The 249,022-nt window shown below is 40.0% G+C and overlaps 3 protein-coding genes across 10 annotated transcripts; all 3 read right to left on the bottom strand.

Moving 5' to 3' along the window:
- Positions 1 to 958: 958 nt before the first annotated feature.
- MFAP3L (microfibril associated protein 3 like) lies at positions 959 to 20,140 on the bottom strand. 2 transcript variants are annotated; one of them, XM_048941921.1, is made up of 3 exons: positions 20,057 to 20,140; positions 9,484 to 9,889; positions 959 to 6,180 (listed from the first exon to the last, which is right to left on the bottom strand). In XM_048941921.1, exons 2-3 carry the CDS (start codon positions 9,764 to 9,766, stop codon positions 5,321 to 5,323), a joined length of 1,143 nt encoding a protein of 380 aa, XP_048797878.1. In that variant the 5' UTR covers positions 9,767 to 9,889; positions 20,057 to 20,140; the 3' UTR covers positions 959 to 5,320. The 2 variants fall into 2 exon arrangements, with proteins under 2 accessions (XP_048797878.1, XP_048797879.1); XM_048941922.1 differs by having other exon boundaries at positions 959 to 6,177.
- Positions 20,141 to 27,487: 7,347 nt separating this feature from the next.
- AADAT (aminoadipate aminotransferase) lies at positions 27,488 to 52,295 on the bottom strand. Of its 3 annotated transcripts, XR_007376346.1 has the most exons (16): positions 52,237 to 52,295; positions 51,471 to 51,539; positions 50,554 to 50,722; positions 49,450 to 49,582; positions 48,817 to 48,891; positions 47,522 to 47,728; positions 46,953 to 47,018; positions 45,651 to 45,733; positions 44,462 to 44,558; positions 43,597 to 43,658; positions 41,797 to 41,861; positions 40,466 to 40,572; positions 39,974 to 40,075; positions 36,948 to 37,033; positions 31,155 to 36,797; positions 27,488 to 29,506 (listed from the first exon to the last, which is right to left on the bottom strand). XR_007376346.1 is itself a non-coding variant. In XM_048941919.1 (15 exons), exons 2-14 carry the CDS (start codon positions 51,535 to 51,537, stop codon positions 36,968 to 36,970), a joined length of 1,299 nt encoding a protein of 432 aa, XP_048797876.1. In that variant the 5' UTR covers positions 51,538 to 51,539; positions 52,237 to 52,295; the 3' UTR covers positions 28,698 to 29,506; positions 36,948 to 36,967. The 3 variants fall into 3 exon arrangements, 2 of the variants coding, with proteins under 2 accessions (XP_048797876.1, XP_048797877.1); XM_048941919.1 differs by lacking the exon at positions 31,155 to 36,797 and having other exon boundaries at positions 28,698 to 29,506; XM_048941920.1 differs by lacking the exons at positions 27,488 to 29,506; positions 31,155 to 36,797; positions 36,948 to 37,033 and adding an exon at positions 38,073 to 38,976.
- Positions 52,296 to 64,596: 12,301 nt separating this feature from the next.
- PALLD (palladin, cytoskeletal associated protein) lies at positions 64,597 to 240,181 on the bottom strand. Of its 5 annotated transcripts, XM_048941895.1 has the most exons (23): positions 240,022 to 240,181; positions 235,753 to 236,787; positions 183,368 to 183,546; positions 180,657 to 180,723; positions 179,564 to 179,669; positions 178,650 to 178,724; positions 176,272 to 176,413; positions 175,929 to 175,952; positions 169,115 to 169,234; positions 167,480 to 167,822; positions 98,637 to 99,332; positions 87,879 to 88,014; positions 84,998 to 85,099; positions 84,390 to 84,440; positions 82,741 to 82,962; positions 77,704 to 77,853; positions 74,342 to 74,436; positions 71,499 to 71,631; positions 70,421 to 70,628; positions 69,580 to 69,745; positions 68,522 to 68,655; positions 68,359 to 68,409; positions 67,469 to 67,583 (listed from the first exon to the last, which is right to left on the bottom strand). In XM_048941895.1, exons 2-22 carry the CDS (start codon positions 236,784 to 236,786, stop codon positions 68,396 to 68,398), a joined length of 4,197 nt encoding a protein of 1,398 aa, XP_048797852.1. In that variant the 5' UTR covers position 236,787; positions 240,022 to 240,181; the 3' UTR covers positions 67,469 to 67,583; positions 68,359 to 68,395. The 5 variants fall into 5 exon arrangements, with proteins under 5 accessions (XP_048797850.1, XP_048797851.1, XP_048797853.1 ...); XM_048941893.1 differs by lacking the exon at positions 68,359 to 68,409 and having other exon boundaries at positions 64,597 to 67,583; positions 240,022 to 240,180; XM_048941894.1 differs by lacking the exons at positions 68,359 to 68,409; positions 84,390 to 84,440 and having other exon boundaries at positions 64,601 to 67,583; positions 240,022 to 240,179.
- Positions 240,182 to 249,022: the final 8,841 nt, after the last annotated feature.

Here is a 249,022-nt window from a genome sequence, read left to right as displayed (position 1 = left end):
TACTGTAGGCTTTCCATCGTTGTTTTTTCTGCCTCCTTAAATCAGAACAGTCTTACAGCACATCGCCCCATCCGCAATACTACATCACAGTTGTCATCCACAACATCTAAAGACCACCGTGGTGTTGCAAGTAAGCATTAACAGAATATTTTGTGTAATTACTTCTTCAAATCACCCACCTTGGCTGGGAACTCTGGAGCTCTGGGGCTATCTGTGGCCTCCAGCACGTAGCTAAAAACTTCTGCAAGTAATTTCCAATATGGCAGATGAAGGAAGCAAGCTCTTTCTGATAACTCTTGCAGTAATGCCTTGCGTATGGTGCGTGCCCGCACAGCAGAGGTCCAGACAGAGCAGATGTGACAAGAATCTGTGCTCAATATAGGTGGCTATGGAACTGCGAATTGGTTTGACACTGATGCCAGGCCTGGACGCAGTGCTGCAGATGGGGCCTCACAAGAGCTGCGCAGAGGGGGACGATCACCTCCCTCTCCCTCCTGGCCTCCCCTTTTTTATTGCAGCTCAGAACACAGTTGGCCTTCCGGGCTGCAGGCCTGCTGGCTCATGTGCAGCTTCTCGTCCACCAGGACCCCCAGTCCTTCTCCACAGGGCTGCTCTCAAGGGATTCTTCACCCAGTCTATACAAACACCTGGGATTGCCCCAACCCAAGAGCAGCACCTTGTACTTGGCCTTGTTGAACCTCAACAGGTATGGCAATCCATACTTCTGTTCCATTCCAGTACTCTGTAGGGTGCCTCTGGGAGAGGAGACACTCTGAAAGAGCAGCAGGACTTTTTGGCAGGGCCCAATGACAGCGCTCAGAGAGGAGACAGCTGACATAAAGTCCTTTGGATTACATGCAGAAGTGCCGACACGCTTCCAGAGGGAAAATGCTATGAATGTGAGCAGACTGGGCTATTCATACAAGAATTAGTCTATATTCTGAATAATGACAACAGCTCTCTTTCAAAGCTTTATTAAAACTCATGTCTAGACAAATAACTGTTTCTCCTGATCAAAGTTCTGATGTATTAGCACATGTAGAATGAAAGCCATAGTTTACTTTCATTTGAACTGTAGCCTTGGTGTACTCATATAAGGCAAGTGCCATCTTTTTGTGTACAAACTCAGCATAGTCAGTGCAAATTCTTTATTTGAAACAATGACCAATGTACAAGCTGGATCACGATTCTTTTTGCCACTAGAGCATGAACTGGTCTCTGTGGTTTACGGCTGCGAACTATAAAATTGTAGCAGTTATTTAAATCAAAATACAGTAGCTGCTTCTCCAGAGAACATCGTTATCTCATATTTCTCATAAAATTAAAAAGGATTTCATAACAAATGAAATATTACAGGATACTTCAGTGCAAACATTTCCTTTCCATCTAAGAAGCTCTCAGTTGTCCCACGAAGTATGACATACTCTTAAAATAGCATGCTGCCAAGATAGGCCATGAGAACTTGTAAAATTCAATGCTTAATACTTCTCAGAATTAGTTGCTCTGAATCAAACTGAGGGTCAGAAAGCCCTGATTCCGTTACAGTACTTTTGTCAGAAGGTAACTGCAAATGGAGGAACTGACATTGTACCCATGATAGAATAAAACAGGCACTGTTAAAAAAAAAGTAAAAATCAACATCTGCCCATATGTGCCATTCAGCAAGACTGATGATGATAACACGGTAGTTTTTAAGGAGCAAACTGCTATGCCTCACCTAATACCAACAAACCTGCATAAAATGCTGATCTATCCTTTCTCACAATTTTGAAATGACAGTCTTTAAAAATGAGTGAAAGGGAGAGGCTTACGAGCACACGCATTCAGAAAACAGAAGAGGGTCAGCAGTAAACAAGTGCTGATCAGAAAGAAAATGCTGTCAGTAAATAGTGAGCACAGTGTTCAAGTGGTCTGATTAATACAATCTTACGTGTAGTGCAAAAAGAACAGTGAGTGTCAAAAAGCAAATCCAACATTGATTTGTTGTGCTGCAGAAATCTAGCCATCTTTCATGAAGTTCCAGCAAAAACATTTGAAATAGCATAAATATATTCTGCAAATTTCCTTCCCTTTCTGAGCAGGCCTGTTGTTATGTATGCTTTTAAAATGTGAATTTTCTTAGACAGGGTTTTCCAAGTGCTGAGCACTTTAAGAACAATTGCTGCTCGATAAATAAAACAGTGCAGCAAAAGGTGTGCAGAGTCCAAATATGACAACAGATTACCTAATGTCCCTGAAGTACTTAATGTGAACAAAAATACACAACAATGCAAATGCTAATGTTTTTCTCAAACCATCAATAATTTTATATTTGTGAATAGTGTTCTTGTGACATAAAATAGCCATTCCCTAGGAAACACTGGGAAAAAAAAAAAAACATATATATATGTATATATAAATTGCTTACTTTAGGAAAACACAGCCAGAAAATTTGGAAGAGGAAAGATGGGTTTGGATCTTGCAGCCCACATACCTCCCACAAAGGAAGTACCTGGAAGCATTGAAAAAGCTTTATGCTTTCAGGTGTAGTAGACACATAAAAGAGAAGAAATACATAAAACAAAACAATTACTGTGTTTTCTTTCAGTACAACACTGTTCAGCTTTTTTATTCCAGTAGTACCACCAAGCTCTATGACCAAAAGCTTTACAGCAGACTGGCTGTAAAGACTTGGCAATCAGTGACTTCAGCTTCAGCAAAGTCAATTGGGAAGTTCCCTTTGACCTTGCAACAGCAGAAATTCAGCACCATTCCTATTGCACGCATCAATTCCAAGTTACTGTTGCTCACAAATGATTCCCAAGGTGTGTCTGTATATAAACACACGCTCTTCGTGGGGCATTCTTTGGAAAAAAATATGAACTGTATCTTCAAGAAAGTTTACACAGAAACACTAAATGGGATCAGGTAGTCAGGAACAGAATGGCCTTGTACCAATCACCACATGAATACATGAAAGTGTCTGGTCTCCACTGGAAAAATTGGTAATTAGAATGCAAACAAAATTAAATCCCATTGTTTACTTTTGAAACTTTGTTTGTTTTTTTTTTAAAGTGCAATTTTATAATTATTGAAGGAGAACATCCTTTATCATCTGAGCAGGCTTAGTTGGGCACCAAGCAGCTAACTTACAAAGCGTGTCAGCATTGTTTGTAAATACTGGGCAGGCAGAAAAACCAAGATGCCTCTTTTCAGGAGCTCAAGGTGAATAAAAGGAATTTAATGCAAGTCCCTGCTTTTTTTTTTTTTCCTGCCCTCACCCTCTTTCAAACTAGAACCAAAGTGAGTGATTTGAAGAAAAACTGATATGATCAGTGAACAGAAATGTATTTTGGACTCAGACAAGGAAATAAGCTTGCACCACAAGTGTCTGAAATCACACCGGTCAGGTGTGAGGTTCCTCATGCTGTTCTTACCTCTCGTTCTAGATTTATATTGCTTCTAAAACGTTTCCAGCCGCATTCCTTGAGGGATTTTGCCCTTGCGTGTCTCCTTTTGGATACATGCAAATGCATTTTGCAGAGATGCTTACCACAGCGGTGAGCACCAATGTTAGACAACTAAATGCTGACATTTTCATGAGTTTATCACAAAAACTCAAGTCCTTCATTAAACAAGTATTTCTTCAGTAACCATGGAAAGGTGAGTCACAAGGTGTTCCTGTATTACACTGCTAGTGAAGCTCTGCTCTTTAATACGAAGATAACCTCAATCTGTTATCAGTGTCTTTTTTTAGATGGCTGCCATGTTGAGTTTGCTTGGTCTCGATGAGCTGTGCAGCTAACACAGCTGATTACCTCCAAAGGACACCTTATGTAGATATGACTACTTGAGTAACACTTCCAGAGAGCCAACCATGCATCACCTCTCCGTAGACCTACATGACTTATTTTTTGCCAATCTACTAGATTCCAGATTTGAATATCTATACATACACCACAGTCTTCCTTAAAAACTACTAGGTAATAGTAAGTTCCTTAGTTCCAAATTAAATATGTGTCAGATAATGAAGTAACATGCTATTAACCCTAAAGAAACTTGTCCTTTTAATGCTTTCTTTCCAGACTTACTCTAAATAAGGTCCTTTTTATTGTCTGTCTGCAATACAGAAGACCACTTTCTTTCCACTCCTGGCATACATGCCTATCTTTTTTTTAGTATGTCCCAACTGCTGTAATACTAAAAGTTATACTGGGATAGAGTCACACGTTCTCCAGTAGGAAACATCCTACCGTATGCAGGAGGTTCTTAAAATATCAAAGAAATTATAACACAGTAAAACAGTTTGTGTGACTGTCATTGTAATTTCACAGCACCCTTTATTTTTTTTAATTTGGATATAACATCCTCCAACTTATGCTCACAGATAAATTTAGACTCGATCCCCAGAATAAAAATCCGCACAAAATTGAGAATCCGAGTACAGGTGCCTTCTGCATTTCACCCTTGTCATCATCTGATTACTGGAGTTTGCAGGATTATTAATGCAGCTGTGTGTCTTCAAATTACTACAAAGCAAGACATCCTGTATATTTGCAACTGTTTTCCTTACAAACTTGAGGCGAAGTTGGAGACAGACAAACAAATGCAAGAAAAAACCTGCAGGGTTCTGACTGCAAATTTTCTTAAGATGCTTAAGGGCTTTCCTATCTTTAAAATACACCTTAAAGTTGGTTCTTGACAAGAAAAAAAAAAAAAAAAAAAAAAAAAAAACACCTACCCACTCACTGGCATCTTCATTCAGTGGAAAAGGGAAAACTACTTCCCTTGTGCCTAAGCAGGCTGGTCCCAAATGAAATGCAAACATTTTAACTTTCTTTAATGGCCTTTTCAATCACAATGCAGCTCAGCAAACAGGCTTTGTAGAAGTAATCTATTAGGACTTTATTTGGCTATGGGAGCGCTGCCTCTTGGGCAATAATTCAAATTCACCAGACAGTATTTGCAAAATAATGGAAAATAATGACTGTGAAGGAAGAAAATGAAAACCTGTTTTGTGTTCAGTAAGTTCGATGTCCTACATCAAATACTACCAGTGACTTCCAGGTGGCCACTACAGGTGACTCCAGCCTAGAAAACGCTGAGGTAAATGTTTCTTGGAAATACTCCTAATCCAAAAGAGCAAATAGTATTAATGTATTAGCAATTACTCTGCCATACATCATGATAAATTAAAGTCAAACTGAGAAGAAAGTGCCAATAATCCACATACATGCTTTGCTATGATAGTCTCCTGGTAAGGCTTAGCGGCAAGTACAATATGTATTTTTAAAAGAGCTCCACCTGATTTTCCTGCTATGCATAGATTCAGGAGTAACTATCATACATGGCTTTCATATATAACACACGTGTCATTTGCCAATGCTGTGTCATCAGAACTCAGTTCGGCAGAAGGCTCAGGAGCGGGCTCTGCTGGAAGTGCTGGTGTTTGAGGAAGGTCTTCTTCCTTGGTGTCCAACTGCACGCTTTCCTGTGACTGACCGTCCATGCAGTCCTTTTTGGACAGCGGGTGAACCGACACTTTTATTGCAATCTGTTGCGGTGGTTCATGCAGTGATGATGCATCGGAGTCAGCTGTGGGAGAGTCACTGCGCTTCAGAGCATTCGGGATCGTGTAGAGCTCGTCTGTTTCAGCGGTTTCCTGGCCTTCTGCTGTCTGCCGTACAAAATTCTGTCCTTGCTCCTCCAGACCGACAACCTCCATAATTTCTTCCATTATAGTCCTGCAGTTCATGATGAGAGGTGGCAAAGGCACACTCCGAGCAAGCTCTTCGATATAGCGAGCAAATTCCATGGTCTTGAACTGTGTTACTTTGGCAAGCTCGAGCGTTTTGGCTGAAGTGATAATTGGGATACGTTTTGCAATCTCAAAGGCTTTCTGGAGTTTCTCTGCTCCTTCTGTTCTGAAGAATTCGTTGATTGCTTTCTCTGTTTTCTTCAGGTGACTGCTCATCATGCACAACCGTGTAATGTTCAGTATCATAACAATGGTGAAAGCTACAAGGCAGACAATCATGTAGTAGATTCCCATATCTCCAGAAGTAAAGACGACCCTCAGAGTCACAGTATTGTTAACACTGCCGTGCATATTAGATGCGACACACGTGTATTTACCTCTGTCTTCAAAAGACACGCTGGTAATGTTTAGGAGCCCATTGTCAAGAAACCACCATTTTCCTGCTGGAAAGGAGAACACATAACTTACTTAGAAGCATCTTGTTCACGTGATTAGCATAGTTTAAACGTCAGCTTTGTCAACTGGCCTCAGATTTTGGAAAAGGGAAATCACATTGATGAGAAAACAAAGAATTTGCCGTCACAAAAGGGTTTCTCCCAGAGATCTCCTAGCTAGTTATCAAATCACAGACATTGACTTCAAATCTATTATAATTTCATGCCTTAAAAGAGTCTCATAAAAATTAGTCAATACATATGACTTCTACGAACATCTTACAGACAGATAAAAGATGGCAGCTTATCCCAGAGAGCCTCCCAAACACATGCCCCACGTCCTCAAAGAACAATAACAAGATTGTGAGACAGAAAAATCTACTAGTTTTGTTCCCTGACAGTGCATTTTATTGCATCCTCATTGGGTTATTTTTGGTGTTTTGTTACAGTAACCTATGTAATTCTGTTAAAGTAAACTTAAAAAAAAACAAAACAACAAGAATTCCAGAGGTACAGACTCAAGTATCTTCTACCTCCTTAACACAGCCCCAAGCCATTCCTGATAGGCATCTATTGAAGTCAATGGTGGAGTTTCTATTGTCTTCCACAACAAGGGATTTCAGGTGCTTACCTATCCTTACTATTCAAGTTCTTTTTCCTTAAATCTAACTTAGCTTGCTGTAATTTCTATCTATTGAAGTAGCTGACCAAAGACAGCAGATCTGTCATGAAAGGACTAAAATAACAGAAAACTCCAATGCAGTGGATATAAATTCACATTGCTGCAGTCCTGCTGTAGGCTGGTGCACATCTTATATCTACATTTATTTTATCTTTTCCATCAAAGTTCTTCTGTTGTTGTTCAAAAGATTCTTCTATTTCTTACCTTATTTCTTTCCAGGAAGAATCTTTGGGCAATTTTGAAACACAACAGTCCAAAAAAACCATTTTTAATACATAGCAGGTATGGGCTTTTATCACTTTTGTGGGTTTTTTTTTTTTCCTAATTAAACACACATAGAATAAATAAAATATTAGATTTTAAACCAGAACTTCACATAGAAGAAATCACTCCATTCAGTTGAAGATGGGGAAATTTTGAGTAAAACTGTTTTACAGTGGATGTGTCAACATCTGTAACACTTCCTTTTCCAGTTCTGGGTTAAGATGTACAGTACTGGCTGCTGGGCATTTCTTTGAATTGCAGTGTTGGCAAAGTAGGTCTTTATTCACTGTAAACTGACAAGACATCTTGCTGATGTGTTCTGGCACCAACTACTACAAATGAGATAACAGCACTGAACTGTGATTCAAAGACCCTGGCAGACAATGTAAGCCACATGTGAAAACAATAAGTAGATAAGGTGTCATAGCTATATTTTTTTATAACAGCTGAACACCTTTTTCAGCCTAACCACACATACGCATCTTGTGCTAGGGAACGTTTCTTACGTGAACCGTATTCTTAAAGAAGTGCAGTGCTGAAAGTCCAAGATGAAGTTACATTTTCTTACGCCATATTTGCATTTTCATTGATTTGCTCAAAGTTTTTGCTTATCTATCTGAATACTTGTGTTAGCAGCTACCTCTCTGTCAGCTACACTAAGATCAAAAGTTAGATGCCTAGCTAAACAGGAAAGCTTCTATTGCTAAACCCTAGCAAAACTCTCTATGTGGTCCTATGACCATGCACACATTACATCGGCTTAACTAAGTCAAGCAGCTTCTTTCTCCAGCTCTATAAAATATATATATATATATTATATATATATATATATATAAACATTGAAATGTGAAATACAATCTGTTCTGTAATAGATTGTTATAGATATGCTGTTGTAGCACTTATAGTTGGGTCAATCATTTCCATAATTCTGTAACTCCATAGAGCTGTCCCTCAGTTCAGCTGTTATTTAGACAAGCTGTCCTGCAATTATTATCAATTATTAAGAGTTTATTTCATCGTGCTGTGAACAAAGCAGTCAGTATAGAAGCATTACAGGAACAAAAGGAACAAAACACCTTCCATCTCCCCCCCACTAAATGTTCCCTAAAAGTACAATTATCCACCAAACCTTCCTTTCACCTGAGGACAACAAGCTCATGTGAAATGAAGGTCTCTGGCAAATACAGCAGTCCTAGTGTAGCCAGAATGGCTCACACATGGCTCGTCCATCTAACCACTGCCCACTGTGGGAACTGTTGAACCATGGCCTGAACCACTGATTGATCACCTGAGTCAGCCCTGGGAGCACAGGTGAAGCTGTAGACCCCGTTTAAGGGCTGACTGCCACTGGGGAAGGGTCTCTTTCTGGGGATCCCTCCTCTGTGGAGTCCTTCCTGAGAATCTGGATCTTCGGATTCAGGTGAGCATAGAATCATAGAATCACAAGGTTGGAAACAACATGTAAAATCATCTAGTCCAACTGTCTCCTCATCACCATTGCCACTAAAAGCACTTCTTCCCTGTTTGTTTTCCCCATTTTCACCACAATCATCTTTCCAGCTGTAACACCAACTATAACACGCCCCTACATAGACGTTTTCATTGGTTATTCAGAACAACTCCTGTTTCTCACACATGTCAAGGTACATAAAGATGGGGAGAGCAAGCAAGAAGTTACTTTCTTTGAAACTGTGCCAATGAACTCTTCCCATACGCCACAAAAATCTTTCCTTGAGTTAGAAAATAGCTTTTCTGTCTTCCATGGTGTCAGAGAAGAACAAAGACAAGAGAATGAATAATAGGATCAAACCTGAAGTCTTCCACTGAAAAGAAGCCTGCCTACAATATAAGCATTTCAGCTTCTTGCTACGGTTTGCTATAAATAACACACTACAAAAAAATTTTCTTCTGAGATGTACACAACATTTATAGCTGTATAATCAAAGAATATTAGGATGTTACAATCACAAAATAAACAAGAGAATTAGGCAAAGCAGACTATGATAACAAAAGAGAATAAATAGAAGGCTCGCCCCTACTCTGGGCTCGCTCACAAAACACCAGCAGATCTCCAGAAGAGATCCTTCCCCCCCGGTAGCCAGCTCTTAAATAGGGCTAGGAGGCAGCACAGCTGAATTGCCTTCACCTGTGCTCCTCTGGCTGACTCATGGCTCTCCTCAGGTGATCAATCGGAGGTTCAGGCCGTGACTCAGCTGTTCCCATACAATAGCTGATACGATTTGTATATTTTCCTGCAGGAAAGTACCAGTGTGCAGTTATTAAATTAAGGTTAATTTTTAGTTAACTTGCTGAAATCAGAAGTGTCTCAAGACAGGCTACATTGCTGATAATATTAAAAACCTTACCTTTATTCTCTTCTTCTTGGAGCAGGCGGCCATTGGAATTGTACCATCTGTAACGTGGACTAGGGCTACCTTGGACATTGCAGTCAATCAAGGCACTACACCCCTCCTTGACTATGATGTGGTCGATGTGGGAGATGACCACAGGCACAGATCCTGTGTTTGTGCCAGTGCGGTTGAAAGTGCTATTAGTCACATCCTCAGCAGTTGTCAGAGCTGCTAGTAAGATGACAAGGCGTATGGTAGGCAGAAAGCACGAAGAGTGGTGCCTGCTCAGTATGTTCATTTTCCTTCAGTGCTATACGCAGCTGGCTGGAAACTGGAGTTGGTTCTGTACAATGTAGGCCCTTGAGGTGAGGAGGTCACAAGAGAGCCTTATTTTGATCCATGCAATTTTTTTTTTAATATCCTAAAAAAAATAAGTAAGTATAATGAGATGGCCCATATAAACAATCCATTAGATGTGCTCCTTTAAAACAGTGACACATCCATTAATGCATTTCACAATCATCAGCTCAATGTCTTGTCTAAATGCTAATGTTATCAGGCCTTTTTCTTACTGGAAAAAGATGCATACATTTTCCTGTTGTTCAGAGCAGCAGGCGTAGGAGAAAGCTTTTATCACCTAGACACTTAGCAGCAATTTAGCTACAGCAGCAGCTACAATTTTATTCCAAAAGTTCTACAGATTTTTTTTTCCTTTTTTTTACATCTGCAAAATCAACAGGGGAACAAAGGTACAGCACATTAGAGCTGTCACTACCAGTTCAGTGCTGCAGCTCTGTCATGCACAGTCTTAGTTGAAATGTGGAACGTGTCAGAAGGAAGAACCACTCCAGGAAGGGGTTTTTGGAGCTGCTGCTAGAGCCCTTAGCATTCAGTTTTGTCTGAATACAGGAGAGCATGCAACAGAACATCTAAAATCATCCCCTTTTTTTTTTTTTCTTTCAGATTTTCTGACATAAAATGTAACATGGAGGAGATACGTAAAAGAGGGTATTTAGTAGTTCATAAAGTCATTTTTAGAGCACATCTGGAAAGAAAAATATTTGCTAGTGACATACTTATGGGCAAGGTTGCCTTGAGGTACAAATGAAGCTGGGACTTTTCTATTCCTTATGTGGCCTTAAGTATTTTGCTCGATCAGTTTTTGCAAGCTCTCACAACAATATTTTTCCTCAACTAACCATCTACAATGAGCCCTTTATTTAACAATGACTTCAGTTTGTAGACAGAGGAGAGGGAGTTACAAACGTGCTCTCTACTGGCCTTATTATGCTCCCAGAGAACACAATGGGCATTTGCCACTGACTGATGGCACAACGTTGACCTCAAGATGAGCACCTCTCAAAATTTTACTCAGAGTGAGTGAGGTTCTGGAACAGCTGCCCAGAGAGGCTGTGGATGCCCCGTCCATCCGTGGAGGTGTTCAAGGCCAGGTTGGATGGGGTCCTGGGCAGCCTGGGCTGGTGTTAAATGGGGAGGTTGGTGGCCCTGCATGTGGCAGGGGGTTGGAGATTCATCATCCTTGAGGTCCCTTCCAACCCTGGCCATTCTGTGATTATTAGTTGGAGCAATCTATCTGCCATCTAAACATAGGTCACAGTTAGTATCCAACAAACTTGCCCTAAGTGAACATTTCACTTGCAAAACTGTTTACATTGTACTGAAGATTCATTTGATATCATGGTACCTCATCTGCTTTAGCATGGACAAATGACTGCTGACAAAGTTAGGCAAATTACACATAAACAAGGAAAACTAAAATAAAAGCCTCTTCTTTACTCAGAAAGAAAACAACATTACTGTCTTTCACTGGTTCAATTTGTCTTAGGCTGTTTTCTTCTCCATTCCCTATTCTCTGTAATGCAATGAAGTTGATTTTGTACAAATGGATACAGCTGTTACTAAAATAGCAGATTAGTTTTCTCTAATCTGTGGGATGGATCATTACTGGAAACAAAAAGCTATGTTTGTGGTTTTTTTTTTCATCTGAGAAGCTGCATGAATGGTATGGATGGCTGTCATTGCTTCAAGTCTGCCCTCATTTTCTCTCAGTTTTCCTAAATACTGAACGTGGAAACACCTGCCTTGATGAGGCAGAATTATTTTTAACCTTAAATTAACATGCAAATCTCATTTGTCCTGTCCATGTAAAACCACATGAACAATCACTTCAGAAATCCATTTCCCTCTTTGCAAACTGTGAAAAGTCTAAATTTTAGACATTCTCTATAGATAGGCACAGTGTGTCTAAATCTCTGCCTTGGAAAAAGCCCTTCAAATCTGCTTATTCACTTCAACAACTATTTACATCTAATTTCTACTATTCCATCAACCTTGGAGACAGCCATTCTCTATGGCTACACAGATTCAGTCTATTAAATGCTTGTGTACAGTGTTATAGATCTGCATTGCACCATAGAGAAAAGCCAAAAGACATGTCACACTTCCTGGCAAGGGAAGGAGGAACAAAGACTGGCTGGTACAAGACAATGGGAAGGGCAAAGGAACAACATAAACTGCTCAAGCTTTTATTGCTAATTACTGACTGCAGCCTGTTCTTGTTGTATTTGAGCATATTTTCTGATGGCAGAAAAATCTGTAGCAATCCAAACTGTTGTTTGGTACAGAAAATAATTTGAATCCTAGACAGAAATGAAACATCAAACAGCAGGTGAACAGGACCCTCAATCTATTGGGAAGCTCAGTTTGGTTGGTGGCTTTGGTGGCCCAGTGAGTCCCTGCTGTGCTTGGGCTGCTATGGATGGGTGTTTTGGAAAGTGTGTGGTGGCAGAAATGGTGTGAGGATACCTATTCTGTGTGTTTACCTGTGCTTAACACAGAGCACATGAAAGCAAAATCTGCACCTTTGTGTAGTGGTAACAAATCTGACTGGTTAGCATGGTCAAAGGGGCTGTTTACTTGTCTGAAAATAACAGCTGCTCCCTCCTTCTGGCACAACGCAAGTGAATCACACATAGATGCAGTAAAAGTTAAGATACAGAGACGAAATAATTGACATCTACTGTGGGAAATTAATACCTACTTGTGTTACTCTTGGGAATGTACTTTCTCATGTATGTTCCTGGAATGCAGAATGCTATGAAAGCACTTAATGCCTTCACAGGTGCATATCTGCTTGAAATAAATACAGTTTGATGGCTGCTATGAGCAATAACCAAGCAGGAATCTTAACACAGAATGTTTGGGAGTGGTGGCTGCTGCTTTCATGTGCCATCCAGGGACGAGCTATTGATGGTCATCTGGTTTTATCTGAAGAATCAGAGAGAAATCTCTCTGAAGAACAGTGTTTTAAGATGCTAGTTTAGACAAATGTTCCTAGGCAACAAAGAATAGGAGATCTTTTCTTTGGTGTGCATCCTACGCACTGTTAGTGGATAACAAAAAAAAAATATGGAAGAAACCAAAGGTTTTCTCAGCTCCACCGAATAAGAGAAAGTTAAAGGGTAGCCACTTGGGTAGCTATCCATCCTGGACCCTCTGCTAAGCTGCTGTGCAGGACCAAAACGTTGTAGTGAGGTTTGGAAAGCAGGAAGGAGAATTGGAAACAGTAGAAAATGTGCTGACACCAGACTGTGGTGCAAAGGGAGATGTCCTGAGAGTTTCCATCCTTCTTTTGCCTTACGCGCAGCAGCAGCTGAGGATGTTAAGGAAAGCAACTCTGGGAGTCACTGCTTTCTTAAACATAAGGGATGCAATGGGCTTTGATTCAATTCACAACTAAGACAGGCTCAGGGCACTGAAACAGGACTGCTAGTGATGTCAGCCCACTTCTAGCGAAGACACATGAGAATCCAGGGTATGGGAGAAGTGGGCACAGTGCTAATTGCTCTGGTTCTTGGCCATGACAGGTTTTACTGAACTGTGGCCCATAATGAAAACTATGAAGGCTGCCAAATTCATAACCTTTTAATTTCACTCTTGGTCAGAGAACAGCTAGACTGGCTAGATTAAAGACTCCTGCAAGAACTCCTTAAGACTGAGAGTAACACAGGATGCTTGTCAAGGGGGACATCGTAATACAGGGTATTGCTCAAAAACAGCACAAGATGAGCTATGTGAGGGAACTGCAATAGGCTTTTCTTCTAAGTGACAGGACAGCTGTCTCTGTGGTGCTATCTCTGCCTTTTTATCTAGAGAAGTTGCCTGGAATAGGCTTGAGAGCAAGCACAGCCGCAGGCTGATGGTATCAGTCCTGACTGTGAAATGGACCAAAACTGAGACTAGAACTTCTCTGCCCAAAGCCACTGATGGTCTTAATAGAAGACACTTGCAGCAGACTGGCTGGAAACACAAATGACTCAGAGAAATGTTCTGACTGACCGTTTACTTTTTCACATCATAGATGACTTTGCTTCCCAGTATTACTGCTGCAAAGGAAAAGTACTGTGAGTGAGGTGCTACATTTTAAAGCACTGCATTTGTGCAGAATGACATGACAGCACAAAAGAACGTAAGTCAGTGATGCATACCTTTTCCTGGCTTGCATGCTCCTGTAAGACTTGCCTGTTCTTGTACTTGGAATAATGTATAATCCTATTAACTGTGAGGTTATTCAATTCAGAAGTGAAGCACAAGAAGTCAGTTCAAATGCATAAATTATAGACCTACAACTTTAACATCTCAATGCTGTCTTGCTTAGTTTTTAAGTGACCAAGAAAATGAAATGATTTTCACTTTATAAATAACAATCAAGAATGATGCTACAAAACAAAATTAATGCTAATTATTTTTTTTTAACTACATATTACATTTCCTCTTCAGGCCAATCCATCTCTTAGTTGCCATGGGCAATGCCTTTTCAAAGTGGGCAACAGTAAAAGCCAACAGGTGTCACTGGAACAGGAATGCAAATGAAGGAACACTGTTTCATCATAATGACACACAAGCTGGAAAGTTCATTGCCAGTTCCTAGGAGAGTGAAAACTACCTAATGAAAAGATTAAGCTATTAGGGTCCAGATAGCACATGAAGAGAAATACAACTCATATACATCTTGCAGCAACTTCCTGACTTGTATCTCTAGTCATTTGCTAGTCAATAAAATACTGCAGCTTGCTTCTCAAAAAGCTGTTTTTCGTTCTTTTGGGGAGGATTTCAATCCTTCCTAACTTCACTGTCTTCCACTTTCCTGGTTACTGTGTCAAATAGGTGACACGCTGGCAGCATTTGTAGGTTAAAGAGCTTCGTTCTGCCCATCTAGACTGCAGCTTCCAGCTGGGCAGCAATTCCCAGCTAGGTGTGTTTTAGTCTCTTTGGCTACATGCAGCTGCCTGGGAGGCTTTCAGAAACTTCTTGTCAAGGCTGTGTGATGCTGCCCTGGCCCTACTGGCAATGCCGCTTGGTGACACACTTGCTGCCTTCAGGCACGCGATGTGAGGGTACGAGGGACACAGACCCAGGCTCCTCTCACAGGAGCACAGATCACAAACAAGGGACACAAGCTGCTACAACAGAAATGATGGCTGTCTGTGTAGAAAGTTTAAACTAGGAGGTCAGTCAAAGCCCAGAATGGGGCAGTGTGCAGAGCTGACTCAAGTGATGGCAAATAATTGTATGCATTTTTAATACCTTGGCTCAACACAGTCCTGTGAACAGCAATAAATGTGCATCTTGCACTGTGTTTCGATACAGGAATTTGAGAATGGGTTTCAAGATTGCTGAAAAAAATGAACAATTGATGTTTGCGACTCCATTGTCAGTCAACATAAACACATCACCTGCGGATTTTCAGATAGAATTTACAGATTCTATGATCAGACATTCAACCAAGTGTGATCGTGTCTTTACCAGACTTCTATAAGCCCTCTCCTACCAGAGAGACACACCTCTCGTTTCACAATCACACCTTACTCATGTTGTTGTCTGAAAAGCGCATTCATTGCCTGGCGTGCAATAAGTCAATCATCACACACTCAGGAGAGACGCTGCTTGTTTATTTCAGGGCTGTGGAAGCCTGAGTGCTCAGTAGGTTCCCACAGATCACGCACCATACAATTAATACAATTAATTAATTGCAAGAAAGCAATAAGCGATGTGGTTACCCCATGTTCTATATTTGTGATAAAAAATATCCTACAAACATTTCCTACAAGGCAAATCCAGACTCTTGGGGCAGGGAAGGAAGGATATGTCACTCTATTCAGTGATGGTAAAAATATCCTCCAGATTATGCCTTTACAAGCCTGTAAATATTTTAGAAGTCTTATTGCAAGTAAGTATTTTTACCGTAAAGCTCTCCTCATTATTGTTCCTCTTTGTTCTACTTCATGCCTCGGTATTGCAAAACTAGCCAGCATATGAAATCCTGGAGAATTTAAACCCTCCTCACCCTAAACACTTGAATGGTTCCATTGATTTGGCCATGTTTTTAAGCGATCTGGTGGCTGTTCCCCTCGCTCCAACAAATGCTCAAAGACCCTAATCCGTTAACCTAAAAGTGAACAGACAGAGTCCACTGTTAGGTAATTACTGAGAGATTATTTAAAAGTACCTCAAGAATGCCAAACCTCTGAAAAGTTCCCTTCTGATGTTGCAGTTTCTGTAATCCCAGGATCAAATCTTTTTTTGCTAAGAAATACGCCAAATCAAAACAAAACACAACTGTTGAGGCAACTTGGACATTTAACTTTTCATTAGATAACATGTAGTACATGTGCACATTTTTATACGGAATGAGCAGTTCAGTTGTTTCTCTTGGAGGTATTTTAATGACGGCAGTAAAGACAATGTTTTGTATTTAGTGGAGAAGCTTGCTGTTTTTAAATCAGCACAAGTACTGCGATGGAAATGTCTTTCTACTGAGCTGTGGGCTACCTGGATCCTAGAGCAGATAGAATGCTATCAGTAGCAGAGACTTTTTAAAGCCCAGCTCACATTTGATTAGGTACGAGCTCTTGTCAGGATTTTCCAAGTAAATGCCTCTTTCATGATGATGATTTAGATTTACTTAGCATTTGTATTTATCTGTAGGCTGTATAATTCCTACTCAACCTTGTTTTGTATACAAAGCTATTATTCCAGAAACACCTGTACAGCTTTAAGAGGCTCAACTCCCTGCAAGCTTTCAGCATAGCTGCTGTTTTACTGTTGGCAATAAACGCAGATGGTTCAATGCCTAGAAGTTCCCTTTGTTGAGAAAGAAGGAGCAAAAAGATGCAGAGATCTGTCCCACACTTCCACACGCATCTGCACGCTACCTGGCCTCACCAAGTTTTGGGTTATCTTCCCTTTTCTTCACTCACCTCTTACCTTCTATTTATACCAGCACATTGCAGGTATTATTCTACTAACAGCTTAAGTAACCAATGTCAGCTAAAACAACAGATCTCATGTGCTCTTGGGATGGCTTATCTATTCTGAGTGCTAGGAACACAGCAATGTGGAATGGGGTCCAATTCATTTCCGTTTGCTTTCTCTTCAACTGGCAAAACTGACCATCCTTTAGATACGTCTGCTTGTTTTCTTTTTCCAAATGATGAATAAAAAGTCTAAATGTAGGGAATGTAGCCCTTTGCAAGGCTCAAGACTTCTCTACTTCTTAAATTCTACATTTCGTATGTGATTCGAGTGTTTTCACTTCACTGCATACAGTTTTCATTAGAAACAGTATTTTAACAGAAGGCTCCCATTTATAAAGCAGAATGAAAAATAGGAAGAAAACAGTGTAGAGTATGACTAATTCATCTGTGTCGTCATAGAACTGCAAGATGCATATATTTACCCATTTTTAATGACTGGCTTAAGCATGTACTGGCTTCTGGGATTCAGTGCAAAGAGGTTATAGGTGGATGCTGTGATTAAGACAGGCTAAACTTGTAAAGGGGGAATCTAGCCAGTCATAGCTGAGTGCAACAGAAAAGGATCACTTCAGATTAAAAGTGCTCTGCCTATTTCATCTACAAGTATCAGAAAGGAACAGCAAGTGATATTCAAAGGAGTTTGCCTCACACCAGACAGAAACTTGAGCCTTGCTTGTACACCAATGTGATCAATTTAAGACTAGAGGGAATGGCTTCAAGCTGCGCCAGGGGAGATTCAGGCTGGACATTAGGAAATACTACTGCTCTGAAAGAGTGGTCAGGCACTGGAATGGGCTGCTCAGGGAGGTGGTGGAGTCACCGAGCCTGGAGGTGTTCAAGGAAGGGCTGGATTTTGTGGTGAGGGACATGGTCTAGTGAGAACTATTGGTGATAGGTAGATGGTTGGACTGGATGATCTTCAAGGTCCTTTCCAACCTTGGTGTTTCTGTGATTCTGTGATTCAATACAACCCTCTCCTAGTGTGTGGCCACTCCTTCATGTGACATTGCTGTGAATTAATCTAGGTAGAATTCATCAAGAGTTTACTGAAGGACCTCCATAACTTCTGTGCTTTTTTATCTGCTCTGGTCTAAAAAAATGTAACATCAAAATAACAAACTTCTAAGCATCTTTTGTTAAGCTGATCACAATCAGATAATGTACTAACTGTAGCAACATCATTCAGAAATGAGTTTATAAATGTAACCCTTCCAGAACGAGCTGCTGCTGTACCACATCACACCACTGCCACCAGCCACAGCAGAACCTACTGATCAAAATGCAGCAGTGCTGGTATGTGTGTGCCATACATCGTGTGTGTGTGGGGGGGGACTGCACGCACAGCAGTGTGGTTGCAATGCAGTACAGATGCCCTGTCCCCGTGCGACTTGAAAACATCAGCAGAAATCATTTGTGGCTGCAAACCATGCAAGAGTGGCAGAATATGTTAATTAAATGTTAAGCCTGCCGAGAAGGGCTGTTCTTAATGTAATCCCTCCACATGTTGTAGTCTCCTTCCAAAGTAGGAGAACTATGTGCCTGTACAGAGCTCCTGATTTCTGACAAGCACTGCTCCTGTTAATGACTCTGAAGTGAGACAGTCCTCTGTCTAATGTTGCGTTAGCTAAGTAAAAATCACAATGCCTCTTAGAATTGCTCTGTCCTGCACCTATACAAACATGGACAAGTTTTGTCTGCCTCCTACCTCTTTCCTCATAGACAGAAGATCCGATGCTCTAAAATGCTGTTATGATTTATTTTAATCATAGTAACTGGGGAAAAAAATAAAAGCACACCCACTATCTTGGAAATGCTGCTTCTGAGGTGGGTCTGTACATGGATGAAGAATGCCAACGCTTTAGTCAGCACAACTAAATAACAGAATTAAGGCTAAGCAGAGGGCTTTGCAAAGGTGCACAGCTCCAAGGCCAGGCAGCGGCTCAGAACCGCAGGAAGAAATATCCCAGGGAGCACTAAGGAGCTAGGTCGTACACCACAGCCTTCTGGTGACACGTTAACACACCTGTGTTAGCTACAAGCTTTCACAATGGGAAACTTGCTTGTGCCGGACTAATACTAAACATTAAAGTGGAAAGCAAGCTTCTTCTTGGTGGATTGTCTGCTGTCTGTCCAGACTTTCAGCTTCAAATTCTTCAGAAGAAATGGCACAGATACAGTGTGCACTCATGCTGCCTGAATTGTGCTTCTAACTGACGGACGCTGGCATACTGCAGTCTGAACTAGAAGCCTTTCTACTAAAAAAGGATCCCTGCTGCACCAGGCACAAGTACTCCAATGGTGCTGCTGCTAACTGAACACACTAAGCCAGAGAAAAGAGTCTGCCATGCAAACATCACCTCCACTGAAAGGAGATCTGCCAGATTCTGTCCTACTGCAGCAAAGAGAGAAACTGTTCCATAATGCACCGGCTCCAAACGCTCCACTTTTCCCCTGTAAACTACTGTATTTCTCACCGTGAACTAACCTCACTGCTCTTCAGCCAAACCAAACCAAGTCGCACGTGGCATTTGGCACTGCCTACCCCGCAGGTAATTCTGTTTCTGGAGCGGGGAAGCTTCACACCAGCAGCTCTCAGAGGGCAGCTGGGAAGCACGGTTTCCTACCAGGCGCCCAGATAAACGCACCGGACGATCGTCTGCTCAGCAGCGCTGCGCTCTGATCTCTAAGCCCGCTTTTCTGCTGCTGCTCGACTTTGGCTACTTCTGCCAGGCTGCAGTTTCTACAGGGCACTTTGGAAACTGACTTCTATCTCATGAGGCTGTGAAATGAAAAAGTAATTACGGCGAAAAAGCAGGGGGTCACCTTTATTTTAAATGTAAGGCAACACAACTTCAGCTCTCTGAAAAGGCCAGCTCCGTAAAAAAGGTCCCCGTGCGGATTTTCTAACGCCCTTTCTTTCACCTGCCCGGAGCGGGCATCGCCACCGGGAGCAGCGGGAAGGCAGAAATCCCAGGTCTTCCTGCCTAAAGCCGAGCGTCCGTCCGACAGCCCCGGTCCCCCTGCGAATCCATCCCTTGAACTTTCACGCTCCGTACGGCACTACTTCCCGAGCGGCCGTCCGGCGCTTCCAGCGCGGCACCTCCCGCTCCCCGCGGCGGCTCCCTTCCCCAGCGCCGCGGCCGCCTGCCCGCACCGCCCCGCAGCGGCTCCCCTCGCCGAGGCGCAGAGGGCCGTGCAGGTGGCGCCGCCCGCCGAGCCGCCCCCCTCGCCGAAGCACCGCTCCCGCTCACCTGCCCGCCGGCCGCTCCGCGGCAGCGCCCGCCGCCGTGCCCCTCAGCGCGCCCCGCGCAGCACCATGCCGGGCCCGGGGCGCGCCGCGCGGGCCGGCGGGCGGAGCGCGGCGCTGCCGCAGTCCGCGGTCACGGGGCGCCGTGCCGCAGCGCCGTCCTCCGCACCGCCACTCCTCCGCCGGCTCCGGCAGGGGAAAGTAGGTCAGGGCGGCACTGAGCATGCTCGGGGCCGGGCCGGGGGGCGGCTCCGGTGCCCGCTGGGGGCGCGGAGGGTGGCTGTCGGCGCATCGCTGCCGGGGAGGGCTGCGGAGGAAGGACTGCAAGGCGGGGGAAGAGCAACCTGTTCGGTACTCCTCTAGAGCGGAACGATGCGCGCGGGTTCCGCTCGGGGCTACAGGACTGCATTCCTAACGGGAGTGTGGCACCTGTCTCCGGCTGAAGTCCAGTCTGAGAAGGTCCTCGGCTGCGGGTGACCGACGGCTGGCTCCGTAGGTATCCGAGTGCCGTAACGCGAGAGGGTAAAGCTGGCCCGTAGCTTGAAGTGGTTGTCACTGCCTGGATGTGGATGTCACTACCCGGGAGCCAGCGGCAGGAAGCCAGCCGGGACCAGCTGTGCGCCACTGCTATCCTCCCATCTGTACCTCTGCTGTACCACCCCACTGACCTTGGAGGGCTGAGCATCTAAGCCAGTGAGATAAACTGTGTTGTTTCCACCTGCTTGTAATCCTCTTACAGCCCTGTCTGGCACCTGCTCTTGATATCCTCTTCAGATTGCTTCCAGGGCAGTAGTAATGGAAGCTCCTCTGCTCCTCCAAAGAGTAATCGGATCGCAGAGCGCTTACTGGAACTGCTGGAAAACCTGGGTTAGGACTGCATCTCTGTGGGGCAGGGTGTATGTAGGGTGCACCATGGTGCACACTGAGGCAAGTCTCAAGCCCACGTAAGAAAAAGTGGAGGAAGAAAGCAGCAGTGCTCAGAAAACAGGGGGAAGGCTGACTAAAGGAAGCTGGACTTGTTGTACCTGGACCCACCACCACCTGGAGTAAAAGGAGAGCAGTTTTGCTGGTTTTTTTTGTTTTCCCTTCCACATCTGGCTGTGAGCCCATCACTGCTCTGTGCCCCTTCCTGGGAAATCACCATTCACTCTTCACATGGTCCCCATGCCTGTTCCATCAGTCACTGTAGCTCTTCTGTGGGTAGCTCGAAGGGTAGATGTGGACTACAGTGCAAAGTCTCCTATTGGTCTTTGTGGTCAATAGCAGGTAGGCAGCGAGGACTTAAACCACCGCACTGGTTAAAAGCAGTGGTGCATGCTGATATCATGCAATTTCCTTCAATTCTGTGCTTCCTATGCATTTTACCTTTCTGCTCTCCCCAACTCCCACTCACTCAGCCAACACGTAGCGGCCCCAAGGAAGTCTGCTGAGCTTTGAAGGAGAACTTTGAAGGAGAACTACCTCTTTCTGCAGCCATGGTGCATGGCTGTGTCTGACCATAAACTGATTGCTGTGGGAAAGGGCCCTCCCACAGTTCAGGCTGTCTTCCCCTGGCTCTGAAAGGTCCAATCCCGCCCGTGCTGCCAGTGTTAGGTACATTCACCTGGTATGTCCTTTGTGCCTCAAACACTGCGAGGTTGATGTGATTTCTGAACTCACTGTGCACCCTACTGGCTATATATAATGGTTTGATGTCTTCTGTGTATAGGAAGTACTAACTGAAGGCCCTCCTTGGAGGAGAGAGGGAAGCCAACTTCAGCTCTGAAATCCCAGTCTGACCAGGGAGTGTGCAAACCTCTGGAAATGATTCAGTATTGGCTTGTCCTGGTGCTTGCTCTTCTCTCTGGCTCACTATGCAAGGCACCACAACCCAGATAGTAGCATACCTGATGTCACCACAGACACTGGGATATTGTACTTCCACAGCTCTCCATCATCAGCAGCTTTTGCACTTTGGCCAGCTGGGCTCTAATACAGGGAGCCACTGGAGGCTGGAAAAACCCATCCTATGAGCACATCCAGGCAGTCTCCCTTTGGGACAGCACCAGAATCCAGCCAGGAAGGTGGGTAGCCATCTCCCACAGCCACACCTGTGGCATTGCCGTCTGGCTTAGGAACTGGATCTGGCAGAAGAGATGCTGTTGCCTAGAGGGACACATCTGCGATGTCACTGAGGCTAAGGATTTCATCAAAAGACTTGCCCAAAATGGTCTCTGGGATGTTTGTGAGGCTCAAAACCACGATCCAGCCAAGCACTGTCATCAGTGCCGAGTGCATGCCCTCATCTACTGCCAGTGCTTACCTGGGAGCAGCACAAGCATTCTGGCCATGCAGGGACACTGGGAGCAGGAGGAGAAGGAGAGAGGCCCCTGTCCTACATAGGACACCATATCTCTTGTCATAGGAGGCCCCAGTGAGGCCCCTCTGCTGCCATCACCTTTCCATGTGAACTCTGTGCACAGAGATGCTTCTTGTGGTAACTGATAGGAGAGAGCTTACTTTTTACCAGACCTTTTGGAAATACCTCGCTCTGAACCACATCCCAGAGCGTTAAGGCTTAATCACTGGTTGTGTTTTGTTCTTGTCCCTCCTCTCTGCCTTCTGAAAATAATTCAAAATAAGTTAAAAAAGATCAGCTGTCAAACTTTTAGTCTTACGGTGGCTTTTATTTGCACCTCATAAGATCAGGCAGCGGTAACTGTTTCTCTCCTGACATTCTGTATTTGTTACCTTCCAGTTTTGTTGGTTTTGCCCTTCTTTTTCTACAAAGGTAAGGGTGGGAATGACCAATTATATTTTATTCCTCCCTATGTCTTAACCTGTAAGATCAAGAAATAACTTGGTTTAGTACTTCTCATAGGAGGAAGAATACTTGCTAAGGCAGACTTTGTCTGCAGTGATCCGTTTTCATCACTCATTTCTGAGGGAAGCTCCTTCCTGAGCTATGATATAGACACAGTCCACAGGTAAAACAAAAACATGGATTACGTGGGCACTGCAAGAGAATCTGACGAAGACTGTATGCGAACAGTTCTCTGTGTGTATTTGTGTTGAAGGTGTTACTGCTCAGGTGCCTTGATGATGTGTTCAGCAGAAAGCCTAGCTGTGCTTAAAAGACCTTGCTGTGAGTAAGTTGGGGCAGCTGAGATCACATTATAGACAAAAAAGTTTTGTTTCCTCCCATTTTCTGTGTCTCCTTGCCCTCCTACCCCCCACCTTCTGTGCTCCCAGTGTCCTATATGTTTCCATTTAGTTACTAAAAACTAGAGGCAGGGCATTGCTTCAGAGGACACTGATGAGATGAAACCCTAGGCTGGAAATCAAGAGTCACTGACCTAGGGATGGAATGATCTCAGTACTCTGCTGATGCTTATAAGAGCTTTTGTTTTCAAAGACCAATATAGGATGACAGGCAATTTATTGGGGGCCCCGGATAAGCCCAGGGCATAGGGGTTAAAGCAATTGGTTAACAGTTACCTTAATAACAATGTCAGATGCCTCACACTTTTTAATTCTTTTCTTTTCCAATTCTTTTCCTTTCTACAAGTTTCTATTGCATGAAACAATGATCATTTGTCTCATCACTTTTGATGAGCTCAGCTGTTCCTAAGCTCTCAAGCTGAATAAGCTGAGAGAGGGCAATAAAAAGCAAATCTGCACCTCTAATTAGCTTTTGAAAAAACGATGTTTACCGTTCACTGCGTGAACTGACTGTTAGACGTTATACCACCATGGAAACACTCTGCAGCTGTTGAGGGGAAGGCTGTTGATGTGGTCTACCTATGTTTCAGCAAAGCATTTGACGCTGTCTCCAAAAGCATTCTCCTGCAGAAGCTGGCAGCCCGTGCCTTGGACAGGTGCACTCTTGGCTGGGTAAAGACCTGGCTGGACGGCCGGGCCCAGAGAGTGGTGGTGAATGGAATTAAATCCAGCTGGCGACCGGTCACGAGTGGTGCTCCCCAGGGGTTGGTGCTGGGGCCTGTTCTGTCAGTATCTCTATTGATGACCTGGATGAGGACATGGAGTGCACATTCAGTAAGTTTGCAGATGACACCAAGCTGGCAGAAGTGTTGATCTGCCTGGGGGTAGCGAGGCCCTGCAGAGGCTGGACAGGCTGGATTCCTGGGCTGAGACCAATGGTGTACGGTGTTTGGGCTGGTTTGGCCCAGTTCCATGACTAGCAGGGTGGAGGGGACCTGTGGATCCACGCTGTGGAAAAGGGAAAATAAAAGGAAAAAGAGAGATGGGCCCCAAAAAATAACAGTGGCAACAACCTGAGGAAAAACAAAGTAATTTACTAAATAAGATAACAGAATGCAAGATAACACCCTATAATACAATATAATACAACACAATTAGAATTGAAGCTAATAAATCAGATATAATGAGAGGTAGCGTCTGAAAGCTGAAGGCCTTACTCTAATACTAAGGTGAGATGCGTGGTTGGGATAAGTAGAAGGGAGGAGAGCTCACATGCTGCTGAAACCAGGAAAGAGGGAGGGGAAATGACCTACGAAAGCCTTTTATCTGTTTTCCGTGAGCAGAAATGATAACAGAACAGCAAACAGTCCTCTGGGGAATGTAGTAGTTCTTCTCTTCCATGACAGGTACCCAGACCTGGGGCATTAACTCTTTAACTCCCAGTGCACTACATGATGTTACAGTGTGGAATACCGATAACCAACCATCATAAAACCATGACAAATGGGATGAAGTTCAACAAGACCAAGTGCTGGATCCTGCACTTCGGCCACAACAACCCAAGGCAACACTACAGGCTTGGGGCAGAGTGGCTTGAAAGTTGTATAGAGGACCTGGGGGTGTTGGTCGACACTCAGCTGAACATGAGCCAGCAGTGTGCCCAAATGGCTAAGAAGACCAATGGCATCCTGGTTTGTACCAGAAATAGTGTTGTCAGCAGGAGCAGGGAAGTGATCTTCCCTATGTACTCAGCACTGGTGAGGCCCCACCTGAAGTACTACGTTCAGTTTTGAACCCTTTGCTACAAGAAAGACATTGAGGCCCTGATGTGTGTCCAGAGAAGGGTAACAAAGCTGGTGAGGGGTCTGGAGCACAGGCCTTATGAGGAGCAGCTGAGCTGGGATTGTTCAGTCTGGAGAAGAGGAGGCTGGGTGCCACCTTACCGCTCTCTACAACTACCCAAAGGGAAACTGCAGTGAGCTGGGAGTCACCCTTTTCTCTCATGTAGCTAGTGAGAAGATGAGAAGGAACGGCCTCAAGTTGTGCCACAGGAGATCCATGTTGGACGTTAGGAAGTACTTCTCTGAGAGTAATCAGTGTGGAATGGGCTGCCCAGGGATGTGATGGAGTCACTTTCCCTAGAGGTATGCAGGAAACATTGAGATATACTGAGGTACATGGTTTAGTGGGAAGTGTAAGGGATAGGTGGATTGTTGGACTGGATGATCTCAGAGGCCTTTTCCAACCTTGGTGGTTCTGTGATTCTTAAACCTACAGCTCTCTTCCCAAAGATGCTCTAGCCTCATCCATTTGCTGCCTATTATTAAGTTACACTGGGCTGTACAGTTCGGTTTCTGACAGGTAATTAAATGTTTCTTGAGCTCTTCAGGGAACATCTGGCTTTCCTTCCAGTTGATTGCGAGGGAACTCCTTACAAGTGATGAAGCTCTTCATCTGCTGCATTCACCATTTCTCAGCCACGCAGAATTCTCTTCCTTTCTTTTGCTCAAAGCTTGGAAAAACGTGAACCCTCACCAGCTAACTGCTTTAGGTCCTGAAAGACACTTTTAGTAGTCATATTATCTGGTGAATACCTAGAATAAACGCTGTGGATTTTGTCTTGTATAAGCTGTTTTATGGTTTTAACAGTTATCTAAAAGAAGCTCCTTTTTAACAAAGATCATTTTTAAGATCGCATTGAGATTCAAGATTTTTCAGAATCTTAAAATGTAATGTTCACGTTTCCTAGCTCACACTATAGTAATCATTGCAGGACTTTTTTAACCCTTCTCTGATATTAATTATTTCATTCTGTGCATTAAATATACTTAAGTACTAAAGCCTTCATCCAGCAGCCTTTTCAACTTAAGACTAAGCTTTGTTGCAAGGTAACCCTGCCATCTACTGGGAAGTTTTTAGTAATGTTTGTTGCCTCTGTAATTGGAATGGGAGAGGGATGTCTATTTACCTACAAAAAGGGCCTTCTCTCTTCTGAAAATAACAGAACGATTTCTTGTTGTTTAGGGAAGGTGCACTTCTGAAACGCTCAGATGATGAGTTACTGGAGAAGGCATGAAATGTGTAAAAAAGGGCTTTTCTTTTCTCTCTTGCACCGCCAACCTTTTCTCTGTCAAAACTTTCTGAATCTGTCATTCCTCTCCCAGCTTCCTTTTTGGTCATGCCCCAGGATTAGAGGGATGGCTGGGGAGTCTTCTGGCCTCCCAGGTCTCTGCATGGCCAGAAAAAACCAGGAGCTCGGTGGGCAGCTGGTGTTGCATAGCTGCTTTTATGGACAGGAGGTTTCACACGTGTGGGTCTGATTTCCGGTTTAGTGTGGACCCTGAGGTATTCATCTGGGGAGATGGGAGAAGCAAGCATCTGGATAGAACAAGAAGCAGCTGTCCTAGGAAAGTGGTTCATGTTGCACATCTCCACTTGGGAGATAATGTGGAATAAGCGCTGGGGTGCCTGGACTCAAAGCTAGTTTGTCCTCTCCTCTCTGTTACTTCACAGCTAGTAGGCTACTGGCATCAGGAAACAGTCTATTAATAAACTCTTTCTGGCTTTCTAAGCTCACATTTTTATCTCCATATATATCTTTGTACCATAGAGAGGTACAAAGCAGTTCCTTCAGCATGGTCAGTCATATACACTGTTTTGTCTGTGCTTCTGGGAGCATCATGCGTTGAAGGCATCAGAGCCAACATCTCTACTTACCACAGGTCCATTCCACATCACACTCTTCCCACACTCATTTCTGAAGGCAAGTTTTGCTTTTGTTATTCCACAAGACTTTTTTTTTCTGCTCAAACTTAAGCCTATAGCTTTGTGTAGAAATCTATCTTAAGAGCAAAAGGGATTATTTCCTCTGAAAGAGAGAGGAACAAAACCCAAGCCAAAACTTGTTACATGAAAGAGTCAAAGGAATTTGTAAATCATCCGCTAAGAACTGGAGGCTATATCCCTGCTTAATCAGCTGCCATGCAGAGATTCTCAGATAGCTTTATCTGTGCCCTGTAGCCAAGTACATGCAACTGCACCAGCTCATCTGCAGCCACATGTGCTAGCATGATGTCCAGTGCTGGTGAATAAAGTTTGCTGTGACTTTAGCCATGCTGGTCAGGACACAATGCATGACCAGACGCACATCCAAGCACTGAGTGTATGGTATCTGCATGGGGCTTCCAGCAGAAGAAGTCAGTTTTGATGTGCCAGCACCTGGCAGTGAAGCTAAGCAAAAAAAAAAACAAAAAAACAAACAACTGGCTCTGCAACCATGACAAATTCCTACCAGCAAGCAGAAGGTTTTCCACAGTGATTTTTCAAGTGTCAACAGCCTTGCAAATGAAGTACATTAAGGATCTGCTTTGGTTATGTTTTTTTAAGACTAGATTAAAAGGCAAGCTACTGCTCCATAAAGATCAGCTATGCAGACCCTATGCAGAACATGTTTTTTTCCTCACATGCTTCTCTTCTGATGGTTTTCAGAAGCTCACTAAAGCTGCTTCTTCCTTCTCACATTCAATTTAACAGCATTCTGATATTTTTGCAAGTCTTTTTGTCTGTGACACAGGTTGATCTTACTGCCTACTCTCATTGTTCCCTGTCCTGTATTAACAAGTCATGGCAGGAGAAATTATAGCAGATACTAGCAGATTGTCTAAGAGGGAGAAAGTGGTACCATCTGCTAAGATAAATGAAACTGCAAAATATTCCAAGACTTGTAGGCTGTCAAATTATTCATTGTTGCAGACTTATATTGGGTAATACTTGTTTGTACGTTTCAGAATAGATGGATGTACAGAAGATTGAAAGGCAGGAAGAACAGAGCAAAGCACCCACCTGCCCAGCCTCCCACCAGTAACCCTTGCTGATGGAACTGCGAATGTGAGTGATTTGTTTCTCTTCACATATCCCTCAGCTCCAACAAGACCTGGAATTAAGTTTTAGTACCATGCCCGTATATGTTTTAATTAATATATCCATTGGGCTGGGTGCTCTCAAAGACTGGGCCCTCAGAAAGCTTATATGTCCTTAAGCAAATCTCTTCAACTTTTCCCCTCAACTACAGTTTATACATCAGTAAAATGGAGATAGTAGCTTCATGGATCATAGAGCAAGTTTTAGGAGGGCTTTGCTGGATGTCCTGTTGCTTGCATATACTGTGTAAAGTATTGTTAATTGGAGTTTGCATGGAGGTCTTCAGTTACTATGAGATTCTGTCTTTTATTTTTAATATATCAGTAAAATCAGGGCCACAATTTGTATGCATTAATAAGTAAGCATTTCAAATAATGCCAATTTGTAAGGAAAATAATTGTAATGATAATATAACATATATACATGTATGAATATAGAAAACAAGTGATGGACAAAGCAATTTCTCACCCCCCACCAATCAACGCCCAGCCAGTTCCCAAGCAGTGGCAGCCCCCCTTCCACCCCTCCTCCATACCTCCCCCAGCCAACTCCCCTCAGTTTTATAGTTTTTTTGCATGATGTCATATGACATGAAATATCCCTTTGGCCAGTTTAGGTCACAGCTGCCCTGGTTCTGTCCCTTGGCAGCTCCTTGTGCCCCTCAGTCCCTCACTGACAGAACAGTGTGAGAAGCTGAGAAACTGAAGTGTCCTTGGCTCTGTACAGCATTATTCAGCAGTAATTAGAAACATCAGCATGTCATTGACATTGTTTTTTTTCCAAAGCCAAAACATAGCATCATATCAGACATTTTGAAGGACATCAGCTCTGTCCTAGCTGATATCAGGTTGAATAAGACAAACTGGAGCTGACTTAGACCAAGTATCAGCAACTAACATACTGTATGCTGGTATCAAACTTAAATACCGTGCACGTAAGGACTTTCAGCAGTAATTTCATTTCATATACTAAAAGCACCGTGCATTCTTTCCATCTTGAGTCTTTCCATGTTGTTCTATTTGATGGTCTCAAAGCCTGTGTCCTCTCAAGTCACAACTGATGTCTTGCCTTCTTAGGTTGGTCCATAGGTTCATGTCTTGTGCTTCAGAATTTATACTTCAACGTAGCTATTTGTCAGTGTCTGAAAAATCTCCCTTGTGCAACAGTGCTGCTCCAAAATGAACTGAATGAACAGTCTGAGGCAGCAGAGGAGAAACAGGCACCACTTCTACTTGCATGGGACAGTCTCTGACATCTGTAATCAACCACCACACCAATACTGGCAGATCCCTTTGTGCAAAGACAAACTGCTCCTAGGAGTGCATAATCCACCCTGGATTGTAGGCAATAAATAATTAATCACAGGGTTGCCACAGACCAGGGGAAAATGAGCCAGGAATACTAAGCTGCTTGGCCATACGCACGCTCAGAAGTTTATTTTTCTGCAGCTAAAAAGTGGAGATGATTTCTGCTCACCATTAACTTCCTGCAGCCCTACAGTTGATAAGTAAACGGGTATTTTATGTCTTCCAAAATGGGAAAAACTGAGAGGGCAAATGGGCTCACCAGAGCCATCAGGTCTGGGGGAGCTGTGAGGGAGTGCTGTCAGGGCCAAGCTGTGAGCTGTCAGAACTGAACATTGCATTGCAAGGCAGCAGGGACACCTATGTGTTACATCATACACTTTACTTTTTTAAGTGTGGGAAACTTTTAACACTGGCCTGTGAAATACATCTGTTACTTGATTCCACTGCAAAACAGATGCAGCTGTTGGCTTTTAGGCTAATGGACTGCAGAAGAGAGCATGGCTAGCAGAGGCTGTGAAGGAACATGATTACTTCATTTAAATGAATATAATCCAAAGAACAAATTTACAGGTAATGTTAATGTTGAGTGTTGAGTCATGGCCTGAACCACTGATTGACCCACCTCAGGACAGGACTGAGTTAGCCCTGGGAGCAAAGGTGAAGCTGTAGACCCCACTGAAGGGCTGACTGCCCTTAGGAAAGATCTCTTTCTGGAGATCCCTCTTCTGTGGAGTCTTTCCTGTGAACCTTTAGATACAGGTGAGCATTCCTTCCCTGTTTGTTTCTTTTCCTATTTTCACCACAATAATCTTTCCAGCTGTAACAACTATTTACAGGAATAAGTGGAGTCTTTCTATTTTTTTTTTTTTTTTTTTTTTTTTAACAAGCATCATTCCTGTTAATGGAAGAAGAGTTGCTTTGTTTACTGCATGAACAGCTGTGTGACAGCACAACAGAGAAGGAGGATATATAGTAGATGAAAAAGTCCTGTAAAGTCTTTCTGCTAATTGAGAAGTGATCCATGTTGACTGTAGGATTAAGAAGGTGTGCATAGTTTTGTCCAAAAATCTTGTGAAGACAATTGCTTGGTAACAAGGTAGCTAAAGCTTTAGCAAAGTTATTTCTTAGATTATAGAGCAGCCGTTTCGTTTTTGCCCCTCCACGTTTTTGTGTTTTTTCTTACTTTATTCCTTCACGCTGTTTGTAAATTGTACAACTTTCCCAGTATTTATAAAGAAAAAATAATTAATAAAGGATTTTTTTCGGTGTTCAAAGAACCAATATCCTCTCACTCACAACACACTCAGAACAACAGAACATCACAATACAGGCAAAACATCTTGCAGAAAAAAAGCAAAATTATTTCCTTGAATAGTGTGTAATCAAAGAATATTAGGATGCTATAGTCACAAAATAAACAAGAGAGTGAGGCAAAGCAGACTATGATAACAAAAAAGAATAAACAGAAGGCTTACCCCTATCCTGGGCTTGCTCACAAAACACCAGCAGAGCAGATCTCCAGAAGAGATCCTTCCCCACTGGTAGCCAGCTCTTAAACAGGTCTAGGAATTGCCTTCACCTGTGCTCCTCTGGCTGACTCATGGCTCGCCTCAGGTGATCAATCAGAGGTTCAGGCCCTGACTCAGCTGTTCCCATACAAATAGTTTTACTTACTCTTTTTTTCATGTGTTCTTCCATGATCAACTTAGCTGTACTCCACAAAACCATTCCAGTGGAAGAACAGCTGCACTCTGCCAAGCCCAGCGAATGAGAAGATACAAATGTTGTTTATTGATCTTGAACTCTCTGACACTGTGATACTGAAAGTAGTTTTGAGATGGTCAAGGCTTTGTCTCCAGTCCTGTAACTTACTGTACAATTTTCTGTGGCCGTGTTTCGTGTGATGACCAAGCAATTCTCTTCTTTTCCGGGTGATGGGTTAGATTTCTCTCTGTCCATCAGTGGTCATTCCAAATCAGTGATGTACGCAGTTCAGCACGACTTAATCAACACTTACTTTTAATTAAATGCTTATAAAAATAGTTTAAAAAAATCATACTTATCCTCCATTATTGCTAGATGTCCATTGACATAAAATGTAAGGAAATTCAGGAGCGCTTCTCTTGCATGGGGAATGGTTGTGCTAATTTCATCCCTTTCTGCTCGTCATATATCTGTGCATGTGTAGGTCCTCCAGGCTTATATTCAGAGCCTGGCAGCTTGGTACAACACCTTTTTCCAGTACTTGGTTATGTGATATGTGACTGCTGCTAAATCATTTACTTGCAGCACATCTTGATAGCAGGTTATCAAGAATTTCACGGTGAAAGCTGTAACTTTGGAACTATGCATCATCTAGAAAAAATTCCTCCACGCAGCCTGCTTGCTGCCAGCACCTTTCAATTTAAGTTCTGCTAACTTCATTTGCTGCTCTCTGCTCTTAAACACCTTACTGCCTGATGCAATCTGAAAGCTTTCTGAGTGGTTTTAATATTTGTATCAACTTTAAAATAGGAAAATCCAGCAGGGTTTAGTGAGACATGCCTTGCCTAACGTATTTTTTCAGCTATGAAGCTCTAAAGATGGACTTTCTCAGTGGGATAAATGTCTCTCTGAAGGAAATGAACCCACCGTGCTCTGTACGGTCAGTTGTCTTAGCAATGCATTTCAGCCACTTCTCATCATAGAAATGGTCCCTGAGGCATGCAGCTCTTGTGTCCCAGGGCAGCAGGACAGGCACAAACCTGCTGTTCTGAGCACAGGCTGTGGGGTTTGCAAGGTAGACCATTTCTTTCTCATCAGTTCTTTGCCAAAAGCAGTAGTTTGGGTTTACAACCAAAACAGTCTATCTAAAGAAGTTTATGCTTTATGCTTTGCCTGGAACAGACATGACATATCCAGAGAGAGATGCATATTGGATATGTAGTTAAGTGCAGTTCCTCCCCATCACCACTGGGCCTCAAAGCTAGGTCTTGCCAGGCACTTCCCTCTCTGTAAAGCCCCAGCTCTCAGCAATACCTAAATTAGCTTTTATATCCCCATTAGGCAAAATATTTCACTGAAACTGCCTCCATTTGCTGGCCTTTGACAGACAGCAGGACAGGAGAGGTGCATCACCTCTTTCCCTTGCTTGGTTCTGTGGCTCATGACTGCTGCAAATTGATTACGTTTGCAGCTGTTAGCAGCTGCTCTAACTTACAATTCAGTCTTGTTAGTCATTTGCTATGATGTAAGCAGAAAACAAGAGAAAAAAGCAAATTGTTATCCAATCACAACACTTTTACCTCATGAAACCTTTCCAGTAGCTTTGAAGTCAATCAGTAATGTTCTCTGATGCTATAACACAAATGGAAGCATAGAATCCAGAGTAATATGAGACAGCACACGTGCTGACCTTGCAGATGAGACACTGTCTCATCTCTAAAGCATCACTGTAGCTAACAAGCTAATTTTGCTATAAATTCACCTAAGGTTAGGTGTCCTGATGAGAGTAAACAAATTTTGCATAGAGTGTTGCTAATAGGTTGGTTACACGAGTGGCCAGGCTGTGTCACTATGGTAGATGTGGGACTGGACAGAGTCACCATGGTAGAGAAACCTGGGGTTTTGGACCATAAATCCATAGAAGAAAGACTGGAGAAATAAGATGCTTCCTAGAAGGATGTGGATTGTCCCATATGAATGTACTGATCAGTATTTTTCACAAGGCTGAACTAGAACTTCACGTGAACACTTATTCGAAAATCATTTTCTCACTTGTATTTGCTGGGTTCTGGCAAATCCACCAGCAGCATGGATGCTGCAGACAAGCCCTGCGCTTACTGACCTCTCAGCTATCTGCTTCATGTCAAGCAAACTTTCTGGACCCAGGAGAATCCCAGGAGGTTGGACGTAAACCCAAGCAGAAGCACAAACAAATCAGGGCTCTTGATTTCAAAGAACAGCAAAGACATGAGTCAGTCACAGAGATGTCATTCTTTAGTACCCTGCCTGTTGTGCTCAGCTATAATTTCATTGGAAATCAATCCTAAGTGCTATCTCAGAGGAAGCTTTCATGTTTTTTTCATGCAAGGTTTAAAAAAACAACAAAGTTAGTGGCTGACCAGTGGCAGCTGATGGATTGATTATTGAACGCAGCTGAAATAACCACTGCCTGATCACCAGAAAGTCTGAAATCTGCAACAGTCCAGCCTTCTCACATCCAGTAGTGCAGCAATGCAGCCTTTGGGGGATAGATCTTCCTCATAGTGTGATCTACAATAACATTAAAACTTAATGCCAAATTCTGTTATCCTTTAATGTGCTCTGTAACTGCTGGTTACAGTAGACTTTGGTCTTTAATGTACCACTAGTAACAGAGTGGGGAAGGTCTTGTGATTGAATCAAAGAATCTGACAGGCAAAAGGTTTCTAGGTCTTCACCACCGGCTTCCTCAGAAACTTTGGACAAACCACTGTTTTTGTGTCTCAATTTTCTAAGCTGCAGAATAAAAATAATTAAGCTATGTGGTAAATTGAATAATACAGTAGTTTATGTTAGGCTGTGTTGTTGCTCAGTTAGAATCCGCTGGGCACGTTTTGTCATGTTTTGAGGAAGATCATCTACTTACTGAAACAAAGCAAGGTTTTAAAGCAATAAAGTAATTGCCATCAAGACAGAAAACAATTTTTAATGGAGGCAGCCTTTTAAAATTTTAATTAGCTTACTTACTCTTAATTAGCTTATTTTACTCTTATTCCCTCAGCACTAGTGAGGCCGCACCTTGAGTACTGTGTCCAGTTTTGGGCCCCTCACTGCAAGAAAGATATTGAGGCCCTGGAACGTGTTCAAAGGAGGGCAACAAAGCTGGTGAGGGGTCTGGAACACAGGGCTGATGAGGAGAGGCTGAAGGAGCTGGGAATGTTCAGCCTGGAGAAGAGGAGGCTCAGGGGAGACCTCATTGCTCTCTATAACTTCCTGAAGGGAGGTTGTAGTGAGCTGGGGGTCGGCCTCTTCTCTCGTGTCATTAGCGATAGGACCAGAGGGAATGGTTTCAAGCTACGGCAGGGGAGATTCAGGCTGGACATGAGGAAGTATTACTTTTCAGAAAGGGTGGTCAGGCACTGGAATGGATGCCCAGGGAAGTGATGGAGTCACTGAGCCTGGGGGTGTTCAAGGAAAGGCTGGATGTTGTGTTGAGGGACATGGTTTAGTGGGAGCTATTGGGAATAGGTGAACGGTTGGACTGGATGAGCTTTTAGGTCTGCTCCAACCTTGGTGATTCTATGATTCTATGATTCTATGTGTAGGATTACTCTCAGTATTACTATTACATGAAAAAAATAAATAAATACTGTACACATAAAAGGATGTAATTCCAAAACCGTAAGAACCACATAACACACATTGAGAATTTCATTGCTAAATATATCCCAAGAGGCTGTGCATGGAATGATCAGAGGTAAATCCAGTGATGAATCTATGGACACTCTTTTTCTGCGTCTAGCTTGGCCAGCTCTGCCTGCTTGGATCCCTGAGGAAGGGAGCGGGGAATTCAGCATTCCCCTCACTGCATGTAACCCTTCACTGTCAAGTGTTGCCTGGGCTGCAAGAAGCACTCACTATGAATATTGTCATGGCAGCCTGACAGGATCTACACCCACTCCCTAGTTTTCTTAGTGCAGAGCTACGTAAGTGGTGCTTTCCAAACTTAGGCAGTGATGAGTTTAAACAGCCCTTGAATTTGCAGGTATGCAATAGCAAACAGGAGTTTCACTTTTGTGATAGCATAAGCAGGTTTTGGGGCTCAAATTCTGTTCTCTAAACACTAAAATATATTTAAAGCAAAGGATACTTCCAATGTTTGACTATTTATGTGATTTAACTGGCACAGATGCAAATGCATTGCTTCTTGTGAAAGAAAATATGTTCATGACAGGAATACTAAGACCCGCAGGCAAATACTTAACATATTCTTACAGAAGAATCTGATACAGATCATCTCATATCATAGGAAAATCAGAATCTTGCAGGCAGAAATTATTCTCTAAAAAAAAACCAAAAGTTTTCTACATTATTTTTTAAATTCCCCCAAGAGGAGAGGTAGTGTGAGCAATGACAATGGAACAAGAACCAGTGTAATTAAATTTTACTGCCCCTGGAGCCCTTTTATTCCACTCAGCATCTAGTTGCTGTGAAGACTGAGGAATGGTTTTGGGCTGGAAGGAGGGTTTTCTAACAGAATCACAGAATGACAGGGGTTGGAAGGAACCTTAAGGGATCATCAAGTCCAACCCCCTGCCAAAGCAGGTACCCTACAGCAGGTCACATAGGTGGGCATCCAGATAGGTCTTGAATGTCTCCCACCTGCATTTGCAGAATAAATATTTTTCTCCCTTCTGCCTTTTAAAGTTATTTTATGGTTCATTTCACTGGCTCTTTTCCTGTGAGAAACTCTGCCATGAGTTTCCCTTTTGGCACCTGGTCTGTCTCTTTGTTTGCATTCAGTTCTCAGTGATACTCTCATGCTTTGCCACCCTTTGAGTGTACATGGGAACTTTGCTTTCTGTGTTTCTTTTGGTAAACACCTGAAAATAACTTATCTTTGGAAAAGAAAGTGTTTCGGTTTTTAGTTTGCACCTGATATGTTTCTGAAGCACAGAGAATAGCACTGTCATAACTGAGTTCTGGCTTTGTGTATTCGATTACGTACACCGACCCAACAAAAGGAAGACTTCAGAACACTTTTTAGGGAGATCTAGCAGCAAGTATTCAGCATGCAAGTTATGTGGTGTACTGAAATCTGACATCATGGATGTCTTTATTCTGCTTCTCAGATTCTCTGCGTTCTGTCTGGAGATTTCAAATTTACAACTGCACACAGTGTTGATGAGATCCTGTTTCCTCTGCAGTAGGATCCCCTTCTGCACCTCTGCGATTGATTCTCAGATGCTGAGGAGGCTGTTTGCTGCCCTTGCTGCTGTGCAGGTCCCCCTAGGAGAAACTTACATCTAGGCCAAGTTTTATTACAAACTTGCCGTTGATTAAAGGTGCCTTTCATTTGGACAGGCTCATAACTGCAAGTTTTCAGTGACTCAGCAAATGGAGGGCTGTGGCTGTCAGAATAAAACAGTGTCTTGTGGCACAATGCCAGAGTTGGGTATGCTTTCACCTACTGTTATCAGAAACTGAAAGTCAATGAAGTTTATAGCAGCAACATTTTCCAGTGCAGACATGACCTTACTGGAGAAAGCTGTGTATTCAGCAGTGCCAGCAACCATCTCTTGATGTTCAGAGGTCGAGTCCTCCCTGCGTCTCGTATCTAACCACCTATACACACTGAGAAAGGAGATTCATGGCATTTTAAATTCTAGTCTTTGACATGGTGCAGTTTAAACTGTGTTATACATTACAAAACACTCCGTTTTGCCTTATGAGGAAGTGCAAGACAACAGCTCTCCTTAGGAACTTCGAAAAGGGACAACTTACCTAAGGGATAGGAACCTGCTTTATTTTTCTGGACATCCTGTGCATTGCTTTCTAGCTGGAGACGTATGGTTTTCTTGCATGACTGCCTTAGAAAGAAAGATTTTCAGAAAATGAGATCACCTGGTTGATTTTGTTGAGTTTTTTTCCTTCTTAATTCTAAGAAAAAAAAAACAACCAAAAACGTATGATCAGGCCACGTTTTAATTCTTTGTCTGCTTTATGAAAGTACAGTATTAATTTAAATGTGTAGCACTGACCTCTCAGCAAAGCATTCAGGCTGCCAGTCATCTGTGTGACAGCACAATACGCAGCAAGAGAAGGGGTTCCTCCTTTCCTACATCCTCTCTGTTCTCCCACCCCATGGCACAGATTAGCATTGCAGCTGTACACAAATTTCAGTGCCAGCTGTGGTGATTTTTGTGGGCAGCTCTGCCATGTCAGTGCTTTGACCACCTTTCCCACCTTCCTGCTATTAAATTCACTGGTGAGTTAGATGCGACTACAAAGAATTGTACAGTGGCAGGAAAAGATCATCTTTTTTGCAAAGAAAAAAATAATGGATAGAGGATCATACTGGAAAAGTATAAAATAATTTGTCCTAAGGCATGATAGTAGTAGACATTAGAAGAGTTTTTGCCACAGTCTAAGCAAGGTTATGTTGTGTACGAATTAGAGAAACTCAGAGATAAGCAAATAGTTGGCAGCTTAGAAAAGATGTCAACAACACAGTTACCAGAGATTAGACTTCTACTTGGGAGAAAATAATAAGCAGTGTTGTATAGTACAGTATTTCTTGGTCACCATACTGGAGTACCATTTATCCAGAGGAAAAACAACTGATGTATCAGTCTCTCATCCACCAGGATGAAAACCATAACTACAGCCTCCTCCCGGGCTGTACCACCCACCCCAAGGGTCCTAGATGTGCCCAAGCACAGTCCAACTCTGTGGTGCGGCTGGCTTCACCCATGGCACCAGCTTGCCTGCCTGCAGTGAGGATTGGAGAGGGTTGGGTTGCAGAGTGATGCACTGAGAGGCCTAGGATAATCTATACAGTTAAAACTTTCTGAAAGTTTTGTACGTGGTGCCAAGATTCTAACATTTGGGATGATAATAATCAAGGGATCAAAGCTCAAAAGATCTTTATTTTAGTGTTTTGCTTGCTTTGTACATCTGTGTCAAGGTACTGTTCATTCCAGGGCTCAGTTCAGTTACTGATGCTCTTCTCTATTAAAAAAGATGTCTGCAGTTAACCAAGGCAGCAGTTCTATGAGCACATCCACATGCCTTTGCTTACCAGCCATTTTCTAAGACACAGAGTAATTACTCACAGACCAAAGTGGAAACAAGCAAACAGAAAACCTATAAAAACTAGAAAAATTAGTTGCAAGACCACTGCTACTTGCAAAGAATCTTAAGCCAGCGTTTGTAATTGTGGCTTGATTTTGCTATGCCAGTTTCCAATTTAAAACATCCCAACCTCATTTTTATCTGACAAAACTTTAGTAAAACCTAACACTGATCTTCTCAAAACCAATGTACCGCAGGACAAGAAGGAAAGCAAAATAAAAAACCAATTCCAACAAAAGGTCTTGGCAGAATGTATCAGTTAGGATTAAGAATGCCTACAACTACCTCAGGTGTAACTTCCTCAGTGACTGATTTCCCCGCTTCCTAACCCAAACAGAAAGCAAAAGCCAAAATCAAGTGAATACGATGGATTTGACAGGAAGCAGAACATCTTGTTTTTAAGCATATCAAACATTTTTGGATTAGAATAAATTTAGCAGTGCAATGTATTGACAAAGAAAAAAAAAATCAGCAATGTGTTTTTCACTCTTTTTTTTTTTCTTTTCTTTTTTTAGCTGAATCAATGGAAACATCCATGGTGCTGTGCTTGTTTTTGAAGTGTTCTGACAAAGTCCCAATGTTAATATATATTTTCTTGAGATGATTTTGATAGCTGTATGAGCTCTATTCATTTTTTCTGTACAGCTTCTTTTATAAGATCAGCCAGTCTCTGGAAAGCCTGCAGTGATATAAATATGGTTTAAATTCATATACCTGCATTATTACTTAAACACACAGTCTACTAAAACTACCCTAACGCTCACATATGATCTCATTGCTTTATACTACAAAATTCTGCTGATATTGTGTCTTCCTTTTCTCTAACAACATGCATTGGCTTTAAATCATATTGTGACAAGACAAAGCTTCCACTCATCTGATAAAAAAATGAAAGGCAGGTTTTTTTTTTCTGAAACAGAAAAATACACTTATTGATGCTCAATGGTTATTTTCAGAGTTGAAATGAAGCTAATCAGTTGTTTTAGTAGAACTAGCAATCCTTGGAAAAGTATCTCTTTTAACCCATTATAGAGCCCTGGAGACACCAAAGCTGAAAGAAAAGAGAGAAAATTCAGAAGAGAAGCATACAGAAGCAGCAAGGTACGATTTGACTGTCCACAGTATGCCTAGGAATTACTTCTTCTTTCACAAAGACGACGACACAGGACAGCAGAAGCACAAATCTGTTACAGACCTGAGTAGCTGAATGAAAGTAAAACTACAGATACTGAGCTTTCAAGCACCTGCATCAGAGGATCACTAAATCTGCACAACAAGTTACCTCTAGACTTTCTCCCCATTGATTTTACAGAGACAGCCAGATAACATCCGAACAGTTTGTAAAATACAGATTACTTCTTGAGAAATGAAATGCAACATGCACGTGAATCATAAGAAAGAAAATCAATATTCTTCTGTAAGAATCTGTGTGTATGGGATACACAGAAAAGAAATTGAGTCCTATAAATTCAGCACTTTGCAGGAAGTTTGGAGAAAAGTATCTTGCCCGAGAAAAAGCTGCTTCAAAAGTACTGCTTTAATGCCTACGTACTCAAATAAATACACCAACAAACAAGAAACCACACAAGGAGAAGTAAAAATATCATTATATCACATAATTACATGAGAAACGGTTCTTGATAAGAATGTTTAAAAAAGAATAATTTCAGTCTCACCAGATCCATCTGGGCTGGAGAAGGCAGAGAGAAAGAAGCTCTGACATAGGGACTGGGCTCTGAACTATCGATGCTGAACACTCCCCCAGGAACCAGTAACACCTGTGTAAAAGCAGTGAACCACTCAGTTACAAGCAAGGTTGAAAACAATACATTCTATTAAATTTGAGAGGGCAAACTGGTATCAGACTTTTTGTAACAAAACCAAAGGGCTCTCAAGCTGGTTCCTAACCAGGTTTGGTTTACTGTGTATATAATACACAACATATACATGTGGTACAATTTCAAGCTGATTAAATATATTTGAATACATATAAGAAAATATTTTACTAATGACACACTGCATTACAGCACAATGCCTCAGCCTCAGTGGTGATTGTGGACACAGGTTCCCTGCTTTCATAGCTCTGTGCCTATGTGCAGATAAATACAATAGATTTATTTCATCATTTCTTCACTTCATATCATAAGCCATTAAGCCATAGGTCATACTTCTTTTTGCAAAGCTTTTTCCATGATCAGCTGCTGTGTATCAGAAACTCCCTTAATTTTGATCCATAAGAACATGCCAGCAGCAGGAGGATGCCATTCTGCCAAGCCTAGAGAAAAAGAAAAGGGAATCAAGAAAGAAACTTCTGTTCTTCCTGTAATTTGGTACATCATGGAGTAAGTGATGTAAATTTATTGCTTGCATGAGCTTGAATGAATTTCTGGTAACAAGCAATGTCCCTCAGGGCTCCATCTTGGAACTGGTACTCTAGAACATCTTAACCAGTGACAAACATGATGGGATTGGTGCACCCTCAGCAAGTTTGCTGGCGACACCAAGCTGAGTGGTGTGGTCGATTACAGCACAAAGAAGGGATGCCATCCAGAGGGACCTTGATAAGCTCAAAAGGTTGGCTTTTGTGAACCTTATGACGTTCAGCAAAGCAGAGTGCAGGCTTTTGCACTTCAGTCAAGATAAACCCCAGATATGTATGCAAATTGGCAAAAGAACTCCTTGAGAGCAGCCCTGCTGAGAAGGCCTTAGGGGTCCTGGCTGATGAAAAATTTAACATGAGCTAGCAGTGTATGCTTGCAGCCTGAAAGGCCAACGATATCATGGCTGCCATCAGAAGAGGGGTGGCCAGCAGGGAGTGGGAGGTGATTGTCATCCTCTACTCTGCCCTTGTGAGGCCCCATCTGCAGCACTGCGTGCAGGTCCCCGAGAGCATGCAGAGGAGGGTCATGAAGATGATGCATGGGCTGGAACACCTATCTTATAAAGGCAGGCTGAAGGAACAGGAAGGTGGGCAGTTCTTAAATAATTACTGTTGATTCCACTGCAGACTGACTAAAAGGAGTAATTATAGTCACTAACTGTAATCCCATTGTTGCTGAGCAGCTTCGTTCTGTGCTCTGTGATTAATCATAGAAGTGGATGTCTGAACTGAAAATGACCATCACTACTACCATATTTATATCTTCCTTCACATTTATGCAACTGAATCTGACACTTTCAGATGGGGATTTTAGAGACAGATTTTAAACAGAAAAAGAATGTCGTGGAGTGAAATACATTCTGTCTGTACAGCTGCTGTATATGTGATAATGTGGTGAGATTTTTTCTCGTCATCACTAACTTGCCCCCCACCAGAAAAGCAGGACAACTGCAGTCTGAGATAATCCACCCTAAGCTTAATATTTCACGTCACTGATTTGCTCATAGTGATCACCTACCACTTTGGTCAAGGGGTGACCTTCAGCAATTTTTCTTGAACACAAAGATGATAATAGCTAGAAACAAAGTCTCAGTTATTAGCTGTGTTGCACTGACTGACCTTTCAACCATTTGTCAGCAGCAATGAGCATTGCATCCCGCTGGGTCCTGTAGAACTCCACAACTCTGCAAGTACATTACCAATTGAAAGCCATGATCTCACAGCGCTTCAGAGTCCATTTATTTCCAAAAGCAGAAACAAAGCTTTTCTACTTATCAACCAAAATGCACGCTTAACAGAAATATGAACACATCCTAGATCAGCACAGCACAATATACTGTGTATATGAAACTTTGTATATGCATTAGAAAAGTCCTGAATGCTTCATGGTGTCTGCAACAAAGCACAGATCAATGAGATAGAGGAAATGCGTTTGTAGCTGCTTCTTAATCCTTACATGTCCGAGAAAACTCAGTATTAAACACTTTATAAATGATATCCATTCCATTATGTCGGTGGATACAAGCTTTGTTTGCACTTGTCATCACACAAAACATGCATACAGAAGTAAATTAAGTATTTGTATGCCTGCAAAAGTACATATGTGATATTTATGCATTTGGGTTAAGTTTCTGTAATAGGTACACATGGAAACAATATTTCATGAGATAAAAACAGATCATATGATAATAAGTCAGGACTATCTGACAGCTCCCCTTGTTTTAATCCTCTGAGCCTCCTGCCTTCATACTTGAGCTAAAACTTCAAAATAATACAGTAACTTCCTAGGGAAAATGACCCTACCCCAAGGTCTAAGGGAGACAAGCCTTGCACAACGACTCCTCTCACTGGTATAAAATGAAGCAGCTGTGATTCTGCAACATCAGATAGACCTGACAGAAATGTATGGTGCAGAATGCATACATCAGGTGCAAAAGGGCTCCCTTCTCTACATATGAACCATACTTAGTAGTTTCACTTTTCTTTGATACTCTTGGAAGACAGAGCTTCGATTTCCAAACGTATTTCCTGAAACCTAACAAATACTAGCTAGAAAAGCTTACGAATTTCAAAGACTCTGCCTATGCCAGTTATACTCTACAAAATAAAAGGTAAATTTTACTTCTGCAGTTTTAACTGCATCATAAATTCTGTGCTAACTTTTTTTTCTTTGCTTTTCTGTGCTGTTATTTCACCTGCACATTGGAATTGAGTTTTAAGTATGAGGCAAAACTTCCAAAGAAATGTAATCACTATAAACAATAGGCTTACTCTGACTCAAAAGCACAATCCAACAAGTCAGCCTGATCCCAGTGAAATCATGTGGAAGCAGTAATCAGCTGTAAGACCTCATCAAAAGTAAGTCACCTAACAGCAGCCTCTAGGAGGTTATCAAGGGTTGTGGGTAGCCTACTGCAGCATTATTTTCATTAGGTAAAGAGGAAGAACGTATTTGGCATAGGAAAGGCTGCCTCCCTGTCAGGAAGAAAGTAAGAGAAGAGAAATGTTTAAGAGACACATTTTCTAATTGCTGAAAGCTGAGATAAAGTGTAGTCAGAGTTCTTCCTCAAATCTGTCTTTACAACCTACTTCTTACACCTATTCTGTGATACTTAACACGATACAAAGCCAGAGCTAGTATCTCTTCTCCGGTGTTTATGGAATGGCTAACAGCCTGGTGCTCAGGGGCAGGAGTGGCTGCTGTGGTCAGATATAAGAACCTTTCTTACGCTTCTCTTACAATCCTGTGACAAGCCTTTACAAACCATAACATGTTACCCATTACTGTAGGAAGCTTAGGGTTCAAATCTGATTATGACATTTGAAATGCAACATGAATACTCACACAGATACCTGTTTTGTGTAGACAGCAAGAAGCAGCATGACAGGTGAGGGATTCAAAATATGACATGACCTTACCTGTCTGTGTGCTCCAAGAAACCCTTTTCTCCCCACTGCTGAAGAAGCTGTGAAATTATCATCTAAAGAAATAAAATGCACTATCAATATAGAGCTGCTCCACACTCAAAAAACATATTGCTCTGCGTGTTATTCAGAATTCCACCTGGGCAAGAAATTGCACGTAGGGTCTCTCAAAGCCCTTTATAAACAGAAGTGGCAGTAGCAGCAGACTATTGCAGTCCCTGTCACTGCTACCTTCAAGGACAGTGGCAACATTTGGAAGTTGGAATTGGAGGAAGGAATGGATGGAGAGCTGAATATGGGAATCTGGGCAAAAAAGGAAGGCAATGTATACTGTTTAATGGAAGTTCCTTCCAGTCTCTCTTTAATACTGCCCCTCTGATGAACTAATGGAAGTTGTGTGAAGACATGCTTGATGTCTCCTTTCCTTATTACTAGTTATAAAGGAGCTGCTGATGGCACCTTTGTGATGTCTGTGAGCTGCCAGTATTATTTTAGATACTAAGCATAAAGAAAAATAAGGAGGAGGAGAGGAAGAAGAAATTCCACTATATGCTTTATATTGAGATTTTTCAAGTGATCCCATTTGCAAGAGATAAAACATCTTAAATCTTGATTCTTGAAATCTGATGGATTGTATTGTATTGTATTACATTATATTAGCTGAAGCACTAGTGCTTTCCATGCACTAAGCTCTCTAGTTCTGGCTGCAATTTCTTTGGTGATCTCTTCCTTTTGGTGAATCAGTACCTGTTCTTGTAACTAAAACTGAAAAAGTGTAGTGCAAGTATGCTTGTTCTTAGTTTCCTCCGTCTTGGAATGCGGTTTTTCAATACAATTCAGTTGTTAGTTTGGTACTTGCCTGTGTGAAAGTGCTGGTGTGCATTGTAGAAACCTGAATGTGTAGAATAACTCTGTCGATAAGAGGCTTGGGACCTGTCAGAAAACCAACTCTCAACCTAGAAGAAAAAGGAAAGATTAGAACAGGAAATGCAGTGTGCAAATCCTTTATGAGAGTTGTGGTTTAACTTGTAACCAGAAAACCCATAATCATTTCTCTAATGTGCTAAGGCTCTTAAAGGTATTTATATCTTTAATACTGCTATAACCCCAGGTTTACATAACTTATAAGCTAAGATCAATCAAAGGAAAGGAAAGATGGATTATTCACAGAATTGAAAGTCATGAACGCTCAGCTTCATGGAAAAATATGCAAGCTGGCAAACAGGCTGCTGCTTTTGCTCTTTTAGCACTGCAGGATAAATGGAACTCAGGCTGATAACATAGGTTCTTGTTCATGTTTCACTGCTATGACCTGTCTTTACTCAGACTGTTTTTCTTCAAACAGCCATTAAAGCCAATCAGTAAGCTGAAATGTGTCCTTGGCAAAGACAAAAGTGCATCGTGCCTTTTTGTAGTGTCACTTCTGGAAGTGTCATCACACTTGGCATCGTGCTGTCTCTTCTCTTTCTTGGGGATGGGGTCACAATCCACTAGCTGCCAGTGCAAAATTCACATTACTTTCTTACATCTATTAGAATAATAAAAGCAAATGAAAACACAAATATATTGTTTTGTGTGAGAGCATCCAGCTTAATTTTTCCGGAAGACACAACCTGAAAGAACCATAAAGCTAGAAGGTAACATATCACTACAACTCTGATTGATTGTAGAGAATTATGTCATCATTTCTTTTACACATTGGAAGAGTCTGCAGAAATGGTAATAGGCAGGAAACTGGCAAAAGACTACTAGGAGTTCCAGGCAGAAAGCTTTAGGCCAGCATCAGCCAGTCTCAGCCTATGTGATGCCTGGAAGACTGGCCCTGCCTGGGCAGAATGGCATAACTATCAGAATCAGAAGAGAATCAGAATTTGGAATTATAAATGACTTTCAAGAGATGACAGGAAAAGTTAGTACACTGAAGAAAAATACTTTCCAGAAATGACCAGGTATTAGATGAAAAAACTGTCATCTGATCCTTTTGCACACAATATTAGTCTTGTGCCTTAATCAAGATGTAATACTGAGGAGTCTGAAGTGGGCCTTACCCAGATGAGAGAACTTTAGAGAATGAGTCAGTCCTGATGACTCTGCCATCCACGTCCATTGAGAGGAAACTTGGAGCCCACGGCTTCAAAGAAAAAGAAAAAAGAAAATTCAAGTTTCTAGTAGGGATTGTGGTGGAATTACTTTGTTATGGAGACATAATTATTTCTTAGAGTACATATTTTGATAGTAAATATTTTAGCAATGGATGTTCAAAGGACAGGGGCAGTAACTTGCTGACAAATGCTTATTTAGACTATCTGTCTGAGATGTAATATTCTGTGAAAGCCATCAAGAAATCAGCCTTCTTTCTTTTAGCCCACTGATGAGCACACAAGTGCTCAGTTCAAGATTTGGTATGACGCCATAAGCAGAGGAAATAAATTCTCTGTCAAGATTTTTAAGGAGTATACAGAAGGGTATTGTAATTTTAAAGATGGAACAGTAGCTTTTACATTTACTTAAAAACAACCAAAGAAAAAACAACCAAAGGGAAGTTAGAAGATATGTCCATATTTTGATCTGAGTTCAGCATGCTTTTTTCTTTATCAAATATTTTACTACCTTTATACATCCTCCCCTCATTCTCTAGCAAAGCTAACAATGCTATTCAATGTCTGCAAGGCACTGTTATTGCTTCCTCCCACAAAAATGTATTTCAAAACAGAATACTGAATACACTGTATTCAGAATACTGAATACTGCTGTTCAGCTGCTATCAATGTTTTGCTTCCTTACAAGATCAGCTTTTTATTCCTGAAGTTGAGTGCTTGAGCAGACGGTGCAGTTGCAGATCTATTAGGAAAGACAGTTAAACACTTTGTTACCCACAGGAGGAAGATCTGTAGGGAAGGAGGGAAGCTGCCTATCCAGTATTACTTCCTATGGCTTTTGGGATAACTGGATGCCAAAAGGCAAAGGGGTAGAAATGAGATGTAGTAGATTAGGAGTAGACCATCTTTCCCTGGATGGAGAAGTGAACTGGTTTGAAAGGAACATCAAGGCTGCTATTTTGAGGCACTGCTTTGGTGTTATGTTTGTTCTGCTCTGTAGGCAAGATCTTTGCAATTATCTTAGTAATGAGGGAAATTCAGTCCTGTGTAAGGCTTGAGGAATTTGAACCACCACAATTAAAAGGCTGATGCAATAAAATAGCACAAAGGGGGCAAGTAAAAGTAGCAATAGACTGTTAAGCATATTACTAACTTAGAAGAAGGACATGAAGACTATTCAAGAAGATTTATGGCTCAAACTTTAGTTCTTTGGTATCAGAAATGAAGGTGCTACGTAGCATGCAAGATTACCTTTTCAAACTGAAGAAAGTAGTAAGGATCATCTTCTATAATAAGGAAATCATATTTTCTTGCAAGCTGAAGAAAGAAATGAATTCAATGCAAAGACTGATTAAAACATAAAGACTGTAAATGCAGTTTTTAGCATAGTCTGGACCTATTACAAGGACCATATTAGGATCCCACAGGTTGCTCCTTCACTGTATACGAAGCTGTATCAGGAGGGGGTTTCAAACGCCCAATTCAGACATCAGTCTAAACAGCAAACACGCTCCCTGCAGTGCAAGGACAGGTGCATAACTAAAGGTGTGTTCAAAGGGTACAGTACACTTGTGGCAAACCCACTTTGAAGCTCCTGACAAAGACACCAGGCAGCAACGTACTACTACTGCAAAACATAATTTACCTCTTGCTTCTGAAGACTCCTCATGAAAGAGGCTTTGTTTAGAAACTAGCTCTGGGTAGAATGTGTTCTGCACCAATAATGGGCACAAACGTTGCACACGGAGCACCCTTAGCTACAACAAGATGGTCGTTTATCCATTTCTACCCACAACATTCATGAGGCCCCTCCTACGTACCTGATAGATCTCCTTCTTGCGATCCGCGGTCAGAGAGTTTCCAGTTGGGTTGCAGCCATTTGGAATCGTGTACAGGAACTTGGGGACAGGGCGGCTATTTTTTATATCTCCTGGATTCCAAGCGGACAGAATTTCTTTTAGAGCTTTTGGAATAATGCCATGTTGGTCGCTAGGAACATTAATGATGTTACAGCCCAAAGGTCTCAGCTGTTGATAGGATGAACAAAACTGTCACCATCCTTTCTGACTTTATAGCTATCCCAAATTCTTACTTCCTCACGATTCAAATCAAAGCTTGTCTAGGTTTGCTCAGTAGCTTGTCAAACTTACCACATTCCTCCTCATCTGCCCCGTTAAGCCACACGAGGAGAAAAAGGTAACTCAAGTCTAATTGCTGTTCTTCTCTAGGAAATGACACATTTTTGCAAGCAGAAAGGCACGTGGAGAGTTTGAATTGTTCTCTTCATGCTCTCAACACAAACAGTAAGTTTACTGCAACTCTACTTCCAGTGGATCATTTGCATTCTACTAGTGCCAGAACTGCAAGCTACTCATTACTGACAAAGGGGAAAGAATACTCAGCAATACCTGGGAGAACAGAATGATGCTATTGCAATGACACATTGACAGCAGTGCAAAGATTTGCAGGAAAATACTAACAAAACAGCATACTGTCTCCCCTCCGTGGGATTTCAATCTGTACCATGTAGCTCAGCATTGTTAAGTGAAAATCTAAGTTGCTGCAATAATTTTGAAAGTATGTTCTTAACAAGAAATCTTTGATTAGCCAAACAATATCAGAATTCCTGTCAGTGCAAGAGGAAACTGGAATGAAGTGGTGCATCATCTATCCTAACTCTTCTTACAACTCCTACGTATTCTTATTTGATGTTTAATTATATAGCCATTAATTTCTCAGAAGGAAACTTTGCTATTTTTGTACAGTACTTACTAGTTCACATCTGAAAACTCTGGGTACAGTACAATCAGACTGTAAAATACTTCAGTAATGATGATTTGTTGAAGTACCCACTTAAAATCTGTTCTGAACTGATTGCTGTGATGACTTTCTTCCAAATCCCAAACATGACCTCAGTCCTAGAACAAACTACGGGATTTAGAAAAGGACGTTGTGTCCTGGGAATAGCTTTTATGAATTAATCTTTAAGAACTTAATTGGATTAACAGTAAAAACTTGTTGTTGCTGTAAATACAGGGCATACAAGCAAGTAGATCAGGTATTCAAGTGCTGTTCAAATCTGATGCTCACAGCTTTTTATTGATGAAATACTTACAGCTGCTAGTGTCCCAGAATATGTGGGGGCATCCAAAAGGATGCTGTCCCCAGGATTAATGAGCATTTCAAACACCTGTGAAAGAAAACTATTTTAGACATATTTTACACATGTTTCCTAGTTCTGACTTCAGTGAGACTCTAAGTCTTGGTTACACACCAGTAATTCCCTAAAAATTTAAGTAACTGCTGTTTGTGAGGAAAACAGATGAACAACCAGCTTTAGAAATGAAACAAAGCTGGGGAATAACAGTTTTGAAATGGGAACAGTTCTCAGAAACAACAGAAAGCATTTCATTTGCAGAAAGTATCAACTAAGCAGCAGAGCAGACTGAACAGGTTGATTATTCAAGGAAGACTGGTACACTCTGTCATGTTACAAAAAGCAAATAAGGCACCCATGCACTGATTTCTTGAGTAACAAGACATGTTATCTTAGTATATTTTCTGACAGGCTTTTTGGTATATCTGAACATTCACGTATGTTTGACATGAGACTGCCCAACATATTTGTTTAACAAATACTCTACACAAAGCTTTGCAGTGGTGCTTAATGCTGAGTAAAGGCTGATCTGAGGGAAGAAAATACCATCTTGAAAGAAGGACTTTTAATATACTGAGTTCTTGGTCCTACTTTGCATAAGCCTTCCTGGCTGCCAGTTGTGACACACACTTCCATTTGTCCTCCCTCAGGACTGTAGTTGGCTGTGGGGGGATTGTGTAGATTCCTCTGAAAATTCTTCAGCCACGACAGCAGTTCTGGAATCCTGAAAGAGGAATGAGGCAAGGTGCATCTAACATCTTACAGAGGCCAAGAAGAGGCTGCTCCTCTAAATCACCGTCACATCTAGCACACAGTCCTGAGCCTGGCTTTAACTGTCTCACAACTATACTCAGATGCCAATTTGACTTATTTTTTTTAATCAAATAATGGTAAAGATATCAATCTTTCTTCTGGAAGAGCAGCAGAGATGAGCATCTACAGTCCACACACATCAAATGGTGACTGAGAAATCCGGACAGAAATGGTTCACTGAGGATGGAACATGGGTGGAGGTTAAACAGGGTCTGCTCCTAGGAACAGTCTTTCCATACTCAAAGTGGCTGTCTGACCAAGTTTGCAGTGCTTCTGGAAGTAAGGTACAGCTAGCAAGAAACTAGCAAATGAGTTTTTATAAAAAACTGTTTTTAAGATAAAGTCTTGTAATACATCTACAAATGCATGTTTACTAAAGTTGTGCTCTCTTAAGTATTAGCAAAAGCTGCAACTCCACCAATTAATGCCCTATGTAGGTAAGTGCATGTTTTTGCAAGCCAGTCACAAGCCTGACTTGGTGCTGTACTAAAAATGCCAATACTATAAAGATCTCAGTTCAAGCACCACAAGTGCTATGTGTCGACTTCTTTAGGGTACCAAATAAAGGCAAAATGAATGCTCCAGGATCTGGAAACTGCACGTCAATGCTACATCATTCATTGAACAGCTTAACACAAAACACAGGATGAGTCCTTTTACTGACTTGGGAGTATATCAGATACTAACAGCTGGGAAATTTCTGGCTTGTTTAAAATAAAAATGCTCATGTACTCAGAACCTCCTGCTTAAACCGAAATAGAAACACTGAGGAAAATTTGAAGCAGTTAAAGCTGTTTCAGTAAAGATCAATAAAGGCATGATAGAGAACTTCAGGATTCTTTCATTCCACCATCTTTTAGTGCAAGCAGCCTTTGCAGATACCCTGCTGAGGCAGAGTATTGAAGAGCCCTCTTCATTAAGTCTTCCCCAATCTCAACAGCGTTTCCATGTCCAGTGGCAATAGTAGCCTTCTTAAATGGAAAAACAGCAGGGTTTGGGGCCCCTCCAGCCAGAGAGATGAGAGACGGAGGAGACTTTTGCATCAATTCAGCTACAGCAAAAGGAAAATACCTTGATTACAATTTGATCATTGCAGCAGTCGCTCACACAATTTATCGAATAATAACCCAGGTAAGTTTGTTTTGTTTTACTACTACTACTGGTAGTTACATCTGGTTACAGCTTTTAAATAAGGGAGTTTCCGTCAGTGTGGCTTTAGCAGCAGAGGCAATGTGTAAATAAGGTGGTATGGAGGAAATGTTGATAACTCTTGCTTTAAATGCAATTTCACAATCATTCACATCCAATCTGCGCTCTGCTAGCACACAGTGGACCTTGGCAAGTGAACTTGTTCACAATATGGAATTCTTGCTGACTTGATGCTTTCTGCTTGGATGTGAGAGGACAGATGCTACCAGGTCTGGCTCAGTGCCTTCCAATACTGAGTTTGTTCTCCAGTACTTATTAGACAACTGGACAACGAGTGTCAATTCACAACAAGCTGTGCCAAAACCCCTGCTGCAGAAGTGGTAGCAGAAACTTTCAGGCACTTGTTTAAGTGACAACAACACTGTTTCTTTTGTCTGGATGAGTTTCTGCAATGAACGTTTCAAGGCTATTCTTTTTATATGTACCTGACTTCTCCGAAAGAAGTCATGTTGAACTGGCCCAGTGAACACCTGGCAGCTGGCAGGCTTTCTCTCAAGCCTGCTCAAGTCCTTCATCACAGCACCTCTATGAAGTCTAGAACACGAGATGATACTCTTAAGAGAACCTGACAAGAACGGGCTCATACTCACTCAGAACTCTTATTGGAGAGGCTTTTCTTGCAGCACTCACACTTGTGAGAAACCGAGAATAATTCATGTCTGTGGGGAAAGAGCAAATAATTGAGCACAAGGGGGAAATATGCATGGGAACCCTCCTGCTTCTGGTATGAGCACGTGGCACGAGTAACACCTCCAAACGGTCCCACCCACAGCTGGGCTCTATCACGTCAATTTGTATCAGGGTCAGTATTGGATCTTTTCTTTTTGGAATGAAGGAATTTTCTTCTTCACGTGCACTGACTGGGCCACAGCCTCCGTCCTGCTGCTACGATCGCAAACAACAGGACTGCAATCGTCTGAGTTGGAGGGGACCCTTAGAGGCAGCGGACAGGGATAGATACATACGGCAGGACCGTGTGCTCCCAGCCTGACTCTCAATGTCCAGAACTTCCACCGCCCGTCCGGACAACCAGGCATGGATTCTGAGTGACAGCCGGCAGCGTGCCCTTCTAGCAAGAGCAGCGCCGAGCTGCCGCTTTCGGCTATCGAAACAACGCCTCGGAAGCACGCCTCGGGCGGCCGCGCTTTCGGAAAGCGCCGCTTCTAACGTCACCGCGGAGCGCCGTTCCGCTGCCGGCAGCACAGCGCGCCCGTTCCGTTCACCCGTATCGGCGCTCCCCGATCCCACGCTCGGCCAAGACCCGCTCGGAGCCCTACCCTACCATACCATGCCCTGCCCCGTCAGGCCGGCACCCCCCCCGTCGATGTGGCTGGCGGGGCGGCCGCTCGCACCTACCGGCGGCACGGCGCGGAGCCGGCGGCGACCCCGTCCGCACCGGGCTGCGGTGGGTGGGTGGGCGGGGAGAAGGGCCGCGGGAGGCGGGTTGCTGGCCCGGAGCTCTGCAGCTGTGTAGGGGCGTGCCGAAGTCGTGGGAGGGGCCGTTCCCTCCTCCTTTACTTTTTATTTATTTCTTTATTTTTTATTTATTTCTTTATTTTAAACTCGGGTTAATGGGGGGAAGGAGCCGGGAAAGCGCCAGGTGGATCGGAGTTGCTTGGAACGTAACCTTGCTGTTCTGTTTCCGGGCTGCCGGCGTTGTGGTTCGTGGCACAGAGCAAAGGCCGGGGAAATATTTGGATCGGTTACTCCGCGATTTGCTCTCAGCCGATCGCGGCCCAGCGGCTGCGAACCTGCAGTCGCTCCCGCCGACCACCAGGTGGCGCCGCTGTTCCAGCCTGCGGCATGCCGATTTCAGGCACGCCGATAGCGGCGCGACATTCCAACCTGAGGTTTTCTCACCTGTTTTCTGTCTGTGATTTGTACCCACAGCGCTTCATTCCACCTAAAGAAAGTGGAGGTGAAAACTCGAGCCTCTTGATGTATTTCCCATAGGAGTGCATAGACGGAAAAAGAATGCTGAAATTAGAAACAAAGATGTGAGTTAATAATCAATTCTCTTAAAGAAGTTTCTTTGATAACTCATAAACATTTTTGGTCGCTAAGTAGGATGCATGCAGACTGTAGGAATAATTTTCTAGGTTTAACAATCGCAGAATCACAGAATGGCCAGGGTTGGAAGGGACCTCAAGGATGATGAATCTCCAACCCCTGCCACATGCAGGGCCACCAACCTCCCCATTTCATAGCAGCCCAGGCTGCCCAGGGCCCCTCCAACCTGGCCTTGAACACCTCCAGGGATAGACGGGGCATCCACAGCCTCTCTGGGCAGCTGTTCCAGCACCTCACCCCTCACTCTGTAAAGAACTTTCTCCTGACATCCAACCTAAATCTTCCTTCTCTCAACTTAAAACCATTTCCCCTTGTCCTGCAGTTATCTACTCTTTCAGAGTTGATTTCCCTCCTGAGTACTGACTCCCTTTAGGTACTGAAAGGCTGCAAACAACAATAACTCATAAACTCTTTAAGGACTCGCCTCAGATTAAGTGGATTTATAAGCTGGATGTGTTTGGAGCAAGACTTGCACAACAGTACAGAAAGTGGATATTTCTGTGGCAGTTGCCAGGGAAAATAACTTTATTTTGCTGTTAGTGATCCTACAAGCTGGGCCACCTGTAGCCCTGTTCCTTTTGTAAGCCACATTAGCCTCTTTGCTTTCCTCAGATAAATGCTTATGGACGTGATGGCCAAATGGCTTTTCTCTGTTCAGTTGAAATTCTAGTTTTGTAAGTTCCTGTGAAAGTGGCGCAAGGCTTTCAACAACAACAAAAAAGCTGTTAAAATTACAGCTTTCTTAACATCTGCTGCTGTGTGGAGAACACGATGTCATGTTGAATGACAGATTTTTAAAATTTAAGTGAAATGTAAGAGAATTTTGAGGGGCTGAGCAAAACACCGCAGACTAGAAGTGCCAAGGTATGTCCTTTGACAGGGCCGGCGTTATCACTGTCCACCTGAGAACTTTGATTTACAAGTTATTTTATCAAGACTTTTTTCTTTCAAAGAAGGGAATACTTGGAGCTAGGTTAGAGTTAGACCTTGGCAGATGGAGGTCCTTTTATGCATTGCCTTTATTTAAGCAATTTTCTTTTTTGCACCCAGCAACGTTATAGAAAAATCATAGCTACAAGCTTGTGCTCAAGATTTTCTTTGATTACCTTCATCTGAAGTGTACTGCAGGATGTTATTTGTAGGCTGGTATCAAGAGACAGATGTGCAATCTCTTTCCTCTTTGCCATTAGTCCTCTTTCTATTCCTGCTAATTATCAGGCAGTTCTGCAGACAGGAACAGAAAGCTGTTTTGGCCTCAAGTTAATTCTTCCTCCTCCTCCTCCTCCTGATCTTCATCCTTATCTTCTAATTTTCTTCTTCCTCCTTGTCAGACCTTGTTTGGGGCACGCTGACCATCTACATGTCCTGTGTGTGCCCAATAACTAGGCCGACCTGTAAGATCAGCATCCTCATCCTGCTGTACTTGAAGCAGTATCACGACCTACTGCTGTGGCAGGGGTCGGTTTTGGGGCATGCTGAAGCCATTTGTGCTGCAAGGTTGTTTAGTTTGCTAGGATTTATCTCCAGTTTCCAGCTAGGTAACTCAAACTGGTGCTTCTCAGTGAGACACTTTGTGTCAAATCTTGGTAGGTTAGTTAGTTCCTGTGAGCCTTCACCCCAAACTGAGACTGAACTCTAACAAATGACAAAAGTATGTCCTACTCTGCATTTACCTTCTTAACAAAATAAATGGAAACACATTTGGATTCTGCCTTTGCCTTAGATGTTTGCATATAATGTATTGTATCTTTATTCAAGAGTTAATAATTTGTTTCACTGTAAATTAGTTACTTATCCCATTCAGCTGTGATAAAGCACAACAGCTAGTTAATTCAGGATAGAAAATGGGGTTAGTTTACTTAGATGTGACACTGCTTTCCTAATGACTTGACTTCAACAGTTTCACTTAGTTATTAGGTTATTTTACTCATTACCTCAGGAAGATGTGTGCAGGTAATTAAGGCGTCACAACTCATGATACACAGAACGTTTTTTTCTAGAGGAGTGCCTTAACTGTATATTACTGAGATTTGAGAAGTTCATAAAGCATCCCCACATATTCAATGAAATGTCTGCTTTCTCTCATTTACAGAATCACAAAGCATCCTGGGTTGGAAGGGACACGCAACTCCTAGATTTGCATGAGACCACCCAAAATTCAAATGCTGTGTCTGAGAGCACTGTCTGAACTTCTTGAACTCAGTCAGCCTGAGGCTGTGACCCTGGGGAGCCTGTTTCAGTGCCTGACGGCTCTCTGGGGAAGAAACTTTTTCAGGTCAAGCTGACCCTCCCCTGCTGCAGCTCTATGCTGTTCTCTCCTGTCGCTGCCACCAGTGAGCAGTGCTCAGTGCTTTCATTCCACTTCCTTTCTGGAGAAGCTGTAGGCTTCCACGAAGCATCCCCTCAGCCCTCATCTGCTCTGGGCTGAACAAACAGTGGCTTCTTGTAAGTCTTGCCCCCTGAGCCCCTCAACACCTTCTAGTGTAGAATCATTAAGGTTGGAAGAGACAGCTAAGATCACCTAGTCCAACTAGCAACCTGTCACTGACACATCACTAAACCATGTAACTCCACTCAACACCTTCCCTTTTCTTGAACACCTCCAGGGATGCTGACTGCACTTGGGCAGCCTGTTGCAATAACTCAGCCCTCTTTCTGAGAACAAGTTTTTCCTAATATCCAACCTAAACCTCCTCTGACATAACTTAAGGCTGTTCCCTCTCATCCTATCACTAGCTATCTGGCAAAAGAAGCTGACCCCCACCTCACTACAGCCTCCTATCAGATAGTTGTAAAGAGTGAGTTGTAGCCCTTCCTTGGAAACTTCCTAAGAAGTTTATTTTTTTTAATACAGCAATGCCCAAACCAAAGCACACAGTGCTTAAAGCAAGGCTACAGAATGGTATGATCCCTTCCCTTGCTGAGCTGGTAGGGCCAGGCCCAATGTACCACAGGGAACAGTTGGCTCTCTTTGCTGCTGGGGCATGTGGCTGACTTGAATTTAACTTGCCATTGACTGCAGCCCCCAAGATTCCTTTCCACAGGGCTGCTCTCCAGCCTCTCATGCTCCAGTCTGTACGGGTAGCTGGGGTTGGCCCAACCCACGTGCAGGATATGCAGTTGCTCTCATCAACCTTCATGTGGTTGGTGACTGCACAGCTTACTAAAGTGTTGAGATCTCTCTGCAAAGCCTTTCTATCCGTGAGGAGTCAACTACTCTTCTAGTTTAGTGCCCTCAGTAAACACACTTAATACACATTCCAGTCCTGTATCCAGATCATTTATAGAAATACTGAAGAGAATGGGCTCTGAAATGAAGCCCTGTGGAATCTGAGTAGCGACTGTCTGCCAGCCTCTTGCGATCTTGTTTATTCCAATGCTTTAAGCTTCTTTTGCATGGGGCTATTATAACTGTTCAGTGTTTTGTTTGTTTTAAGATGTACAATTAAGGAGGGCTATGTTCTGATACGGGATTTAGTTTTCAGATCCACTTGCCTGACAAGGATTTTCCTCACACAGGCACACTGTAGACTAGGCCACAGGTGAAGACATCTAGTTTTTGTAATGCAGGCATTCTCTTAAGTGCCTGGATACTGCTGAGCAGCGATCAACTCATAGGAACAGTTAAAAACAGAAGATACAGCAATTATTGAATCAGAATGTATTAGACAGTTGAAGTTAATGGACACATCTCCCTAATATACAAACGTAACAAGATGTCGATGGTTTGTGGGTTGATTCAGCCCAGTTCCATGACTAGCAGGGCAGAGGGAGCCATGGATCTCCAGACCTTGAGAAGGTCTCAGATAGGCAGTGACCTCCAGCAAGACAGCTGTGCCTCCACTGCCAACCCTTTAATGAGGTCTGCACTGGATGCACCTCAGCTCCCCAGGTTCTGTTGGCCCTGTCTTCCCACCAGGGGCTCCATCTCTGGTTCAAGCCATGATTTAGAATTTCTGCTACACCCAGAATGTAAAAGCACACACACACAGATAAAAACATCTGCCAAAGTAACCTCCTATAAAATTTCATTACAAAAATTCACCATTTATTTAGGACCCGTGGGCCAAATGCTGCTTAATGAGACAACCCAAACTATAAATCAATGAGTTAGTCCCACAGCATTCATTTCTCTACAAGCCAGCTAAAAGTTGGGCTCAGAAAGACATGTCTGTTTAACCTGTGACATGGGTGCACAAACACAACAAAACAAGAGAGTGTATGGAAGAATGCAGACAAGAAGAGGATTTTGTGAGAACCTAGGGAAAATCTAGGTAAGATTATTAATACTGGAAGAGTTTTAAGAAGGGCTAGTTTTCATTTCAAACTAGAAGCAGCAAAACTGATTCATAGTATTGTGAGATTGAAATGCAAATGGAAAGACGTGCAATGGAAACAGGCAATCCTATCTCGTTACACATGCATTATTCTGAGCTCAAGTCTATGCTTTGCTGCTCGCAGCATTTGCTGACTGGCAAATACATATTAACTGAGTGAAAATGTTTAGGGATTCGACATTCATTGGCAAGGACAAAGCTCATCATCTGCGTTCTTTGCAGCTGCTGATACTCAGCCTACACACCCCTACTCTGATGTCAGTGGTCTAAACGAGGACCATACCCTAACTGACAGTTTAATCCCAGGAAATCTCTGTTGAATTATTAGCTGAGGCTCCAACGTACACAACTGCAGACTGCTCCTCAAGCAAAATGAGGATTTCCTAGTTTCCAGTTCAGGTGGGGAGGATTCTGCTACAGTTAAACCCTGCTCAAAAGTCTAAACTTACTTTCGGTACTGGATTTTTTTGCACATATTCACCACCAGTATAAGCCCTCAGTCAAAGGAACAGAATTGCCTGGTCCTTTGGGTGATTAGAACTGGGTTGTGTCCATGACAATCATTAACTGTTGCAAAAAGCCACCTTAGCACTAGAGGCAAGTATTCAAAATACAAGAAAAGTATTTCATCTTCCCCTCCGCTTGCTGTAAAGCTGGTCTTTTCTCCTTCAGTCTCTTGCGGATATAATCATTTATATATAAATGGAAAACTTGTCCATGACTCATCTGCCTGCATTACCAAGTGCATTCTTTAGTCCAGTAGCCAGATGTCCATTATGTGGGCTGCTAAGTGATTTACACTGATCGAGTATGCACTCTATGCAGCTCTTGCAAATTTTATATGCTGGCTGTACAGAGAATGAATGCGTGCTGATTATGCTCCAAATAGCAATGAACCCAATGACATAAGCCACTAACTCCCAGTAAGGAAGCCAGAAATACAGCTGTTGCTTCACTACCGTTAACATTAACTACCATACCATTAAATGTTAGTAAGGCTTTTAACATGGTCCCCCATAACTTCCTTCTCTCCCAGTTGCAAAGATATGGATTTGATGGCTGGACTGTTCAACGAATGAGGAAAATGAATCAATGTCTGGAAGCAGACCAGTGATGAGTGGTGTCCCTCAAGGGTCAGTGGGACCAAGGCTCTTTAATATTTTCATCGATGACATCAATAGTGGGATCAAGTGTATCGTCAGCTAGTTTGCAGATGACAGCACACTGTCTGATGTGGTCAACACCTTTGAGGGACAGGATGTGATCCAAAGAGATCTAGAGAAGCTCAAGCAATGGACCCTGTAGAACTTCAACAAATCCAACTGCAGAACTGTGCCTGGGTCCCTCACATTCAGCAATTCCTACTGTCAATATGAGCTGGAGGATGAAAGGATTGAGCACAGCTCTGCCAAAAAGGGCTTGGGGTGTTGATGGATGGAAAGCAGGACAAGAGCCAGCAATGTGTCCTCACAGCCCAGAAAGACAACCATACCTGGGGTGCATCAAAAGCAGCATGGCCAGCAGGGTGAGGGAGGTGATCCTGCTCCTCTATTCTGCACTGGTGAAACCACACCTGGAGTACTGCATCCAGATGTGGAGTCCTCAGCACAGGAGGGACGCAGACCTGTTGGAGTGTGTCCAGAGAAGGGCCACAAAAAAGTGGCACCATTGCCATTTTGTACGCAGGGAGCTGAAAATGCCAAATGAAGTGAAGAATAAAACTCTTTTTCTTTTTTACACTTTACATGACATTTTACAAATGTTTCACGATCTCTCATGACCCATCAACTTACATACTGTTAAATAACGCTTTCCTGTGAATGATTTCAGTGCAGGTCTCCTGTTGTTTCACTCTGAAAGTGAGTTTTCATTTCATATTGTAGCAGCAGTGCGAAGTCACAGCTGAAGCACTGATTGAGCACCTGGTGGGAAGGCAGGACCAACCCAGTGGAGCTCAGGTGCAAGCAGTGCAGCTGAGTGACGGGGAGGAGTAGAGCCAGGACAAGGGTTGGCAGAGGAGTGAAGCTTGCTTGCTAGAGATCTCTGATTTACTGGAGGCCTTCTACTGTAGTTTTTCTTCTTGTGTTTCTGTGTTTACAGCTGCTGCATTTGGGCTCGTTCTGATTTGTTACTGTCTAGGCTTGTGTTACTCAGCTGTTATTGCTGCACTGTTTATCCCATTACAGCTTTATGCATGTGAGTGTGAATATCTACCCACACAGTAATAAGCAATGTGAACTTTTCTGGGATCAGAGGAAGATACAACTTTAAACGTTCAGCACTAGAGCACAAATCCAGAGCAACAATAACACCTGAGGAACTCTGTAGGAGCTGCTTAACGGCAGCTGCCTTGAAGAGCGTGTTGTAAATGGCTAAATTACATTGCCCTCTGCCGGAGCTGCAGGAGATCGCAGGTTGGTGCTTAACGCAGAGACGAAACTGGCTGGAGAACCACGAGGCAGATCATAGTATCATAGAATCATAGAGTCACAAGTTAAACTTGCTAAGAAGGTGGACTCTATATCCTTGAACTTACAGGAAAACTAAAAAAGAATTATTTCCGACTTACATGGGCAGATTAGCTCAGAGCTGGTGAGAGAAACGTTCTGTGAAATTGTGGAGAAAGAAGGTATCTTTGGGTCCTGTGCCCTAGTTTATTATTTCTTATTATTATTGTTAGGTTTTGTTTAAAAAGAATACATAGTTTTCCCCACTGAAATGTCTTTATCATTATTTTGTTATTATTACTTCACAGTTTTTATTATTTTATTATTACTTGGTGTCATCTAGCCTTTGACTTAGACCGTCTTCTGCATCAAAGGTTGTCACAGCTTTAGTTGAATGACTTGAACTTTTGCACTGAAACACAAAAGTCAGAAATGTACCAAGATGAGAACGATGTATTCCAGTTGGACTTTCATCATTTTTAATGCTAACGTTTATAGATTAATAAACTGTGATAAACTGAAAGATGACTTATGGACGAAACTGCATTTTAACTACAGATTTTCCTGGTCTCGGTGCATCTCTGCTGGACACCATGTGGTGTGCAAAAGATAAGAGTCTGCTTCAGAGCGTTGGTGTATGTACATTACTTTAAAGCTGTTTACTTACTTGTGTTGACTTATGGGATGAGATTGGAGGACCTGACTTAAAAGCGGATAAAGCTGCTTGTCAAACCCTGTGAGAGGCTCTCTGCAGAATCATGCTAAATGCTGACTGGCTCTCTGTGTAACGTTCAACATCCCTCATTCTTTCTTCCTTTTTCTGAATCCTCAGTTTCATATGCTTTCCTTGATCTATTTTTCTCCTTCCTCCCTATAAAGTAATAAATAGTAAACTGTTAAAAGATGTCCTTACTGAGCTTTCTTACATCAGTTAAGATTTGATTTTGTCAAGCAGTGTAAGAATTCAAAAATTAGCTTTTCTTTCCATGTTTTTTGTTGTTGTTGTTGTTGCTGTATGATATTCCTTTCTCTCATTTCAGGTGAATCAACATGTCATTTTTATGGTGCTGAAAGCAGCATTTATAACTCAAAAATGGGCTCTGAATTTGTGCAGTGGGCAGAAATCGTGGCCTAAAAAGGCATCAAAGCCCTTTCAAAATGTTAAAAAATGTTCCACAGACTCTTTTTGCATTGTGCTGTAGCATATAAAATCAGAATAATGGAAATACTTCATTAAGCATACTCTAATAACAGCTTCACAAGGCACAACTGAACTTTTTTTTTCCCCTTTGAGACTGCATTTATATTGCACATTTTATGTATTGTTTTCAGTATATGAAGTTTATTTTTTCCATCAGATGGTCACAAATAATGACTGGCATTTTTTTGGTATTTACAGAAAAAAATTGATGTTAAAGGAAGTAATAAGTGCTGAACTGTCTGGGAGTTCCCAGGTAATAAGTTAAGCATCCTGACAACACAACAGATGGGCTTCAGTAACTGGAAGGCAGGTATTTCATGCACATTGTGTGAACAAAATTTGTCTGTGATGTTGGCCAAAAATCAGAGCTCACTGGTGATTCTCAAGGGTCTCCTTTATGTGGTTTGGAACAGAATTGTATGATGAGTTGCTAGACCGGGTAATTAATACACATTGTCTTAAATGCACTCTGCTAGCGGTGAGTGTGCTGGTTGTGGTTGAACTTCATGTGGCCTTTGCTTGACATCTCTATCATCCACCAGCAAAAGCAATAAATGTTACTGAATGAATAACTGTTCTACGAAGGGTCAAGTCAAATCTCACCGTTACTTTCAGAGGAGCAGTTGACATTTCTATCCTGGGTACAATATCCAGAGCAACAAGGCAGTGCAAAATAGATTTTTAGAGAGATTCCTCTTCTGACAATTCCAAGCTTCATATTGAAAAATGGAGAAATGTAGTATAGCTAAATATGGAATGGCCAGGTGGGTTTATTCAACGTTGTGCTAAAGAAGAGAAAAACCCTACTATTAACATGAATTTTCATCAAGTAAAATTAGAATTTCTTAATACTGAATATTTTGATAAATAATTATGCATATTTTAAACTACCATTTAAAAAGAGAATCTTAAACTGAGACCAAAACAAAACAAAAAACACAACAGCTTACTGTAAAGCTGATTCCAGCCAGCTTAGAACAAAGATTACAGCAATGTGTACCCATGAGGTTTTCAGACTGAGCACTTCAGGGCCAAAATCTAGATTGTCATTTTCCAATTGAGATGCATTATCTTTACTGGTACATCTTCATTTGTTTGTTCACTTTAAATCACGTCTCCTTAATTTGAAATGCTCAAGTACACATTTAAGCATTCTTTTCTTTCTGGATCGTAGGCACCGTGTTTGATCTTAGTCTTCTCACTTCTTTTTGTTGTTTTTTGGACCCACATTTTCTACTTTGAGTGATTTCGGCACCCAAGTTAAAACATTGGATATGCACTGCTAGGATGAGAAAATGGATGCAAGTTGCTAAAAGATGTCTTCTTGCTTATGTAAATCTGCTGAGCTGAGCAATAGCGTGCTTTCTTCTGAGATTTTCCATTTGGTAGCACAGCTGATTTCCAGCCATTCCAATTTTTCACGCATATGAGTTCACTGACCACATGCTAAAAATGGAATTCTATTTACATTTAATATATCTTCATTCCATTTCTTCTTTCTAGAAGGCTTGTTAGGCTCACGGCCTCCTTCTCCTGGTGCTCCTCCTCCTGTATCTTCTTGGGTTGCAATTTAAGAGCATGAACCTAAGTCATTGCAGAATGCTTTGTCCGTTTCTCTCCCCTCAGCATGTGAATACTTAGTGAGCTGCTGAAGAGACCTAATAGCTCTCAGTGTATAGACAAAATGCTTTAGAGAAAGTAGGTTTGTCAAATTAATGAAGTCTGGTACTTCATCGTGTGTCATCCAAGTGTACTCCAATTAAAAATAACACAAAATACAATAACTATAAGTAACACAAAATACAAGAACTATAATGTCATCCATTCTGTCTTTGGGTGATTTTAACACTCTCACAGGGGGTTCTGTACCTGAAGCTCGTGTTGTGACAAGGTGTGGGAAAATATGGCCAAATATTGCATAGATTTTGAAAACGTGTTTGTGAGAACATTGACAAGCTATTAACAGATTCACTCTTCTGTTTTTCCTTCCCAATTTCTACAATCCGTATCAACGTGGGTTATTGGAGTTGTATCTTCCGAAGCCTTTCTGCGCCTTAGCTTATTTTGGTGGGGCAACACGGAAATCACAGAAGGTAAGAATGCAGCGTATTCTAACAAGAGCGGCCTCTCAAGGTTTATTGTACCTGTAAGGTCATATTTGTCCTCTGCAGTGAATAATTTGTATTTATGCTTAAAAGACCTAAGGATCAGCCAGATTTTTGATGAGGTTGGTGACAGACATTGTGACACATTTGGCTCTGGGTGAACTGTATGCTTTGAGCCAGAGGCAATTTAAACTACAAGAGATGCTTTTGCTTCACTGTGGAGGGGAACTCTACTGTGTGTTACCAACTCTATCTGTTTAACTGTCTCCATTTCCAAAGCTGCTTACAAAAATATAAATCCCAGCAGCATAGCATGAAATGAAGTTAGGTGCTGCTTCCTGTTCACTGGATCTAACTTACTGTCAGGCTGTGCATCTCTAAGGATACTGCAGCTGTGATAGTTAAGGATGCTGTGAAATTGAAAAAACTAGCCACTTTTCTGCTCATTGATGCATATTTTTGAGCTCTTGTTTTCCTTGCTTCATAATAGGTAAGTTTTACCTTTTAAAGCCACAAACCAATTGCAGCTGCTTGCAGGAGTTTTGAGCAAGCGAAAGATTTGGTTGAACCAAGGACTATGGAGGATGTCAGGATTCATGTGATATTAAAGAAGGTGGAAGAGTAGTCATGGATTTTTATTTCCTTTTCTGTTTTTGTTGTTTTTCATGCTGCAAACGAGGAAATTGCAGTTGCTGTCATTGGATGCTGCCTGGTCCCAGATTAAAAGCAAGAACTGAGAGGCTCCTGAGTTCTCTATTTACAACATGAAAAGACAGAAGCCCTTGAAAATAAGATACTAAAGTCAGTGAGAGCCTTTTTTTCCTGATCAAGGCCTCTTAATTGCAAGCTTTTTTGAAGGGATGAGATGTGTTGCTTCAATTAGTACTGGATCAATGTATACTTAGGAGGCTTTTCACATGGTGAAGAATTACATACACTGCTCCTTGGGCACAAATCTATTTCAAACAGGCATGGGGCTGTTAACTGCTTAACTGATGTTACCCTGTTGTACATACACTTGTTCCTATTATTTCATTTCTACTTGTGCTAAAAATATGATCTTCCACCACATGACCCACATGGTCTGGGGTTGGACTCAATGATCTGAGAGACCTTTTTCAACCTTAATGATTCTATGACAGGTTTGTAGGCGCTTCAAATGCAGTTGAATGGAGTCTTGGATTGCTTTGAAAGCACCTGGCTGATCAGCTTGCTACCCTTCATACGAAGTGTTGGAAGTGCACTTTCAGATAATGCTTTCTATCTTTGGAGTTGAGGGAGGAAGATTAAACTGCTGAAGGTTATCGTGATGCTTCCAAGAACGTTAGCTTTTGGCTTGAGCAGTGTGTCATTTTTGGTGTGCCACACTTCTATCTCTGACTCTGTAAAAGCAAACAGTCCCAGTAACTAAGGAACAGCACAGTTCAATGTTTTCTTAAGAACAACTTTGCTGCTTAGGGATGTGATTTACTACTTGTGTGTGTGTACGTACATGCAGAGACAAAAAGTGAGGATGATCTCATCTTAACTAGCTCACATGAGCAGTCTGTCTCATTTTTTTCAGTCTCATAGCCAAAGACAAATTTACTGTAAGCAGATGGAACTCCATTGAGTTGTAGTACTGCCATTAGTGTCAGTACTCACTTGGTTGCAATGATAATTCTCTCTGTAGTAATCAATGCTTGCAATGTAAGCCTGAAAGAAAAAAAAACTGATTATCTTGCAGCTTTCTCAGTATTTTTGCACAGACAGGAAAGAAGGAGAAGTTTTAGTTGGGAAATGTTCAGGATTTTACAAGTAAGTCTTTGCATTTTCTTCATTTAATTTCGGTGCTTTATACAAGTCTGTTCTTACACCAATTTATCAGCACTTGGACTCAGAATCAATTTCACTTTTTCTTTACCGTTTTACTGAGAATCAGTTATTAGTGATGTCATACAGCAAGTGCCAGAGACATGAAATAGACCTGCATGTATTCCTAACATCTGGGCCAAAGAAGCATCTTCATGTAAATGATGAGAACTTTTCACAGAACGTTGAGTCATCTTCCTCTTAAAAAGACAAAAATAAGAAAATTGAGAGACAAACAGAATAGTATGGTAAACAAATTCTAGTCAAGTGTAGATAGAATCATAGAATCATAGAATCACTAAGGTTGGAAAAGACCTAAAAGATCGTCCAGTCCAACCGTTCACCTATTCCCAATAGCTCCTACTAAACCATGTCCCTCAACACAACATCCAGTCTTTCCTTGAACCCCCCAGATGCTTCATAAAGACCTTGTTTCGTTAATTTCCTAATAATTAAATTTCCAAATCTTGCATGCTAGTAGCAAAGCAGTTAATAGTCTTAACCAGAAGAAAAACTTTCTACTTGTGTAATATTTATTGACGTTAAACCCACATTATACCAGCACAACAATCCAAAGTAATGATAGTACATTTTTTATAAATACAAATAGAGAGTGGCAAAATAATGCTAGTGAAGCTAAACAAAAACAAAAACAAAAAAAACCCAACAAAACAAAAGTAAATTAGCATGTCACAGTTGTGGAAAAATCTTGCAAATGATATGACATACTTTTTCTAGAATATCAGATTATTCCCATACAACAAAGCATGACATTAATTTAGAGGAACGATTCCCAGAACTGGTCATGTCCTGCACCAATTTGCATAGAATAATACTAACTTATGTGCTAAAGTTTATTAGTCACTAAAAAACAAACAAACAAACTTTGTGTACTTACAAGGAATACACTTATAGCAGTAATGCAATATATGGTGTACACAATTACAAAATAAAAAAAAACAACTAAGTACAGGACTTCTGAGTAACTGAACTGGGATAAAAGATTTCAACACTTTTATTATAAATAATGAAAGATACCATGTATGTGCTTCATATAAGGAATACAGTGTTTTCCTTTCATAGCAAAGTATGCTCGTACCATCAAACACTCATTTTTCTTGTCAGGCCTAGCAACTCTTCCATCCCTCCCTCCCCTTCATCTGAAATTCATTTGGTTCTAATTTAAAACTACCTTGTCAGACTTGACAAGGTAGAGCTCCAGTTTGATGTGGATTTGCCTTGCATTCTGAAAGTAGCATTTCATCTACTGCACGCAGCCCCTACCCATTAACAGAGCTGTTGTAGGCAAACAACAGGAAGGATGAGAAAAAAAAAAATCCAGAAACATATGATACGAAGAAAAAGTGGTGCAAGTTTTCTTGTTTTGTCCATCATCTTCTGCCTCCTCAGATTTGCAAGCTTATCACCTATGGTGTTTACTTGTCATCGATATTCCTACTGCAGTCTCAACCCATTTCTCACTTACTGTGCGTTTCTAAAATCCTCACACGTGTTACTCAAGTGCTAAGCAGTCAAACGGCCCTTACATACATTGCTCAGTTTTCAGCTCACCTCAGAATGTCAGATTCTTCAGCAAGAGCGTTAGGAGGTTGCAGGCTGTCTTCAGGAAATCCACGCAGAGTTTCAGCCTCCTGCCCTGTCCCCCTCCCACCCCTTGCAGCAATCTACTGCAGCGGTTCATACCGTAGGCACTTTCTCTCCTCTAGTTACTAAGACTTATCATCTGGGGTAGACTTGTTAGGTATCTTCTTCATTAGTTTGAAGAGGTTAAACCATTCGTGCTTAACCCTCTTTGCTGTATGTTTCTAAGTAAGCCTCCTCCTAGGTGGCAGAAAGGAGAAATAGAAAAGAATTAAAAATTGGGGCTTCAACGTTGCTTAATAGAATTGTCCATGTTAATGGCATTTAAGGCAAAGTATCATTTTCATTGTAGAATAAAAAACAGTTTGCAGAGATGCAGCGTTTGCTTACGTTTCTCTTCCTTGTCTCTTCCTTTTTTATTACAATATTGCACTTGTTCACTGTAGCTACCAGAATGCATTGCCATTTTAGAACTATAGATTACCGTGCATCCTAGTTTTCTTTGTCATCTAATGGCCTCAAAGAGAACATCTCGCACCATTAGCATTGTGTAACATCTGCTTACTGCTTACGAAGGCACGTGGTGGTTGGTAGTGTTTTCTTCTGAAAAGTCTGTTTCACTGATGCATTTTGGCCTTTATGAAAAGAGTTATTCATTCAAAGAGCTGAAGCAACTTAGGTATAAGGAAATGGTGAACGTGATTTGTTGTGCAATGTGTACATTTCTATTAATAATCTACCTATTCTTCTAATTTGGTATACTGAATAAGGAATACATGGTTATTGTGTTTGCTGTTTATCTTTTGTACTTGAAGGTGTTTGCCTTTGCATAAAGTGACATAGGAGTATCATTGGTCAAGGCAATGGCTTTCAGTGTTTCTGCTTTGAAAGAAGATGATGGAAGTGGTGGCTCGGATCTAGAGGTCATCGCTCTCTACCAAACCAGGCTGCATTGTCAGATGGACTGGATTTGCCTCCGGCTGGAAAGCTGCTTTGATGTCTAGTCCTTGGTCACACAGTGCAGCGTATCGGCTGGTTGAGGGCCGCACCTTCTTTGGCTTGGTTGTCTGAGGTGGTTGTTGCCACTGAGCTATAAATTCAAAAGGAAAGAATAAAAATTAGGCATCATCATCTCTGCAACAGTGTGCATCAGATTCATAATCTATCCTTTGTAAAGAGACACTCAGGATTGCACGAAAGGTAAGTCTCATTTCTTGGTGCGTTTATTTTTTTCCTCAGCATCTAGTTTCACCTTCAAACGTGATGAATGAAAACAAGCATCTGTGGTTGTTACCTTGACTTTTTGGCATTGCTTTCTACCTTTCCTAGTATCAGTGAGAAGGTTAACAGCGAGGTATGTGTTTCTGTGCTCTAATATTACAGTGTCAGCCTGTTCTAGGTTACTGGCTGCAATGGGAAATCATCTGGTTGCCATTGCCACCCCCTGAATCCAGAGGAACGTTGAGCCAAGGTTCTAATTCCCAAGTCTCCCTATCACTGCCACCCCAGGAAACATCTACCTTTCCCATTTTCCCACTCAATCATTCTTGTTATGAGGGGATTGGTAATGGGATTTTAGTTTAAGAGGATGTTCACTGTGTAAGGGGCTGCTTTGGAACGAACTATAGAGTTAGGCAGAAAGGCCCAACTGCTACAGTTCTGGCAGCTGTCACAGGTGTGCTATACACTAAGGTGAAAAAGAATATGAGAAGTTAGGGAAGTGCTCACAGTAATAGTAATAATGATCCACAAGTCATCTAATCATGCCGTTATCTGTTGTTAATTAGCTATATTTAATATACTAAGTAAAAATAGAATGCATGCATGCTTGTTTTATTTTGGTATCTGAAAGATGGCGGCAGTACTTTGACAGAGCATTTGTTGTCTTGATGTGGATCGTTATTATTGAGGAGAAACTATAAACAAAAGAAAGAGAGACCAACGTAAATGATTCTGTGAACAATCTGACACTTGCAGAACTGTTGCTTTTGAGGGATTAATGAGGTCATGAAAAAGGAAGTCACTTACTATAAACATCCAACCTGGCAGTGCAAGACACAATCCCAGCTTCATTCTTAGCTGAAACGGTGTACCAACCAGCATCCTCTTTTGTAGCTCCCTGAATCAGCAGGCAGATGTAGCCATAGTTGTCCTGGTGCATGCTGAACAAAGGGCAAGTTGCAAATTACTACTTCAACTGAAAGACAGTGCAGGCATTTAACTGTCATTATAAACAGCCCCCATCCTAGTTTGACATTAAATATACAGTCTACTTTTAATTAATGCGAAACTTCCTCTGAAATTAGCAAGTGGTAAATGAAACGGCTTGGAAATTTGGCAGTTGAATATCCTGTATTAAAAAGAAAGAAGCAAAAACCACCCAGAGCAGCTTCTCTTTCAAAGCAACGGATTAGGACATCTGGAAAGCAGATTTACAGAACTTTGTGGGGATGGTATACAAGACCTGACTTGAGAAGTGAAGTACTGAAATATTTGTAGTTATTTAGGACAGCAGTAATTTATTACAGTGCCATATCAGTATTGAGTTCCTTTTATTTCGATAGATCAGGAATTTTCTCTCAAATATTCCTACAAAACACTGTCAAATGATGACAAACGTACAGATCTTAGAAATAAATATATATACATATGTCTTTTTTCCACTACCCTATAGTATGTCCCTGTAAAGATGTGTGAGGTTTTGGTATGATTTAAAGGCTAACCCAAAGCTAGTTTATGTTGTAATAGCAACACTGAGCTCAACTTTTAGCTGCCTTTGTTCCCAGAGGAAGCATGGGGAAAGGGGACAAGTGGAGTGCTAAAGAGTGGAGGTGATGGAAGCGAGTTGCTCTCAACTAGCATTTACCAAATGCTGGGGAAAAGTGTGCATAAAGCCACTGTCTCATGGAGGAGTTGGTTCCATGCAAGTGGATATAACTCAGCTTTGGCCAGAAGTATTACAGTAACTAGTTAATATGGTGCTGCTCACACAAAGCATTCTTATGACCTTTTTGGTTTTCACTCGTGTTACAGGACAAATCATTCATGAAGTTAGGAAGAGCAAGATAATTCTCAGACCATCTTACCTCACTCTGTCAGTATTGTGTGTGATTGACTCATTCTCTTTCTTCCAAAATATCTGAGGCGACGGTTCCCCCGAGATTCGACACTCCAGTCGCACTGGAAATCCCTCAGTCACACCGGTGTTCTGTATTTTCTCTATAAATACAGGTGCTTTGTGTACTTCCTTAGCTGTGAAAATAAAGATTGCAGTATTGCTGACACTTCTGCGTGTATGAAGGAACAGCCTAAGAGGCAGGCAAATTTGGTGTCGTTTTCATTAGCTACAAAGCCTAGCCCTGCCTCATCTGAAGAAAACAGTCACATCCTTATTTTAATAAAAGAAATGGGAGATCTAATAGAGTTGAGGATTTTCCTTCTCCTCCCCCTCAGCCATTGGAATAGTTCAAGTGTAGAGCTTGGCAACTAGATTCTTTGACTGCACTGTGCTTGTAAAGCAGTGCTCCTTCATCCTCCATAAAAGGATGAGCCTTTAAATGTAGCAGAAGTACTTTGCCAGCTGGTTGGAATGGCATTAATCTAACGTCCTGTGAACCGTGTCATGCTATCAGCCCAGGCATAGGTACGGGTCTGCACATATTGCTGTGGGGAAAAAAACCCACAACACAAGGAAGTGAACAGTTGGCTTTGTGGCCTCAGCTGTGCCTCGGGATGAAAACAACCCTCGTTTCTTCACAACATACCCAGAGGTTCCGTGCTACTCAACAAAACATAACATAAACGTATCACCTTAGAGATATGATACAGCTCTGTCACTGGTTTCCTCTTCCCGTTCCCCAACCCTCAGCCACATCCTTGGACAACACTTAACTTTTCTACCTTACGCTTTCAGCACAAAGATGTTACCTGCAACAGTGAGCTCCAGGCTGAATGTATTTTCTCCAGCCCGATTGCTGGCCACACACGTGTAGATTCCCGCATCCCTCGCGGTGACAGGCTCTATGATCAGGGAGTGCACCCCGTTCTCACGCACCAGCATTTTGTGAGAGCTGTCAGGACGGATGGGTCTCCCGTTTAGTTGCCAGCTCAGATCTGGTGTTGGTAATCCGCTAACCTTCAGCGCAAACGGAATAATGGGAAATTATTTGCCGTGCAAAAACAGCGAAGGAGTCCTGACTCATTACTTCAGAAGAGTTTGGTTTTGTTTGCTAATGCAGGTATACCACAAGATTTAAAGAACTAATTTTATCTGAATTACACATTGACTTAGTTGCATTCATTTACTTGCCAACTGCCTGAATCCCATGGTGTCTTAAAGGCGTAACTGAAAAAAGATCAGTGTTCAGATATGCTAGAATCTAAACAGTACATTGCAACAAAAGGTAGGGTGACACCTTGTATCCTTTCACATCATTTGCTCTTCACCTGGAATGACACCATATTTCTAAACTAATTTCTTGTCAAAAACTTGTAGACAAAAAGATGTTAGGTGACTAACCATTGAGCTCTGCATTCCATTTCATTGTTTCAGTCTGTCTGTGCGAGTCCTGCACTACTAAAAGCCCTGCCACCTGATGGGGTTCTACATGAAAACAAACAGCTTCTCCCAAGTAGATCATCACTGAGTAAACAGAAGGCCCAGCCTTCATCACTTCTGTTAAAGTCACAGTGGGTCTGCAAGTAACAGAGGATGGAAACTGAAGTAGTAAGAAGACTTCAAAGCATGCTGGCTTTATAGTGCGAGCTGCTTCCCCCTACAGCCCAAAGGAAGTGAATTTAACATTCCTTTTTCTGTTAGCTCTCGGGTTTGCCTGAAGCAATTTCCTTCCTGAGGAAGCAAGTTTTTATTTGTCAACTTTTGCTGCAAAGCAAAAATAGGTAAATGCCAATAGGTAAAACAGCATTTAAGAAGTATCTCATGCCACTTGTTTTCTGACTGCCGAGGTTACAGAGTGGTAGCTGCTGGCCTGTGCCTGGCACTTACCTTGCAGTCCATCCTGCAGAGTTTTCCTTCTTGAACAGTCAGGTCTCCAGGGGCCTGCAGAAAATGGGGCCGGAAGAATCGTTCCTGGATTGGTTCATTTTCATCACCACTGTCCCTCGATCGAGACCGCGGCCTTAAAACACCAGGAGACAGCAGAAAGCTATCAGTATAGTCAGGTACCACTACATCAGAAGGGGCATCCCGAAAAATCTAGAAAACAGTCTTGCTACAGAATAATTACTTGTAATAATCTTATATTTGTACATGATAGAACGTTTTGTTTAGTCTTTAAATCACTGAAATACAAATTAAAGTTGGCAGGCTTTAGAATATAGCTTCCGTTCCTCATTTCTGGTGTCCTATGTATGTAACCCCACCCTGTCCTGCTATCGAGCAGCACGCACACAGCCCCTGCAATTACATTTACCCTTCAGAAAACAGCGGGTGAACAGGTGGCACTGAAGGGTAAAAGTCTTCCTGCACCCCACTATCCACTGCTGTAGCTGCAGAAGGCAGCAGCACTGAGGGAAGCCAGGGGGAAAAAAATTACACCCAAGGAAGTGGAAAATAAAAAGGCTGAGTTTGTGATCAAAGCAGTTTTTTAACGACAGGGGCTTTTTCTTGAATCGTGCCTTAACTAGGCTTTCAAATTACAGGTAGAAAAGGAAAGCTAAATCAGAACACTCCTTAGTATCAGAAACTAATAATGTGTCTTTTTTTTACATCTTTTACAAAGTAACCCTAATACACACATTTTTCAATCTTCCTTCCATCTCATGCATTTTAAGACGATCTGCTTGGAACTGCGGTCTGCTGCATGCAGTGAGATCACTCTGATGTTGCAGCACCGAGTGCTGTGATGTGGGGGCCTGAACCTTGCACACCTCAGATGTTTTAAAACCCTCTCCCCAATAAGTCTGAGAAGGTAATTTTTGCAAGCAGAGCAAGTTTCAGAAAAATACCACATGAAAAATGAAGTGACATCAAGAAAGCATGCCTTAAAATGGCAACGAAGTAGTGAAGGTAACAAAACCAGAGGTCTGCCACAACACACTCTGTAAGAGATCTAGTACTTCAGGAAAAAGCCTGTCAGCAGCATAGAAAGTAAGAAAGTTCATTAATAATCACTTGTCATAGACATTGTTGTTGCTCTCAAGCAAAAAAAAAGCTTACAGAAAAAAAAAATGCTGTAATGCAACAGGAATATTACTTATCAAAAGTGTACGAAAGTGTGTGACCAGCTGTAGAGCAGAGCACATGATTGTGTTCTGTTCCATTAGAAAAGCTGTGGTGGTGGGAGTCTGTCACAGGAATGTGGTCCATGCTCAGATATCATCAGTTCGGGGCACAACTGGATGATGGGAGCAGTGGGAAGGTCCACAAGACAGAAACAGCTCTGAAACAGACCTGAAACTGTGCGGGAAGTAAGAATTCCCAGTAGCTGCTCTCATTTTAATTAAACTGCTATATGCAAATCTCTTACAATTCCTTTCCCTGCTACACACCCATCCAAAACTGCCAGAGTGCTTGCAGCAACTGAACAGCAAAATAGCAGCTGCGAGTGGCCTCAGATTTCAATTGATTTCAATTGCGTTTGGCAAGATTGCAAAACAGGGCTCACCCCTATTATTGGGGGCTCTGCCTGCTGCAGGAGGAGGTCTGCATTTTATCCTTCACAGAGACACACAAGTGTCAGCTGCTCCATTCTCCCTTGTCCATACCTATTTCCCTCCCTCCACTCTTCCCTTTTAAAAATGCTTCCCCTTTCTCACTCCTGTGCATCAGCTAGTTTAGCTGAAACCTGACTCTTCCCTGCAGCTTTTCCCTTCCTGGATTAACACAGACTTTTCTTTTGTACCCATTATTTGCAGGTGCATGAGACAGTGGGCAGCACTTTCAGGACAGGGGAAACCTGGTTTGCTCAATGTAGAAGTCAGATGAGATCTGTTCAGCAGCCTCATCTCATCACACCCCCAGGCACAAGAGCTGGCAGAGGATGCCTGTATGTCATGTCGCAGCTCTGCAGTGTGGCAGGGGGCATCTGAGCTGCTTTGCTGCACTCTGACAGCAGGTAATTACATCTGTTCTACAGATGACCATTGGGCAGTACCGAGATTCTGTAGCTGTTGTGACCGTTAAGCAAATCACAGCCCTCGTTACGGCAAAGGCCTGAAGAAGAGCCCTCATGCTTCCTTGAAAGCAGCCCTGTTTGTGAAACCAAAAGGAATTTTTTTGTATTGTCTGAAGATGTCTGAGCTGTGCTAAATACCCTCATAAATGCTTTGGGCAATGAAAAAAAACATATGGAGAGGAAAATTCCCTTATATGGTCCAAAAACGTAAACCGAAGCTCCGTGTGTGAATAATTGTAAACTCACTGAAGATAAGTTTAATGCTTTATATCTGACTCATAATTCCTGCTAAGAACCTGAAATGAAATCACTGAAATAGCAATAAACTCTGTGGCTTACAGTTATTTCTGCTGTTTCTGTTAAAAAATGCTTACTAACGCTGCACACTGTACAGGCTCCAACTGCACTGAGATGCTGAATACCCACAGAAGCAACAGTGGCTTTCCTCACAGCTTACAGTCTAACTTGTGGACAGTGAACAGCACAAAGAAAGGAAAGGGAGACAAGCAAAGTTCAAGATACTTTAAAGCTATGTCATTTCTGACATTGCCCACTAGTTTCCTATTGTGCAAGGTTTGCAGAGGTTTTAGCAGTGGGGAGGCTTCTTCCTGTATGCCACACTTCTAACTTGCCTTCTTACTTGAGATTCTTCATAACAGCCATTTTCCAAAACAGATAATGTTCAAAGAGAGAAAAAAAAAGCATCAAATACCTTCTGACATGAGGCTGGCCAGGAGGTGTCCAAGGGCTGCGGCCTCTCTGATTTACAGCTTGAACCATCAGCCTTCCTGTGCAGCTTATTCTGCCCTGTAGTAACGATGAAGAGGAAGACAATTAACTGAGACTGAACTCATCTCACATTAATCTGTTTAACCTGATCTCTTCTTTGTTGCCTGCCTGTTACAGAGCCTGCAATATCACCTCTTCTTTCAAAAAATCCTTTAAAATCATTTGTCAAGATACCTTTGGATATTCAACTGTTTTATCCGCTTGCAACTAACAATGAACAGACGGAAATAACTGTGACTGGTTGAAACGTTCCACCATCCACTTTCTATCCAGTTTTTACATTTTAAAAGGACCACCACCACCACCACACAGAACACCAAGAGGTAGCAGCACTGCTGGCTGTAAGCCATACGATGAACTGACTGAGCCTTCTAAAGGCAAAGACCTTTTTGTCACTGCTGGGCTGTCAGACTTGATCCTCGTATCCCAATTCCATTCCCATGACCCGTATAGCCCACAAGAAAAACTGTAAAATAAACCACTGCACATAACCTGAAGCAATTGCTTATGCAAAAGTTTTTTTGTGTTACCATTAAAAACACCTGGAACAAGTAGATTTCTATTTTAGGCACTGCTGTGTATTTATTTTATTCTGACAGGTGATGAATTAACGCTATTTTGAATAACTGCTGTGTATCTCAACACATGAAGGCATCACAAATGGAAACACAAAGTCCTGGAAGGAATTTGTACAGTAAAGAACTAGCTGGAAGCCCCAGATTTGGAAAAGCTATGGGATGAACAGGAAGGAGCAATGGATACGGGAAATGGTTTGTGGGAAGATGACCTAGAAAGCATAGGAGAGGGGACCTCTGGGTGCACACTGCAAAGAAGTGGAGAGAAAGAAGGTGAAAATAAGGACCATGCTTAGAGCTCGTGGCAAGAGATCAGTTAATGGTTGTAACTTTTAAGTAACAGCCTGAACCAAGCAAGATTTTATGTTTTTCTAGATCTGAGATCAGTTTTCTCTGGCTCGAGTTCGATGGCAAGTTGTACTGCAAACCCCAGCAGCATTACAACTTAATTCCAGCTCGCTGCACTTCGTGCTGTAGGCAGTAGTGCAGCATTAACTACCACAGATAACTTCTAAGGTGCATCAACAAATCATCCTGCATACACAAATGCTGTAGTATTCATCCAGATAGCGTGACAGTGTAAACCAGCAGAGTTTAAAGGAATGAAATCCTTTGCTTTAATAAGATAAATTAATTTCTAGCAGCTACGAACATGCCTTTTTGCTCTGTAGTTTGATAGTCCTAATAGCAATGACCAAATCACAGCACCATCTAGCAAGTATCTGCCAGTCCATCAGAACCCTGATGTCAACTCCCTTATGTTTACATATTCTGCTTTTCTTAAGGAAAGGTTGCCAAATTTGCCTAACTTCGTGATAGCTTTGAGACATGGACAACTTTCCGTTAGGATTTAGGAAGCTATGCCAGAACTATTTCTACTTGGGATGACTTAAAAGAATTGGAATCCAGATATTTTAGTGCAAGAGGCTTGTATGTGAACTCACAGCCCTTCTTTGCCTCCACTGTGCTGTGAAACACATAGTAAAAGCAAGCTAACAGGAGAGGAGCATCTTTGTTTGGGAAGCACACCATGAAGAACGAACACATGTGCTTGATGAAATAGGCTTTGTTTTGGGGATCTAGAAAAGGATGCTCCTGTTGTTTGTTTGTTTTTTTCCCCAAAAAGGAATGGAAAGCACAAAGTGTTTTTTCCATCCCCAAAACTAGGGTCATCACAAAACCATCTCAGTTCAGCACATTTGCATTAGTACACTGACAAATTTGTGTCACCAATGACAAGAGCTAATGATCTAGGCTACTTCACTGGTGTCATCAGATGAGCAGAACAGCTTGTTAAAAACGAAGGCCTAAACCTGCATCCGTGAGTTACAGAGGGACAGGTGTCAGTGTCCAGATAGAAGGGAACCTTATTCACCAGCTTCTTTAAGATTTTGGATCCCACAGTAAAACTACACAGAGAAACCCTACGCATGCACTGACACAACACTGATAGGAATACAGGTAGGATTTGTATCCTACCTTCAGCACAGTTGTTTTGTGGGTTGTTTTTTTTTTAAGTCATTTTTAAACTTGTGGTGAATTTGCACAACTTAAATGGCACCGAGCGTTAAAATACAATGCTTCTTTTTTATACATAGAAGTTCCCAGCTTGAAGAATTCCCCTGGCCATCTGCTAGTTCTTTATTTCTGTTATTAGCATATGTAGAAAAAATGTTCAGACTCTCTAGATTTAAGCCCTGCAGTGGGTAGAATCAGGCATCTAAACACTGCTCTTTCTTGTCTCTGTATAGAGAAACACACTGCAGAAAGGGCAGGACTGACAGTAAAAAGAGCAAGGCAAAAGTGTCATGTAACCTAGCAACATCATAACACAGCACAATATTCTTAGATTAAGCTCTGTCTCAGCGATGGAGGTTATTTCACAGTGTAATTCTACTTGCAGTCGTGGTCTTGGCAAGCTATTTGGTGCTACAGAAGAAAGTAATTCGTTATATCCCTCAGTTATGTTACTGCCTTGGTTTCTCACATGCAAATAATTTTCCTTGATTTGCTTTGCTCTGGGAAAAAGTGGATTGAGAAAGTTAGTTCAATAGGATGCTTCAACGGTAACTTCAGTTAACAACGTTGTATGCTTCAGCTCTAGTTTGGGGTCTGTGAAAAACAGAGAATATTACAGATGCAGTAACACTCTGCGTTTCAGAACACAGCGTTTAAGACTCTGGTGCCAACACAAAAGACTCTGCATTCCTCCCCAGTAAGCACAGGAATCGTTTGCTACAGAGCTGCAATCCCTGCCTGAGGTAACCGTGCAGAGGTGCAGTGCGCTGCAATTCACTTCAAAGAGTTGGCCTCAGTCAATAAGAGGTGTCATGAGAAGAAAACTGAAAGCTCAGCAGCCAGATTGAGTTACTGCTGGTAAACTTGACTTTTTCCCCCCTTGTATAATACATATGGTGTCCATATTTGGTTAAGGTACCTAGATGCTATCTGCTGAAACAAATGGTGGAACAGTCATCAAACAACAACACCCGTTCCCTCTGAAACCTCAAACCTTAAGGAAAAAAAAAGGCTGTTGAGTTGCTAATCTCTGGGAGATAGAAAGGTCCCACCCTACTGATGCAAGATGAAAACAGAAATCTAACTTACATACTTGGTGGTGACTTCATCATTTAATTAAATCACGCATACGTAAGGTTCTGAAGATTCATGTTGAGAAGCATGTTTGCTCTGGAGCCAAACCTTCATTTACCTGTGGGTTAGCAGCCATAATGGTGTAATTCCCATCATCATCCAGGGTGGAGGCTGCAGCATGCAGTGAGCAAGTTCCATCAGGTTCTCTTTGAATTCGGTAGTGATCACTTCTCTTAGAAATTTGCTTCCCATCTTTAAACCAATAAATCTGCAGGGAAAAACAAAGCACGGCTGGTAAGAGGTAGGTGCTCACCAACATCATTTCTCAATTTGCAGCACTACCAAATCTTAGCAGCTGAAAACTTCTCTGGTTGGCAATAAAGGAATGGGTCCAGCCTGCAGAGGTGCAGAACCACACTCCAGAACCACTTCCTATAAAATCCAAGTTCCAGGATAGCGGTGGCTCAGAGAAAGGCTGGAGTGTGAGCACCCATCTCACAAGTTTAGATGTGCCTAAGGGTTGTGCTGATCCCAGACTGAGCAGCAACAGAAGAGCTGAAAATAAATGTCATTGCAAAGGAAAGTAGAGAGCAGATAAGATTAATAACTTCACATTTTTGTTTCACTTACATCTGATGAAGCTGGAGGAACTTAAAGCTACTGCTTTCCTTTCAGAAAAGGAAAACTTAACCCAAGGTAATTATCAGAACAATTAGTTCAGTAATGATCTCAGTGCTGTAACACAGAGCTGCCCCATCCTTTGCACCCACACGAGGCAGCCAGCAGCAAGCTGCCCTGTGCTGCTAGGTTAACATCTCTAGATGCTATCTGCTGAAACAAATACGGGACAGTGATCAAACAACAACACCCGTTCCCAAGCGGCAGGACCAAGCCCCACAGCATCACCCGCGTGGCAGACGTCCACAGGAAAAGGCAGCTTTACAAAGCAACAGGAAATACTTCAAATCACTCGGTATATTGACAGCCCTTAACAACTGTGTGCCAGCAACAGCAGAGTTACAAGCTGTACAGCAAAGTTGAATTACCCCTCAAGCAGAGGTCTTTTCCATTGCTTTCAATACATAATTTTTTTCTCTGGCTGACCCAAGGTCTGATCTCGATGAGCCAAAAAATGATCTACGTGGAATAACATCTTAACAGTAATCCATAAATTACACACACACACAAAACCCACATATGTGATTTTAATGCCTCAGACTTAAGGCAATAATGATAATAAGATTCAATTTTGACTTTTTTTTTTTTTTTGCAACGTATTTTAAAAACAAGGAAAACCCCAAACTGAATTTGGTGTGTTAAAAAATAAAAGAGATGCAGGAAAGCATGAAAACTCCCAGAGCAACACGTAGGAATGTCACAAGGTGCAGCCAGCTCCCCAGAGCAGCACCTGCACAGGACAGCACTTACTGTCATTCCTGAAGCATGTTCTCCCTGAAGCCAGCACTGTTCTGTACTCCTAGAGCCACTTGTGAGGACACCCACTCACCTCTTAGTGCTGGGTGTACTTTAGAAACCCCCCTGCCCTCACAAGCACTCCTCACTCCTCTTTAAAGCAGCGTTAGCTGATATCAAGTTCCCCAGTAAAACTGCTCTCCCACATCACAAGGCATGAAGAGAGAGGGGCTGAGGTTTAGCTGCTGCAAGGGGTGGCTCTGTGCTACAGCCTCACTCCGAGTACCTGCAGGCACAGACCTCTGCTCCCTGCAAACTGTGCTGCCTCCCTGCGGCCTTGGCTGCAGGCATCCCTGGGGGCAGCAGACACAAGCATGGGGGCTGCCACTTGGCAACCTTTCAGAGCTCTCATACATTCATGTGGGGATAAAATTAACTAAAGTGCATTTCACTAAAACACAATGGAGAACGTTTGGGAGGGAATGAATGGAAATTTCCTTGAAAAATTAATTACCGTGGATGTTTTATATATTAACAAGCATTATGTGCACTAGAAATGATTTCATTTCCTCAATAGCTGGTTATACTTGTTTTCCATTTTGTCTGTCAGCAGGCTTGCAAAGACTCTATGGTGCTAACAAAAGATTTGGTAATGTCTTCTCATCTGCTGACAGAGCACTTACCAGAGATGCAAAAGATATTTGATCACTAATATACAAATCATAATGGATGTTGGTAACAGTGGAGCTGCAAAAAATGAGTTCTAACTTGCATGCTTTGTATGTGTCATAACACTGCCTGGAAATCTACTGCAGTAAGCAGTAATTATTCAATAGCAATGCACTTATCAGAAATATCAGCAGACGTGCCAGGAGTTACTACATGGAAATACATGCAAATATTAACTGAACCAGCTATCCAAACATCATGCATATGTTGTCCCATATTCATTTCCCCTAGGATCTAAAAACATTGGCATAAACTGTTTTTACTTAGGTGTAGTAGGTGCTTAACATTGTCTTCTTCTGGCCTGGAATTTACAGGAGACAAAGGTCCTTGAAGTAAAGCATTTTCTTTCTAGGATCCCTTTTAATAAATGTACCATTCAACTACGTAAGCCCTGAGCTCTGCATCTGGATTGCTTTTATTTGTATCAGATTTTCAGACACTGATGTGTAATGACTGGAAATACAGCGGAATACACAGTACAGAAGGGTTTCTGATCTTAAGCAACAGTCATTTTTAATCACTATGAATTATATTCAGCCTCATGTAGAGAGAGCAGTACAAGCTTTATGCAACATTCAAGTCTCAATTAACCTTTTGTATGGCATTTTCCTAATTCCAAAGAGAACTATCCCTCAAAAAGAAGTACTCCACAATCCCTCTTGCATTACCACAAGCTCTCATTTTAATGATAAAATAGTTTTACATTATGCAGATGGTTATAACAAAAGGAACCTCAGATTTAAAAAGTCATATTTATGAAGACAGAATTTGCACATCAGTATTCAATTTACACAGCATGTTCAGGGGAAAAAATAATCAAGCCAATAACCCTTCTTTAGAAAAATCCCTCATAATGAATGCCAGATTTCAGAAACACTACAGTCCTTCCCAAAGCTGTTCCTTGGCAGAGGTGACAGAATACTTAGAAGGGAGGAGCTTTAAGTTAGTAAATTATTTCCAGCTTTTCATTTGCCAAAGTAAAGCATTTGTTCAGGGGCAACACTTCCAGCTTCAACAAACTACAGCAGGACAGCCCTCAACCACTGAGTAAGTCAAAACTGTTATGTTGGCACAGTCAGTCAGGAGAAGAAGCCTTTGACATTTGCTTAGTCCAACTCACAAGTAGCTATGCAACAGGCCTCAAGTTGGTTTCCTCCCAAGCAACTTCACAAATTGCACAAAGCATTTGCAAGTGAATGGAAAAAAGGGTCACAGTCCCAGGTGCAAGAGCAAATCACTTAATGTGCATGCTTTGGCAACACAAAAAAAAAGAGACTGCTGCATCTGATTCAGATTGCATTCGCATCAGAATAGTCCTTCACAGGGCAGCATTTTAAATACAAACAACGTGGTTTCCCGACTGTGCAGCTGCTAATGCCAAAACAAGGAGAGTGAGGGAAGGAGGAAGAGGCATCCTCTTTCATCTGTCTTAAATTAGATTGAGATAACTGTGAGACTGCACCCTAATTGAAAAGTGTGAAAAGGGAATGGCAACAGTTGACTAAGGCTGACTCACAGGAGGTCATTCAGCAACTCAGTCATAAGCTCCAGGCACAAAGAGCACACCTCACCTCTAACAGCAACGAAACAATTTGTCTTCCAGCCTTATTCAGCACCTTGGGCTCCTCTGTACGGTCATGTCAAAAATAATGCTGGACATCAAAGGGCTGGCTTCAGTCAGACTTGTCAGTGTTTACACTACTCCAGTTTGAAGCAGGAGTGCTTTTTTGATATGAGTACACTGATCACCCCTACTATACTGCAGTGGTTTGTGCTGTGAAGTGGTCTTGGAGTACAGAGTTGGACCTCTTTCAAATGAAACTAAGCCAGAAAATGAGCTGCAAGAACACATCTAATATGCTGCATCTGCTCCAGTCCATAGGATGAGATTAGAGCCAGTCTGAAGTAAAACCTCCTGAAATACAGGCAGAGATGGAAATCTCGTTCTACAGATTTGCTTCTCATGGCCTGTACTACTTGCTAGACTAGATGTTGCTGTAGCTGTTGTGCTTTCTCCACTATCTGACAAAGTTGATTTCTCCTGTTTACAGTTTGTGCAGTACCATGTATTTATAGCATTGGGCATGTAAAATCAGTTCAAGATTCTCAATACCTGTACATTTCTCATTTTCACGCACCTCTTAGATATCCAAGACATAAATAAGAGCACCCTAGCCACAAGAGGTCACTATAAGAATGGCAAGGACCTCAGAGGAACACACAGGCTTCGACAAGGCAGCCTGAGATGCTGCTGCTGTTTGCCTAATCCGTAACAAGTCATTTAATTGCCGGGTAATTTATGCAATGGTTCAATGTTACCTACCAAAGAAAGGCATTATTCCAGACTACTGACATCATACAGCTGGTGCTTTTACATTTGCAAAAAGGAAACACTTCCCAAGCCCAACCCTCCTTCAGAAGCTCATCATTATGAACCTCATGGTCATGTCTCATCTTGTTACTGCGATACGTGGGAGCGTACGGAATTTCAGTCTGCCTTTCTCTAACATTCAGCAAAGTCTAGTCTTGTTAAAGTGCGTAGATACAAACTGCAGTGCTGAAGAGTGCAGATCCACATTGGCTCCTGAACCAGAAGCAATGTACCTCTGTATAAGCATGTTGCTGTACTGAAGTCAATTAACCCTTGTTAACCTGTTGTGATTGCTTTTGGAACCACAGCGCCAGCTCAAATGCAGACTTCTAGAATCACACTACATTTTGGGATGCAGATGTACCCTGAGGGAAACTGAAAGTGACAAAATATTGGTGATGAAGTCTCAAGAAAGAGAGATTAAAGAACTAAAGCTTGATAGTAGATTTTTGTCGGATAAATCTAAACACATTCCATGATAACAACAGCAACTGCAAGATCATCAGCTAGGAATCTTTCTTACCTAAAGAGAATGTCTGCTATTCCTGCATGACACAACCCACAGGGTCTAGGTGCTGAAGGTAGGGTACTAACAAATTGCTCTGCAGAGCATTTCTAGAACTGCTCACTCTCTTCTCTTACCTTTGGTTTTGGATTTCCTGTCACTTTGCAGGTAAAGGTGACCGGCATTCCCTCAAAGATTTTGTAATGCTTCAGCTTTATCTCAAAATACGGTGACGCACTGTTATCAATAGGTTCATCTCCATGCTGCACCTCATCATCGGATTCCTCCACAGGAGATCTCTCCAGCCTGTATTCAATTTCACTGATCAATCTTTGCTCAAAGCTGGAGACTTTATATTCCTGTCAAATAACAAAGGTTCATATTAATGTCAAGATTCAACATATTAAGATGGGTTGCATCATGATGCGTGCAAGATGTTTCTGCGACTGCTGTTGTTATTCTACTGATCTCTGACAATTGAGATCCTCCATATAAAGGGAAATCGTATCTAGTTGCAGAAGAAGACTATCATCCGTGTTTCCAACAACTTCCCTATGAAACAATGAAAACATCTGGTACGAGGCAAAAATTGCATTCCGTGTTATCTTAAGATCTAATTTATTAAGGGAAAGAAAGCCATTGGTTGCTTTCAATTAAAAAAAAAAAATGTTATAAAAGTATTCCAAAGCAGTTCATAAAGACAAAAAGAAGCACAGTAATATTTCCTTCAGGGTACAGGCAGATTTAGGGTGGGTTTTGCTTCCAGATGGCCAGAAGACCATATGGTTCACATCTGCTGTTTGCACAGAACCGTACCAGAGGCTGCACAAGAAGGTTGAAATGATTTTGTTTACAGTTGCCTGTAAAAATGAGAAAATGGCACCACTGCCATTCTTCACTCCTGTTCCCATGGTTCCTCCTCTGGCTGGGCCAAAAGTATCACTTCTTCTGTAGAAAGAATGTTACTCATCAGAATGTTCAGGATTTGCAAAGAGCAGAAAGTTTCACCTAGTGTGAAACTATACTGCTTGTTTAAATTTCCCAGATACTGGGAAACATTACTGTGACACAGAATTATTTACTTTCTTGAATTGTTCACTCAGTAAAACAGCCCAGTTTTGAAACCGAATGATAGCAAAGGTAACGCCACAACACAAGAAAGCTCAAGGCAGAAAAAAAACCCTATTTGCTAGCCAATGACTTTCCCTCTGCATAAATTAAGCTCTCTTTTAGAAGACCTTTAACCGCTGTCTCTGATCTTTACTTTTTTAAGGCAGAAAATGCATCTCATGTAAAGTTTCCTTACACATGCCCATTTTTTGTCATTGATTCTAGTCTGGGAACGACATGTAGCCTTTCTGTTGGCTGGTTACAGAACTCATCATAGCTCACAGTAAATAGGAGAAATACCTTCATAAACTGCTTTTTTTTTTAATGGTAGACTTCCAGTGAAAGAAAGGAACAAAATCAGATCATGAAATATACATACAGAGCAGTTGATTTAGATGCAAGGCTGTTAGTATCAGTATAGGTTAACATTAGAGCAGAAAGATACTGGAGCATGCCACTACTGCAGTTAAGCTGCCTGCAATCAATTAGGTTTAGAGATCATAAATGGAAGGCATTCCAAATCTCCCCAGTTATTAATGTTGGTGATCTGTTGTTACGAACCAGGAACAGTAAAAGGGAAAGTAGACAGACAATAGAAAATTTAAAAAAACCCCAATAATTAAAAAAAAAAAAAAAATCAGCAACAACAAAACAAGAAAAAGGTGAAAATGTTAACCTTTTGAATATCCATAGGACTCACTACAGAAGCAGCAGTAGAACAAACTTCCTGCAAGAGTAGAAAAAAAGATCAAGAAGCAGAAAGAAGACAGAGAGGTGCTCATGGAAACCGAGCGCACAGGAGGAGAAGGTACTGGATGTGGTAACACAAGCAAACAAATGCTACACATTTCCGAATTGCAGCTCTGGCATCTGAACAATGGGAGCGTGTACCTGGCCTTCCAAGCAGACTTTCCGTTGCATTTTTGATCAGCATCCAAAAAGTGCAGATTACACACATAAAGACAAGACAGTTTCAAGATAGTAGATGTATTTTTGCCTGGACAGACTTAAAGGGCAGGACAGAATAGGATAAATGGGAGAGTTTAAAGCTGACAGAAGACATTTGAGAACTCTCAGCCTTATTGAGCATGGAAAAACTGAGCAGCAGGCATGTGGTTCTCCAGTTTACTTTGCTGATACATAACGTATGACTTCTGTAATCAAATCTCTCCTATCTTGAGTACACTTACTGTCTTGTGTAGGACTTTTAAAAAGTGAACTGCTGCCTATTAAAGAATTATTATTTTTTTAATTTTCCTATGTATCTGCAGAGTTACACAGCACCTGTATTGCAGGCTCCTCTTCTGGTTCCTGTATATTGAAGACAGTTGCAGCACTGTCTGCTCCCAGCAATCGACGAGCCATTTTTTCTTCATATGTTAATCTCTGGACAAAACCAAAACAAAATAAAACAAAGAGCAATGCGACTAAGGGGAAAAGAAGAAGTAAAGGTTCTTACTTCTCATTAAGAACTACGTGGCAGATAGACAGTAAACAATGCTTTAAGTGATGTAAAAGAGAGCAGCAATATGCTTTTAACAGCAGTTTTTCTACCACAGATTGCAATGGTTTTTTGTTTTCTGTTTTTTGGGGTTTTTTTTGCATTACAAGCAGCTTTTCTGGCTTCAGCAACCTCTGTCCTGACTCTGCCATTTGTTTCCATTCTCCTGCCAGGAACTTGGGCAGGAATGAGCAAAACGAACTACTTAAATCAGCATGGCCATCAAAAAAGCCTGTGTCAAATCATCCCAGATCTTACTCCTGGCTGTTCTGCTACATTAGAAGCACACAGCAGAAAACTCTGTCAGAAATGCCAAGAAGATCCCACTTACTCTATTTGACTGCTTTGTCAGAAATAAAACAGCAGTTTTATAAGAAAGTAATTTCTTTCAGATTCTTAATTTCTATTTATTCTTAGCCTTTCACAAATTACAGAAACAACTTACAGAAGATGGAGTGGCAGTTTACACTCAGAAGGTAAAGCAAATTAAAGGAGAACCTTAAGTGTAGAATTGAAGTTTTCCATTACTATTCTTCCTTCTGTGTTCAGTAACACACTTCATGCATTCAAGATACACCCTTACAAACACTGCAAAAATATGCCAGTGAATGCAAGGCAAACAACTATGTGGTTGAATACAAAGAAAAAATGAAAGAATGGAAAAAGCATTAGGTCCAGTCAGTGCTTTCATTTCTCAAAAAGCCTTACTGAAGTTCTTTGGTTTTGTTTTTTAAAGTGTGGCATTGCTAAAATAGGAACTCATGAAAACTAGGTACTAATCTTGGCTATCTTACGAGCATCTACACAACTAATGAACTTTCCTTCACTCTAATTTCTTCTGTGACCACTCCAAGTGCTCACAGCCACGATGGCACAAACAGAATCACCCTAGACAGGAATCTGCAAGGCAAAAGCTTGAAGGCAAGAAAGAAAACAGAATATATTGGTTTGAGCTCTCACATAATCTTATCACCTCATATTTTTTTCCCTCCTTGGGCCATGTGGGCTTTCTCAGGATATTCAATACATTTGTACAGGACAAGCATCTTTCTTACTTTCCAAAATAGGCCTGATAGTTAGGGCCAGCTGGTAATTACGGCCAGCTGGTAATTATGGCCAGCACAATTAAATGTACAGTTAGAAGAGTAGCACGGTTAGGATAGTATTTTACAGGTTGATAGTTAGAAAGACTATTGTGGTGGATGGAGACAAAAACAAAATGCTAACCCATATCCTAGGCTTGCAGCAGACAACTCCAAAAGGAGGGATCTGCAGAAAGAGACCCTTCCCCAGTGGCAGTCAGCCCTTAAATGGAGTCTAGGAGAGGTGCAGCCAGGCTCCATCCTTTCTGGTCACACAGCTGAAATACCTTCACCTGTGCTCTCAGGGCTGACCCAGTCCTTGCCTCAGGTGATCAAGCAGTGGTTCAGGCTGTGACTCAACAGCTCCCACACACCAACCCATCTCCTTTGAAAACCTCTACACTGTGAGAGTGACTCTACTTAACTACTAAAGAAAACTACCAGATCCTCTGCGGTTAATGGATAAAGCTAAGTATACAAGCACTAGTTACTCCCATCACATCATTGACCTTTCTGAGAACCAGAATCTGGATGCTGTGGAGTAGACAGTTGGACTCAAGAAGTTACCTTGAACTTAAACACTGTAGTCCAGATGTCAGACACTGTAACAAAACTCTAAGTACAGTCATAAGAAACCTAAGCATACTACCTTTCAGTGAAGCACAGATATCCAAGTCATTCCCATGCCTATGCCTTTGGCAAAACAGGGATGACAGTCTGCATTTTTTACATTACCTTCTTCTTAAAAGTGATTCCTGCTTCAAAGAAATTTAAATCAATGTCTTGATTATTAAGACCTGAGAGAGTTGCTTCTTATCAACTCTGAGCAGGAAGATTTTAGTATTTTATCTTTTATGTATATATTAAAATGCAGAAAAAATAATGAAGAACTTTACACCTGTGCATCTCAATGGTTTGATTTGCTTGCTCATTTTATTTCATTTCTTGTCCCTCCAGCAGATTGTTAATGCCTGATGGAGTCTGTGAATTAGCACTGTAGCACAGTTTATACCCTACTGGTCAAATATAGTCCCACAATTGCAGTATGTAAGGATGGCTCGTTCCTAATGGATTTGTTTCTCACAATGAACTACTTTGTCCCCCGTGATGCTCACTTTCCAACCAAGTTTTCCCCTCTCATGTCCAACAGCTAGGCAATAGGTAGAATGGAGGCTGGACTGGTCAAGCAGTATGCATACACTGTTTGGCCAGATGCCCAGTAGAGATGAACAGTTAAAAGCAAATTGTCTCAGAGGCTGAAAAATGCCCTGATGTACAGATTGTGAAGGCTTCATATGGTATTTAATCACCCCTGAGATCTCCACTGCTTTGTTAAGTCCAAACAAAATTGCTCAACAACAGAGGGAATGACCGATAATCCAAAATATACATTATTATTATTCCTTACAGAAATGCAGCTCTGGAAATCCAATTAAAAGGCATAAATATATAAAATGCAAAAACAGCGTATACATATTTACTTTATATACAATTAATCTAAGATGCTACCCTTGGCATCCACTCCCCTTCCCCACAGTGTTTTCTATATATATATTTTTTCTTATTTCTGTATTTTTTATACCGGTTGCCCGTTGTTCAAAAGGTCTTCTTTGAAGCGAAGTTTTCTTTCCAGATCCTGAATCACAGCATCCTTTGACCCTTGAATCTCTTCATCTGAGGCTATTCTAGCAGTTCTGCCTGTTTTCTTGGGAAACCCCCTGCAAAACAGTACAGACAAATTCATGAACTTTCCAGAAACCATCGGTAGTCATGAATTACTGGATAAAATCTTGCCTCTAGTGAGGAATATGTCATTGTATCTTTGAAATTAGAAGTTGAGCATCTTTATTTACTTTGCTGTTCCTTCTAACTCACATCACTGATTCAATGATTAGTTTAAGTACAGAGCTGAAATTATGCTTTCTTTGAAAGTAAAGCATTGGTTAGAATAGGGCTCAGGGTGCTATAGCCATGGCTGTAAACATCACATACTTAAAGAGGAAACTGATGAACAATGGCAAGAAAGCAAAGCAAGAGAAAACATGAAAGTGAAAGTGTCACCAAATAAGTACAGACCGAAGATAAAGTAGGATCCCACTAAGTACCATGTAGAAAAAGATCAGAAAGAAGTACCACAGGGTAGTTAATCATTGATTTCTTATACTATTTATTAACTAATTTCTTGGTTCAGACTTTCAATGCACAATGCATAACTTCATGTTTATTCTTCATATCTCTGAACACACACCCGGAAGGCAACACGCTATTACTGAAAGAACAGCCATTCCAAAGTCTAGGTTACGTTCACAAGGACCACCATCACGTCCTTAAAGCAGTTTTCAGCAGCAAGGTCTGCAACAGAATGGCATCCGGGTAGCAGTTCGCATTCACTGGGCAAAATTACTCCTCACACCAGTCTACAAGTTCCAGGGGCATTTCAGGATATAATGGAATGGCACAGGAAATATTTTTTTCCAGTCTGCACTAGTATTAAATGCTTTTCAATAATGTCATGACAGTTCTACTGCTGGAAATACTTGACAATGTTTTCTTCTACTGGAGATGAGCTTCAATATTAGTGGGTTTTTTGCTTGTTTTTCAGTTTTAGGGTTTTTTTAAGTGATTAATTAGGGCTCAGCCCATTATAAAAGAATGAGTTATGTGAAACATAGAACCAAGTCAGCTAAACTGCCGAACTCACATGAGATGACAGAGATAGAAAATTTATACCAGCCTGACAGGGGCAAACTTCTTCCCAATATACAACAGGATAATATAATTACCAGCACAAAGATATTAAACTAGAATCATGAGGAGATAACAACATTTCCTGGCAACTGTTCAGCACTATTTTTCTTTATCATTCACAGTCAGATAAAACTTACTCCTGAGAAAGCATTTTCAATGGTAACTTTCACCAATAGTTAAAATTGAGCAATACATAAACGCTGTCAAAAGCAAAAACAAAATTAAATGCATAGATTGAGAAGACACTAAGAGGAAACACTATGTCTAAGTTCCTAAAACATTTCATACTCTGCTTCTGGAAGTAAATTTAAAATGGGAAAACAGTGTTCTTGTAAAAAGGAACTTCATTTTTCACATTAAACCACAGAGCAAGAGCAGACATGTGCCTAGCGCTGCCGAATGCAGAGCACAACCCTCATCTTAGAAGTATTAAGCCATTAGCTGGAGATCTTCTCAGTCAACAATCTTCTAAATCAACAATTCCTTCTGAATTCCTTCTTAGAAATTTCATGCTCGTATGATGAAAGCATTAAGAATCTCAGCAGAAAAAAAACCAAAACACCAAACCTGCTTCTGCCTGCACTTGGTAAACAATAAAGGTAAAATATTCAATTTACCCAGGGAAGTCAGAGCCCTGTGGGCTGAGTGCTCAGGAGTGGATTTCAAGGAAGGAGTGAAAGAATTGTGAGGCATTGTCAGTTATCTCTGAAAACAACAAGTCCCTCAGCAAGCACATCTATTTTTAAAAGGGGAACGCATACCACTATAACCACTGTCAGTAAGTTCAATGTCCACACTAATCACAAGAAAACAATATTACTGTCAACTTCAAAGCAGTGCAGTACAATAAGGCAGTGAGAACTGCATCAATCAAAGTTCACTCTTCGGAGACAAGCAAAAGAGTTAGTTTTGATACACTTCAGTTTATGTCTTCTGAGTCAGTCCTCAGGAGATTCAGCAGTTCCCTAGCAAATGAGGCAAACACAGCCTGGCTAAAATTTCTATATACAATTTCTACTATATAATTGCTTTCAGCATAACTGTCTGAGAACACAAAAGTGGTAACTATTTGTTTTACCCCATAAAATTGGAAGAACAGAAACCAATGAGGTCTTCCTAAGGTCTGTACTGTACTTACTATTTCAACCTTTGCAACTGGAAAAAATGCACACTTCTCAAATTGGCTGATGACACTGAACTTGAAGAGGATGCAAGACGTTTACACAGCTGTCATCTATGTAATTAGTCTAGAAGCGATCTAATGATGATGAAATTCAGGAAAAATGTTCAAAGCCTGACAACAATGCAAATAAAATTAACACTGACGTATCATTCTTTTCACAGAAGAATCTGTGTTACTAAAACCTGAATGCAGTTAGTTCAGAAGGAAGACAAATTATAATCTGGGACACTACAGCACAAGAAAAGAAAATTCATTAATTCCTTTTATTCTTTTTTGTTGGACACCAAGTCCAGTTATAACACAGAGCACTTCAAGAAAGATGCTTTTAAAACACTGCTCCTGTGACAAGGTTGGAAAATTTTCCTTTTTTATTCAGGAAATGAAGAGAATGGAGATAAGAAAACATAAAACATCAGAAAATTGTTGGCATTCAATAATTCCCCATGGCTGCCGATGCCAAGTACAGAACTTAATTTGAAGAAAGGCAGACTTAGCTTTGACAAACACAATGTACAACTCTCCTCTTTCCTTCTCTTTACTCTCCAACAATGGCAGTTAAACAATGGAACAAGTTATGCAGGGAAGCTAAGGAATTTTTTCTAAAGAATAAGGCAAGCAAACGTTTGAGCAATGGCCTAGGGATCCCTGGTAGCATTTAACACAAGTGGCATACTCCTTAACAGCCTTCCAGATCTCTCCTTGTGTGCCAGAACATCCTGAACTTTGCACAGTGGGGCTGGAAATGTCATCCGAGACAAGGCAATTTGCCTGAAAATAGGTTCTATTCTCTTTACAAGTAAATATTAACAAGTAAATACTTAAGCAAGGAGCTAGTCTAAAAATATAACTATAAAAATGAATACTGGCCAAAATGTCCTCAAACACCTTTAGAAACCCCCTTCTCTCTCAGAAATACTTTGAATCAGGAAAAAAAGAAGAGGTATGCAAAAAAATACATAGGTCACTCTGAAAGTAATGCCTCCTATTTATTCCCATGAAAGTTACAACGGAGCACACAATAACACTACATGATAGAGCACATTCTCACCTACAAAACACTATTTTTCAACACAGTCACCACCATTAGCTATGCATTTTTTGCTAGCAACGAGTAACAGCACGTACATCGTGCTCATAAAAATCTGCTGCAGCAGAAGTGACACACTGGCACTGTCACCACTGTTGAAAAGCACCACCCACTGCCTCACTGCTCACATCCACTGTTTGGTCTCCAGAAATGTTAAGCAAGTGTCAACGAATGTCAATGAGTGCAATTTTTTTCCATACAGAGGAATTCAATGACAAGTCTTTTGCTTCACATATGTCATCCGTGTCAGACACCACTCTGTCACACTGCCCCTCTGCTGCCATCTGTCACAAGGCAACAAAATGTAAAGGGATGTTGTTTTGAAGGTTCAGCCTCTACTCCCATACCACCAACATCCGCCTCCCATGTTGTGGGCCAACACAACAAAGCAGGAGGCATTACTTTTGGAGCAGGCCTCATATAATTCTTCCTGCAGATGTTCTCTTTCCACTCCCTTTTCAGGATCTCTTTCTTTACTTCTACATACGTACAAGTATCTACTGAAGAATACAGATAGACATACACACCCACTCCACATTAACTCTCAAGACATGCATTCCTGAGATAAAGGTCAACAAAACAATGGCAAAAATTGGAAGGCCCTTGGTGAATCTGACCTCTCAACTGAACAGGGCTATGCTTTGGAGATTGTTTAGAATGTCAGGACTGCCTGTCAGCAAACTTAATTCAATTGCTTTTGCTAAGATTCTTCATCAGTCATACACGACTTTATCTGGATGCAAGTAGTTCTGTGTCTTCCTTGCTTACTCTCATGCTTTCTTTTCATCTTCTCTTAGGGATAATATCAAACAAAAAGTTCTGCCATTTGTGTATTTCTTTGTTCAATTCTTTGCCTGATTCAGAGTACACTGGAAGTATTACTAAAGTTGGAAAAGGCAAATTTAAAGACACTGACACAACTGCAACCACAGATGTGCCAAGAATCAGCCTTTGAGAATCAGCCTGAAATCCACATTGATTTTAAGCACCTCTGAAATGTGCATCACTGAAGTCATGGAGTGCTTGAACAGAAGCAGAGGTAACAGCCCACAAGTACAAATTCTTTCAGCCAGCAAGGGCACAAAGAAATTTCTAAAACTCAGGCAAACTTAATTCACACACACAGTTTTTTGACAGTAAAGACTCTCGCAACTTTGGCTTGGCTCGTCTTAGTTTTAAATATTTGCCCTCATATTTGTTTAGAAAGGCCAAACCAGCAGTTATTTTCATGTTTTAATTACATGGAGTGCACGCTGGATGTGATTCCCCCTCTTTTCCTACGTACCTTTTACAGTGTAAATAAGAGTAACAGACTAGCTGTTGTTATCCTTCCAAGAACAAATTCCTGTTTGCAGCCAACATGGCTCAGTTTCACAGAAATCTAAATCAATTCTCTGGTACTGAGGTAATGAACAGTAACTTGATTTTTCCTCTTAAACTGAAGTCTTCCAAAAATACAGCTAATTCCTGTCCATTTAACACATTTTTTACTTAATGTAGGAACAAAGTTACTGTAAGCACGGTAACGGGCCACGAACTTTGAAGTAGCAGCTGCATTTAAAAATCATTTTAGTCTGATCTTGTCATATACACTGTGGAGACCAAGAGTTAGCTCTACTCAGTAATGTGACATTAAATACACCTGAATTAAGAGAACGCCTGAGGCAGAGTCCTGGCTGAGGATGATTAGTACAAAGTGAATCAAGAGTAACAAAGTTCAATTTCTACCACCCAAGAACAAGTTATGAAATTGTTGGGGAGAAAAAAACAATCATGCCTCAGCATTGGATAAGATCAAGATTGAAATGAATAATATATACCTGTGAGCAAGTCTGATCCTTCCTTAGGACTTTATTACATAGCCTGATGAGAAAGCACAGACCAACTCACCTACAAAGTGCATGACTACCACCTAAAATTTACTTTTTCTAAGTCTTATCTTAAAAAATGCATTTCTACTCATTACATGAATGACCATTTTTTCATTCTCCTATTCGATCTCTTCTTTCCTATCTGAGCAAATGAGTCCTCTGCTTCACACTGCACTGAAACATAAGTCCTGTTTGTTCTTCAAGCAGTGTCCGCACATTCGGACAACAACTGAAGAAAACAATAACTCTTTTGTAACTGGTAATCCTATCTGTCTTTCAGACTGCTATCAGTGTTATGCTAGGAAGCTTTGGATGGGCTGATAACTGCAGGACAAGGGGAAATGGTTTGAAGTTGAGTGAGGGAAGATTTAGGTTGGATGTCAGGGAGAAGTTCTTTGCTATGAGAGTGGTGAGGTGCTGGAACAGCTGCCCAAAGAGGCTGTGGATGCCCCGTCCATCCCTGGAGGTGTTCAAGGCCAGGTTGGAGGGGCCCTGGGCAGCCTGGGCTGCTATGAAATGGGGAGGTTGGTGGCCCTACATGTGGCAGGGGGTTGGAGATTCATCATCCTTGAGGTCCCTTCCAACCATTCTGGCCATTCTGTGATTCTGAGAACCATCAGTCAAGAAGAAATCACAGAAGCAGTGACTGCACTTGACAATAAAGACGGCTGGCACTACTCTTATGGTCCTGAACCCTTGAGAAGAAATAGGAAACTGCCAGAAGTATGTGAAGAGAAATCTACACAGGTTTGAGAAAAGTTAATATATACCCAAGATATTAACTTGTACTCCTTGTGATGAAATGCTGTGGTTGAGGTCTCCACTGCTGCCGAACACAGTGCCTGCTTTTACATTCACAGGCACTTCTGCAGCACCCGTATCTGTATGAAATAAGAAAACTATAAAACTAAGTCCTCAGAAGGAAAAAATCTGCAGGCCGAAGAAAACTATACCGCAATTGTGCAAGCCATATTGAAATAAATGAATAGGGACAAACAGCCTCTCCCTCTTTTCAGTGGAAAGATACAGGTACTAGTTCTCTTAGTTAAGTTCACTTGCCATCTTGCAACAATCTTAAGGATCTGTCATTTTAAGAGGAATTAGATAAAAATATCTGGAAAATTAAGTTCTCCAGATGCATTAGTTGTCAAAAGCTCAGTTGGTTTGGCTACTGTGTAAGTTAAAACACTGATTTCTCCTTCTAAGCAGTTCTAATAGATTAGATCTGAGGCACAGCCTGGATTTAAAGTTCAAATGAAACAAACATGCATTCATCAAATTTCAAAACAGTTAATATGGATATGCATTTAACAATTACTAGCTGCACGAATCTAACACTGTTATATCATACAAAACCACAACTACCAGAATAAGGTGTTCCTTAGCATAATCAACAAGAAGTGGTCTGATATCACGCAGGTATTGCTCCAATACACAAGATCCAAGCCATGAGGAAAGAAGGCACAACACAATAAATCACAAAGCTTTAAACAAGAATCATCTAATGGGCACAAGCGATATCTTTAGATGATTGGAAGTTGGGAATAAAAGTTAACCCCAGTAATTGCTGGAATTTTTCCATGGCAGAAACACTTGCTTTAAGATACAGTTTCCTGAGCCCCACAGTGAACTGCAGAAAGAACAACCAACCAGCACAGAGAAGTTATCTCAGCAACAGGAAGACATTCTGACTCTTCCCAGCCTTGTGGCAGAATTCTTAATTGAGAATTAAGTAGTCCTCTGGCATGTCACAATTTTCACATAATCCATCCTGCAAGTAATCTCAGTTGTTTTCACAGTTGTAACTGTAAACTGTAGAAATAAAGAGGAAAAGCAAATCTGGGTCTACACAGGATATCAATGCATTTTAGCCAAAAATGGAAGTTGGTATTTGTACCAACAGCCTCTTGAAAGTTGTGAGATAAAAACATGGAGAGGTGTTATTTTTCCTCGCAATGCTTACCATCACTGCTGATTAAGGAAACACAAAGATTACTTTGCCTCTTTATGCTATTTCAGAAAGAATTCAATACACAAATCACAGCACAGAGCTTCAGGAACAGAGCAGCAGATCTAGATCCAGAGAGGACAAAACATACACAGAGTTCTCTGATGTTGCCATTCTTGTGATTCCTACAGAATTCCTGTGAAGATTCAGAATCACAGAATATCCAGAGTTGGATCACTGAGTCCAACACAGCACCACCCAAAATTCAACCCTATGCCTCACACCTTTTTTTTCTTTCTTCCAGTTTGTAACTAGGATAATATTACTGAAAATATCTACTTTAAGGAGTGCCTACTTCAAGAAAATACCTTTTTTTGGAGCTTTTTTCAGAAAGATACATGTTATAGCTGACAGTATTTTAATGTTTAAAAAGAAATTCGATTTCCTCAAGGTGCTTTTTTTTGCAGCATGATTTACGTGGTTTTTATTTTACTCTTCACTAACTTGTCAGTAGATCTTTCTCTTGTGTTTGCTTTCACTTACGCTCACATAAACTTAACAATGTACAGCGCTTGCTCAGAATTTGTCTTTTGCTACTCATTTAATATAGGTATCATTCATAAATTCATATTCTTATGTGAATGGTGAAGATGAGATTCAAGCTTCCACAGATTTTAGTGCATACAAAATACCCTCAATTCTTGGTTTCTGTCACACACCAGGCCTGTTTCCAGCAAGCCTTTTGTAACTGAAAGCTCACCAGAATCCGTTTGTACACCCAAAGAACTTTCTTCAGGTAGAAAGAAAGAGCCAAGATTTTTACCAGCTGTATCCAAACAACATAACTCCAGCCAAGTTTTATCTCAGAGACAACTGATGAGTGTTCACAATTCCCTGAAGTACTTAATTAGCTGTGGTGCTCTACCAGTACTTCTTGTCTTGCTGAGTAACACAATGCTCTGGCAAGATAAGAATTTATCAAATTGGCCCCATCTCTAAAAAAATGGTTGTTCCTGAAGTCTGTTCTGCTAACATGGCTACATCACGGTCACAGCTGCAAAATGACAGTAACTCCAAAGTGGCTAGAGCTTACTGGAAATTCCAAATATATCTTATGCAATTGAAATACTGACCATGCAACCACAAAAAAAAAGACAGGACAAGAGCCACAAAAACACTGAAGGCAGATAGATTCAAACACTGCAACTGAAGTCTTTCATCAAATACACACCTCCTTTACATCAATGGCATTTCAAACTACGGCAAGCCTACCTTCAGCAACCCACAACTATCACAACTACAGGACAAATTTAGAAGTAGAGACAAAGCTAAATGGCTTGATGAATTTGGTTCAGCTAGGTGCCACGCTGAACCAAAACTTTTAATACCACAATGCATCCTTTGAGCCAGTGTTACAGCACGCTGTCAATATCATCCATTTCAATCAACGGATCTTAGAGATGTGTGGAATACACAGTAAGAATATAGGCTGAGGATATGGAATACTGGCTCAAAGACTATGGCATCTCAGAAAAATGAATACTTTCAAGGAAAGAGGATTTCTGAAGGTAGAGCAAAAGACAAGGGAAAAGACAAAGCAAAAGTGATAAAAAACACAACAGAACTGAAATTGTAGCAGAACCAGAGGAGACCAAAAGACTTGTAACAACAGCTTTTTTTCTTCCTCAAGCACTGCATCCTCACCATGTTTGAATTTATAATTAAAATGGCAAATGCTCATTATTTGAGTGTATATACACACATACACACAGAGATGTAATAGATACATATACACAGACACATAAATCACATACACTCAGCATGGTTAACATGGTCCACCTTCTTCCTGGATTACACTTCCAGAGGGAATGCAGGCCAAACAGAACCCATCTCCTTGTCCTGCCCAGCTCAGAACCTGAGGCTGCTGCCCTGTTCTAAGAGAGAGGCACACTGTCACATGCATACCCAGGCTGGCTGCTAGGCTTGGAGGAGCAAGAAAAATGGTAAAGAGGGAAGCATCCCTGCAGAGTTAAGCCTCTGTTTGTGTCCAAAGACTGAACGGGATGAGGAAAAGGAAATAGCTAAATATTTCAAGTAAGAACACGTGCATGAATGCAGCATAATGGTGAAAGATACTGCTCCCCACTTCTGTAGAACACAGCAGAAGACTGAGCTGTGGCTGTCACCATCACAGAACACTGAAGGGAACTCCATAAAGAATCCAGTACTCATGCCCACAGTGGTTTGCCCTAAGCAATGCAACAGAACAAGCATACAGAATTATGTATATTTGCTATACTAACAAACCAAGGGTAACTTCATGGTTTTATTGGCTGTGCTTACTGCCAAGCTGTCAGTAAATCCATCATGCAATTTTCAACAGTCAGTATCAATAGTGAAACACAGCCAGTGCAAGGAACATGGTAAGACTGAAAATCATAACTATTATGAGCAAAAGAGCAAATTGTACAATCTATTAATTTTTCTCTTAATTGTGTTTTATGGCCACATTCTATAACGAGCCATATGACAGAAATCAAGATAAATAAATATTGGTGTTTTTTTTTTTAATGTAAATATATGATTTATTACTTTGATAACCATCTGCTTTACTCCTTCTCTTCCTTTGTGCATCTTAGACTGATACAACAGAAGTTCCCACTGCAACAGTATGTAGCTGAGCAAGTCACCTAGCTACCATGAATATGTTTAGACAAACTTCTAGGCAAAGTTATAAATAAGCCTTGGATACAACTATTCTCATTTTTGTTCTTCAGCATGTCTCTTTGTTCTCTAAGGATGGAATGAGAATCTAATGCCAGCAGAAAGACAAACTGATCTATGATGGGAGCTGACGTGCTCCAAAATACTATTTTGGCCTTTAGGGTAGACAAAAGGGGAAAACAAGCACTTGGAGCTCTTAGGAGAAGGGGTTCTCTTCGTTTTTATGCACTCCTTTTTGAAATCCCTTCCCAAACCCTCTTCCAGACTTCCTTGGAAATAAGCCTCTAGGCAAAATTCAATACATCATGATTATTTTGTTCTCAGGTATATACTTCAGAAACTTGTATTTCAAGTATCACAAAGCTACAGGGAGTTTTGAACAACGCTCTCCTTCATTTTTCTGTGTATCCAGATGCAATGTGAATATAAGACTGCAAATATCACTGAATACGTGTCTTAGAGTCAGGAGAAGGGTTTTCTTCTCCATCCACCACCCTGGGCATGTAGAACCTTTTGCTGCTGCTTTCATACATCCATCAGCTCCACTGACGCTCCCTCTCTGCTGTTCTGACTGCAGCACCCTTTCAGAATCTGAATTCTGTGTTGGTTAGAAAACTGTAACAGATCTCCAGCATAGAGGCATTTGCAAACAACTACCATATCTCTTCCAGCTGGCAATTAAAAGCAAAGGACCCTAAAAAACTATAAAATGAAACAAGTGCAATAATCTTCCATACAATCTCCAGTAGAACTCAAAGTGCTCATTAGCTAATACTTACGGAGGCATCACTCCTTTCGGGAGGCCTAACGCGTTGACAGAAACGGGTGGTGGCTGGGATGGCAGCATGGAGCTGAGAAAAGCTGCTGGAGACTGGCCAGAATTAGGAAATCTAGGAGTTGGAGACAGGCTGTGGGAAGGTGAAGAAAGGGAAGGAAGAGGAGGAGGTGGAGGGGGTGGAAGTGGAAAGGAATCACACACTGGATACGTTGGGGTTGGACTAAAGACAGGTGGAGGTGGGGGGGGAGGAGATGGAGAAGAAGGAGACCATCCATACTCCCCTTCTGGAGCAAACTGCTGAGAGAAAGGGGGAACAGGCACTCTCCCAAACTGTTTTTGAGAAGCAGTCGGAGACATAGGAGAAGGAAGGCTGGATGTAGATGATCCTGAAGAAGGAGTCACGTAACCTGAAGCAGGGCTGATGTTCTGAGCAGCAATGAATTGCTTAGGCCGAGCGTAGTTAAAGGAACTGGAAGACTGCATGCTTGGGGAAGTATGAGAGTTGAGAATACTCATTGGCACAGGAGAAACCACAGACTGGCTGGATTCAAGTTCTTGGAAGGAGGGGGGAGGAGGAAAGGAAGGAGATGAGGGAGTGTGCTGACGATGTTCAGGTTGCTGCTGGTGACGATACCACTGGCCACTTTCTTGCTCCAGACGAATTTGGTTCTGCAGCTGCTGTATTTTTATTGGGTCCCTGTAGGAAGGAAAAATAGACAAAAAGATGATCAGATGTGCAGTGTTTGCCTGGAAGAGGTAAAAACTCCGCTGAGTTACTGGTGTAGGAGAATCAGAAGGCAGGGAAAGTTCAAAGTATTTACGTACATTGAATAGTCCTACTTTTCAGAGCTAGACATTGTTACAAAAGTGTATCCAGAGCAGAAGTCAACAGAACCTTCAGTTCTCAAAAAAGGTATGCTGTAAGGCGATCTGAAGACATTTAGCATATTTACAAGAGCAACCAAATACTGTAAGTAATAATTAAAATGTTGATGTTCTTAAGAAGGTTTTATTTCATTTCACTTTTCTACTTCATCTGTAGCCCGACTCCCATAATATGCCTCAGATATTTACCCACTGGTAGCTTCAGCCTTAATTTCTGTAGTAGACCATGTGTGCAGATCAGACAAGCCTACTTAAGGCTGCATTTTTAATGAGTTACTCGGAGACAAGGGACCAGCTTCTAATGTTAGTACCACATGTGTATCTATAGATGAGCAAAGGAGACTTCCAGGAAATACTTCTAACTTAAGGAGATAGTAAACAGTTTCCTCATGTAGTTAGTCCCACTTTTTTTTTCTAAGCCTTATTCTAACTAACTGTAAATTCTGAGGTGTATCTTAGTAGGTGCTGAATACAGCTCTAAGGAATTACCAATAGCAGTACAAATCAGCTCAAAGGAAAATGAGTTCTTCCTTGAAAAAAAAAAGAAAGTGGACATTCACTAAAAAAGCAATTGACAAAACAACTGACTAAAAAATATAGAGAAACACTCACAATTGTTGATTAAGTAAAACAAGCAAACAAAAGCCCCCAGCATGTTCAGGAGCAAAGAAACCACAGCATGCATTGGTTCTCCAATGCTGTTGTTGCAACAACATTGTGACTTTCCTATTAACTGCTCCTTTCTGAACTAAGAGGGCAGAACATTAAAGAGACTGTAGCAGCCCATTTTAACTGCTCTTCTGCTCTAGTAATAAGAGTGCAATGGAAGTGAGGTCCGTATGAAAGTGGAAATCAAGCTTAAGTGCACGGTCTCTCATCTTAAAATTAAGCAGACTGATTTGCTTTAAAATTATCATGTTCCAGTTGGAAATCGCAATTTTACCTCAGCACTCCAGACGCCAACAAAGCTTTAGCATATGAACATATACCTTTTCTGTATATTAGATATATAAATCCTTCATTATATACAAGTGTGTCACTGTTTATATATAATTTAGGTCATTTAGGCAGAAAATCTTAGAAGCTGTCTGCTTAATGCATGGCATATGAATGCGTGATTCTGGCACAACAGTATACTTTTGTTGGTAGCAACAAAACTAGAAATGGTACTGTCATCATATTTTCCATTCTAAGATTAATTTTGATATTCCAGCCGTTCATATTTCCCAGAAAATGTTTACTGACAATAATTCTGCTGATGATCTCAGGCCAAAGGACATTGTTTAGATAAAACAGGGGAGTGAGTTTAGGACAGAAAACTGAGAAACCAGCTCTTTAACTATTGCTTCTTTCCTTTTTAGTAATAAGGATGGTTCATTCTGGCTGCCTAAGTTATCTCACTAATAAAACATACTTCAGTACTTAGAAAAAATTACATTATTAAAAAGTCGCCGTTCACTTGCAGATTTTGTACATTTTTTTTAACGCACAGTGACCCTAAATTCCTATGTGTTCAACTTTTCACTTCAAAAGGCACAGGCTGAACTTCAGTTTTCAGTTTTCACTGAACTATGTAAGAACCTCCAGACCCTACATGAGCTGAAGCAACACAATGTCTTGTCTTTTAGGTCGCATACTCATTCAGCTGTCTAGGCTGATGACAGAAATACCTGAAGTCATTTCCAATTGAGGACAATCCTGTCAAACTTTAAGCTCACTCTGTCCCTTTAGTCTGACTGTTAGCAGATGTACTGTATAATGATACGACAATTATTTCTCTTCTATCGTAATCACACACACCATAAGATCTTTTGATGTGTAACAGGTTTAAACTTAAAACTTTTCATTCACTAAAGGTTTAAAACAAAAATTTGGGAAATTTAGTATTGTAAATGCTGAATTTCATCTGTTTCTATCACTTCTGTTTTCCTAACGTACACTAAACGCAAGTTAGAGCTTCTTGTCTTGGGACTTTTTGTTTTCATTGCCAAGTCACTTGGCCACCCGCCCAGCCAGCAGCCCAACACAAATGACCATCTATGGCCCTGCCAATGGTAAGCACACTACTCCAAGTGTCTGCCACTAAGCTGCTGCTGTACCAATCTGGGCAGCGGTAAATAGCAGATTCAGAGCATGACTACAAAAGGTCGGCAGACAAACATGAGGTTCTCCTGCTCTCACACAAAGCTTAACTTCAGGATTTACTAGCCCAGGACAGCCCTAGTTCCATCTACAAAGCTTTTTATCAGGTCCAGAAAAAGCAGGCTCACGTCTGATTGAAAAATAACATGCGGGCATCATTATCACATCAATTCACAGGGTAAAAAAATAAAGATCTTAGAACAGATTTCCATTCCAATGATAGAAACACGTGATCGTCATTTGCACAAGATTGTTCTCCATCTCAGATGCTCTTCTTTTAACAGCACAAACTGCCCTATACATACTGATTTCTTGAGCAATGTGCCACTGTGAAGAAAGAAAAAAAAAGAAGTATAGTAGTCACCAGTGTTACTTTGTAATAACACTGACAGGTGGAAGTTCTGACACAGGTAGGTCATCAACTGCATGGCTCCTGTACCACAGATACAGAGAGGCAAAGGAGTCAAAAAGATGCAATGGAATCAGTTTGTACTGCTGCCCTCATTCATACTGAACCGAAGACAACTAAAAATGAATGAGTTCAATTGTAATTACATCCCCTTTCCAATTAGCTGAAATATGTTTTGTAGTCCAAGTGTTTTAAATGAAACACTTGCTTTCAGGGAACACATCAAGCCTGTTTAAACAACTTAAGGGAAAAAAATTACTTCTTCATGAAGACTTTTCAATATTACTGAATAATAACAACATAAGAATGAACTGTCAAAACTAAATTTTTGGCAAAAAAGGAGAAATTAATTAAAAAGTCATACTAAAGATGCAGCAAATACAGAGGATACCAAGAAATTTCAGAAGGCTCTGAAAACCACACCTAAGTAGCCCATGAACATTCTTAAAAAGGCTGCTTTCATATTTGTCAACATCACCTTCAATATCAAGTACTCCAACACTAAGCCACTTTCCATCATCTATCAGCGTTCCTGGTCAACCTGGGAGGTCCCAGAAGAGTGGAGACTTGCCAACGTGACACCCATCTACGAGAAGGGTCATGAGGAGGATCCAGGGAACTACAGGCCTGTCAGCCTGACCTTGGTGCCAGGGAAGGTTATGGAGCAGATTGCCTTGAGAGAGATCATGCTGCATGTGTGGGACAACTGGGGGATCAGGTCCAGCCAGCACGGCTTCACGAAGGACAGGTCCTGCTTGACCAACCTGATCTTCTGTGATTGAATGACCTGCCTGGTGGATGAGGGGAAGGCTGTTGATGTGGTCTACCTATGTTTCAGCAAAGCTTTTGACGCTGTCTCCAAAAGCATTCTCCTGCAGAAGCTGGCAGCCCGTGCCTTGGACAGGTGCACTCTTGGCTGGGTGAAGACCTGGCTGGACGGCCGGGCCCAGAGAGTGGTGGTGAATGGATTGATGAGCGGTCAGTGCTGGGGCCTGTTCTGTCAGTATCACTATTGATAACCTGGATGAGGGCACTGAGTGCACCCTCAGTAAGTCTGCAGCTGGGGGTCAGCCTCTTCTCTCATGTAACTGGTGACAGCAGTAGAGGAAATAGACTCAAGCTGCACCAGGGGAGATTCAGGCTGGGTGAGAGGAAATACTACGTTTCTGAAAGAGTGGTCAGGTGCTGGAATGGGCTGCCCAGGGAGGCGGTGGAGTCACTGACCCTGGAGGTGTGCAAGGAACGTTTGGACGCTGTGCTGAAGGACGCTGTTTAGTGGGAACTATTGGTGATAGGTGGAAGATTGGGATGGGTGATCTTCTAGGCCTTTTCCAACCTTGGTGATTCTATGATTCTGTTCTCACTGAAGATGTTTAGTTTTCAGATGTTCTAATAGACATGATCAATTAAAAAGAAAAAAAAAAAACCAACAAAAATCCCCAACAGTAAAACAGTGATATTTTAGCTGAAGCAGGTATTAGTTGCAACAGAGAAAAAAGTAGATTTTATCCAGTTATAACATCTACAAATTTACTGTTCACAGTACTTAATTTTTTCTTATAAGCTACTAGGCTGGGAAGGCACAGCCTTTTCACCTTCAGTTACGAGTTTGTCTCAGTTTTGCACTTACTACACACTTCTAACTGTGCAAAGAAACTGGAGACTGAGAAAGGAGAGAGGAAAAACTCAGTTCGTTCAGCAGTTAAGAATGAGGATTTATGCTTGCATCACTAGCATAAGAAGTTGGGATAGTAAATGGAAGTTACTCCTGGAGAAGTGTTTGTCTACACCTAAGTCTTATTTTAATAATTCAAGTTATTGAAGATCTATAATAATTATTATTATTTCTATACTTCTTTTCAGGAATTTCAGACTTGTCAGTGCCTGCTTGTTGCAGCTTGCCTGGTTTCCAGCCTGGTTTCTGTTTCTCTTTTATTCTGTGGCAGCACGGTTTGGCTCTGAGCCCCCCCTCTACTTTCACACCGGGACAGTACTTCAGTCAAAAAAGCTGAGAACTACGAAAAGAGTGGGGGTTAAATTAGCTTTCTTGCAGTGTTTCATAGATGGACATTTGTGAAATATGATAAGACTACTGATGGAAACTAGACTTGTTCAGCAGAAATAGCAAGCCAGTTAACTGGAAAATGTAAAACTACGCGGGGAATAAACGTCAGGTGAGGTTTCAGGTCTTCATCTCTTGTCAGAACAGTTGCATGCACAGCTTCCATCCTGAAGACTTTGAACTAGCTCAGCAAGATGCTGCCTTTCATGAGAAACATTTGAAAACAGATATGCACAGGAAGGACTAGATGCCTTAGATTTTTGGTGGTTAACTACAAAATATTATGTTTTTAAAAGCAAAGCACTGATTGCAAGAGAAAAGAGTGGACAGATGATCGGAATCTTCTCATAGGTCACCATTAAATATGGCATGTTTTACATTAACTGTTGCTCAAGGACTGGTGTTCTGAGGTAGGCACTTGGCTGACTTATCATCCTACACTACATTATTTCTTTTTCTTCCTGATACGTTCTTCGCATCATATTATTCTGAAAATGAAGAGAGCAGTCTTTGTGAACTAAACAGGCAGGGACCACCACCAAGCCCAGGCCAAACTGCTAGGAGGCAGCACAATAGAGCAGGGAAAGTGCAGGAGACAGACAGATGGTCTCTAAAAGAAATATCATTGGATTGCAGACTACACTACAGCAGACTCCATTTTCAGCGTGCAAAAAATCCACCCATTGCAAGGCCTCTGCCAGTCTTATTCACAGGTTCCCAGCATCAGGATATCTAACAACCCTACGTTTATCTTGTATCTCTGAGTTTGTAAAAAACATTAACATTCTTTACTAGAAGAAAGAATGCCCGAAACATCTTCCGGGAAACACCTTACTGTTTGCAATGCAATAGCCAGCTCCTTGCAGTTCTGGTTTTTGTATCTTGAACAAAGAGATAGCTTTGTCTGGATCAACAATGCTGTCTATGCTAAGGAATGATAATGGGAATCCACCTGACTGAACTTGCTGGTGCTAGCTTTGCTTCTTTCACCACACGTTCACAGCTCAGCATACTGCTTGATACTGTTTGTTCCATCCAGTCCTGGCATCTAAAGTCACCATACCAGAGGTATAATCTGCTCTGCCTACTTTTTAATACAAAAAAACTTCTACGGAAGCCACTGGTGTCCAGTCTGTCTTGGGGGGGAAGGCTCCTCCAAACATAAAGGCCTGCTGTACAAGACTTGCCAGGATTCACACACAAAATAAACTCCATCCACGTAGTGTCTAGGAAGTGTAGTAAGGGCATTCAACTTTATTCAGTGTTTTATAACACAGTTTTATATAGATTGAAATCAACCATCACAGATCTGAATACATTTTTCAATGCTAGAATTTTTTGTATTTCCAAACTTTGGCCCTCCTTCATCCTCCCTCATCATCTTAATAAAAGAAAAGGAGCAAATGAAAAGCAGATCAAGAAAATTTTAGTTTGTAAGAACAGTCATAGGTATGATGTATGGAAGAACTTGTGCTTCAGGTCATTCCTGAGCAAAAGCAAACCTGCCCCTCATAATCCTTGCAGTAACTGCCCTTTGAGCAACAGATAGTACAGTTGGATAGAAACTAGACATACATCTGAATGTACAAGAATGGAAGTAAACAGAATTAACAACTTAAAAAAAACCCCAAAAGTTGAGCTAGTTTTCTAAATTAAAATTTTAAACACATGCCAGAAAACCTTTGTACCTGTGGCAACAACTACTCACCTCCAGAAAATCTTTGTTCCAGTGTACAGCTAGCTTCTAACTCAAGATCAGTGTTTCATAATAATGCCAGAGCTCTACAAAAGAGCAACCAGCCTACACATTTGTCTCTTTAATGCACCATCATGCTGTAATGAGAGGCATGGGCTGTTCTCAGCCAGATCCGTCAGTACTTGAGGGCTGTTAAAATGAAACCACCAATGCAAGCTAGTAGAGTTCTGAAAAGAGCTATTCAGAATGCAAAGGTAATTCCAACTAAACTGTGTCCACTGAAGGCATATTTACTCAATTTCAGAAATGTTAAAAATACTTCTAAGAAAATAAAAGAAAACCTGCAAAGTATTCAAAGTATTTATGCTGTAATTACACAAATACACGTACCCAAGCACTAAGCTCACTGATACTGAACAACCCCTATACTGTGAGATTTAAATCCTGTGAGTTTTAAATCCTCCAAGGTTTCACATTTATGTATGAGTGGAATTATCAGGAAACAAGAACTGGAAAAGGGGGAACAAAAGCTAGCATCACTTTGGGTTCTACGCTGCAATAATTCAGAGATATTTTTTGTCTGTGCTGACAGATTTCAGGGAGGATGCAGGGTTGTAATTACAATTTACTTCTATTGCATGTCTTGAGAGCTTTAAGTAGAATTCATCTTCACCAGCTGCATTCTTTTAACATTTTTATTACTTGCCCTTTAAAACTTAACAAATTGCAAATGCAGATTCAGAAAAAAGAAACTTCCCATGTATCCTGTATATACGGGACTGTTTACACTCATCTAATTTCACTGTACTCTAAAGTACTCTCGAGAAAATCAGCATGGTGTAAGAGCTGACACAGTTACCTTATTATGAGCACTACGAAACTAAGCTTAACTTTCCATCAGAGAAGCTTTGGACACTCAAAAGACAAATGGAAAATATTTTCATCGTATCTGCATTGTTTGTGAACTCTGTTGTAAGGAAATCCTGCTGTAATTTGGCTGTTAAAAACCTGCCTATCCTAAAAAGTGGCAGTTGTACCTATGCCCATTTTCCATTATTGTTTGATTATCTGTCAAAGACATCAAGGTTAATTTCTGTACTAAGGAAGCCAACAGTAGTGAGAATGCCAGTATTTAGTGAACACAAGGCGGCTCCAGGCAATTCTTTTGGAGACAGGAACCATTTTTCATATCTCTATAACACCACAGGGACATTTTTCAAAACATGCACCAGTGAGATAATATTTACCCTGAGCACTGAAAGAGGGGAAATCATGCTCTTGTGCACGCTCATTGTTTCAGAAAGTCATAAAGTCATAACACAGCTCCAGTAAAAAGCCTAACCTTCGTTCCTCTATTAGGATTAGACCGTAAGAATTAGTCCGGTAATCAAAGTTCTGTCTGCCTTGGTAATTCAATATTGTTACATAAACCAGCACGTGGAATATTGTAATGGAGGTAACAGTTGAAAAGTGACACAGGTAACAAAGTTTACTGATAAAGGAAGCAGAAAGTCTATGTTATTAAGAGATAAATCAGTAACGAGGCATTACTAGCAACACAAATGCCAATTTGCAGCTCAACTGGCCCAAATCATAGGAAATCATGACTTGGAATGCAGGAATGAATTAGCCAGCAAAAACACAAGCAAAACTTCTGCCTCTTCTTGTGCCATCCCACTGGAAGGTTACATTCTTTGCTTACTGGTGTATATCCAAAGTACAGACCAAAAAAAGTTTCCCTAGCCTAAAGCTGAAAGTGAACAGAAGAAAAAAAAAAACAGACTACCTTTTATAGATTTTCTCCGTGCTGACACAGCACATCCACCATGCACTTTTTTCTTTTTGTAACTTCATACATTTAATTGATGAGACACTGTCTCAATCAGCACATTTCACCCCGCATCAGACACCAAATTTAAGAAACTGACTTACTTTTATGCCCATCTATTAGCAGTTACACTGGGTTTAGGACTGACCCTCCACCCTTCCAATACTGATAGGCCAGGACCTGCCAAATATCCTTTCCTTGAGTTACACGGAAAGACATTCGGTGTTCCGTATTGAAATAACTACTTTTCAGGGCAGGAATGAACACGATATTAAACAGAAAAACCAAACAAAACCCACAAATAATTAAGTAAATAAACAAAATAATAGCGACCATTAAAGCACAGAGTTGCTATCAGTTGTGTTTCGGGGGAAATGAAAACCACGCTTTAAGACTATTTGAAGAAATAAAGGTCTTAGGGCCTAAATTCTAGGTGCTTTCAATTGGCATTTTACATTCACAAAGAAACAAAGTCCTGATATTTGAGCAGGTCACTGCTTCACACAAATCTCAGATATTATCACATGACACATCGGTCTTCTATTTTACTGCAACTCACTGGAGACATTCTAATCAAAAAACACCATATGAAAGGAAACCACTGCCAAGAAAACCAAGCATAAAAACTGGTGTGGTTTTCAATGAAATAAATAGTATGCTTCTGAGACTCCCCTACTGTGAGAACATGACACCCTTTGGGTATCAGGACTATCTTTTTTTCCACAAACTTCTGCTTTTATATCATTCTGGCTCAAGTCCTTCTTTATACACAAAAACAACCTCTAACCAACACACACCAGGCAGCAGGTGTAACAACAGGCACCAGGAAGTAACAACTGCTGAAGACAGCAATAATCCATCAGTTTGGTTCTCAAGAGTATTGGAAAATGAGAATAACACTGTAACATTACTCATGGCTTTTATGTCATTTATTCAATCGGTGCAATCCTAATGCAATTATATCTTAAGCAAGAGCCAGGGAAGGGACTCCATGTCTCTGTCACGCAATCAAGGTTGGTAATCTTAATGAAAGTTATGGCAATTAAAAAAATTATAAAGGATACTTAAAAGGATGAACAATTGTGTAGTCACTCTGTGCACTGCAGACTTCCCAGGGTATCTGAAGTTACTGCTGTAGAGGGACTGGTATAATCCAAAGGCATTTGAAGATCTGTCGGGAGAATTATTTCTCCCAGCTGCCCTCTTAGATGGCTTTTTAAAAAGGCATGGTTAAGCCTATCCCATGCAGGAACTGGAGAAACAGCAGTCACTGCCTCCCTGCCATTATGTTTCTGGCACCTGGCACTAGCAATGCATTTCTATCACCTGCACGTCACCTGCCTACCTGGCTCCAGACACAACCAACCGTTGGTTCAGGCATGAACAACCGACCTGAGCTTTCTTTCACAAACAGGCAGGTTGAAATAACAAAGCTCTGGTTAAGAGAATTATTCGCTTTATAGGAAAAGAGTATAAAAAACACCTCAAGTGTCCTCCTCACTATTTGCACACATTGCAGCAATGCACACAAACACTTCTGCAAAGAGTTGGCAAGTGTTCAGTCTATTCATGCTCACCCTATTTTTTGTGGGCCACTAGTCAGAGTAGAAGGAGAACTCTAGCCTACACCAGTAGAAAAGCAGCAGAGTATCACAGGAAAACAACTGACAGTGTGACAAGATGGACTTTCCCTGCAGTTAAGCTTATAGAAGATAGAAAACAATTTGTTAGACCTGGCTACATGACTTGCTCATGTAGATTGACAGAACCTTTTTGGTTCATCAGTTTCTTTTCTTATCAGCAACTTCCATCAGTTTCAGCCTGATGAATACTTCTGTGACCTGTTCTGCAGGAGAAGCAACCTTCTAAGACACAGATATCCATTCAAATTGATGGACCAATTCTGAAAATAAAGTACAATCTACAGGGCATTGTCACTCCTCTGTAGACAGAGTTGCCCTATCAGGGCTCTAAGGTTCTGTTTTTATTGAAGAGGTACGTTCCTGAATGTGTAACAGAAATGAGAAAAATCATGACGAGTCTCAAAATACTGCAAAAGCACCTCTAAAAAAGCTGAACTAATATTCATTGCAATTGCTCAATAAACTCAATTGTAACTAAGATTTCTTAGACAAATTCGTAGGGACAAAGTCAACTTGCAGCCCTATTCCATGACTGGACTCTGCACATGAACTGTAACTTCCTCATTGCTTGTTACAAAATGAGAATTGAACACCTAGCAGAACAACTGAGCAAAGGCAAAGACCACGAGCAGACATCACTGCAGCCAAACCATAGTTCTAAATATTCACAGTCTGCTCTGCTCCTGAACAGATTGAACAGACCTGATCAGGATCACTCCATTTATCTATCACTGCAAAGTAAAGCCATTACCTTGAAATCAAACACATTTCAACACAGATGCTCAAGCTGAATTTGTTCTTGTGTTGGCAAAGCATAATTGTAAATAGTACCTTCCTGATAAGCACATTAAATGTACAAGCGCAAGTTTAATTTCTTTTTTTCCATCTGCGAGCTGTACAGTGCATTCTGCCACAGAGATTAAAAGCAATATTTTACATATAAATGACAAAGCACATTATTTGTTTATTTATTGTACTTCAGAGCAAGAACACTTTTCATAAAGAAGATTCAGTTCCCAAGCTATTCAAACTGCCACTTCTCCTAAGATGACAGCAAGGACACCTTTGTATCTCTGTTCCAGCTTTGGGAAGAAATGTGCTTGTGAAGCCAATCTTCTACCTGTCCCCACTGACTTGGTTCTGAAGTTTGGATTTTGGGCGAGTCACACAAGACCATGAAGTGATTTCCTGCCAGATGAAACTGGTCTAACAGCCTCCAGCCACTATGAGGGCATTCAGTCTATGGGAGCAATCCAAAGTGGAAGAACAAAAGCCCAAACTCAGTGAATCTGAAACGCATAGAGCAGATATGCTTTCTGCATCAGCCTTTTCCCTTTATGGAAACACTTTTATCTATAGACTGATTGCTAATGTGAGCACATACCTACACAGCAGGTGTATAATCTACCTTGAGGTATCTAGCTGCATCACACAGTTCAGAAGGTGGTTAAAGCTTAAGAGGTTCTGGCTTTATATTTTGTCTAGATCTCAACTTTTGGGAAGTTAAATGCACGTCTTGCTAAACAAATATGCTGAAAATTCATATCTACATTTAAGCATTTTTCAAGAAAACCCAGAAGTTTATAGAATATTGATGCCTAACCTCTTTAGCAACTGGCTACAGTGCATATTATGTAATACACATTCAGACCAGTATGAGTTTTACTATTGGTTTCCCTGCAGCTGACATCCAGAATTCAATTAATTCTATTCAGAATTAATTAATCTGTCCTGCAGTAAAAGTTTCCAATATGTAACAAACAAGTCTTGTTCACGGCAGGCAGTAAGAAGTGTTCTTCGGGGTTTAAACTCATTTTGTCTCACACTTGTGAGAGATGATTCTCTATTTGTGGACTGAGTCTTTTGATCACTCTTGCGGCTCCTCAAGACTAGAACTGATCACTCTCAGAGAAATACTGGCCTAGACACCTACCTGAGGGTCCCAACTTACAGTTTTCCATATTTATTAAAAACACATTTAGTTTTACGTTAAAATGAATACTCAGAAATGGATGATGAGAATCTATTCCTACAGTCAAACTAAATTTATTTTACCTTGATCAACAGTATTTTATGCTTTGTTCTTGCCAAAAAATGTTTCTACTTTGATTAGTCAGTAGCATGACATTTTAAGTCTGTGCAATATGCATACATACAATTTTTTTCCTTGACTTAACTGGAGTGCTTAAATTATACTTGCAAGCTGCTGATAAATCAATGTCATTTAAAGCTTTTATTTTTGTTTCCACGACTTTTTTCATTAGGCACTAGTAAGATGTAAAAGCAGTAACATCTTTAATGTTGAAGTCAACACTGCAGATGTAAGCCTCTTCCTCTTTAAACTAACAGCTTGGACCTTGCCTCAAAGGAAGCCGAGACAGAGAAAAATCCTATCTGGCTGTGCTTTAATAAACATAAAGCTCCACATCAGAAGTAATTTTGGAGTAAGTTACTTCAAATAGAGGAATTCTGACAACATCAGCATTGGCAGCATTAGGTTAGCATCAGTATGGATCATGATGTTCTTCCTGTATCAGCTGTGATCCCACATGATCCCCTGCTCCTCTCAGCACTGCTTGGATCACGATATTGTGCTGGATTGTCTCAATGTTTTCCTCCTCGCTGACCTTCCTTTTTCTAATTGTAAGTTTCTCATGTGTGTCCCTTTTTCCACCCTTGGGCTACCGCCGATTTCCCACCACCCCTCCGTGAGCTCCAGAAGCACCACCAAGGGTGTAAGACAGTCAGACCTGTGATTTCATGTGGCACCTCACTTCATGTGTCATAGAATAATTGCTGTAAAACAATGAATGATCAAAAGCCAGAGACACCAGGCAGAATTTTTAATTACTGTTCATAGCTTTTGTCACAGAGGGCAAAATAAGGGCCAAGACATCTAAGTTCTCTAATGAATTGTGCTGTGCATCAGGGAAAGCAAGCACCCAGATCTGCAAAAGACTGGGCTGCTTACTATTGTCCAGAGGAAAATAATTTCAGTTCCCCACAGTCATCCTCTTCTGCATGCCAAGACTCTAACAAGCCTCTGCACTTCAGCTCACCACAGTAATTACATTCTCACGCCCTAAAGGCAATATTGTCTGAAGCAGCACATTTTTAGGTCATTTCATAAACCTTCAGAGACTCCAGTTTTCCAAGTGGATTTCAAAACATCAATACTAAAGTTACTTGAATAATAACTAATCCACAAGGCCTTCATTTTAAAAACAGGGAAATAAACTTTGTCAAGCAAGAATTGATAATACACAATTCTTGTTGTACACAGTCCAGGCAATACTTCACACATTAGTTATGTCTGATCTTCCACACAAGGGAGAACTTGGGTCCTCAAGAGCCCAATACTAGAAATGACATGTCGTGATCCAAGGCTTTTTGTTTTGTTTCAATTTTGCTTACTGTTTCAAATATCAGATTTTATATAAGTGGACTCTGCAAGGCAAAAGGCCCAGCACAATTAACATATTTCATAATTGCAAGAAGCTCTTTTGACCCTTAGTTGGCTCAAAGCTTTATCATGATTATTTAGCAGAATGAGCTACTTCCCTAATGAATCATTCAGAACGGCTGAGAGAAGATCTGTGCACTTGGAAATAGATGCAGAGTCTTGCAATCATTTTAAAATTTTCTACATATGAAATATGTAAGGTATGTAATGAAATAGCTTTCTATTTTCAAAAGAAGCTCCAGGTGTGCACAAGAATTACACTTCATTTGTGATAGGCTTGAAGAAAAATCATTTGATTTTTTTTCTGGCCTTGCAGCGCTTCAGTTTGCTTCATGGTGCTCCAATTCTTCTGGAGCAGCATGTTGAAAGAATACACATAGGGGAAGGTTCTGATGTTTGGTATCTCACTTACATGAGTAGTCCAGCCTCCTAGGTAGTCAATGAAGCCTCCAGAGTGCACATCAGAGTGTAAATTAAACACTAAATATCAGAATGCATGAATGCCCTCCTGAAGAAGCATCTTCCTAAATTATCTCAATGAAGCACATGCTTTGAAATGAAGAAAGGAGAATCTCATCCAGGTAGAAAACACATAAAATATCCAACGCATTCTCACCGATGGGGCTAAAAATAACACCACTCAATTTTTTTTCTCTTGCCCAAAACTTCATAGCTCACGGGTCAACTGCAGATCCCACAATACATCGCACTGTTCCACAGTCACAAAGTTTAACAATTCATTAACTCAAAGTACCCTCCGAGTTTTCACACACACTCTTTAGATAACTGGTATGACAGCTCTTAGTTATCAGCAGCTAATAAAGGTTCCCTGCTCCTTTTGAGTGGGAATACTCTTTAAGGCAGACCTAGCATTAGGAAGGATCTGCAGTTGCAAGACCATCACACACAACTAGGAGAAAAATTAATAAAAAGGTCAAATTGTTCAAAAGCATCATGAAGTAACACTGATAGAGACAGGATGAAATTTTGTGATTATTTATCAGCACCATCAGTTGTAGAACAAAAAACTGAATAGAAACAAGGTAAAAATATTATTGTTATGAAGAAGAATAAGAAGAAGAAGAAAAAGGGGCCTCCAATGCTCCTACAGAAAAGTCAAAGAAGGTACACAAGACATTCTGGATTGATTTTAAACATGACTAAAATGGCACCACATTGCACTGTATTCCATATGGAGATGAATGAAGATATTTCATAATAAACGTGTACGTCCAGATTGCCATCAGTCACATGGCTTAAATGAGAGGGTATTTGCACTGCTGAGAATAAAAAGATCAACTTTAATAACATGGTTGCACTTGGAATTCTTTAAACACTCGGACTGTACTGTGCTGCTGATCGTTAATCAATGTTTTTCAGCACAGGAATATGCATATTGCAAATGTAAGTGCTGTAGGAGACCCTGGTCTCTCTATGCACCAGGAACAAACTTGGTATTTACTTTTTCAAAGTCCAACCTGTTCTATTTCAGTAAGATTCCCCCAAATCTTTTTATAATTATTTCCATTGCATATAAACATAATATCCTGGTATTAGTAAATTAGCTTGGCTAAATATAGTAGGAGCACTCATGTTTTATGGGGCATTTTCTCTGGTATGTGGCTAACATAAATAAAACGAGCGGAGCGAGGTTGGCTGTGCTCCACGAACATTACATCACTTTTCCTTAATAGGAAACCTCTCTGCAACTTAATGTCTTGCTTTAAACACTTACAAGTGTCCACAAAGTCCTCAGCGAGGATCATCATATAAGGCCAGTAGTCAGCTGGAAAAGACTAGAACATACAGCAGGGGCTCTCAGCACAACCTTGAGAAGATAACCTCTATTGAAAACCACCCTTCACTTCTTAACCACCTGCAGGGCTACGAAAAGATACATGCAAAGTTCCAGTAAAAAGCAAAGGATGAAGTTCTAATTCCTATGACTTCAGTAAGCTCAGGATTTCCTCTAGTAACCTTAACAGAGCTGCAAGGTACCAAAGGCAGACCTAATGCACTGATTAAAAGCAGAAAAAGAAGCAAGAAGCAGCTCCTCCATTTTTATTTGCTGCTTACTTTTTGTGATCCTGAAAAAGAGAAACCCTCTATTTCATCCCTAGTATGACATCATTTTGAAGAAATTAGTTAATTATTGTAAAATATCATTTGCCAACAGCATGATTTTGCCTCCTATGAACGCTGAGCATTTCACCATAAGCAACAAACAGCCCACAGTAAAGGACTGTAGATAATAAAAGCAATAAACTAAATGCAGAATAAAACCTACATTTTTTTTCTTGAGAACATGATGGTCCTTTTACTCAAATCTTTGCAGTCATTACGGAGATTGATTTTCATCTCTCAACACACAACACAGACAATAAAGTCTAGCAGACAACACAGTACATGAAGAATAAAAGTGCCCAAAGGAATTTATGCTCGTGCCATAATTAATGTAAACTTCAGTTCAAGCTATTGTATTTCAAACGTGCATTTGCTGAGCAATAATCCAAATCCTGCTTCAAGCCTGCATGAAGTATTTGCTGGCGTGGAATTTTATTGAGAGCATAATCTATTTAGGCACTATCACTCAAATAAAAATCTATTTACCACAGTACAAAAAGTCAGAGTAGGTCATTTTGTTCTCTGGTTTTCCAGAAACCTCGAGAGGAGTTCACTGAGTGTCTCCTACACATTTTAGTGGCAGCTGGACTGCATGTAATCTTTGAAAATTTACACTAAACGTTGCCATGTTTACATCAGTGACACTCAGGAAAGAAAATGTCCATCTAGCAAAGGTATGCAGCAAATAAATGTAAGATAGAGTATGTCTCATAGCACTGGGTATTAAGTTTGAAATTGAGGGAGGGCAGATTTCGGTTGGATGTGAGGGGGAAGTTCTTTACAGAGAGAGTGGTGAGGTGCTGCAACAGCTGCCCAGAGAGGCTGTGATGCCCCGTCCATCCGTGGAGGTGTTCAAGGCCAGGCTGGATGGGGCCCTGGGCAGCCTGAGCTGGTATGAAATGGGGAGGTTGGTGGCCCTGCATGTGGCAGGGGGTTGGAGATTCATCATCCTTGAGGTCCCTTCCAACCCTGGCCGTTCTGTGATTCTGAGAATTCTGCTTCAGATCAGACAGCAGCCACACGTAGAACAAGCACCTGACAGTCAGGCCTTCTACAGGTCACACTGCTCATGAGAAATCGCCTCCCCAGTTTGGATTTGTGAAGCCATTCCTTTACATTGTAATCATGACGGACAAGAAAGAACATCTGTGTCCACTTTACCTCTGAATGACAGCATCTAAACAAGATCTTCAATTCACACACGCATTTACAGTGCAACTGCCTTAAAATTAATGAAGTCTTTATGTACATTAAAGCCAGAGCTCAACTTATGACCAAGAGTAAACTTCAGCTCCATTACTGGAACAATTTATAGATTCCAAATGGAAAGTACTTGTGCAGCATTAGCACACTCTCTCCCAACACACAGTACAGACCTACATGTCACTGAACGTGAAGACAGGTAACGATACGACTTGACTAAGACCCACATACTAGGTACTGCAGTTCTTGCTAAATAAATCACTATAATTCTCATTTCACTGCTGCACTGTGTCGCACTGTCATTCTTCAAACAGAGAAAATATTTGCTAAAATCAGCTGCAACAGAATTCAATTGTCTGCCTCTCTTGCTTATCTACTGAACACTATTACTATGCAAGTTTGCCTACTGTATATTGCAGCCACAATAGGATTTGATATGTGAAATGAACACACACACATCACATTCACTACATTCAAGTTTATCATAGGAAAAAATGAGCTGTACTAGGTTTCCAAACTTGTGTAAATGAATTCAGACCTATAGCCCATTTGTTCAAGACACAGGCATTCTGTTGAAATTCTAATGGGAAAAAATGGTAATCATCATCTCTGAAAAGCAGGCAACTTTGGTGTAAATTTAACCTCATTGTAACAAATCTGAAAGTTCTCATTTAGAAGTTTACCCATGTATTATCATGATTTGTCTCAAGCCTTGGTTTATGATTTAGGAATAATTTTTAAGGTGCATTAAGCATCTCAGCAATCTGCACGGCACGGAAATACCTGGAGATGCAAAGGTTTACATGTCCATATCCTTAGTTCAGCCCAGTCTGTAGAGACTGAAATTCAAAACATCGCATTAGAATTTGATGGAATGGTTTCAGAGAGTTGGTCTCTGTTCTGTTCCCAGAAAAGTTGACACACAATCTGCATGTGCCACCTTTCATCTCAGTGTAACACATGTAAGCACTAGCAACACAAACCTTCACAACTGAAAGATGTCCCTATGTGCAAGGCGTGTGCAGATGGTAACTGCGTGTCCTTTGTGTCACTCTGGAAATTTCAATTACACAAACACTGCCCGTGATCTGAATATAACAACATATAAGTCCAGGTCATTCATCACTGTTATTTAAATTACATAACCTACTTCAAGAACAGAAAAGCATTGTGGAACCGATGCTGTTTTCAACTGAACTTCTAAGCTACGAACAAAATAGAGAATTCTCTTTATTCTTGACAAAGCACATTTGCAATGGAACACACACAATCCTACCAACGCTGTGGAAGATACCTACACAGATTTCCTTACACTGCTCTGTATGAACGAGAGGAAAGGAGAAAAGATGCCAATAGAAAGCAGCTAGAGAAAGCACTTCAGCTGTTGAAGATACAGCTTTGTTATCTACATGACGAAGCGTTGTAACACTGCTACCACATTGGATTTTCCTAAACAGCACATAGGCCATATATGCTTTATAACCTGGTTCCTTGACCACCTAGCCTGAGGAATCACAGAACCATAGAATGGCTGTGAAAGGGTTGGAAGGGACCTCAAGGACGATGCATCTCCAACCCCTGCCACATGCAGAGCCACCAACCTCCCATTTCATAGCAGCCCAGGCTGCCCAGGGCCCCATCCAGCCTGGCCTTGAACACCTCCAGGGACGGGGCATCCATCAGACCATGTCACTGCTCCTTCAGCTCATGTATTTAGGACTTCTCTCATAAGAAACCCGGGCAAATGAGGAATTCCAGTCTAGTTTCAACTCCATCAGCTCTTGAGCGTCAGCACTGTGGGTTACACTCTGCAGTGCATTTGTGCTAACAATGACATCAAATATTAATATAATCATTGGATTTCTAAACATCAGTAGAATTTGTTCATAGCCCTGCTTTTCAATGGAAACTCTTGGAATACAGACAAGTTTTCTTCCAAAACCTTCAGAATTCCATACTGCTAGGCAACTCATTAAGGAAAATTAAAAAGAAAAAAGAAAAAGAGACAATTCTCCTGGTTATAACTTTTGCTAAGTGACGACTATGGAAAAGACAGAAGTACACGACTCACAAAGAATCATGCATATTTAATATACTTACAGTTTCAGGTACTATCAACATATTTAGCATTTTTAATTGTTCATACTCTCTGAAGGTCTTGCTTTATTACTGCTATCTAATTATTTCACTGCCTGAGCTATATATTAAAAAAAAAACAAACTAATAAATTCTTCCCAGTATGCAGAACTCTATTAAAAAAAAGAGTAATTTTACATTAAAATATGATTTCTACATTGCAAAAACTATCAGAAGAAGACTGGAAGCCAAAATAAATTAAATCCTGAGTAACCTGTGCAATGAAGCCTCGGGAAAAATGTACCACTACCAGGTAAGTAACGGTTTAAAATGTCTGGAAATATTCTACAAACAGCAGGTATCTCCATCAGATACCAACAAAGTATCATTGATAGGCTGTGGCTTACCAAACACTTGCATTAATTTTCTGCAGGAGTTTCATCTTCCAGCACTGCAACCTAAAAATATCTGTTGTTCTTTCCTTTGTTTTGGATTAGGAAATTAGCAGCAAAGTGAGCTTGTCTAGTATATATTATGCCAGAATAGATAATCCTAGCTACAGATGTGCACGAACCTAATCTGGATTAGAAACATCCACATTTAGAGCTAATGAGATACAACAAATGAAAATTAATACTTGCTAAAGACAATGTTGATACCTTCCTATCATTCCCAGCCACACACGTGTGTGTGAATATAATCTACAACACTATATTACTTGAATAAAATCTACAATACCATATTATTAATGACTAGTCACACACCCAATGTTTTAGGCCAGCGTGAAAATTCGGTTGCAAGAATACATGCAATCCTAATTTTTTAGGCATTCACTCAGGCCATAGAAAAATCCTACTGTTTTGAAATGAGAAGTTGATTAAGAAGGCAATTATTCAAGAACACTGGACAACACACGCTGCTGTCACAGCAAAATTACTCGTCTTAAAAAGGACCTGAAACGACTTCTTAGAACCAGAAGTATGATACTTGATTTCAAACACATATTCTTGTCTGCACAGCACGCTGACCTGCACCTTAACGTGCCATGTTCATGACAGGCTCTTGCACAACAGAAGACCCAGTAACAGGTAACAAGAATGTTATGCAGACAGCAATTTACAGCACAATCAACTTAAACCTGAATTTTACATTCAGAGCTCCCGAGGAATTTTATGATTCAAGAGTGCCCGAGGAAAAATCTGAAACGTTGAACAACCTTTCAGACTGATGAGGGGAATATGTTTTTCACGTGTTTCACTTGATGTGTCCCACATCTTACAAAAATCCCATCATCTAAAGCTGCTTTCCACCACCTCTTACCTGCCCTTTCAGCAGCATGCTGCAGGTACCTCCACCAGCCAAGAAACACCCATGAAAGCTTAAACTATTACACAAACTCTGCCAATGTCAGGGGTTTTAGCAATTGCTGAGTTTTTCCAACACTAAGGGTAAGTAACTGAGAAATCAGTCGTCCTTTTTAAGCAACTCCTGTCAAAGGCACTTTCAATTTCAATCTATAACAAAAATTGTGATGAATTTGAGATAATGAAATAGAAGAAGTATTTGAAAATAATCTCCACGATGAACTACAGAGATTAACATCAAGAATTCAGGAAGCTTGACAGCAGATTTCTCAGACTTCCTCTATCACTAGGACCATCAGAGATGACATACAGATAGTTTCCCAAATTCAGAAGCACATTAGGTATTATTCAATTATGGTTTCAAGAATTTAATCTCTAACACAAGCCACTTCTGCCTTATATTACTCTCCATGTAAGGCCCTTGCTTTTTAAAACAATTCCATTACCAATAAAAGGTACAACTCAAAACCTTTACAAACATCTCTCAAACATCACAGCTTTGCTTATTTTGACAGTGCTGCTGCTCTCTATAATCAACTCTGCTGTGCCACTACTGGGAACTTTACAGACCTATCAAACCTTATAGGAAAAGGATTAGATACTTCACAAAACATTGCATATTCACCCAAATTCACTCCACTTCTCCCTCAAAACTTCCATCTACTACCGATCAGTTTCCTGCTTAAACGCATTCCAATTCCATTCTGCTCTGCTCTTTATCAATGAGCTTGTTACTGTAAATATTAGCATTGCAAACAGTTTCTCTAGCTTGCACTTGCACAAGAATTCCCTCAGCAAATGGCCTGTCCTTTGCAGCGGTGCCATTAATGCTTAAAGCACAAACATCTATCTTCTCAATCCAAAAAAGGACATCATGTGGGTGCAGTGTCTCGGCTGCAAGCCGATAATCAGCCTTACTGGCAGATGGAGTTCTTTTGTAAATCATTCTAATTAACTGCCCCTAGGTCACGTTCTATGGTTAGAAAAGGAAGTAAACAAAAGCACTTTATTCCTATTAGTAAAATAATGCATTAAATCTAGCACTAAAACTATTCATTTCCAAGTCAAAAGTTTCACCATACAAACAATCAAGCCTACAGATAATAATCAAATTCTTGTAAGAAGTGTAGCAATGGCTTCCTTCCTTTCAAGACTTGCATGGCAAAATAATTTGAAACTGATGTGCAACGGGGTGATAAATGCTCTATTACAATGGTTTGTAACAAACGTAATATCTGCTACCATTTCTTGATATTTCTGCAAACTTGTGCAATCCCTCATATCGTTTGTCAGGAAAACTCCAGCAAGGTCGCACAGAGCAGCTGGATAGCAATTGCACAACCCCTTTAAAATGACAGCCTGTGATTCAGAAAGCTTTGCTTCCCTCCTTGAAAGATTTCTCAGTGTTAAAAGAAGTCCAAGAGTCCTTGATACTGGTCTAGCTGCAATGCACGTGGTCAGGGCTGAACTTCACCACCGTGGGAACGGTTCCATCACACACCACAAGACGTGCCTTTGACATCAAGAACAGATTCCTGCATCATGCTCCAGTGAGGGCTGCAGAGAAGGCTCATTGCCTGCTTGCTGCTGGTTGCTGAGGGCCGTCTCACTACTTGGGGGAGAGCAAGGACAATATGGCAAAGAGATTCTGATTTCTGAGACTTCTGCTCATTTTTCCACGGTTTATCATATGATTCATTGCCATTATTTACATTTCAAGACAGCATTTGGTTTACACTCTTGCATTCTTTACCTATTATTATGACTGCCAAATTTTGAAGGGTTAGAAACAAAGGAACTCAGAAGAGTTTCAGAAGCAGCAGTTTCCAAAGATCTCAGAAACATGTCAAGGTGCTGCTTTATAGGCCAGAGAGAACCCCAGGACTAACCTCAGAGTCAGCAGCTGAATTCATTTTTTGCTTGAGAAAATGCTGACATAATATTATGGTTTTATATTGCATGCTTTGTCTCTCCATTCATATGGGCAAGTACACATGCAATGCTTTTTTTCCTGAAAACTCTGCTCAATGAGCACAAAAGATTCCTGAAATACAACTTACATTAAGAAATCATTTGTCTTTCTTTCTTTACCGAGTGTTTTAACATAAAGCAGAGAATGGAGGCGATCGTTTTCCAGAAATTCCTGATGAACAACTTAAAAAAATGTTATACAGTCAGTAACCTTGAGATCTCTAGCAGAAGGTCCAAAAATCATGGAAGATAGAATGGAAACCACATGTAACATCCTAGAGACTCATACAACATAATGTACTTTCAATACAGTTTGAACTTCCATCGTCTCACATTATAAATTGTATTTCATGTCCGTAGAAACTGATAGAAGATGCGTCACTCTTTTTCCACATTACATACAGATCTCCAGATTTATATAATGATTGAAAGATTCTCAACGTTTATAGGAAATAAAGATTTCCTCCCTAAAACACAGCCAAACAGTATGGCAAACTACTTAGTACCTGCAAAAATAGGCTGCAGGATTTGTATGCGAAAGAGTAAATGCCATTTGGCAACGATGTTGAACCGAAGAATATGAGAATTACGGTGGATATATATAAATTAGAAGGTAGCTTTAGAAAGTCAGAAGCCATAAAATTCATTCATTTCCTCGTTTCAAATGAGGAAACATCTTTTGCGAAGAATGAAACGCAATTATCTCTGGCTCATCACTAAAAATTATCAACAGCTTTGAGAGTATAAAATCAGACTGTTCACTGAGTGATTTCTAATGAACACTTCTGAAGCCCAAGCACTTTTCCTGAGAATGTCCAAAAGGCACCTGTAGCTATGCATCAGCACCTCTGTAGAGCACAGATACCAATACATCCTTTCATGTTTCTTTACATATTTGTGGTTTTAGGCACCTCAGATTTGCAAACAGCATCACCTTGCAGACTCACCATCAGTAAAACAATATCATATAACTTATGCTTTTATCATGATCTATGAAAATTCTGACAGCAAACAGGGATTACACACAACTAGACAGCATCTGCAAATGCCTAATCCATAAAATACTACGACTACCTCTGGGGTTTCCAAAACTCTACTTACACTAAAAAATAAAATAAAAAAAAAATCACTAGATATTTGGTCACAACATAATAAAGCCATAAGGCAGGGTGTCCTCCAGAAACCTTCAAACTCTGAAAAGAAAGGCTCTATTTTTCAAAGCCAAAATAAGTACAGTGATGTAGGCTGGAAGAAATACAGCACCACTAGGTTTCTATTCAAGGAAACTCTCCATCAATTTGAGCAAAACTTTTTTATGTTGCCTTGGTGAAACTGCTCTGCTAGCCAAAGTTGGACTTATTAAAATTGTTTTGCACTTTAATAGCTGCTTTAAACAGATCATCCCCATGAGTCAGATTCAGATTTTTACTCATGCTCTGTATGTGGACACACACATGCATATATATTCATGCACTATATATACATATATGCACACAGAAACAGACTCGCACCATCTCCTCTCATAAAAGAGTTCTGCATTAACTGCTCTTTGAAGCCAGAAAGATGCATTTTGCATATATCCAGATGTACATATGCACACAGTCCTTGAAATAGAACTGAAAGAAACAATTATTTTTCTAGTCGCTGCTTCTGCACGGTGATTCAGCCTGCACAGAATAATTCATCAGTGGAGCATATGTTTACAAGCACAACAAAATCCAACTACCAAAAGAACACGATTATTTTTAAGGATAAGTCTTCCAAGATGTGTGTAGGGTGCAAAGATGGGTAGAAAAAAGCCCAATTTAAAGCTTGGCCTAAAAAGCACAGATAGGCTCTCCTGAGAAAAGTTGCTGCAGCACATTCAGGTCTTGATTTAAACCAGACTCCTGTATTCAGTCTGGCTGTGGAACAGGGGTCAGGCTTCTTAAACGATTTTTTAATTATCAGTAATTATGATTATTCTGACCCAAGTGCAGGACCTCATGCTTGGCCTTTGTGAGGCTCACACTGACCTACCTCTCTGGCCTGCCAAGGTCCCTCTGGATGGCAATCCTTCCTCAAAGCATTTCAACTGCACCACTCAGCTTGCTGCCATCAGCAGATTTGCTGAGGGTGCACTCAGTCCCACTTTCCTCATCACCAACAAAGATGCTGAACTTCTCTAGTGTTAAATAGTTGACTAAAGAATCACACACACACACACACACACACAAAAAAAAAAAAGCAAAATATCCCATAACCTTCATATTTCACTAGAGCTTAAGGCAGGAGCTCATAACGAGGCTCCTTCAGACCTCTAGATATTGCTTGCATGCATTTCCTGCTCTCCAAAGTAGATTATTCTTCATCATAGTAGAGGAATGCTTTTTCAATTTCCATTTAGAAATTAAATCCAGCTAACAGAACCTTCATCAAATTCAATGCTTTTAAGGCAAAGTTCAGTTTCTTTCCTGTAAATGCGAAGATTAAAACAATTGTGCCTGAGACCATAAAAGCAATTAAGTCCAACAGTGATGATGTAAACTTAATTCCTTGTGTTGTGCCATTATTCACATGCACGCATCAGGTACTGTTCTGTTAATGCATGCATAGCATACAAGGCAATACTGCCCTTCGCTTTGAATTTGATGGAGTTTGTTAGTTGGTAAAGAATGCACTGGGAAGGAATGGAACAAGTCTGATTAAATAGGTTCCAAAGGACGGCTTCAGGACAATGCCCCATTCTAAAAGTTGATCCAAGTTAGTCAAAGGTTTCTTACTCAAACCATCCCTGGAAAAACAAGCACAATACGTAGATTCATTTGCTTTTTGGCTCACCTCATGTACCACACAGAAAAAGGTCCAGCAGTAAATTGAGCCCACTGCGTTTTTTCTTCCTCTTAATTTTTTAACCAAACACTATTTATCTTGAACTCCTTTCCTTTGTGGAAAGGGAAAGTGCTGGGGAGTGCCATATACAATACATCAATTACAATCACTTACTGCTTCAATAAAGGAAATACAAACTTCCCGTCTTGGCACATGTTCGAATGTCTTGAGCATGTGGGAGAATGACCATGTTAAGTGTCTAGACTGCAGTGTGTAAGAAAAATATTTCCTATGTTTCCCATTCGTGTGCTTCTCCAGAAAGTATACTTCAGATGCCTTAATTATTGGTTAACCTTCTAAGGAAGTTGTGGTAGCACAAATTTTTTGTTTGCTTGTTTGCATTTAATTATCTGTAAAGCTCTAGGATGTTCTAACAGTTGTGGTCACAGAAGACCGACTTCTTCACTTTCTGCACAATAAGAAGGTAAAATGAGGCTTCCAGGCACACCATGACTTGGTTAATAACTACTCTGTACATATTCTTACACTCTGTTATGCCTCCAAGTGTACGTACTGCCACTGCTCTCTCCTTGTTTGGTATTGCTGGTGCAGAGTGGGACACTCACTGCAAAGAGTGACGACTAGTACTGAAATCTAGCACTGAAACGTTATCTGCTAAGAATATGGGAGTATTTCCAAGATGGAAGATGATTGATGTATACAAAATTCCATCGGCGTATCTTTATTAAAGACTAATCCCAAGATGAAAGATTTCCACCCAAAGATTATGTTACCGACAATACATGGGACTATCACTTAATATATTATATCTTACCCTGAAATCTTGATTGGGAAAATAAACATCTTAGGGTCACCAATTGTCCTCATGTCAGTAAAGATCTAGTAGACCCCTAAGTATCGAAGCACTTCTTTCGTGGAGAGTAAACAGCAAACAGAAATACATATGACAGTAACATAAAACATTTTGGATGGAAACTATGCAATCAGTAGTTATCTTCATCTTTCAAATAGTTTCTTCCCACCGCACCCCATGCACTTCCCTTATCTATGCAAATTCATCTTCAAAACTGAGCTTTGTAAAATGCAGGTTTTTATCTTCTTGTCTTTTATGTTTCGTGACCACCACTAGTGCTAATCCACAAGAAATGGTACTATACACAGTAAATCTCTACATAAAGGATGTCACACTACCTGATGCTCTACTTTGCTTGCAGGTACACAAAGCAGCAATTCAGACCACAGCTGGCAGAGGAATTCATTTGCTATTTGAACTGTACAATAGTTTTCCACCAAATAAATTATTTCTTAATATTTATTTTATTTTTTACAAACCACATCAGCTTCCTAAGAATCAGGTAAGGCAATTCTCTCTCAGACTGTTTTGAAACAAAAAGAAATTCTATATAGTACAGAAACAAGGCATTCTCCATTAAGTGGGCTGACCAGCATCTTGTCCCACAGGTCTGTTCCAGTTACACTGCTCCCTCTCTCTTACAATGCCCAAAGGCTGACAGCTGAACATTACTCATCAAATTTACCACTGTGTCCTTACAGATACAGAGGCACGCTGTTCTAACGTAGCTAACATAGCTCATAGAAATGGCTACTGCAGCCATACAGATCACAAAGCTGCAACCTTTCCTCTCCAATTCATGGAGAGGTTGCCTCTTCCTGCCATATACAACCATCATCATATATGTTGGAATCACTTCTTAGTACAGAGCAGAGTATACTGAATTCTTTCCTCTGCCTGGAATGGCAGATCCATCCTACGCTGTTTAAACTAAACAGCAACTGCTCTAGAATAACATTTTGCAAATATTTCTATGTGACAACCATCACAATCTCTGTAAAGAGAAAGCAGTAGTCTTGTGCTTGTCAAGCCCACAGGTGTCCAGCAGGATAAGCTTGACCTGAACACACATATCTGCCTGACTCTTATAAGGAAAGAGAAAGTAAGAGTAATTTCAGCATAATAGAGAATTTCCCAGGGCTTCATTAAGTGCAAGAACACAAAAACATACATTTACAGCAGTGCTTTTTTAATGTTATCCTGATAACCCAGCTGCTTATTGTTACTTGAAATAGACTTCAACTTGCAAAACTGTTTTTTTTACCATGCCCCTTCCCAACACGTTGCTTGGCCCTCATAAAGGTGCACGAAAAGCTACACACATCCATCAACTGTGAAGAAACCATTACCACGCATGCACCATCCTGATTTTAAAAAACCTGTGTCAGATTCCAATATATAGAAATTCCTGGCAAATTCTCACTTTGTGATACATGGTTTCTACTATCTCAAAGATGAGGGAAACATTTTTTATCCCAATGAAATGCTTCTTACTCCAAAAAAATCCTACCCGAGTACTTATAAGAGTTTCAAAAGTTCTAAGAACATCCATATACGTCCTGCCCAATCTTCCAGCTTTCTTTTACTTAAAATTATTTCCAAGTGCTCCCTCAGCAAGTTTGCAGATGACACCGCTGCACAAGCAGTGCAGTCGATACATTGGTGGGAAGGGAAACCATCCAGAGGGACTTGGACAGGCTGGAGAAGAGGGCCCATGCAGACCTAATGAAGTTCAACAAGGCCAAGTGCAGGGTGAAGCACTTGGGCCGGGGCAATGCCAGGTATTTATACAAACTGGGGGAAGATCTCGAGAGCAGCCCTGTGGAGAAGGACTGGGGGGTCCTGGTGGACGAGAAGCTGGACATAAGCCAGCAGTGTGCTCCTGCAGCCTGGAAGGCCAACTGTGTTCTGGGCTGCATTAAAAAAGGGGAGCCAGCAGGGACAGGGAGGTGATCGTCCCCCTCTACTCGGCTCTTGTGAGGCCCCATCTGCAGCGCTGCGTCCAGGCCTGGGGCTCCCAGCACAAGAAAGACATGGAGCTGTTGGAGCGGGTCCAGAGGAGAGCCATTAAAACGATCAGAGGGCTGGAGCACCTCTCCTACAAGGAAAGACTGAGTTAACTGGGCTTGTTTAGCTCGGAGAAGAGAAGGCTCTGGGGAGACCTCACTGCAGCCTTCCAGTACTTCCAATACTACACTGAAGTATAAACAGGAGGGTGGATAGTGATAGGACAAGGGGAAATGGTTTTAAACTGAGACAGGAGAGATTTAGGTTAGATATTAGGAAGAAGATTTTCACTCAGAGGGTGGCAATGCACTGGAACAGATTGCTCAGAGAGACTGTGGATGCCCATCTGGGCAGCCTGGTGGTTGGTGACCCTGCACACAGCAGGGGGGTTGAAACCAGATGATCACTGTGGTCCTTTTCAACCCATCCTATATTCTGTATTCTTCCAGAGGGTTTCTCCTTCTAGCCCAGAAAAAAGAGTACCAGAATATTGTATCACAGACAGTTCTTCCAGGCTTTGTTCACTATCCAAAAGCAGGACGCAACAAAATCTCTCTTCAAATTCTGTTCTTACGAGTATTTGCCCTCATTTTATCATACTTGAAGTGGTTTACATACGATCAGTGAACAGGGCCTGAGAGCCATTTAATTTATATGTTTTTTCCATCCTCCTGTTATCAGTTATGTATCTTAATCCTTCAGTGTCTGGTATGCACTGTGAATCATAGGATGGCTGGAAACTAGGGCTGCCTTACAAACGCCGTTGCTTTCTCACCTTAGAACTGAACCAGATTTTGGTGCAAACAGACCTGTTAGCGGACAAATTCGTTCATATCCCATGGCGTTAACTGCACAAATGTAAGATTTGGTCCCAGGAATCACAGTCTCAGTTCAATACCACCATAGAATACTGTGGAAAAACGGCTTCTTGACCTCAAAGCCCAACGAAACACAGAATGTGTCCACTCCTATTTTTAGACATACGCTCTGCAGTACCATATTCCTTAATAAAACGCTGATCCAAATGTTCCAACAGCAGACGTTGGTTTCTCTTTGATAGCCAACGCATATCTCTGCCTTCCAAGTTTCAGTAAACACATCATTATAAGGAAGGCCAGTCTTACTTTTCCCAGCCTTCTTTCTAATTACGTGTCTGCTGCCAGGAAACTTTCTCTTTTTTTTTTTTTTTTTGGTCTTCACTACTAAAATTCAAACAAATGTCTGCCTCAGACTTCGAAATAGCGGCTGTTATAAGTTACAAAGTTACTAGGTAACACTGAATTCCTCTCGGCACTCAATTATGAACACGGACCAAAAAGCCAGCTGCGCGCGTAGCTCTCTCCTAAGGCACCAAATATGTCTTCTTCACCAACTCGCGAATTCCACAGGACAAAACCCAGGATTTTCAGGGTTGGCTTGGCTAATAAGCCATAGACGCCTTCTTTCAGCACCGAGCCCTCCTCTCCCAGCCAGCCCCGCTTCCACCCGGAGCACAGGCGGGATCCGGCGGTCTCCTACCAAGCAAGCCGCCGAAGGTCCCGCACAGCGCTCCCGTCTCGGTGCCAACAGGACAGACTAAACTTCACCCAGTCTCAAGCTAAGCGGCCGGCTACGCGCAGGCTACGCGCAGCATCCCTTCCGTATGGGAAACCCTCAGCAGGCGGCCGAGGACGGCAAGAGAAGCGCCGACGCGGTGGCTGCCTATTGTCCAAAGGAGCCAGAGAGAGGCAGGCAAAGAGCGGCTCGCGACAACGCGCTCCGCACCGCGCGCTCCGGCCAGGCCAGCCCCGCTCCGCCGCCCGCCCCCCGGCCGCAGAAGGCCGCCCCGCCTCACCTGCGCGGCTCCGGCCGGCAGCTCGTTCATCGCCCGGCGCGGCTCCGAGGGCCGGGGCGCAGCGCGGGCGCGCCGCAGGTAACGGCGCTATATAGGGCGGGCGGGCAGCGCGCCGCGGCCGCTGAGCCACTGCCGAGATTCCCGCCCCGGCTGCTTCACGATAAGAGTCGCGCGCCGCCGCGAGCTGCCCGATGAGAGCGAGAGGCGTTGCCAAGCTGCTGCGAACGGCGGGTTTCCCACAGCGAATCACGGGCGGCGGCGTCTTTCCCTCCGTCGCGAAGCGCCGAGCCTCAACGAGGCCTTTGTGACACGCGTTTTGCCGGAGTGAAAAAGCTCGGGTCCCGGGCGATTTGCGACGCCCCACACAGCGGCACAAAGGTTTGCCGCGGAGCTGAGGGCGGCTTCACTGCTGAGGAGAAATTGCCAGCTGCCATATCGCTTCTGTCTGTGTGGCACAACGGCTGGGATGCTGACGCGTCGTAACGCAGGACCTTGGAGGCTACGTTTCAAATCGATCTTTTAAGCTTTTAAATGCTTTGTTCTTCTAAAATACCACTTGTGCCACCACTCACTACTATCCGATCCCTGGGCTTTCAGGTGAAACATCTAAAACTTTAAAAGCTTCAGAAAAACCACAACAGTCTTTTGCACCCTTTAGACATCTGTTTTACAATCTCCCGTGTCTTCTCAACAGTCAGAGAACAGCACGAGAGCTCAGAGAACACATACCACATGCTGCAAAGCCATTTTGCAGTCTAATGGCACAAACCCACCCACAGTGCCAACAACTCGCTTTCCAGATGATAATACTGCACGCTTCCCAGAAAGCATCATTTAGAGCCAGATCCTCTGGTACCTTTTCCCCCACAAGCATGCAAAGACCTAAGAATAGATTTCTATTGCTGTTTCACACCCTTCCTATTTGAATCCATTTGGGCTGCAGTGCCCAGATTTGACAGAATGCGTGGCAAAGAATACAACAAATCATCAGCAAGATGTACATAAACAAGTACTTGAAACAAGACGAGCACATTCAAAAGACACATCCAGAACATTTCTATCCTTAAGTCCATGCTTAATCCACAGCAGTGATCAGTGTGTTTCTTGGGATTTTTCTTTATATGGACAGACAAAAAGCATATGAATACAAATGTATTAAATATGTTGGACAATGGTTAAAATATTTTAGGGTACTTCTCTTACTTTGTTCAGCCCCGCTTCCCAAACTGTGTATTACAGCCTAGCTCTGGATGCATGGAATCTGCTGGATTTATACAAGAGCATAACCATGGCTGCAGTTCTCCAACCACTATGAATCCGCAAGAAGTGAATAACCACAGAATTGCAGGGGTTGGAAGGGACATCAAGAGACCATTGAGTCCAACCCCCTTGCTAAAGCAGGTTCCCTACAATAAGCCTCTCATGTAGGTGTCCAGACGGATCTTGAGTATCGCCACAGAAGACGACTCCACAATCTGTCTGGGCAACCTGTTCCAGTCATCCTTACTGAAAAGGCTCTTCTGCATGTTAGTACACAACTTCTTATGTCCAAGTTTTAGGCCATTACTCATTGTCCAATCACTGCACACCACTGAGAAGAGTCTGGCCTCATCTGTTTGCATCCCATCCCCCTTTAGATATGTATAAAAATTTATCAGATCCCACTCAGTCTTCCCTTCCCCGGCTGAACAGACCCAGGTCACCCAGCCTTTCCCCTTCTGGGAGATGCTCCAGGCTCTTAATCATCTTTGTGGCCCTTTGCTGGGCTCCTTTTAGGAGATCCCTGTTGTTTTTGAACTGAGGAGCCCAGAACTGGACACAGCATTCTAAATGTGGCCTCACCAGGGCAGAGTCAACCGCGGGAGGATCACCTCCCTCGACCTGCTGGCCACGCTCTTTTTAAGGCACCTCAGGATCCCATTGGCCTTCTGGGCCACAAGGGCACACTGCTGACTGATGGCCCACCTGTCGTCCATCAGGAACCCCCCAAGTCCTCCGCAGAGCTCATCTCCAGCAGGTCATCCCCTCACCTGTACTGACGCATGCGGTTATTCCTCCCCAGGTGCAAGACTCTACACTTGCTCTTGTTAAACAAGGCAGAAAGGGGCAGTGAAACTTCATTTGCTTCCCTAAGCCCCCTTACCCTTTCTCTTTACCCTTTCCTCTTCAGGGCTCAGAACTCGCTTTTACCATGCTTGACCACTCCAGCATGTGCCAGGGAGATCAGAAGTACACTGCCAACTAGAAAAAGAGGGAGAAACAAAGCATCTCCCTATGGCTAGAACAGAATGACAGGCCAGATCCTGACAGTGAGAAAACCGGTGCTGCATTCGTACTCTGCTTCCAGTGCTGATACACAGCTTGGGAAAGAAGCATGGTAGAACCATAGAATGACCAAGGTTGGAAAAGACCTCCAAGATCATCCAGTCCAACCATCCACCTACCACCAATACTTCCCCATAAACTCTGTCCCTCAGTACAACATCTAAGCATCCCTTGAACACCTCCAGAGACAGTGAACCTGCACCACCTCCCTGGCAGCCTGTTGCAGCATCTAACCATTCTTTCGGAGAGATTTTTCCTAACGTCCAACCTGGATCTTCCCTGGTGCAACTTGAGGCCATTCCCTCTTGTCCTGCAGTTAGTTACATGGGAAAACAAGCAGATCCCCACCTCACCACAACCTCCCTTCAGGTAGTTGTAGAGAGAAACAGCTCATAGATGTAGTACAAAGGTAGCATAAAAATACAAACAGTATCACTCATTACTAATCAGGTCTCTATATGATTTTGGTAAATACACTGTACAAGCAGAACAAAATTCAGCCAATAATGGCTGCAGATAATCTAATACAGAAAAAGGAACTGATATACGATAAGAAAAGTCTAGTACAGAAAAACAGTAACTGCAGCTCATGTCTCTTCTGCACCTTCTCCTCTGTATTTGCTTATGAAAGAGTTGATATTGGGGAAAAAAACCCCTCTGAGTTCTCTGATATGGTTTCTTCTGTCACAGCTCTTATACTGCACGTATTTTGTACATAAGTTGCAGGAATTTTGAAACAGAGTTCTATGCCTATATACTCATCGGATGGAAGATGAAAGCAAAAAGACAAGTTGTGCACATCAGCTTAGCTCAAGACGCTTGCTTCACCGTGACTCCGTGAGTCTAACTCAGCATGGAGAACGCAGGTCAACTCAATCTACTGGGAACCAAATACAAGGCACAATGGGAGACAGAGATCCAAGGAGAAAGGAAACCAAACCATATGCTAAAGTGAATAAGATCTGTTATTCTTTCTTGTAAACAACTTTGCCTATAATTCCACTTCCACAAAGATTCGTTTCTAGTTTAAGAAGTTTCCAGATATTTGTAGTAGAGGGCAGCTTGCGAATTAAAACGAGGTAAATTAATTTGCCTATAAAAGACAAGTATATACAACTCCAATGAAGTGCTAATGAAACATTTTAAATGTGATTATCATAATAAAAAGCTATTTTTGAAAAAATGCAGTAAAGAGCTAAAGAAGCATCAACTAATTTCTAGGAACAAATGGAAATAATGGAAAATGCTGTTAGTAGAGCAGTGAAAACAGGCGAGCCCCAAGGTGACTGAACAGAGTAAGTCTGAGCAGTTTTTTTTTACCAGGAGTGATTCAAACGTTGTGAATCTTCACAAAATGAAAGTGTGATTTTACATAATTCTGTGAAAAGACACATGGACATAACTGACTCCATTTCACTTGAAATTATAACATAGATCTAGAGATTAAGTACTCAACCATCTGTATCAATTAACTGTGACATTTGTTTTACAGGCAGATCCAAGTATTTAAACAGCTATTTTTTCATGTGTATATAGCATTTCCTTCACGGGAAACTCAAACTCATTCTGAGTTAACTTACTTTTTGTCTTTATTTTTCTTTTTGAAATGGGTTGAGAAAAGCACAAAATAGTACTGCTTGAAGTATGAAAACTAAAAAGAATGATGTCAGAAAAAAGCTAAAATGCTGGAAGTCCTTACACAAAGACCTTACATCCAGCAATATGAAAGAAAACAAGAGAAGATTAAACATTTCAGTGACGTTCTTGAGACAGTCCTTAAAGTACTGCAGAATAACGTGTTGTATTTAAATGCAATCTTTTTGCTCGCAGTTTATCAGCAGTGATGGAAGTACATTTAATACAGTGCATAAACACTGTCATTCACAATAGCTTATTTACAAATGTTCCAACATAATTTTATTTTTTTTCTTCTATTTGCTTGCTCCTTTTTTCTTCATTAAGATAAGCAGAACTTAAGCACTCTACAGATGAATAACAAACACATTAAAAGCTACACTGGAGAGTACAATTTCCAATTAGGCTAGTTAAGATCAGATCTCAAATTCTTCACGTCAAAAGACGATGTTTTTCAAGAAGAAAACAAAATATAGCCCAAGAATTCTTAAATGTAGGAAGAAATGATGATTAAGATTCAAATGGCATTTTCTACATGGAGAAAATGTATGATACAAGATTTGTTTGGTCTTGAAAATGGTAAATTAGTTCAAGAACACAGACATGCCTGTAAATCAACACAGGTAGTGGTCAGCCATCCACAGCGGAGTTTTGCACTGTATTATAGTTCAAAGACTATGAAGCTCAGACAGAAGTGGCAATATCAGACTCTGAAGGACTAGAAGAGGGAACTGGTTGACAAGCATTCAAACTGATTCATTTGCAGCTGACTGACTTCAATGTACTATGGAGCAACCTCCCTGTTTCTCTCACATAAAGGACGTTCTGTGATTTCAAGGTCAGGCTGCAAAGTTATGTTTTCCAAAAAAAAAAAACCAGAAGGGACTAACTGTATGTCCAAAATGGCAATTGCCAAACAAGTCCAAAGCATTTAGCACCATTTCAGAAGTCTCTTTAATCCCATATTACAAGCAGCTTGTACTGGCTAACACAGCTGGCACTGGCAGACACTGAGATGGTAACTCTGGTAGTACTTTGTATTATTTTCTGTCATCAAAATCCACAATGTCTGAACTAGAAGCACCAAGTTGTTTGTGGCTTTTGTTTTCCCCAGCACTGCTGGAAAACAAAATATCACATGTTTGTTACAAGAAACATTATCCGAGCAAACATTTTCCATCACCTTCAATCCTGCCAATCCCATCCTGCATTTTTACAGAGGAAATTATAGCCAGAGCTGTGGCTTGAAATCAAATCACACTGCAAAGCCTCTGATCTATTAAAACCCAATTCAACAAAAATGAAATGAAAACGGCCTTTTCACAAACTTGTAAACATATGTAGAGGAAATAAAACTTCAAAATTTCTATTTCTGAGACTATTTTTAGAGATGATTGCTACTCTAGGACATGTATATACGCACTGATGAACATACACGGTGATGAAATGACTCATGCCCAAGCCATCTTTGCTTTAATACTGATTACTTCATCTTTTGGACTAAAATAGAAAGGCCTTCAGGGCACACAATTGCTTAGATGATATTGATCAGACTTACTGCGCAACCCCTGTGACAGTATGAAGAAAACCCCTGCTCTACTCTACAGTCACTCGCCAGCAAGGAACAAAAACAAGTGTGTCTACACAGGCCAAGCATCCCAATGGCCTCCAAAGAACTCAGACACTTGGGCATCCCCAAGTATCTGTTTGGTTGTGAGTAATCCTTAAAAGTTTCCCGGCCTGCACGACTAATGGTAGAGCATGCTGATGAACTCTGGAAATGGCTGCTTTAAAGATAAGGAGATACAATCTGGAAAACAGTTCGCTGCTCAGACTCACAAGGAGTTAAGGTGTTAAGCTGCCTGCTTCCTGAGCACCACAAAGGAGAACCACTCAGTGAGTTTCAGTTCAGCTTTGTCAGTGTCTCCCAAGCTATGCAGCTGTGCTCAGTATCTGTTTTCCAGCTGCATAGCTTTTCTTTGCACTTTCATCCTCCCTCCCTCTACTGCACTTTTCAGATTCTCCACTTTTAAATAATGAATTGTCATATATTCTCTGTTTCAGTCCCCACACTGGGATCAAGAGCAAAATAACCTTGCCTCAGGCTTACCCTCTGTGGTTTCATTAGCATCGTACCTATGATTTCTTCTTCAGTTCTCAGTAAAATTAGCATAACACTTCTCAGCTGTGATCTTAATGTCATATTCACAAGCATCACTGTGGATTTGGGACAGATACGCCTACATTACAGACAGCAAAAACATTAGGAGGGTTACATAAGGTCACTGGTGGTTAAAGAGACCAAAATCTCACCTAGAATTCCAATTCCCAGTTTCCAGCTCTCACTTTAGCACTACATTCTCTGCTTTAATACTCCTGACGAATTGAATGTGTTATATATTTCCAATTAGTTAAACCTTGGTAACCTACAGCTGCTGTGATTGGGACGCTTGTCAGGAAAGAAGAAGCTGTATCCTTTGAGTCAGGCTTCACCCATAATACTGTAAACATTTTTCAGTAGCACTCAGGAGACTGAGGCACAGCTTACTTCTTTTCATCAGTATGTCACACTCACACTGCTAAAATTGTTTGCTATGGAGGCTACGAATCTAAGAGAGATTATATTGCAAACATTTTGAAACCGGAGCAGAGCAGACCAGTATTTTAAACATTATCTCTCAGGTCTGAGCCCACAGCTATTCCGTTTTCTCTGTTGTAGCATTTGCAGGGAGCAGAGATCACAGCTGTGCCTTGATGTGCTGAATGTTTCTGCTGTGTTGAGTCTTCCTTCTCCGAGCAAGTATGAAGTGAGAAGATGAGTAGTGTACTGTCTCTTCTGCTGGGAATAAAACCTTTGAAATTTGGCCCACGTATGTAAGGAAAAAAAAAAGGCTGAAGGCACTGAGGATTAGGATCACAGGGAGGGAATTCCATGCCTATGTTTGAAATGCTAGCTTTACTTGCATTTTTGCATCCCAAAATATTTTTCCACCAGGTCATTTTGCTATGAGAGCATTTTCTATCAGAATTGTCAAGATCTGGGGTTTTATTTATTTATTTAGCTCATTTTCTCTTTCTTTACTACTGCTCTCAACTACACGTTCGTCTCTTGGGGACACATGCACACCACTTCTAGATTAACTTGTAAGCATTCGTTAGAAGCACACGTTACATCAAAAATCACAAGTTTTCCAACGCTACCTACAGTGTTTGTGCGTTTTTGGTCGGTGTTTTTCTTTTTACCCCAAGGACTCCTCTATCTTTGAGCTGCTGAACAAGGGGGCTGCCAAGGCCCCCTCCTTTATAAACAAGGTCTATAACGAGCTTTCAGAAACATGAGAAAATATGACGAATACAGCTGGAGCTCCTCCGCTCCGCCGGCAGGAGATCGCACAAGGATGCAGACGAGCTCGCAGCCCCAATCCCCGCCTTTCCCCCGTCCCCCTTCAGAGCGGCGCGCAGCCACTTCCCCTGCTCCTATTCTGAAATCCTCCGGCTCCCACTTCCTTATTTGGTAGCCGGCCCCGTTCTTTGTCTGCCTGAACCCCCCGGGCCGCGCCGCCCCCAGCTGGGCCGCGGCTCGGCTCCAACGGCCTCCCCGCCCGGGCCCCAGGCGAGCCGCGGCCATGCCCATGTAAGGAGCCGCTGGCGGGCCGGGCCGGGCCCTGCAGGGGCGTCGCGGAGCCGCCCGAGGCTGCGGCGCCGGCGCCTCGGCAGCCGCTGGGTGCTCCGGCCCCGTCGCTTCGAGGGTCTGAGGCGGCACCGACTGCTACCTGCGGCAGCGTGTGCGAACCTCTGCCGGCAAGACAAAGGAAAATGAATTCACACGCGTCCCGTGTAAAAAGTCAGTGTACAAATCCCCCCTTGTTCTCTAGAGCAGGTTCCAGCATGTCAGTAACTGCTGCCTGCTGCACAGAACAAGGAATCCCTGAACTGTGCCGCCTTCTGTCCTCCCTAAGCCCCCGACCCCCCTCCTCGCTTTTTCTTTCAGTATTACAGAAAGAGCTTATCTGTTGGAAGTAGGTGTAAATTCACCACAAGAACATTTCCTACTATTATGATTGTTCCTTGAGACTTAGCAGTGCATGAGCTAATTCATCAGAAAGAATTCACGGTCAGACTGTCCCTGTGTATGGGAGGCCGGCAGCAAGCAAGGAAGGACACGAACAAAGTTTGCCCTGCTGGTCACTGCACCCTGCTCACATTTTTTAGGTATAATCCTGTTAATGTGAGGTACCATAGAAACTGACATAAACGTCATATTTTAAATAAATACCTCCAGGTATCCTCTATTTCTTTAAATAGACATTCTTTAAATATGATAACACTTCAAGAGTATATTTACTGACTACGTCTACAGTGACAACTGAAACAAAATGAATATTCACAGAGATTTCTGACTAAGGAAATCATTGAGCTGCGACTCCTTAAAAGGAATACCCTTCTCTAAGTAATGACTCAAAATCAGTACATGTCTTGTGAGTCCTTCCTGAGGCAGCATGACAAGAAGTGGTATTTTGCAGCAAACCAAAGGAGTGGCAGCTAAAAGTCTGGCTTTCTGATTCTGTTTGAAAGCCCCAGAGCGTGCTGGGCTTCTCAGTGAGATCCCTTAGTAGAAGAAGTCCTTAGAAGATGCCTGACTGTTCTTCCATTACTACAGACTCCTGAAGATGTCTGAGTGAAGTGGAAAACAAGTAGCATACAGGAACAAAGACAGCACTGCATAAAGTCACCAGCGTACTGGGCAACAGAGGCTGCTCCTGGCCACAACTGCCTGAGAAAAATAATTAGGGAGAATCCAAACAGACGATTAAATCACCTTCTAACACTCCTTTAGCTCCAACACATCAACCTAGTTGTGTTTTCTCATCCACAGAACACCAACCCCAGTATTTTTATATTGCATTCTTGCTCTATATAGGGGCCTGAACAAGTTTGCTTGCTTGTGAGAAACTCTAAAAATACATCAGGAAACAGCTTAATAGAAATACAGGATAATAAATATGTCGACCACATCATATTTGCATCGTGTACACAAGCATGCTAAGATTTAGCTCAAAAAGCAATGACAAAATAAATCTTAAATAAGATACACAGCCTACAGATAAAAGGAACAACTTGGAAGAACGGTTCTGGAAAAAGCTCCTTGTTTTAAATTAACTGTTTCTTGATGAATCAGTTATAACATCAGGGTTCAAGTGACAAAGAAAAATGCTAACATTAAAATAAAAAAAGAATAATTTAAGCAAAAGCCATCCATAAGAACGTATGATTGTCAAATAAAAAAGTAATTCCTGGAGCTCATCCTCTCCATTCCTGCAGGCTGCAGCAGCCCTGGTTTATTTCCGAACAACTCCATCATTCCCAGCAGGTGTTCAGCCTGCTGACAAATAACTCTCTGCTGATTCTGCAAACAGTTTACTGACCAGTCCCTGTCATCTGACATCAGTGAGTGATGCCAGAACGGGTGGGCTCAGGGTGGAAGAACACATCATATGACCCCCGGTGTACTGCTCAGTGTTTGTTCTCTTGCTCATGATGCATTTCACTTGTGCAAATAACAAGACTATGACTCTGCCAAATGCGGTATTTGCAATGCCCAGACAAAAGATAGGTGGAAACTTCAAAGAATGCGTACAGTTTAGGCCTCTCAGATGAAAAGGATGATTTTGCAGCAGCCTGGAAGTCACTGATCTGACTTTCAGACAATTCCAGATCTTCCTCCTACTCATCAAATGGGTTTCAAGGTACAAGCTTTCTCTAAGTACTCCATGTAGTTAAATTGATAACATTTATCTCAGTGTCAGTACTTCAGCCAGTGGAACAAGCGTGCCCAACCCTGCAGCCTGGCTCTGTATTACAGATTTCATATGCAGGCCAAGACAATTAATTCCTCCCCACTCACTTTGTCCAGGCTAGCCAAAGGGTCAGACACTTTGCAGTACACTGTATATGTTCCCCATACCATCTTCTCATTTTGTCCAGTTTATACACATACAACACAATCCTTCCTCCTCTCTCAGTGAACTCACTCTCATCAGTTATTCCCTTGCATCCAGTGAAGCACCAGGTGCAGCTCGATCAGATGTGACAGCGTCTTTCCTAAGGGCTTGGAATGTTGCCCTCTGAAAGCTCAACTGCAACACTGGCTTGTGTAAGCCTTGGCCAGCCTGACTTAAATGGTGTGGCAGCTTTATGAAGGTAAAAAATAGAATGCTCTGTAGGAACTGTGAAAGAGAAACACATCAGAAATTATTTAAACTGATAGTTTTGTCATCTGGCTATGAAGGAGCTGGTGCACAGCTATTTATCAGATTTAGCAACAACTGGTTCAACCTGCTGCTGAGGAGTATCAAATGCATAAGCTACAATGTTCTTTAACATTATTAAAAGATTGTGCAAATAGTAAAAAAAACAAAAAACCCACAAACAACACAATGTTTTGTAAGTCAAGTAAAAGTGAGTTTCTGTATTAGCACTCAACCTTGCAATAAAAATTAGAGCATTGTACAACAAATGCAAAACCATGTAATAATATTGTAAAGCATAATCAACATATAATCCCACACTTAACATCCTGCTATATTCTGGATCTCCAGATGCATACACAGATAACAATCTATTTCAATACGTAACTTCAACAAGCCTCCCTCCATAGTGTGAGAATGTACACTGATGTAACTGACAAAAGTCATTCCTTACAGACCTATTGTAGCTAAATACCTAAAAAACAGAGGTATTTAAAGTACAAATTATCTGAAAAAAGATGTGTATATGATAAGCAATACCAGACTCAGACCACCTCAGCACAGCTCTGTATGGAATTCAGCTTGTTATTTCCTGCTTTTCAAAGATTTAACAGATTACTTCTAATTTTGGTTACTTTCTTTCAAATACTTATTTTCCTTTGGGCAAGAAGGTGCATTTTGTCAAGCTTTTACCCCTTGGCTGCTTATTTTCTTCAGAAGCCATTCAAGATGGAGGAGGTTGAAAAGCTTTGGAAATCCAGTGGAGATTTTTATATACTCTGAAAGATGCCTATGCTTTCACTGAAACCAAGATAATGTAATCAAAGTTCCTTTCAGCAAACTTCTGTCAGAACACTCACAGAAAAATACAAATGGTAACTGCACAAGTATCCATAAGCAGCCACATAAACACAAAGAACAGCTTTTCACATTTTAAGATTAATCTTCACAGTTTAGCTTAGCAAAATATGTTTACATGGAATCACAAGAAAGATGGAGACAAAACATTTATATCTCAGCCTTTTCATCTTGATAAACAAAACAGACACTTGATAGCAAAAATAAGTCTGCACCATGCACTAAGTGCCCGATCTCTAGCAGAGCATTCATTACTTGTTGCATTCATATACATATATATATATATATATATATATATTTCAAGTATCATCAGAGAGTTTGGTCAACTAAATATTTAAGTGGGATTCTAAAAGAGATGCCATCTTTCACTGGAACCAAAATTATTATTGGTCAATTATATTTCAGTACCACGGATCAATTTATTACTCAAAATGATTTCTCATTAAATCTTAAGACGTGCCTTTTTGATTACAAATCCACGTGAGCAATTGTATATATGCGAGCAAATGTATAATTCACATTACGCATCTGAATGAAAACCACGTGCTTTAGTATTGAAATAGTACTGCCAGAACCTTCATTTCATAAGTACTAAAAAACATCCTGGGGGAAACCTGGATAAAAGCTGCTCTGAAATATAATGCAGTTACGAGTAGTAGAAAGTCAGACATTTGACTTGCATTTACAGCAGCAGCCAAGGACAGTGCTCATTTAATAGAGAGCTGGGCACAAATTCATGGGAATAGGAAGTACTGCTCTCCACATGTATAACTGACGTGCCCCACTGTATTGTATTCAGATCTGGAAAACATTTTGCAATATGTTATTATCACAATGGAGCAAATGCATTGCATGGTAGAAGACATTGTTAATTACAATTAAATGACTGCTTTCCAGGGAGGTTGGAGAGAGAAGTGTATGCTGCATTACCAAGTCATGTGCTTTGTCAGCCCTTGTTGCATGCATACTTTTGCCCATGAGAAATCAAGTTTCTTTTCCATAAACGTTATGGAATGCTAAGCAAATAAAAATAAAAATAAAAAGGACTTCAACAGTAATCTGCAATAACTAGTCTTACGGTTAATGCACTCCTAGTGGAAGTTCACTATGACATAATGTGACTTGCAGACAAGATTTTTATGTTTTATTTACATTTGCTATGAGCTTAAAAGAAAACAGTCTAAAATAAGCTGAAGTTAGCATGCTACAGGAAATGAGGGAACTGAACCAGCCTTCTTGGGAAAGATTTACATTTATATAATAGCGATGGCTTCGTTTTTGCTTTGAAAAAGGAATGCAGTTGTTCTAAAGTATACAGAAAAGCTGTTGACTGCTGTTTCTCCTTACTGAGCAGTTCAAGAACATACCAGCACTGTATACTACATCAAAATGCTTTTTAAAAGAACCCTTTTCACAACAGCACGGTACTTTGTTTAAACATAAAATGTACTTCCATTGGCAAATGCTGTATATGAGCACAGAAGAGACAGGCAGCACAACCCTCACCTATGCCAAAGGCATTGGTGCAAAACCCCTGGTGGTATTCTCCGTGATCAGTAGTAATATGCTACTTCCAAGCACACATCACCATCTTTTAAAGGCATCAACAGCATGCTGCTAGAAGAACAGGTTGGTTGGTTGCAGCCAAAGGATTGTGATCAATGGTTCTACCTATGGTGGAGGATAGTCACAAGTAGTGTCTGCCAAGGATCAGTCTTGGGACTGGTCCTCTTCAGCATCTTTATCAATGACATAGACGGTGCCATTGAGTGCATCATCAGCAAGTTTGCAGACAACACCAAGCTGAGTGGTGCAGTTGATGCACTGGAGGAAAGGGAAGCCATCCATAGGGACCTGGACAAGCTGGGGGAAGATCTCCTTGAGAGCAGCCCTGCGGAGAAGGACTTGGGGGTCGAGAAGCTGGACATGAGCCAGCAGTGCGCGCTTGCACCCCATAAGGGCAACCGTGTTCTGGGCTGCATTAAAAAAGGGGTGGCCAGCAGGGACAGGGAGGTGATTGTTCCTCTCTACTCGGCTCTTGTGAGGCCCCATCTGCAGCACTGCGTCCAGGCCTGGGGCCCCAGCACAGGAAGGACTTGGAGCTCTTAGAGTGGGTACAGAGAAGGGCCAAAACTGAAACAAAACTGTTAAAGGTAAACAGGTGACAGGTGTTCTCTATTCTGACTAGGAAAAATAACTGGAGAAACCTAGACGTTTCTTGAAATGGGTTTACTTTCTAGCCCAACAAATGCACTTATCCAGAGGAGTAATTTTAAAAGCACTTCAGCATCATTTAGTACATAGAGTAGGGCAGAAAACAAACAAAACATACAAACAGACAAAAGAGTAAGCAAACCTATAGCATATGAGGATTTTTCCATGTCATAACAACTGTATGTTCCTGGCTTGAAAAGATTGCTATCAGTAAACCAATACTAAAACAGATTTTTATGAAGTTTGGCCTTCCCCCACCCAGCATTAGGGTGAGTGCCAGTAAAGAGTGACTGACAGCTGCATTTTTTTCCCTTAAAACTGTACTACTTTGATTAAACTACATAGAAACATAACTTGCTTACAGCAGGGCTTTTGCTACAGTGTTATCTAACACGTATGGTTCATATTTGGAGAAATATAACACCTTTTGTTAAAATGCAGCCCTTCTGATTAAATATAGTAACATATGCTGACTTGCAGCATTTTATCGTGGTTGCCTTAAACTTAAAGAACTAGCAGAATCTTCTTTTGTGGAAAAAAAAAGAACACTAGGAATTCATTAGGGACAGTGGGGAGAGGAGGTGAGGAGGAATAAGACATTTTTCCAGCATACTCTTTGCCAAACATATTTTTGGATTACTTCGTTGACAAATCCAATGTAAATCTTTTTCTGTGCTTGGCACTGTGAGAACTCCCTATAGGTTTCTTGCATAATGGAATACTGTTTATTTTGCTGCTAGGTCTGTTTAGTTTATGGAGAGTCAGTTCTGAAAGGACTACTGTGCTCCCTTTACAACTTCACACTGTCATTCTATGCTTCCTTAGGAGGAATGCTTATTAGGAGGAGAGCAGGGGGTATCTAATTCTCCGGTATCTCATTCTCCCTGAGAATTAACTAATAATCTATTGTCTTAGGTAAAATTGTTGAGCATTTCAGATTTTGCTGTAGGATGTTGATAAGATTTTGCTATGGGAAGCTTATGTTAGAAGACCTTGGAAAAGTAAGTTGTTTCATATAATGAAATTAGCATTTGCATTTCAAAAAAACCAACAAAACCGTATCACACAATAGGCGCACTGCCAAGACTGCTACCAACGAGTGTGGGGGCCCAGGAAAGTACCACCATCTCTAAACTGAATCAGTCTCCCTTACACAGAAATTTCTAAACAAAACAGTGCCATTAACAGTTCAGGGTAGCTTACTTAACTGTAAGTCCCTCTCACTACACATTTACAGGAGCATGAAAAAAGAGGCACCCCAATTAACAGCTGCCTGTAGCTGTAATGAGAAATGTTTTTGCATTAAACATTGAAAGAGGTCTTATGCAAGTCCTATAATATATATTTTCAAATCATTTACATTAGAAATTTTTTATACTTCAGTCAGTCAGTGGTTGTAAAACCACCACCCTCTGCAGAATGCATTTCCATGAGTAACAATAGGGAAAAGGATTTAGCCATATTCACTTAAAGGCAGCAACACAAATACTTCCCTTCCTGATAGGCCCCCAAGTGCTGTTTTAGCTGCACGGGGAACGAGTCCCCAGCTGATGTGTGGTTGTTCTGCCAAGTTTCTGATACCCCTAAATAGATAGGAATGCTGGAAGATGCAGAGAAGAACACCGGTGAATGCAAAATTTCTTCAGCTGTCCTGGCCTCACCATATGAAACAGCTGCTGTGAAGAACAGGAAAAAGGGTTTCTATTTCAACTACACCTAATACTCGGGTTTGTCAGGCTTCTATTGTTTCAAGCAACAACAAAGACACATTAAGAATCCAGTCTATGAGTAAGGGGAAGGTGAATGCATCATAATTATGAAATTAGAAGTACTACAGATAAAAATTCTATCAGTCATGTAAAGAATGCAGAAAATATGTTTTGATTGGGTAAGTATTATAAACTCTATATATAAAGTGATAATAATTAAGTACTTCATTTTTCTTTTTTTAAATAATGCAAGAAGCATATTATGGGTCTTTGCTGAGTACATGTTATATTGATTCGTGAGGAATTTGCTGCCCTAAAATAATCAAACAGCAATCCAGACATAATGAAGCTAAAAGTTTGATGATGCATGAGGCTGAATTCCCTCATTTAATTTCTACAGAACCAGTTTTAAGCAGCTTTTCAGTACCTTAAAAATAGGGGGACTAGAATCAGTTTAGCTGAGTCATGAATAAACACGAACAAGTGATTTATGTTCAGGGATGTCTCTACCATGGCTGCTTGACTGTTTGTACCAATGGCTTCACTCAGGATCCCACAAAGCATATCCCTAGGGTGCAACTCCTCAGGCCTGCAAGTCAGAAGGGGACTAGGACTGATGAGAGAAATACCACAGTTTGATCATCCTTATCCTGCCGCTCAAATTACAGCAGGTATCATCCACGACTAATTCAGAAGTTGGTCACAATATGCATCTGTTTCTTCTGTATGTTTTATATCACTGTGCTAAACAGTTTTGCAGACAACCAAGAAGAGTGCTTAAGCAACTCGAAAAACACCTTTTCCATGCATAAAGAAGGAAACTCTAGCACGATTCCCTACCTCTGCACTATTTGCTGCACACAGCCTCACCTTATTGCTGGCCTTTTCCTCTGACACACCTGGAACGTAATATCTCATTAGTATTACACATTACTTTCCTTTCCTCTAATCCTGCCTTATGCTTTTAGGCTCTTTTGTCCCCCTCAGCTCACAGTAAACATGCAGTTCTTTTTTGGGTACCATCAGATGTTTTCCCTTACTTACACATACATTCAAAAGAACACAACGCGCAGTGGAGTAAACAGTCCCACATACATGCAAAAGGTAATGAAAGCTTTTTGCTTGTTTTTTTTAATTGTGAATGGTTGTTTAATCTTGACCTCGTTGTGGCCTTCCAGTACTTGAAGGGAGTGAATAAACAGGGGGGGAACGGCTGTTAGTGAGGGTAGAGGGTGATAGGACAAGAGGGAATGGCTTTAAACTGACGCGGGAGGTTTAGGTTGGATATCAGTAGAGTGGTGAGGCACTGGAACAGGCTGCCCAAGGAGGCTGTGGATGCCCCATCCCTGCAGGCATTGGAGGCCAGGCTGGATGTGGCTCAGGGCAGCCCGGTCTGTTGGTTGGCAACCCTGGTCATAGCAGGGGGGTTGGAACTGGGTGATCATTGTGGTCCTTTTCAACCCAGGCCGTTCTGTGATTCTATCGTTCTGGGACTGTTTTTAAAACACCAAAACCCAACCTCGTTCACAATAGACAGTAAATCAAGACTGAATCATTTTAGACAGAAAACTGGAAGAAAAAAAAAAAAAAGCCAAGCAAAATTGAAAAAGCAACCCACACTTAACAAAGCCTGATAGACTCAAATGGCTTCAGGCCAAAAAATGCTAATGGAACACATATTAACTGAAAAGTGAAACAAGTTTCCAAGACTCATGGAAATTGTTTAAGAAGCACAGCAAAAAGAAGAAGAAGGAAAAAAAAGAGCAACTGCAACGGACCGTTTTAGAAACGCTTGATCTAGCATTCCTTGCACACTCAAATTCCCTTTAAAGTAATTATGAGTTTAGGTCACATGCCAGGATTATGTAACTGTCATAAAAGACAAATGCACAGAAGCAAAAGGAAAAATATATGTAAACCCGAGAAAAAAAAAAAAACTATAGCTGGATGAACAAAACCAAAACTCCTAAAAGGAAAGTACATGTGAAAAAGAAGAGTACAGTCCTCTTTCTCAAGAACTGGAAAACATTAAAGAGAAGGAAATTCAGAATAAAGGAACTAAAGCTGGTGAAGTTAAACAGACTTTAATGAGGAGGAAATTCAGAGTAAAGGGGGTGAAATTGTAAAAGTTAAACAGGCCTGTCAAATAACAGAAATATTTGAGTTACATTTCCTGAACTACTTTAAAAGGGAGTAAACTAACCAAATGCCATCTGAAATTGGCTGTCCGCCCATAACTTTGGTTGACTTTAGGGTCAATATAGCAGAGGACAGACATAAGCTGAAATAGCTGAAAAATCAATACAAATGCAGATAAAACACACATGGAGTTTATTATAGAGCAGCTGGAAATCAAAGGAAGAATTCTGTTGTTCTATATTGATGGTGTAACTTGGAAAAATATTCTCCAAGCGTGAAAGTTCTTTACAAAACAAACAACTTTAAGAAGTTAGATGTAGCCATGCTACAGAAAACAGACCGTACTACTCAGACATTCTTGCAGTGTTTCTGATCAATTACTCTATAAAGTAGTCCAAATGGGCTTGCTAATGATGATCAAAATAACAATTGTCCAGTGTAAACCAGGAAACTCTAAGCTGGTTCTGTCCCTATTGCTCTTCTCCTAATACATTTTTTCATTACATTCTCAAGGACAATTTTGTGTACTGCACGGTATTTAAAGGATACCTGGAAGGCTTTCAAGACATTCATCCACATCCAGATTTTTGCTCTGCAGGGAGCCATGTCAGAATGAACACAATAAACGTTTTCATAAAGCATAGCTAGTAAGCCATTCCTCCAAGAATGTTTCCTTCTGCACAGGACGCTCCGTCATATTTCTTAGAGGTTTGTATTTCAAATACACCTTTTCTAAAAGAGTAACATTTTCCATACCAAGGTAGGACATGGTTTCACTGTAAGTTTAAGCTGATCCAAATTTGGGCCAGCACTGCAATGGCAGTGATCTGGCTGAAAAAGTTACCTGTGGGGTTTTTCGGGGGACTTGCTTTTCAACCAGATCAGCTGGCCACATGATTGCTATTGCCTTCACAAGGAAAAAGGTGGTAAGATAGGAGTTGGGAAAGACAGGACTAGGATTTTAGGGTAAAACGCAGCCCTTGGTGCAGCATGAGTCAGTCAATAAACTAACGCATCGATGCGTAATTCCCTAGGATACTCACAGAACTTGAGACTGCAGATGAAGACTCAAGAAGTAGTTCATTTCAAAAAAGTTTTGGACAAATAATGTATTGCAATAACATCCAAAATGTTCTTTGGAAGAAACTCTGAAGCTCAATGAATGCTAAACTGACTGAGCAGCAGGCTACAGGTATTTCATTCATACAAGGGCCAGGGTTGAAAAGGACCACGATGATCACCCTGTTCCAACCTTCTGCTGTGTGCAGGGTCACCAACCAGCAGACCAGGCTGCCCTGAGCCACATCCAGCCTGGCCTCCAATGCCTGCAGGGATGGGGCATCCACAGCCTCCTTGGGCAACCTGTTCCAGTGCCTCACCACTCTCCTAATATCCAACCTAAGCCTCCCGTCTCAGTTTAAAGCCATTCCCCCTTGTCCTATCACCCTCCACCCTCACTAACAGCTGTCCCCCTTCCTGTTCATACGCTCCCTTTAAATATTGCAAGGCCACAATGAGGTCTCCCCAGAGCCTTCTCTTCTCCAAGCTAAACAAGCCCAGTTCCCTCAACCTTTCTTCTGTGTTACTACAGAGAGCCAGCTCCTTTCTGGATTATGCTTCCTCCTCCCCCTCTCACCTGTATTGATACATATGCCCTCTGTTTCTATTTGGTGAAGTTATAAGGTATATTCTGACAGCAAAAGCTGCTCCTTAGATATTGCAGTCCCATTGCCAATGATATGGAATAATTTAATTAATAAACATTAGAAATTACTAATCACATACTGGATTCACAAATCAAACCCAGAAAGGTATACCATCTTTTTCAGATGTTTACATTAATGATTTTGAGAGAGAATTCAGGAGAATTTGTGAAGACAGAGCACATAATTACAATAGCACATATACAAAACTTTTAAGACAGATATGAATTTCAGCAGTATCTTTTTCCGTAAACTGCTTCACATGAACTAACAGATAACTGCCATTCTTCAACAGCAAGCAGTATCTTGCAGTTTTTGCTCTGTATAGGTACCAAAAAAGAGCCATAATATTTTCTCAAATACTATATATTTTTTCTGTTTTACAAGACATCAGTGGAACTTCAGCAATGTGGTTAGCACCAATATTCTATTCCTGCTTTAGTTGTCCAACAAGGAGTCCAGAAAGGAGAACCAGATTCCTTCTTGACAAAACCACCTAGTTTGTACATTTCTTTTACTGCAGAGAGAGGCAATTTGCACTACCCCACCTACTTGAAGAAATTTTCTTCACCTTCACTTTGGGAGTGCATTGCTAACTACACTGATGGAGAGCAACATCTCAGTATAACGCTGCCCATTCTACCCACCCAGACCATCAGCTTCATTTTTCAGTCCTGGGGATGTCAGGTGCTTAAGAGATAAAAGGGCTCCATCCAAGAACACTCACTATCAAATCACATCTAAAATGTTATCCTACTGAATACACTAATGAATTACTGCATCCCTTTGTATTTAAAACGCTCATCTCAACTCAAACAATCTCAGTCACACAAGTAAATTAATTAGTGTGTAGCCACCTTAAATCTAAACCATGCTTATTCCACCTTCGTGTAGTTGGACCCAGAGAACCAGGAGGCAGCCTGTCTGACTGAACTTACATAAGACAGGTTGTGCCTCACTGCAAGTGAGGGGAGGAAGTGAATTTGTCTTAAAAGGCTTTCAAGAGCTTTGCCAAACCTTTCCAACTACTTGGCAAAGAACGCTTTGGGATACACTGAGACTAAACTACGATGCTGAGCCAGTTCATGAGAGTAATACTGACCACAAATTCAGCAATATTACTTTATACTCAGTCCAGAACACAAATCAAGTGATGTCAGTCTTGATACTCTGCAGGACACTGTCAAACACTTGTCCTGTTTGATACTTCCTTTGGGAGCATCAACTCCTAGCATTCGGTTGCTGTTTCTCTGAGGTAAGCTGAATATCTCTCCTCCCACCTCATCATTGAGCCACATGGAGTTAAATGTTAGGATTTTTTTTAAAACATTGAAAAAGAACTGAAGGAAATTTTAGTCATTATTACAAATAACTGAAGATGGGCTTGAAACAAAAGCCTATCTTTGAAGTCCCCTGGTTTCATATTTTTCAGTCTGAGCCTTTTCTTTATCCCTAGTACAGAGAACAAGTCCGGGGGAGAACTGAAAAGGAAATAGATGAAAATAAATCAAATGCTACACAGCTTATTGTACTGAAACTGCTGGGGCCCTGGATATGAATAGCTGAAGCACAGAGAGGGGAAACAGCGTGGCACGCTAGAGTTACAAATGGCAGCTGCAATAAACATCTTCAATTTTTGGCTGATGTAAATTTGCAGATTACAGTTTGTGAAACATTGGTAAATCAAAATGCAAGGCTTTTAATACATGTGTTATTCCCTAGTTACCTGATTCTACCAATTAGTAGTTCAGCACTGTTCCTTATTGAAAAGTTCTACCAGTTTTTATGAATCATGGTAGATAATGGGTGAAAGTGGATGATCACTTTCACTGAAAAGAGGTTGGTACAGATTGCTCAGATTTGTCCCAAGGCTTTGAAACTCCTGCCAATGCATTTTAACATCAGTATAAAGGAAGCAGCCTTGCCTTAAATCTTTATACTTTGAAGATACATGCAGACATTCATAATAAGGGCATCAGCATTGTTTGGAATACATAGCCCTGTGTCAGATACATGAGAAAGCAAGACGTGAATATAAAACAACAAAATAGTGCAAATGCCATTCGGGCATTTCTACAGGCAAAGATATTTCTACAGGAAAAGAGGGACTGCAAATGGAAAGGACACACACCTAGGTCCTGAATGTACTCTTGAAAGATGGTACAGTGTGATATTTGCCTCATTATGGAAATGTGGATAATTAACTAATTCTCAGAAATGTTAGAGACATGAGCTATGCTGAAGTTACTTATATTGGTATTTTGCTATTCAGCAGAGTTTTCAGAGTAGGAGCTTTAAGCAACCTAGATGAGTGATCAGCAGATAACCCATAGCATTGATTTTCAAAGATATCAAAAGAAAAATTAAAACAAGAGAAAAATGAGGAAATTCAGACTTCTTGGATGTGAAAATAAAGTTCGGAAAAGAAGGGATGATGCATCCTGGGGCTTCCTGTGAGCTGAAAGCATAACATGATTTGATGGAGCTCCTGGATTTTGAACACCTTCGAGGTTCTGCAGCCCAGTGATCTGAAACAAGCCCCTCTAAGAGCCTGCCCTCTTACAAAACACGTAGGAGATGATGTGCAGCCACCCTCCTGATACAGGTTTCTTTTTGTGTGTTAAACAATCTAAACAAACTATGCTTCCTTGCAAGAAACCACTTCCACAGTAACTGGGAAACATTTGCTAGACATCAAATATTGGGACAATCGTCGCTGGCTCAGGAGCTTGTCACAACAAGAGTATCAGTGAATGGCGAGTGGTGCTCGCTGTCTTCACCTCTTGCCTCCTAGACTGCCACCTTTAAGTTTGTCTTGGAACTTACTCAATTCTGAGGCCACCAAGCCACAACTTAAATAAATCATTAGGATTTTCGTGAGTCCTTGGCTATTAAGTGCAGTGTTACATGCAGTGAGTGACATCACTCCGAGAACTGTTTAATTCTGGAACCACTTGGCCTCACCGCTGAGACTTCAACAATCAGACTAAGTTTGAAGTGCTTCATGGGTGGTCATAAGTTAAAAAAGGAAAGAAAGAAAGAAAGAAAAAAGCCTGACAATCACGAAATTACAAGAAAATATGAGCTTCCTGAATTGCCTCCCTTAGGGAGACTAAACGAGGAGGCAGGGAATTACAGCATTCTTCACTGCTAAGCAGAAGCTTGGAATTATCTAAAGGAAAAAAGAACTAACAACTCATGGTATGCGAAAATCAGTGAGAAGAAAACATTTCAAGCTGCTTTCTAGTTTACAGTAAGTAGCTATAGTCTTTCCCTCGATACTTTTTTTTCCTCTAAGTGGGTTAAAAAAAAATACCCATTCAGATTCTTCTCTAAAAGGCAATGCATGAATACTCCTCATTCTGTTTCCAAGCAGACTGATAAATATATGCAAACAGATACATGCCCACAGGGAGAGGAGTCTGGTTCAGCAAGTTAGAATGACTCATTCTGAAATGCTCGATTGTTCTGTCTGAAGTGCCCAGGGTTTTACATCTGCCCAAGAAAATCCATTTTCACATTGCTGCTTCAGTAAAAGACAGCCATTGTGGAAGCACATTTAGTCTGATTTTTTTCCTTTCTTTTTTTTTTTTTTGCTTTGAGTAAACAAACAGCAATAGGGTCAAATCTTTAAAAAGAGAAAAAACAGCTGCAGTATGCAGTTTGTATTACTGCATGTAGGTCTGCACTGCAGCCACCCACCGGCATCCAAATGCAGATACCCCACAATCAGTTTTATGGATGTTTAGAATAAATGCTAACATAAACACTGCACATACTGTACACAACAACTGTACATACCTCATTTTTTAACATTTGGCACTTTGCTTCCAAAAATCAGAGGTAGGATTAGGAAAATCAAAATAATAAACAACACACAAATAAAGATTGATTTACTATATAGGCATCAAAAGCTCAGGATACTGCATACAGTTTAGATAGAACAGCTTGAAACTTGGACAGCTAACCAAAAAACCTGAATATTTCTGCACATGCAGTTGATGGGGATAACCTCATAAAATCTACTGTTGTTTTCTTTTGCTAAGAAAAACACTAAATTGTAAATATAAGTTGCTGAAAAAGAACTAAAGTATCAGTGTATCACAGAAACACAGAATCACAAGGTTGGAAACGACCTGCAAGATCATCCAGTCCAACCACCCTCCCATTCCTATCAGTGCCACAAGCACTAAACCATCTCTCGTAGCTCCTCATCCAGGCACCTCTTGAACGCTGCCAGGGATGGCGACTCCACCACCTCCCTGGGCAGCCATTGCAGTGCCTGACCACCCTCTGAGAGAAGAAGTTTCTCCTTATGTCCAACCTAATCCTCCTCTGGTATAACTTCCGGCCATTTTCTCAGGTCCTACTATTTGCCTGGGAGAAGAGGCCAGACCCTTTTGCACCACAAGGGTAAATTATAGATACAAAACATAAATTATCCTTTTCCCCACAAGATAACATTTACCAGATGATTTTTGCTTTATAAGCTGATCCTTTTTTGTTGGATTGATGTGCCTTCATTGAAAACTGTGACATATTTTGTGAGGCGCTTGCATGACTCTGAAATCATAATTATACATGAATTATCATCATGTTTACAGACTAAAATGATCTCCATTACATTTTCAAGAGATTTCTGCATCTCAAATACACAAACAATTCATCTTCCACAGCTTAAGAGGGAAGAATATGAGGTTGGGGATGGGGAATGGAAACTTTGAGTAAGTGAGACAAAACTTCTTTCATCAGTAATTCAGAAATTGTGTCTTTTCCTCCCTTTCCTTCTCTGTTAGTTTTTCACCCTGTAGGCACCAAAGCTACCGTTTCCTTCCTCTCTGCTGTGCCAACAGACATGCTCATCTATCACTCTCAGGTGACAGAAATAATATTACTGTTCAGTGATAATCTGTTAATCGTTTCTATCACGTCAGGAACATGCATTTTACCATTCTCTCCTCCATCTAGTCAACTAATCGACCTGCGAAGCGAAGTTCTAATTAGCATTAGAGAAATTGTGAAGTGAAAACTGGTACTAAAATCATACAGCGCGAGATTCCCAACAGCAGCTATCACTGCACAAAAGAAGATAAAATCACCCTGAAGGAGACCTGGATCTGTTAATTTGCACTGACACTGGGTTTGTCTGCCTTTGATTAAACAGTGGAAAAATGGAAAGAATTTGGGGAGAAGCTGCTGTGTTTGAAGACAAGAACTGAGGGAGAACGACAGGACAAGGGATGGACAGGAAGTGGCACAACACAGGACAGCAAAGCCAGAGGAGGGCAACAGTGATATCACACTTCTCAGTGCCTATGAAACTTTCTGCAGCTCTCGTCAACAAATATCGTCCTATTTTTCTGAAGGATGGGGTGAAATCCACTAACAGAGTATAAATCAATTGCAAGTGTTTCTTTGGAATCTTATTTTGTACAGTACTCGCTTACTAGATCCCAAGGGACTGTAAATTCAAGTTAAGAAATAAACAAAGCAACAGAAGGAGCAAATGATCTGGAAAAATATCCTTGGCCACAAGTCGTTTCTGTTCAACTACAACCCATTTATGCTGCGCTGTCATAAGCGAAACCTGGAAAGCAACAAAAATGTTTCTTCTACTACATCTATGGAGCAGGAGGCATCTTCGCTGGAACAGCGCCGTCCTGAAACCACAGCTCTGCATGCAGCTGTTTGAAATTGGTCATATAGCTTTAAAAAGCTATCCCATCCACTCCAGCTTCTGCTTGCTGTCCCCACCCTGGTGCCAGAGCAAGCATTTCTGTGGGCATTTTGATGTGGCATGGCATTTTTTGTCTGCTCCAAGGCAAGCAGTGCCATGAGGCTGGACTGGCTGAAGTGAGACCAGGACAAGGGGACTGCAGCATTGACTTTCTTGTTTAAAGTGCATACATGAGACCAGGGCCTGAGCTAATCCTCTCCTATCTTTCACCATTGGCATGCCGAAAGCAAGCCACAGCAGAAAATGCCCCTTAGAAATGTCTATCAACTAATACTGGCTACTACCTTCATCACTTGATACGACTGGGATCTCCTACCCTCACGTAATGCTTAGCATTAAACATTCCATGAAAGAACAAAGCTGTACAGCGTACAGTAAAAACTTCCTTGAAACTGAATCCTTTTCTAAGCTTTCTGTGGGTTATTTGTGGGTCACTGGGTTATTAAAACCACCCACCGAAAATAATAACTGCAAGCATTCACTGGTCAAGAAACATCTACTGTCTTCTCTCCTTCCCAAAGCATGTTTACAGTGATTTCAAGTGACCTGCCTGGCTTCGGCAGGTTGTCTAAATTGGCCTGAGCTGAACAGACCAGTTTTAAAGGGGCAGCTTTACTTCACCTGAAACAGCACTTGGCGGTTTGCTAAAACAGAAGTGGTTTTGTTACTGTGCAAGCAGAAATTATATTTAGTGTGCATGTAGAGCTGTACATTTTTGTTTTGCTTAAAAATATTTTCATAAATATTTTCAATGTAACTTCAAAAGTGACATTGCAGCTATGAACCAAAGAAAAGTGCACTTCAGAACCTATAAATGCATTACTGTAGTTCTGCATCTATACTGCAAACAATATGTAGGGAAAAAAAAGAATGAAATAAACAACAACAAAACCCCTCAAAAAAGCTCAACAGTTGAATCCACTTCAGCAAGCTTAATTAGGTGCCTACAAACTGTCTTCTAAGAGGCGGTATGGAGGCTGATTTCTAGCATAATGTGTGGAGCCCCACAGTCAAGACATACTGAGGATCACTTGACAACTAAACTTTGCAGTTTCTTTGAAGGAGCTGTGAAAACTTCTCGCAGATGCTTTCTCTTTTGAAACATCGGTTGGAAAATCAATTCTGAGAGTTATAATATTTAGGTGGTTGAGAACTGCTTAAGCAGCTTGCAAAAGTAGGTCACCATGCTACTTCAGTTGGCCTTAGGGTCAGTAGCGATCCCAGTCAACTCACTGCAGTACCTTTACACAGTTCTGAGCTTCACAAGAAAGGAGTCAGTAATACTCATCTCAGCTTTGTTGTATCGACATCGTGTGCCAGCTAACATCAGCAGCATCAGCAGCTGTCAGCACAGCTCTTACTAATCACAGGCAAAAGAGAAAAGTCAAGAATGAATGATCTTGAGTCCGGGATGGATGCAAGATACACAGCATCCTAATACTCTTGAAGTAGCAGTATGCTTTCTCTCTTCCATTAATAAACATGGAACCAGTTGTGTATCCTGCACAACTATCAAACAAGAAAACAAGTAACAAGAATAACAAGAACGATTAATGAATCAAATCGACAGAGAAAGCCCTTCTCAAGTAATGGCCACAAAACCCAAACTCAACATGTCAAATGCCTTCAAATGCCATGACTTCCATACATCATTGTGAACTGCTAAAACTGAGCTTTTCTCAGGAGTCCTGAAAAAAATAAGGGAATCTTTTTAAAGGATTGCTGTAGGAATCCATATGCATGCGTGGATATTCATTACCGTAACTATACACATAGCCAAGGCTATTTTAGAGAACTCTTGTTATTAGAAGATGTAATAACCTCACAGTTTCCACATTCTGGATGATCTATGTAATATTGATCTGAGGACTTGTAAGCAATGTACCTGGGTCCTACCCCAACCAGCACAACACTGAAGTATTTTTATGCAACTTGCAATGGCATGATTACAGCTGTCTGCAAGCATTCAGAAAAGATGAAGTGATTACTCTCTGAAAAGCCCCCTCCCCTTACTTTCATGTTGATGTGTATAGTTCATTTCAAAGGGTCTTACAAAAGCCTATCCCACTTTAACCAGAAAAAGAAAAGGATTTAGTATTATCAAACAAAGAATGAAATCTCTTTGAATTTCTGGCTACAACAAGCTATAATATCGCTGCTTTTTAAAATGTTTCCAAGAAGCTACATAAACACAGGGAATTAAGTGGATATTCTAGTAAGGCCAAAGAAAATCAGAGTCAGATCACTTACAAATGAAAATGGGGACCTGAAAGTTTATGTTGTGGATATTTTTGAAACTTGAAATTGATTACTCAAAAGCTACAAAAAATTTATTTCTCTTCTCAGAATTGTTTTTGCATTTATTTCAGAGCTGGGAGATTCAATATTCCATCTTTTTTATTCTTCGCTCCCATCTTCTCTCTGATCCACTTTTTTTTCTGTAGTGTAATAAGTGTTTCTCCCACTGTTGGGAAAGAAAAATGACCTGCTGTTTAACCATAAACTCAAGTAAAACACTTAGGCTGTCAACAAAGAGCATTTCTGACACTGCACACCAAACCTTTGATCATAAAAATAGATTCTGAATTATGGAGAACAGCGGGTGGCAAGCAGTAATAAGAACTGGTTACAATGCTTGAAAGCATATGGATACACCCAGAAACACTGGGTATAGAGCATTAAAATTTGGTACATATTTTCATCAGGGTCAACAACCAAAATCAACAGCCAACATGCAAGGCCGATAAATCTACTGTCTGAAAGCTAGACTCTCGAAAATGTTATCCTAGCTTCAAAAATGCTCTACTGCATTTTTCATTGGCAAAAAGTTGATGTAGTTTCCCAGTGGTTTTTTTTTCCTTTTCTTTTTTTGAGGCAGTTCCCAGGGTGTGTAAACATGAAATGTACATGAGGTAAACAAGTTGAATGCAAACATAAAAAGTTTTCTTTAAGAAGTTAAATTTACCTTGTGTAAATGCCTAGCCACTGGTTTCAAAAGACACTAAAATCATACTAGTGCTCATCTGCTGCTACATATTAACCTCTCTGTAAAGCACTGCAGAATGTATTTATTCTAAGTGTCCACATCTCCAAAATATTGCCTGCTCTGGCCGGAAAGTCCAGAGCTTGATCCTTCCCTGTTTGTATATAGATGGGATTTTGCACGTGGCTTCAGCAAAGGTTTTGAACAAGTGCACACCTTTTTTAGAGGGTCACATTTATATCACTCAAAGCCATTCCTTCTGCAGTGAAATTTGCCATAAGGTAATAGCATAATACATTATACCAACTTTTATAACAGAGGCAAATATTTCCACATCCTACTCTGTACATCGTTACTTATCCCAGTATTAAATGTATTTCAGTAGCAGAAGAATACATATTATTAAAAACCATGCTCATGCATCTCACATTTTACCTGTGAGTTAATGGCTTCTCTTTAGCTTGAAGATTTCAGTAATTGCTGACATAGTCAGCATTTTTCTCTCAGTAAAGTGACAGATTGTGAAATGAGGATTTGTTCTGGTGACAAAAGGTTTGTCCTGAATTGATCTCTCCTTTGTTCTGTAAACTATGATATCATTTATTTAATTACTTAAGTCCCTGTCTATAGTCAGAAGCAACACTATGGTGAACTACAATGTCTTTGCTTCTTGCAATTCACATCAAGTTATTTTCTCCAAGAAGGGTTAACTTTGCCTTGCTTTAGTAGGGCTGGTTCTCTGCAGAAATTGGAGAGAGGCTTGTTTGGAAAAGGATTTGACATGCAGGTTGTCTCCTGCTCAGAAGTGGCAGAACAAACCTAATATAAAAACCCTGCTACATCAAAGCCTGGAAAGCTTTTCCACTCATGTTTTTAAGTCGCTTTTTTCTTTTCCTTTTCTTTGAAACTCCTTTCCTCAATCTTTTGGCTACTTTTGATCAACTATAACTTATTTCCTATATACACATTACTGTAACTACAGTCAGTTGAGAAATCCCATGAATTAGTAACAGAGAAAGTCAAGTTCTCCTTCATGCCTCTTCTCACTGCTGTCAAGACGAAGAATTCATACAAGAAAAGCGAATTTGACAGAGGAAATGTGCACACTTCAGCTTTGCAAATGCAGGCCCCTCTCTCAGTGACTTCAGCATCTATGTTATCCTAAGCAACATTTGAAATTTGGACATTTTCAAGGTGTTTTGTTTGTTTGTTTTGTTTTTGCTCATCTCCATTCTATACTAAGAACTTTTTGTTTTCAGGCAGATGTTTCAGACAGACCGCAGTGCCAAAAATCTTCTGTGACTGTGATAAAGCTAGAATGACACTTACTGTACCGTGCCAACAGCTCTGGACATGGATAGAATGTTTTTCCTGACTGATTACTGGATGCTGTAAATTTCTGTGGTGTTTACTGCTACCCAGCACCAAATTTATGTTCTTCAATGGACACACATGGCACACATATCTGACTTCTGAGGCTGATTGGCACCTGTGCTCAGACAGGCATTTACTAGATAACAAAGCCTGCAAATATCACTGAAGCACGATTTAGACTGTGTTGAGAGTTAAGTAAACATGATTAGCATGGGGCCAAAAGGGTAGCTGTGAATTTCTGACAGAAAACACTGTTTATCTTACATTAGTTTAAGGAGGAAGGGTTCAGTTCCCATTGAGTATTACAAAAGTAAACAACAGTTCAAGTGTACCCAATCTAAGCAATTTTAGCAAGCTAATAACATCTAAGCTAATATGAGAACTATTTCCCCAAGTCTTTAAAATACCACATAAATTAATAAAAAGGAACATGACAAGAATGAAGCACTTGAGACGACTTCTGGCTTCACTGTCATCTCCAATGGCAACAATGACAATTTTATCCTGTAAGCAACTGAAGGAATTTACTGAATTGCAAAGACACTGCTAATATTGATGTTTGGAACAATCAGCTGTCAGAAAATAAAAACAGATTTTTCCTCACAATATTTGCCATTTCAGTATTGCAGGGTTTCAATATTTAGTAATAACATAAAAAGATTTTTGTTCTTTTGTTTGCTTTTGAGTTTTCTGTGCAGGTTATGTTTGTTCCGTTGGTTTTTTTTCCTGTCTAGAAGCGCAACAACAGAAGATAACACAAGATAAGAGCTCAGAAATTTGTTTCAATTTTCACCTGAGCTAAAAGAGCAGGAAACCATGGTATTCTACTTTGCCTTTTGGGACAGCAGTTGCTGTTGATGCTCTAATTTTTTGAGCTACCAGTGAGAAATGCAAGCCACAAAGTTGAGTTCCTCAACCACATGACCGCTGCCAAAGCCTCTTCTTATTCCTGGTAACCCAAGAAGATTCTACAGAAATACAAGGTTTGCTTACCTCGTTTCTTTTGCAGCAGCTGTACTACAAAAAGTTGTTTTTCAAATAGTCTGACCAAAGGTCCTCACCAGGACAATAGAGGTTTTAACTTAGCAAAGTTTGTTTGCATTTGCCAATCTCTTCCAAATGAAACAATAATAATACTGGAATGCAGTTGTCAATACCAAGGAAAGACAAAGCAATTCTTAGTTTGAAACATCAGCCACAGATTGAAACACGGAAAGAAAGCAAGTAGAGACAGGAGAGGGAAAAATTCCAATGGACTCACACGATGCATTCACTAACAAGGTACTTTCTGAAAGTTAGTGAGATAAAGCCACGCTAACTGGCATAGGAGCACTACCTGTTAGTGTTTGCCAACTACACTGCACACATACAGAACTGGAGAAATCTAGATTCTTCCAGAATCCAGGACAGAAAAAGCAGAAAACTGCAAGATGAGAAAGTATCCCTTTGAAATCTACCCAAGAAGGACATTTTGGATTTTATCTCACAGATTACTTCTAGGATCAGGTATGTTTTTAATGTTGTTATACCTCTATTTACTCATATTTTCAACAAGAATAGAGGTTTGACATCTTAACCATCCTTCACTCTCAAAAATGATTATCAGCTTATCGTTAGCAGTTTGTCAGGTGAAATGACACTATCAAAAAGATAACGTCCTGTTTGATATTCAGATAAACAAGAATTACAGGTATACTTCTTCATACATACAAGAAGAACATACCCAGTTCTACGTGAAGTTTACCTCCATGAAATTTTTTGATCTGCAGTTACCAAGGTCTTAATGATTACATGGCAATTCTGAAAAGGCAGCAGAATTTTTACATCAGGAAATGGTCACAGAATTGAGCAATTCTGAAGCTGCAAGCATAGACACGTTGTGATTCATAAACATAAGTGAAAATGTAATAATAAGATACAGAGAAATTATAAGCGATCGTGCAAACTGAAAACATCAGAACAATAAAATGTGATTAAGGAAGAAAGGACACTGTGGGTGAGCGTAAGAGAAAACACACACCACATTTCCCACTCAGTTCAGAAAGAAACTGACTTAAATAGTGAAACTCAAAGAACGCTGTTGTCTCTATAAAACTCTGAATACACGGCCTTGTCATGTCAGCACCATTAAAACAGACCAGTATAACCATTAAATATGACACCAAGTCATTGGTCCACTGAAAGCACTTGCCTTCAATGCAATCTCCTCATAAAAAAAAGAAATAAAAAGAAATGAATTGAAAACTCCAAAATTTACCTTCTCCCTTCCGCTCATTAGGAACTTAAATATTTTGATCTGAATCTTACACATCTGTCCAGATCATCCAAATATTTAAGTCCTTTAAGGAGAAAAATGAAATGCAACACTTAAATTATAAAACAGAACTCACAAACAAAAAAAAGGAATTATTGCAGCAACTCTTACACGCCTGTAAGTCAAATGGGATATAAGCTCTGAGAGTTTCTCTGACTCGCCTGAGAAGCATTGGAGGCCTCATGAAAACACAGAAGTGCAATTAAAACAAAACTGCTTAGACTGAAGGGTTGAACTCTGTGTGAGATACATGTTCAATGTCTGACTAGTGAAGGCTTTTCATCACAGTGACAGAAGAGAAGGAACGAGAAAAACAGGAGAGAGCACGTGAGCAAGAGAGCACTGAGCAGCATCAAGGGAGGAAAAGGGAAACTTCAAAGCTTTACTTATTTGAACTCATTTTTTCCACTCTGATCATTTAAACAGCATTTTTTAAATTCTTGAACCAAAGGCTTTCAATTATGTAAGCTAAGGAAGCAAAATTTTTCCTCTAGCTTGTTACTAGTATATCACTACCTCAATTTTTCTCTGTAGAAATACATCAGACTGCATTTGAGCCACCCCTTGGACTCAATTTGCCTTACTGAAATGAATGACACTAAGGGAAAATACTAAGTAATTGCAAGTTTTCAGTACTAATATACTGAATCTACTATGAATTTAAATTGTTGTGAACTTCATCACTAAAATTTAATTGAATTAGCTTTTTCATTCCGTCTTAAATATTTTCTTCTTGTTTAACTGAAAATGTTAACCAGATCTTAACGGCATTCAGCCCATTTTCTTCAATACATTTTTCAGCTGCTGCTATCATCCTCTGCAAGTCAAATCAGCATTCCTCAAATGGATTCCTCAGCATTCCTCAAATGGATTTATCAACTCTATCAAGTAGACAAAAACACAGGCACACAGTAGAGTGAGACAGAGAACTGAAGACTAAGGAGTCAAAAAATCAAAGGTCATTTTGAGCGTACTTTCATTTGCAGACATGTTTTCCTCATCTGACTCGTTATTTTCCCTACTACATTTCACATAATTTCCTTGGCAATAGTCCTACAGACAATTTTTAGATTTATTGTCAACCCTGACCTAAGAGCCTCTGCTTCTTCTGCAAAGTCAAGAGTCCATATATCATGCACTACCAAGAGCCAGGCACCATTTTGAAAAGACACGAAAACAAAGCGATTGCATAATTTGGGAATGAATCTTATTTTGGTGGCCCTGTAAGTCCACTTCATGCTGATTAGCTTCTGGCTGTGCCAGAAATACGAGTAAAAGGAGAGCATCTGATAATTTTTACAAGCACAGACGGTGACTGATCCCATACCTTCACTAGAATGAATCATGGGCTAACATCTCAATCTTCCACACTTCTACACTTGTGTACTATCCAGCCTTTCATTGCTGAGCCTGAACTCCACTGGCTTTGATCTTAGAGTATGAAAACATAAAGCATTATCTTAATTGGATTTAAAAACCTCGTGGTACAAAATGCTCATCTCAAAGAAAATGCAACAAACTAGTAATTTGCCCATGTAAAGACATGTGGAGTAAAGATAAAACCACGGGTTTCAGATTGTACTGAGTTGATGCTTCACACTCCTGGGAAGAAGAATGGTATTTTCTACAGCATGTGCATATCAAACAGATTTGTTTTAATAATTTTTTATTGAGTAATAACAGGAAAGTAGCTGAAAGATAAACGTAGTGCCTTACGGAGGTCATATGACTGTTGCCTACATTCTACCTTCCAAAAATATTAGACATTTACTAGGGTGCTGATTCCATTAGCTTCACATATGCTAGTTGCTTTCCTGACTAAATACACCAGGCCAATTGGTGAGGATACTTCAAGCTTGACACAAGCTAACATGAAGAAGTATTCTCAAGTGCTAATTTTATATTTTATGTATCTTTGCATGCACATACAAATATATATATACACACACACACTATATATTATGCACTGTCAAGGTGATTGTATCTTCAGTAAACAACTGTTCTGCAGACAACACAAGAATCCCCTGGAGAAATTTTTACACTACCCTTTGAAATGTTGTGTAAACATTGCTAGTATCATGCCCTGAGCACCGTGGTCTTTTCTACCATCCTTACTACCAGTTTTAAAAATTCAGCTTGCCTTCCATAACACAACAGTGGAGTCATATCTCCCCCTTGGTATTATTCCTGCTTATGAATGATAAAGTTCACTGAAAGTGATCTGTACCCCTGGTTCTCACCATCGATTGTTTTCTAGAAGGGTAAAATTGACTCCTGAACAGACATCTATTTACCCAAGCAACACAGCTCCCTCCACTGGATAAGCCTTTCCTATTCTTACCTCCACTGAAGTCCCTGTGACAGCAAAAAGGCTGTTGATGGCATAAAGCAGCATCTAATAAGGCTAGCAGAACAGGACCTGCTTCTCTTGCTCAGCTCTTAGGCCTATGATCTATTTAGTCTGGGCATCTGCTTGAATTGATAACTAAGAACATGGCTTTAATTGTCTGGCAGACCAGTATTTTTAAACCACAGTACCTTTAAATGACTCTGCATATGGTTATCATTTAGCACAAAGATATTCTTCACACAGTGATTTATAGCAAGCATACTGAATAAGAGAGAAATGAGCACAATTGAACTGGAACCTCCTGTTTTTCTTACCAGAGGACTTTTCCTAACATGGGGCAGAGTGTGAAAAACACAACTAATATAAGTAAGTGCAAAAATATAATGGAAGATGAACCTGAGGACAAGGAATGAAACAACAAAGCTTTGCTGTGTAATGAGAGTGGGAAGAAGACTGAAAAGCATTTGCCAATTAAATCACTGCAATAAAAAAAACTGGCTTTCGTCAAGAGGTAGCAGAGGAATGATAAAAACAAGTAGGTATGTAACTGCAATGTTATGATCAAACTTGATAAGCTGTTGTATTCTGTCAGGAAATTATCTGCCCAAGTGCAAGCTCCTAGTTTTCCAGAACAGTTTTTAAAAGCATGGGCAAAGACCTGCTGATAGACTGGTAGGATCAATTGCAGGTAGTCAGATATTTCTGCAACTGGGTGAGTACAAGCAGTAAGTTTGTTAAACAAAAAGGACACCCTAACCGCAGGTACTGGAACTCTGACAGCAGCCAGCATATGAACAACAGCAGATGTTATTAGCTTTGCTATTTTTTTGAATACACATATTTTACAGAAAAAAAAATAGCATGCAGTAAATAAGCAATCCAGGATTTACCTTAGTTAAAAGAATCCTTAACTTACATTTTTGTATTTTTTGAAGGAAAGAATGCTATATATTATATATTATATGCTGCTACTAGCCACTGCTCATTTTGTTGCAGATTTCAAGCCAATATAACACAGTTTCATTCAGACAGAATTGCCACTTGTATGTAATTTTGCTATTTGAATGATGTGAATTGCCTGGTCTTTTGTCCAATTAACATTCACATAATTACATTTATGCCTACTACGGATTATTGAAGCATCCAGAATACATCGGAAGTTGCATTACCAAAGAGAACTTAACGTGTGTACACTTATCTACAGTGACCTTATCTACAGTGACTCTACTGAACTTGTTTTCCAAATATTTTCTAGAACAAACCCTGGTGGAAGATGCCAATGCTCTCCTCTTGAGTTCATGAAAACCAGGTGTACCTCTTTGAAAGAGTTCAACTTGATGCAAGAAAAGGCTCAATTACATTTCAACTGTTTTTCTTAAAAGCTTCTTGCTTTTTTCATGATTAAATATTTTCTGCGGTGCAAGAATTTTCTTGTTTAGGGACTTGAGAAAATGAGCACTATGACTTTTCCACAACTACCAATGCACAAGACTAATGTTTTCCTTTCAAGTATAAATAACAATTTCCCCCTAAAAATGACTTTTTATACTCAGTCAGATTCATAGGAAAGCTGTTTCACTGACTTACCTCATTAGTCAAGATACTTGAATTATTGCAGTATTACATATATATATATAAACACTACTATATTATAATATTTTGTTGGGGCTTTTTTTGTTGCTTTAAATACACTGGAATTCTATTGAGATTAAGCATATGATGGTAGCTGCCTAACACAGCTGTCTAAGACAGCCTGGGAGAATCGCAGAAGGTCCCTTCAGTAGGACATAAATAGGAATTGCCTGTTTGCTCAACTATCTTCTTACATTCAGGTCTTTCTCAAGGTTTGTTACCTTTTTTCCCCTTAACAAGTCCAGATTAGAGAATTCAGCTCAACACTGAATTATTACTAGCACACACAGCCTTTCCTCCTACCCGGGTGAAGAATTCCCATCTACCAAGGTTTTCACCAGCCTTTTTCCGTGTTTGAGGACACAGCAAATCCTACCTATGAAACCAAACTTCACTCAAAACACAAAGTTCTGAGTGTTACATACAAAAATCCTATAAACAAATGTAATCATTTTCGTTATGTAAACAGTACTCAAAACCAAAAATGCTTCATACAAGAGCTGTCAAGCAGTTCCAGAATCTACCCTAACACTCCAAGCATACTGAAATGTCTCGTTTGCTCTTCCCTTATTTATAATTGGCTAAGAACAACACTATGTAACTTCCTTGTTCTTAAATCTTTTGGATTGGTGCTCAGGGACGTGATTTAGCAGAGGGTTGTTAGAGATAGCGTAGAATCGTTACGCTGCAGTTGGACTTGGTGATCTTAAATGTCTTTTACAACCTGAGCGTTTCTGTGATTCCACAAATCTAAATTCTTGAGCATTTATTTAAAAATAATTCTCTGCCTTCTTGCTCATATTTTTAATTTATTAGTTGTTTAATTTCCAGACCCCTTCCATAGAATCATCGCTTTCAACACTGACATCACTTCATGCAGGACATGGACAGTAAAATCATTATGTGCCAGTTTTGGATCATGCTTTCATTTGTCAGTCATGTCCTGAGCAGAGACACTAGCATTCGCTTCAGTGTGCCAGCTCACCTTCCTAATTTAGTTCTACTGAAAACTTTGGCCAATACCTCTCTCAGTCTTTTAGATTTAGCTCGGTTCTTTTTCTTTCATTTCAATGGATTCTTGATCCATTTCATACTCAAAGAGCCTGATGAAAAGTACTAAATCCGTACAGCTTAAAAAGTGGATAGTTATGAGGTCAGTGATATAACAATACCAAAGCTAATTTTGTACAGTATTTTCAAAGCTATGTAAATATCAAGTAGGTACACGTTATGTTAACTCTGTAAGGGTTAGAATGCATTTTAACATTTTATGAGCTTGAAGTAAACAAGTAAATAAATCCTGCACTACTGAGAGAATCCGTGAACACCCCCTGCAGGAGCTTCCTGTTAAAAAGCAAACCGAGAACCTCACAGAAAACATTACATATTATGAGTGGTTGGACTTGATTTGCTCAATCATTTCCAAATATTAAATCCATCCAATCTCAGTTAGAGACAAAGAAAATAACACAAGTTTCAAAAGTCAGTATGCTTCATTTCAATGTTTTTAGTCCAAGGCTATTCTAAGACTACCATAAGCTGTTCCTGCAGACAGATGGTACAATTCCTCCTGTATTTTATTGTTCAAAGGTGCATCATAAACCCCTTTCATACTGAGCTAAACCTTGCTACAGAAAAAAGCAAACAAACCTAATTGCACAGAGTCCCTGCCTTCTGACCTTTGCTATCTTTATTCTCCAACAGCATCTGGTTATTTGTGTACCCACATTCCAAACACTTTCAGCACCAACTGCAAATGAAGCAAGTTGTTAACGCTTAGGCTGAGCTTCTGTTTGCTGCTTAGAAATGAAAGCTTGGTTTTGACATCTGGGAAGAAACCAGGAATAGCACTTCTTTGGCAACAAAGGTATGAAGGAGGCAACAGAGGAATAGAACCACAGCAAGGCAGAAAAGAATGGGAGACCACCTTTTGGAGGCACTCATAATTTACATGCTTCCAGCATGTGTTTGACTAAAAACTTCAAAATGCCCACACACAAACTAATGGCTAGACCTGTGTTAATTTTCCTCCATTTCCTTGTTTATCCTACAGCCTCAATTATTTTCAATGCTAAAATAAATGAACCTGAAAAACACAGAAGTCCTGTGTGCACAGTTTTGGGGGGGCGTACGCTGCACGCTCATGTTTTATAACTTGTTCAAAGATGTTTGACTCTTCCTGGTAAAACACTGATTAGTGTTTATATAAGCAGGATGTCTCGCTAGTTCTCTCCAGTTACTAAGGGTCAGGAAGCATCATTGCCAGGACAAGAAAGAAAAGAGCTTAAGAACTTATTGCTCACCTACCTTTTACCTTTCTCGTTGTGGTTGTCGAGTATTACAAAAGAGTTTCAGAACTGTCTTGCTGCAGATTTTAGTTAGCTTCAAGTTTGTTCACTACCCCTTAACAGTATGTTAATAAAGAAATTAGCAAAAAGGAAATTTCTTAGCAGTAACTGCTATCATTTTTAGATCGTGTTATTCTTTAGTCTTAAACAGGCAATTGAAGTAACACAACGCAGCACAAAAATGGATTCATCATTTACATGTACAATTTCAATTTTAAGTTCCTATGTGTTGTTATGTTCTCACCACAGTCACCACTAGGAATGGAAACAAAAATGGCACTCTACTCTCTGATGAGGCTGCCATTAACAGCCAACAGACCAGCACATCATTTCAATATCCATATTTTTCATGAACAATTTGATACATTGATATTTTTTTCTTTACTCCCTTCCTTGAGCTTTCCATTTTCAGTTACAGTAGACAGCAGAATCAGTTGGATGCTAAACATAATTGAAGAAATTACACAGCCAATACACACCTGAAAATCCATTGCCAAACAAAGAAGAAAAAAAAAATATTCATTCATCATGGCCAAACAGTGTTGAAAAAGGAATAGCATACAAGAATCTCAGGCCATCTTAGACATCTGAGCTCAGTGACTAAGGAAAAGGAACAGAACAGACACTAATGCTTATTGCTGTTTTAGTACTTCATATGGAACCTGGTGTATAGAACAATGCATTTCCCTTTCACGCAGCGCTAGGAAAAAAACTATGTACTCAGATCTTTGGGACATATATTACAGCAATAAGTAGTGAGATCATTAAAGAGAAAGGCTTAGTTATTTTCCACTATTTGCCTAATACTATTTTACTCCTAGCAAAAATTGACTTCCAACAGATGACAAGTTTACAAGAAAAGAAAGCAAAGCAGAATACTCACAGCTTTGGTTTGGCAAGCACAGGTGGTGGCTCCTTAGCAGGTGAAAGCAAGACAGCTGGAGATGAGATGGGTTTATCACCATTTGGCTTGCTGTTAATCATTCCATTTACTCCATGAATGGGATGGATCCCATTTGTTTTTTCCTCAGAGGAAGTGAGATCTAATTGAAGGGCTGTCACCCCAGATCTTAATTCAGTGTTATTTGTTTGGCGGGTCTCTACGTGTTTCTTAGGAGAAAGCTCAAGAGAGCTAAATTCAGCTGGAGGAGGTGGTGAGAAATGGTGGAAATCATCACTGCTGGATTTTCTGGTCAGCGAATCATGAGTAGAGTTTTCTGAGTTGGCTAAAAGAGATCAAAAAGAATATCTCTGACAAGTCATGAACTAAATAGATGGTACAGACATGCTGTACAAAGAGCTTGTTCTAAGTGACATCACTTGGCTTTTGTGGAGATACTTCTCCAGAACTGTTGATAATTTATCCTGAATTAGATAGGTGACTGGCCGTTCATTTTTGGCCTTCCCAAATAAGGAACCTTGTAGATATTTCCTAATCTTTTCCATAAGTTCACTCACTAACTGAGACGGCCTATGGAGCAACAACAGCTGAAACAGGATTCCCTCTTCCTGGAGTCTTAGAATTTAAAAACAAATTATTTTAAAACTCTGAAGGATGTATTTATACACAGCACAGTGACAATGGCAGCTGGGTTAGCGCAGTCTGTATGCAAACACAGTACAAAACTAAACATAACATCAACAAAGTTCTGTGTTTTACAAAAGGCACATGCCACCTTCGGTAGCAAAATTTCATCTGTTTTCATTTTGCCTTTGCTGCCATCTAGTCCCAGAAGCCTAATGCTTAAACATCTGCCAGGATTGTAGCAGGCACTTTCAAAACGCATTTTGCATGAATAAAAAAACTAAACTAAGAAGTGAGTCAATATAGAAACTCAGTTTGAATGATCTGAGTCTGACAGAGTGATTTATAAATATTCATATAAACATCGATAGGTAGCAATGTAACTTAGAAGGAGGTGTCAGATTATTCTTGGCTGATAGCATGCACCAGTAGCAGCACTAGGAAAAGTCAAGTTCTTAATAATTACATGACTCAAATGGTTTCTGTTGTCTGAATAGCAAGTCCAGGACAGACAAACAAAGCCAGTTTCGTGCATTTACATGAGGTTTCCTTTTATCTGCTGGAATTATTATATGGCATTTTCTTTCCATCTTTTTTTTTTTAAAGCATACTGTGTTTTATCATCCTTCTTATTGGCAACATGCTAGCTGCTTGACTAACAGCTTTTGTTTGCTATGCTCTATAGATAAGCAGTGCTGAGATGATGCTTCACTGTTTCGGTAGTTCAACTTCTGGAATAAATCTCTAGGAATCCATCTCATGCTATCTGAGAATGAATAAAATCACATTCATCCATCCCTCATTCAACTGCTACTTCTATATATTCAAATTGTATCAGGCAGTGCTGTGGGAATATTCAGAGAGTGGGATGCAGATCTGAAAAAGGAACCCCTGTATTATGGCAGTCCTTTTCTACAAATGAAACAGACACCGCAGATAAACTACTTATCTAAGACCCAGGATTCAAGCCTCGTCTTTCCTTTTGTCACATACCTGAGCAAACAGTTAGCTGTGCACTGCTTGTTACTGAGCCATATTCATTTGTTGCTGTGCACGTGAAAAGTCCTGAATCTTCAGGAAAAGTTTCTGCAATTACGAGAGTACATATCTCTTCTGGAAATAAACAGAAAAACAAAGTACACTGTAAACTGCTTAAGGAACCATGTAATGTTTTGCACTGCACGTTGGAAGAACATCATGAAGTGCTCCTTATACAAATGCTGGGCTTCAAAAAGAACATGTGTTGAAAAATAATTTTGCAATTACCAGTCTCCAAAGCTATTTTACACATGGAATATTTTTTTATGCAGAACAGGTACTAATTCATACCAATCAATGTAATAGTTTTCTATACACAATTGAAACTTGTAAGCTCTTATTGAATCTACCTACCTAAATGTAGGTAGTGTGAAACTAGCATGAGTATCACATCATTGCTTCTTTCCCTTAAATCCTTATTTTATGAAACAGTTCAGCTCAAATCACATTCCCAGTTAATCCAGAAAGTACTTTGTCATCACTTCCAATTGAACTTCCTATGTAAACTGACCAGAATTAAAATCTCTGCACGCACAAGGTATGCCCCTTATGTAGGGTATGAAAGGATGATTTCCATTTCTGTGGAAGAGACATGGACATACTTTGGAACTGTTGAAAATCTGTTCATTCTGCTCTGATACACCATCATCTCATATATGCTTCCTGTCTGGATTATACCAGAGCTCCGTTCAGAAAACTTCCACAAAAGCAGGGCTATTCCTATTTCAGGTTGAGTCTCAAGGTAATATTTCCTAACTAAATCCATTCCATGCTCTTATTATGAACATATTTAATTACCTACATAACGTTTTCCCAGATCCTTCAGAGAAGTCACTTCATTTTATCTGTGATTTTAAGTGTATGCCAACCTTAAAAAGGCTCACAGTGTAGCTAATCTAAATAACCTCAGAATTTACACAACATGCCTACCTAACTTTAATCTTGGACACTTTTAAGTCATCTTTTGTTCATTAACCAGGATTTTCTTTCAATTAAGCTCATTTTCCAGTCTCAAAACCAATCACAAAAAAGCACTTGATTAAAAACATGCTTCAAAGTTCAACAAAACTCTATTTCATTAAAAAAAAAAAAGTGTTTTGGACACATTGAGATGGGATCCCAGATATTATAAAACAATAAAATAATCAGTGGAATACAGCTAATAAAAACAAACTGAAGAGCACAGTAAAATGCTTCAGACTCCATTAGTTTTCAGATGGAAATTATACTGTACAAGACATTTAGTAAGAAGAGCCTCATTTCCTTTAGATTAAACAATGATAACTTCCTCTAGCTTTATTTTGTTCTTGTTATTAGAGTTGTTTTTTTTTGTTGGGTTTCCCCCCCCCTCTTTTTCCTAGTTGTCACTGTGGACGGGCAAACCTCGGTCTCATTTGGAAAGTTAAATAAAAATTAGGGAACATTTCTAGTTATGAATAACAGTGTACCCAAGAACTTGGTGTATTGGAAATGGCCTAAAAATGAATGACTAACTGAAGACTTGGCACAGAGCTGATTTTCAGGCAGAATACGGTGGTGATTTTTTTTTCTGGCTACACAAACCAGTCCTTCTGTATAGCTGTAAGAGGCATGTATGGTAATACTGTAGCATGCTGGATCTTATCTGACCTAGATGAAGATTAAATGACTCATGAAAGCTCTTATCAGGAAAGTAATGAGCAACACAAGCTAGTTTTTGAACTACTGAGATCAGCTTTTTTTAGTCTCGGTGTGTCCCAAGCAGTTGAAGCACACATGTGTACTCCTGGATTGAAGCAGCTCTGGGGATGCAATCTGATACGTGCAGCCTTCTAGTTTCCTGTTAAATGAACAACAGAATTCTGAAAGCTGGGTCAAAGAAAATCATTTTCACCATGCTAAGAACTGCTATTTAATGAGGGCAAAGGTACTACAAAATGTAACAACCAGCGGAATTTCAATTTTCCACACAGCATAGCTAATTCATGCTGTCCTTTCAGCTCTGCAAGTATGACCACGTGAGATGAGCAGATCTTTACTCTTCAGTGATAAAAGACTTCTAATGGATCCAACTGTGACATGGCTTGTTTACTGAAGCAGTATACTGGAAAATTATGCAAAGTAAACTGCAATAATGCCTGCAAGACAAACTTGATTCTTGACAAACAAGACACCAAACTTGCAATGAAAACAATGGAAGCTTAAAACTCAGCCCACCTAGCTGGATGAGCAAGCTAAAATCTATTTTCTGCTCAATCATAAGAAAACCAACTAAAATAAAATATTTAAAAATAAATAAAGGAAAAAAAAAAAAAAAGAAAAAGGGAGAGAAGTAATTCAAAGATGGATTAGGCTAAAAGATTGTGGGAGCACCACAAGACTATTTTCTTTAGTCGTTTTGCCATCCAGCCCAAATCAAGAATTGCTGACCTTGCTAAAAGGCTTACATTGTGGAAAAGGTAGAAATAATGCTACAAAATTTTTATGTCAGACCAGTATTATGTTTGGATACATAATGCACTGAGTACTTTTCTTGTTTTAGATCCTGACTTATATAATCAGTTTGTCTGTTGCTGAGCTAAGTAGCATCTGATGATCTGAAGATGTCTGTTTTCCTTCCCGGTAATCATCAACTGACAAGTAATTTCATCACAAAAATGGGTTCCAGAAAGCAGCTCTGAAATGCTCTTCTCAGGGCCTTAAAACATATTTAACACTTGACTACACTAATACAAAAGCAGTCGGTGCACTGAAACATGCAAAATGTTTAGACATGCAAGCACTCGACTGTTTTGTCAGTTGCTCAGAAAGATTACCTTTAACAGAGTAATCCTTTAACGGTTTGTGAATCTGTGAAGAAGAATATTCTTTGCTAAGATTGAACTTCACAGATTCACAGTTCTCTAAACCAAGCAAGGGTTGTATGCGTATGCTGATGCTGTATGCGTATGCGTAAGCTTCAGTGCCCTGAATTCCATCAGCTATCAGAAAGCTCATTTTCCTGGGAGAAGGAGTTCAGAAATATTTACATATATTTTGAGTTTCAAACACTGAGTAAGAATGAAAGGGGGATTTCTAAGGGAGCGAGTTATTAGAGGTGGAATTTTGGGATGCAGCAGCCAGACAATCACAGCAGCACCATCCAAAAGAAACGATGACTGTTTTTTGAGATGCTTTTGGTGAACACATCAGGAAGAGTCTCAGAAAAATAAAAACAAACAAAAACACCAAGTATATGTGACAATTCCCTGGCAGCTGAAGAGAAATTACTTCACATAGTTTTCTTCTCACATGCCATCAGATCATTGTTTTAAATGCAATTCAATACAGTTTGCGGCTGACTCCAGACAGCTGAGTAATGGTCAAAATATCAACAGCTGGCAAATGATTCCATGGGATATTTCATTCTCAGGCAGCCAGTTCTTTGGAGGATTCAATCAGTATGAAGTCAAAATGTCAAAGAAAGAAGTACAGAGCAGGTAATGAGACCAACTGCAATGTTGGCTTTAAGTAATCTGACTAACTCCTAATTCACAAAGCAGTCTGCAAGGATTTGTGATGCAAACTGATTTCTGTCTAGACAGAATGAAGAGTGTAAAACACATTAGGGTAGATAGAATGTACCAAAAAAAAAACCCAAGAAAAAATCCACCCTACAAAACTCCAAAAACCCACAGAATAGAAAACCCTCTTGCTTCCTAATTTCTTATTTGTGAGAGCTCACGGAAAAATACTCTTAAATCGTTAACACCAACCTAAGAAAGGATAACCAATGTTTTTTAACATTGTATTTATTGACATCTGGACTTCAGTTCACAACTGACAATGTCACACTGCAACTTGTTATCGTTTGTGCAAAAGTCAACAAGAGATGTACGCTTGGAAATAATTTGAAAAAGCATACCAATGCCTCAAAATTATCAATCCTCTCCTAGCATGTTGATCGCTCTACTCAGTCTTGCACACATCCTCACCATCTGTACAAAGTAGTGTGTTTGCTTATGAGGAATTTCCTCTGCTGATATTATTTTGTCTGGCTTCTTACAACACAAATTGCATTATAAACCTGTGTTGTACCAGCATGAGAATGTACCGCGTTTCTGAAACCCATTCAACTTCCTGCTGCTTAAATTTCAAGACTCTTGATGACATCCTAAACAATAATATAACTTACTGCTAATACTATCCTTAAGACTCTGCTTGTTATTTACATCCGAAGGAAACATTTTGCCCATTTTATTAATTTGCATCCCCTGTGCATGAGGAATCAACTTCTACACAAAGAAGCTGGCAGGTGTGCTGTTATTGATTTTAATGCAATGCAAGACACTGCACGGTATTTGATGGGGCTTGCTAGAAGCTATCCACACACAAAAACACAAAAGTTTACTTGTGAGCTCACTGAATCCAGGGAAAACAAAACACCAAACTGAAATCCATACATTTCAGATAGCTCAAAGTTGTTTATATGCTACAAGACTTCAAACTATGAGTTATCCTCTCCCAGAGTGTGCAAGCTAGGCACCATTCAGCAAAATCAACAGGATAGCATACGAAAGGGCTAGGAAGCTTATGTTCTTTTTTGTAGTCTGAATTCCACCTCCTATTCTGTTTCAGTTAGTTGCTATATTATTAGCTGTGTGAGCTATCGTGAACGTTCTCACTTGTTTCACAGTAATCTCCAATAGGCCATAAAAATCTTGCAACTAACAGCAGTGAAAACTACTTAGTTGACCATCAAAAATATTCTAGTAAGAGACAAAAATATAGTTTCCCTTGTATTCAACTATCCACACAAAGCAATTTGAACCTATTGTCTTAGGCAAACATGTGCTTGTTCTCTCCACTAGTTAACACTGCATTCCTACTCGAAAACACTTAGATCATTCAGTACTCCACACATTATAGTGTGTGAAAAAGGTTGAGGGTAAAGAAAAATTACCAAAAATAAGCTAACGTTGTTAATGTCTATCAAAACAGTTTCAAAATAGACATTTAATAAAATAAATACACAAGATATGCTAGTAGACTTCACAGAAACTTGCTTTAAGTGAAAATCCTTTCGGATAGTTTTCTGTTGTGTTAAAGGAGGGTGTGAATGCTGTCCAATTGAAGCTGCAGAGAATAAGCTCCTAGTGTTAGCAATGAGCTAGGTAAACCAGGTGCTAGTCTCATAGCATCAGTAGATTAAACCTAGAAAAGGGGATCCCAGAGATGCCATCATTTGAACCAGAACTAAGTTTAACTGGGAAGGAGAAAAGAATGAATCCCATTTATTTATTTATTAAGTTAAAAGAAAATAGCTTACTTGGAGGCTTATTTCATTACATATATTATGGGAGAATGTTCCAAGAATGACACAGAATTGAACGTACTGCAGCACAAATCTATTCTTCTTATTTCTGTTCATACCCAAACGCTTGATACAATATTGAAACTCTCCTAGAAGAGAGTTGTACTGAAACTCACAATTTTTAACCTTAAATTTGGAGTTGATACTATAAGCTACCAACAGTTAGCATTAAGATATGCTTTAATTCCTCATGAAAGTTAATTTGATTTTCTTGCATCTCACATCTCACATTTCAAGTGTCCATCAAATCACATCATTCCTTCACATGTACTTTGGGCATCAGCAGTTAATACAGGTGGTGACAGAACACAATTGCACTGTCAGAACAGACTGTACTTGTGTGCATGTGCCAATCATCAAATAAAATTAGGTACTACAAGGAAATAATTTTGTGGAGCAGTAAGATAATCAGTGAATAACTGATAAAATAGAAATCTTTTCCCCATTTCACTCTTCTCCTTTCCATGAATAACTTATTGAAATAGTTACAGAAATTCTTGATTTCTTCTAGAATTAACCCTTCACTGCTTTTCCTTAGTCCATACCCTCAACAGCAGTACTGCTACTTTGCAAACATCATTGCCAAGTTTGTTCCCTATGCACTCGGCACTGCCGAGTTCAACTCCTCAAAGTTCAGAACACACACACATAGCTTATGTCCTTCAGAACAAAGACACTCTTAGGGAATATCCACACTGAAAATACTCTGTTTTACCTTTCTACTTTGTTAGTAAATCTCTCCCCGTGCATATTTAAGCACAACCAGTCACCCTCTCAAATCAAGTGGTGTATTAAGACTACACCACTGCTCTTCTTCTACCTGTTGATCAATTAGGAATACTAAGTCATATGAAGTTCATACAAAGACAAAACACTCTCAGCCTTTTAGCATCTCTGCTATTCAAGGAACTACAACGGTATGTAAGGGCAAAGGAAACAGCCAGAAAAAAAACAGTATTTGGAATAACACTTTTTGCTTTCTTGCTGTAATTTTGAACTTTTGTCTCATAAAAAGGCTAAAAAACTCCATGTGCCTTTCTTCTGGTAAAAGAACGACAGCTAACATCTGTCAACCTACACTGGCAAAACTAGCATTTAGTGGTTGGGTGTTATGGAACACTTATAACTGGTGTCATAGAGTTTTGTGGGCTATTTTTTTCATCCTTACCAGCATGCAAGTTACTCATTCTCTGAGAATAAAACTTGCTTCAAAGTTTTGGCTGTGAGGCTCTCCTTACTGGTCTAAATGGAATTTACTGTTTAACTTATAAAGGAATTGATGTCAAGCCCAGTGTGGAGTATGGAAGGTGTGATAAAGAAACGTCTTTAAGGGGGTTTCATGTTACCAGTGCTCAGCAGAAATCTTTTTACACCTACAGCTTCTGTATGAACTCAAAGAGCTAGTGAATCAAGAGATATTTTTAATACGATTCTTACCAGGTTCAGTTGCAGATCGTGGCTCTGCGCGTCACATCATAAAATGGGGAAACAAACAAGAAAAATGATGTCAGAGATAATGCTAATAAATAACAGTTTACTGAGTGAACACATGCAAATCTTGTAGACAGAACAGAATCTTTGCAGAAACATTACAAAATGAATACAAGTAAGTGTTGTATTGGTAGCAGTAGTTCAATTATTACCACTAGCCTTTAGCCAGTACAACCAATGAAATGTGAAGAAGAGTGGACTCTACCCAAAATAAATTTCATGATTATTCCACCTTCCCTAGCGTGCCCCATATCAGAAGTCATTTAGAAGACTTTAGTCACTGCCTTACTTTTTTGGAGAATTCTGAAGTCTGGGGAATCTTGAATTTCAATGCCCTGTCGAAACCACTTGACGTGAATGGGAGGGGGTCCTCTCACCCTGCATTCCAAGACCACTACTTGTCCCTCAGATGCTGTGGAGTTTTGTAGTTCCTGAAATAAAGCAATCGCAACTCAAAGGAACCAGGAGCATTTCACATTCTAAGAAATGTCTTTATGTTACCATCTTGTATACTTTTTTTCAACAGCCATGTTCTGTGAATGTTACTTTCACTCTGATTACATTTAATGTATCACCTCAAAAGGACTAAATCCAAATAATGCATACTATGCTGCAGAACTATTTCATTTCTTAGACCGCAAGAACTGGATAGTTGTGCTCTCAGCATTCCTCCTACTTCCACAAGGCAGAATGCAAATCTGAAACTTGGTACACACTGGTTGACACGGTCTTGAGAAAATAGCTGTGCTGCTTTCAGGTCCATCTCTAAAAGGTATAATTGCTTTCTTTTCCGAGCCAGTTATAAACATCCAAGCAACAGTAAATGACAGATTAGGACGTATTAGCATGCGTTGGATAGCTTCTGAGGCAGTATTATGGCTGCATTGAATTGCTGCATACATATGAGAGACCTTTAATGAAGACCTCTAGACGCGAGGAGAAGCTCAGTACTTTATGTAACAGAGCTGACAGGAGAAAGTCACTATGTTTGCCTTTCTTATCCATCCGAAGGTTACGAAGCAAAGAGCCTTCTTTACTGGACTGGCTGTCTCATTCCCTTTCCCATTACTAATGAAGTTTTGATAAAGTTTTAAGAATTGATGCAACATCACATGCGAACTTAGAAGCTCAGTGCTACCCCTACTTACTATTTTTAGGTCTCTTTTTTTATCAGATTAATAAGAATTTTTTAATATGGAAACCTAAAAAACTTAGATTTGTTGCCTGAATTTAACTTACAAAGCAATTGGTGTAAGAAAGCTGCATAAACTTTTTTGTTGTTGTTCTTTGTAAGTGGTTCATTCTTTCTGTAATTAAACTGGACTTTGCTTGGTATATGCCAGCTGGCTTGAACCAGTTAGTAGTGGATTTCGGGAGTAAGAGTGATGAGGACCTGAAGGTAACAGTGGGATTTTGGTGATTTTTAAGTGTCTGAGCAAGGCTTCTCATATTTCCTCCTCCTCCTATTGCCTGGCTCCCTACCTTACAGCATTGTATTCTCTAATTCCTTGCGCCTTCTTTATTTATCCTGCTGTGGTAACTGCAGCAGGACTGCAGAACTCCAATGAATGGAATCAGACCTCTTCTGGCTCAAAAAATGCATATGCTGAGGTGAAGATATAAAATTGAGGAGAACAGGGTTGTTTTTTTTTTTTTTTTACAAAGAACTATTTGCTGTTCTGTAGCATCTTTTTAGTCAAATTGTTTCATGAAGTAATTAACACAAGGTTGCTCCAAAAGTAATGCCTCCTATTTATTGCCATGGAAACTACACCAGATACAAAGAGCACAACAGCACTATTTGATAAAATAAATAACCAGCTACAAAGCACAGCTTATCAACATAGTCACCATCATTAACTATGTATTTTTGCCAGCAATGAACAAGTGCTGCATGCTACACTTGTAAAAATTTAGGCCAGCAGAAGTGACCCCACTGTCACTGTCACAGAACGGCCAGGGTTGGAAGGCACCTCAAGGATCATGAAGCTCCAACTCCCTGCCACACGCAGGGCCACCAACCTCCCCATTTCATACCAGCCCAGGCTGCCCAGGGCCCCATCCAACCTGGCCTTGAACACCTCCAGGGATGGATGGGGCATCCACAGCCTCTCTGGGCAGCTGTTCCAGCACCTCACCCCTCTCTCTGTAGAGAACTTCCCCATGACATCCAACCTAAATCCTCCCTCAACTTCAAAGCATTCCCCCTTGTCCTGCAGTTATCAAGTACAGCTGAAATGCACTGCCCACCACCTCACTGCGCTCACATCCACCGTTTGGTCTCCATAAACATTCAGCAAGTGTCAATAATGACAGTGGGTGCCATTTTTTTTTTTTTTTCCATATGGAAGAATTCAATGGCACAGCTTTGCTTCATACAGACGTCCATGTCAGACACCAATTTGTCAGACTGCCCCTCTGCTGCCACCTGCCACACCTGGAATATGCATGTAATTCCTCTATGATATTAACAGGCTAGAAGGCATAAGAACTTCATTGTGTCAGTGGATAAGTATTACCTTACAATGTCTTTATGCAGAAAAGGACCCACCTAGTAACATCTGCTTTTTTTTTATCCAAAGACTCCGGCTTTTTGATAATAACTTCTTGATACTTCCTTCTGGACTAAGTGAATACTGCATAAAAATCATGATGGATAAACCATACCTTAGTAAAAATGAGTGCAGAATTGATAGGCTTAGATCCATCCAGATGGTGTAGGTATGAAGGAGGGCTTTGGACCTGCGAAGTATTGCAACAACACTATGAAAAGCAAAGAATATGATGTTTGAATAACATCATCTGTATAAACATATTCAATAACAAATTCAAAAATGAATGATTTCAATCTTTTATTCTTGTTATAGCACACCAAAGTGACATCACTATTTCACTCGGTTGTACTTCTGATAACAAATCTTCTACGCTTCCCATGAAGACTTTGTAGCCAAGCACCTGCCTTGAAATATTTGCTGTTCAACACTTGTTAGTATCACTCAAGTAATCCCTTTCCACAAAAGCAGTTTTGTATCTTTCATTATTATATCCCTTGATTGATCTTGAAATAAATAAGAGTATCTAAAATTTATCCAGATGAAACAAAGGGAAAGTAATTTACCATGTACAGCTTAAGAGATTTTTTTTTTTGCATTTCATGATTTATATGTAAACTCTAAGTCACCCACAGCACCTTAAGAACTTTCTCTAAACTAAAGAACACTGACTTTCTGTATTTCTCTCTTATCAAGTAAAATGAACAGAGAAATGATAGCAGCACTTAATTTAACAAAACTACATTCTTTTAGAGTTAGAACAAGTTGCTGTTAGGTAATATCCTCCGTAATTTTCATTATCATGATGTCAACTGCTCACATACTGAGGAAATACACACTGTAAGAATCTGTATGTGTATTTACTGTCACACTTCATTTGCTAGACAGCCACCTGATTTTTCAAGTCATCACTCTTAACAACATAAGCTTATAGTCCATTAATATAATGCCTCAAATGACAGTTTTTCAGGACTTCAACATTTTGGAATGAATTTTAAAATACTTATACTAACTTAAAAATGGAAATACCTGCTGACTGGGCACAGAGATGGGCTGAATTACAGCTGTGGTGACTCCAGACTTTGGTGAAGAAGATCCTATTGTCAGGGAAACAGAGGTGGTTTTCTTTTGGGCCCTAAGAAAGAAGAATTACAACAGTTTATAAAACATTAAATCAGAATATGTTCATTTGCAACTAATAAGCCACCTTGTACTTTGCATATCTTCAATATTTTTACTCAACTGGTGTTCCTTACATGCTCATATCTGCATAACTGTATAACCAAGATGTTATAATCACAATATAATTGTATAATCAATAGATATCAAGATGTTATAATCACAATATAATCAAGAGAATTAGGCAAAGCAAACAAGGATCACAAAAAGAGAATAAGTGGAAGAGCTTACCCTTCAGCTGAGCTTACCAGAAGACACCAAGAGAGGTGATCTCCAGAAGAGATCCTTCCCCTCTGGTAGCCAGCTCTTAAATAGGTCCAGGAGGGGTGGGTTCCACCCCTTCCGGCAGCACAGGTGAATTGCCTTCACCTGTGCTCCTCTGGCTGACTCATGGCTCACCTCAGGTGATCAATCAGAGGTTCAGGCCCTGACTCAGCAGTTCCCATACAATAACCATCTTACATTTTCATTTTGGCTATAAAAGCATTATACATACCATTAAAAGTGGAAAGCTCAACTGGGGAGGAAGCTTGACTGGAGTGCAATCTTGGACTAATTTATGCTTGCCTAGCCTAGTAAATAGTAGTCTTATAAGAGTCAAACTCTGTCTAAATATACATATATATTCCAGACAACTGCATATTTTTCTGGAAGCGCATGGCTAGGAAGTTACAAACAAAGATTTGACTAACCAAAAGTTACTCCTAAACACGAAAAATTGTTAACTACTAAAGTATTCTTAAGTAGGGGTAGACACAGGATAAGCACATTAATTAAATCTATACTCTGCACATTTATATCACATGAAAGAAGGAGAAGAGACAAGGACAAAACATACACAGATACATCCGAGATGCTTATTCAATTCTAAAAATGCTAAAGATTTTCCAGTGTGCCTCGTTAAGAAAATTTGAGCATCATTACTTCTGTTTCACCCACTTACTGTGGCATAGCTCCAGATTTTGATTTGAAAATTAAACTTTCACTCTCTGAATCTGTGGAACTGGCACCTGGAAAAGAAAGCATATTCATTAATCTTTCATTGGTATCTTTTAAGTTCAAATTCCTAAGGAAAAACTTCGCTACTTACGCATTACACTTCAAGTGACTTGTAATATACACTGTAAGACATTCCAAGTGTTGAGAATTTTCTGTAATAAGAAAATCAGCAGTAGCCTATCTGCTAACACACTGTAATTATATAGTTTAGACAGTTACCAAAAATCATGTCCATGCCCATTTTATTTCAAACTGCTTTCATATAATCTTAGAATGGCCAGGGTTGAAAGAGACCTCAAGGAAGATGAAGCTCCAACCCCCTGCCACACGCAAGGCCACCAACTTCCCCATTTAATACCAGCCCAGGCTGCCCAGGGCCCCATCCAACCTGACCTTGAACACCTCCAGGGATGGACAGGGCATCCACAGCCTCTCTGAGCAGCTGTTCCAGCACTTCCCCACTCTCATAGTAAACAACTGCCCCCTGACATCCAATCTGAACCGTCCCTCCTTGAGCTTAAAACCATTCCCCCCTCTCCTATTACTGTCTACCTTTGTACAAGTTGATTCCTCTCTTGCTTATAATCCCCTTTTCAATACTGGAAGGCTGCAATTAGGTCTCCTCGCAGCCTCTTCTTCTCCAGGCTGAACGAGCCCAGCTCCCTCAGCTTGCCTTTGTAAAGGAGGTGCTCCAGCCCTCTGATTATCCTCATGGCCCTCCTAGGATCTTAGCTTTATTCCTCTGTACTGAAGCAAGTATGACAAAAAAATTGCTGATGACTACTGTTCTACTGGAAATCTGTAAGTGTATTTCCTTGAATGTTAAAACTTAAATCTCAGTGAAACACGTCTTATATACAGATAATAAATCTTCAACCATAATTAGGAGCACTCAGTGTAGGAATGCATTTCCAGACTAAACTTGTTACCCACTATTTCCACATTTCAGACTATTTCTATCAATCTACACATGACATTTACAGAGTAATTTATATTCCCAGTGCAAGTCTTGATACAATGTATCTATTTGGAAATACCCTGAACCCGCTTGAAGAAAAGATGGGAAAGTATTTATTTTCCCACTGTCTTCATTTTTTCATGACACCTACTGGCTCTGTAAGCAATAGTTATTCTAAATATTTATGCAGTGTGGATAATTCCTCTAACGATTTGTACATATATGCATAGCTGAATTTGTATTACAGATCATGGAGAAAACATATTCAGCATACACAGTATTGCACAGATTGACTTACAGTGAGACAGAACTTGAACTCAGGGATTCAAGAACCCTATTTATTTACAAAGTATGGGCTACAAAAATCAAAGCTGTAAGTGGCACAAAAGGGTAAGAAAAGAGAAGCAATGTCAGGTGAGTAAAGTGGGTCTACGTGTAAATATTTCTCGTGAGTGAAGGATAAAAACGTCTTGCATGGCTGGGCTTGATATACAGAATAAGGTGTGAGACACCATTGTCATCAAGATTGTTAATGTACAAAGCAATGGTAGCACAGCCATCTGTTTTCCTTAAAGATAAGGGAGGAGCATAATGGCTTGTATAATTCTGTCTTTGAAAGGTAATGTTGTAAAACTTCAAGACAGAAATTCCACAAGGTAAAACTTAGCCAAATCTCAGAAAATGAAGTCTTACTTGCTGTATTTCCCTATCTGTTTTCAGTGCTGCTTCCACTGTTATAACTTTCTGTAGAATTATAAATTTGTACTTCATCTGAGTATTTCTGAAATCATACTCCCTTCTGCAAAGAAAAAAAACCTTACAGAACCCATAAAATCCAGAAAAGGTCTTGGTGATTTTGCTATTACATCCCAAGAACAAATATTTGAGCACAGAAAATATTACAAGAGAAACCTTATAAATAATGCACTTTGCTATGACTCAGCTAAATTACAGAGAAAAAAAATTGCTTTGTTAATCAAGATCAATTTAAAAATTTTAGTATAATATTATTCTCATTTACAAGTATGCGTTGTATTAATTTGTTTTCAACTAATTACTAAATGAATGTTCAAGAGCTACAAAACCAGTAAAGGAAAGATCTTACTGAGGTGCTTGAAAGAAATTCACCGACGTCAAAATAGGACTTAGGCAATTAATGTACTTTTGTAGTTAATACTACCACATATAAAATACAGTCAGTTGATTGTGGACAAAACTAGTATGACTGACTTACATACAATATGACTTAAAGTTAGCGTGTAAAATATGAGGAATTAAAGCAGTTTGCCCATGACTGAGGAGGACTTATTTGGAACAGTCACCTTTAACTGCACCAGAAGGAGGTTGAGAAATGTCACAGGAATTACTGCTATTCTGAAAATCAGTAGAAGCAGTTAAGTTTTTATCTGCAAGAGCTTCTTATAACCTGCTCACAAAAAGCTCTGCTTGTCCCTCCTTCTCCGTTTTTTTATCTTCTTTTTGCCTCAAATAAACAGCAATCCAGCCAGTGAATCCTGGAATATCCACTGAAACATCAGAATTAATACAGTGCCATTGTCAGAATATACTGCTTTGAAAGGAAGCTGAGGAACATACAACACCATACAATTATTACTGAGCAAATAAGAACTAAAAGTGAACTTCAGCTTAGTTATCTTTCATGTCTGAGTCAAGAACCTCTTCTTCTCCCCTCTTACCTTCAATGAATATTTCAGCTGACGTACTATCTGAACCGAGGGAATTTGAAGCCAGACAAGTATAGCGCCCTGTATCGTCTTCAAAGGCTTCTGCTATAATTAGTGAATGAAGTCCTCCACTTCCAGAACGGATTTGAATGTCAGGGGAGTTCTGGAGCTCTTTCCCTTCACAGAACCATCTGTAGCCCACACACATTTAGAAAGGCAAAGGAGAAAAAGAACATTAAATACTGGTTCAGGCTCATCACACAAGAAGATATTTCAGCTGCTGCAAAAAACTAAATTGCTGTTGAAAGCAGCACATTGTGCTTTGAAGTGTTTTATGGCATTTGCAAAGAAATAACTTGGTGGCATAAAATTTCTTAAAGAGGCAGTGAGACGTTTCTGATTTTGAGAAAATTGTACACACCTGAAAATTAAATCTATTCCCTGTTCTATACAAGTAGAATTAATGCTTTCTCCATATCTTAGTTACTGGCTTGATTTGAGCACAGTCTAATCCATTTCGAGTAAACTTTCCTTCTTTCTGAAACTTGCTGATTCTCCACACAAGGTGTTTGATTTTTTTTTCCTTCAGATCACATCCACTTGATCTAATGTTATGTGGTGGTTCCTGTAATGCTGAATTTCAAAGTCCTGCCTCAAAACAGGAGCGTAAGCTGTTGTTGTAGCCTGTGATATACACATACATACACAATCAGCATGTGTTCCTTCATCAAAAAAGTTACTCCCCAACAAGAGCCTATTAACCTAGGGTAAGCTATTGCTACGTAAAGCACAGCCTCTTTTATTTATGTTGGGCCGATGAAACATTTGGCAGGGCACGCTGTCTAAGAGCAAGTCCTTCCCTGCTGCCCAGGAGGTACCAGCACGTAAAACAGTTCCCTTTAATGGCTCAGAAATCTGGGCAAGCCCTCCATGTTTATCAACAACCTGTTATTCCTGAAGGCTAAAGAATATATTAGTAGTGGCAGTAAAACCATATGCAATTCTCTTCCGTAATTAAAAGCCCAGTAAGTTCCTTTTCTGTCTTCTGTTGTGCCCGGAAAGTGCACAAAAGTATCTTTTTTGGAAGGAACTAACAAACTTCCATTTGTTTACTCAGTAGACCCCTCTGGCCTACTTTTACAACTGTTGGGCTTGGAGACAAATTTATTCTGTCAGCTCCACTGCCAAAATTAACATTTCTCTTCCCCCTCTTCCCCTCCTTTCCTCTACTTGTCACAAGTCCTCCCTCCTCCTGGTGTGAGGACCTCTGCTACTATTTCTGCTCAACAGACCATCGGAGCCCTAACCTCTGGGCAGCCTCTGCATTTTAAACGATATGCACAGGAGAGAGCTTAATTCAATTTCTAGACAATCACAGACGAGTCTGTAATACGAGGCTCCGCTTAACCATTAGTTCTATTTTTCTTTCCTTTCCAGAAACGTCCTGCAAAGAAAAACCTCTCCCCCAGCTTAATTATTTTCGCAGATCAGTCCCATCTTGGTTTCATGCGACTAGTAAAGGCTTTCCACTACTTCCCAAATTCTGTGCTTACAGTGTGTATAAGAAACTGTGATAAGCACTTAAGCCTAAAGTGAAAAGGTGATGTATGTATTTTTGCCAGATGATGTTCAGTAATCAAACTGTTTTCTTAGGAGGGCAAGTTCTACACCACTCCTTGCTCTTTGCATGTACACAGCCAGCCTCGAGCAGTGGGAGCTACACCTCAGCTCTCAGGACTGAGACCCGTTGCATCACACCAGTGACAGCACTGGCAGCGAGTCCTGACGTGCTACATGACATGCTGGCTGTCATGAGACAAACACAGAACTATGCAGCTCAACACAAAGCTATCTCAGCCCTCATTAAGGTGATGCTTGATGAATTGGGAAACAGGCCTGACGTTTGGCTACGCTGTTTACCGTGGGAAGAACAATCCACATTCATGATGGGCAACGCCACGGAATATTGGAACAGATTTAATTATATTCTATTATATTTTATCTGCTTTTCTAATTGTACAGGATAAGATTAATTGATGGGAATTTCATTTAGAGATTACATGAAAATTAAGCAAACAAAACATACTCAATCCTGCAATAACTTGCTAGTTGTCATTTCAGTTCAACAAAGCTTATGAACGAACTAAAAACTACATGAAGCATTTCCTGGCCAATTACTGACTGATTTTTACATTTTCATCTCTAAGCAGTATGGGGCATTAAAAAGCACAGGCCTAGTGAGAGGCTCCATCAGCCCTACTGCCATTATGCACAGATTAGCCAAGTTAAGATTTTCTGCTCCTTTAAACTGAAAAGTACCCAAAATCAACTCTTCGGAGCATTCTCTTGTTCTGGAAAGGGATCACCAAAGCAATCAACAAATCCCTACCAATGGAAGACTGTGCCGGAGCAACCTGTAGGACTGATGGCTTGACGCAGAAGAGCAGTCACTTGAAATTCCAAGCTCATGCTAACTAGCACAGCATTATCTTACATCCAGTCTACTGTAGTCTGCCGGGCCTTGCAGGGATAAGAGAATTACTGTCTAGGTGTGAGAGGGCAACAATAATGCTTTCAAAAAGCCAAAAGCCCCAATTCATACCAAAACCAGAAGACACCAGAAGTAACAGAGGAACAAATCCACTGCAGATGCTTTACAAGTAAGATGTTTCTCTCTATAGAGGACGTGGAGTTAGAGATATATCACATGCTCTGGATACAAAAATCATTTACTCTTTTTCCCAATCCCTTTGTTGTGGGTACTCAATGCTAAATAAAGTGTGCAGATAGAAGCAATGCATATATTTTACATACATGTATATATATCAATTCTTAGAGTAAGAACTCAAGCTTGCATCCTGGGTTTGCTCCTTTAGGCCATGCAAGCCTCCATGAAACACTGCAAAGAACAATTGTCTTGAAAAATAGTAGTAAACATTGTAATAATGCCAGAGGAAGGCAAAAATATCAAATACAAGTGATGTGAAAGGAATGGAATCTGTTTTATCAGTCACTAAATATTACTAAATTTCAAATAATACTGTATTTCTGTTCTTCACTCCTTTCTTCTTTATTCTCTTCTCTCAATTTCTCTTCCTGCCTGCATTTCCACTGTACAGCTCGCCACCTTTCCTTTTCTACAAATTTTCCTTTTCAACTACGCTGTATTTACTATACGTTAAAATGATAGCAATTAAGTACTTAATGCACGCACTGAGACACAACCACTAGACTAGAAAGTCAGTTCTCCAAGGAAGCAAATTGGAGGCATTTTGGTAGTAGGTTAACAACGGTTGAAATACTTGCTTTTCCTTCTCCAAGGCCTACTTTGCCTTTCCACTGTCTATGCTATTGTATGACAGCAAATCGAGGATAGCAAACCAAAGAAATCTAGATGCCAGGTGGGTGGCAGTTCACGTACACAACATCAAGCAGCAATTTATATAGCACGCCTTTTGTTTTCATTCTTCTTTTCCTTATGCCCTCACAACTCTCCATGTATGGAAATACATACAAACATGTGTATCTGGGATTGTAATGACTATGAAGAAAACATAAACAGAGTTGAACAGAACACTGACTGAGTGAACACCAGGGCCCTAAGAAAAACAGCTCAGGGTTTTCTCTAATGCATAATCCTGTTGGAACTTGTGTTTTTTGAAAGTCACAGGGGAACAGAGAAGTTTTCCTTTCTGCATACTCTTAACAGTTAATTTAAAATGGCAGCTCAAGAGAAACTTTACGATATAGCGTTAGGGAGGAATAATAGGAGGGAACTCTGACCACTAGAAAAAATTGAGAGAGATAAGCTGCAAATTAAAAAGTTTATATCAGTGGTGTTTAGCATGTCCAGCAAGAAAAGCTAAAATGAAATACATTCACATTCCAATACTGAACGGTGAATGGCAATGTTTCCATCACTACACTGTTTAACTTCTATTTTCTCCATTCAAGTGGAGTCCTCCAAACTTCCAGACTGTCAAATATCACTATGTAAGAGTCCAATTATTTTAAAAGCCAGACTCATTTCAGTAGTGCACACCGACAGAACAAGGAGCAACAAGCAAAAACTGCAATTTGGGAAGCTCCATACAAACACGAGAAAGAGCTTCACCTTGAGAATGGCAGAGTGCTGTGACAGGCTGCCCAGAGAGGTTGTGGAGTTTCATTACCAGGAGGTATTCAAAACTCACCTGGACACTTTCCTATGCAACCTGCTCCAGGGAACCTGCAACAGCAGAGGGTTCAACTAGAACATCCCCGAGGTCCCATTCAATCCCTATAATTCTGTGAAACATGTAATCAAATTTGCCACATAAGGTTTAGAGTCCAGTGTGTAGCGTGATTATTTCTAAGGCTGGCTATTTCCACACAGCTCATTTTCTGCTCTATATGTAAAGCAGTATTTTCAAGCCTTACATGTAATTCCATTATTTGTATAGCCAATGCATGAGTAACTAATAACAGTGCACGTATTTGAAACATTCACACTTGGTAATCTTTGAAGATCTGAATACAGATACAAAAAGCTAGTGCTCTGCTTGAATGCACTGTCAAGTAGATTAAGAAATGGCCCTACATACGATAAGCCACAGACGCCAATTTAATTATTGAAAATAAGTAGTATAATAAACAGGTCTGTTACTTATTCAGAATGTAACTGATTCTTCAGGTACTGCACAGTGTTCTCCAAGCTCTAATTTTAATGAGGACTTCACATACAGCTGAGAAAACTGAATGATTAGATACCTAGGGACCAATACTGTCTTCTCAGAAATATATAAAATAGGAAATTATACCAAAAATGGCCACATTTCCAAGACACTTTTCATTATTGCAGCCTGCTATTTCTTACAAGTTAATTTTGCTTTCTCTGAAGTCAAGCTTTCCATCAACCTTCCTCCAAGGAGGCAGAGAGAGGGTAAGAGAGAAAGTACAGGTGTGACCAGCTGGGCCACGGGCTACAAATCTCCAAGAAGAGCAGCCAACAGCCTCTGTCACCATTTGCAGGCTGCAGTAACTCCCAACATTTATTTATGTATTTATAGCTTCTCCTGGCATTAAAAAATTATTTTCCTCCATGTTTGTGGAAGTTCTCAGTCTCCATTAGCTTTACCTGTGTCACAAGGATTCTGCTCTCCTTCATTCATTGTTTTGGCTGGTGACTTTGGTGAGGTTAGTTTGAGATTTGACAAGACAAGGTCCAGACAAGACATAACAGCAGAGACCCTGTCTGTAGCTTTTATCGTTCTTATGAGTTTTACAGCGTTTTAAAAATATGTATGTTTATGCTATAAGTTTTTAATTTAACAACTCATTGAGTTACAGAAGAAAATACAACAGCGGTGCTAAAAAGTGTAGAAACTGTACCCTATAGGAAGGAAAGCAAGATTCATAATTCTAGTTAACTTGCTTAACTTACACCAAGCCTTTAACATTTTTTTCTTACGATCCAAAAATCAGAAGGATTTTAAGTTACTGTCTTCCCAATATTTTTGCTTGCTATTTTTCCTTATTTTGCATTTCTCACTCACTGCCACTCATTTCAGACCTGGTACTGCTAAGCTATTTTTATGCAGAATGTAAATGTTTGCTCCCCACATGCACGATTCTGAAGTTACTGAACTCAGTCAAATTTACCCCATCTGGCAAACCTCCTACTTCCTAAGGCCTTTCTGCTATTTTTACAAGCTATTTTTAACTGAGCAACGTAGTCAAAACAATTGTGCATACTTGAATATAAATTAAATCAGTAAAAACATTTAGAACTAGGACTGCATCCCTTGAAAATTCTTCATTTGTTTTGGTCCTTGGCTTGGGGACTTTTTACTTTCAAGGGAATGGTTACAGACCTGCTTGGATTATACACTTCCTTCCCTATTAAAGTCTATGAGATGGGGCTTTGGTGTGGGAGAACTGCAACCAGTAATTTAAATAGATAAAACTTACTTTTAAAAATAATTATTTTAATTTGACTCTACTATGGAAAACTACAGACAAGTATGAGTTAAAGGGTACAGAACCATTCTAATTCAGTAAAAAAATAACCTGTGTAAAATTGGATGTCTGAGTTAAGACTGCATTCTTATCAATGCAGAGAAGATAGGCACGATGTGATGTGGTAATAGCGTACTGCTACGGAAAGGAAAAAGTGGGGAGATTCAAAGAACAAAATTAAATTACATTCCGTGGCAATCATGGACAAGTTTAACACTATTCTTTTCTTTATAGAAACAGGAGAGAATTTACCACATAGAAGAAAGATACTATGTGCAAATTATTTGGATACATTATCCAAAACTATTTGTGATTAATAAACTTATCTGTCATTGCAGGCTGAGCAAGAGGCTGTGGTATTCCTCACTACAGACTACTCACTTCTTGCAGGAGTAGCTTTTACAAAAACTGGATATGTTACTTTTTTCTTTTTTTAACTGATTATAATGCAAAATAATTAAAAATCTAATAAAGAAGCAATGAAAAGTACTTAGCAACTTGATTTTCAAGTGGCTTTGAAGTATTGTAAAGGCAAAGAATTAAGGGAAGCAATTCTTATCGTTCATGGGTCTCAGGCATTGGGACAAACAGTATTTCACAAAAGCATTTAACAGCATCCAAAAGAGATACTATACTTCAAGGAATCCTGCTTGATCATGCACAACTGAGGTATGTGCACAGCTTCAATTATTCGGTAAGAACAGAGCACAGAGACAGTCCTCCTTTAACAGGCAAATAAAAGTAGTCAATAATAAGATAAAGTCTGTAGGTTTTCTTACACAATCATTGTGAACAAATATCTTACGCCTATATAGCAACTTCTAAAAAACAAACAGCAGCATAGACTGCAGTCAGCCTTCCTGTAGGAAATTACTGAATGTCTGCTAATTAACACCTTTTTCATTTCTGAAAGCCAAAGTTGGAGCCCTACCCCACATTAGATCTTATCTCCATCCTTGGCCTACAAGACTGATCTTCTTTGCTTATTTCTCTCCATCACCAACACGCAAAGGTATGTATTACTCTTGATCTTAATTGCATGGTTGTCTTTTTGTTTTTAAATTAAGACAAAGGCACTGACCAGCTGTAGGTATCAGACAGATTTCACACAGTTTCAGAAAGCTCACACAGAATTTTCTGCTTACAGGCAAAGCAGCAGTATTAAACTGACAAATAGATGTGGACAGACAATTCAGTTCCTCCTAGATGTGGTTAATCATCAGATCAAGAAAGAGAAAGTCATGTGCAAATCAGTAACCAATTATACAATGCAAACTGCAGACAACATTTTACTACATGCATGTTCATTATTTACAGGCCACACAGCCAGCGATTTACAAATAACAAATCCTGTTCATTTCACAAAGAAACTTCTGTAACTACTGAATTTCCTTGCATAGAAACGCAATTTCTTTTCTGTTTCTGTAAGTAAATGAAAAGCTTGAAGGCATGTTTGAAAAGGAAGGTAATCATGTAGATATTAAAAACAGGCGTGATTTTTAAAAAATTTAAGTTAAGAATGTTTGCAGGGTTTTAGCTGTAAGAGACATTTTTGAGAACTCCTGCATGCATCAGGTAAGTAGTACAGTACTGCAGGTTAATGCAATGAGATTCTCTATAGCAGTCATTTTCTTCAGTTCTAACTTACCGTAGAGCGAGTGGTTAGCAATATTTCACGTAAAAATATCCCACCCATATGCCTTTGTTAGGCAGTTCATTAGCATTGTTTTGCTTTGGAGATCATCAGGTTTAGAGAGGATCTATTATACAACCTTCTGCCTGACAGAAGCTGATTTCCTGACACATGTATGGGTACTGCTCTAACTTACAACTCACCTCAGGAAATGGGCATCATTGCAGGTAGAACTGCTTTCAAAGCATACAACATGCATTAGCACATGGAGGACAGAGGCTTAGGAACAAAGCCTTGATTTTTGAGTTACTAAAATTCCCATCAGGTGGCTTCTGAGATTAAGTGCTGTCTCTGAAATGATGGCTCAAGTGTTTTTGCAGTGTAAAACCACCTTCCACACACTCATTAGGTCTCTAGAATAAGAACTAATTCTGACCTTGCACGACTGGAGATTAGCCATGAAATTACTGTTCACTCCTCGAAAAATCTACAGCTTGGAATGAATAGGCTGATGTATATTATTACAAAGCATTGCAAGACAGTGAAATATTGGAGCTTAATTCTTAGGGGTCTCTCTGCCTGTTATGAGGAAGGGTTTGGTATAGACAACTTCCCTTAGGTAGGCAGCTACCTACCTAAGTCTTCAGATTGCATGTCAAATAACCAGAGCTACCTTCATGTACATAGCACATGCCATCTCTTGGATTATGTAAACCTGGATTTACATCAAGTAATAAGCATCAACACTTGTTGTACACAGTATGAGAAGAAAGAAAATTAGAAGCAGTTACAGGAGGTTAGAAAGACTAAATACTGAACAATCACATGTACAATACTGAACATTTTTCAATCCCAAAGAACTGTTGAGGCTTGTAGGATTAACACAATTACATGTCTAACTAAAATGGAATGCATATTGTTTGTAACTGAAACTCTGCTCTTCGTGCACTTCTTAGAACAGGAAAGGATTTGGAACTATCATTCCGTAGTTACTCTGCCACAAGCCAAAGGGAACCTCTTACATAACAGCCAGGCCTAATAATCTTCCAGGGTAATATTTTGGACTTCAAGGGAAGGACTGCAAAGAGTTAAGGAGTAAAGAGAGTAGAGAAAGAGGGTGAAATTGCATTTACACAGTTTGAATTCTATACATGAGGTACGTGGCATTTAATAGGATTGTGGCGAGTTAGTTAGTGGCGAGTTCATGGCTAGCCATGTAGTCTTCACAAGAAGCAGTAATACTTCTCAAAACCATAATAGTTAAAAAGAAGCCAAGAAAAGTTTTAGATCAATCATTCTATTTCACAGAAAGGAGAAAAAAGGGGGGAAAAAAAAAAGAACAGCAACAGCAAAAACTGTGAACAAGGACATGGTAACAGTTTGCAGGTCAACAATAAGACAAAAAAAAAAAAAACCCTTTATCCAGCGTACATAGTCTGAAAAAGCAAATGGCAACGGTGGAATTTGCAGGTTTACCTTCAGGTCTGGCCAAAACCTTGCAGCAGTTATGAAAGGTAGAAAATTACAGTATGAACTATGACACGTATTGCAGCCTCCGTGCTTTTTAACTGCACGATTAAGTGACCCCTAAAGAATTACCTGCATTATTGCAGCTGAATAGGTAAGCCTTTTTGTTTTCATCTGGAACATTAGCTAAACCGTATCAGATTAAACACAAAACTGTTTTATATGGGTGCTATTCCTACCATCAACTCTCTCTTTGTGGTACGTAATTCCAAGCTAGGGACAGTAAATACACTTGGTTGATTGAAAGATAAAACACTTAATTTGTGTGAGTCAGGTCAGTAACGCAGCAGTTGAGATGAAAGGAAGAAAGCTGTCAGCAGTTTTGTCAACGCCTTGCATGAAGCCTGACAGCAGCCGCTCAGTGAGACTCAGGCTACTGAGATGGGCACCGTCCTGCAGAACAGCACAGAACAGCACCTCAGCTCTCACTGAGCACCACCTGCAGTAACAGCAGAAGGTCTCAGGTGCCAACCAGGGAAACTACTAAGACTGAAACCTTCAAGATTATCATGATCTGTATTCCCAGACCGTTGCAGGAACATGGATGCTAATTCATGCAGAACATTATACGTTAACGAATGAAGGCAGAAGAGAACACTGATGTATTTACCCATATCTTGATTGTAACTACGCAGCTAAAGCACGACTGAATCTGTTTCACGTATTTACAGATAACAAAAGCAGCAATCATGTAATTAGAACAGATGGCTTGGCTGAAGTTAGGGGCATGTGACTTGGAGACCAGTGCAATAATTTCTGTTAGGAGATCAAAGCTTTGATGATCACTAAGCCTTTAAACAAAGTCCTCATTCAAGCACCCTCAGAACTATTTGGAAAAATAAAAGCGTTTTTTGAGGGCTTGTGCGACATATCTAACAACATGCAAAAACTAAATTGCAGAAAGAAAAATAATGTGAATATCTTGGTGTATTTAAAAAAATACATCAGCAGTAACTACTTCCACTCCACTGCTTGGTTTTTGTTTTAAATCAACAATTTCCAACTTCTTTTTATTGTTGTTCACAAACAAAACCAGAACTCTGTACACAAATACCATTCTGCTGTTGTGACAGTTTTTTTTTTTTACTTTGAATGCTTTTCACCAGTAAGGCCTGAAACAGTGAGCAGAAGCATAAATTCTGATTATTCCAGTTCAGTTTTAGTCTATAAACTTTATCTAATGTTTTTTCGAGTTCCATATATATTGAACTTTAATATTGTTTTCACATTTGCTTGCCAACCCATACGTCAACAGGAACTACCTACTCAAGACGCAGCAAAAATGCAGCTAATTTGCACTTAGTTGAAACAGGTTAACGTTTTTGTCAAATTTAGTCTTCAACTTACGGATGCAATAATTCTTAAATAAGCTACTCTTCATCTGAACAGCCAACTCCTGCTAAAATTAATGCATTCTTTAATTTCTAATTCAGATTCAATGGCACTGACTGCTTGCTTTATATAATGCTAACTGGAACTGTGAGAAAACTATTTAAGGAGAAATTGAGAAGAAGACTTTTTTCAAGCCAGAGCTGAGGTCACACATATAATTGTATTACATCATAACCTAAATATCAACTATCTTTTCAATAACAGAGGAGTATCCAGATGAGCCAGATCAGTTCCGACACTTAGCAAACTTGCATTTGTAACATAAACAATTTCTAAGCCTACTGGTCTGGACTGAAACCAGAAACTTTCTTAACTGAAGTTTCCAATATTAACTAGCAAAAAGAACTACATCAGCAATACTGATGTATTTACTGATATAATACTGATAATACTGATGTACACACATTACTGATACATAATGGATTATTAGCAAAAACACATTTTTCACAGTTCCTGGTGAAAAGAAGGCTTAACCTGTATGTGGCAGCTGTCATCTTGCGAACTGTACTTCCCTTGGATACGCTATTTCCTTATATTCTATCTCAGAGGTAGGTACAGTGAGAGACACAGCAAAAAGTCACCCATCAGGAGCTAAAGCCAGACTCATAACTTTGCAGATAACATCTGGGGAGTCCTAGGGTAAATCCAGCGTGAGCCAAATGAAAGGGACTAGTTGAGACTGCAGATGAGAGGAAGGAAAGGGCGGGGAAGGAAAGCTGTCTTTGGAGCCACGGTTCTCCCAGAGCAGTAAAACCTATGCCACCATTTCCTCAGCAACCTTCCTTATGCACAGCATCCTTTTACAGAAATTACAAAGCACAGGCAAGACGTGACTGACTTACTGGCTTTACTGGGCAAACAGATACTTGTCATTAAGGTTAACCCCTGCATTACTGTGCACTTCAAAACGTACAAGACTACTACAGGGAAGACAACATTTATTAACTAAACCAGACCTGAGGACTAGGTATCCTAAGCATCCCATTTACCTAATTAACAGTGATTAACTGATACTGCCTGTTCAGCATTTACTGTGTACAGTTAAAGCACCGTCACAAGCTGCAAGATGCAGCATAGCTCTCACTTAACACTTTGGTTTCCACCCTTCTAGATGGATATCCACGGCTGCCAGCTGCCACAAGTGACAATTCAGAAGCACACACATACATGTCATGAGCTTGAGTCGCTCTCTGGGCTGCTATGGCCACGGCCTCCTTGCACCATACTTTCCTCACATCCAACATTTCACCCATATACCAACATGCACTGGCCCAGCCAGCCATGTTTCAAAGCACAACATGTATTTTTCACCACCATTAAGAAAAATGAAATATTAAATAGTATCAAAAGCTGCTTATACTGGAAAACTGAAAATTCCACAGGAATCCAACACGTTGGTGGGCAGTGCTCACATTCTGCCTTAAAGGTGCACATTTTACTGCAATGACTAATAATTACATATGCTTTCTATGGCCCAAATTCCTTGACCCTCGTTTCCACCCCTTTCCCATTATGCTTCTCTTTACTGTTTAAAAAAAAACTGAAAAAAGAGAGGGGATCTATTTTGCTTATGATTGCCCTACAGTCAGAAAACACATTCAAGTAGTCATAAGTTTGGCAAAAATGACAAGTTAGACATCCTTACCTACTAACTCTTAGCAGCTCTATCAATGCTGACCTTGAAGCATTGCACAGCTCTGTTTCACCCTCCCAGCTTCTCACTGAGGTGCTCTCCTTCCTTTTTTGTTTTGTTTGTTTTTGAGTCTCTTTTTTCTCTGGAGTAAAGGCTGCATTGTTTTACCTTTGCTGTAATTGTCAGGTCTATAAACAATTCAAGTTCATTTATATGACTTCCACGTGCATTAATACAGTATAACGGAACACAGGAAGAACACAGTAACACATCAGGGACAAATTTCACCTCTTATCTAGGTGAATCTATTATTCATAAATTACTTTTAAACATTTATATTGCAGTTGACGTAAGGCAGAAATTACCAATGCAGGGATTTGTCAACACGGGTTAAAGGTTAATGCTGCCTTTTCTTCTTCCCCCCCCTTCAGTTTTTCCCCATTCTTTTTTTAACTTAACAAAAAAAGCACACATGGAAATTAGAGAAAAGTCATGTTAAGAAACTAGTTCAAAAGGAAGTACACAACTGTATGAAGGGTTATAGACTTTCTCCACTCTCAGCCAGCTAAATTTACTACCCCAGTACCTAAAGACAGCAAAAATCTTGTAATACTTCATCGCATTTGCTGTTGCAGAGTAAAAGTTGCATACTGTTCCTAGACTATTTATGAAATCCTCTTAATATTTACCTCATTTTACAACCAGAGAAAAGTTCTCTTTTTTATGTTAACATTACTATTGTTTCCAATTAGAAACTTCTCAATTGTCAAGTGTTAGTATAAAAAAAGCATTCATCATCTAGAAGTCAGATCCTACAGAGATTTGTAACAGTCACAGAGGAAACGTGCAACGACTCAGAAAAGCAGCGACTCCATTGGCAGAGTGCAGCAGGCAGATACTGGAACATTGCAATGCCTCAAAGGCAGGCAGCACTGAACACTGGAGCTTGAAAGCAATAGCATTCTGTCAGAGGGTCTCCTTGGGCAAGGAAAGCCTTGTATGAAGTGCTACGCATCACCTGATGGGACCTAACAGAAAAGAGCACTGGGGGAAATACAAGACAATGAGAGTATTTCAAATAAATAACACGTCTAAGAAGAGTGCAATGGTATGAGGTACATCAATGTAGATGTTACAATCTCATCATTTGGATGGTGGACACATTTTACCTTAAATAATTTCACTAAAGCCACTTAGTAAAATTCATTATGTCAGAATTTTCCTTAAGATATCTATATCCTCAGAATGGGAATTTTGGAATTAAGACATAGAAAAGGTCTTGGTGGTTTATGGTTTTTTTTTTGTTTGTTTGTTTGTGGAATGTAAGCAAAACTGGTATGTTTAATTCAGGCTATCCATAGCCACAACAAAAGCATTTTTTCTTGCAGTTCATCTCTGGTGTTTTATACAGGTCATGTTTCCGAATGAATGGAAAACTAAATTATGTTATTTTGGACATACATGCAAGTACATTAAATGTGTAGTTCCTTTTCAGAACAGTCCGAAATGATGGCTTTGAGAACAAGTAATTAATCCACATACAATCAAAAAGATCATTGTCTTTCATTTTTATTTTCATACCTTCCATAAATATTTGGAACAGAACACATTTAGTGTGATATGTGAGAGACATCTTCCCTCATTTCTGTCCTTCTCCCCGCCTCTTTCAAATCAGGTCCCTGTAGTGTCCGAAAGAATTCCTGGGGTACATTTGCTGTAACATAGGAGAGAGGCATGTTTGTATTCTATGCAAAATATTCAAAGAAGCCATCTCTCCTTTTAGTCCAAGGAACACTATAAACTGTTTTAACCCTGACCTTACCATTGAATGCCATGATCCCAAGTCTTAGCCTCCAGGCAATTAAGAAAATAACTGTTTGAGTACATTCAGCCAACAATTTCCACGTTAAAAAAAAAAAAAGCCTAAGTTGGAGCCATGTGGTCTCAATCAGGCAGTAAAAAACTCCCTGTTATGTTCGTAAATGCAGAACTGCAGTATGCCTATAACCTCTCCTTTAAATCATCCTAACCAGATCTGAATCACTCTCACCACAAATGATTCGGTGGCCCTGGAATGTGCTGGGGTAGACAGAGCTGCGCTGGGACATCTCCCACTTCCCCAGTGTTACAAGAATTGTCTGCAGCAAAAAAAGAATAAAAACCAACAAAAAACAACACAAACATTCTTTAAAAGGTGAAAGCCAAGACAAAAAAAGTGACATCACAATTGAATCATTCAAGGAAAAAAGGAAAAAATGCAACTACTGCCTAATAAATCAGAGCTGTAAGCCACAGCGAGCCAATGCAGCCACAGAACAGCTTTTCTTGCTGAAGCAGAGATACCACAAGCAGCTGGCAGAGACACGTGTAATTGAATTCAGAGAAGCATTGAATTCATTAAGCTAGCCAGACTCAGAGAAGTTGATCAATTAAGAAAGCAGAATAATCGTGATTTCAGTCACAATCTGTGCATCCCTTCACAAAGCACTGCAGCATTGCTTAACGTGGGCTGCCACAGCTCTTGGCACGGATAATAATTTATGTGGTGCTTCATTAAAAGCTTGCAGACTGATCACTTAGGGTGAAACAAAGCCAGTGAGGTACTTGAGTAACCTGGATAAACACTGCCTGTGAGGTGGAGCAAAGCACCTTCGCTTTCTCAGGAGCTCATTGAAGGAGTTCCAAAACTTACTTCTTCTTACTTACTTGTACAATTATAATAGAGGAAGGGGAATGTGATTCCCTGGGGGCTTCTAAAAGTCAAATTTAAGGAGCAAATAAGCAAGCCTTGCTTAACTAACTGCAAGATTCTTAAATGTCACTTCCTCTTCTAAAGTCTGCCTACAGCCTGAAAGATTTTTTTGTGTCTTAAATCACCACAAAAAGCAATTGAAACATGTGGCCAAAGTGAAGTGCAATTACAACAGGAATAGACCAGAGCCAAGAGGTTTGGATCCAGATATTAACCTTCTCATATTGCAGACATGGTAGAATCCAGGGGTTTTGGTTGAGGCCCATCTCTGAATTCCCTCACTGCCAAACCTCACAGTCAGTAGAAACTATGCATTAACACATCAAAGCAGGAAAAACAACATAAAGATGTCACATTCTTCCACTACATCAATGGGAAAAAAAAAAAAAAGAAAAATGAAGTCATTATAGCACCCATGTAAACTGTGAAAATGAAAGCAACTGCTGAGAAAACCTGACGTAGTGCCATCAGCAGGGGGGAGCCCAGTGCTGGAAAACCCTATTCCATTTTTAGCTCCGAAAAAGAATCTTTGCTAGTTCTGCTTCGCAATTCCAGTTCAGTGAATAACTTGCCAAAAATAGAGCTAGTAACTGCCATAGAAAGAAATGCCTTAGTCCACAGCAGATGAAATCTGTACTGAATTTCACCAATACTGTAACACATTGGAAACTATTCTTCTGAGCACTACTTAGCAATTACTTGAAAGAAATAGAATCTAGCAGATTTTTTTTAAACCAAATACCACACTAAACAGAAGTATGTAGGTCAGAATGGGTGAACATAGGTTACCTGGTTCTGAATTGGAAAATAACCAGAAGTCACAGACCCCAGAACAAGTAGGTAATTGTCAATGCCTCCCCTACTTTGCACAAGCACCCATTTGCACATTCAGCATCTGTTTCATGTGACTTGATTCACCTCCACAAGTTTCTAAGGAACCGGTGGTAAATGAGGCGGTAGAGGAAAGGGACAGCTTTCCTCTAAAATAGAGAATTAACTACTTGAAGTACTTAATGGAGCCAGAGTTGAGCAAAAAGAAAGGAAAGAAAAGCTTCCATCTTTCCAGGTCAGTTGCCTCGGTCACGTGTATGTTTATTTTTATATTTTTAATGTACTTAAATGCATTCCACCACATCTTCTCTCCTTCCCGACATTTATTACATATTTTAACATTTGGATTTTGAGAGTTTCTTATATATCACTTAAAGATAACCCACACAGCAAGACTAAACAGTGTACTCATAGCAGTGTTTACCAGTAGCTTTAAAGAAAAGTGAATTTATTTTGACAGCTAGATAGCATTTCTGAAAGCAAGGTATTTGGATTAACCTGCTGCTGTACTGACTGTTATAAAATTTTTCTGGAAGACAAAATAAATATAGAGAAAATTAAAATAAAAAAAAAGATCTTAGTTACAAAGCAATTGATTCTGCTAGCAAACTTTGAAGACAGCAGTAGGAAAGCTTTTAAATAAATCAAGGACACCTAAATCACTTGGCTTATTGGAAAAGCACCAGATTTGTTTTTGCAAGTTCTTGTCCTTTCTATGACAGTCATTTATCCAAGCACATTTTCTCTTCGACAGTACATTAGCTGTTACTTCATGCTATAAGCCAGAAGGCCCTCAAACTTTCTGCTTTTAAAATCAGATTCACTCAGCTCCTAAGGGCAGGGGGGCCAGAGGGGGGGACGACACACGACAAAGGGACGACCTACTGAATGAATGCCAGTCATTTGAAATAAGTCTATTTTCAGTCCCTGTAAGATAGATAGGCTTAGGAAGTCTCTTATCCTTTTTCACTCCCTCTCCTCCCTGAACTTCAGTTCTGTATGTACCTAACACGATGGAAGATCTTTACTGCCCAGGCTCAGCTTTGTTCTAAAAAGAAAGGGGTTATCCCACAAGTTCAAGTCACTCCGTTCTACACAATACATAACAAAGCAGACATGCAGAAAACCCAATACTGAAGCAATGTGGAAAGCTTTCCAGTTGTACAGGTGTTCAGGCATTTGGCTGAAATACATACATTCTCGTACAGCTTTTCAAAAAATGAGCAATGAAGAAAAGCTTCCTGCTAGGCACTGCTCCGACACCGCTGTAACTGCAGACACACAGTGTGAATGATTCACGCACTTCTTTCCCCTCCCCTGCCGTAGTAAAACAACTACTTTCTTTCTTGCATCTTTACACACGTTTAATGCTGGCACTTACCGTGGTGGAACAGAGGGACCCCTACCCCCCACAAGGAAGGTGATGGCTGACCGTCTCTGGATTCTTTATTTCTTGACTACTCCCAGCTCTTTGCTTCGCTGCTCTAAAATCAGCCTAGTTTGCACAAGAGCACAGAAAAAATTAATGGAGCTGAGTTGCCAAAAATTCCAGCCACTCGCAGTCAGCAATGAAGACGTTCTCCCCAGTTCTGAGTGATTCCAAAGAACAAAGCCTGCTGGCAGTGAGGAAGCAGAGTTTAAGTCCTGTGGCTTCAATCCAGCTGTTGCTCTCTCTCGCTTTTGCTTCGTGTACGTGAGAGCAGTTGTATGAGCTTGTAATGCAAGCAAGAGGTGGGGGCTGGGAAAAAAGGGGGTGTGTGTAAGGGGAGGGAATGCTAGTCATATCCAAAAATAACATGAAGGAAGTAATGTGGCGATCCCTCTCCCCTAATTCTGTCCTCTTATCACATTTACGGTGAGTATCTCTACCCTAAGATTCTGATCTCAAGTGTGGGTAAAGAAAATACTCCAGTGTGACTCGCGAGTCATTTGGTTGTGCTATTAAACTGTAACTCAGGTGTTCCATGCTTAAGAGGGCACATCGCAAGCATGATTTAGTAGCACGCTCGATGATACTGAAAGCCAAAGTGCATTTCACACCATATGTCTTCATTTGTTTGTAAACCAGAGTGAAAGTAACAGATTACTGCTGAATTTCATCTGTTAGAAAAACAAGCAGTATTGCATTTGCCTTTACACAAGTTCATAAATTCCAGACCTAGGTTTTTCAAGATACTGCTTCATGGTGATTACTCAAAAAGAAAATACAGTGAATTTACAGTATAATTATAACTTGATTTCTGCATCATATCTCTATATTGTTTAATTTTCCCCTACTTTTTCATCAATTGGTTCTTATAAATTAATTCCACAGTCAGGCAAGTACTTCATCAAAAGAAAGAATAAAAAAAAATCAACTTCACAATAGGAAGCAAAAGAAAGCCATGTCAATTAAAGAAAAAGAAAGAAGGCACCACAGAACAAACAACAACGAGTTGTTCTTTCCTGTTTAATCAGCAATCTATAGTCATATAAGCTATTATCAGCAGTAAAAAGCTTTAGAATATTGGTTCCAATAATAATTCTGGGCTTTTACAATCTTAAAAATGGTCATCTTAAGTGGGAAAAAAAATAGAGGAAAGAATAGTAAGTCATTAGTGATGCCTCATATTTCTCCAGTTGGTTCATTTAATCTGCACTATGTCACGTTAATTTGACAACCACTAAAACAACCTGAGTGTCTAGAAACAATCTCTGTGATTACTTAGTATTTCTGGAGAACCATTACTCCATCAGGTAGGGCTCTTACCTCAAGCAGGTGTTCTTGAGATATTACAAAGGTAACACAGACTATATTTTTAACACACTACTTCCTTAGAAGTGATTGGCATTATTTCTGAAAGGGTTCATTAAAGCTTGACAATATGAAGAAAGAACAAAGCAGTCTTGGATTTAATTTCATCTCATAGAATAATTGAACCGAAGTTTCTGAGCGCAGCAATATGGGACTAGTGCTTCAGAAGAGGCATGCAGGTCACTTTCAACAATGAATTTCAGCACCACTTACCAAAGCACAAGTAAAAGAGGGAAAGGAGGAACTGGAAATTGAACTGTAGTATGCCAGCTTTGACAACGATAGATTAAAAGAGCCACCTGTTTACACAAGATTTTGTTCCTTAATGCGGAAGACAGCGTAGATCAATTATCAGACATTGAGACTTCATTATCCAGAGTCTTTTTTTTTAACCTGTTAGTAAAATGACTGGAGCTTTGGCTAAGGAGCTTAGGTTTTCTAGAACCCATATAATAATCCTACCTACACTCCACCTTCGTTAAAGAAACTATAGTGCTTTTCCAAAGCTAATAGCAAAAAGAATAGTTATGATAAATTTTAAAATTACAAATACACTCTACGTCAAAGTTAAGTCTCAGAAGCCTAGAGAAACCATCTGGAATGAAAGGAAGTTATGATGATTTAGTTTGCCTTCCTGCATATTCACTAGAGAATGAATTTCAATATATTTTAAGGCCATAAAAAGTTACAGTAAATCCTAGTTCTGTATCAGGAGGTTCCCTGAGCCCTACTGTGATGTATTTTTCTCTTGGTACTTCTACTCCCTGGCACGCATTACAAAGCTTGGCTTCCTTTCCTGTATCAAGGTTAGCCAGCCCAAATTCAACTTGACAAACTTTACATGCAATGGAAGATCAAGAACAGATAAGATCACCTGAGGGCTTATAGCACACACCTCAACCCATCTTGAACTTCAGCTGCATTGAATTTGCTGACCTGGCTAATTAGAGTTTTAACATGTAAAAACCATATGCTTTGAGTGGACTACAATAGGCCCGTATCTAGTTTCATTGCAATTGAGTCTCCAGAAGAAAGATGTTAGTCCAAAGCCTTGGTCCAGACATTTGAGTTTGTTTCGCTGACTGTTAATGGAAAAACAACAGCCTGGAAGAATACGAATTCAGAGAAAGTATGAAATTACAATGTAAACACAAAATAGCAAGCAAATGAAAAAGTACTGTGAAGCAGTCACGCACTTGCCTCTGCCTTGCTGTCATTAGCAGAGACCCAATAACAGGAAAGTTTTCTGGAGAATTTCAAACTCCGACAAACAATAACTCAAGTGAAATAAAATCAACTGAGTACTTCAGTGATTGGTATTGCACTACTCCATCCATCAAATTAGGCATTACTATGATAGGCATTATGTTCTTGTTACTGTCAGAAACCCACACAGACAGCATGCAGCAGAAAAATATTTAGAATGACTTGTTTTTGTGTAATTTGCAAAGTACTTTCTTCTTCATGTTGCAAAAAAACATTCCACTAATACTGATATTTTCCTCAAATATACTGTGATCCTACTGTGGTTAAGAAAATGATGGCATCTGTACATCTGCTACAAGTAACGCCTTATTTTCTTCATTACAAACATTTCAGCTGAAAGTTTCCATTTCGGATGAACATTTCTCAGATTTCAGTTTGCTTCTCAGTTATCGCCAACCTTAGATTAGAAACAAAAATAAGGGGATAAATACATATTATATTTTCTTTCACTGAAACTTACTTTTCATTGTATATAGAAGTGAGACAGGTGAGAGTAGTGCTTTGTCTAGTAGGATAAGCCATCATAAATTGACCGTTCCTTGGACCAAGTGACTACAGAACTTTCTAAAGCATTGGAAGCATGGATCAGAAACCACAACAAGCAAAACACAATCCAGATTTCACAGACTGCTCAATTGCGATCAAAGTGTTGTAACTCATCTCAATCCTGGTAGCCTCTGTAAAGCAAGGTCTTCTATTATTGCTATCTCATAGGGTCTATCCAGAGAGATTACTCTCCACGACTGTTTCCATAAAGAGAAGGTCTATAACTCTATTTCTACTTTTTCTCTCCCCAGAATAATAGTGCAATATAAAATAACAACCACATATTAAGGGCAAAAAAATTCAGTTTTACTCACTTATTCTGATGACTTCCTAGACACAAGCTCTGGTAAACTGGGCCACTTTATAAATCCAGAGTCTTGTACTTTGTACGGACAAATGTGTTCCCAATATAGCATATGTAAATTTGACATTCATCAGTAAAGGTCACAGGGTGTTTAAATGTAGGGAGCACTCTCATGACCAGAACTATCATCTAATAAAAGAAGCAAGAGTGGTGAAAAAGGTGGAAAGCTGAGGTCAGTCTGTGTATATGACTCAAGTAATTCCTTTTAGTATCTGAGTACCTTAGTTTAGTATCTACATACATTAATGATCTATTCTGAGCTCAGCTTTGATTAGGAACAATTTAAAATTTGTTTCTTAATATCTGTACAGCCCCTTTAACTTCTTATTATGATTTCTTCTGATCTCCATAATCCTCATTACTTCTTGAGATGTGTTTTCATGTAAGAAGGGGAAGTATTTCTGAGGTAGATGCTTAGGGAGGATTTTGTTTTTTCCTCTGAAATTATTTTGACGTGAAAATTTCCTTTTCAAAGGGGCTAAAGAATACTTGGACATTTTTAGAAGATTTAACTCTGAATTTCCAAAGCTCCCTCTTAGAGGAATAAGCAAGTTACTTGAGAGAAATATATTTTCCCCTGACAAATATACTTGAATAAACCCTTAGAACAAATATGATCTAAATCAGAGGAAGGTAAAAAAAAAATGCTCTCATTACATCAAAGCTTTCTGCATAGAAAGAGAAAAGAATATACACAACACTACTTAAGAGAAGTCTCTAACATTGCTGTTTACAAAGAGTTTTCTCACTTATACATAAGCAGTAGAGATGCACAAGTACAAGGTATAAGAAAAAGCCACGTAGGTTATATGAAGGGATATGTTCAAACATCTCAGAACGTGATAATTAGTGAGATTTCTTCCACACAATGCAAAGTCAGAATTACTATCATTCCTGAAGTGAAGGTTCAAAGAAATCACAAGCTTCTCAAACTTGGTGCCTGTGAAAGTGAAGCGTCTACAAGCTACAGCCTCAACCAGGATGTCCCCAAAGTCAGTTTCTGCATCATGCTGACAGTATGCATGCAGATGGGTTTCATTTTCCCAATGTCATATTGCTGCATTTTAACATAAACTGATAGAAATACATTTTGTTCTGAGTATATCAATAAAAACTCTCATTTGAACTTAAATCTGAAAGTCGAACAAATGTAGGAAAGCTGTTGAATACAGATTTCTTTCACTTCGATGACAGCAGGAATTCCCTAAAGGCTCATACACCCAAGAAGAATTTTAATAACTGTTCCTTTCCAAATCAGTTACTACGTCTCATTTCGGTGAAAGTTTGTTTACTGTGTACATACAGGCACCCCAAACCCAAACAAGTCAAATGACTGAAGTATTTGTTTGAAGTTATAAAATCCCCTGTTTCTTCCACTTGCTTTTTAAATCCATTGTAATGTCAAAATAAGCATATACTAATTAGTTCTGAAATAGGTTCCATTTAAGTTGCTGAGGGATTAAATGAAAAAGCACTTTAATAGGATACCTGAACTGTGATAGTGGTAGGGTGGACATGAAGACATTTCTACGAGCCACCACATTCACTCATTCAATTCATGCATTGTCCGTATGATTCATGCAACGGCTGTATTTGCTTGAGGCTGCAGCTCATAGGAACTACTCTTAATTAACAGTAAATCTGAGAATCTCGTGCCTTCTTTAATGCTTCTGTATATCTGCAGGTTTAGGTCACTTGCATTCTCACACTGAGGGGGCAAACAACTGGAGTGTGTGAACAGGTAATGATTCTCTATTATCTGTTGTCAGAAAATACAAACCCAAGTAGTCTCTTCCAAAACATGCACGTATCCTCAGTCACAATCAAAGACTCCACAAATAAACTACCTACCAAAAGATGTTGTAGAATATTACATACCTTCTTCTATAAAAAAGAATAAATCCAGTTCAATGCTGAAGAAAGCTGTTGGGTTTGTGAAAATAATAGAGCAAACCTCTAACTGGTTGCAACTCTCTCAAAACAGTTATCAGATTGAAGACCACCTAGCTCGGCCCCTATTGTATCCTACTCATTTAAAAAAAATAAATTTCTTAAACTTATTTCATGCCATTAACTGGTAATAGTTACTACAGAAAATTCTTGAGGAGTGCTAGAAAGAAGATGTAGCTTGAGCACAGAATAAGATGCCCACGGTTGCCTTTCCAATGCAGCAGGAAACACACTAGTTCAGCTACTTTTCTTTCACATGAAAGAAGGTAAAAGCCTGGGGCAAGTGACCAGGCTCTGTTGCCAATACAGCAGCACTGGTATTTCATTATCAGTATCTCCTTTTCTATGCAACCTTGTGCCCAGGCAGACTGCAAGTGACCCTACTGCTAACTGACCACCAAACCCATTTTAGCTAAGAAACAAGATAGAGTAGAATCAGTAGAAGCTCATAAACCATTTTATTCCCGTAGTTTCCAGAAAGTAACAAAATAAGCATGAAATTCCATGCAATATGTTTTCTGCATTATATGCGTATAGATATGTCTATAATTTAGTTGCAGTTCTAAGAATCTGTGAAGAACACAGTCTTGAGAACCTTGTTCTTAGCTTAGTTCATGTGTTACATTAATATGGGCGCTGTCAAAGCCCTTATGCTACAATCTAACAATTATCAGGAACTTACTAATAAAATGGAGCAACAAGAGCTAAGTGTAACCTCTATCCCACAGCTGCACCAAAACCCTTCAGCCCTCATACAGATCAGAAGATCTGTAGGAGTTTTGTTTTAAAATGCACTTAGCTCCTTTTAGCTTTTAGTAACGATTTTGAGAACAAAGGAACGTGTTCCTCAAGTCTCTATTAGTGAAAGCAGATTAAAGTGAAGCAATTGAGCTACTAGTTATTTTTTAGATATAATAAAAGCATATTTTAAAATAGAAACAGATATTTCGGAAAAAAAGAAAGCGTAGCTAAAGTGAGAAGGAAACCTTCATTTATTTATTTTTAACCGTATCCTAAAGGTTATCTGTGATCAAGCTTTCAACTGCTAGCAAGGCACCCTCTGAAAGGCACACAACAATTACTAAAAAGTTGCATTAACGACAACAAAACCGTACAGAACTGCAACCATTCTGCTCGTCTTATCACTCCAGCAACCCTCTATTCACAGTAAACAGCTGACTGAGAACAACTAGCACTGCTGTAAAATAAGAGCAGCAACTTTCTTTTAATGAAACGGAGCAATTGGTTTAAGCCTAGGAAAAATCACTGCATATTTTTCAGGATGTGCTTACTAAGCAGTAGAAGCATTCAGCAGAGTTGATAGCCAGCATTTATAAAATCTCATAAAGAAAGTAGCTAAGCTGAAGAAACAAACGCTTTGTGTTGGATTCCAAAGCTAGATTCACTAGTATTTGAGGAGATATTACAGCCATGACAACAAGACTTGGTGATTTTCAAAAAACAAAACTAAAACTGACCCTTGATTCTTTGAATTACTACAAATGGAAAATACAGACTGTGGGCACACATGGCCTTATGCGAGATGACAGTAGCATTTCAAAAGGCAAAAGACCATACAAACTCACATCTGTCTAAGATGACAGATTATGAGTATCTACTTATTTAAAAAGAGATCCTCTCTAACCCCATTGATGTTTACCCACTGTAAACAAGTTTCAGTGCTGGGAATTTTTCCTTCTCAAATATTTCCAACATCAAATTTTGAGATATACCACATTAAATAAGTGGTAATTTTCTTGAAGGTTAAAACTATTTTTCATTATCAGTGAAACCAAAAAGGATTGTATTTGGATATAGAGGGTAGGGACTAGAAATAACTTAGGAATTACCACTTGTCCTCGAGGAATTCTTGTTATCAGGAGAAAAAGAAATAAAAGCTAAATCTGAAGAACTTCCAAAAGCATATATAATTTAGGCAATGTTTTTGGTGAAATCTTACTCATTTATGTACTCCTTACATCATCCCACTTCGGAGTCATACTGGTTTTTTTGTTTTTAAGTATGTAATGTCCCTAAGAATCACTTCCACAAAATATGTTTTTGGCACAAGCAGTGAGGATTAGGCCAAGAGGGGGAAAGCTCCCAATAGATCACCTAGCAGAGACTGCTGACTGGACCATAAGGGGGTCCCAGTTCACGCACTGCCTGAAATAGGCCTCTCTTGAACATCGATCAATGTTTTTCATATAGAAGCAAGCTTGCTTGGGCTGTTTGGATAGCTGTGGAGTGGAGGCTGAGTTTTACCAGGCTGCTTCGCTTCACCTACTTCTGGGACAAACCCCCTTTCATCATTGGAAAAAATCTTAAAAATGCTATTCAGGCGGATTAACTGTGCAGCAGTAATTCTTCAAAAGTAACTTGAGGTAAACCACATATTTCTATTCCTGAACACAGAAGAAAATCAGTTCAGGAAATTACCTCATAGGTAGATTAAACAGTAAAATAAAAAAAAAATAAAATAAAAAACAGAAAGTCACGCTAAACAGAAAATGCTACTCTCCTTCTGAAGCATGGTTGAAATGTAGAAGAAGGGGGCTATGAGGCTTATATGCCTAGTGATATATGCATTTGGGAGTGTTTGCAAGTAGCAGTAGCTGAAGCTATGACCGAGATTTATTTTCACTTTCTCTAATGGCATTTGATAATTATGGTTTTCCTGTAGACCCTAAAATGTCCGATATTACCAGATATACAACAGATACTGCTCACCAACACAAGATTTTGGATATATGAAAGATTCAAGCATTTTGGAAAAATCTGGCTATTTCCTAAAGCTCTTAGAGAATGTAAGAAGAAACTCACTGCATCACCGTACTTTCTTATTAAACATACATGCTCCTTTAATAACTGATCCTCCCAGATTTGACTGGGATGATTAGGGAACACAATTGCTTCTTGGGTGTAACATTGAAAACAACTATTTCTGTAGCAGATCATTTTCGTCATTTAGAACTTGTATCTGGTTTCCAAGCCATCATCTCCACTTGCATGTGGTGCTCAGGGACATGATTTAGCAGATGGTTGATAGATCAGGGTAGTATGGTTAGGCTGTGGGTGGACTTCATCTTTGAGGTCTTTTCCAACCTGAATGACTCTATGATTCTATCTCAAAGAACACCTGATATGCAGTTTAAGAAAAACGTATCCATGCTGCCCCTTCTTGAAAAGCACGCTGCCTTTCCTCAGGAACATCAGCGCACTGTTAGCAATAATGGTGGCCCTGTTTATAGTGCTGTTAACCCCACTCCTGATGTGCTAAAGGCTGGACATTTTTCTTTTTTCAGACCTCTCACATAAGAAGGTTTGCTCCTCTGGAAATCTAAGTTACCATAAAGCCAGGACATAGTTTTCCCTCATACGCTTCACTCGCTGTGACACAGAAGACTTCTATGAAAGTATTCTCTAAACACTGCTGGCTCTTTTGGGCCAATTCAAGTAATGATTTTTATTTATTTATTTATTTTTAAAACACCTATCTCATCTATCTAATGCATACAAATTTTTCATTTTACAAGCAGTAAAACTCAAGCTATTCTTCAGGAATGATTTCTTACAGATATGCAGGATCTACATTTCCATAGTATTTTACAAAGCTGTCTGTTACACTTATTTCTCTCTCTTCACTTTACTATCATCAGAGTGAATCCTCAAATTCACACCTTACTGTCCCTTCTACACCCCTTCTGAACAACACACACTGTATTGACATGAATGCTTTCGGTCTGGTATCTAGTAGCTGACTCAGCAGCAGCTGGATGAACAAAATAGTAATTTTGCCTAATAAGCTGTACTAACAGGAACTCAGCAGGTGCGTGCAGTTTGGTTTATCTCAGTGGAACTTTGAAATCATTTAATTTGAAGTCACTACTTCTGAGAAATGTTTTAAGAAATTGGCATCTAGTTCAAAAATTACTGTGATAGAAAGAGGCAGAAACATTCAGTTTAAGGGCAAGCAGAGTGTGTGTGTGTGGTCACACCAAGGAGATCACTTGCAAAAGCTGTCGAGCTGCATCCAGAAAAAAAAGCTTGCACAAACACTTTGGAATACTTTAAGAGCATTATCATCTATGCAAAAAGGCTTCTCCACACACTGTTTTAATCACTTATAGCTAGCATACATATGGTGGGTTTCCCTTTTTTTTTCCCCCCTCTCTTTCCCCAAGCTCTTTGAAATCCCATGCTCTTTTAACTGAGGCTTTTTTCACTTAGATTTGTTTATATTTGGTGGTGGCAAGATGAAAGAACAAGCAAAAATAAAAAATAAAAAAAACATCAGTGAAAGAGTAACAGTGTCACACAAGTCTATGTTGTAAAAAATAAGCTTTCTTAATTTCACTCTACATAAAATATCTCTGTGACAAAGCTGAATTTGCACAGTTTCACACAGAAGAAAACATCAGGACATGTAGAAAAGAATAGGTGAAGTTGTTATGTATATATGGGTAATCAATACATCAGAGGAGCTTTTTGAATGAAGCTTTAACCTGAGGATCATTTTCACCCACAGAGAGCCATTCCTTAGGTGCAGTTTTATTGGTCAGCCATAGGCATAGCAAGGGCTAGGCAGGAGAACATTAGATGAGAGAAACTGTGATGTCTTACCTCTAATTTGTTACGCCTGAGGCACAAACCTTACCTCTGCCTTATCCCCTGCTCTCTCTTTGTGGTAGATAGCATGAGTCTCAAAAACATCAGGGCTCTGAGCCCTTCTTGCCTGCTCACATTCGCTCACCAGTGAGATTGTCTTGAGCAATCTGTAGGTAATACTTTCTGCCTAAACATTTATCTTCAGTCCTGGTAGACACCCAGATACAGAGAGAGATAAAGTGTGCTTCTGGCAGCCTGAGAACCATCCAGGAGGAATTGAGATACTTTTCTTGAGGATGCCATCTGCTCTTAAAATCTAGTTTACAACCTTCCAACTGCTTTTGGTTTGCAGTAGAGGATGAAGTGCTGTCAACCTCTCATCTTCCTTCAGTTCTGTACTATTTAAAAGAGAAGTCGCACCCTGTCCATTTGTCAAAATACTACAGAATAGAAGGAGCAACAGTAACCACTGTATGAAATGAAAGCAGAGAGACTATGCATGTGCTCCATGGTAGACCCTGATCACTTTCACATCTTTCTGCAAAGCAAGCTCTGTGCTAACTGCACAGTAAACAGGATTTATTGTGAAAAAATGGATACTCCATGCATATACTATCCCAAATACCTTAACCAGACATCCTGCTGCTCTCCAGTGATATACCCCTGATCTTTGAATACCTTAAACTGTAGTCTCACAAACCGTAGGGCAAGCTGCCCAAGTCGATCTGGAAACACATTCCTGAAGTTTCACTTCAGCAGCATAGCCAGCTGCTTTCTAACAGTTGATGAACAAATGCAGAAAGCATCCACAAAGCATTCAAACACTCCATGCCTCCTTGCAGCTTCCCTGTGCATAAAAGGGTTAAGCTAGGTTAAGAGGACTAATGAGTAATGCAGCTGGCAAGATCTTTTCCCCCACTCCCCCCCCCCCCCCACTCACTGAAAAGCTGGCTTTTGTTTCTGCATTCAGTGAATGAACTCATGCAGCAATACCTGTTGGCAAATTGAAGCTTGTGTTGCTAAGACACATACAATGCTGCCAAGTCCTTGATGTCTTCACAGCTCTTTGCTACACAGATTTGGTATGCCAGGGACTCGGCAGTTCATCAAGCTCACACAGTGCCAGAAGTAACATCCCTCTACTACATGCCAGGCAGGGCTCTCAGGACAGAGCATCTGTGTTTGCCAAAATTCTTTCAGAGCCCCCCTTTGGGATACTGCTTGGAAATGCCACCTCCTTCTTTAAAATGGAAGATATTTTATACATGCAGCAAATTAATGCAAAACTTATCTCTCCCTTCTCTTGCTTTCTGCCTTCTCCTGTATTTGACCTAATTAATACTGACTTATTACTACTTCTTGCAGCACCTCAGTATGTGGAAATAGAAAAATTTAACTTCACTGTGTATTTATACAATTCCAAACAATGGGGCCCTGGACTCAGTGGAGGCAGCAGGATTCTGATGCACTTCAGCCTTACAAGAACATTAAAGCCTGTAAGGTAGTAGTGCTCCGTTCTCCGCAGGCAGTTTACCTTCTTTGTGCAGTAGCTAAAAACAAAGCCAAAAGTGCACATAACTGGAGTTAAGTCTGTCTGCACCATCCCAGTTCCAGCAAGAGCTTCCCAGTTCCAAGGTCAGCCTTCTGCAAACATTACCTGCCTTACTTTATGGATTACCTGCAGGAGGACTTGCACAGGAACTACCTTTCAACAGACGCGTCAGGGGAAGGAAGTCTGACCGTTTTAAAGACAACAACATTCTGTCAAGCTTGCGGCTCGCTGAACTTCATTCACACTTCTAATCAGGGAAAAGGCAATAACCCTGTCCAGATTAAGACCGTTTCTGGACAATCACTTTCTATTTCCTCTCATGTAACTCACATTACTCTTCAGAAAAGCAGCAAGCTGCTGAATGACATGGAGCGTCCACTGAAATACGCTGGAGATTAAAATGACTGGGGATGTGAAGTAGTATTCTAATTACAAGAACAAGTAGGTCAATATACACAAGTTTGAATATTTTTATAAAAATTGCTACTACATGTTGAAACAAAAAGCTTATTTATATTAAAATGCATTTCAACATGTGCTATTGACTGAACAAGAATGATCTGATTAGATTCACGTAGAGTTGAAGCACTGGACAGATGACTGTAAAACCTTTGACAACTTAGAGCTAATGACATGATCCATGTAGAGTATCTCCAACTGCACCATTCCCATTGTGCAAGCATTGATCTATCTATCAACTAATATATTGCATACCTCCCTGGAAATACACATTAAAAAACCCAATGGACTCATCACAGTTACTGCTGTGCTCCTTCTTAAAACAGGGAAGATTCCTCCTTTAAATACATGGAAGCCTTGTGAAATTGCACAAAATATTTAACACGAAGCATTTATATGAAATAGAAATTATTAGCTTTCTGTTCACATTATCAGAAACAGCACAGTAACTTCTACTGCTGATGTAGACATTCAATTTTTTTTGCCTTTGCAATCCCACTTTGTTATTTTAGGAATAAGTAAAGAAAAGTAAGTGTTCTTAGGTGCCCACTAGGGAAGAGACCACTAGAGAAAAGACAGGGTTAACTTCTAAGTTTCATTTTTAAATAGCTACTTACATTCTGGATAGCTTTTCATAATGAGCATTGACACATACAGACTGCAGGCACAAGTAAGCCTGCCTCCATCACATTCTACAGTGTTCTAATAGATTTTTACACCCCATTTTAATATGGATTCTTAAGCAATTCTTTTCCTGGATGACTCCCTATTGATATTGCTGCAGAGCATCTAGCAGTACAGTTGGCACCATTCTCCAGTCAAAGAAATGTAGAGATAGGCCACTCAAATGTCAGAACCACCTGACTATTTTACCATGTAGATGTAAGAACTCTACTTCCAAGTGGCTAATTCTGAATAGCAGCTTTAGTTTCCTAAAAGCATCAGCATAACATCGAAAACAGGCAGTTTGAAATTTCAGATAATGTAGTCAAATTCACTAAAACCCCCTTGCAATATTTTTCTTTTATATTCGTAATTACCTATATAAAGAAACAAAATAACCAGAACTTCCATAAAACAGGCAGGTGAAACTACTCAGACCATACACTAGAATACAATAGAGACGTCACAGCGGGTGTTTATGCCCCTGCTGAATACGAAGGACCTGCGGTGTAACACCTTTAAACTGACAAAATGCTATCAACAAGACTCTGATCTATTCCTGGAACTGGAGAAAAGTTAAGTGGGCAGTGGTGGATTTTATTAATAGCAAGTGAAATGTAAAAAGAAAAGAGACAAAGTACAAACAATGTAAACTCTGCATGTCTACAGACAACTACAGAACACAGAAAAAAAAAAAAAAAATCAAGATTACAAGGAACGTAAGCAAAATAGAAGGGGCTGAGAACCTTTCTGCTAAAAACATACATTTTTTAATATAAGCATCCAAGTTAAGACATCTTTGGACTAAGAATCTAATCTGACACTTCCTGTTTTCTTCATGAATATAAACTAGCACAGGCAGATGAACAGAAGAAATTGAGTTCCACTCAATACACAGGACACCTGCACATACTTCACCTTTCCTTTAAGGTATGTGCACCACATGCCTTTCCTTTCTGAGAGATGCCCCTCACTGCAAGAAAGACGTTGGGGCCCTGGAATGTGTTCAAAGGAGGGCAACAAAGCTGGTGAGGGGTCTGGAACACAGGCCATATGAGGGGAGGCTGAAGGAGCTGGGAACGTTTGGCCTGGAGAAGAGGAGGCTCAGTGGAGACCTCATTGCTCTCTATAACTTCCTGAAGGGAGGTTGTAGTGAGCTGGGGGTCGGCCTCTTCTCTCGTGTCGTTAGTGATAGGACCAGAGGGAATGGCTTCAAGCTACGGCAGGGGAGATTCAGGCTGGACATGAGGAAGTATTACTTTTCAGAAAGGGTGGTCAGGCACTGGAATGGATGCCCAGGGAGGTGATGGAGTCACGGAGCCTGGGGGTGTTCAAGGAAAGACTGGATGTTGTGTTGAGGGACGTGGTTTAGTGGGAGCTATTGGGAATAGGTGAACAGTTGGACTAGATGAGCTTTTAGATCTTTTCCAACCTTGGTGATGGGAACCATGGAGCTATGCGTACTGCTCATAATGTGAGCAAATTGCAATGACAAATATAGATAGTAGAGCACTGTTTTCTGATCACCATAAGGGAAATGGGCTGACACTGCCTTAGCTAAAAGGAAAATCACATCATAAATCACACTATCACATCAAATGTATGTTCTATATTACACATACTGTTTTTCTCCCCAATTCAACATGTTGGAGCCTACACATATCAGTTAACAGTTAACACTGAGCATTTTAGCCCTTATGTTTTATCAGTCTGGAAATACTCCCTGAAACTCATGTTCTTTTGTTCAGAAATGAATTGCCCTTTAGGGCCTGTTAATATTAATGTACAATCAACTGAAGATGCCTCTTGAGATGCACGTAAATGAAATACGTGGCACTAAATAAGCATACTACCTAAGTTACCAGCTTTCCTTACACCACAGATGCTAACTCCACAAGTTGATTTTTCCTTCATATAATTGTCTTTACAAAATGAGATTTTCTCAAATGCCTCTTTCAGGTACAAAGAATACCTGGAAGAAAAAGAGAGAAAAAACTTAACTCTTTGGAAATCTGTAATGGCTGCTATTGATTTCCACTGCAACAACAACTGATACAGAGAGCACAGTAACAATACTTGCTAGTGCAGATACTCAGCTACAGAACACTTTCTCCAAGTCACCACTTCTAGCTATGCTTTTTCACTGGCAATTAAGAAGAGCCTGCATGCTGCACCCGTAAAAACCTGCACCTGCAAAAGCGACCCATCGTCACCACTCCTGAAGCATCACCTACCATCTCCGTGTAGAAAGAGACTTAAATCAAAAGTCTGTGACAGATACCCTCACATACTCTTGTAAGAAGCTTGGAAGTGGCATCAAGAATGAAATCAAATAAAATAGAAACTACTGTTTCAAACACATTTTGCCAGACCCAGACCTGTTAGTTACATCAATGTGACTTTTTCTACGGTCTGCCCAGAAGAACTTCAGTTTACAGCTAATGATTAATATTATTTCCCATTCTCATAAATATGAACACCAGGGAATACATGTCCCTCGTTAATTCACAGAAAACATAGAGCAGTTTATTCCTGCTTTGCCTTTCTGTTGTCAGTGAGAAATTCAGTCAGCACACACATCTCCATAACACTGAAGACATGGTCACACGTGCTGTTTAACGATAGCAAGATCTAGTTAGCTAAGGTTTTTCAATAGTAGCTGTATATATTGATATATCTTACCTCGAAGTCTTTGAGAAATAACTGAGTTTAGCCTTTACTGTAAGATCCTAACTGCAGAAGGAAGGGCATGAAATGAACATTGTCAGAAGTCATAGTATTCCACTGACACGATGCCATGGACCAGCAAAATGCGTGCCTTTTGGGTTTCATAGAAGCAAGTCTTCAGTTTGATCAATGGGGAATGAAGATCACTGATATCATTTCAGACCTAATTTCTAACTCTTATTCTGCTGCTTCCACATACATTTACATTCACACCTCATCCTCTCATGTGCAGTCTTATATTTTGTTATAATTCTCTACAGAAGTCAATTCCATTGTTCATAATTCCATATCCCTACCACCTCTTTCACCTTGAGAGGATTCCAGTGCAATACTACATATATCACCATATATAATAGCACTGGTGAAAATGAAACAAAAGCTGGTTTTTATGATCTTACCAATATAGTTACTACTTACTGATACTTTCTCTGCCAGTCTGGGCAATCTGTTTTGAAAAAGCTTCCAGCCTGTATTACCTGGGTGTGACCAGGAATATAACAGCCAATCAATCTCACCATTTATTGTACTAAAAGCTGCTCAACGGGCAAAACTACATTTACATCAATACATTGGAGCACCCAGTTTAATTCATTTTGCTAAAGTAAGCAACTCCTAGCCAATACCTGCTTACCAAGTTAACACTGTCCCATATTCTTTGTACTCCCACACAACCTGTCATAGTTTTTCCTCCTTGGCAGCCCTCTAAAGGGAAATTTTCTCTGCTTGCTCTAGGTCCTAAGGTTACTATTCAAGCTTTAAAGAGTCCCTCAAGCCCAGCTCGGCAATGGGACTTCCACATTCCTCTGGATAAGCATGTGTTTGTTATGTGTGTTTGTAGTTTGAAAAAGGTAACTAGGATTAACTCTCATGTAATTAGTAGATATGACAGAAACTGGTCGTAAAATATCATGCATGCACAAGAAACGCAACGGAAGAAGCTTCGAGAGCAGGTTACCAGTTATAATAATCAGAAAACTTAATGAATAAGGACTTGAACAAAGTTTCTACGTATATACAGTCAGAAGCAATGCCCTATTGAGCACCCACAAACACTACCATTCCAGCTGAGGCCTTACATCTCTCTCGTGTCACAGACCTCATCCTACAAAGACGCTTGTACTGACACTGGAATCTCTGTTGCTTTGCCTCCAACAGATTTTTTATTTTTGATCTTTCAGTTGGTTTCTAAGTCCAAATAGGAATAAGAACGAATTTAAGAGTAAATTTTTCCCACCTCATGTACCGTCTGTTTCACCCAGTGTGATGACATTACACTTACACCTGAATTCCAGGTTATTTCACAAGTTTACTTGTACTTCTCCCCACAGGAAGGCCTTTGTTTTCTTGTTTCTAAATCAGAGGCAATAAATACCTGGAGTACCATATTAAACAGAAGTATTCCCTTATTCTGGACACCACAAGCACAGAGGCTATATTTCAGTCCCTTCAAATCACCTTCTAAGAGTAAAGCTCACTAGCACCTGCTACTCCTGTTCCTAAGAGAGGACATCCAGAAATAATAACAGCTATCAATTCTCTTTCAATTTCAAGCACTGCTTGCCCAATATTTTTAACTATGGCAGAAATTACATATGTTCAAATTACCAAAACACTCACAGATTCAAAAAACAAGGTTGCTTCATGTATGCAGTGTTTATGTTTGTAATTAATTTGGATGAATTAGTCCCTGACATTATTAACATTTAGTCTGAGATGCTACTGCATGATTTGTAATTAGTTTTATTGAATAAAAAAAAAGCAACATTAAAAAACCAAAGAGTGAAACAAACTGCTATGAAATTTTTCTTGGAAAGGAGACAATGTTTGTAGAACAATGTACAACAGATACACCTTCCCAAAAATCTGTCAACCGTGCCTACTGTGCCTGGGGAGATGATGATTTACAATTGTTAACTACCTATTCATAAAGCAAATAAACGCTCAATTGTTATGATGCAGTGCTTCAAGCTCTATTCATGCTTTTGAAGCTTACGAAAAGCAAATGAAATCATTTTCATTAACCAAAAAAGGCTTCAGTAGAAATGTCCAGTTGTGCAATGAATCTGGTTTCTGATTTCAACGTTTGTAGCAAGTCATTAATCTCATACAAGGTAAATTATGATTAACTTAAGAGAAAGACCACGGAAGTTCGTTAATAAGATTCTTGATGTAGCAACATTCCACAATCAAATTCCTTTCTTCTTCTGTAACATCAAGACTTAATAACTAAAGATTGTCTACCTCTTAATTTCATTTTCTCACTCTGTTGATATGTTAATCTGTCATCAAGACGTGGAAATCTTAAATTATAAATGTTAATTAAAATGATACAACTCTGTTTCCATAAGAAACTATGAAGTTCAGGGCTTGAATACCTGTGACTGTTCTGCAGAAAGGTCAAGAACAAACATGTACAGACCAAATGTAAAATAATACAATTTTCATGGAATCATATAACGGCCTGGGTTGAAAAGGACCACAATCGAGTACCAACCCCCTGCTATGTGCAGGTCACCAGCCACCAGACCAGGCTGTCCCGAGCCACATCCAGCCTGGCCTTGAATGCCTCCAGGGATGGGGCATCCACAGCCTCCTTGGGCAACCTGTTCCAGTGCCTCACCACCCTCAGTGAAAAACTTCCTCTTTGATTTTATGTATGAATGCTTACGTTCTTTAGAAAACATGTAAAGTAAGACTTGGTATAGACTCAAGCATTTTTGGATATGTAATAATGTTAGAAAATCCTGGGAAAAAAAGCACAATAAAACAGAATAGAATAATGTCAATAAACTCAACACAAAAGACGACAAAACCTAAGAGAAGCATTCACTTTAGACAAGAGGTTCAAATAAAGTAAATTCAAGTATTCCAATGCTTACAAACACTTAAATTTTACTGAAAAATCTCATTTTCCTCATCAGCACATTTACATGGCTGAAAAATGTCAAATTCATGCCTCACAACCATTTCAGAGAACTTTTTGCTAATTTGCCTATGATCTTTGTTGTCTTTGGTTGTTTTTTTTTTTTTGGCAGATTTGGAAGAATGATTTCTCATGTATTTCAAAGGGTACAAAAAATGATTATTTTTATAATTTAACTCACAGATAAAATATATGTTCTCAGATAGTTTTACAATTCATGATTTTTTTTTTAGGTCAGCTGGAGCAGCTGTGTGTCTGACAAGAAGATTTTATAGATCTCATGAATGATGATTTAGCATTCTTAACTTCTAGTACTATATTTGGAAATAAAAGACATTACATGTAAGTAAAACTAATACACTAGTACACTAAAAAGCGTTGCTAAGAAGTTAAGCACTCACGTTAAGAAATAAACAGCAAACATCTACGCTTAATAGAGTTCACTGAGACAGTAACAATGTTTGGGAGAAGAAAGAATGGGACTGCTAGCAAGTTTCAGTTATTAACCTATTGACTAATGCCATAGGATGGGCAAGAGTGAGGCTGTGAGAGTGTGAAAAGGTCTGTTCGCCCTCAGCTTGATGCAGCCCTTCCGGTTTCAGCTCTATCTCTTCCACAACTTTGGCTTCATCAAAAAAACACAATCAGAATTCTTTAGTATACAACACCACGAGAAGTTGTGTTTTTTTTAATATTATTATTGAATTATTGGTATCTCATGGCCTTTTTATTGTCTTGTTTCTTTCACACAAGTTTTTCATACGTAAGTTCTGAATTAATGCTGTGAATTAAAAGGTGCTATAGTTTCCTTGAAAATGGGATTGCAATTAAAATTTCAAACATCGAGGAGCTATTTTTTCAGCGAATACTTAATGCATTACATATTTAAGGCAGCATTTCTATTGTACTCAGTTGCAGCTGAAAAACATTATCTTTGCTTTAGGGCAAAATTCCTCAATCATGGAACCACATATAAAAGGAGAAAGAACTGCAGGTTGCAACTTGGCTAGGTCTGGATGGATTTTCATAGGTGTGGCAAAGGCTCATCTCTAGCACAAAGGTTGCCCTGTATCAAATTTCAAACTATGCCCTCAAGAACTGGCAGGATAATACATACATTATTGCGAACAGTTTCCTTTGAATTTCGGCAAACCAAACGCTAATTTTCCTCTCGTTCCTCTCTCAAAAAAAAAAAAAAAACAAACCAACAACAAAAAAAAAAACACCAGAAACCTACCTCACATCCTTAACTGTCACATAATCCTTCTCAAAACCTTTTAATTGGTTGAAACGTTTGAAGTTAAAGAGATCATGTCACTATAGTTACCATGTTTTCAGAAGGTAGGAACAGTTAAGTGTGCTCCCAATGGAAAAAGTTACAATATGATGTCATTACAGAATCTGGCATTGTGAATCAGAACGCACACTGTACTAACATGACTAGATGCTGGTTCTCCCATCTTATTCATGTTTGCATCTCTGCACGGGACTGACGTGGAACCCACAGTCCCATCAGTGATACCTTCTGTTGCAGCATCCACCCAACCTCAACAAGAGGTGAAATCAGCCTGGCTTGATGGAAGAAAATGGTGATTGGCCTGACTCTTTACTGCCTACATCCCTCTGAATCTTACAATTGCCTCTTAAAGTTTTGTGAATATTTCTGACAGTTGAGTCATTCACTTAGACAAGTATAGTTGTTGTAAGTGATGGTACACACAGTAAAGGTACTGACATTTCAAAGCCTTATAAACTGAAGTGCACTCTCTAATGTAGAGCTTAGTATGTACTTAAAATAGTTTGGCCCACATAAAAAGCATGGAGGACAATAACTGTAGTCTTCAGTAAGAACATATTTCAATGTTCCTATTTCTGTTTTCAAAAGGACACCATTTTCTGTACAATAAATAAAACGTATTTTGAAGCAACCAAAATGCTTTCAAGATTAAAGAATTTCTAAGCTTTTCAGTCATCTAGGGCCTCCCCTTTCTCTGACCCGTGGTTCTATACAATCCAGATATCTCCACAAACACTTAAAAGAATTAACAGACTTGGAGCAAAAAAACAGTATAAGCAGAATATAATTAGAGGAGCAATCACTATACATTTCAAGATTCGTTACTGACATGGATTGCATTGAGTGTCTATTAAAGGCTATATCACAAATATTTTGTTTTTATGCTTGCCTTACAGATATGTGTTCTACAGAGCATACTGTTCTCTAGTATATATTCCAGCACACCATGGTACGCAAGTCCTTCCTAAACACAATTGTATGTTCTGTACCTTTTTTCTCTCTCTCTCCTTGTCTAACTAAAGCATATTCGAAAAGGAAAGAAACTACAGACTGCTTTTCAAATAACAAGACTGTTCTTTGAGGTGACAATCTAATTCTAGAAAACAGCGTGAAATGAAGCTAGTGTCTCTAAAAATCTATTACTTTTTAAGTTACTTGATACCTTCACTCTCACACAGAAAATTTCCTGCTCTGGCTGATGACCAAGAAGATTATATAGTAAGAGACTTTATCCTCTTGACTTTCATTATCTAGGCTATATTTCATGTTATTACAATGTAATCAAAATACTTCCTTTCTAACCAACATTTGGCCCTAAAACAGGTCAACATTTTTCCATTGGTATTTTTAAGTAGCTACTCTGAAGAAAAACATTTTCAAATCCCAACATTTCTTCATTTCGCCTTCATGCTGTGACAAAAATCAGAAGTATTCTGTTAGAACTGTGATGACTACCCTCAAAGGGTTCTCCAGGTATAAAATACCATGAAACAGAAAATTGCAAAATAGAAAACAAAAAACAATCATTCTATATTTCTCAGCCTGTTACAGTGTTACAGCTGGAAAGATTATCATGGCCGAAATGGGAAAAGACACAAACAGGGAAGGAATGCTCACATTTATCTAAAAGATACCCTGTTCACAAGAAAGGCTCCAAAAAAGAGGGTTCTCCAGAAAGAGAGCCTTCCTAGTGGCAGTCAGCCCTGAAATGGGGGCTACAACCTTCAGCTGTGCTCCCAGGGCTGACTCAGCCCTTGCCTCAGGTGATCAATCAGTGGTTCAGGCTTTGACTCTGCAGTTCCCATACACAGCCCCAAACAAACATTTGTAGGAATAGTATCATCACATAGAAGTAATACATAAAATATCTAAACTCAGCATTAAGACACATTAACAAAACTTCCAAACATCATTTGCTCTTCTGTCTCCTTACTTCAAATCACCCTCCGTATTTCTGTGGAGAAGCACTAACAACTTTTCAAAACTCCCTTTTCAAAATATATCTCTATAGGCCTTGCTGGCCCTTTGGAAGTTTAATGATGCACCCTGGAAGAAATACTCATCACTTGTGAGAGATGTCCAGGGCTGCAATGCAGTGCAGCTACAGAACACAATAAAACTCAAGTCCAGTGACAACTGCAAATCTCTCATAAGTTTGCAGCAAACAAAAACATATTTGTAGAGCTCCATCTGCTTAACTCTGCCTTGGACTTGCATTTCTGAAATATTTGTGCCTCAGTTACATCTTGGGTTAACTCCATGCTGAATGAGGAGAGTGAGTTACCAAGAATTTCCTGAGAACCACTGAACTAAACAGTATTTTAGTTCTGTAACCTGGTCACATCAGATAGAAGGCCACACTCTTTTCTATCCAGTAACTTGTTTTGCCTCTAAGTTACTTCACACTGATGCCCATTTCCTAATATGACGGTTTAAGAACTGTGAATTAAGTAGAAAGTACATTAATCAGACTCTTGAAATCAGCCTTCCACTTTCCTGCCTTTTGATAAGGGGTGCTTTGAAACGTCTTGTTTGTGGGAAGGCAAGAAATCTCATGTAGCAATATGGAAGTTCAATACAGCCCCAGCGCAAATGTGACTCAACAAATTAGCTGAGGTAGGTGTCTTAAATTTTAAAATAAAATACAGACAACAAAAGGGTAGGATAAAGAATAAGTACAAAAAGCTGAAATTCATACTTGCATTCTAATGCAAAAAGAATAAATAACTTGGGGAAATAATCAGGCAACACATTGAAAAACTTGCCTACTCTAATTGACACTCGGGCAGCTGAGTTTCCATAGTCTGCTCTCATTTAGAAATCACAATTGAAAACCAGACTGTGGGGAAAAACAAATAAACTAACAAACCAGATTTACCTTCTGAATATCATATGAGGCTAGGATAATAAATTATTGCATGATGACAAAGATGAAGCTTACTGAATAACTGAAGGATAGGAAAGAAAAGATGATGAACTCCAGATAGACAAATATAAGATAATTAGTGGTAAAGTAAAACAAATTCTCAAAAAAATACTTGCTCTTCGTATAATCAAGGAATATTACGCTGTTATAATCACAAAATAAACAAGAGAATTAAGCAAAGTAGATTAAGATAACAAAAAGAGAATAAATAGAAAGCTTACCCCTATCCAGGACACACTTACAAAACTCCAGCAGAGCAGATCTCCAGAAGAGATCCTTCCCCTCTGGCAGCCAGCTCTTAAATAGGTCTAGGAGAGGTGCAGCCAGGCTCCACCCCTTCCTGCAGCACAGCTGAATTGCCTTCACCTGTGCTCCTCTGGCTGACTGCATGCTTGCCTCAGGTGGTCAATCAGAGGTTCAGACCGTGGCTCAGCAGTCCCCATACACTCTTCTATAAAAAGACAATTCTATACCTGTACAGGATTTGTGAAAAGGGAACAGGCATGGATAGTAGAGCTGAATATTCTTGCACAAACCAAGTTATTCCTTGAATTCTTTTTAGGTGAATTATTAATTTTGAAACCAGACTTGCCCATATGTAAAACAGATAAAGAGAAAACTTCATGTCTCTGTTGTGTGATGATCATCGCATCTTCCCTATAGTATTTTATCTCTAGTTTAATAAAGAGAAATAAGTAAAGAATACAAGCATGTGGTTGGCACAAAAGCATTCAGATTGTCGTATTCTTTTTAAACCTGCTTTTGGGAAGCTCTGCACCTCAGTTCCATCACTTACAAGCAGGAGTCTGCAACACCGACTCTTCAAAGAATTGTCAAAACTGGACTGAACTGGGGGAAAAAAGCACAGTAACTAAGGGCATCTTTAACACTCCCAAGTAGTTGCTATTTCTTCATTTCTTTTATTCCACCTATAAATAGTATGGTTGCATGTACTGTAGGTTTCTTGTGCTGTTAATTTACAGAATGTCTTGGCTTTCTGTCATTTTCTGACAGAAAGGGACCTTGGTGTACTGCTGGACAGTGGGCTGAATATGAGCCAGCAGTGTGCCCAGGTGGCCAAGAAGGCCAATGGCATCCTGGCTTGGATCAGGAATGGAGTGGTGAGCAGGACCAGGGAAGTCATCCTGCCCTGTACTCAGCACTGGTGAGGCCTCACCTCGAGTGCTGTGTTCAGTTTTGGGCACCTCAGTACAGAAAGGACATGGAGGTGCTGCAGCAGGTCCAGAGAAGGGCAACAGGGGTGGGGAAGGGCTTGGAGAATATGCCTTACAGGGAGCAACTGAGGGCATCGCTCCAGAAAGAATTCAATCAGATAATGGGACTCATTTCAAAAATTCCCTTGTAAATACTTGAACCCAAGATCATGGCATCGAGTGGATTTATCATATTCTCTATCACACACCAACTTCTGGTAAAATTGAACAATATGATGGTTTGTTAAAAACTATGCTGAAAGGAATAGGTGGTGGAACATTTAAGCACTGGCAGAAGCACTTGGCAGCAGCCACTTGGTCGGTCCATATTTGAGGATCTATCAACCGTGGTATCAATTTCAACCACATTTTTCTATAAAAGGTGAGAACTTGGATATTTCTTCTAAGATCCAGAGAACTGCACTGAAGCAGTAAATTTGTCAGTCGACAGCTTTACTTCCACTTCAGACTCACAGAACCGCTCTGGATTCTGAATAAATCGTGAAGAAGCCCATGCAATTTCTTTCTAAGTTGAGGGGTTATTACAAAATGCCCTGGTTGGTTTTCCAAAGGGTCTAAAATTTAATCCTGTATAACGGGGCATCCTGATCTGGTGAAAGGTGTCCTTCTTTATGGCAGAGGGATTGGAGCTAGATGATCTTTAAGGCTCCTTCCAGCCCAAACTACTCTATGGATATGTTGCAATGCTCTTTCTGGAAGCCTAAAAGTCAAGGATAGCACTACATAAATTTAATCTTGAGACACTTGGTTGATATCCAGTTTTGCATCAACATTTAATTTCTTCCCTATTCTGTATTTAGAAAACAGCATTTAATTTATAGGTTGGAAAGTTAACTTTTGAGTTTGCCAGAGCAAGAGAAAGTTGAACACAGCGGTCACACCATGGATAAAAAGCCATGCAGCAAATCAGGATCATCTTTAGAAACAAACATGGCCATACACACACGCCATATTTTTGTTGCAGTTGGACATTTCTAGATATCACATAAAAAAGCAGCTTAAAAATATACGATATCAAGTAAAACACAAAATAGAAGCTGCACACAAACACTGCAGTATCTTTTAATCAGTCAAATGGTACTACGCTGAAAAGAGCAGAGTAGACTGTGTGATTAATTGCAGCAGTAATTACTGAAGTCAAGCTGTGGTTAAAAGGGCAGTCCTTATGCTGAAGGCTGAGGTACTACAGCCATCTTTCAAATAAGCAGGAGGCAAAGTAAGATAGCACGCTTAGGATTGTTACTGCGTTCTGCTGAAGGTTATTCACACAACACCGTCCAGCCATGGAAACTTCAGCATTGCGTCCTCCTTTTCAACCCAAAATACATAATTTCTATCTTCACATTGCTTGAAAATAGTCCTTCTGAGGATCAAAGCAATGCAGAGCAATGTAGTGAGCCTGCATAATCATTACATTAGAGAAGGCCTTAATTCAAAGCCAACTTCTGCATCAGTTTATATAGGCATTTGCCATGACTCTTATGCCACTCCTGCATTTTGGAGCAGCTTCTGCTGTACCGTTACACTACATAAACTCATATGCATCGAATCTTCATGTAGTCATCCAGACTAGAGCAAGAGTGGTGTTTCCTCTACACGACAAGAGATTAACTTCATCTTGCTTAGGCTGCATTGTAGTTGTTAAAAAGATCGTTTTAATCAGTGATTGAGGTATCCTCTGAGAATTGAGGAGACGTGCTAGTCTATAAGTCTGAGTCACCATCCACTGAATTTGCAGTCAGTAGCATGTTCCAGAATTGCAGTTCTTGGCAACTATAACAATTCCTCAGTGAACTGCAAATCACTGTCCCCACCTACTTCCTTTGTAGGTGAAGTCAACCTAAATTACATCTCAGGGGATTTGTGGAAAATAGGCTTTTAAAGATTCCTTCTAGCCATATGGCAAGCCTGAGGAAGCTCAGACAATCAAGTCTTCCCTTGTTCCTACCTTCCATAATTAAACTTGAAAGCCATCACTAGTGGCAACACAGCTTTGAAAAAAGAGGCAGAGAAAAAAAAGGCAGAAAGCAGACAGTAACATCTACCTCTGTATCGCTACAGGCATTTTCCCTTACTTTTCACTACAAAAAAAAGACTGTAGCAACATCTCAAGCAATCGTCTCAATATTGATATAAAAAGACTGTAACATGCTGTATGCAGTGTATGGAAAAGATGCAAAAAAAATTAAATTCAGCATTCCAGTTTGAATTATATTATACTGCTTGTTAGTTATAGCTCCAAGCTCTATCTAAATCCACAGTGTGTGTGCTGACAACAAAAAGGGCCATCAGAGCCAGCACCGCCACCAGAGGGAATGGGTTGCCCCACTCTGCTCTGCGTAGCCTCCCATTGAGCACCATAGGCAGCTTTGGTTGCCAACATGTAAGAATAGCATGAAACTACTAGAGAGAATCCAAAGGAGGACTACAGAGATAGTGAGGGGTCTGGAAGCAAGGTAGCTGTTTGTTCACCCAAAGCAGAGGAGGTTGAGGGGAGGCCTCATGGCCATCTACCTCTTCCCAGGGAAGCAGAGGGGCAGCACTGAGCAACTAGACCAGATGGGGCTGCATTGGGGAGGATAAAGATAGATATTAAGAAAAAGTTAGGCATTAGAGGGGGGTCAGAGACTGGAATAGGCTCCTCATAGCAGTGGGCACAGCCCCAAGCTGCTGGAGTTGAGAAAGAGTTTGGATTAGAGCATTGGATGCAGGGTTTGAAGCTTGCGTGGTCCTGCGTGGTGCCAAGGGTTGGATTTGATGGTTCTTTTGAGTCCGTTCCAAATCAGCATGTTCTATGTTTCTAACGCCTGCAGAAGAATTCCTTCTAGCAGCAGTGATTCCAAGCTTGAGTAAACTAATACAGTGATATGGTGAAGTATCTTCCTTTCCTCATTTGCTTCAGTGATGATCAGTTAAAAATCATTACGGTTTAGGAGAAATAAAATTGTTATTTAATTAAAAAGGCTTACAAAGTGAATAAATGTATAGTCTCGCAACTTCCTTAAAAAAAAAAAAAAATCAGTTTCTAAGACAGTAATCTTCAACAAGGTTCTATCACACAGTACTGAAATTAGATGCCTCAGCTTGGTGCATGAGAGAACTGAAAGAATTTGGGAATGTAAATCTTACTGACTGATTATGGGAATGAGAACTCTCTACAGGACAACTGCAAGAATTACTTCTCTGTGGATTGATTATTCAGAACTAGGGCAGATCCTTAAAAACACACCCTTTCAGCACTTCTTAGTAGTATTCCTAATTCTGCATAACGATTTCCCTGGAACATTTTTTTCCCCATTTAAAACAAACAGCAACACTGCAATGTGAACACACTAGCTTTTGTCTGGTTCGGGCCCATAACTGGTCACTGCAAGTTTTAAACATTTTTGTTCATGTTGCTTGTAAACAAACTACTTGCTATGTAGATGGGTCAGTTACCTGAATGTAAGTCTTGATGGTTTAAAAAGTAGGAAAATCTGAATAAGGGAATGTAACTGGAATGAAGAATGAATTTCGCCAATAAAAGTAGCTAAGAGGAAGAAGTTGATTTTAATTATTTAAAGTAAGGAAAGTAAAACATACATTGCATCTGTTAACTTAGTTACCTACTTAACTGTGTCTATTAATTTCTAAACTGATTGGATCAGCTTGTATTTACATTCAGAATAAGAAGAGGAACACGCTTGCAGGAAAAGTGGATAAGAACAGAAAAAAATTTGACCTTCATGTTCTGTGAAATAAGGATGGGATATTCGATCCCAAGAGAATTGTAACCCAGCATTATTGTCTATGATAGGCAGGTTAAAAATAAGTTCACTTCTCTAACACCTTAAAATTTACAAATATTGACTGAAATAACTTCAACTGTATGTATTGCATTACTTTTTTTCTTGCAAATGATGCTTAAATTGAAAATAAGCAACTCGTTACTCACTTAAAACTAAGCAAATTACATGTTAATTTCCTTCTAGATCCCTAGGCAAAAACAAATAAAAAACCCAATCAAGTTATTTAAGCCAACTCAGTTCAAATTCAAAGCTTTAAATACGGATTATAGTCATTATGAGATCTGTGTTTCCATTTGATCTTTGGGCTTAAGTATGGCGTTACTAAGAGTTACCTGTAGGCCAACTCATAACGGCATTTACAATTCAACATAAGGCATGTAGAATATATAATTACAGCAGGGAGTTACTGTAAACCATTCTACCTTTAAAAAAACAAACCACAAAGCAAAACATCCCAAAACCAGCTAATAAAAACAGAGCCTCTCTTCCTCACCGCGTATAAAATACTGCGTTTTCTTGTCTTAGGCACTGAAAGCATTTATCTGACTGATAACTTAAACACTTATTTTTGCAGTGTTCTCTAACTCAACAACGAACAATAACATGAGCCTATATGATAGAACAGGAGTTTTTGTTACTGATTTTGCTGATTTTTGAGAGAATGGCACTGCTCTGTGTAACAAAGCTCTCATAACATACTAAGCCACATTTGACCAAGAAGACTGACCTTCACATTCAGACTATCTGGAAAGCCATATACCACGGAGAAGAGATTCTGCCAGCATCTGACACTATAGCTGGCCCCTAATTTTCAGTGCACTTTCAGTAGAATGGATAAAGCGTAACATCACAGGGGAAAAAAAAATATACCCGAAGAACAAATTGCTAAGGATTTCAGATTGTGTCCAAATGTTAAGCCATCTTCTTTGAAGCTTGTTATCAATTTAGACTTGTCAAGACTACTTCATAGAAGCATGAAGCCCTCAGCTTAGGCTTATACAGTTACATATATTTAGCCTCAGCTACTCACAGGGCAAACACTCAAGCCGTCTTCTCATAGGCAGTGATCTACTGCTGGGCTAAATCTCTTGTAACATCAAAAGACTCCAGTTAGCCACATTACCTGTCAGTTGCAACATAAAACATTAACTTCATGTCAAATCTTTTTCCTTCGGCCATCTGAAAAGCACAGCCTTATGAAATAAGAGGAAATAAGTGAAAGAGGCTCATACGTTATGTAGGCTTTTTATAAAGCACTGAAATTCCACTTAAATACAGAAAGTAATCTTTTCAATGAAATTAATGCATATATGCTGTGCAATATATTATTAGTATGGTGGAACAATAAAACCAATTATTTGAAGAGTCCTGTTACACTAAATGAAACAACTTCATGATGGCTTTGTCACACAAAAAAGTTAATCCTCTACTTGCTTTCACTTGTAGGTAGCTGAGGGGAAGACAGGATTAGTATTAAGTGATTCCACCTGATAATTACATTAAATTCTCAGGCTCTTTTAACTTACTGCCCTTTCCCATAGGAAGTCTAATGCATTCAAGTTCACACTACTGTTCTTGAGTTTACACTCTACATTGCACAGTAACTGTAACATATTACATAAAGAACATAAGGTTATTGTTGCCTGTTCCATAGTAAGCAATATGCAGCGCTTTACTACATCAAATAGGTTCTAGAACTCATAAAATAAGCTCATTTTGCTTCTGTTTAACAGTATTTCTTCTATGCTTTGTCTATTATATTTGAAAAGCCAGCAGCATTTCCCATCTTCCCCAAGGTCCTGTCAGCCCTAATTGAATGAACTTCAATACTTCTCTTCAGTGATGTTTGCAGAAAAGCTCTGTTTGCTTGATGTCATCAGCAAGATCTCTAAACTTAGCTTTCACATTGACAAGAACGCATTTACCAAGCATGCTCCAGATACCATTCAAATTCTGCATTACGAAAGAATAAGTGTTACAACGCAAAGTGGTAATTGTATTTACTCCATTTGTAAAGAAATACACTGTATCTAACGAAATTACGCCCTGTTCAAATGGCATTATTGAATTGCTTTAATTAACCTTAAGAATCTTAAACAACTCAAGAAGTGGTATTGCCTTTAGGCAAATGAGCAAACATGTCAAAGTATGTTAAGCAGAACCATTTCAATGAGATTTGCAATAGTACTGCGTACCTGTTGAACTTGGATAGGTAAATAAACCAAAAGCATCAACTGCAAACGCTTCTCTTTATGAAAAGCCTCTCTACTCCATTTCTCTTCTCATTTCAGTACAAAAGGAAGTCGTCCACACCTGAAATGTGAGTACATTCCCACCTCTATTCTACTCAGCCTGCAAATTCAGTTGTACTTTTCACAGATCAGTGCTTTCAACCAGTCTGTGTAAATTACTCAGTAAATTACTAATTTATTTCCTCACTGTCAAGCTTCCTTGGCTGTTGAAGCTTTGCACAAAAGCAAGGTACGGACACAATACATAGGGTTTATAAAAATAAATGCTGAAATATGAAGTGAAAGCAGCTTTTGGGAATATTGCCTCTAGCACTGCTTTGGTGCCGCTCTAGTTGGAAGTCTTTATTTTATAATTAGTTCTACTCAGTTTTTTTTTAAATCTTAAAAAAAAAAAAAGCAACCTCAAAAAAACACCACAAACTACATGCATTTAACATGGACAAAGTTAGTGAAAGCTTTCCGAAGACATACAGTGCTTTCTTATTTTGTCATTCATCCAAATATCATTCAATTCCTATGTAAATAAAAGTCTAAAGCCATATATATGGCTATTTTTCTGCAGATAAGAGCACATTCCTCATATTAGAAGAGTAATTTTCAGTAGTTTACTTGAAGTTTCTCATAGTTTCTTCAAGTATAGTATCAATTGAAACTGTGCTCTCAAAGTTTTTTTTTCCTATTTTGAGAGTTTTTTTAAAATAAATATTAGTTAATAATAATATTATATGTAACAATATAATAAATAAATAAATAATAAAACCAACCCACCAGATAAATGGAGAAATGCCCAAAATATTGCCCTGCCAACACTCCCACCCATTCATCGTTTGGAGTCCCCTTTTGTAGCATCAGTGCACTTCTCAGCCTAAGCTATGCTTGAATAAGCAAACTGTTTGCTTTGTGAAGCTTCCCCAGATTATCTTGTTACCATTATCTGGACTTGGCATGGTTACTTCACCTAGGAAAGAGCCTGCTTCCTGAGATGCTCAGCAGAAATGCTGTCCTCTCTAGTTGTAGACAGTAGACCAAAAAACCTCAGTGACGCAGAATATTTGCTTATCCACATGTTCTGAAATATGTCTCAATCAAAACTAATGTTTCCAACTTGAACAATATAAACATGCATTTCAATTAATTCAGATACCTGAAATTTAAGCATTTCAAATACTTTGAAAAATTTGAGAAGTAGGACCTGAACCACCTGGATAGGTTGTTCTGAACACTAATCTGTGTAGATAAGATGTACAAATGATAAAGTAACAGTTTTGAAGTTCGACTATCAAAAACCTTAAAGAAATACACGAGAAACACACCCAAGGACTTCTCTGAATTAAGGGTACTTAGTGTTGTCAAATGTCTTGTTAAACATGCTATTAATGCACACTACTCAAGCTTTATTAAAAGGTTAAGAATCATTACTATCATTACTATCGCTCTTGGTTGTTTCCTTCCCACAGAAAGGATCCCAAAAATGTTATTGGTAGTGGCTATGTTATCCAAACTAGCTTTTCTGGGAAGAATCATAACAACTGAAGCCTGGTTTCTGCACAATATATAGCTCTGTGCAGATGTGCAGACTACGGCTCATGCGCTATCTGCAGCTCCACTTGAACAAGTTGTATATCTGCTATTGAGACTTGCAGAACTGTTCAGCTTGTTCAACATCTTTTTTGGAAAGGACATGAATATCCATGCCTGCCTTCTATCGATCCAGCAGCTTTCATTAAAGGAAGTGGCTGTCTTCTATGCATCCTTTTTTTCCCCACTGAACAATTTCATAGATATTCAAATCTTTCCAGTCCATCTCACTGCATTCCAAATACTTGGAATTTGCTCCGTCCCTCTGCAGTTAAGTGCAACGTCATGAGCACTGGGTCAATCTTCCCTTTTGCCCTAAGGTTTGTACAAACCTCGTTGAAGGAAGAGCTCCCCGCTGCCCCCTTGCGCTGCTCTGCTTCCAAAGCAACGCAGGCCGTGAGAAGCCTGGCTGTGCTGTGAGAGAGACCTCTTCAGCCAAATGTGAGTAATTGCAAGGTCGAGGTGCAGAATTTTATGGTCTGTAATGAATCCTTAAAGCAGCTTTATTCTGTTGCCACAAGAACCACAACGATATTAAGACTAAAGGAAAATGTATTTTTAGGGGCAAGTTAGAAAAGCAATTCTTCCTTTTTGATACTAAATAAACCATTTTTAAGTCTACGCACAAATTGGTGAGCTAATTATTAATAATTACTGAACTATTAAAAGTTGAAGACTATTCAACTCTCGAGAAGCTTTGTAACATAGTGAGAAATTAAAATGAATCGTATTTGTTTCAAGTCGGCAATGATGCAAGCTATGAACAGAAATGATCATTTTCAAAAAAGGAAACAAGCCCAGACACATCAATATCAATATGTGAAACATTACTTTAAAATCTTACTGATTTAAAAACCATGCACTGTTACCTGAGTATAAGTCAGCAGCGTGTGCTTGAAGCTCAGGAAGCTGCATCAAAAGCAGCATCAACTGCAAGAAAGGGAGAGGATCCTTCCCCCTTTATTTCACCTTCAGCTCTGGTGACCCCAGCAAAAGGACACGGACCTGGAGGAATGGGTATAGAGAAGGCTAAAAAGATGATCGGAGGGCTGAACTGCCTCTCCTGGGAAGACAGGCTGAGAGCTGGGCTTGCTCAGCCTGCAGAAGGTCTCTGGAGAGACCTCACTGTGGATTTCCAGTACTTAAATGGTGCCTACAGGAAAAATGGGGAGAGACTCTGTATCAGGGTCTGGTAGTGACAGGACAGGGGATAATGGCTTTAAACTTAGAAAAAGTAAATCTAGATTAGATATAAGTAAGGCATTCCTCATTGAGAAGGTGCTGAGGCACTGGAACACGTCGCCCAGAGAATGTGTGGAATGCCCCATGCCTGGAAGTGTTCAAGGCCACGCTGGATGAGGCTCTGGGAAGCCTGATTTGTGGGTGGCAACCCTGCCATGATGATCAAAGATGATCTGGATCGCCTTTGACCCTTCCAACCCAAACCATTCTCTGATTCTATCAACTTGGTGGCATTTCCCATGACTTATTCTTCTCAGACATTAATACTTCTCATTTAATGATTCTGCAAGAGGTAAGGTTCAGAAAAGGGTTTCCATTAAAAAACAACAAAGAATACCAATCCCTTTTTTCCTGCGTTTCTTGTCACTATCTTGATATTTAGTCTTCGAAACACATCTAAAAATATTGGAAAACACTTATGCAAGTAGGCATCACAGCTCACACAGAACTACCTACCTTAGTTTGCTCTGTAGTCATACCACAGAAGACCCACAGATAAAGACAAGAAGACACCAAAACATGGCAACAGAGCCTTTGCTTTTACAAAACTGCAGCTTCACTGTTGCTGTCAAACTCACATAAACTCCACTGTTTGTATTTCATACAAGAAATCAATGGCTCCTAATCATTTCTCAACAGAACTGCTCTCATCTCAATTGCAGGAAATAGAGCACAAGATTTGAGTAGCACCAGAACTTTTTTTTGCTGTGTTATTAAAATAAATGCCCGTTGACACGATGCTCTGTCTACTAGATTTCCTTTGCACTTTTGTCACTTGTAAAGATCCTCCATGCTTATTTATAGTCCATTCTAAGATCATTTTCACTTCGCAAAATACACTTGAGGACTCTCTAAGCCTGGTGTATCTACTGAAGCATAACAGAACTATGGTGGCAACATTCAACTGAACAGAAACAGTGTTTTTTTTTTTTAGTAATCAAGTATTGTCTCCACTTAAGCAGTCATACTAATGACTTGATAAGTAATACCTAAAACTCTTACAGTTTCATAGTGAGAAATGTTTTAAGTTTGCTGCTCAAGTTACGGAAGTGAAGATGTTTTCCAAATTGAAATACTAGAAAAAAAATCTAAGCTTTTTTTATGCAATTATATATCAAGGTGGAATATCACCTGCAGGTAAAGGCAATTCAGTTGTTTTTTCTTATAGTTGCTTTACCTGTGGTTAAGAGTTGGTAAATAAACTCTCTCTGTGCCTTCTATTAGCATTGAGAAGTGAGGATGTGTGGGACTTGCCTCCTCTATTGTATAGCCAGTTGTTAACAAAATGCTCACACTCAAGCATTTGCCTTCTTTCTCTTGCTATTGTAGGAAACAAGTGAAGTAGGAGACTCTTAACAGATACATTTACCTCCAGTGACTGCAGACAGAATCTAGGATGACTTGATCAGGTTAAATACCAAATGCATACACAGGTAAATTAGGTAGAACAATCTTTTACTATTAATTAACTGTAATTATTTTCCTCCTTAGAGGAGGTATCTCTGTCCATTGCTATTACTCTACCTTATAACTCAGTATTAGTAAGAATACATTATCTAATCCAGCAACAAGGAAAGATTCCATGAAAGCTAATGTTTCTTGTTGCCCTCAAGTGTACAGCAGTACCGCTGGCAGGCTGCAAAGTCTCTGTGAGGTGGAAAGAAGAATCTAAGAAAAAAAAAAAAAGAACACAAGAGGGAGGAGGATCCCCTGCCTTTCTTAATTGTGCTGCTTCTACAGTTACCCTTTCATGACTGCTTGATGGTGAATAAACATCTGGAACATGTCTGCAGCCCCAGCAGAACTAAAATACTAAACAACTATTAGAGAGATGACACACCTAGAATATTGCTTGATGGAGAATTACAATTGTATTTTTGGATGAGTTTCCTGATGTTTTCAAGGCTCATTTTTTTGAGCTTTGTTATCAAACAGAACCATGTGCACATAAACTTCACTACAAAGCATCAAAAGGAATTTTGAAATGGGGACCATTTAAGCATCTTCTGGAAATGCCTCAAAAAAAATGATAGTAGGCTAGATTTAGCAAATTTCAGGTTTTCTCATACTAAAGATTCCAAATTCCCTTGGTATGAAACTTAGAACCATTCTTATTAATTGAGACTAGAGATGTATTTTTTATGACTGACACACGCACTTCAGGGGAAACCAGTGAATTCTTTCCCTTACATTAAGGAAGCAAATCACAAAGGATACTGTTAGCCACTTGGTTTCCAACTTGCCCATGTGACTCTTGAATCAAGTAGAACCTTAATTCCCAAGCAATTAAACATTCTAAAGATCTAAAGAGGTCTGGATCTATTATTACAGCTTATGAACTGAAGGATACGCTCCTCATATGTTATTTACTACTTCCAAGCAAGTCCACTGACACTTCATCTCAGGTATCTTCTGCATTAAGAAGATGATAGCCAGAGACTTTGCTAAAGGTATATATTTACCTGACATCAGGGACTGGGTTGCCAGCAACTCTGCACTCCAGTAATACTTTATTTCCTTCAGCAACTTCCTGACTCCGGAGCTTTTGAGTGAACTGAGGGGGTGAAGGCCGATTGTCTCCTGCATTGATGAAAGGGTGGCAAAGAACCATTTCACTCTGTGTGATGCTCTCCTTTTCAGAACAGGGCTCTCCGTTGAGGTCAACCCCAGATAGTTTTGGCCCAGGCTCGGTCTCTTGATGTGGCTTGTTAAAGTCTGTGTTCCTTGAGGCACTTAATGTGGATTGCTTCTTTTTCGGTGACAGGTATCCACTGTCTGGAGAAGAGTCCCCATCAGGACTTCGGCCCCTTGTCTTTGCCGCCTCTCTAAATATAGATGACAGTTCCTCAATGAATGTGGCAGCTTTGTCACACAGCTTGTTCCTGAAAGGAACGTCTCCTTGGGATGCTGATTCAGACTTCGTGGAGGGCACACCTGAAGCATGCTTTTCTGAATGTTTCAGGCTCCTAATGTAGCTGGGACTAGCAGCTAGCGCAGGTGAGGTGCTTTCTTGCTTCCTGGAGACTGTGACAAAACTACTTGCCATTTTCGGTGAGGTGAATTGCTCTTTCTGATTCACTGGAGGAATGTGACTTGCTGAAGATGAAGTCAGGCTGCTTGCTTGAGACCTCTGTGAAGCACCTTGCTCGTGCACTTCGGTATCCTGTAAAGAAGCATGCTCTAAAGCACAAGAAACAGAAGTACTGAAATGAGTGAACTCCGGTGCTATATTCTGATCCTCCTTCATGGAACTGGCAATTGATTCCCAAGCTATGTCAAGACTTTTACATATCTCCTCCTGGGTAAGGAAGGCAGAAAGTTCATTTGAAAATTCTCCATTCTGTACTCCAGATAGGGAATCATAGAAAATGTCTTGGCACGGCGAAGCTTCTGTCATGTTTTTAGGATATCCCTGATTGATGTCCCTCTCCGCACAGTAGGTCTCCTTCCGCATTAAAGAAAGAGGCAATGACTGGCCACGGCTTCCATCTTGCATGCTGGAAGACACAAACAGTTGTTTAACAAAACTAGAAATGACACAATGGAAATGGTCAATAAAAAACTCTGCTATATTCTGGACCCTGTAAGCTAGACACAAAACTGGGTAAAGAGCAGAAACGTAGTTGTGCATGTAATACTTGCTATAAACCTTGATTTAGATTTCAAAATTCCAAAAAAATCAGAACTAAAAGTTTTCTAGGCAGAAATGAAAGCCCCTATGAGCATTTTTTCCTCCTTTGTCTTCTTCAGGACTCCAAAGGCATCCTTCCTCTGTACATTAGCACAAGCTCAGTTCTGCTAGATCAGTCTGAGCAATTTATTCTGTCACCACAATGCTATTATACTTACTCAGTGTTTAATTACAATAACTTGCATTTTATTATTTTTTCTCACAGACCACTGCTATCGATCAAATTGTGAGAGAAAACTATTCTAGTAGAAACGTGCGTAATCAACGAATATACAGACATTATTATTAAAAAACATAGAGGAAAGGAAAGTTAGGCTAAACAGGTTATCACACCGAAGAACAGATGGAAAGCTTGCCCTTGTCTTGGGCTCACTCAGAAAACCCCAAGAAGAACAATCTCCAAAAGAGATCCTTCCTCACTGGTAGTCAGTTCTTAAATGGGGTCTAGGAGAGATGGAGACATGCTCCACCCCTTCCAGTAGCACTGGAGAGTTGTATTCACCTATGCTCCCAGGGCTGACTCATTACTCGCCTCAGGTGGTCAATCAGAGGTTCAGGTCATGATTGAGCAGTTCCCATACAAAACCATTATATAAATGTACACATGTACAAGTGCTCAGGATATCTGGATCAGAATTTCCAAGTCACCAATTTTTGTTAATACTGACAAGGTGTTTAATACTACGGTACTTCTTGTATTATCGTTTTTAAAAGTGGTAGATTTTATTGAAATATAGTATCCTTTCTCTAAACACGTGCTAAGAGCACAACAATGAGGAAATAGGTTTCACAACCCACGTATCATCCTGCCACACATGAGCATATGAGGTCCATTCTGCACTACTTCCATATTTTATGGATCTATCTTCAGTTTTTCCACATAATTTCAGGATGAAGATGAGTTGCCTGCTTCTTTAAAGCCAACAAAGACGACTGTTCTCCCAAGGCAAAGGTCAGCATGAAATCCCTCTTACTGAAATTCACGTGTCCTATTGGTCAGTACAATGTGGATGATCTGATCTTAAAAGTAACTGTTTCTTCCGCAAGCTATTTAATTAAATCGAGCATCAATATTTTTAATTATCCTTGACAGTCCTCTTCTGATGATGGTTTGCGTGAGATTCATTCTACACAAGATATTCATAAAAACATTTTTTCCTTCTAATGCTCCAAAGCATTGTTTCACCAAAATACAGGTGGCTTGGCAGCCATGAGATGCACTCAGATCTATTTTACATCAGCTTGTGCAAGCTCCAATAACCTTTAGTCACTTCCCTGGGGCTTATCCGGCATGTATTCATTAACTGACTGATAGATTATTGGAATTCTTGGCCTGGCATATGCATCTCTTACTATCTCTACTTGTCTTGCCAACAGATTACAACTTAATGCATAAAAGAAATACAAGCAAAGCAAAGTGGTTTTTTTAGGATTTGAAATGTGTTTTTGTAGAATATGTTGACAGGTGCCTTCTTCGATGGCATCTTCTTTGATGGGATTACATCTTTCTTCCTTTTTATCTGTGTTCACAGGACAAGAAATTCAGCAACCATGCCAATGCATTGTTAACATAATCTAAAAAGGGATGTACAGTACACTTGATTACCATACAGCAGCTTGAAAGAATGAATCTGAGAAGCCAAGAGCACAGTTGGTCTAGAGTCTCAGCTGTTCAGGCATAAGCTTAACAGATGCCTGCAAACAAAGGGTTAAATCTGGAGACCTTAGATTTTAATATGTCATATTGACATGAACAAATATACTAGTTTTCTACTTGGATAATTTGTTATTGTAAATTTCTGTGCTTAAACGTTATCTTTATTTTAATCTAGGTCACACTGCTTCCTGGCAAGCTTCCAGCTCCAAGTGATATCTTATGTATTCAGATAAACTTCTTAGACTTCCAGACCCAATTTGCTCCATCGGTTCCATGGGTCAATGGAAAAATCTCACCCGTTACTAGCTACTCTGACACAATGATTGAATGATTATCTAATATTTCCTAACACTCCTTTTTGTGCTGTATTTTGATTCGTTAGAAAAACCTGCTGGCTGCATGTGTCATAGTTTCCATCACTCAGTGTTCAAATTCAAGTAAATCAATTGATAGGTGAGTAGTTAGATTAACTCAATAAATTTAAACGTGCTCATTATTGGCCATTTCCGGTGCTGATTAGTGTTTTCGGTGAGGAAATTCTGGTCCAAAAACAGATTTAAATGTATTCCTTCCGATAAAGGAATGAATGCTACATGTATAAAGATTTTTTGTCATTCACATAATACATAAGCCTGCTATTCTTTTAGAGTGACTTGTAATTGCAGCAAACTGGAGGCGATATCGTGAACCCTATCAAGTTGCATATAAGATGATGATTAGAAATACCTAATGCTATTTCTATCTCCGCCAAGTTACACTACAGAATATTTATAACAGTTTTCATCATCATCACTCATTAGGTAATGTGTGAAGCAATATACTATATCATTTAAAGACATAAACAAACATAAAATACAGTGTTGCATGCAGATGAGATTGTTTAGCTATAGCTCCAGCATTAAGTATGAACTGTTGATGTACTCCTATCTGCTCTGTATTTTAAAATTGCTCACAGTAAACATGCATTCTAATATCATGCCATTTAAACATTCCTACACAAAGCAATGTAGATGCTGTAAGAAGCAATGTGGTCAACAGCTGAACACAGAGCATACTAGTTTATAACCATCTCAGAAAACATTTGAAGGATTCATCAAATTAAGCTATTAAAGAAATAAATAACAAAACATGGGAAAACAGAAAAGCAAACGTCTCATTCAAAACAAAGACAAGCATCCTGAATTTAGGGATACCGTGTGATGAAAATTAAATACCTAAAATAAATGCAACCCAAAGCCAATCTGTTCAACAGAGTAATATTAAAAAAGAAATGTATCTAATAAGATTATTTTTTAAAAAAAAGTACATATTTATCTTCTGGATTTTGAAACCCCGCACATTTACCTTACTAAATTAGATTTGGCATAAAACATAAAAACAGACCTTATAACCAAGGAGGAGTTTCAAGTATAATTAATAGCAGGTAACGTTGTTTCTCTCCTTCTTTAATTAAGCAGGCTCCAGCTATTCTCTGAAGATTGCTTGGTCCCCAGTAAGCATTGAGAAGACTGTGACTTGTGCGTTCCATCTGTCCTATCTGACTGTAATTCTTACCCCACTCATCTATATTTGGTAGCTGAACTCATGTTTCAGCAGACGGCCGGTATCAGGAATTCCAACAGAAGCAATGTTATGCCTGGAAGTGGCACAAAGTTCTGTGCACTTACTACTCAGCAATTCAGAGAACTTAATCATTTAAATGAATATTTACGTGAACACAGTAAAGGCTGCTTTAAACTATTATTCTGAAATGTAGGATGTGATTTTTGCTCAATATTAGAATGTTTATCTTCACAGGGAACAGAAAACAGTGTGCAAAAAGTAATTGTGGAAAAATAATTCTACGTTATTTTGTCTTAACAATTTTCTAGTAAGAACATTAAATTCCTTACAGTCATTGAAGAGTTTATTTTTTCTTAGAGAGTATTTTAAAACTAAGACTTCTTTTGTACACCTGTGGAATCGGTGATATCTTTTTGTAACAATAGATAATGATTAACCTGAAATCGCAATGACACTACAAATAAATTCACCCACTGAATTGTCACCTCCTACACGACGAAATCCTAACATGAGAAAATAACTACTGTCCTCCATCTGAAAACACACACAAAACCCCTTGTATAACTTAAGACCCCACAAGTCTGACCCAGACAATAGCACAGAACCAACCACAGCTTGTTTCTCTAGCCATTTAGAGTGTAATCAGTAATCACAGTCAACTTCTCCTTGTTGTCCTTGTTGCCCAAGTGCTTTCACCTCAGTCAGAACTCCTTTGAGGCATGGCACAGGGAAGAAAGACTTTCTGCCCAAAACTACACTTGTGCCTTTTCAGGTACATCACTGCCTTTGATGCTCAGTGAACTAAAGAAGTAAACATGAAGACTGCTGCTTCAATCAGTGGACTTCATCACATAACTTCAAAAAATAGTTGGGGTAGGATTGCTTCTGCCTGATTGCAGCCTATCTGAAGTTATTTAGAGCAAGAATACCCGAAACATCTTGTACATCTCTGTCCCTTCTGCCAAAATCCCTTTTGCCTGTTCTCTTACCTGAATTCTTTCTGTGGCTGGAACACATTTTTAGCTCAATATTTTCCTGTGGAGAATTGATCCATTGTTGCGACAGAAGGGCAAAACCTTCCTGTTTGTCCATATTTACATGTTACAAAGTTACCTCACATTGTTTTTCTTTTACACCATCATACTGGCAGTTACTTTCCCCTAATCAGAACTGTGACAGATGCACTGCTGGATCAGGGATGGTTTCTTCACAATGTATAAGGACCCCATTCTTATACAATGGGAACCTTACTGTGTTATCATGGAATTAATAAAAAAGGATTTTACTACAGGTCATTTTACAGTATCCTCCATGTGTGAAATAAGAAAAGAATCACCATTCTAAAAAAAATCCAAGGGAAAATGGAAACAAAACCAACAAGAAAAAGAGGAACTGGTCATTTAGCAGTTAACCATTGTAAGCCTATTTTTTCAGCAGTCATCCTGCAGAGTGGAATCCAGGCTCTGTGTCTGGCAGCTATCCTCTCCACTTAATGCTTGAGAGTTAGGCACCTTGGCAAGAGAGTCAAAAATAGCCAGCATATAAACAGCAACAAACTGCCTTGGGCTATCTTCAGCATATTCTACAGGGAAGGGGTAGATGAAATGCTGGTTCTTGGAATTATATATTTAAACTGTCATTTCTCGGAAGAAAATATTTATCTGCCTGGAGACACTTGCCAAAACAGGTTTCAAAGTAACAGAGTCTAAACGAATACAATTGCACCAGTGCTGTGTGCCCATCAGGTTTGTCTATTCCTTTTTGTACGGTCAGATACTAACAGTTGCCCAGAAAGTGAAAGACCTGTGTTCATTTCATTTCTGCTGCCTTCAAGCGGTAATGAGCTTCTAGCCTTAACTTGCTAACTGATTAGGATAAGGCTTCACACATCTGCATTAAGCTGCAAATACATTTTCCCTATATCATTCACTAAGCTATTGAAAATGCTTATTATCTTTGACCTGAGTTTTTGGAAAACTGAATTTTTGATCAAGACTTCCTGATTTTGTTGCCTAAGTAATGTGTACTCCCTTAATAAAGTGATTGAGGGTGGTAAAATACAGCCAGCAAATGCCAGAAAGAACACTGAGAAATCATTCATTTTGAAAGATAAACATGTCCAACAAGATGTAACCATATCACACTTGCATGTAAAAAGTAAAAATTACTAGTAACAAGCAAAAAGAATAAAGGATGTTATCCATCAGATGCTCACCCCATTCCTATTGCAGTTCTGTTGCACATTCAACTGATGAAAATAGCTTGATAAGGCCAGTATTTTTCACTGATAATTTAGTAGAGCACTGCTAGACAAGTCTCCTTAAGCTTAATTAATAGTAGCTTCTAATACTAGCCAAAGTCATACAAAACTCTAACATTATTCTGGGTATACAAGCCTTCCATTCCATCTGATGCTGTTAGATGGAAAAGATATCCATTTGTCATTGGGCTGGTACTTGTGTGCTTATTTGCAAGAGCAGAAAACCTCTGTTACGATTCCAAGGTTATTCCTATCTTACACTAAATAGTGACAGGGTAAAATAGCAGCAAGTAGGTGTTCTATTCCCTGGCACAGAGAACATGCAAAGATAATCTGTTGTACAGGTACTGATATTTTTATAATACTCCTTACAGGCTCACATCTGTACAGAAGGTATAGCTAAGGGCCTTCTACTGCTCAACTCCATTAAAGTATTCAAGGCATAATACAGAATAGTAATAACGGGCAGGAAATGAGGTGCCAAGAACCTGAAATTATGCATAATCAGAGTCATTAGGGTTGGAAAAGACCTCTAAGATCATCTAATTCAACTGTCCACGTATCACCGATATTTCCCCACTAAGCCATGTTCCTCAGCACAACATCAAAACATTTCTTGGACACCTCCAATGACGGTGACTCCATCACTTTCTTTTGCAGCCTGTTCCAGTACCTCACCACTCTGACAAGGAGTTCTTCCTACTAGCCAATCTGAACATCCTCGAGTGCAACTTGAGGCCATTCCTTCTCTTCCTATCAAATTCCCTCTTGCCCTCTCATCATTTGGTGAACCTGACTCAGAAAAAGGTACCAAACCTGATAGGTTTTGATTAATTCACTGTACTAGGTCATGAAGGTTTTCAGTGGTTAAGCAGAAAGGCCATTCCACACTTTAGGTTGGTCGTGGTCTTATCTGTAAATCTGTGTCCATGGCAGGGGAACAGCAGGCCCACCAAGCCAAAAAGAGGGAAAAGGGGAAAGGGAAAGCAAGGGACAAAATAAAACCCAACAGCGGCAGTGGTCTGAAGAGGAAAACAAACTTAGTCTATAAACCATAGTTGCAAAAATACAAGTTAATCAGAATTGAAGCTAATAAATCAAAAGTCTAAGCAAGAGGAATTAAGAAAAAAATGACAAAGGAGGCATCATGGAATGTTCCACCTCTGGAGGTTTTCAAGACCAGGCTGGATGAGAACTTGGGCAGCCCAATCTACAGGTTGTCAACACTGCCCACTGCAGGGGAGTTGGAATTAAATGGTCTTTAAATCCCCTCCAACCAAAGCCATTCTATGAAAGCATCAGTAGATGAGGCTGATGCACTCCCATAGGGTTAGAGGAAACAAGGATAACTTCTGGGGGTGTAGAATATGGTAGTAAAACCAAGAATGGGAAACCTACCATGTAAAGATCTCAGATTATATGGTAAACAAAACATATCAGCTGCATTTTTTACGTTTTAGCTCACGGTCCTACATAATTATCTAAGGAAAAAGACTGAAATAAATCATTGCAAAAACAGGCTAGTCTGTTATAAAAGTAAGTTTCTAACTTAAACAGATTAATACTTGACATATTGTTCGAAAGAAGCAAAACAAGCTGTAAATGCTAGGTGGTTAAAGATAGAACTCAACTGTTAAAACTAAGAATTTTCTTCTGAAAGATTATGCATTCAAGACTTCAGCTGTAATTATGCTTGGCTTCATTTCATTTAACTTAACCAGTTCAACTGTTACTCTCCTTCTCTACATTCATTTTGTCCTCCATTCTATAACATTGGTCATATTCACATGGTTTTTGCATTCCTTTTATTTTCTACATTAACTGTGCATTATCACCTCCTGTACCGTATCTGATCTGCTATCCACCCCTCTATATCACTTATAGTCTTGAACTCCTGCTCAAATTCATGTCTTTCAGTCACATTCATGCTAGCTGTTACCTCTGTGAAAAATATTTCAAAGAAATTAAGTATTTTTAATATAAGATCTCTTTGCACTTCATGCTATGAAGCTCTCAAGGCTGCATATTGTGAAAAATGAATGCTTTACAGAATCATCTAACATCTTTTTCTGAGTTATATACTATAGAATCACCTGACATCTTTTTCAGTGTTATACACTAAGTTTTTGTTCATGCGGCTCAGTTAGACTTCCCTCTTCATTAGGAAAACGATCCCCATTAGATTAATTTTAGCTGCAAGCCTGTAGCGCATATTTTACGTGTTTACATTCACAGCCAGTCATGTGCTCAAATTCCTTCTTAGCATGTGAAATGTGTTTGATCTGTGCAAGCACAGACACTGCTGAGGATAATCATGAGGATTAGCTTTGAAACAGGAATGAGGAATGTGCCTCTTTCAACCAACTGTGAAATGCTGGTCTCTAGGATAATAAATATTTACCTTTTTTCTTTTATGGTAATATAGCTTTATGTCACTTTACCTCCTTAACAGCTACTGTGAGCTCTCTTTTGACTATGTCAGTGTATTCCTGTGGCGTATAGGAAAGCTCAGCCTGCCACCTAAAAACATCTGATGCAAGACAAGGGTAGACAGCTGAATACTGCTGCCAGAAGTCATAGTGCTAAACAAAGACAAATGTGCAAGTAAGTGGCATGCATACTTCTGGCAAGAGGAATGAATGCTGAAGGAGGAACACTGAACAGCTGATTACTTCCGTTGTTAACCTCCATAGCACTAGATTTATTTTAAAATAAATTACACTACAGCTGGCTATTTAGAAACAACTGCTGAGAGATTTGTCAATCATTAGCTTCTGTTAGGGAGACACTCAGCTTGGCAGTATTTTTGGAAAGAGTTTCCATGGAGTTGCAGAGACTTCAGGCTCTTTGCTTTTTTCTGATTGGCCAACAGACAGGTGCTGAAAAAGGTGCTGTCAGAAATACTCCAGACATACTGAGCAGCACATTCAAAAGCAATGGCAACTTACTTTTCGTGTTACGATAGGCTGTGCCATATGACATTATAACAGAATTTTTCCTTTCTTTTTATCTGATACAAAATGAAAAAGACTCAGGCAAAACACAAAGCAGCATCAGCCAAAAATATAACAACCCATTGTGTAATCAAAGAACATTAGGATGTTATAAACACAGAAAACTTACTCCTATCCTGGGTTCACTCACAAAACATCAGCAGAGCAGATCTCCAGAAGAAATCCTCCTCCCCTGGTAGCCAGCTCTTAAACAGGTCTAGGAATTGCCTTCACCTGTGCTCCTCTGGCTGACTCATGGCTCGCCTCAGGTGATCAATCAGAGGTTCAGGCCGTGACTCAGCTGTTCCCATACACCCATGTTTACCATTTGTGTGTGGTCTGTTGTTCCTCAGCAAACTTTTATTGCTTAAAACTAAAAGTAACTTTTTTTTCTATTTTTTTTTTTTTCTTCATTTTTTCAGAGCAGCATAGAATGGTTTAGGTTAGAAGAGACTTCAGAGATCATGTTCCATTCCCCTGCTGTAGGGGGTGAAGGAAACTAAGAACTTTTCAGTGGCAATGAGCACTTGTGTGGTGGTACTATAAACCCTTGTATTTCCTCTGTCATTTGAGGGAGTTTGGAGCCCTGGACTGGACCCATAAGTTCCTATAAAAACAAGGGGTTGAATTTTCTCCTGGCATGGATCTTGTATGCACAGTAAGCGCACCTCTCTTTTGGCACTGTAGCTTTCATGCCCACAACCAAGTATTATCAGGTACAGCTTGATGCTGTGGCATTTATAGACTGGGAAAAGGGAGGTCTGTTTTTAAGTAATACAGGCTGCTGAAATTTTCTCTGTTTAATTGCTAATATCTATGAAATGTGTGGATATATGTGAAGGAATTAGGAAAGAGTGCGAGTATCGCAGCAGTGGAATACCTTAGCAAAATTGAAAGGGAAATCTGAACTGGGAGGATCATTTTCTCTGCAGATAACTTGAACATTTTCTTTAAAAATCAGGCTTACTAGCAACTGTGATACTGCAACAGCACCTTACACTGCAGTGTAAGTTATACTGCAGCTAGATACTGTAACAATTCTGTAAGCTTTCTAGGAACCATTCTGAGCATTTGTGAGCAAATACCATGAGCTAAAACCACTGGTATACAACCAACCTTTTGGCTTGCCCTGATTGCATTGAGTGAGGAAGAATTGTCTTAGGCAGCGTAAGAAATATATATTACTGTTAATGTATTCAAGTAATAAAACTAGTGGGATGTTTGACCTTGTGTTTGTGAAGATAAGGCATCCGTTTGATTTGATGGAAGTGACTGCCTTTCATAGTGCTTGTCAGAGATTTCTGATGAAATTTTATTCTTTCTGGACTTCATCTTTGGAAGTGTTTGTTCACAAGTACTGCCAAAAGTGATGACATGAATAAGGTGTGACTGAAGTGAAGGACATTCTTCTCTGGTAAGATAGGTCTTACAGAAGTCTAATAAAGAGTCAAGATAAAATTTGTCTTTGAGTTGAATATCTGATTGTGACTCTACATTCCATATGACTCACAGGTGTGAATTCACATATGTCAACTGAAAATGAAGTCGCAAATATACCAAGCTATTCATGAATTTTTCAGCAATCTTGACACATACTCTCAAACTCCTGTATCAAAATGGAAAGCATGGCTGCATGTTTTCTGCTGTTCACAAGACTGTGTTTAGCCAGTGTATCAAAATGCATTACGTTATTTGCCACAGCTTGAGCTCACCATAATTTAAGTTTCATTTAAAATACTGTTATGATTTGAAACAGAGCACAAGTGAGTTCATTTTCACCTTAAAGATGCACGTTTAAGTCATTTAATTGAGCTATCAAATTCACAGAAAAATGCCATATCTTAGGGCCTTCAATTCTTAGATTAAAAATGTTTTATTTTGATGTTCTGATGCAAATTTCCCTTTTGATTCCACAGATTATTTTATTTACGAATCATAAATCTTTTAAACCATTTCTAAAACAATTAACTTATCCTTTTACTTCAGAAAAGTAAATGATGTTCCAATAATCAGCATCCAGGAACTCTTGGAATTCATGATTCAATCCAATAGACTTAATGAAATTCACAACACCGCTGACAATTTGCACAACATTATTCATTTTTAAAACTTCTGTGTGTGTATTTGTATAATCAAGATGTTATACAATATAACAATATTATATACAATATTATTGTATATAACATATATAACATATATGTTGTATATATATAAAACACATATTTTGTATATAACATATATCACAATAATGTTATACAATATACACAATATAATCAAGAAAATTAGGCAAAGTAAACAACGATCACAAAAGAGAATAAGTGGAAGAGCTTACCCTTCAGCTAAGCCCACCAGAAGACACCAAAAGAGATGATCTCCAGAAGAGATCCTTCCCCCCTGGTAGCCAGCTCTTAAATAGGTCTAGAAGGCAGCACAGCTGAATTGCCTTCACCTGTGCTCCTCTGACTGACTCATGGCTCGCCTCAGGTGATCAATCAGAGGTTCAGGCCGTGACTCAGCAGTTCCCATACAGTATTCTATTGATATAAAATGCAGTGATAATTTGTCAAATGTGAATTACTGGTGGCAATTGTCTTGTCTTCTATTAATTTTAAAAGTCATTTAAGTATGAGCCTTTACAGAATGGGTTGTTGAGCACTGGAATGGGCTGCCCGGGGAGGTAGTTGAGTCCCCATCCCTGGATGTGTTTAAGAACCGTTTGGATGTGGTGCTCAGGGACTTGATTTAGCAGAGGCCTGTTAGAGTTAGGGCAGCATGGTCAGGTTGTGGTTGGACTCAATGATCTTTAAGGTCTCTTCCAACCTGAGCGATTCTATGATCTTTTGTTACCTTCGTTTGTTTGATCTCAGCATGTTATGTGAATGTATTTCTATCACCGTGGTAATTTTATAATATTAATAGTTTCCAATCATTACAGAAGGAACTCTTTGTCAGAATTTGCATATCATCGTAAACCCAGGGGGAAAAATGTATAAAAGAAAACAAAACAAGTTTGTATTGTGATTGTGCTCAAAAAAGATGAGGGATTGTATCTGTGGTCTTTTTGTAAAAGCACTGCTGTGCTCTTCAAGTTCAAACACTGCTGTGCAAACTGTACCTCTTAAAAGCAGTTATGAACATATTTAATCTCCTGCTGGTCAGGCACAAATGGCATAAATGAGAAAGGTTGTTAGGCCTCAGCAGGCTGTTTACATGGTGTTCATGGTCTGCCACCCAATGGTTGTTAGACAAACTGATCAAAGTGTGCTATTTAGTGATTTCAGTGTTTCTGAAAGCAAAGAAGAAAGTTGCAGTTTGTTGACATCTTCCAAGAGAATAAGGAAGAAATAGAAAACTACAAAGACAGTAAAGAAAAGATACAGTGGGTAAGCAAAAGATACTGGGTAAGCAAGGAAAATGAAAATAGTTTTAATTCAAATGAGTCTTTCTTTATTAAAATAAAGTTCCTTTTTTTTTTTTTTTTTAATTTAATACAGGCATATAAATTTAGGCACTTGGCTTTGTATTTAGAATCACATGGCATGTTTGTTTTCATGTTTACATGTAGTAC

This window comes from Lagopus muta, chromosome 4 (assembly GCF_023343835.1).
Source record: "Lagopus muta isolate bLagMut1 chromosome 4, bLagMut1 primary, whole genome shotgun sequence".
Lineage (NCBI taxonomy): Eukaryota > Metazoa > Chordata > Aves > Galliformes > Phasianidae > Lagopus > Lagopus muta.
Note: the sequence above shows the minus strand (reverse complement) of the source record. Positions and strands in the feature narration are given on the sequence as shown.

What these genes read in the sequence shown, in the direction of transcription:
- MFAP3L (XM_048941921.1), bottom strand. Translation starts at nt 9,766, where the DNA reads ATGAACATACTGAGCAGGCACCACTCTTCGTGCTTTCTGCCTACCATA. An exon ending in CCAAGAAGAAGAGAATAAAG is followed by an intron (nt 6,181 to 9,483) that starts GTAAGGTTTTTA and finishes TCTCCTTTCCAG; the next exon opens with CAGGAAAATGGTGGTTTCTT.
- PALLD (XM_048941893.1), bottom strand. Translation starts at nt 236,786, where the DNA reads ATGCAAGATGGAAGCCGTGGCCAGTCATTGCCTCTTTCTTTAATGCGG. An exon ending in ACAGCTAACTGTTTGCTCAG is followed by an intron (nt 167,823 to 169,114) that starts GTATGTGACAAA and finishes GATCTCTTTTAG; the next exon opens with CCAACTCAGAAAACTCTACT. An exon ending in CCTGGAGCTCACTGTTGCAG is followed by an intron (nt 69,746 to 70,420) that starts GTAACATCTTTG and finishes TTATTTTCACAG; the next exon opens with CTAAGGAAGTACACAAAGCA.
- AADAT (XM_048941919.1), bottom strand. Translation starts at nt 51,537, where the DNA reads ATGAATTATTCTCGGTTTCTCACAAGTGTGAGTGCTGCAAGAAAAGCC. An exon ending in TTCTTGGAGCACACAGACAG is followed by an intron (nt 41,862 to 43,596) that starts GTAAGGTCATGT and finishes ATGTACTTGCAG; the next exon opens with AGTTGTGGAGTTCTACAGGA. An exon ending in AAAAAGCTTTGCAAAAAGAA is followed by an intron (nt 40,076 to 40,465) that starts GTATGACCTATG and finishes GCTTTTACACAG; the next exon opens with GTGTTACTGGTTCCTGGGGG.